At 41.3% G+C, this 288,358-nt stretch overlaps 2 protein-coding genes and 1 long non-coding RNA gene across 5 annotated transcripts; 1 reads left to right on the top strand and 2 right to left on the bottom strand.

The window, feature by feature from the left end:
• Positions 1 to 16,249: 16,249 nt before the first annotated feature.
• On the bottom strand, positions 16,250 to 17,240 carry Gpr33 (G protein-coupled receptor 33). Its single transcript, XM_040743312.1, is given in 4 exon segments — positions 16,250 to 16,290; positions 16,293 to 17,040; positions 17,042 to 17,188; positions 17,190 to 17,240. Coding segments are annotated over 4 exon segments (987 nt in total).
• A 58,017-nt stretch (positions 17,241 to 75,257) lies between these two features.
• On the bottom strand, positions 75,258 to 76,159 carry LOC121139494. Its single transcript, XR_005876448.1, has 3 exons — positions 76,059 to 76,159; positions 75,932 to 75,982; positions 75,258 to 75,390 (listed from the first exon to the last, which is right to left on the bottom strand). It is a non-coding gene; the product is annotated as an uncharacterized LOC121139494 (long non-coding RNA).
• A 15,160-nt stretch (positions 76,160 to 91,319) lies between these two features.
• On the top strand, positions 91,320 to 275,697 carry Nubpl (nucleotide binding protein like). Of its 3 annotated transcripts, none has more exons than XM_040743106.1 (11): positions 91,320 to 91,448; positions 91,890 to 92,037; positions 93,898 to 93,932; positions 131,744 to 131,834; positions 161,386 to 161,425; positions 161,511 to 161,601; positions 226,084 to 226,177; positions 242,454 to 242,539; positions 264,777 to 264,897; positions 268,793 to 268,875; positions 274,717 to 275,697. In XM_040743106.1, the coding sequence occupies exons 1-11, from the start codon at positions 91,341 to 91,343 to the stop codon at positions 274,777 to 274,779; spliced, it is 960 nt and encodes a 319-aa protein (XP_040599040.1). In that variant the 5' UTR covers positions 91,320 to 91,340; the 3' UTR covers positions 274,780 to 275,697. The 3 variants fall into 3 exon arrangements, with proteins under 3 accessions (XP_040599040.1, XP_040599039.1, XP_040599041.1); XM_040743105.1 differs by lacking the exon at positions 274,717 to 275,697 and adding an exon at positions 270,175 to 270,314; XM_040743107.1 differs by lacking the exon at positions 274,717 to 275,697 and adding an exon at positions 270,175 to 270,314 and having other exon boundaries at positions 91,325 to 91,448; positions 91,897 to 92,037.
• Positions 275,698 to 288,358: the final 12,661 nt, after the last annotated feature.

The following is a 288,358-nucleotide window of genomic DNA, read 5'->3' as shown; positions in this document are numbered from 1 at the left end:
GCCTCAGTATCAGGCACAGGGAATCTCCTTCTGAATGGAGGGGAGCAATTCTTTAGAAAATATCTTTGGTAAGAACATTCTTCTCTCAGAGGTGATTGTTCCCGAGTTGCTGAACTTGATAATAAACAATCCCTACCACATATTCTGACGCACAATTCTGTCTGTGCACAATGACATCAAATTCTGTGATCCGCTTTCTTTAAGCACTTATTAGAATGTAAATAAAAGTAAACAGGGCTTGGTTTTCTTTCCCACGAAATCTATTCCTTGAATGTGCATAGGATTAGCATTTGTATTTCTCAGATGTGGAGGGTTTAGCGGGGATATAATAGTGTTACCCTGATGGCATTACTCAGGTCATTGATTTGGGCTCAGTTGGCACAATATATTCATGTCTGTTGTTTTAGATGACATCACTGGCAGTGTCGCGGTCCATACAAAGTAGCGTGACTGGGGAAAATAATCCATGCATAATCAGTAGTCTTTTGTACACAAACTGAAGCTGCTTGTTGGCTAGTTATCTTGCAGTCTCCCTTACACTCTTAGTAAAAAGAAAACGAAAAAACCCCTCACATTATCTCTGATGACTGTGTTACAGGGGCTTGCGCGTTATTTGCCGTTTGTCTGCGTGGCATTCACAAGTTGAAGTGCTTGTGCCTGCACCTGTATGTCGCAGTAACTGTTGAGTCCGTATTCTGTCATTCAGATGCCATTTTTTAAAATCAAAAGGGGCATTGCTATAGCGACCCAAGCCGTGATTCGGGATAACTGACGACTTCGGTGTCCATTCCTGTGTGAGTGTAGGAGATACGGGGAGCTACTGCCAATGGAATGTATGGTTCCCAGGCGACTCTGTACAACGAGGAACAACAGCAATTGCTTTCTGTGATGAGATAGTGTTTGGTTATTAATGGCTGGTGTCTCAGAAAAAAAAATCACCAATTTTAGTTTTCCCATTGGGTGAGACTCTCTTGGGCTGAGAGTGTTAGAGATTCTATCGATGTAGTCTTCCCTCTTGCCTGCAGAGGGCAGTAAAGAGTAGACAGTGAAGAAAAGCATTTTCTTTCTGTGTTTTATTTCCTGAAAATTGTTCTCACAAAGAACTCATGAAAGTAGGACATGCATGCAATAGGATAGTAAAATGTGAATAAAGTAAAAAAGTGAGAGTAAATAAAATTAAATTGCACTAGCAGGTCAGAGTAGAGTACACTTGGTTGTTTTTTGACGGGAATGCTGATACCACATGTAGCAATTAAAAAAATTGTTTTGAGACAGGGTGCCCAGGGTGACCTCAGACTCACTAGGTACCCAAGGATAGTCTTGACCTCTTGATCCTATTCCTGACCCTCCTGTCTCCACCTCCTGAATGTTGAGATCACAGGCGTGCATGGCCACACCTAGCTAATGTGGTGCTGGGGACCGAATACTCCGTGTATATTGGGCAAGCGCTCTAAACCGAGCTACACTCCAGTCCTGTGTTTTAATTTTCAAAAGGAAAACAGTCATGTGTATCACATGTGATGTCAAGGGGAAGCAGGTTGTACAATTTGCTTCCCAGACAAAGGGGAAATAATAGCATTAGGCCCTCTTTAGAGGAAGACTGTGACAGACTGGATTGTAGGACAGCTTTGCCTGGTGAGTATATAAGGAATCACTTTTGGGTATATGACAGATATCTCAGTGACTAAGAGCACTTGCTGGTATGGGAGAGTGGCGTGGGAGGTTAATGTAATATGGAATATAATATATTTATTTACCAGAGTAAGAACTTACACACAAGCTGGGGAGTCAGAAGTGTGGCAGGCTTCCAAAAAGAGGAGAGGAGGAGAAGAGAGTTCCGTTTTCTCTTTCACTTCCTTTTATCCTAACCTGTGCTAAATTTCCCTATCTCCGCCCCTTTGGGGCGGATAGCTTTGTGGGGCTCACCCCTACAGGATCCCTGGTTTGTTTCTCAGCATCCACACAGTGATCCACAACTGTCTGTAACTTCAGTTCCATGGAACCTAATGCCATCTTTTGGCCTCCATAGGCACTGCACACATTTAGTTCACTGTTTGCAACATGTGGGCAAACACATACATAAAATTAAAAAAAATTAAAAATTGAGAAGAAATTACTTCTTGGACAAGAATGATTTTCAAACAGCTACAGCAATAGGAGTGGCCATTAATTAACTTAATAATAATAATAAATAAATTGTGTGTGAATTCTCTATCCCCTGTGATGGTGTAATAACTGATTGAAACTTGTTTTCAATTGCTTAATTCATTCAGTTTTGTTGTCCCACATTCTACCAGTCAAAAGTAGTTCACAACCATGAGAAGTTAGGGAAACACTTCTAAAAGATCTTGTGCAGGTGACTAAACTCCCTGATGAAGAGGGAAAGATGTGGGCAGGAAACAGAATCTGTTTTCATTGTTCTCTGGCTCATGGAGGTTTTCCGGTGATTTATTTCCATAGTGAGACTTTCCCGAGGCTTTACAGGGGCCTGTGTTAGGAAGAAGGGCAGCTGGGAGAAGTAGACCGTTGTCTTACAGAACACACACACACACACACACACACACACACACACACACACACACTTCAAAGTCTAGAGAGCTTTTCTTTCTTTTTCAGCCCTTAGGAAGGTGATTCCATTATGAGAAATTTCTTCATATGAACTAAAATACATAGAACCCTGGAGTAGAATCAGAATTCTAATTTAGTGATGAATTATATGAAATACCGTTATGACATGGAATGGGAAACCTCACATAGGGAGTTATCAGCACATTTCACCCTCCAAACAGGATACTGGAGCACATTCATAACTAATACTTGCTGTAAGAAGTACTCAAATGTCTGTGTGATGAGTTCTTTCCATGTGTGCCGAGTGACACAGAAGTCAGACTGTTGCTTGCTGAATGAAGAGTCAGAACAAAGGAGGGAGAAACTATTTTTGCAGTGGACACTTAAATATGACTCTAAGTGCTAGCAATGAGAAACAACACTGATCTGAGTCCTTACAGAAAAAGTGGTATCAGATTATTCAGGGAAATTTCTTTTTTTTTCTTTCTTTTTAAAAAAATAATAAGTATTATTTTTTATTTGGGTTAGAAACAATCTTGTTTCACATGTCAATCCCAGATCCCTCTCCCTCCCCTCCTCCCCCACTCTCCTCACCAGGTCCCCCAGTCCCCCCCACAATCTCCACTCCGATCCCCAGGGAGGGTGAGGCCCTCCATGATGGGTCTCCAGTGACTGTCATTTCATCCAGGGCAGGGCCTAGGCCCTCCCCCAAGAATCTCGGCTGAGAGAGCATCCCATATTGTGGCATGGGCACTCAAAGTCTATTTGTGCATATTCAGGGCAATTTCTTTACTTGTCCCTTGATAAAACAAGAATGTCTCACCACAAGCCCCAAATGAAAATGCATCCTCAGAGATAATATGGTTCCAATAAACTCACTGGACGTTTGCACCATGTTGAAGGTTAGTATGTGACCTTGGCTTGCTTCAACTGGCCCTAATAAATTCCTTTACCTGGGCTTTTGAGAAGTACCGATTATCAGGGTAACTCCAGGGTTAGTCTCTGTCAAGGGATGCAATATAGGGTATTCTATAGTATTGACCAGAAATGCTATTATTTAGAGCTCAAAAGAGAAAACAGCGATGCTACTCTCGTCCTTTTTCTTCTTTTAAAAAACGTGTACGAGTGTTTTGCCTGCCTGTGCTCCGTGTGCATGCCTGATGCCTATGGAGGTCAGAAGAAGGCGTCAGATCCTGTGGCACTAGAGTTACAGACGATTGTGAGTCACCCCGTGGGTGATGGGAATTGAACCAGGGTCCTCTGGAAGAAAGCCAGTGCTTTGAGTCATTGAGCCATCTCCGCAGCACCCAAGGTTATTTTCCCTTATTCAAAAGTGAAGGGCCGCCGGGTGGTGATGGTGCACGCCTTTAATCCCAGCACTAGGGAGGCAGAGGCAGGCGGACCTCTGTGAGTTTGAGGCCGGGCTGGACCGACAGCCTCCAAAACAATACAGAGAAACCCTGTCTCATTAAAAAAAAAAAAAAAGCGATGGGCCAAATCAGGACTCGGGTTGGTGGACTATGAAGGTTCTACACACAAGTCGGTGGCTCTAAGGGCTCTGGACGAAGCAGTTCTACGTTCACTACAAGATATAAATGTAAAGCCAGATTCCTAAAATGCTATTCAATGGCAGAAGAAATCTTGCCTTGGGAAAAACCCTCTCAAAGCAGCTGTGTTGAGGGAGGCAGATGGCACAGTTTAGAGTTGTGACCGAAGAGGAGTGAATGCTGGAACCGGAAAATAGTTAAGGGAAAGGCTGACTCCAACCAGTGGGGGGCAGCGGGGGGCACCGGGGGGCACCGGGGGGGCAGTGCTGGCAACAGTCACCGCTTCGAAGGACTCAGAGCAAGGAACCGTTTCCTTCAAGGCCCTGCAAGAGCTGTAGCTGGAGGAGAGACATTTGACAGGCCCTGTGACCGTCCACATAAAGGCGCGGCCCGTTTCCCTTCTCCTGCTTCCTTTTGCTTCTCTGCCCTTTCTCCCACTGACTGAACCCAGCTTGGAAGGCACAACGTCAGATTTAGTAGCTCTGGAATGCGGAAAACTTCACGGCGAGGGGCAAGGGGATCTGAAAGGGCACACGGAGAAGATCCAGAGAGACAGCTGCCCCCAGCATAGCTATTTCCACAGCAGGAGAGGACAAATATCTACCTGACATATTGCAAAATACACCCCTCACTACTAGAAACCCAGATCTCTAATCACAGAGTGACTGTTTTGTGAAACAGTTTGGCTGGTACTTATAAAGAGTAATTATTTTAGTTTAGGAATACAGAACAATTATCCACCGAGGCCAAGCAGATAATGCTAACAAAGCTGTATTTATAAAAGTGACAGTTGTTTCCAGATCTGACTGCTGCCGAGGGGCCATGTCTGGGTCCGTGGCCCCACCGCAACCAAAGTCCTAATCGATTGATGCCCATGACTCAGGTTACCTCCATAGATAGTGCAGATACCTGGGGTCTGGACCAACACCCGAGGATGTGTTGGTGCCCGAGGATCTTGCTGCTGTTGGGGCCATGCAGATAAGAGTAGCCTGTGCTGTCACTGGGGCTGGGGGCTATGCCTGGATCTACTGCAGCCAGGGTCTGTGTCGACATCTGTGGTTCCTGTTGCCTTTGGAGGTCACAGGACTCCTTGGGGGCTCTACTGCCACCTGGGGCCATGTTGTAGTCCAGGGACCATGCTGCTGCTGGGCCCATGCTGATGTGAGAGGCATATGCTGCCACCCAGGTCCATGGTGACATCCAGGCCAAAGCTGCCGCTGAGGGTCACGTCTGGGTCCGTTGGGGTCTATGATGGTGTCTGTTGCCCGTGTTACCACAGGGATCCAGGCAAACCATGTGCTGAACCAGGTGTTTAACCATGAGCTGAAGCTCAAGGGCCTCACTGAGCTGGCCCCGCCCCTCACTGGCCTGAGGAGAGCTACCTGAGGCCCCACTCCCCACTCCACTGGAGAGTTGACCTCGCTGGCTCTCGGATAACAGACCCCAATGACTCCAGCACCGTAGGGCTGGCCCCACTTTTAATAGGAGAGTTGACCCTACACACTTGGGAAGGATGGCCTCACCCTTCTTCTGAGGAGGGTGGTCTCGGAGCCCAGACTCACCAACTCAAGTACTCATCTATGCATTCAGGGCCTTGAGCTGGCACACCCCAGCGTCTACCTGCTGGAGTGAAAGAAGGGACTGGGCCTGCAGAGCCATGGTCACATGGTCTACATGACTTGGGGCAGCAATGGGATATCCCTCAGAGTTTCTGCAGGGGGTTGGGTGTTGATGGTGTACTGGAGGCCAGAGGCCTTGAACCTGACCAAAAGCCACATTACACATCCAACATTCGCAAGGAGAGCTGTTTGGATGAAAGAGTGTATGCACCGCACTGCACACAGCAGCGACCAGTGCCACGAAGACTAACGAGGGGACAGCTGAGAGGCAAAGACAGAGGAGCGAAGTGTTTCGTTTGCTCTCTCTTTTTTATTGAAATTCTTATTTTTTATTATTACTTTTTCTTCTTTTTAAAATCTTTATTTTTATTATTTCCTTGTTAGTTTTCCTGTGTGTGGGGGACACTACAGGGTGAGGGGTGGATTCAGAGGGACGGGGAGATGGGTGGGATTTGGGTGCATGATGTGAAATTCCCAAAGCATCAATATAAATAAATAAATAAAGTGACAATGGAAAGTTCTGCCAATTATACATCACACCAGGATGCTTTACATGGCCTGTTTGGTCCATGCAGATTTCATTTCCGGATATTATTATTGAGTCATTGGAAGATAGTTGTCCTCCTCCAAGGTACCCGAAAGCCAGCTGTGAAGGGCCCGTGTGAATTCTGACCTCTAGACACTTGCCATCCACATGAAGACTCCCAGGTAGAGGGAACAGTTTTTTATTTGTTTGTATTTCCATCCCTAGGTTGCTTGCTGTTTTTGTAGCGGACCTGGGTTCACTCCCCAGCACCCACTCGGTGGTTGGCAACCTTCCACAGCTTCAGTCCCGAGGATCCAATGCCCTCTTGTGGCCTCCACAAGCACCAGGCACACAGGTGCTACTCAGAACATGCAAGCAAGCATTCAATAAAGCTAAACCTGTCTTTTAAAAAATTGCCTGTGATTCGTTGCCTTTGGAGGTCACAGGACTCCTGGGGGGGCTCTTTTTAAAAAAGTGAGAGTGTTTGATGATGTTGTCTATATGCAGGAATGTGGCTTGCTATTTGCTCTTTTGCTTTTGCTTGCTCTCTTACTAAGGCTACCCTGAGTAGGGTGTCACAAGCACTCAATTTGATGGCTTTCTCTCTATCTGCTCTTTATTTCTTAACCTTTGCTTTTGACACACTTAACAAATGCACACAAGCTTGAAATGAAAGGTGTGGCTGTCACAGGTCCTTCTCCATGCGGAATACCTTCTCACACCCTCTTGCCTTCCTTCTCTAATTTGTATGAGTCACTGAACGTAACTAGGGCTGCTTTTACAACCGTGAGTGTAGGGGTGTTTACTGGAGAATAGGCAGTTTACCAGTGGCTACCTGTGGTGTAATTTACCACTTACACCAGTGAAGAAAAGGACTCCTGTTCCCCAGCAGCCATTTTCTATTAATAATTTTACAGACATTTATTGTCTTGTGATTTTAGCAGGAATCCAGGCCAAAAAATGTGTCAGAATGTCTGGCTCCACCACATGGCAAGTTATAGTATAGCCAGAGGGCAGCTGTAGCTCACACTTGCCTTGTTCTTGAACACGGTTGACATAGTCGGTCACAAGTCTACTTCCTACAAGAGTGGTTTACAGCCTGTTTATACATCAAGTTGATTACACTTTGCTTTGTACTGAGAGAAGTTTAAGGCCAAGCTTAAAAGTATGTATAATGACATCTTAAACCCAACTTAAGGGACAATGCAGGGCATCGTCAACAATCAATACACACACTCTGAGAAAGCTTAGTTACAAAATTTTTAAATAGGAAATTCTTTCCAAATTAATGAATACTGTGTGTGTATTTGCGCGCCTGCCAAAGCATGCACACGGGGGTCAGAGAACAACTTTACAGAGTGGGTTCTCTTTCCGAGTTTATATGGGTCCAGGTTGCCTGGCTTGCACTGCAAACACCTTTACCTACTGAGCTACGCTGCTATCCTCAAAGGATTTTTTTTAAAAAGGCGATTGTACAGGGGAGCTGCAGAGGGTGGTATTGTGTCCCAAGCACACTAGTAGCTAAGGTTGTTATACTTGCCTTAGCCTGATGGGACAAAGGGAGGGGATCTGAAACCCAGAGGCAGATACTTTCATAGACCTTCAAGCGAAGGGGCTGATGTGTGTCATGTCCTTGTACAGCTTCAGGGATAGTCCTGACTGGGGCAGTGAGGGAATAAAGAAAGGACAAACACAGACACACACACACACACACACACACACACACACACACACACACACACACACACACACACACACACAAAGCTTAGATGAAGTGGACTAGGCTTTCGGCTAGAGAAACCCCAGCACCCTGAAAGTTCAGCGTGTTAATGATATAGAGTTGAGCAGAGAGGTGGAGTTATTGCATACGGTTGGACAAGGAGGAGTTATGGGTTACAGATAACAAGGAAGCGGGGTTTATGGTGTGCCGTTGAACAGATAGGCAGGTGTAGATAATCTTGGTAGGAGCAATCTATATAGGGGAGCAGTCTTCAGGCTGTGCGTATCTGCAGTGGGGGAGGACACTATGGTGGACATAGTCTGCACACACTACCAACATGCACACTTGCATCAGAAGAAGCCTTTACCATCCCTCTGAGCCTCACTCCTGGGGGAGGAGTGTATGGCTTTGTCATTTTCCCACAGGTGCTGCTATGGTCCTTGACACGGCTGTACCCGTGTTAATAGCATACATTCACTCGTAACTTCACTCCTTTGGGGTTTCCTTTGTTCCCCACAAAGCAAAGCCAGCTCCAGATGACCCCATGAGGAAATGTATGGAATATGTATTTGACTTATTCTGCAGCTTCTCTTTGTTTCCTGCCAGAGTCCTCCTTAGAAAAGCGCACGGAATGCAGAAAATGTGGGGACTCTAATGAGATCAGGAAGAGGTCAGGCTGTCAGGACAGAGAGCCAGGGGACATGTCTGGTACACTGACTTAAGTGGCCTTTAAAGGTCACAATGGGCATTTCATTTGCTTATTTGTTTGTTTGCTTGTTTGTTTTGAGACAGTATTTCTCTTTGTAGCCCTAGCTGTTCTGGAACTAGCTCTGTAGACCAGGCTGGCCTCAAACTCACAGAGATCCATCTGTCTCTGCTTCCCAAGTGCTGGGATTAAAGGCATGCGCCGCTACTGTCCAGCCATGATGCACATTTTTGATTTGTTTGAGAAGGCAGAGATAACTACTATTAATACTTCCTTAGTTTCTCCAAAGAGTGCAGAGAATTGTGGTTTGACCTAGTCATCATAGTAAGATGAATCAAAGTCTTTGTATTTTCTTCCGACCTCCCTCATTCTCCAGCCACGGGGGTTATGGCAAGACATTCAAGAATGGCTGCTGGAATCTGACCCTGTGGTTCAAGTCCCCTGCACAGCCCAGCGAGCCATGACATGAATGGGTGGAGCCACTGCCTTCAACAGACCATGTAGGCATATTAATGGGGTCCATTAAGAACCCAGAGCTTCAGAGATCTCCTGAGTCCTCTGGACTGAGGGCACTTAGAATCACATTTGATTTGACATGTAGAAAAAAATAAAATGGGCAATTTGAAATCTATATTTGTCTTATGTGTGTATGTGTGTGCCTGAGTGTATGCACGCCACACACATGCAGGAGCCTGCAGAGATCAGAAGAGGCACTGGGTCCCCTAGAACTGGAGTTAGCAATGGTTGTGAGCTGCCGTGTGGGTGCTGGGACCTGAGCCCGGATCCTTGCAAGAGCAGCCAGTGCTCTTAACCACTGAGCCATCTCTGCAGCCTCTAAGGAACAATTTGTGTCTTTGAGTCTTACAATAAAGCAAACGTAACTTGCCGGATCATAGAGACAGCAGTAGTGACTTGTTCACCCACACCTAAATCACAGTGGCGTTTGCCTGAGATGGAAAGGGAGGGCAGTCTTATCAGATGCCTGCTTGTTTGGTCACATTTGTAAATGGAGCCAGAGACAGACTGAGGTAATTTAATGTGTCCTGCTCTGAGTGCCTCCATGTTGTGTAAACAGTGGTTTTCAGTTTGTGCCTTGCCCTGAAAGACTATTTTTGACTCATTTTGGGGCCAGATGATGATTGCATACCCGAGTAGGGACATGAACTTGTACCACTCACATAACACAGATGGGTAGATGGTTTATTCCTGGGAGTTGAGTGGGAGCCACTACAAATTTTTTGGTACAAATTGAGACTGCAGAGGTACATGGGCATATTTAAAATGGCATCAGCAAAACTGGGGTCAAGAACCTGAAGAAACAAAAGACCAAGGAAAGTTTGATACACTCTCACTTGGACTCCATGAAGGTGGAGATCTGACACAGGTATGGTACTGTCCCCCTACCCCCATCTGTCACCTGACCACATAGTGGATCAAGGGACTGACAGGCAGAAAACACGTGACTGACCCTGGGGTCTGACAGGGCCCACTCTAATTGCCATCTACCCACCTTCCTGTTTGCTCTTCTGGGCCCATTGTCCATCTATATTATCATTTGTTTGTCTGTCCCTGTGCTGTCTTTGGACTTCTCACCTCAAGCTCATTTCAGCAGCCTAGAACAGCATCAGCATCACTCCAGAGACCTCCAGGTGGAGACCTCTTGTTGCCGGATTCCTGCCCAGGTTCCATTGCCGTGTTAGCCCCCAAATAACACACAAGACGCTATATTAATTGCGAAGCTGTTGGCTGTTTGCTATGGTTTCTTTCTTTTTTTTTTCTGCTGGTGAACCTCTTTTTTTCTTTTTTATTATTTATTTATTTATTTATTTTTGGTTTTACGAGGCAGAGTTTCTCTGTATTGTTTTGGAGGCTATCGGTCCAGCCCAGCCTCGAACTCACAGAGATCCGCCTGCCTCTGCCTCCCGAGTGCTGGGATTAAAGGCATGTGCCACCACCGCTTGGCTATTTATTTTTTAAATTTAAATTTAAATTAGAAACAAGGTTGCTTCACAAGTCAGTTACAGGCCCCTCTCCGTTTCCCTCCCTTCCTCCCGTGCCCTCCCCCCAACATCCTCCAATATCCCCTCATTTCCCCAGGGAGAGTGAGGCCCTCCTTGGGGGTCTCCATAGTCTGTCATTTCATCCAGGGCAGGGCCTAGACCCTCCCCCAAGAGTCCAGGGTGAGAGTGCATCTCACATTGTTGGATGGGAGTCCAAAGTCCATTTGTATACCAGGGATAAATACTGATCTACTGCCCAAGGCTCAATAGATTACCTAGGCCTTCTCACTGACATGCACATTCAGGGGTTTTTGATCAGTCCCACGCTGGATTCCTAGGCATCAGCCTGGGATTCAAGAGTTAACCCTTGTCAGGTCAGCTGTTTCTGGGGGTTAAACCAGCCCAGTCTTAATCCCTTTGGTTATTAGTCCTCCCTCTCTGTCACTGAATTTCTTAAGTTCAGTTCAGTGCTTATCCTTGGGAGTCTGCCTCTTCTTCCATCAGCCACTGAATGAAGGTTCTGTTTCCCAGACTCTCTGGCCATGGGATTGTAGGCTGGCACTCCCCAGATCTATGTCTAAAATCCATATATGAGAGAGTACATGCCATGTTTCTCTTTTTGTGACTGCGTTACCTCACTCAGGATGGTTTCTTCTAGTGCCATCCATTTGCCTGCAAATCTCAGGATTCCATTGTTTTTTTTTCTGCTGAGTAATACTCCATTGTGTAAATGTACCACATTTTCTCTAATCACTCTTCGGCTGAGGGGCATCTAGGTTGCTTCCAAGTTCTGGCTATTACAAATAATGCTTCTATGAACATAATGGAACAGATATCTTTGTTGTATGCATGGGCATCTTTTGAATATATGCCTAAGAGTGGAGTTGCTGGGTCTTGTTGTAGATTTATTCCCATTTTTCTGAGGAATCTCCATACTGATTTCCAAAGTGGCTGAACCAGTTGGCACTCCCACCAGCAATGGAGGAGTGTTCCCCTTTTACCACATCCTCTCCAGCATAAATTCTCATTGGTGTTTTTGAATTTAGCCATTCTGACACCAGTGAGATAGTATCTCAGAGTTGTTTTGATTTGCATTTCCCAGATGGCTAAGGATGTTGAGCACTTTCTCAAGTGCCTCTCAGCCATTTTAGACTTCTCTATTGAAAATTCTCTATTTAGTTCTGCAGCCCACTTTTTAATTGGATCCTTTGGTGTTTTGGAGACTTGCTTCTTGAGTTCTTTGTAAATTTTGGAGATCAGCCCTCTGTCAGATGTGGGGTTAATGAATATTTTTTTCCCATTCTGTGGGCTGCCTTTTTGTCTTGCTGACTGTGTCCTTTGCCTTACAGAAGCTTCTCAGTTACAGTAGGTCCCATTTATTAATTGTTGATCTCACTGTCTGTGCTAATGGTGTTATGTTCAGGAAGCTGTCTCCTGTACCAACTTGTTCAAGGGTACCACCCACTTTCTCTTCTAAGAGTTTCAGTGTGGCTGGATTTATGTTGAGATCTTTGATCCATTTGGACTTAAGTTTTGTGCATGGCAATAAACATGGATCAATCCACATTCTTCTACATGCCAGCCTCCAGTTATTCCAGCACCATTTGTTGAAGATGCTTTCTTTCTATCTTTTTTCCATTGTATATTTTTAACTTCTTTGTCAAAGATCAGATGTTCATACATGTGTGGGTTAATATCAGGGTTTTCAATTCGATTCCATTGGTCTACCTGTCTATTTTTGTGCCAATACCAAGCTGTTTTCTTTCTTTAAAGATTCAAAGTTCTTGCGATACAGGTCTTTCACTTGTTTGGTTAGCGTTACCCCAAGGTATTTTATGTTGATTGTGGCAATTGTAAAGGGCGATGTTTTCTGATTTCTTTCTCTGCCCTGTTATCATCTGTATATATTAGGGCTACTGATTTTCTTTAGTTGATCTTGTAGCCTGCCACTTTGCTGAAGGTGTTAATCTTGGTATGGTTTCTAATCGGCTAGCTCTGACTCAATTATTTACCCATAATTACTAATATATATTTTTATAAGGTCTCATCTTACCGAGAACGCAGACTTGAGCCCTCTTCCCGGGAAGATCAACATGGCAGGACTCTCTTCACTACATTTCCCAGAATCCTCCTAGACTCCCAGTCCTACCCTATCTTGCTTCCCTATTGGCCAACAGTGCTTCATTTTTACCAATCAAATATTCATATTCACAGAAGGACTTCTCCGACCATCTCCTCTTTTCTGTCTAAATAAGAAGGGAGGTTTTAACTTTAACATAGTAAAATTATATATAACAGAACAGTAATCAAGTAAGAACTATCGTTACAATATTTTGTCCATTAGCATTTAGTAAGATCTATAGAAAGTATTTTATCATCTGTCGTATCTGTGTGAGTCTAGAACAGCAGCAGCAGCATCACTCCAGAGACCTCCAGGTGGTGACCTCTGACCCTCTCCAGCCCTCCTGACCCCAGCTTTGGCGTCTCATGCTTCCTTGCCTGGTCTAGCATTTACAGCTATTCTATCTCCCTGTCTCTGTCTCTCACTGTGGTATATGTATACAATATGATATATAATATAATATGATTTGAGAGTAAAAGCCAAAAGCTAAAATTTTAATAAGGAAGCCTCTATTGTCTTAGCTCTTATTTCTTGCTAGCTCTTATAACTTAAATTATCCTGTTTCTCTTCATCTTTGTTTTGCCTTGGGCCTTTTTGCCTTTCTTTCCTTCTGTATATTTTCCTTCCATTGTTCCTCTTATTTGTCTGTCTGGTGCCTCCCTGTCCTTCTCCCTCATTCCCTCCTTCTGTCTTGAGCCAAGATTTCTCCTCCTACTTATTCTCTCTGCTCAGCAGCCCTGCCTATTCCTCTCCTGCCTAGCTATCGGGGCACTCGGCTTTTTATTAGACCAATCAGGTGCCTTAGGCAGGCAAGGTGAAACAAATGCAACACATCCTTACATAATTAAACACATGCAGCACAAGCAAATGTAACGCACTTTCAAATGCAACACACCTTTGCCTAGTTAAAGTAATATTCTACAACAGGAATCCGTGTTTACCTAAAGGAAGATTGGTGAATTTAATGTTACTCGGTACATCCTGGCACTGTAGGAAGACAAAATTTGCTCATCTGTGTTTCTGACACAGCAAGCTCATTGCACTTAACATGCTTAAGTAAGGGCTCCCTCAAGACCCGCCCCCAGAACTGCATTCATGTGTTTATCCAAGTGGTAATAGACGTTCGTGTCAGGTGCCGAGCGAGATGTGGACACTTTTGAGGAGGGGTCTGCTCTTGGTCTAGGGAAGCTCAGAACTAATTTTGTGAAGAGAAAAGCTTGTTTCTAAACCATCTTGTCCTCCTGCTTCTCAAGGGGGGGGGAGGACAAGACAGTAAGGGCAAACCATTGCTTGGAAAGCTGGGGATAATCTAGACTGGGATACTGTCCCCTAATTTAGGGAGAAAAGGCAAGGTGTGCAGTACCCCATATTTGTCACAGGATGACTTCTCAGAGTCCTGTTTCCTTTGGGTAAAGTTGTTTCCTAATTGGCAGATGAGTTTTTCTTCCACACACCCGCTCCCGTCTCGCTTTCAGAGCCCTCTTTTAGATGGTATATTGCCTTTGGGGCCCATGAGCTTCGCTTTAGACTTGACCTCCAACTATAGTTGTATCTTCTTTTTATTTTAGGCCACAATAAAAGTGTCTAATACTTTAAATACTGTGTTGAGTCGCATTCTGCTGGGTGTGAAGCTGATGAGAGAAACTCCCATCGGCCTGAGAATGAAACTCACCCCTTTTAAAAGGTGTATTTGCATTTTAATAGCAACCCTTTAGCTCAAATTAATTTCTAATTGGCAGAATGTGTGAATTAGTTTTGGTGAGAAGAGGAGGAGAGGAGTTATTTCCTAATTTTCTGTGTTTAGGAGTTGCTGCTATGAGAGTGTTGTAATCTCACCTCTCAGTCAGCCCTCAGCACGATGCCATTTAGGTTCTCTCCCTGAAGTGATCACGCTGAAAGGCTTTTTAGGGCAAATTCTGTGAACATGTTCCAAGCATCTACTTCAGTCAATCTGTACACTCTGCGTGGTGGCCCGCAACTGTCTATAACTCCAGTTCCTGGGATCTGACACCCTCTCGTGGAGTTGGTGTTGCACATATATGTACGTAGGCAAACATGCTTACACATAAAATGCAAATAAGCAGATCTTTAAAAAGGTTAAGCTCTTGTGGACTACGCCAACCTAGGATGACAATAATCTTAGAAGGAAGTCACTAAGTAGTGATGAAGTTGTATAGAAACAGGAACTTTCTTACAGTTGAAGTGGGAATGGAATATGGTACAGATTGTAAATGGTTCCTAAAAATTTAAGCATGGAATTACCATTGGTGGCTGTAATTCCTCTCTTTGGGTGTGTACCTACAATAAATGAAAAGGCTCAGATGCTCGCACACAAATATTTGTAATTTGTGTTATTTACATAGACAAAAGATGAGAATATATTTTGAAATGTGCATCTAACACAATGGAAAATAATCCGGACATAGAAGAGAAGGAAGTACTGAATACTGCGTAACACAGAAGAGCCTTGGAAACATTATGCTAAGTGAACCGAGCCAGATACAGAAGGACAAAGATGGTTCACTTAGGAGGACTACCTATCTGTCTGGAGAACTCACAGAGACAGAAAGCTGTCAGGACATACTGAGCCTGGTGTCATGGAAGGGTGATAGAATACTTAACGAATAAAGAATTTCTCTTTGGAGAGGCATTTTTTTGACAATAGATAGTGGTGGTGGTTTCACAACGTTGTAAATATAATGCCAATGAAGTTCAAGGTAAATGGTGGAAATGCCAAATTATGTGCTCCATACCGTGTTTTTTAAACCACAAATTAAAAAGAATTCAAAACAAGACAAAACAAAATGAAAAACAAAAACCACACCTCCATCATGGCCAGTTGCTTATTTCCTTGGGACCAGTTTATTTTATTTAATTAAAATTTTAAGTGACATCTTAGTATATGCATGTGTATGTATGTGTGTCTGCGCGTGGGTGCCTGTGTGTGTGTGTGTGTGTGTGTGTGTGCGTGTGTGTAGGCCAGAAGACCACTTGCAGGAGTAGGTTCTCTTTTACCATGTGGGTCCCAGGACTCAAACTCAGACTTTCAGACTCAGCACCAAGTGGCTTTACCAACTGGGTCACTTTGCCAGCCTGTTTTTAATTTTTACAGATCTAATTAGAACAGACTAGAAGATATTTAACTATAGATATATAGAATAAAAAATCAATGGATATAACTCTAGTGGTATAACTGACAGAGTTCATGTTTATTTTAGGATCCAGAATTTATTTTTAAAATATAAATTTCATTATTTCTGTGTATGGGTGTGTGTCTGTGCATGTGGGTGCCCATAGAGGCCAGAAAAGGATGCTAGATCTTCAGGAGTTGGGGGTTATAGGCAGATGTGAGTGTTGGGAACTGGATTCCAGTTTAAGAGCAACAAGGATTCTTAACCACTGCCATCTTTCCAGCCCAAAGGATCCAGAACTTAAATTTCGTTATGCCCTTTCTATAGAAGAGTCATCACTGAATGTTGACTTAGAGCAAGAGTAGATTTCTTGAAAACCTTGAAATTCTCTCTGGTGAATAGATAGAGAATGGGAGAAAAGACGGTATTGAAGGTAACAGTTACCACTGTAAGTACCAGAGTCAACTGTAAAAGCAGTGACTGGTTCATGGTGAGGACCAAGCTGCTGTACTCATGGTAAGGCATCCAACACACAAAGAAAGAGAAGACAGGAGTCAGCACGACTTTGAAGGGCTTGCTAGATTTAAAGAGTCCCTTCTCTTTCATCTTGGTGGCCACTCTTTGGTAGCAAAAGACGATGACAAGGAAGGGCATGAGGAAGCCCAGCCGGAAGCGGCCAATGAAACAGGCTCCGTGAATCCATCGCCTTGATGTTTGCTTCTCTTTGTTCTCCCAGTTAGTAGACACAAGGTAGTTATCTTGGCACATCATTTTCCCTTTACGGTCATCATGTGTCTCCCTGAAAACCAAATAGGGGATGCTGAGGAGAATGGCAGAAACCCAGGTTCCCAGGACTATTTGGGAAGCCCAGCGTGGGCTTCGGTGCTGCTGGGACCACACCGGGTGAAGGGTGAGAAGATAACCATCAACACTGATGGCAGAGAGCCAGAAAGCAGAGGCAAACGTGCTCACAGACAAAGGGCTGCTGAAGACTTTGCTCAGGACAGTTCCAAAGGCCCAGTGACTGTCTTGAAGGTAGGAGGCAGCCATGAATGGCAGAATCAATGTTGAAATAAAATAGGAGAGAATGAGATGAAAAAAATAAGAGATTATCGACAATCCTTTGCATCTTGAATTTCAGCATCCTTAGATAGAGGCTATTGTTGATGGCACCAATTATAAATGACATGAACAAAGAAACAGCAATGACTATTTTGGGACCAGGAGTTGGAATATCAGTGCTGTTTTTTTACTAAAGTGGGGCCATTGATCACATAACAAGAGGCGCTGAGCCAATCCATAATTACCTATAGAGGGAGGAACAAAGCAAAAATGAATAACAGCAACAAGGATTAAATGAAGAAAGTAAAGTAGTAACTTTGGTATAACAGTAATCCAAAGGGTAATATTTGAATTAGTCCAAAGGGTAATATTTGAGTAGTGGCGAGCATAGTATTTCAATAATAACACTTATAAATTATTTTCTAATGCCTATTCTATTTTTAAATCAGGAATTAAGATCACTATTATTTTAAAAATAGAAATAATTCAGATGACATGCACTAAATAAACATAGAGAACATTCCTTCCAGAAACAATTGTATTTTTCTAAGCATAACATGCTATGATTAGATTCACCTCATAACCTAGTTATATTATCCAGTATTTTAATAGCTAGTATGTAACAGTAAGGGCTGACCTTCATAGAGGACTCTAGGGTCACCACTAGATTATCAAATGCCTTCTGGATTATAGATAAAAGAAGAATGTGTTCTAGGCTACAGGAAGTAATTTCTTTCTTAGGGAAGGGAGGAAAGGGAAAGAAGAAAAATAATTCACATTTATCCAGTATTGTGAAAGCCGGAATCTTCCTATAAAAATAATTGCTTTGATTTTCCACAAAGCCTATGAGGCAACTCTTTGTTATTGTTTCTGTTCTTTGCTGTAGCTTTGGGCGATGAAACATGGTCTACCAAACTCAACAAATCCACGTGGAGTTTATTGGGAAAGGGAGCAAAGGGAGGAGTAGGTGTTAACCAATTAGGAGTAGAAATGGAAAGAAAAGAAGAGAGAACAGGCAGGAGGCTCTTGCTTATACAGGGAACAGGAACGGTTGAGAACGAGTCTCAGCAGTTGGGGCTGTGGAAACTGGAGTCATGGAGCTGCCATTGGCCCAGCTCCGCGCACCCCCAGATTCACACGGTTTCTGCATGCATGGTCCTCATGCAGCCACCTAACGCATGCCCAATGCAGCCATGCAGCCTTTGACAGCCTTTGATAGCCTTCGTTGACAGCCTTTGATAGCCTTTGACAGCCTTTGACAGCCCTCAGTGAGAAGCGGTCCCCTGTCAAAGATGGATCCCGGTGTGAGGGGAGCCAGCCTGGAAAAGAGCGATCCTGGGGAGAGAGCCTGAGGATTAGAGAGGTCCCGAGACCAGGAAAGGCGGGTGCTGAGAAGAAACCATGGGGCCGGAGAAGGAGAGGAGTAGGGCGCAGGAACAGGGTCAGGTTGTCCAGGACCCGGGGAGAGGGAGACGCCAGGATATCAACGGCTGTTGTTACTTTCTTCTGTTTTGTTGAGATGGGGTCTTGTAGAGCCCAGTCTGGCCTAGAGCATGCCATGTAGCCAAGGCTGACCTTGAGCATCTGATCCTCCTGATACCACATCTATTATGTTGGGATTACAGACAGACACGGGCAAACCTCCAAGCAAGGAGAAACTAGGGCTTAAAATGGTTAAATGTCCACTGTCCGTCACATCTTCCACCACGCCTCCACGATGGCAAGCGGGAAACCCTACTGCTCTTTATACTCTTTCTCTGAAAACTGGTAATTCATAGGAACTATCTTCGGTAATGTTTCCTGAATCAGTGTATTTAAATATCAAAGTATTCAAGAACATTCAGTTTCTTGAATAATGGTTCCTGTAGTGTCAGAAATGTAAATCTGAGAATGATTTAGGAAATAGCTGTTAATACAAAGTCATATCAACAAATTGGTTTTTGACAAGTAGGATAGAGGGATGGAAATTATTAATGATGTATTCTTTACCACCAAATAAAAACATTCTAAGAAAGTAATGAGAAAGAAAATAATTGCTATTTAAAAATGCAATTGGCCTCTGATGGTGGCTCAGTCAGTAAAGTGCTTGCCTTGTAAGCCTGATGACCTGTGTTCAATCCCCAGAACCCACATACAAATATGAGGTGCTGGGCATTGATGGTGCATGACTTTAATTCCAGTACTTGGGCAGCAGAGGCAGGAGGATGTCTGTTAGTTCAAGGCCAGTCTGGTCAACTCAGATTCTATTAGCAGTTAACCGTGAAGTCAAGGCAAAAATAATGTGTGCTAGAAATTCCGATGTCCTGCGTGTAGGAATGACAGTGACTGCATGATACATCACAGAGGGGACTGCTCAACCCTACATAGAAATCCCCACTCTGCCTCTGCCTGTGCCTCTGTTATAGATCTATCTGCTTCTCTCTGTACATCACCGGGATCTTGGTTTCTTCATTTGCTAACGTAGAACAACAGTCATGCATACTTGAGTTCATCCTTGTGGGGATGTAATGAAATCCTCTCTAAAGGGCTCAGCACAATGGCTGGCATAAGGCAAGTATTAAACGATTGATGGCTGATATTGACACTATGAGAGTTGTAGTAGAAAGAACACCTGCAGGTCCAGTGGGCCGGAGCAAATGTATCTAATGCTGTAATTCAAGAACTATTTATGAGTACCGTAGCCTGTCAGACAGCATGCAAACGGAGGCAAACAAAATAAACAGTTCAAAGCAGCTGCCCTTAATGTTTGCCGTCATTAAAGATGGTATATGAACTGAATAGCTGAGGGATGTTGGATAGAGATGCTCTAGGCCTTAGAAAGAACGTGGTTACAGGCTCTTCAGCCCTACCATTAGCTCCTTCATTTCTCAATTTTTTCATGTCTGTGGGTGTTTTGCCTACTTGTATGTCTGTACACCACACACGTGCCTGGTGCCCTCAGAGGCCAGAAAAGGGTGTGAAAGTCCCTGGAACCTGTGTTACAGATGGTCATGAGCCCCCATGTAGGTGTCGAGCACTGAACCACCATCCTCTGCAGAGAAGTCAGGGCTCTTAACTATGGGGCCCCTGCCTTTTCATTTCTATATAGTTCATGCTGTGGTTGTAGCAAACAATACAAATCAGGCTGCTAGGAGTTCTTGACTTGAAAGTGGCTTAATTAAAAGTGAAAGTTAACTGGATGGAGTCACATCCCCAGTGAAGCCACAGAGGGGAAGCTATTTCTTCAAGTGGGCAGTGTGCCTCCTCACTATGTTTGGGTTGTCTGGACTCATATGGGAGGAAGATGCCACTGAGAGTATTCCCAAGAAGAGTCTGGAAGATGTCAGCTTTAGGTTTTCTAGTGATGGGAAGGAAAATTAAGCATCATCCAATTTTTATTATTGTTTGTGAATTTTGTTAATTATGCAATTGTCAAAGAAGCTTCTGTGAGGCAGAAGCAGGTGGATCTTCGAATTCAAGGACCGTCTGATCAGAAGAGAGAGTTCAGACAACCAAGGTTACACAGAGAATACCTCTTGATGGGAGGAGGTGGTAATCAGTAGGGAAAAGGAACATTTAATTTCTTTAGTAAAGCATTTTTGTATGGTGATTGAGAAGGCTGGATAGTTCCAGAATGAGAAAGCTTGTGCCAGTTATAAAGGTTTGAGTGAGTTAGTAAAGAGATATAAAGAATGAGATTTAGAGATGATGAATATGGTATTATAGGTTTTTAAAATTTACTTATTTTTATTTATTAATTTATTTTTTACATTCCAATTCCAGTTCCGCCTCCCCTCCCCCTTCTCCCCCCCACTTCTATCTGCTCCTCTGAGGGTAAGGCTTCCTCTAGGAAGACTACTAATTCTGTCCCATCGTCACATTCAGGCAGGATCATGGAACATGGGCCCCCAACGCCCCGTGTCTAGGCTGGGGCAAGGTGTCTTTCCATAAAGAATGGGCTCCACTAAGTCACATTGTGTATTAAAGTTAGATCTTGGACCCACTGCCAGTGGCCTTATATATTGTCCCAGTGACACACATAAGTCTAGTTCAATCTTATGCAGGATCACCTTTTGCCTCAACTGGTATGAACCGGTCTGAACCAGATTGAACCAGCCTTGCCCAGATTGAACTGGATTGAAGCGGTCAGAACCAGATTGAACCAGTCTGAACGGGGGTACCTGAATTCAGTACCAGGAACCCACATGAGAAGCTGACATGGTGACACACATTTGTGACCCAGGAAGTCTTGGACCAACTAGCCTGGAGCCACTGTCTCTTGGAATGTCAGGTGCCCTTCATTGTCTTAAAGAAGCCTTAAAAATTCACTTGACTCACTGGGCTTTTTTTTTTTTGTAGTGGCATATACATCTAAACATGTATGTCTATTTCAAGCAAGATGGAAGGAACCGCTACACTACACATTCTGTTTGGTGAACATTGCAATTAACAATGTTATAAGTTAGATGTGGTAGCACATCTGTGTAAGTCCCATATTGGGAGGCAGAGAGATGAGGGTCAGGAGTTCAAGGCTACCCTGAGCTAAATAGTCCGTGTCTCAAAAAAAAAAACCAAAAGAGAAAAGTCATAAATATTTTTCATTTTAATAAGTAATGGGTTAATAAATATACAGCTATAGCATCATTTTAATAGCTGTCTTTTTGCCTGTCACATGCTATTTTGAAGATTGATTGAGAAAAAACATGTGGCATACGGTAATTAAAATTGCTGAGTATAAAGCACTGCAGTTCAGGTTTCAGGCTTCACATAAGATGCTAGTTGGCCTTCCCACACCGCTCATTGTTAGCCAGCCACAATGGTGCGGCAGTTTCCAGCTTCTTCTAAGGAAGAACCCCTTAGAGCACGGAGTAATACAGCAGGACCAGAAATCCCGTGTCTCTGACATCACCACAGTCACCAAAAAGCCGGCAGAGATGATGGCGGAAACAGACGCTCAGTCATGGCAGGAAGCAGAATATTGAAACCCATTAGTGAAATACAAGGCATACTGTCTAGAGCCAAGACTGGAGACTGAAGACAATTCCAAAGGAAAGAAAAGCTGAAGAGACGGTGGAGGGGGCACAGAGGTTCTTGTGCTCCCAGATAAGCAACAGGGAAACCAGGAATGTTAAACACCCAGAGGGATTTCTCTTCAAAGGGAGAGGTGTATACCTGTTTCCCACCCAGGAGGCGGGGAGTGGAGGGGCTTATTAACCTGGTGGCTTCTGTGCTAACGGTATGGCCAGTTAGCAAGGCTGGCTCTCCAGGCTCCTATGCTTTCTCCTGAGACCCTTACCTTGAGCATTGTTTCTCAGCCAGTAGAACCCATCTTTCTGGGAGATGTCACATGGACTTTACAAATGGGAACACAGGTGGTTAATTGCCTGGTGACATTTGTGCTGTGTATGACCACGTCAGATCCTCCCCTAGACCCTTAAGATGTCACATCTGGTTAGCCTATAGAACTCATCTTTATGGAAGAGGTCTCATGTACTTTACAAATGTCATACACAGGGGACTGAGTTAATCGTTACCAGGAAACCTTTCCCCAAATGGTGCTGTGCTTAAATGTGCCCAAAATAAGCTGCCCAGTGTCATCTTCTCAATGTTTGAAGAAACACCAGCTCCTGAGTCATAGTCAACCAAACTACCTTCTTGCTTCACACGGAGTGGCACTCTGCTGGTCTGCGTGGTCACAGAGACCTCCCACAAGATGCCTTTTCCCAGCAGAAAGTTACCTTTTTATCTCTGCGAGTCTTTTATTTCTAGCACCTTGGAGGTGTTTGTGTCCTCCCTCCTGGAACAAAACTCAGCTAATGACTTCCCACTTTCTTGAGATTATGAGAACATGAGAAATACTCCAGCTGGATGTTTGAAAATGTGTGTTCCTCCCACTGACTCCCATTTTAAAATAGTGCCTCTAACCTTCCAAGTATAAATGATCTTGGCTGTGTTTCAGCATATTGCAGCGTTTGTTGGGCTGGCTCTTGGCCCCTCTCTAAACATTATTGCATGCAAGCGCTCTCAGAAGGGTTGGGAGGCAGATGAATCCCAAGTTGCCTGGGGGAGGAGGGTGTAGGAGATGAAAACTAGGCCTCCATGTGTCATCAAACACAGAGCCTGCTGGGAAAGAAGGGTGCATATTTGGCATCTTAGGCTCCAGCCCCAGTGCTTCTCCAATGAGTCAACTGATGCGCCAATTCCTCCACAGAGGCAGCTGCTGAAGCAAATCAGTCTTACAGTTAAATGGTGGACACTGAAGAGCCAAATAGCAATGGCTCCCCTATTTTGGAGCTCCTGAATTAGTGTCTGTCTCAGTTACTGTCCTATTGCTGTGCTGAAACACCATGACCAAGGCAACTTACAGAAGAAAGCATAAGAAAATACCTCCTCCAACAAGGCCATAGCTACTATCCCTCCCCCAAAGTTTCTGCCAACTGGGCACCAAATTCAAACATATGAGCCTATGGGGGGGCCATTCTTAATCAAACCACCCAAGTGGTGACCACATCACATATAATGTAGATGACAACTGTGCTGACTGATATCAAGGGAAAATGACCTGGAGCAGGGAGGTGGGGAGGTTTTCTCCAGAAAGGGACATCTGAGCTGAAACTCAATGAGCATGGGGCACTGCCGACAAACAAAACACCCGCAAGAAGGTCCCAGGTGTGTTTGAGACCGGGGAGAAGTTCACCACAGGTAGAGAAGGCGTGTTAGTGGGAGGGAAGAGGTGCACAGACGCATAGCTCACAGGGCCAAGCCAGCCAGGGTTTGGGGCCATGCTAATTCTGTGTCATTTTAGTTTCAGAAACTGCATTTCTAATCTCGTTCTCTCTCTCTCTCTCTCTCTCTCTCTCTCTCTCTCTCTCTCTCTCTCTCTCTCTCTCTTTCTCTCCCTGTGTGTGTGTGTGTGTGTGTGTGTGTGTGCACGCACGCGCGAGTGTGCTGCACCCATGTAAATGATGTTAGGAGCTACATTGTGTCCCCACAAAATTCATATAAGTGCCTAGGCTGAGAGAGTATCCCTCTATGGGGAATGGGCTCCCAATGTCCATTCGTACACTAGGTATACATGCTGATCCATTACCAGGGGCCCCATAGACTGCCGAGGCCTCCTAACTGACACCCACATTCAGGGGGTCTGGGTCAGTTCATGCTGGTTTCTGAGCTGTCAGCCTGGGGTCCATGTGCTCTCCCTTGTTCAGGTCAGCTGTTTCTGTGGGTTTCTTCAGCATCGTCTTGACCCTAGGGACTTCGTTTTAATTTAGCCACTTCTTGAATGGCCCTGTCTCTTAGTGGTACTATATTCTGAGATTCGGTGAGTAGAATTCCACTTATTTGAACATATGCAGAGAACATACTAAGAGAGGCAACAGTGAGACCTCAAGATCTGCAAGGAAGCTGGGGCAGTTCAAGGAAACAGCGGGAGACAGAGAAAGTCAATGGGCTTGAGAAGCCTTTTCCTGGAGGACTCTTGTGGGGCCGAGGGTAGGGGTGGGGTGTCAGGTGACTTCTAAGGTTTGGACTTCTGCATCTAGCTGTGGTGTAGTGTAATTAAAGAGCAATGAGAGGAAGAATCAAGGGTTTGTGGGGGAAGCTGAGGGTTTTGGTTCTGCTGCTGTTGAATTCGAGGTGCTTCTCAGACATCACAAAGATAAAATAGATAATAGAGTATTTTCTTTAATTTTGCAAAATACAAATAGACTAAATGTGTAATTGTAATTCTTGCTTGATATCTGCTTTGTTACACGTAGATTTTGCATTGTTAAAGTTAAAACCTTCCTTTTTAATTAGAAAGGAGAAATGATGTGGGATGTCCTTCTGTATGCTGTGAATATGTATTGCTTTTATTAGTTGAAGAATTAAGGGGTTTTGACCTATGGCAAGGCAGAATATAGTCAGGAGAAAATCCAAGCAAAGATACAAGGAGAATAAAGACAGAGTTGGGAGAAGATGCCAGCAGGCACCAAGGAAGCAGGGCACGTAGAAAATGAGGTAACAAGCCACAAACCACGTGACAAAGTATAGATAAGAAATATGGGTTAGAGTCAAGATGTAACGCCATGGGGTAGGAAGCCCGGAACTATTCTCCGAAAATGAAAAGTTGAGGATTCCTTCCAGGCTTCTGTGGTTTGATGAACAAAGACCCCCGGAAGCAGTGGACCAGGTGTTCCAACAACTGAAACAGCTAAGATGATGGAGCTTTACAGACCACGAAAATAAGGACTTATACAGGTTTCTGAGTTTTGTCATGATCTCCATGGTATGAACAGCACCCCCTTCCAGCACGAAGCAGTTTGGAATGAGCGACGTCCTAATTCCCATCTTGTTTATAAATCTTTGTTTTCATTTAAATGGGGTTGTTTATAATTGGCTAATGATCACAGCCAATCTCTTTTTAATGGTAACAAGGGGAATTATGGTCTGGGTATGGTTTTTCATTTATTGATACAAATTCAAGGTCAATTTTATGATGTGTATATTTCTCTTCTTGATTAAGTATTGTGCTTATACTGATCTTTTAAAACGTAATGCATAATTGAATACAGACTATAGATAGTTACTTATAATAGAATTTATAGTTAGGTAAGTTAGGTTTTCTAGATATACAGAAATATATTTGAGATAGATAAACAGTCTTCAAACCTCTCAAAGACCTTCAGAAAATGGCATTTAAAATGGTTTAGGGTTTTTCTTGACAATGAGAAATGTCTGCTCCTGGCAGCACCAATTACGTCTGAGAGGAAGATGGGCATCGAAGAAACTCGTTATGGAGTTTGCTTTCAACATGGCAAGATTAGTCATTTGGGCAAGAAACTGCTCTTGCCTAGACTGTTTGACTGTTGTTGTATAATCTGGATATGCAGGACCCACAGGAAAGTGACTGCTGAACTCAGTCTTACAGGGTTCCTGCTTCATGGAAGAGTCTATAAGACTTTCTGCAGGACACAGAAAAATGACTGACAGACTGCTGATGCAGATGGACAGTTTGAAATTTCCTGCTTTGCTGAGAAGTGTTCCAGACACACTGTGGCCTATGGGCTGAAGATGGATGCCCCAACGTTACAGAGGAACTTTGGGTGACTGTCCAGGCAGTAAGATGTCTCTGTCAATCCTAGTGTTTATATATTATCCTTCTGTGGTCTTTGATGGAGTTGAAGACAGATAGTTAAAATTATAGTTTTCCTTAGTTATGATAAGAGATAAGCTACATATAGGACTTTGAACTCACAAGAATGAGATAGATGATATTTTCTTTAAATCTTGCTTAATGTTGATAGACAAAATATTGTAACTATGTTCTTGATAACTGTTCTTTTATATATAATTTGACTATGTTAAAGTTGAGACCTTTCTTTTTGTTTAGACAGAAAAGAGGAGATGATGTGGGAAGTCCTGTGATTATGTCAATAAAGCACTGTTGGCCAATAGGAATCTAGATAGATGGGACTAGGAGTCCAGGAGGACTCTGGGAAGGAGAAACACAGAGAGTCAAGATGTAATGCCATGGGGTAGGAAGCCCGGAACTATTCTCCGGTAAGAGAAATACTTAGATTAACAATTATGAGGTAATTACTTAAGTCAGAGCTAGCTGGTAAGAAACAAGCAAGGCCAACAGCTTCATAATTAAAAAAAAAAGAAATATGGGTTAATTTAAATGTAAGAGCTAGTTAGGAATAAGCCTGAGCCATTGGCCAAACATTTATCATTAACATTAGGCCTTTGATTATTTTATAAGCTGCTACAGGGACTGGCAGGTAGGAGAGAAACTGGCCTAGTGGAAGCAGTTAGGACAGAGAAGAACCTCTGGCTACAACCCCCCCAAAATTAAAATTAAAATAAAAAAATAGAATTATAAAAAAGCAACAAAACAAGTCCAATTTGTGTTGTCTATATACTCACTGGAGCATGGTCAAACTCCGGGTTGCCTACCCCTTAAATAGAGCCCTGTCCTTCCCCTCCTGTACCCTTGAAAGAAGACATCCATTGTAGAGAGCAACACTTCAGCATCCCTAACACACTTTTTAGGAGTTCACTTCCTGGCTCCCTTTTTAGACTGTTGCATTTGGAGGGAGGGTGTAGAAGAAGGGTTGTGGCGGGAGCTGTCACAGAGGCCTTCCAAGTCCCTCTTTCTCAACTGTGTGTCTGCAGTCATCCGTATCACTGACAAACTAGCTTCCCTGTTCTTTTCAGTGGTAACGTCAGCCATGGACATCAACACAGATGCTGGGGGCTGTAGGACCTCGGCCCCAGACATGGGTCTCAGTGGCAGCATGACCTCAGACGTCAACATAGCTTCAGGTGGCAACTGAGACCTTGGACATCTCCATGGGCCAGAGATATCAACACAGACCTAGCCGCAGTAAGACCACAGATCCTGACATGGCCCTTGCCGGAAACACAGGCCTGGGAATCACCAGGACCTCAGGTGGCTACATAGTCCACTTACCAGGATATCACCAGGGCTTCAGTCAGCAGCACAGACTCTGTAAATCCACATGGACCAAGGGGTTCATCATGGACCACAGACACCGGCATGGCCTCTGTTAGCATCAAGGATCACGATGGTCCTTTGAGGAGGTCCAATCCAGGAAGTGAACTCTTCCTCATCTCTGGCCTCCATTATTGCCCAGAGCCAGGGTGGCACCCAGGCCAGTGGCATGTTCGGGTGCTGAGTCCTTTTGTCTGTGTAAGCTCCAGGCTGCTGCACACCATCCCACCGACCCTACTGAGTAATGGCAACATTGCAACCTCAGTCCTCTCTCATCCCTGTCACCTGTATCACATCTCCAGTTCTGCCTCTCTCCACAGTTCATGTACCGCTCCATAGTCTATCTTTCCCATTTCTCCATCACACATTTCTTCATCATAGAGGTGCCTGCTGCCCACGCCTTGAGGTGGGGTGGCCTCCATCTTTCTAATTCTTAAACAAAATTGCTGGTTGGTGATCTCGGCAAATCGTGCCAATTTTTTATTCCCTGAGTATCATGGTGTTCTTTTTTGAGATGAGTCTCTAGTTACCACATTTAACAAATAAAAATTAAAACCATCTTCTGTTCAGAGGTACTTGGTTACCATTCCGCTAAGCAACCAGGATTTGCAATATAGCCACAGAGCTACCTCTGCATCTCTTCATGCTTGGCCATCTCACTATTTGATGAACTATCATGGAATTTTAAATTGTGCTTCTAAAAATGTAAACAGGTTTTCATAAGTCTTAATAAGCAATAAAAGTTGAAAGGGGAAAATTATATAAGAGCCAAGAGTCAACATCAATTACATTAAGTGGAAGGTAGAGGGAAAATTAAAAATTATCCAACTAAGGAAAGATTTTCATTTTCTTTTTGACAGAGTCTCATGTAGACAAGAAAGCAACATTAAATTTTACAGTGTACACACCACATTTTAAGTGTATGGATGTTTTGCCTCCATGTATGTATGTGTACCACATGTATGCCTGCTACCCTCCGAGGTCAGAAGAGGGCATCAAATCGCCTGGGATAGTTACTAGGCACCATGTGTCTGCTGGAAAGTGAACCTAGGTTCTCTGCAAGAGTAAAGAGTGCTCTAAACTGCTGAGCCAACTCTACAGTCCCCAAAGCGACACTTATCAGAGCAAGATGTTACTGATGCAGCATTACGCCTGAGAATAGCTAATATAGCAACAAAGAGGATGAGCTGAGAGAGTATGTATGATATCTAAAGAAACTGTTCCAAATAAGTCATTTTCCAGATTATGAGACACAACTCCAGACACGGTTCACATTTATTTGCAATGAAATTGAGTGTTTGTCCTCACATGCCATCCACACTGATGTCACTTGTACATGCTTTTTTCATCTTAATGAAAGTTGCTGACCACTAGAGGGAGAAACAAGAAAAGCTTTACAGAATTTCATAAATACAACAGGAGATTTAAATGCTAGCCATGAAACGTGCCGACTGTGGAATATAGATCCAAGGGTGGCATTAGCACCCGATGCTGGTTGGAGAGGGCTTGTGTCTGTGAGATCCTGCGGAAATAGAGTAATAGAATGTGACTTCTCTAAAAAGGGAACAACAACACGTTGCATGGCTGATTGACTAAATTATAGCTTGCTTTAATCTGTGCCTTTGCCTGAAGAAGAAGTACAAAATTTGACCTGTGTAATTGGGTGACTGAAGAAAGAATTAAATGCTCCAGACTTCAAAGGTGGGGTCAGAGGCAGCATGTGAAAACTGACACAATCCAAGAAATTTCCCTACACTTGGTAGTAAGTGCATCTGATGATAAATGCTTAACATTATAAATATATATAAACTAAGCAGTGGTGGCACACGCCTTTAATCCTAGCGCTCGGAGGTAGAGGTGGGTGAATCTCTGTGTGTTCGAGGCCAGCTTGGTCTACAAAGCTACACAGAGAAACCCTGTCTCAAATAATAAATAAATTAAGTAAATAAATAGGTATGCTAAAAGTGATGGCAATTCTAACTCTTTGAAAGTTTGTTTAATCTTAAATTACTCAATATGTGAATTTATGAAGGAACAATTATTTGAACTCCTATCATTGTTTAGTTAGAAAAAGATCTTTGGACCTCTTGCAAAGATGGTTTATTCTGGCTTACAATTCAAGGGTTTGACCCATCACTAGAGGGAAGTCATGGTGGCAGGAGTGTGAGGAATTTGGTCACATTGCATCCACTTTCAGGAAGCAGAGGGTTTTACTGATGTTCAACTCTTTTTCTCCTTTTTATTCTGTCCAGGACCCCGCTTTATGGGATGGTGCCATCCATATCCAGGTTAAGTCTTCCATGAGCTCAATCTAGAAGCTTCCTCACAGTCATTCCAGGAAGTCTGTTTCCATGGTGACAATCAAAATTAGCCATCACAACATCTCAATTAACCACCCCTTGTCAATTTGATACTCAAACACTCGCTTTCAATTGTAACATTTCACCCCTGCTTCCTAAAATCTCATTTTCACCTCATGCTTCAAAATGCATGTAGGGCATATCTGGGACTCCTCACAGTCTTTAACAGTCCAACATAACTTAAAAGTTCCCTGAACTACTTTTTATTCAAGGGAACACTGACTCTTTCAGTTATAAAAAAACACAAAGTATACCATTTTAACAAATAGATGTTGAAAAGCTTAATACAAGGAACTCAGGAGGTGCCAGACTGAATTGGACATGAGTACTTTCTTAAGAAGAATTGGTTAGGTTAGTGAGATGGCTTAGGTGGTGTCTTAGTTAGGGCTTCTATTACTATGAAGAGACATCATGACCTTGGCAACTCTTTTTTTTTTTTTTTTTTTGGTTTTTTCGAGACAGGGTTTCTCTGTATTGTTTTTGGAGCCTGTCCTGGAACTCGCTCAGTAGATCAGGCTGGTCTGGAACTCACAGAGATCCACCTGACCTTGGCAACTCTTATAAAGAAAAATATTTAATTGGGGTGACTTACAATTTCAGAGGTTTAGTCCATTATCATCATGGTGGGACATGGTAGCAAGCAGGCAGGCATGGCGCTTGAGAAGGAGCTCAGAGATCTACATCTTGATCTTCAGGCAACAGGAAGTGAACTGTGTACCACACTGAGCATAGTTTGAGCAAAGGAGACATCAAAGCCCACCTCCACAGTGACACACTTCCTCCAACAAGTCCACTACTACTTCAACAAAGCCACACCTCCTAATACTGCCACTCCCTATGAGCTTATGGGGACCAATTACATTCAAGCGCCCACAGGTAGTAAAGTTTCTTGTTGAAGCCTGGCATCCCAAGTTTGAGCTCTGATACCCGTGTAAAGGTGGAAGGAGAGAACCAATTCCACAAATTTGTCCTCTCACTTCCACGTGTGCACTATGAAATACATCCCTCTCCATCCCACGTCCTGAGCATGTGCCTTTGAACCAATGTTGTCTTTTCATGATGCTACATCAGCCTGATGGTCTTAAGCTTTAATTATGGCATCAAGGCTGCAGGTTCTCAATTTACCTGCCCCCCTAGTCCTGGAAAGCAATTCCTTTCTATCTATGCACCTACTCATCCATTTATGTATCCTATCAAGTTCTGGAGAACCTTGATACTTGTAATACTAGTTTAATGTTAATTTTTGATGGTTTGGATGCAATTGGCCTCCACAAACTCGTAGGGAGTAGCATTATTAGGAGATGTGGCTTTGTTGGAGAAGGTGTGGTATGTTGGAGGAAGTGTGTCATTGTAGGGTGGGCTTTGAGGTCTCTTTTGCTCAAGCTTTGCTCAGAGTGACACAGTCTACTTTGTGTTGCCTTTGGATCAAGATGTAGCCAGCACCATGTCTGCCTGCATGCTGCCATGCTCCCTGCCATGATGATAATGGACTGAACCTCTGAACTGCAAGCTGCTACACCATTAAATGTTCTCTTTTATAAGAGTTGCCATGGTCATGGTGTCTCTTCACAGCAATAGAAACCCTACCTAACCCGGGTGGTGGTGAAGCATACCTTTAATCCCAGCACTCCAGGGGCAGAGGCAGGCAGATCTCTGTGAGTTCGAAACCAGCCTGGTCTATAGAGCAAGTTCTAAGACAGCCTCCAAAGCCACAGAGAAACACTGTTTTTGAAAAACTAAAAAAAGGAGAAAACCCTTAGACACTAATTAATATGGTCTACCAACAAACAAAGGTAATTTACAATTTCATTAGCCAAATAAACTGGTAGCAGTATATATATATATTGAGATAAGAGGTTCAGTAGTGCAGTCTGGTTTGGAACTTGTTATGTATATAGAATAACCCTGAACTCCTTTTTTATTCGTATTTTTTGATTTAAATTAGAAACAATCTTATTTTATATATCAATCCCAGTTCCCTCTCCCTCCCATCCTCCCATGACCCCCACCCACCCACATCCCATCCATCTTCTGCTCCATAAAAGGGTAAGGCCTTCCACGGGGGATCATCAAAGTCTATCACATCGTTTGGGGCAGGGCCTAGGCCCTCCTCCGTGTATCTAGGCTGAGAGAGTATTCCTGTATGAGGAATGGGCTTCCAATGTCCATTTGTACAATAAGGATAAATACTTTTCAATTACCAGAGGCCCCATAGACTGTCCAGGTCTCCTAACTGACACCTGGTTCTTCTGTTCTATGCTGGTTTCTGAGCTGTCAGTCTGGGGTCTATGACTTCCCCCTTGTTCAGGTCAGCTGTTTCTGTGGGTTTCCCCAGGCAGGTCTTGACCCCTTTGCTTATCACTCCTCCCTCTCTACAACTGGGTTCCAGGAATTCAGCTCAGTGCTTAGCTGTGGATCTCTGCTTCTATCAGCTACGAGTGAAGGCTCTAGGATGGCATATAAGGTAGTCATTAATCTCATTATAGGGGAAGGGAATTTAGGATAGATTCTTTACTATTGCTTAGACTCTTAGTTGGGGGTCATCCTTGTGTATCTCTGGATACTTCCCTAGTGCCACATTTCTCTGTAAACCCATATTGGCCCCCCTCTATTAAGGTATCTCTTTTTCTGCTCTCCTCTTCTTACCCAGACTCAATCTTCCTGGTCCCTCATGTCTTCCTCCACTCTCCTCTTCTCCCCTTCTCTATCTCCTAACTCCTTCTCTCTTCCCTGCATGCTCCCAATTTGCTCAGGAGATCTTGTTCCTTTTCTCTTTGCCTGGGGACCATGTATGTCTCTCTTAGGGTCCTCCTTGTTTCCTTGCCTGTAAATTTCAAGATTCCATTGTTTTTTCCACTGAGTAATATTCCATTGTGTTAATGTACCACATTTTCTTTATCTATTCTTCAGTTGAGGGGAATCTAGGTTGCTTCCAGGTTCTGGCTATCACAAATAATGCTGCTATGAACATAGTGGAACATATGTCCTTGTATGAATATGCATCTTTTGGGCATATGCCTAAGAGTGGAGTTGCTGAATCTTGTGGTAGACTGATTGCCCTTTCCTGAGGAACTGTTATACTGATTTCCAAAGTGGCCGTAAAGTTTTCACTCCCACCAGCAGTGGAAGAGTGTTCCCCTTTCTCCACATCTTCTCCAGCATAAACTATCATTGGTGTTTTTGATTTTAGCTATTCTGACAGGAGCAAAATGCTATCTGAGAGTTGTTTTGATTTGCAATTCCTTGGTAGCTAAGGATGTTGAGCACTTTCTTAAGTGTCTTTCAGCCATTTTAGATTGTTCTGTTGAGAATTCTCTATTTAATTCTGTACCCCACTTTTAAATTGAATTATTTGGTGTTCTGGTGACTAGCTTCTTGAGTTCTTTGCATATTTTGGAAATCAGCCCTCTGTCAGATGTGGGGTTGGTGAAGATGTTTTCCCATTCTGTGGGCTGCCATTTTGTCTTGATGACTGTGTCCTTTGTCTTACAGAAGCTTCTCAGTTTCAGGAGTTTCCATTTATTGCCAATCTCAGTGTCTGTGCTATTGGTCTTCTGTACCAATTCCTTCAAGGGTACCTCCCACTTTCTCTTCTAAGACGTTCAGTGAGACTGGATTTATGTTGAGGTATTTGATTCATTTGGACTTAAATTTTGTGCTTGGTGATAGACATGGGTCTATCTGTAGTCTTCTACATGCCAGCATCTAGTTATGCCAGCACAATTTGTTGAAGATGCTTTCTTTTTTCCATTGTATATTTTTAGCTTCTTTGTCAAAGATCAGATGTTCATACATGTATGGGTTAATATCAGGTTGTTCAATTCAGTTCCATTGGTCTACCTGTCTATGTGCCAGTATACCAAGCTGTTTTCAGGACTATAGCTCTATAATAGAGCTTGAAGTCAGGGATGGTGATGCCTCTGGAAGTTTCTTTATTGTACAGAGTTATTTTGGCTGTCATGGGTGTTTTGTTTTTCCATATAAAGTTGAGTATTGTTCTTTTAATGTCTGTGAAGAATTGTGTTGGGATTTTGATGGGGATTGCATTGAATCTGTAGATTGGTTTTAGCAAGATTGTCATTTTTGCTATATTGATCCTACCTATCTAAGAGCATGGGAGATCTTTCCATTTTCTGGTATCTTCTTTAATTTCTTTCTTTAAAGACTCGAAGTTCTTGATACATAGATCTTTCACTTGTTTGTTAGAGTTACCCCAAGATATTTTATGTTGTTTGTGGCTATTGTAAAGGGTGATGTTTCTCTGATTTTTTTCTCATCCCATTTATTGTCTGTATATAACAGGGCTACTGGTTCTTTTGAGTTGATCTTGTATGCTGCCACTTCACTGAAGGTGTTTATCAGCTGTAGGAGTTCCCTGGTAGAATTTTTCAGATCACTTATGTAAACTATCATATCACCTGCAAACAGTGAAAGTTTGACTTCTTCCTTTCCAATTTGTATCCCTTTGATCTCTTTTTGTTGTCTTATTGCTCTAGCTAGTATTTAAAGTACAATATTGAAGACATACGGAGAGAGTGGACAGCCTTGTCTTGTTCTTTACTTTAGAGGAATTGCACTGAATTTCTATCCATTCAGTTTGATGTTGGCTGTTGGTTTGCTGTATATTGCTTTTATTATGCTTATGTATATTCCTGTTATCCCTGATCTCGTCAAGACCTTTATCACAAAGGGGTATTGGATTTTGTCAAAGGTTTCTTCAGTATCTAGTGAGATGATTGTGTGGTTTTTCTTTTTCAGATTGTTTATATGGTGGATTACATTGATGGATTTTTGTATGTTGAACTATCCCTGCATCCCTGGAATGAAGCCTACTTGATCATGGTGGATGATTTTTCTGATGTGTTCTTGGATTCAATTTGCAAGTATTTTTACACCAATGTTCATGAGGGATATCAGTCTGTAGTTCTCTTTTTTAGTTGTGTCTTTGTATGGCTTGGGTATCAAGGTAATTGTAGCTTCATAGAAAGAGTTTGGCAATGACTCTCTGCTTCTACTGTGTGGAACAGTTTGAGTAGTATTGGTATTAGCTCTTCTTTGAATTTCTGGTAGAATTCTGCACTGAAACCATCTGACTCTGGGCTTTTTATTTTTTGATTGGGAGACTTTTGATGACTGCTACTATCTCATTAGGGATTATAGATCTGTTTAGATTGCTTATCTGTTCTTGCTTTAATTCTGGTAAATGATATCTGTCCAGCAAATTGTCCATTTCCTTTAAGTTTTCTAAGTTGGTGGAGTACAGGTTTTCAAAGTATGACCTGATGATTCTCTGGATTTCCTCAGTTTCTGTTGTTATGCCCCCCTTTTCATTTCTGATTTTGTTAATTTGCATGTTCTCTCTCAGCCTTTTGGTTAGTTTGGATAAAGGTTTGTCTATCTTATTGATTTTTCTGCAAGAACCAACTCTTCATTACATTGATTCTTTGTTTCTACTTTATTGATTTCATTCCTTAATTTGATTATTCCTGGCTTCTACTCCTCTCGAGGTGAGTTTGCTTTTTTTGTTCTAGAACTTTCAGTTGTGCTGTTAATTCTCTAGTGTTACTATTCTCCAGTTTTTTTTAAATGTGGGTACTTAGTACTATGAACTCTCCTCTTAATACCTGCTTAATACCTGCTTAATCTCCTGCTTTCAAAGTGTCTCATAAGTTTGGGTGTGTTGTGTCTTCATTCTCATTGAATTCTACTTTTGAACCATGGTGATCTGATAAGATACAGGGGGTATTCCAATGATCTGTTGAGGTTTGTTATGTTGCCTAGTAAGTGGTTGATTTTAGAGAAGGGTTCATGTGGCACTGAGAAGAAAGTATATTTTTTTGTGTTCGGATGGAATATTCTATAGATGTCCGTTAAACCCAGTTGGGTCATAACTTCTGTTAGTTCCTTCTGTCTAGTGGTGAGAGTGGGATATTGAAATCTCCCATTGTAAATATGTGAGGTTTTATGTGTGATTTGAGTTTTAGTAATGTTTCTTTTACAAATGTAGATGATTTGTATTTGGGGCATAGATGTTTAGAATTGAGAATTCATCTTGATGTATTTTTCCTGTAAAGAATATGAAATGACCTTCTTCATCTCTTTTGATTGATTCTAGTTCGAAGTCTAATTTGTTAGATATTTGGATTGCTACACCAGCTTGTTTATTAGGTCCATTTGATTGGAAAATTTTTTTCCATCCCTTTACTCTGAGGTAATGTCTGTCTTTGAAGTTGAGGTGTGTTTCTTGTATGCAGCAGAAGGATGGATTCTGTCTTCGTATCCATTTTGCTAGCCTGTGTCTTTGCATAGGCAAATTAATACCGTTAATATTAAAGGAGATTAGTGACCATTGATTGTTAATTCTTGTTTATTTTGGATTTGTTGCTGGTGGTGTTATTGTTTGTGGATTTTCCCCTTTCTTCTTTTGGCTTTTAGTAAAGTGGAATTATCTATTGCCTATGTTTTTGTGAGTCTAGTTAACTTTCTTGGGTTGGAGTTTTCCTTCCAGAACTTTCTGTAGGGCTGGATTAGTGGATGTATATTGTTTAAACTAAGTTTAAACAGTGTCTTGCTTTCTCTATCTCTAGTGATTGAACGCTTTGCTGGATATAGTAGTCTGGGTTGGCACCCGAGATCTCTTAATGTTGGTAGAATATTTATCCAGGACCTTACAGTTTTCAGAGTTCTCATGGAGAAGTCAGATGTAATTCTGATCAGTCTGCCTTTATATGTTACTTGGCCCTTTTCCTTTGATGCTCTTAATATTCTTTCTTTATTCTGCATGTTGATTTTTTGATTAGTGAGGTGATTTTTTTGTGGTTCATTCTATTTGGTGTTCTATAAGCTTCTTGTATTTTCATTGGCATGGCTTTCTTTAGTTTGGGAAAGTTTTCTTCTATGATTTTGTTGAATATGTTTTCTGCACCTTTGAGGTGGGTTTCTTCACCTTCTTTCTTTACCTATTATTCTTAGGTTTGGCCTTTTCACAGTGTCCCATATTTCCTGGAAATTTTGTGTTAGGGATATGTTGGACTTAAGATTTTTTTGGTTGATGAATCTATTTCTCCTAGTGTGTCTTCAATGCTTGAGATTCTCTCTTTCATCTCGTGTATTCTGTTGGTTATGCTTGCATTTGTATTTCCTGATCATTTAGCCAGCTTTTCTATTTCCAGAATTCCCTCAGACTGTGCTTTTTTATTGTTTCTATTTCACCTTTAAGTCTTGAACTGTTTGAATTATTTACCTTACTTGTTTTGTTGTTTTTTTCTTGGCTTTCCTTGTTTCCTTTAAGAGATTTGTTTATTTCTTGCATTTTTTGCTTTTTCTTTTCCTCCATTTCTTGAAATTTTTTTGTTTGATTTTTTTCTTCCATTTCTGTAAGGGATTTTTCTAATTTCCTCTTTGAGGGTCCCTATCATCTCGTAAAGTTGTTTTTAAGGTCATTTTCTTCTGCTTCATCTGTGTTGGGATGCTCAGGTCTTGGTGTAGAGTCCCTAGACTCTGGTGGCATCATATTGGTCTTTCTGTTGTCGAATGTGTTCTTATACTGTCATTTTCCCATCCCTTCTTCCAGTGGGTGCTGGTGGGGGTCTCACCCTCTCCTGGTGGGTACAGGTCTAAGGTTGTCTTCTGGTGGGTGTAAGCAAGTCCAATACTCTGATGGCTCTCCTCTTCCCATGGGTGGAGGTGGGACTAGTACCTCGAAGCAGGCAGACTCTGGATGACTTGGTCCACCAGGACGGGTTGACCCATGCACTGTCCCCAGGCTAGGAGAGTCTGAGAAGGGCCAACCTGGAAGTCTTGATCCTCCTGCATCCACTTCTCAAATGCTAGGATTATAGGCATGTACCATCATGCCTGCTGGTGTAATTATTTTTCTTTGTAATTTTGTAAGATAAATTATTTTTGGTGTTTTTAAAAATAAAGTTCTGACTACAGTGCATCTCTGGGTTCAGTTTCTGGTAATGCTTTAACCCCACCACTTGGAAGGCATAGGCAGGCAGATCTTGTGAGTTCAAGGCCATCCTGGTCCACAGAGTGAGTTCCAGGACATCTAGAGCTACACAGAGAAGATCTTTCTGGAAAATCTAAAAAACAAACCAAACCAAAACAACAACAACAACAATAAAAACCAGTGTCCCAGAGGTTCCCAAGACAACATAGGCCATTGCCACTACTGTTAATTGCTCCAGAAATAGTTGGTAAAATTCTGTTGCTAAAGATACTATATGTTTTTGTTACTTGTAGGTCATGGAGAAATCAAACCAGAATTGAGCTGGAATCCTGCCTTCTGGCTAGTTTTTACAACGCAGGAAGGTTATACAGCATAATGGAGGAGAATAATCATCAAGTCTTACTCAGCTGACTGGGTGTGCTTTACTATCAAGGTGTGCCCATTGGTGAACCTGGCATGACTGTTATAATGGTAACCACCTACTTTCTGATTGTGTTCAAGGCCTGTTGCACAGGAGACACTTCACATTTGGTACAATAAACCTTGTTGAAAGCCGGTAGCTGGGAGCCCTGGGGTTATAGGCCTTAGAGTGCAGCTACTGCTGTTGGATGGTAAATGGACATTATGTACCTGTTAAAGTGTCTCCTTAATATTTATCTCTGTGTTCATAGTATTGCTGTCAGCTTTGCTGAGAGATTATTTTTGTATCTGGTGGTGGTTACCATAGAGACTCATAATTGGTCAAAAGTACTGCGACTAAGTGACTGTTGGATGCTTAGTCCTAAAGGGGACATCTGTATTACCCCTCAAGGTTCAGGGAACATCATAGAAGATGAGTTGGGAAGAATGTAAGAGCCAGTGCAAGCGGTAGAGTGTTGTGGAGCTCTGTCTTCCTGGCACATCACAGCCCTTGCTCTCTTGAACTCTCAGAACAAAGATTATCTATACGGGGCTAGAGAGATGGCTCAGAGGTTAAGAGCACGGGATCTTCTTCCAGAGGTCCTGAGTTCAATTCCCAGCAGCTACATGTGGCTCACAACTATCTAAAATGAGATCTGATACCTCCTTCTGGCATGTAGGCAGAACACTGTATATACAATAAAAAATATTTAAAAAAAAGTTTAAAAAGTTTAAAAAGAGATTACCCCTTTAATCCCAGCACTTGGGAGGCAGAGGCAGGTGGATCTCTGTGAGTTCGAGGCCGGGCTGGACTGATAGCCTCCAAAACAATACAGAGAAACCCTGTCTCGAAAAAACCAAAAAACCAAAAAAAAAAAAAAAAAAGAAAGAAAGAAAGAAAGAAAGAAAAAAAAGAGATTACCTGTACATGACCTGCACAAGATTAGGCCCATCAACATTTCATCCTGGAGGTAGGAGGAGCTCACAAGGCTCCACCTCTTTCTCAGGCTCTATAGGCAGTTAATGGTCTCAGAAAGTGAGGGTCATTTTACTCCGTGTTGTAGTCAGGGGTCAGTGGTCCATGCTCTTAATGTACACTCATTGGTTTACCAACCAACAAACAAAAAACCAAAAAGGGACAGTGACATGGCTGGGTCAGTACAGTATTTGCTGTATAACCCTGAGGACCTAAGTTCTGATCCCCAGTGGCCATAAAGAATTTGGGCCTGGTAGCAAGTGTCTGTGAGTTCAGTGCTGATAGGGCGGAGACAAAAGGATCCCTGAAGCTTGATGCTCAGCCAGTCAGCGCATCAATGAGCTCCGGGTCCAGTAAAAGACCTTATCTCAAAAACAAGGCAGTGAGCAACTGAGGGAGTCTCCTGATGTCTTTTCTCTGGTCTCCACAAACACAATACCATCATCAACAGTTACATGAATACACACACATGAATAAGTAGACACACACACATGTGCACACACACATGCGTGTTCAACTAGCATACACCTGTTCTCTTTTCCCCTTCCTTCCCCAAGACTGTGAGTAGGAGCACTCTTCTTACAGCTTTAAGACAGTTGAATAGAAAACTAGAAGGAGCTGTGACCTTTTAAAGTGTCTGCATCAGGTCTAGACGTGCCCTCTCTTGGAATTCACAGGACTAAATTAACCCACGTTAATAAACCCACATAAAGCCAGAAGAAGCCTGGTGTAAGTGTGCCGATTACCTTCTCACAATAAGTATTGCCACTGAAGTGGACGGCAGAGTACCGTGCTTGTACTCTTGGCTAAAAGGAACTGTTGCTCAAACTAAACTAGCTTAAATGAAAAAGGACAGTTACGGGTCGTGTGCTGGAGGAAGCACAGGGGCTGGGGCTGGACTTTTCTAAACAGCTGATGGTGCTCTCAGAGCAGGTTGAGTCCTCCCTTCTTTCTGTCCCCTTTACCTTCCCCTGCATCCTCTTTACTTTCCACTCTGCTCGTCATGTACCTGGGCAAGTTGACCCTGAAGGAACTCTAGGCATATGTTGGTCCAGTGTCAGGAGAAACATATATATATTTCATATAATAAAATAATATGTAAAATATGTTACACATATAACATAATACTATATAAATATATAATACATAATTATACATGATCTATTTTATGTATATAAAATACATAATCTATATGTGTTTACATATAAATATATATACATATTTGATACGTACATATGTTTATATCAGTCCAGGGAAGGTTGAACAGATTGGAGTCATGTGCTCATCCAATGGAAGACAGGGGATGGACAGTGGTGGTTACTAACCCCACCAACATCACAGAGGTTGGGAAAGCAAGTCCTAGTCTATGTAGATACAGCCTAAAGGCCTTAGACACAGTGAGAACAGAGCTGTGTTGCTAGCCATAAATTTAATCAGTACATATACCTCAATCACAGATTTATTATGGATCAGAAATACAGATTACCCCTTCTGGAAGTTAATTGAATCGATTTAAATATATTAGTCCATGAGAAAGTTTCCTTAGCTATTACACTAGTAAACTGGCATTATGGGTTGTTCCAAAGCTTCTCAATTATTCAAAATAAGGTTTAAAAGTACATTCAGGATTTAGATTTTATATTAAGGCTTAGACTTGGAAGTAAAGTTAAAAAAATAGCCTAGAGGCTCTTTTGGAAAACAACATAAATATTTTATTACTTGTTTATTTACTAAATATTAATTCAGTTCATGTTTATAGCTATCATTTTGTAAGTTGTTATGATCCACCTGGGATCTTAGGAATTTGGAGAACACAGGCAGTAGCTTTTTGGAGAACACAGGCTTTGGGGTAAAGATGGCTCTGGGCTGCTGTCTGAGACACAGGGTGAGAACTATGTCATTAAAGCACAGTTTGGCCCATATCGTCCTGTCAACCCGAGCCATTTATTCATGTGTGAAGCAGAGTCTCGTTGCTTTGTCTAGGATAGATTGAACTCTTGATACTCATGCATCAGCCCCCAAACAGTTTGAATTACATATTTATTACATGGACATTGTGATATTGCACACCTCTCTGAAAACTCAATTTAAATATCCTTTGTCTGAAATTTATAAAGAACTCAAGAAACTAGACACCCCAAAACACCCCCCAAACAATCCAATTAAAAATGAGGTACAGATCTAAACAGAAAAATCTCAACAGAGGAATCTCAAATGGCCAAGAATTGCCTAAAGAAATGTTCAGCATCCTTAGCAATTAGGGAAATGCCAATCAAAACAACTCTGAGATCCCATCTTGTACCCAACAAAATGGCTAAGATCAAAAACACAAGTGAAGGCATAGGTGGATGAGGATGTGGAGCAAGGGGAACACTCCTCCACTGCTGGCGGGTGTGCAAACTTGTACAGCCACTTTGGAAATCAGTATCACAATTTCCCAGAAAACTGGGAATTAGTCCACCTCAAGACCCAGCAATACCTGTCTTGGGCATATACCCAGTAATTGAGTCTGGATTTTCACAATAGAAATTTATTCGTGTACGTCTTCAAACTTGTTCTTTGGCCACCACATGGAAATGGAGCCTAGAGAAGTTGCTATTTCCCTTCCAAGCCACAGTCCCTGAGGTCCAGGTAAGGACAATGTCCTGGTGACAACTGATGTTGGGCTTCTACACCTTGCTTATGTTTTCCTCACCTTTCCAGAATTCTGGATTTGGTCCCTTGGGATTTAACACAATTTTGCATCCTCTTAGAAGCGTTTCCTGGTCACCCTCATTCATCCTGGCCTAGACACTCCTTGTCTGTGTTGCTAGAACATCCTGTCCATGATCATACTGTGGAGTCCTGATGCTGTTTTCCTATCTGCTGGCCCCACTGTAGTTTCAGGGAGGGCTGCAACATGATTCATTCATCTTGGACACTCTACAGCTCAACGAGACACCAGGCCTCCTCAGCGAGTATTTGTTGACTAGATAAGGCACTTGAAGTCTATCTTAGGGGTCTCCTCATCTATTTACTTCCTCCTTTTCTCTGTGGTGTCCCACTCTGCCTTGCCTCATTTGTAATCCTTTATCCACTTCTCCTGATTGCCAGTGGTTCCCACCACCAGATTCCATCTGAGTTTGGAAGTAAGTTTATTTATGTCATGAGTTACAAACCCTTGGAGAACTGCTTAATGGTTTGAATTTTAAATGTTCCCCCCAGGCCCCCAGATCATAACTTATTGGTAGTTAGTGGCAATTTTAGGAGATGGAGCCTATGCAGTTTTTGTTTTGGTAAATTTGGGGTCTCTCTCTGTGGTGGTTTGAAAGAAAGGGAACCACACTTATTAGGAGGTGTGGCCTTGTTGGAAGAAGTATGTCACTGTGGGGGTGGGCTTTGAGATCTTCTTTGATCAACCTTCACTCAGTGAGACACTTAGATCACTTCCTGTTGCTCTTTCTCCACTCCCCATCCCTTCTCCAGCATCATGTCTGCCTGCACGCTGCCATGTCCAGCCATGATGATAACGGGATAAACCTCTGAAACTAAAGCCACCCAATGAAATGTTTTCCTTTGCTTCAGTATGTCAGTTTCTAAGAAAACTGGGATTCAATCTACCTCAAGACCCAGCTATACCACTCTTGGGCATTTACTCAAAGAATGTTCAATCATACTATAAGGACATTTGCCCAGCAATGTTCATAGCAGCATTATTCATAATAGCCAGAACCCGGAAACAACCTAGATGCCCCTCAACTGAAGAATGGATAAGGAAAATGTGGTACATTTATACAATGGAGTACTACTCAGTGGTAAAAAATGGTGACCTCATGAAATTTTCAAGTCAATGGATGAAACTAGAAAAACTCATCCTGAGTGAGGTAGCACACTCAGAAAAACAAACACTGTGTGTGTTCAGTCATAAATGGATATTAGATTACATAGGTTAACAAGACTACAATCCACAGCTCCAGAGAAGCTAGGTTACAAGGAGGACCCTAAGAGGGACACATGGATCACTCTGGGAAGAGAAATTAGATGATATCTATGGGGCAAACTGGGATCATGGGGCGTGTAAGGGGGAGGAGAGGAGGGATGAGAACAGGAGGGAACGAGATGGCTTAGGTGGGGAGGGATGCAGTGTAAGAGCGATGAAAAAGATATCTTAATAGAGAGAGCCACTATGGGCTTAGGGAGAAACCTGGTGCTAGGGTAACTCCCAAGAATCCACAAGGAGGACCCCAGCTAAGACTCAAAGAAATAGTAGGGAGGATGCCGAACTGGCTTACCCCTGTGATCATATTGATGGGGGGGAGAGGTGAAGGGGGTGGGAGGAGGAGTGAAAGAAGGTTGGAATATAAAATGAGATAAAAATAAAAAATGGAAAAAAAGATAAATCCCTAAACTTATTTGTTCCATCTGTGTGGATGTTTTAAGATACATTGACACATATTGCCCAAATTGCTTTCGGATACATTAAGTGTCCATCCATCCATTTAGCAGGTATTTCTCATTGCATCTTTATAATACGTTTTGCGCTGTGTAGGGAGTTAACGACACACCTAGGGCTCTTGCCATAGAGACAGATGGACAAGTAGACGAGACAGAGCAGAGAATGAGAGCTGGCTTTGCTGCTCTGAAGGAAGTGCTGGTTGAATGGTGTGGTAGTGACAGGATTTCTGGTGGGTCTCATGAACCTGAAACACTGAGAAGGCACCAGCTATGGTGACAGAGTGCTGGTCTGCCAGGAGCAGGAGAATGGCAAGAAATGAGGCTGAGAAGAGAGGGTAAGTGTGAAAGGACCAGGTGATAGGAAGCTATTAAAGCCAACCAGTAACACACTGTGTTGTTTCTAAGTGTCACCAGGTCAACACATTACCACTTTTTAGTGATGTGTGTGTCTTTTTGTTTCGTTTTGTTTTTTGATACCGGGTCTCTCTATTTAGCCCTGGCTGATCTAGAACTTACAGAGATTCTCCTGCCTCTGTCTCCCAAGTGTTGGGATTAAAGGTGTGTGCCACCAAGCCCAGCTGTGATAGATACATCTTTATGTGAAGGGAAACATCCTGCTGTGTAGTCCAGGCTGGCCTCAGAGTCATGGTCTTTTCGCCTCACCTCTTGAGCCATGGATTGTGTTTCACAGAACCCCAGAGTACATGCCTGCCTTTTGATAGACGTCTCCTAGACTGTACACATTCTCTTTAACTCCAAATAATGCCCCAGGTGGAATACGGAGCATGGTGGTTGGCAGGTATTTATTGTCTCTTAGACCAGTTTTATAAAACATGACCTACATTTTTCACTCAGCGTTTTTTACTAGGTTTGTCCTCTTCCATTAATGCCCAAAAGTCTGTGAATAAACACAGACAGCTGCTTTGTGTGAAAAGTGGCCATTTTTTTCTTTTGTTAAGATTTATAACAGCTGCTTGGACATTTTTTGGTTGTTGTTTTCATTGATTACTCCTCTAAAAGCAATAGAAATTTCTAGAGTAAATTTATAAATATTTAATTCAAATATGATGACTACATTTGCACTTTCTAATATGTGGGATTTTATACACATGCTAGCTTTTCTAATACATATTATAATAATTATACATTATATATGATTACAGATTATGGATAAATGAAGATAATTATACCATATGGTCAATGGTAATAGTTTTTATATAGAAAGGGAATTAATTTCCCCTAAGCTTCATAGTTATATCCAAATCACATTTTGCATTCAACAGCAGGAGCCGTTTCCAGATCTCCATCTTTGGCTTTGATGCATTTGTGTGTGTATTGAATCCGGACCTGTGCTTATCTGTTGAGTATTGCACATTGATGTTTGCAGAGCAGTTTCAGACTTATATGTATTTATAGAAAAGAATATTTATTCTTTTGGAGCCTGGATTATTTCTTCCCATCAAGAAGGGAATGATCTTTTATTAGAATTTAGTTTCTTTAAAGACTCCTCCAAAATCAAACAAGATTACTGTGAGGAAGCATTTTCCCAATTCATTGTCTAAAAATGTGCTTCTATACAATGGAATTCTGATTGTTCAGGGTGACAAGATGTATTATTGCAAACAATCAAAACAAACTGTCTTGCATAAAATCAACAAACTCTGAATGTTGTAGTATTCTAGGACCACAGTAGGCACTGTGAGAGCACAGGAGGAGTTCAATGTGTGATACTCTCCTCCTAGGCACTTACTGGAGTCAAAACAGAGGGTGGGAGCAGACCTGGGATGCTGACACCTGTGGGGGCACTTCTCACGATGCAAGAATTGTGTGACACACTCACACACAAGCCACCCATGCATAGCTGAGCTCACTAGTGTTCCGATGTTTCCCAATATTCTCTTTCTTACTCCCCATGCAGTTACCTGTCCTTTAAGTCTTTCTCAGTCTCTTCCACTCTTACCTCCCACATCCAGGCAGCACTCCATTCCCAACATCCTGAATGCTTCCAATGAGCTCCTGAGACTCATTGCTTCTGTTCTCTTCCTTTATTAGCTGGTCCTTCTGTATTTTGAGGAGAATGTATGCTCCACAATGCAAATGTGATCAGATGAATCAATTCTTTTGATGCAAGCCACAGAGCTCTCATTTAGGAAAGCAGAAGCGGAGGGGGGGGTTGTTTTTGCTGTGATTGTAGTGGTGACTGGTGGGTTTTGAGATGCAGGATGCAGCTGGGTCACATGCAGCAAATGGGCAGAGATGACAGTTTTGAGCTTCCTTTTTGTTTCATTTCTTTCTGAAGATCAGCTTCTTCTCCTTTCATATACATAAGAGAAAATGGCATCCTACCTAAGCTTAGACTTATTTTTTTGACTGGAGTTCTCATTTCTTCATTGGACCAAAGCAAGCCCAATGAATAAAACACCAGGACATGCTAAATTTAGTCAGAACAGATAAAGAAGGTCACCTTATATTGATCAAGAAGAAATCCATCAAGTAGTCTTTACAATCTTAGCATATATGCCCCAAACACAAGTGCTCTCAATTTCATAAAACAAACACTCGAAGACATCGTTGATTAATTCCAACATTGTAACAGAGGATAATTTCTGCATTTCACTCTTACTAAGGTTTTCAGGAGAAAAATAGATAATGTTTGGAGCTAAATTACAGCATAGATCAAATGGGTTTAACAGCTCTTTAATGGAAATTCTACCCAAACACTGAAGAATACACATTCTTTTCAGTAGTCCAGGAAACACTCTGAAAGAGTACACATATTAGGACACAAACTAAGCCTCAAAGGATATGGGAAAATAAATAAAACTTCTTTTATTCTATGTGACAACAATGGAATAAAGCCAGAAATCCAAAGTAAGGGAAACTACAGATAACACAAAACTCATGGAGATTAAAGGCTTCATTATTGAGTGTTGAATATGTCACTGAGGAAATTGAGAAGTCAATAAATATGTTCTTAGAATTGAATGAAAGCAATTATACAACACACCCCAAGTAACAGGCAGTCCTGAGAGGAAAAACTATTGCTCTAAGAGCCTACATTAGAAAATCAGAGGAACTTCAAATAAATTATTTTATGATGAACATTATGACTTTGAAAAACAAAAACAAACCATATCCTAAAGTAGTAGATGAAAAGCAATAAATAAAATCAGTGAGCTAGAAATGAAGAAGTCCTTTTTTTCATTTCATTTTTTTCCATTTTCATTTCATTGACAAAAAGAATCAATGAGATAAAGAGTTGGTTCTTTGGAAAGATATACAAAGTTGACAACTGTCAGTCAAATTAATTGAAAGAAAAGAGAGATAAGACCAAAACAATAATTAGAGATGAAAAAGAAGATATCATAGCACATACCAATATTCAGAAAATACTAAAGACACATCTTGAAACCCAATATTCCACAAAATTTGAAAATCTAAAGGAAATGGATGAGTGGATGAAATTTTAAGTGTACATGACCTACTAAAGGTAAACTAAAATCCATACCAACAACTCCATAGACAGTTTAAACAATGAGATTGAATGAGTAATTAAAGAAAAATTTCTCCATTAAATATGTCCAGGCCAGATAAATTCACTGCAGAATTCTACCAGAACTTAAAGGGAAAAAGTAAAATCAATGCTTCCTGAAATTTTCTGGGTGGTGGTTTGAATGAGAAAGGTCCCCATAGGATTGTATATTTGAATTCTTTGTCCCTAATTGGTGAGACTATTTGGAAGGGTTAAGAGGTATGGCCTTGTTGGAGGAGGTGTGTCCTTGGGTCCAGTATTTGAGGTTTTAAAAGCCCACATGATTTTCCAGTTAGCTCTCTCTCTCTCTTTCATTCTTATGTTTCAAGATGTAAGGTCTCAACTGTGGCTCTAGGGTCATGCCTGTTTGCTGCCATGCTCCTCATCATGGTGGTCATGGGCACCTTCTGAAACTGTAAGCCTCAAACTCTTGCTTCTGTAAGTTGCCCTGGTTATGGTGTCTTATCCCAGTCAGAGGAAAGTATGTAAACTAGAATAGGAAAGAACCCTTCTATTCCTGTTGCTACAGTTTTTCTTGTCCCGCCAGGTCCCACCGCCCTTCTCAGCACCAAATAAGCACACAGAGACTTATATTAATTATTAAGCTGTAAGTCAGTAGCTAGGGCTTCTTATTGGATAGCTCTGTCTTAATTATTAACCTGTTTCTATTAATCTAAGTATTTCTACGTGGTCTTATCTTACCGGAGAAGGGTCTGGACCTGTTTACTCCTTTCTCCACTTCATGGTGTCCTTTCGTGATGCTCTCTGCCTACCTTTCCCAGAATTTTCCTTGTCTCCAAGTGCGACCTATCTTTCTGCCTCTATTGGCCAAACAGTATTTTATTCACCAAGCAATAAGAGAAACACATGTACAGAAGGACATCCCCCACCATGTTCCTACTCCCACAAAACCAGAATTACACTGATAGAAAAACCAGATTGAGACACAGACAACAAAAACTATCTTCAATAAAATCTCCTTGATGACCATTGACATAGTAATTCCCAACAAAATACTTGCAAACCGTATTCACAAGCACATCAAGGAGACAGGGGATGGTTCATCTGGTAAAAGCACCTCCTGTGTGTCTTGTGCTTCAACAAGGGTTTATTTGGCTTACTCTTCCTGCTGTTAATCACTGATGGAAGTCAGGACAGGAAATCAAACAGGGCAGGAGCCTGGAGGCAGGCACTGATGCATTGGCTATGGAGGGGTGCCCCTTACTGTCTTGTTCCCCTGGTTTTGTTCAGACTGCTTTCATATAGAACCTAGGACCAGCCTAGAGTTGAAATCACCTGCAATGACTTGCCTATGTCCCCCATCAATCACTAGTTAAGAAAATCCCTTATAGCTGGATCTCATGGAGATATTTTCTCAATTGATGTATCTTTCTTTCAGATAACTATAGTTTATGTGTCAAGTTGACACAAGACTAGACAGCACACTTGCAAGCCTGACACCTTAATTTGGATCCACAGAGCTTGTATAGAAGCCAACATGGTGGTGCATGTCTATAATCACAACACTCCAATTAAGATGAGAGACAGAGAAAAAAGTCCTCAGAAACTAACTCTCTCTCTCTCTCTCTCTCTCTCTCTCTCTCTCTCTCTCTCTCTCTCTCTCTCTCTCTCTCACACACACACACACACAGAGGGGGGTAGAGAGTTTTCTTGTCTGAAACAAGGTGGAAAGAGAAATTGATGCCTGAGGTTGTCTTCTGACATTCACACGTGTACTATGGCACATGTAGGATCTCACATTTAATGTAAAAGCACACAAATCACTCATACACACATTTGAAAAAATACAACAAAGAGATAGTCCACTATGATCAAGTTGACTTCATTCCAGAGATTCAGGAATGGTTCAGCATTCACAAACTAACAAATGAAACCCTTTACATAAATGTCCTCAAGGACAAAAATCACATGATCATTTCAATAAATGCCAAAAAGCCTTTGTCAAAATCTAACATCCCTTTTATAAGAAAATCTCTAGAGATCCTAGAAATAGAGGGAATGCATCTCAACATAATAGAAGCTATTTATGACAAACATAGAGTTAACCTTATGCTAAGTGAAGATCATAAAGCATTCCCACTAAAATCAATAAGACAAGAACGCCTGTTCTCTCTGCACCAGTATAAAAGAGTGTTTGAAGAGTTAGCTAAAGCAGTGACAAGAAAAGGAAGCAAACTGGATACAAATAGGATGAGAAGTCAAAGTCTCTCTATTTACAGATTATATGATTCTATAGGAGAAGAGTCCCCGAAGTGTACATTAGAAAATTCTTAGAACTGATAGACACTTTCAGCAAAATGGCAGGATATAAACTTAACATAAAAATTCATTAGCCTTCCTATACAGTAATGAAAATATGCTGAAAAAGAAATTAGGGATCCAATACTACTCACAATAGCAAAAAACAAAAACCCAAACAACCAAAAAAATAAAAAAACCAAAAAACGTTGGAATAAGTCTCAGCAAGGGAGTAAATGTCTAGTTTGTTTTTTGTTCTGTGATAAAGACCATAACCAAGAGCAACTTGGAATGGAAAGGGTTTATTTCACCTTAGGAGGTTATGGTCTATAACTGAGGGAAGTCAGGGCAGGAACTCAAGGCAGGAGCTGATGCAGAGGCCATGGAGGATGCTGCTTATGGCTTTTTCCTTATGACTTGCTTAGTCTGCTTTCTAAATTTAAACCAGGACCACCTGGTGACATGGCCCACAGTGGGCTGGGCCCTTCCCCATTGTTCTTTAATCAAGACAATACAATCTGTTAGTGTTTTCTAAAGTTCCCTCTTGCTGGATGATCCTGCATTGTGTTAAGCTGACAAAAAATAATCTAACAAGGATAGTGAGAGACCTATGCAATTAAAACTTTAAAACACTGAAGAAAGAAATTAAGGAAGACACTAGAACATGGAAAGACCTCCAATGTTCATATAAATCAATATTGTGAAAACAGCAATTCTACCCAAAGCAACTTACAGATTCAATGGAATCCCAATCAAAATTCCAGGCCTATTCTTTACAAAATTAATAAAATAATCTTAAAATTTATATGGAAGCACAAAATACCATCCCCCCTCTAGATACTCAAATCAACCCTGAGCAAAAAGAAAAATGTTGAAGGTATGCTCATACCTAATTTAAAGTTATATAACAGAGACACAGTAATAAAAACAGTGCTGTGGGATATTAACTATGTAAAGGTGTCTTACATTTGTTTAACTAGGCAACGATGTGTTGCATTTGTTTATGCTGCATTTGTTTAATTATGGAAAGATGTGTTATTGTTTAACCTTGACTGCCCAAGGCACCTGATTGGTCTAATAAATGGCTGAGTGACCAATAGCTAGGCAGAAGAGGGAGAGGTGTGGCTGGTGGGCAAACAGAATAAACAGGAGGTGGACTCTAGGGTCAAGAGAGAGGGAGGGGAGGGAGGGAGAAAGAGAGAGAGAAAAAAAGAGAGAGAATCAGGAGATGACCAGGGCCAGTTAGCCAGGAGGCTGGAAGACAGACAGGCACAGAGTAGGACATACAGAAAGCCCTGAGACAAAAAATGTAGAAGAAAAGAAACAGGTTAAGTTATAAGAACTAATGGGACAAGCGTAAGATAAGACCAAGCATTCATAACGAATAAGATGTCTCTGTGTCATGATTTGGGAGCTGGTTGGTGGCCCCCCAAAAACCTGATACAGAATGTGGTATTGGTTCCCCAACAGACAAGTAGGTCAGTGAGACACATCAATCAGAGAAGCCATATAGAAGTCAACATAACTCTAGTCATCTGTATTAAAAAATTTATTCTAAGACAAATTCCTAGGTCTACAAATTGAACTCAAGACCTTGTGCATGTTACACAGCTGCTCCTTTGTTTGACATTTTCACAACTTGGTGCACTCTGGTCACACGCATCCCCTCCCTCTGGCCTCTCTTCCCTCCTCCCAGTCCCCATCTCACTTTAAGGCCTTTTGTTGTTGTTATTTTGTTTTTGCTCTGGACACACTGTGTTTAACTGGGGCCATTTGCCTGAGAATGAGCATGAGGATCCACCAGAGCATGCGTGACTCACTGTAGAAAAGACAGCATCTTCAGCAAATGGTGCTGGGAATACTAGATGTCTACAAGTAGAAGAATGTTACTAGACTCTCATCTCTTGCTATCTCTCCCAAACTGACTCTAAACTGACAAAAGACTTCATTGTAAAACCTGAAACTGCTAGAGAAAATTAGGGAGTTCACTACAGCACACAGGCACACGACTCTCTAAATAGGATTCCTTTTATCTAAGAAGTAAGGTCAACAATTGAAAAATGGAATCTTGAGAAAGTTTTTAATCTATAGCAAAGGAAACTATCAATAAAGAGAGGCAGTCCAGAGAATGAGAGAAAATCTTTTCAGCTATATGTTGGTATGGTTAGGGTTCTCTAAAGGAACAGAACTGATAGAAAGAATATGTACATATATATGCATATATACACATATGTACATATATATACACATATGTGTTGGAGTGGCTTATAGGATGTGGTCTGGGGTAGTTCCACAATGGATGGCTTATGACAGAAAGGCCAGGGATCCAGCAGGTGCTCAGTTCACCAGTTTGGATGTCTCTGCAGACCCACTCTGGTGCTGCAGGATTTCCAGAGCTGCCAGTCTTCAGTCTATGTTGGAACCCTGATAAAGTTGGATTTAAAACCAGCTGTAACAACAGAATAGATGAACTTGCCAGCAAGTGTGGGAATAAGTAGGCAAAAAGCAATCTCCTTCTTCCAGGTCCTTTTATAAGCCTGACACCAGAAGGTGTGGTCCATGCTTAGGGTGGGTCTTTCTCCTTCCAATAATCTGATTAAGAAAATCCCTTACAGCAGTGCCCATCAGTTTGGGTTTTAGTTGATCATAGATGTAGTCAAATTGATCAGTCATCACAATAGCCGATCGAGGAATGGGATCTAGGATATAGAAACAACTGAGAAAAACTAAACATCAAGAAAAGAATCCAATTTAAAGAAGAAAAAGGACTATGGAACTGAATAGAGATTTTTCAAAAGAAGAAATGAAATATTATATACTCAAAAAAGTGTTTAATATCATTAACCTTCAGGGAAATGCAAATTAAACTGCTTTGAGGTTTAATCTGACCCCAGTCAGAAAAAGCTAAGACCAAGAAAGCAAATGACAACAGATGCTGGTGAGTATTTGAGGAAAGAACCCGTATTCAGTGCTGGTGAAACTGATGCAGACACTACGGAATTATGTGAGGTTATTCAGAGAGTTAAAAATGGAATTATCATATGACCCAGCTGTATCACTCATGGGCATATATCCCAAGGATATCTTACTCCAGTGATACTTGCATGTTTATACTCATCACAGTTAGGATATGGATTTATTCTAGATGCCCATCAGCTGATGAATGGATTTTAGAAAATGTGTTACACATTCACCATGGAATTTTATTCTGTTGTATAAAAATAATATTGCAGGAAAATGGATGAAACTGGAAAATATGTGTAGTAAGGTGCTCAGGCCCAGTAGTATGGATACCATATGTTCTCTGTCAAAGCAGGTCCTGGCTTTGAAGTTCTAGAGTTCTGTGCTTCAGCGGGAAAGGGAGCCATCATGAGCAGAGAGTGCTAAGGGTGTGTGTGTGTGTGTGTGTGTGTATGTGTGTGTGTGTGACAGAGAGAGGGGGGTAAAATATACCTGATATTGAAGTGAGAGAATACTAGGCGTAGAAATGTTTAGATGGAGATGAATGAGAAGAGGGCAAAGGTGGAGGTGGAGGGGAGTCGGATCGAAACTCATGATGTGTGAAAAAGTCATCTGGAAGCCTATTACTTTATATGCTAACTAGATTAAAAAAGAGAGCTTGACTGGAGGTGTCCTGCATGGTTAGATAATGTCCTCCCAGAAGCCATATGATTTAAAATGAAAACTCTAGCACTATGTAAGTGTTGTTGGCCAGAGACTTGCCAATCAAGACAAGCTATTGCCATTGTCTTGGTTGCCCACTCAACTAGGTGGTAAAGCCCCACTGCTGAAGACTCAACACACATTGCATATGGGACACAGGGAACTCAAGCTGGGTTTGAGCTGGGGGTAGCACCCTACCCATCCACACCCGGCTGTGTTTGGCTAGTATTCAGAGGCTAGAAATTGCCATGCAGGTCGAGAAAAGACCGCTGCCGGCGGCCTTACTCATCGGTGGACTACATGTTACAGTACCAGCCAGGCAAGATATGTTCCCTGGTGCAACACTGGTGTCTTTGTTTCTGATTGGATTTGAGGCCCACCTCATGGGAGGGAACACATGCTCCGTACTCGTGAACAAGATCAAAGCCCCATGGTTAAAGAGGTCACAGGCCCTTTGCCTTCCAAATGTTTACGCTAATACCCACAGCCTCCCCGTGTGCTTCTCTGGCAGAGGAGCTCCTTTTTGCAATGGATTATTACTGCAAATACTAATAACTGGTCACAGTGCTGAGACTAAGTGACCGCTGTGTGCTCAGCTGTATATGTGACAAGTCTGCAAGAGCCAGAGGACTGAAGACGTCCTGTAAAATGCTATATTTGGATATGACAAGGTCCTTGCCATCATGAGCACACATCCACTGTGGTTCCTAGCACAAGGCATCAGGGTGGGAGCAGAACTCACTGGGTGGTAGCAGCAGGCCAGTAAGAGGAGAGGTAGGGGTAATGGAGGACGAGGATGAGTCCCATGTACTATAAATGTAAGAAATTACCAACTGAAAAAATACACACTTACTCCTAAATATTTTGTCTTGATGCTATTAGAAAGGAAGTTTAAAATTTTCATTTTGGATTGTTTATAGCTAACATACAGTGATTATTTATTTGTTCATTTATTATTGATTGATGATTGATTGGAGACAGGCTTTGCTAGAGGCGCAGAGTGGCCTTGATCTCATAATCATTTCAACTCACACTCCGCATACCTGGAATGTAGGCTACACTTTATTTATTTATTTTGTTTAGGGATTATGCATAGGGAGCGTGTGCATGCTAGGTAAGCACTATTGATTTTTGAACATTGATCTTATGTGCTGACACCTTGCTGAACTGCTTGACTAGCGATAGTATTTTTTAGTGGATTTATTACGAGCTCACACTGTCTGCAAATGGAAATAGTTTCACTTTTTCTTTTACAGTTGAAATTAGTACTAGTCTTGCTCTTGATCTCAGGGAAATAACCGTTTGTGTTATTTTGTATACACAGACACACACAGTCTTTGTTTTAAGATAGAGTTTTGTTATGTAGTCCAGGCTGTCCTTGATCTCATGATTCTCCCATGTCAACCTCCTAGGGCTGGAATTTCAGCTGTGAGCCATCATGCCTGGATAGTAGTGGCACTTTTTAAGACCGTGTCTCACTATGACGCCTATGGTGGTCTGAAAGTCACAAGTACCAGTGTCCCTCTTGCCTCAGCTTCTTGAGTGTTGGGACTACAAATGTGAGCCACCATACCTGGATTTAGATAATTTTTATTTCATTTTCTTGCTCATAATCCCAGGGAAGTAACAGTCTCTATTTCACTCCATAAATATTATGTTAGCTGTGGGTTTTTCGTAGATTCCCTTTTACAGAAGTGTCTGAGAGAGGCAAGGGAACTCTCACAGAAGGTTCTGTGGCCCATTCCTTGGACCAAGTACCAAGGAAATGTGTAACTGATGAGTCTCAAGTTATCCAAGAAGACAGTCAGATGGTGCTAAGTGCATAAGGGCAGAATTAGGTTTCAAAATAGAAACAGACTTGTAGGAAGGTAAAATTTTTTTCTTGATCACTCAAATGGTAGGTTTCTTAGTCCCAGTTGTTATTAATCAACAAATAGCTTTAAAGTAATTATTTCTTTTTTTCAATAAGGTAACTAGCAATGAACACTTATAACAATAGTTTCAACACAATCACTGTATTTGTTGTAGGTCATTCAAGAGCAGCAACTGAGGCTGAATCTACCAGGGCTGTACTCAGCAACCCTTCCTGACTCCAGGAGATCTGCTCAAGAAATGCCACACTAACATCAATGAACCCTTGGGGCACCATCTTCCCCCAGCCTTCCCCTTAAGTTTACACAGTTCACAAGCTTTTCTGCTTGTTTGTGCCTAGACTGTATCTTTTTTTTTCCTAATGTGTGTGAGTGAGTGAATTCAGGTACCCACAGAGGCCAGAAGAGGGTATCAGATCCTCAAGGTCTAGAGCTCTTAACTGTGGCTCCTTCTTTCCCCTCCCCCTAAACCAACAATGAATTCTTTTTGGGTGTCTGTTTAGCTCAAGATGAATCAATCTACCATTAAAGCGAGTGAACTTAAGATGCTAAAATTTTTTGAATTGACATTGATTTTTAGGAGCCTCCTATGGATATAATGGGGAATCTCTGATCGATTTGGAGTTAGGATAATTCATGCCAAAGATAATGCCATTGTAGATGGAAATCAATTATATTTTCCCAAGTAAAGACTTTTGGAAAGCTGGCTGAAAAATTGAGCCTTGAAACATTAGAAGAAATGTTTAGCCATATATATAAAATTAAAATTATACTTTTGTAGGATTATTATATCAGAAGTAAGATTTCATACAGAGACACACACTATGAGACTCCTAGGAAGAAAATTACTATGTTGTATTTTAATTTTTGTTATTTAAAATTTTTGTGTTTTTAGACAAGGTCTTATGTATCTCAGGCTGCCCTTGAACTCCTAACCCTACAGCCTTCCAAGTGTTATGGTTGCAGGCATGCACCACAATGCCTGGCATACACTTTAATTCTTTTTCTTCCTTTTTTTAAAGTTAGAAACAACAGTTTCCCAACCAATCTCTACTCTGATCCCCAAGGAGGGTGAGGCCCGCTATGGAGGATCTCCAGAGTCTGTCATTTCATCCAGGGTAGGGCCTAGGCCCTCCCCCAAGAGTCCAGGCTGAGAGAGCATTTTTCATTGTAGAATGGGCAGTCAGAGTCCATTTGTACGCCAGGGATAAATACTACCTAAGGCCCCATAGATTACCTAGGTCTTCTCACTGACACCCGCATTCAGAGGGTCTGGATCAGTTCCAATCTTTCCACACAGCCATCAGTTTGGGGTCTAAGAGCTCTCCCTTGTTCAGGTCAACTGTTTCTGTGAGTTAAACCATCCCAGTCTTAACTCCTTTGCTTATCAGTTCTCCCTTTCTGTCACTGGATTCTAGGAGTTCAGTTCAGTGTTTAGCTGTGGGTGCCTGTCTCTACTTCCATCAGTTGATGGATGAAAGTTCTGTTTCCCAGACTCTCCAGCGGTGGTATTGTTTGCTAGCACTCCCCTGATTCATGTCTAAAATCCATATATGAGTGAGTACATACCATGTTTCTCTTTTTGTGATTGGGTTACCTCACTCACGATGGGTTCTCCTAGTGCCTTCCATTTGCCTGCAAATTTCAAGATTCCATTGTTTCTTTCTGCTGAGTAGTACTCCATTGTGTAAATGTACCACATTTTGTCTATCCACTCTTCAGTTGAGGGACATCTATCTAGGTTGCTTCCAGGATCTAGCTATTACAAATAATGCTGCTATGAACATAGTGGAACAGACATCCTTGTTGTATGAATGGGCATCTTTTGGGTATATGCCTAAGAGTGGAATTGCTGGGTCTTATGGTAGACTGATTCTCATTTTCCTGAGGAATCTCCATATTGATTTTCAAAGTGGCTGTACAAGTTGGCACTCCTACCAGCAGTGAAAGAGTATTCCCCTTTCTCCACATCCTCTCCAGCATAAACTGTCAATGGTGTTTTTGATTTTAGCCATTTTGGTAGGAGTAAGATGGTATCTCAGAGTTGTTTTGATTTGCATTTCCCAAATGACTAGGGATGTTGTGCACTTTCTTAAATCTCTCTCGACCATTTTAGACTCCTCTACTGAGAATTCTCTAGTTCAGTCCCCCACTTTTTGATTGGATTCTTTGGTGTTTTGGAGACTTGCTTCTTGAGTTCTTTGTAGATTTTGGAGATCAGCCCTCTGTCAGATGTGGGGTTAGTGAATATCTTTTCCCAGTCTGTGGGTTACCTTTTTGTCTTGTTGACTGTGTCCTTTGCCTTACAGAAACTTCTCAGTTTCAAGAGATCCCATTTATTAATTGTCGATCTTAGTGTCTGTGCTACTGGAGTTATGTTCAGGAAGCGGTCTCTTTTACCAATTCATTCAAGGGTACCTCCCATTTTCTCTTCTAAGAGATTCTGTGAGGCTGGATTTATGTTGAAAGGAAAAATATTTGCTCAGGACCCCCAAGACCAAGTTCTCAGTACAAAGGAGATTTATTTTCCCGAGGGACAGAGAGCAGGGAGAAGAGACAAAGCTGGGAGACAGAGGACTAAAGGACGATGGGTAGAGGAAGGGCACAAGGGAAATGGAGCAGGGGCATTTGTCCCAGAGGACAAGGGACTGCCTCTGGATAGAGAGGAGACAGATGTGGCACATAAAAAAATGGAAGTCTATGAAGGTACAAAGGGAAACCCCGTGTGTGGATGAGGTGTTCAATTTTAGTTGGACATGTTCATCAAAGAGGACTTCTGATTGCTGGATTTCAATACTTTGAGAGCTGAACCTCCACAGTCAGCCTCAGGAGGAGGGATTGGCCAAATGAGGGAATGGACCTTGGGGACTAACTTCAGGAATGTAGCCTAACAGTTTTCAGCAAGGCAATGGGAACTGGGGAGACGGGCCAGGCCCGCACGCTGTTGTCCCTTTGGCATTTAGTTCTTTTATGCTGATGTACCACTGTGTTGACTGGTTTTGTGTCAACCTGACAGAAGTTGGAGTCATTTTGGCAGAGGGAACCTCAGTTGAGAAATTGCCAGCAGTAGACTGGCTCTTGGGCAAGCCTGTGGTACAATTTCTTGACTGATGATTGACGGAGGAGGCCACAGCTTATTATACATGGTGGCACCCCTGGGCTGATGATCCTGGGTGCTATAAAAAAACAGGCTAAGCAAGATGATGGGGGAAGTACTCTGTATATGTTGATAAATAAAGCATTGTTGGCCAATAGGGAAACAAGATAGGTGGGACTGGGAGTCGAGGAGGATTCTTGGAAATGTAGTCAAGAGTGGGGAGTCACCATGTGATCCTGGGAGGAAAAGGCGGAAGTCTGGCATCCTTGGAAAGATAAGTCCTTATAAAAATATATATTAGTAGTCATTGGTTAATACTTAAAACAGAACTAGCCAATGAGAAGCCCTGGACATTGGCTGACAGCATTGTAACTAATAGAGTCTCCATGTGTTATTTGGGGGCTCTGTTTGCTAGAGAGAAGCAGAGACTCACACAGCTCCCTTAAGGAAGTCTTCCTAACTCAACATGAGTGACAAAAAACCACAGGGCTCTTTTAAGAGGCCCTACGACCAAACAAGAATGGTGTATATGAGCAGCTGACAGTGACAGTGACTACATCTCCAAGCCGACAGCATTTACTTGATGTTGGCATAGACTAAGGTGGTGAGTACAGCTCTCAGTGCTGGCAGAAAACTTATGCCTGCCATGTTGAAAAGACCAATTATGTCTGAGAGGAGGATGGGTATTGAGGAAACTCGTTATGGAGTTTGCTTTCAACATGGCAAGACTAGCCATTAGGGCAAGAAATTGCTCTTGCCTGGACTGTTTGACTGTTACTGTATAAACTGGACATGCAGGGCCCACAGAGAAGTGACTGCTAAACTTGGACAGTCCTACAGGGTTCCTGCTTCATGGAAGAGTCTGCCAAACATTCTACAGGACACAGAAAAATGACTGACAAACTGCCAATGCAGGTAGACAGTTTAAAATTTCCTGCTTTGCTGAGAAGTCTGCAAGACATACTGTGGCCTATGGGCTAAAGATGGATGCCCCAACATTACAGAGGAACTTCAGATGACTGTCCAGGTAGCGAGATGTCTCTGTCAATTCTAGTGTTTATATATTATCCTTCTGTGGTCTTTGATAGAGTTAAAGACAGGTAATTATAGTTATAGTTTTCCTTAGTTAGGATTAAAATATGTTATATATATGATTTTAGACTCACAAAGATAGGATAGATGACATTTTCTTTAAATCTTGCTAAATGCTAATGGGCTAAATATTGTATTTATAGTTCTTGCTTAATAAATGCCTTGTTATATATTTTACTATGTTAAAGTTAAAATCTTTCTTTTCATTTAGACAAAAAAGAGGAGATGATGGGAGATGTCATTCTGTAAATATGTTTGTCTGATTGATTGATGAATAAAGCACTGTTGGCCAATAGGGATGCAAGATAGGTAGGACTAGGAGTCAGGAGGATTCTGGGAAATGTCAAGAGTAGAGAGTCGTCATGTGATCCTGGAGGAAAGGGCATCCTCGGAATGATAAGTCTTTATAAAAATATATATTAGTAATTATGGGTTAATAATTAAGTCAGAGCTAGTTATTAAGAAACCATAGCAAACAGTCAACAGCTTCATAATTATTATAGCGTCCTGAGTGTTAATTTGGGACTGACTTGGCTCTGGGACCAGGCTTGCAGGAAAATGCACTTTACATCAAGCCATGGAAAGAAAGCCACATGTTGCATCTCTCCAGGGCCTCCACATCTATTCCCGTCTCTAGGTTCCTGCCCAGACTTCCTTGGATGAAGAGATAAAATGTAGAAGTGTAGCCAAATAAGTCATTTTCTCTCCAAATTGCTTAAGGTCTTGGTGTTTTTCTACAGCAATAGAAACACTGACTAAGACAAAATCTGTTGCTAGGTCTGGGACATTGCAGTGACAGCCTGACCATGTGTCTGGAGAGGATTGTGGTAGCATTTAAGTTAGAGCTCAGTGGGCTATTCCGTGGAGCTTGGAAAACAAGCATGTTGAAACCAATGTACATTTGGAGGCCTGGCTTGTAGAGTTTCACAGGGCAGTATTGACTGTTGGGGTTGTTAATATTTTGAATTGTGAGCCACTAAAGGGAAACCTCTGCTTTTCTGGGACAACTGATACTCGTCAGCTGAGGCTGAATAATCAGCTGATTAAGAAGACATCAACATCACTGAAGCAAAGTCTTCCAGAAGTGTTTCCTCAGGGTTAACACACAGATGCTGTGGAGAGGATGCCAAGGCTGTATCTTTTTCTGGAAGCCAACCTTATCATGTGTCAGTCTTCAGGTGGTACTGGTTTTGAAGGCATAGAGGGGTCATGGAGAACAGCTGAAGTTTGATTCTGTGAGGGGCTAGGAGAGGCCATCAGTGAAAATATAGTTCCAGTTGCAATAGAAGGCCCAAGAGTAAACGGTCATGGGGAGAAGTCCATGATGCAGGGGCAGAGTCCCCTAAGAGAGGCAAGGAAAGGCTACTTGTGAAAGTGTATCCCAGCTCAGTAGGAGACCCCAGCGTTTTGGAGATGTCAGTACCGTGCAATGACTGCCAAGGATAGCAGCAGCCATGGAGTGGAGCCAGCTTTGGCCTAGGAGATGAGCTGTGCATGCTGAGAAGGGTAGGGGGAGAAGTGATCCAAGCTCTTTGGAGGAGTCCAGATCATGAGTAGAGTCCCAGCATTGGGCAATGAGTAGTTTACACTGTTGCATTATTGCTTACGATGTTTGCTGTGTTTAGACTGTGAGTTTGACCTGATTCTTCCTTCTTATAGTAACTTATTTTTTATTCTTTTTTTTGCAGGAGTCCAGAGTAAAGAGATTTGGAATTTTTGAGAGACTTGCATAGTTTAGGGAAACTGAACTTTGAAAGACACACTGAATACTTTAAAGAGACAACTCTAAAGTGTTTTAATTTGTAAAGACAGTGAGACATTTAGTTTATAATATATTGTGTACTGTGATCTAGATATCAATAAATTATCTTGAAGACAACAAAAAAGGAAAGGTCATGTTTTGATTGTAATGTGTGTGTCAGGTTGACAAGGAGTCAACTGTGCTGGATAGTTCTATGTCAAATTAACACAATTCAGTCATTTTGGAAGAGGGACCCTCTGTTGAGAAAATGCCTGCACTAGCCTGGCTTGTGGGCAAGCCTGTGGTGCATTTTCTTTATTGATGATTGATGGAGGAGGCTTATTATACGTGATGCCACCCCTGGGCGGATGGTCCTGGGTGCTATAAGAAAGCAGGCTAAGCAAGTAAGTGGTGTTCTTACATGCCTTCTACATCAGTTCCTGCCTTTGGATTTCTACCTTCAGTTCCTGCCCAGACTCCTCAGAGGATAGACTGTGATGTAGATGTGTTGGGGAAATACACCATTTCCTCCTTGTGGTGCTCATGGTCTTGGTGTTTTTATCACAGCAATAGAAACCCTAGCTAAACCTTTGTAGTGACACCTTTGGTTTGACCCTCTTAGTTTCTGTGCCTCTGGAGTCCCTCCTGCATGAGCAGTGTCAGCAGCCCCATGCCCCTGGCTTCTTGTGTTTGGTCACTGTGGAGCAGACAGAGGGCTAAGAAAGGGAAGTTAGGGCATTGGTGTGCCTCTAACCCCAGCTCCCTCCAGTGTCCTTCAAACAGTTAGCCTTTCTCACTGTGGTGGGCTCTGCTTCACAACCTTTCCTTAACTGCTTCTTCCCTTCTTTTGAGCTGGCAAGAGTCAACTTCCCATCACGTTGATTTTCTCACAAGCTTCCATATCTTTGTGAATAATCCTGTAAAGAAGCCCTTCTGCTCTGGGAGAGCTTCCCCTGCCCCTTGCTGGACACTGCAGCAGGAGAGCTGACTCCAACCCGCCATGGGAGAGCTGCCCCCCAACTTGGGAGAGATGGCCCACCCATCACCACAGGCCTACTAGAGATGGCTCTACTCCTGACCTGAGGGGGTGGTTCTAGTAACCTACATTGACCAGCTCAGTCATCACCCAGGCCCACACCCTGGACCTTGGGTTAGCCCACCCTAACATCTGCCCCATCCGTGACCTGCTGGAATACATGAAGGGACTGGTCCTGCTGACCAATAACTGCAGGATATCCATGACTCGGGCAATAGTGGTATAGCCAATAGGAGTTTTGGTGAGGCTCCAGTGATGATGGTGTACCAGAGGCTAGAGGCCATGAACCAGACCAATGACTCATTGCAATGAGCATTTTGTGGGTGGGGTCTATTGGACAAAAGGGTGTATACCGTGTGACACATTGCAACTACCTGTGCCACTAGAATGAATGAAGAGGCGTTGGAAAGATGGAGGAGTGAGGTGGCTTTTTTAAAATTAATTTTTGGGGTGTTATTTTGGGAGAGCATCCTGCAAAGGTGAGGACTGGATATGGAGAGACTGGGAGGTGAATGGGATTGGGGTACATGATGTGAATTTTTTGCCAAATAAATATCCTCTCCCATAATATAACAAAATATCTAGCATAGTATTCCTAAGTAAATTTCTTTTCTGACATAGCCTTTGATTTTTTTTATAAATGTGTTATATTTTCCTCATCTACCTAGTTTTCTTTGTAACTTTTTTTTCTTCCCAGGGAGATGGTGGAACACAATAGATGCGGTATAAAATGTGTTTCTTCATGGTAACTTCCCTTCTGGGCCAACCATATTTCTTTTCCAATGATCTTTAGGAATTGTCTAGACTTTCATTCGACATCTCTGGAGTTCTATGACTTAAGTTGGTTTATTCCTTCACTCTGCTGCAGCACACGCTTGAGGAATTTCCCAAATAATGGCACCCTGGTGGTAAACTTTGAGGCCTTGATCTTTTTAAAATTGTTTTTGAAGGTTGGAGTGGGCTGAACATAAATTTTCCTTCAGAGTTTTGAGAGTTTTGAGGGCATTGCTTCATTAATTTCTAATGTACTGTTTTAAGTTTAGAATTGCAGTTTCTCTATGTTGAACAGGCTAGTCTTATATTCATAAACCTCCTGCCTAAGTCTCCTGAGTAGCTAAGACTACAGGTCATTCTGCAGTCCTTGCTTGTAGGAAGTTAAGGCCTACCAGACCGAGAGATGAGCCAACCCGGAGTCTGCCTGAGGCGGTCTAGCCAATGATGTATGACCACATGATGTCAACGGATCAGAACACCTGGGTGCTGGGAGGGCTTATAAGGTTCTTCCCATTGCTAAGTAAAGGAGTCTCCTGCTTTTCTTTTCAACTGACTTCTGGTGTCTGTATTGCTGATGCCATGCCTTCTCAACCCCCTCACTGGAGGAAGCTCTTAGGACCCAGAAACACATGGCTTTCGTCCTATATTATTCCAAGTTCTTAATCTTTGAATGTATCATTAAGAATTTTATCTTTAAAAATCTGTGATTGTTTCCATTGTGTGTTATGGAATGTGCTCTTGGACTCTCAATATTGAGATTATAACTATGAGCCCACCTCCACCTCCTGAGGATATATAAGTAGTCAACAGTTCCTGGGGGAAACTGAGAGACACTTTCTTTGATAGTGTAGCCAATTGCAATTAGTATCTTTAATTCAATTCAATTTTTTCATCAATCTGTACTTGGGTGGAACCACTTCTCTCTGGGATGAAGAGATGGTTATTCATCTTCCCAAGAAAAGTTCACACACATTGTGGTTGGTCTTGGATCTTTCAATTCTGACACTTCCTTTACATTAGTATAGAGATACCTGTGTTAACTTTCTAATGATGTAACAGATATCCGAGACAAGCAGTTTATAAAGGGGGAAGGTTTTCTTGACTCAGGGTTCAGAGGTTTCAGCTCCTAGCTAATGGGCCTATGCGAGAACACTTTGTGGTGGAGCGTGTTTGGAGTGAGTACTGCTCACTTTGTGGACAGGTTACAAGAGGGAGAGAGGGGAAAAGGAGGGTCCTGGTGTGACACTGTCCCCTTCAAGGACCCCAGTCTTCCAATACTGTCGTCCTGGGCCTAAGTCTTTAATCTATGGTCTTTGAAGGCTGTTTAAGATGGCATCATTAGCAGCACTTATATGGTTAATGTGGATTGTCTACTTGACAGGATCTAGCCTCACCTAGGAGGCAAGTCTCTGAACGCATCTATGAAGGAGTTTCTGGATTGTGTTAAGTGATGGGGAAGACCCACCATAAACGTGGAAGGTACCATTCCATAGGCTGTAGGTACCAACCCACTGGCTAAGGACCTAGACATGGAAGGTAGCATTTTACAGGCTGGGCTCTGGATATGGATAGAAGGTACCATCCCACAGGCTGGGGGTGGGTGGACCTGGAAGGTACCATCCCATAGGTTTTCACTTCTTTCTTTTCAGTGGTGTGCTGGTAAACACAGCTGTCTATAGAACAACTGAAGCAAAAAAAAAAATGACCTGACACTTTGGATTGGCCAACATATGTGGTCAATTTTGAATTGCTAACACAAAGTCAATGTGGAATAGGAAAGACATACACTGTATATTATTATATAGCACATCCACCACACATGTATAAAACAGATAGCTTGAAGAGAATAAGTTGTAGTGAAATGTAGTAGACCATTCAGAAGTTGCATGTTCTGAGTACCTGTCCCATTTGTTTTTAATGTATTTGTTTAGTAGTATGCTTATACAGTCTACTTATAAAATGTGGCTACACTCAACAGCTGCCTTAAGGAATCTGTGGAAGACCAGCACTTGGTCCTTGTGAACTCAAAATGAACTCTAGATCATCACTCCTGTTTCTGGGTGACCTCAGCCTTACCGTGTCTGCTCTTCCTGACTACAGGGCTTCCACTGCTCATTTTCTCTTGAGACCCCAGGTCTGATTGCCTGAAGGAGGTAGGATGATGCAGGATAAAGAGGCCTAATGAGTCAACAAGATAGTCCAGCTGGTAAAGGGTCTCGTTTGATCTCAGGGTCCATCTAATGGAGGGAGAGAATCATCTCCTACAAGTTGTTCTCATGTGCACATGCGTGCGCACACACACACACAGATGATGATGATGATGATGATGATGATAATAAAGTAGTTCTTGTGGCAAAATTGCTGACAGAGAAACTTATGAGAGAGCAGTTTATTTTGGCTCATAGTGCTATAGGAACAGTCCATTGTGGGAAGAAAGACATGACAAATGGTTTGGGTTGTCTTGGTTACTGTACTATTGCTGTGATAGACACTGTAACTAAAGCAACTTATAAAATAAAGCATTTAATTGGGTTTACTGTTGCAGAGGACTAGAGTTTATGATGGTGGAGCATGGTGGCAGATGGCAAAAGTAGCAAATGGGAGCTCACATCTCCACTCAATCTGGAAGCAGAGCTAACTCAAATGGTGTGAGTCCTTTGAAATCTCAACACTTTCTCCCCAGTGACATATCTCCTCCAGCTAAGCCATGTTTTGCAATTCTCCCATATAACTCCACCAACTGGGGAGCAAATAATCAAACATAAGAGCCTAGACAGCCATTGTCATTTGAAACCACCACAAGCTCTGTGCTAGCTGTAGTAGCTTAAGGCTGTCTTTCTTCCCATGTCCCCACCAGGAAGCAGGGAGCAGAGCTGGAAGTGTGGCCGGGCTATAACCCACAAAGGCCCACTCCCAGGACTCCCCTTTCCATTAGGCAGGCCCAGCAACCCACCAAATCAGTGCCACCACCCAGGGGCAGGTGTTTAAATATGAGTCTGTGCAGGGCATTGCAGATTGAAGCCAGGACAGTGATGGCTTAAAAACACAAAGTAGATAAACCTAGAATCTGCAGGTGTCTTTCAGGGTTTGACTAAATCTGCACGTGGAATATTCTGTCCTGCCTGTCAGCACCCAAATAACCACACAGAGACTTATTGTTAATTATAAATGCTCGGCCAATAGTTTAGGCTTTTTTACTAGCTAGCTCTTATAACTTAAATTAACCCATATTACTTGTCTACTTTCTACCTTATGGCTCAGTACATTTTTTCAACACACATGTTCATCTTGGTTTTCCCAGAGTCTCCTGGTGACTCTATCTTTCTTCACCCCAGAAAGCTCTCTGTCTGTCCGCAAGTCCTGCCTAGCTATTGGCCATTTAGCTACTTTTTAAACCAATGAGAGCAACATACCTTCACAGGGAGGGTTCCACAATACAAACCCCTGTATTTTCAAAGCTCCAAGCCTTAAACTTTTGCATCCCTTTAACATCTCGTGCTACAGCCCTCCTCTCTTTGCTTCTGTTATAAAGGGGGTGTCCCTGCTGGCTGCTAAGCAGTTGCTCAGCCCTTGACCTGCTGCAGTTATCTCTGCTCCCTAACTTCTAAGAAGATGCTGATGCCACTTGTTGGCTATTATCGTCTTTCTTATTCTCTTCTCCGTTGTCAGTTTAGATCTTCCACATTTTCTTTACCCATTTTAGTGGTAGGAAATAAATGAGCTGTTCAATTAGGTTTGTTTAACTGAGACGTTGCTCAATAAATATTGTATTTAAAATTTGTTGATCTAGGATTCCTGGAGTCCCTGTGGCCCCAACTAAATTTAGTCAATTAACAGACACCTACTCCTGGCTTATCTGGTATATGACAATGTCCTGAACTATAAGATATTTCCTTTAAAGTTTGAAATTTTAGGTTTATAGAAAGCATACAAAGATCACACAGAATATTCTTATATGCCACCACCAATATTCCTTATTACTTCAGTAAATCACATTTTTGACGATTAACAAACCCTTATTTATCTACTATTATTAGTCAAAGTTCATATTTGATTTTAGTCTCCTTAGTGTTTTCCTTGTGTCCTTTCACGGCTCCAGAACCCAATCCCAGGTCTCTGGTTCCCTTTAATTATTGTGTCTCTCGGTGACTCTCAGCTGTGACAGTCTTCACACTGCCTCAGTTTCTGATGATGTTGACAGTTATGAGAAGCAATGATCAAGTATGGCATGACCCTCAACCAGGGTTCTTCTTGTTCTGTGCGTCATTAGGCTAGGATCGCATGTTTTCGGGGAGATTACAAAGAAAGTTCTTTTCACATTATTATCTGGTCACTGCAATACCACTGTACCATACTAATGCAAGCCACTTGGCGTCAGTGTAGACAGTGGGTTAAGGGCCTGGTCCCCAACAAGACTGTCTAGATTTTAGTTTCTCTAAGTTTGGAACTCTCCAGGCCACCCATGCTTCAGCTGGCTGAAAATTAAGGATTTCCTCAACCTATCGTGATAAGTCAGTGTAACAACCCATAGAATTCAGGAGACAAATGCAGTTTTGATTATAAATTGTTGTGCTTTGTTTCTTCATTGTCTTCGGAAGGCCAGGTGCTGAAGGCTTGGTTGCCAGCCTGTGGTGCTATTGAGTGGATCCTTCAGAGGATAATGCCTAACGGATGTGAGTTAGTTATTGGAGGCATGCCCTGAAAGGGTGTTTTGAGAGCCCAGTTACTTCCTTGTACTCTGTTTTGCTTCCCTGATGTCCTGAGGTGAGCATCTCTGCTCCACTGTGTGAACCTCAGCACACCACCAAGGACCATCCATCATTGATTGAAACTCCTGAAACAATGAGCCGAAATAAGTCTATCTTCCTTCCAGTGGGTCTCCTCACGTGTTTGTCACAGTTATGGGATGACACCATTATTAAAGTGAAGAAACACATAAGGCAGGTCAAGATTTTAAACATGGAGCTTTCATGTCCTTCTTTCTACAGATCAAGAGGTCACACTCTCAGATCATTAATATGTCCATCAACCGGGAAGTTCTCCTCAGCTTCTGTGTCCAGGATTGATCTTGAATCTCTGCCTTTGTTACTGACTCAATCTCCTGTGTCTCTCTCCTCTGTGGAAGAGTTTGGGTTGAGCTGATGTCCCTTGCCTCAGAGTTCTTAGCCTTCCAACCATAAAGCCCCACTTATCCCTAGTGCCTGATACGCTGCTATGGCCAGCCTCCATCCTGAGCATCTTGTCACAAATTCAGATGTGATCTGAGGGGGCTTATGAGTCACGAAAACACTCCTACTTCTTGGAAAATTTCAAGGATTTCATCTCCTTCCCAGGAACCAAGAATGAAGGCTAGTCAAGTTCTTTGCTAGAAATATGCTTGTGCTATCCACATGACTTGCCGTTGTTGCTGTTCAGCCCGATCGCCTGGCTGAGCTGATGTCGATCAGGTTTTCTCTGTAAAGTTGTTCTCTTTCTGCACCCTTTACATTCTCTGCTCTTCTGAAGGCAAGTGCTGTGGGCTTTTAAGATGTGGGAAGCTGTGTTCAATCTCTTCGAGGAAGGGGAATCCACATTAACTTTTTTTGAGGAAGGAGATTTATATCTTTATTTATCTATTGTTTATGTCACTATGGATCCGTACACCTTTCATTCATTGTGTTATAACTTAATAGGACTTGGTTTTGCTGTGCATGCGGGTGATAATCTTGGGCTCTCGGGGCTCTCTCAGATGGATCTCCTGTTTCTTTGATGTGTTCACACCTTCGTGTTAGGTTTTGTTTTTTATTTTACTTTATTTTATTTTCCCCGTTGTTTTATGTATGCATATGTTTATGTGTCACACGCATGCAGTACCTGCAGAAGCCAGAAGAGGACATTGAATTCCCCTGGGACTGAAGATACAGTTGTGATACAGTATGGATGCTGGGATTAGACCTGGTTGCTCTGAAAAAGCAGCTCTTAACTTCTGACCATCTTGCTAGCTCTTCTTTGTCTTTTTTGGTTTTTAACACTTTTTTTTCTGTAGACAATTCATGAATATCTGTGTCGCTCACTTTTTCCAAGGAGTATTTTTTTTTAAATTGGAGAATGGTATTATTCACATAGTTTGTAAACCCTTTTCTTTTCTACCTGACTCCTTTTCAGAGGTTTATTTTTGGAGGTAATATTATTAGCCAGTGCTCATTCCCATCTAGATTTGGATGGGGTCACCAAGATATAAACTCTGTAACTACAGTCAGCCTTTTTCCTGGAAGGGAGAGAAAAGAACTTGAAGTAGCAATTTTATTTTCAAGGATCCCGAGTGTTTCTTTTTTGATAACACTCATCATTCCTGAAGGAGTGCAGTTCTTATGCGAGATAGACACACAGCCCAGACATTTGTAAGATGAGTCTGCGACAAGGAACTAGAGAATCATGGTTTTGAGATCATGGTTTTTATTGTTCCCATTTTAAAAACCCATCTCACTCTATGGTCCAGGATGACCTTGAACTCATAAATCTTCTAAATTTTCAGGTGTGCCCCACCATTCTGGCTTTATCCAGAATTATCTAAGACCTAAAATTGAAGTTCTATTTTTAGGAGAATTATCTCTTACTCATCATGAAAATGAAACAAATAGCAAATCGGAAAGAATTTGAGGGAAATTTTACAAAGAAATCCATTCATGCTACCTGGACTTTATTAACTTAAAAAAAAGAATCCATTTAGAGTGTCCCCCCCCCATTTCCCCCACCATGCACACTCGTGTGTGTGTGTGTGTGTGTGTTTGTGTGTGTGTGTGTATGTGTGTGTGTTTCTGCATCCTGATAAGTCTCTCCATGGATGCAGCAATCCAAATCAGACCAAATCAAACCGAATTAGAAAAAACCCATGTTTAATGGATACAACACTCCTGGATGACCTTCCAGCCCCCCAGAGAGGAGACAGGAAAGAGAGACTAGAAAACCACACATGTATTTCTGGGGTCAGTGGGAGTGGTCTTGAGTGTCTCTGGGGGGTGGTGAGAGAGAGAGAGAGACAGAGACAGAGACAGAGAGAGAGACAGAGACAGAGACAGAGAAAGAGAGAATAAATATAAAATAAAATAAAAAAGAAAGTGTTATGGATGGGCATAGTGGTGTGGCAAATCCCAGCACTAAGGAGGCATAAATCAATGGATCTCTGAGTTCATGGCAAGCTTGGTCTACATAATGAGTTCTAGGCCATCCAAGGTTATATAGTGAGACTATGTCTCAAAAAAAAAAAAACCCCAAAGAACAAAAAAGCAAAATTGGAGGTCAAGGCCAGCAAGTGATAAATGAGGCCCTTATCTAAAAAACAAACAAAAAGAAATAACTTTAAAGTTGGGTTGTTGGTTTTTTGTTTTTTGAGACAGGGTTTCTCTGTGTAGCTTTGTAGACTAGGCTGGCCTTGAGCTCACAGAACTCCACCTGCCTCTGCCTCCCCAGTGCTGGCACTAAAGGCATGTGCCACCATCGCCCAGCCAACTTCTTTTTGTTTTATATATTCTATGTATTTCAAAATGTGAGTAATGTCTCCTTTTTACATTCTAGATCAGATATATCCAATAATTTTTTTCTGTATGGTTATCATTCAGAAAACATGGAATCTGCTTGCCTCTGCCTCCTGAGTGCTGGAATTAAATGTGTGCACTACCAGCCCAGACCTTCCTGTTTGTGTTCTTATTGGACTGTTTTCATGAACAGAAGTTTCAGGTTTTGATCAAGATTGATTTTTATGTCTTTCTTTGTTATGTTCTGTGACAACACATACATTTCCTATTGCTACCAAGTCAGGAGCAAAATCTTCTTGCTTTGCTGTTTTTCAGAACTGCTATTTTTGATGCTACAGGCCCTTTGAATTCCATTTGAGTTCTACATAAATTGTTAAAGTAGGACTGAAATTTTTTTGTCTGTATACATGATTATGAAAGTATCAGTTTTGATTATTGAAACTTGAGATATTTTGAGAGTGAATTGGTGTGTGTTTGCTGTGTGTTATTGCATGTATGTGTGCAGGTCACAGTCAGATGTCCACCTCATTTTTGAGAGGTTGTTTCACAGAACCTGGAGCTCACCTCACTGACTTGTCTAGACTGGCTATGGAATGACCTTTGGGGGTCCTTCTTCCCTGCCCCCAGCATTGTAGGTATACATGCTTCCACATGTGTGCTGGGAGTTCTCCTTTCCCCTAGAATTACAGTTACACATGCTTTCACATGGAGCTGGTATCAAAGTGCAGGTCCTCATACTTGTACAGTGAGCTCTTTCCTCTCTGACTCATGTCCCCAGCCTCCTGGAATGGATTTTTTTATTAGGTTTATACATTTTAATACTTTGTCAAGAAAGCCTTCCGTGTTTTGGGATAAAGAGAGTTTATAATAGTGTTTCTTTCATTTTATATTGCCTATTCAGGAAGGATTTTGGTTAATAATTTCTTCGAAATTAATTGAGTGGGCCAGACTTGGTGGCACACACCTTTAATCCCAGCACCCAGGAGACAGAAGCAATCAGATCTCTGTGAGTTTGAGGCCAGTCTGGCCTAGACGGTAAGTTCCAGGAAAGCTGGGGATACATAGTGAGACCCTGTCTTAAAGCAACTATTTGAATGGATCCACTGGACATGGGAATGACACATATTAATGGCGTCACAGTGCGCCATTTTAAATCAGGCTAAACACACCTGTCTCCTGAAGCACTCTTTCTTGGTTAAAACATGATTAATCTTGTTCTTGCTTTTGAAACACTCAGTGCAGAGCTGTTGTCTGTGGTCACCTCACTGTGTACCCAGAACACCTTACTGTGCACCCGAGGACTCCTTGCTCTTATCTAGCTGCAACTTAATATGTGTTGAAGCCTCCTATACCGTCCTCTCCCTCCCATCTTCCCAGCCTCTGGTAACACCATTCCTACTCTCACTTCCAGGGACCAGATCTTTAGACTCTTTGTATGTGTGAGAGGTTGGCAGTCGCTTTTCTCTGCCGCCTTCGTTCACTTAGCACAATGACCTCTAATTCCACCCGTGTGGTTGCAAATGGAAAGAATTTTCTAAATGATAAGTATTTTCTTCATCTGTCGATGGGCACCTGGGATACTGTGCCCGCTTCTTGGCTGCTATGGATGGAGCATGGTTGTCTCATGGACACTGATGTCATTTCTTCCTCATACACATTGCCACTGAGGTTGATGGGTCACATGCCATCTTAGTTAAGGTTACTATTGCTGTGATGAAGCATCATGATCAAAGCAGCTTGGGCAGGAAAGGGTTTGTTTGGCACACACTTCCACATCACGTCATCAAAGGCAGTCAGGACAGGAACTCAGACCGAAAACCTGCAGGCAGGAGCTGATGCAGAGGTTGTGGAGGAGAGCTGCTTACTGCCTTGTTCCTCATGGCTTGCTCAGCCTGCTTCTCTGGAGTGAAGCCTTTTCCTTGCCAGCCGCTTTGGTTTTTCCCCACCAGTCGCCTGGGCTCTGCCACATTGTAGCCCCCAAATAACACACAAGACGCTGTATTAATTATGAAGCTGTTGGCCTTTTGCTTGTTTCTTACTGGCTAGCTCTGACTTAAGTATTTACTCCATAATTGCTAATCTAAGTATTTCTCTTACCGGAGAAAGGGTCTGGACTTCTTATCCCTATGGCAGCTACATGATGACTCCCTGTGTTTCTCCTACCCAGAGTCCTCCTCGACTCCTAGTCCCACCTATCTTGCTTCCCTATTGGCCAACAGTGCTTTATTGACATACACACAGGACTTCCCTGTCATGCTTCTTTATGGAACCTGGGACCAACAACTCAGGGATGGTGACACCCACAATAGACTTGGCCCTCCATTAAGCACTAGTTAAGAAAATATCCTACATGCCTGCCCACAACCTCTTGCCCCCTTTTGTGGGTTTTCAAACAGGGTTTCTCTGTGTAACAGCTCTGGCTGTCCTGAAACTCACTTTGTAAACCAGGCTGGGCTCTGCCTCCCAGTGTTGGGATTAAAGGTGTGTGCCACCACCACCCAGGACTACAACACCTTCTTATAGAGGCATTTTCTTAACTGAGATTCCTTCCTCTGAGATGACTCTAGCTTGTGTCAAGTTGACATAAAACTAGCCGGGACACATGCTGTTTACACATCGACACATTTGAGAAGCCTTTGTACTGCTTCCTATAATGGTGTGCTAATATACACTCCCAACAATAGTGTTCAAAGAGTTTCCCTTTTCTCATTTTCTTGCCAGAACTTGTTATATTTTGCATTTTTTGAAAATAGCAATTCCTAATGGATTGAAGTACCTCATTGTGATTTTAATTTGCATTTCCCTGAAGTTTAGGGATGTTGGGTACCTTTTTATGTATTTTTGGCAATTTGTAGGTTTTCTTTTGAAAAATGTTTATTTAGATCTATTGCATGTTTTAATTTATTAATTTAATTATTGTGGCAAGGCCTTATGTAGGCCAGACTAGCTTTGAACTCACTATGTAGCTGTGATAATTAATCTTGGTTGTCTACTTAACTAGATCTAAAGCTAATTAAAAGCTGTGCCTTTTACTGGCTACTCCTGTCAAGAATTTCCTTGATCAGATTACTGAAAGTAGGAAGATCCACCCCAAATGTGTGCAGCACCTGCTGATGCAAGCCCAGATACAAGGAGATGGAAGAAGGATTTATTTTTATCTTAATTATTTCTTACATTCCAATCCCAGTTCTCCCTCCCTCCTCTCCTCCTGTTCCCCCTCCCCTTTCCCCACTCCACCTCCCATCTGCTCCTTAGAGAGGGTAAGGCCTCCCCTAGGAAATCTACTAAGTCTGTCCCATCATTTAGTTGAGGCAGGGCCAAGGCACCTCTCCACCCTCACACCTCTGTGTCTAGGCTGGGCAAGGTTCTCTGCATATAAAATGGGCTCCACTAAGTCAGTTTGTGCATTAGTGTTCGATCTTGGACCCACTGCCAGTGGCCTCATATACTGTCCCAGTCACACCACTGTCACCTATATTAAGGGAGTCTAGTTCGGTCTTATGTGGGTTCCCCATTTGTCAGACCAGAGTCAGTGATCTCTCAATAGCTCAGGTCAGCTGATTCTGTGGGTTTCCCCATCATGATTTTGACTCCTTTGTTCATATTATTGCTCCTCTCTCACTTTGATTGTACTCCAGGAGCTTGGCCCATTGGTTAGTTGTGGATTTCTGCATCTGCTTCCATCTGTTTCTGGAAGAGGTTTCCAGCCTCTCTGGGGTTGTGGATTGTAGGCTGGGTATGTTTTGCTTAATTTTTGGTATCAACTTATGAGTGTGTACATGCTATATTTGTCTTTCTGATTTTGCTTTACCTCACTTAGGATGTTTATTTTTCTAGTTCTGTCCATTTGCCTACAAATTTTAGGGTGTCATTGTTTCTTCCCACCGAGTATTACTAGACTGTGTAAATATACCAAATTCTCTTTATCCATTGGAAGAAGGAATTTTTGATTTTGCCTGCTTGCTTTCATGGCAAGTTCATTGACCTTGTTGCTGCTGTTCTCCTTTAAAGCTTCATCAGGCTTCCAACATGGGTTGTTGACCAGTGGCTCTCCAGGAATCCTCCAGGCCTTTCATGTCACATTAGTACTATTGAGGCCTCTGGCCTTGACTCAGCAATTACTAGGTTCTTGTCCTCTCCCATGTGAGGCAGTCACTGTTGGACTAGTCAGACCATACCATGTAAACCAATTTGAGAAATCCCCCTTGTATACATGTTCTGTTCTATAGAATATTGACTAACTTGAACTCCTGATCTTCCTTCTTCCCCAAGTTCTGGAATTACAGGCCTGTATTACCATGCCTTGCATTTTAATTAATTTTCTTATTGGTGTATATTCATTGTACAGTGTCCTTATTGATCTTTTGTCAACTAGAGTTATCTAGGGAGAGTACCCTCAACGGAGAGAATGCTTCCATCTGATTGCCTGTAGTAAGTTTATAGATAATTTCTTGGTTAGATTTATGTAGGAGGGATCTGTCCTCTGTGAGTGGTACTCCTCCTAAGCAGATGGACCTGAGCTGTACAAGAAAGCAGGCTGAGCAAGGTGCAAGTCAGTAAACAGCATTTCTCCATCTTTACCTATTCTTCAGTTGAGGAGCATCTAGATTATTTCCAGGATCTGACTATTATGAATAATGCTTCTATAAACACAGATGAGCAAGTGTCCTTATGGTAGGATGAAGCATCCTTCAGGTATATATTCAAGAGTGGTATAGCTGGGTCTTGAGGTGGATTGATTGCCAACTTTCTGAGAAGCCACCATATTGATTTCCAAAATGTCTGTACAAGTTTTCATTCTCACCAGCAGTGGAAGAGCATTTCCTTAGCTCTGCTTCCTTTCCAGTATGCACTGTCCCTGATGTTTTTGAGCTTAGCTAGTCTGAATCTCAGAGTCATTTTGATTTGCATTTCCCTGATGGCTAAGGCTGTTAAACATTTCTTTAAGTGTTTCTTAGCCATTTGAGACTCTACTGTTGAGAATTCTCTGTTTAGGTCTGTGCCCTATTTTTAATTGGATTATTTTTTGATGTCTAGTTTTTTGAGTTCTTTATGTATTCTGGAAATCAGCTCTCTGTCAGACGTGGGGATGATGAAGATCTTTTCCCATTCTGTAGACTGTCATTTTGTCCTATTGATGATGTCCTTTGCCTTACAGAAGCTTTTCAGTCTCATGAGGTCCCATTTAATAGTTGCTGATCTTATTATCTAGGCTATGGAAAGAAACACATGGTATGTACTCATAAGTGAATATTAGCTGTAAAGTAAAGGATAGCCAGGCTACAGTCCACATGCCCAGAGAAGCTAGGTAACAAGGAGGGCTCAAAGGGTACACTCGAATCATCTTGGGAAGGGGAAATAGAAGAGATTTCATGGGTGGACTAGGGGTGTGTGGGGATGGGAACATGATGGATCATGTGGGGTTGAGGTGGGGGGAGAGTACTGAAAGAGACTACTGGAAAGGGGGACATTTGGGAGCCAGGTAGAAAGTAGGTGCAAGGGAATCTTCCAGGAATCTACAAGGATGACCTAAACTAAGGCTCCTAGCACTAGTGGATAGCTGTATGGCCTGAACTGACCATCTCCTGTTACCAGGCAAGACTTCTAGTGGAGAGATTGGGACACCAACATAACCTTCACTCTATAGTCTGTCTTGGCCTATGGGATGTGCTGGAGTAAGGGTGACAGAGATTGTAGGAGTGGCCAACAAATGACTGGTCCAGCCTGAGACCTATTCCACAAGAGTGAGCCTACCTCTGACGCTGCCAGGAGCACCAGTTCTCACAGGTTGGATGGTCCAGAGACCTAGGATAGAAACAAACGTGGCTGAAGGAAAAAAATGGTAATGTAATGATGCCTAATGATTTTTGGCTATACTCACAGATTGCTGCCTAGCCCAACTGTCATCAGAAAGGTGTCATCCAGCAACTAATGGAAAGAGATGCAGACCCACAATCAAACATTAGTCTGAGCTTGGTGAATCATGCTAAACAGAAGGAGAAAAGATTGTAAGAGCCAGAGTGGTCAAGAACATCACAAGAAAACTCATAGAATCAACTAACCTGGGCTCATAGGAGCTCACAGAGACTGAACCAACAACCAGGGAGCCTGCGTGAGACTAACCTAGGCCCTCTACATATATATGACTGTTGTGTAGCTTGGTCTTCCTGAAGTACTTCTAACAGTGGGATCAGGGGCTGTCTCTGACTCTTCTACCAGCTTTTGGGACCCTATTCCTCATACTGGGTTGCCTAGTGCAGCTTAATACAAGGGGAGGCACTTAATGTTACTACAGCTTGATGTACATAGATATACATGGGGGGCCTGCCCTTTTCTGAATAGAAGTGGAGGAGTGGAGTGGGAGGAGGCAAAGGGGGAGTGAGTAGGAGAAGGGAGGAGAGGATGGAGGGGAAACTTCATCCGGATGTAAAGAAACACAAGAAACTCCATTTAAGACAGACAGAATAATGGGTTTCACTGCGACAGTCTCATGCTTGTATGTGTATCACATTCTTTGGTTTTATTCAATACTCATACCATTTTCTGTCTTCCTTTGCCCTCCTGTCCTCTACTTATCAAATAGTGTCCAAGTCAATATCAATAAGTATTCAAGTTAGTGTTGATAGTACTCAAATTTTATTGAGAAACTATTATTACTCACTGTTTCCCCTCAGTCTTTCCATATGGGTGATTGTTCCCTTTGCTGTGTATGAACTGTGATTTTGATGAAATTACTATTTTAATCTAATTTTGCTTTTATTTTCTGTGCTTTCAGAGTCTTCTACAAGCAATGTTATGTTATATATGTATTTTGGGGTAGTTTCACAGTTTCATATCTTATATCTAAGCCTTCAGTACATCTTGAGAGTGATTTTTCTTTTTTGTTGAGGCAGTGTCTCATGTAGTCCAGACTGACCTTGTACTTGGTATATAGACAAGGATAGCGTTGAACTTGCTATGTAGTTAAGGATGGCTTTGAACCTCCTCTTCTCCAGCCTCCAATGACCTGGGTTACAGGCGAATGCCATGACACCTTGTTTGAGAGTTGAGTTTTGTAACTGTTAAGAGAAAGGGTCTCATTTAATTCTATTGCAGATGGACACACAATTGCCCTATGCATTTATTGACAAGTGTGTCTTTTTTTCCAGTGTCCTTAAAGCATTTTGTCAAGAATAATTTGTATGTAAACGTTTTTGGTTGAACCTGGGGTCATTGGTGCAGATTCCTTGGCTCATGAAAAGACAAGAATCTAAATTCCAAAAGACAGAACAGAAAAAACATTTCTGAGATAAACTAATTATGATAAATGGGAAAAGCCATCCACAATATTTTATTTGTGTACCATTTAACCAAGGCATTTTGTTCCCTTTCTGGTTGGAAGCTTTTCTAGGGTACTTACCCTGATCTTTCTTGAAATTATTTTAAGAGCAGTCAGTCACACACATTTGTTCTCTCCCTTCTCATTTTTATTGAATATAAGAATTGTTTAGCTGAATACCTTCTTCTAGTATGGAATAGATACATTTGTAGAGTTACATGATTTGTGTAGAGTTTTAACAACATCACAGACTTCACAGCCTTTTGGTACCAGTGATAATTTCACTCTGCGATACTGGCCCAGTAGTTAACTGGTCAGGAACTCCTGAGCTCTTACAACATGTCCAGCACTGTGGTGTGAATAGATGGCACAAATTACCACTATAATAATCTCTGGTAATCCAGTACCACAGAGTCTTATGTAAGGCACAATTAGAAAACAGCAAGAGTAATGTGTAACAAAGTTCAAAATTAGATAGAATTAAGGGTGACTTTATTATAGAAATAATATCAAGCAGCATCTTAAAGAAGCCCGGGTATATGATGACAATATTGACTTGTGATTGAAAACACCTTGTATAAGATAGGGACAAACAAACTAACTTAAATGTGAAAAATAAAAGAAATCCAATGATACTTGAATTTATGCTTAAAGGCTGTTACAGAACGTGAAGAGCAGTAATTGATGAAGGAGCCAGAGAAATCTTCCTGGGAGTAGAACTATTCTAGACAGAATTTCGAAGAATGTTGTAGTTAGGGAAGGCAGAAAAATCACAAAATACCAGAGTCAGGACATGAGCAACATTTTAACGAAAAATTGAATACCTTATAAATTAAAATATTATTCCAATGCAGTTCAAGGGAAGGCCATTAAACATGTTTATGGGCCTCTGAAATAAATTGCTGTTATATAAAGCTAATAAAACCCAAATTTACACAAGTGCTCAGGTGTGGGAATGTGCACTACATTAAGCAGTAGAGCAAGTGTCCAGATTTTATTGTGTGTAGATGGTTCTGTTCCTTCTGAGTGCTTCTCTGGTTGTGGCCACTCCTAATGGAATACCATTTCTTGGTAGTATGTATGGGTATTAAGAAACCTGTTTGCTTTCAGCAAGATGTCCTAAAATAAGTCAGCTAGCTACTCCTATCCTTAAAAATTGAGTCACAAATTGCCCTGAGGGCTTAAAAGTGATAGCTCAATGAATAACGGCTCCTCTAACATAAAGATTCAAACTTGAATTCCCAGAACTCACATAAAATCTGGGCATGGGCACATGCACCTATTACCCTGAGTGTTTGGGGATGGAGAGAGGCAGATGTCAGGGGGGCACTGGCCAGTTAGCCTAGACAAAATGGTGAGCTTCAGGGTCATTGCGAGACACTGTCTCAAGGGACTATGGAGAGAGTGAGAACACTCAATATTGTTCTATGGTCTCCACGTGTACTTATGTACATGCATTTACACAAATGCATACCACACACACACACACACACACACACACACACACACACACTACCCTGCTGACCCCACAGCATGAATAAACCTGAATATGTAACTTTTCATGTGATTATTATTTCCATTAAACTTGAAGAAAACAGGCGATTTATGAAGATTGCGGGCAATGGAAATTCTAGCAGGTATTATAGGTTCTGCCAGGTTCTCTGCAGCATTGATTTGGGTTATCTCCAATGATCCTAACAGACTTTATTATGTCCTTCCACGGGTGACCAATTGAAGGTATGTGTCCTGAATCATCAGAATAACCTTTCATTATCTAGGCTGACACACATGCATGATGCTGTTACTTGGATGTCATTGGAAAATTTTTACTTGTATCGTTTTTATTGATACATTAATTATACAACTTTTGATTTATTTTCATAAATTTTGAACTTATTTTTAATTTTTTAATTTTTATGTTTTATGTGTATGAATGTTTTGCCCGCATGCGTGCATGCATGTGTACCATGTACATGTAGTGCTAGAAGAGGCTGGAAGAGAGAGCCTGACCCCCAGGAATTGTGCTCTGCCATGGGGGTGCTAGGAACTGAATCTGAGTGCTCTGTGAGCGTGGCCAACACTCTTAACTTCTGAGCCATCTCCTAAGCCTCAAACGTTGATTTCTTTACACTTGCATCTGAAAGTTGAGCTGTGGATGGAGTCCAGACAGAGTGTGGTGAAGTAGCTCCAGTTTACATCGCTGCTTATATAACCATTGTTGTGAAGCCTGTCTGATGGCGGAGAACAGAATAAGAGCTATATTCAAATGTAATTTCCTTTTTGACTAGCAATGCCTGAGATGGATGTGGTTTTTGCAGAGGGAAGTTAGTGCCGCAGAAAGATTCTTTAGTTCACTACTTCAGTGTTGCTATCCTATAGTGGATAATACTAAAATATAGTCCATGAGGCTTGACAATTGATATAAAATGAGAGAATTATTAATAGTCAGTAGCTCTGTTGCTGCTTCTGAGTGTGTGACCCTCTCAATGAGGGGTTGTGCTACTTAACAGATTTAAGTTCTGTGGTGATGAAAGAATGTGGTCCCCAAAGGGAGTGGTACAATTAGGAGTTGTGGCCTTGTTGGAGTAGGAGTGGTCTTGTTGGAGGAAGCATGTCAGTGTGGCTGTGGGCTTTGAGATCTCATATATGCTCAAGATGCCACCCAGTGTCTCAGTTCACTTCCTGTTGCCTGCGTAAGATGTAGGTAGAACTCTCAGCTATCTTTGCAGCACCATATCTGCCTGCATGCCTCCATGTCCCACCATGATGATAATGGACTGAACTGGAAGCAACCCAAATAATGTTTTCCTTTATAAGAGTTGCCATGGTTAGTGTCTCTCTTCATAGCAATAGAAACCCCAAGACCACTTCATAAAAAACATGTGGCTTAAGAAATATCATTTTATTTCTCACAAAATTTCAAAAAAATTATTAAGAGAAAACTATACCTTGGCTAAAATCTGGATTACTGTCTTAGTCACTATTGCTGTGAAGAGACACTATGACCAAGGCAATTCTTATAAAGGCTTGTTTACAGTTCAGAGGCTAGTCTATTATCATCATGGTAGGGAGCATGGTGGCATGCATTGTGTTGGAGCAGTAGCTTAGAACTTTACATCCTGACCTGTAGGCAGATTGAAACCTTAAAGCCCTCCCCATTGTCATACTTCCTTCAATAAGGTCACACCTCCTAATCCTTCTAATCTTTTCAAATAGTTCCACTCATGGTGACTAAGCATTCAAATATTTGAGCCAATGGATGCCACTCTTATTTAAACCACCACACTGAATATTAGGTATCTGCTGCTGCAGAACAAGCCACCACACATTTTATGTTTTAAAACATTTATTCTCACATATTGTTTATGATTTAGGAAACCCAGCTTATCTGAGACCTTTGCTTCATGATTTCTCTCACACACAAGGCGCCTATCAGGGTCAGTCAGCCAAGGCTGCAGCTTCACCCGAAATCTCATCTGTGAAGGTTCCAGATCCAATTTCATGGGATTGTTGGCAGAATTCAGTGTCTTAGATGTACTTAGATTGGGGCCTTAACCCTTTGCTGCCCAGGAGGATGTTCCGTGCTCCTGCATTTTTCCGCAGTATTATTTGCTTTATATAAGCTAGTTGGGCATCTCCTAGCAAGAAAGAAATTGAAGCCTTATCTACTGAAATTGCAGGAGACAACTTCAGCTGTGATGTGTTCTCTCAGTCTGAGGCAAGTCCTAGGTCCTGCTCACTCTTATTGGAGGCGGTTACACAAAGGTAAGGATGTCAAAGGTAGGCATTCCCGAGGCCATTTCAGAGTCTTCTGGAAAACTTCCAGTTAGTTTGACATGTGTGGTAGCTTATCTAAAACATAGCTACCTGGCAATAAGCCACACTCAGTGAAGTCTGTAATCCAGCAGGAATCAATGGCGATGCATCGATAGTGTGAAAATAATTCTGAAAGCACCATTGAATGAAAATTTCACAATGAAGGTCATTAAGAAAAGGATCCATGCAGTGTGATGATATCTGGAAGACTGGAGGGAGTAACAGTTCAACTATGCCCTGAGATTAAAGATGCATGTCAAGACATTAAGTATTTCTGTTCTGTTTAAACATTCTTTCCTTTCTCACATTGATCTTTGTCCTATAGCCCCGTTCCACCTCAGCTCTATTCTTCTCAACCTTCAGTAGTCCATGGAAGTTCCTACTCTCCCTACCTTCTTTGGAACACTTTCTCAGACCCATGAGAACCTGTGTCTCCTCTCCTGCAACTCTAAGACTCCAAATTCCCTTTCACTATTGCACTTTCCGAGTTAGCTATGCAGGTCACAAATAAGTACAAGCTGCCAGGTCCCATACCTTTGTATTTTTCCTTCAGTTCTATTAGCTGTGAGAAAGTGCTGTTTCAGAACTTGGCAAAACCTCAGAGCCATGCCTAGAAAGTCATTTAAGAAAAATACAGTCCTTTAAATGAATGTACCTGTGTGTGAGTTTCATTAGTGAATGTTGTGGCACTTGTTACATTGGTAGCTGAAGCCTATTAGAAATGGCTTATCTGTGAACACATTGCCAGCACATTCCTCTGCAAAAATTTCCTTGGTTAGAGAGCAAATTCTGTATGTGGTTAGACATTTGCAAAGAAGATTAAATATGTAACTGTATAATAAAGACCTTGACTTCCATTGTCAAAAACTCTGTAGGGTATTTAAGAAGCTGTGTGTGTGTGTGTGTGTGTGTGTGTGTGTGTGTGTGTGTGTGTGTGTTCTTAACAAGGGCAAAATATTAGCTATCAAAATACACAGAACAATGAAGGCCCATCTTAGCTTTTTACTGTTTTGAAGACTAGCCGAAACTGGAAAAGTGGTAAGTGGGAGGGATTGGTCCTGGCTTCAGCAATGTTTGGACTGTTGAATTATGGTTATTGGGTAGATTTAATATTATACTAGTGGATTAATACTATGACAGGAGTGGGAGTAAGTTCATTACTTGCATCATGGTGATCAAAAATCCTATTTTCAAAATTAATTTAATTAAGTTGTATATGTTACTATGGGAAATGCACCCAAATTATGCCTGCAAATTTAAGCATTTTGAGTAGCAGTTGAGCCTAAGTGGAAGACAGTAAACAAAGATAAACTTCATACATTTTTTGTGAGTATGGATGGAGGGGATTGAACTTAGAGTCTCATTCACAGGGCAGGTCATTCCCCTGGGCTATATTCCTAGCTGTAAGTTTTATCTTTCACCAATCTATCCAAGAATAATATGATCCCTATGACTGGTATTTCTTTTCTATTACTCTAAATTAGAATATATAATACATTTGAGAGGTTATTGTGATGTATAGGAATTAATCACTGATATAAATGTATTAAATAACATTTGGACCTACTGTATTTATACATCTGAGTTATAATATCTTTGGGAATGTTCAACAAATCTGAAGTAGAAGGGGTTAATAAATGCAGAAATTAGATTGAGGATCAGAACACCAAATAGATTAAGATATCATCCAAGCTTCATGATTGGAAATGGCAACGCATTCTGTCAGCAGTGTGAAATAGACAAGACTACAGAAAACAGAGCTTCACTTTTGCTGACATGAAGGTCTGGCATCTTGATGGGCTCTGCTTTGCCATTGTCCTTGGTCTGTCCTCTAGAATGAGACTGTGACAGTTCTCTTGTGAATGCACAATGAAGTGAGCTTTTAGACAGAGTCTGGAGAAACTCTAATCTGTAAGAATGGGAGAATAGGAAGGGTTTGACTGAAAAAAAAATACATGCTCAGTACTAAAGAAACCAAAGAGGAAAAGCATAGGTGGCCTGCGATTCTGTGCACAGCAGTGTTTGCCTTGAGTGACAAACAGCTCTTCCAAATTCTGATTGTACGGCTTCTGTTTTAAGAAAGTCTGTACTTTGAAGCTTTAAACGCTACAGATAGGGCGATACGCAGCTCTAGAGCAAGGCTTTGACCTTTGCCTAAGGATTTGGCTTAGTCTTAGAAAGCAGATTCAAATGCCAACTCGGCTGTGCTTTATCAGCTTCAGGTGTTTCATTAAAAACTCACCTTGTCATATTCTTGAGGTAGACTTAGTAATTTGAATGCATATTTTCAGAGATCTAGCCAGCCTAACTACAAATCTTTAAAAATTGTAACGAGCAGAATTAAGAACTTGTTTAAAGATAGCTCATGTGAAAGGCCAGTAAAGTTTTTCCTATGGGAAAATCTACAAACTTCCTGGGTAAGATTCTCCACAGGGGGCTGGGCTCATTGGAAAGCTGTTCCTTTAAATGGAATAGTTATAGATTTTAGTGTATAAATTTATATTAGATGTAGATTAGCTAGGTTTTATGCTTAGAGTCATGAACAAAAATGTTTGGAAACAAATCACACTTAAGAAAAGAGGAGTCAGTTAATAGAGATGCCAGTTAGACATAGCCCCTGGATGCATAAAACAGTTTTTGAGGATATGAGCAGGATTAGACGTCCTGTTATGGGAAGACACTGTAAACAGATGGAATTGGCAGTATTTTCTGAGATTTATTCAGTATATTCAACAGAGATAGGAAACTGTCTTAGGCATTATATTCTTTTGTTGTTGTCTGAGGCACAGTCCCAGATATCCCAGGCTAGCCTTAAACTCACTATGTAGCTAAGGATGACCTTGAGTTCCTTATCCTCCTGCTTGCCCCTCTCCAGTTTGTGACATTCTTTCCTAGGTAGCTAAGCAAGGGAATGAAGAGCAGGGTCTTAGCTGCCATCGAGGCATGCGTAAGCTGGCAGACAGGGGGCGAGGTGAATTCCTCATCTATGTGAGTATGTGAACTTTCAGTGAGTCCTTGGTCACTTAGCAAGGATTCCTTCAAAGGGACAGGGGAAGGAGTCAGCCAAGAAGGCACAGCCATTTTCTTCCTGGAAAACAATGTAAGGTATTACCATAGGTACAGGCTAGAGGTCATTCTCAAGACTATTCTTTTGTGGTCAGTATTTATTTATTTAACACATTTCTGTCAAAACAGTAGAATCTAAAACCTTGTGCGACAGAGGTTCTGCCTGACTCATTTTTGAGTTTAAAGGAGTCGCTGTCATATCCAGATGTTATAGTGTGGTAAATTCACCCCCAAGGTCTTATACTGTGGAAATGCCACCTACCTAATCATTCCAGCCATAGACAAGCAGGCTTTTAGGTGCCTTCAGGAACAGCTTGCCTTCAGCCCACTGGCGGAGAGGCCTAACAGTCCCACCAGGGATTTGTTTGCCTGACAGGGCTGTTGTGCGTTTGCAGTCACAGCTGCTGTCATTACCAGCCAAGCTTACACAACATTGTTTCCCTCAGCTTCCTGTCATGGCCAGGGACTCGGCTCAGCAGATCCCACTCCTCCCTGAGGGTTCATACACAGTTGACAATGGTCTAGGGGGAAGAGGGAGATTTTTCTCCAGTGGTATAACTTCTTTTCAAGTGCCCATGCCTCTGTAAATATTCCTAATGCAACTCGTTGGGTCATTTCTTTAAAAAGGACATTAAAGCAGATGGTGAACCAGTTGGGGGGTAAAAGAGGTAAGTGAGAGTGTGGGGACCAGAGAGAGATAAAAGAATGGTGGCAGATGGGATCAAAATATGTAATATTTATGCAAATTCACAGTGAAACCCATTGTACAGAATGAATATATGCCAAGATAACACAAAAGAAGAAGCTGTTTCCCTGCCCTACATTCACGCTATTATCCTAAAGTGTTAGCTTTTACTACTGTGTTTGTCACCATTCTGTTCTTGGAATTGACTGCTACACCCCCAGGTGAATATCCGTGGTCAAAGGACAATAATAGTCACATAGTGGCACCAACCATATTTCACCCTACCAGAAAAGTGAATGCTTTCCCGGAACCCTCCATAGAATGTTCCTTGACTCACATCGGCTGGATTTGTGTTGAGGATTTGCACAGGAGGCTGTGCAGTCAATGGCTTTTCAGACAGTATAGTGGAATGTAGCCAGGGAGAGCAGCTGTGTCCTCTGGTGTAGACAAGGCCATCCCTGCCTTGGAGGAGAGCAGTTGCTCTCCCCTGCACAAGGCCTGCACTCTATCTTGTTTGCAAACATCCCTTAGAGGGACGAGAAAGGAGGTGGGACTTTTGAGGCTCACGAGCCTTGGGAGAGTCTCACAGAGCCACCCACCCTCCTTCTGAGATTTCTATTGATAACTTCATAAGAGGCAAACAATTGACCGGAGAGATACTTCTGGGTGGTACAGCTGTCAGCAAGTCAGCCAGGGGGCTTCCCAGTGTGGCTTCCTGTGAGTCACCTGTGTTCCCGAAGGGACTCTCATAAGCTCTTTGGTTCACCAAGATGAACTTAGGTGTGATCCTGTGGTCTGTGGGTATCTTCTGTATACAGAGTGAACAGATGGATGTTCCTTCCCTTCTCCCAGGAAAGCCAGCATCAGGAGGATAAAGTCTATAGAAACACCTATTTTTCTTCTATTTCTTTTGTTCTCCATATTCTGAGAGACTTTCTAGAACAAATAGTCACTTAGTTCTCTCACTACCAATCTTGGTCACCTTCTCCTTTGCTCTGCTCTGTAAATTAGACATACCAAAACATGGTGATTTCTCAGTTTCTTTGGAATCTAAGAGTAGTCAAGTGATTTTTTTTTTCTAGACAGGGTTTCTCTGTGTAGTCCTGGCTGTCCTGGAACTCCCTCTGGAGGCCAGGCTGGCCTCAAACTCAGAGATCCACCTGCTCTGCTTCTTGAGTGCTGGGATTAAAGGTGTGTGTCACCACTGCCTGGCTTGTGATCTTGTTCTATCCAGTTGGGGGGTGGTGCTTGTGCATACACTCATAAGTGACTTCTCCTAAATAAAAGGTAGAGTTTCACACCACTTTGCCTCTGTCACACCCTTCTCTTCCTATTTGAAGCACGGTCTTGATTCCTGCAGGCATGTAGACACTTTAGGGCTGGGAGGGAATGCAAGTGAAGATACCAAAGTGACGACACTAGAAAAATTCGTTTGGTATATGATGCCACTGTGGACCCATTTCCTCCGATCCGTAGAGTCTACCTCTGAACTTTTCAGACAGAATTAGGATATCCCTATTTGCTTAACACAACTGTGAACTTTTCTGCTTCTTGCAACCAGTTGTAACCCAATGAAGGTGAGTTTTAGTTTTGTGTTATTGTTTAGATGTTCCAAATCTGTTGTTTTTCCAGGGCTGTTCCCATTCAAAGGCAAGGGAATTATCGTTATCTCTTCCATTTTGTTGAGTCAGAAAACAATGCCACATTGTTTCTTTAGATTGATGAAGGTCTGTATGAAGTGGAATAACTACATAGAGGAGAATCCTGATGTTAAAAAAGGCATCTCATCATAGTTACAAACAATCATCTACCCAAAATAGAGTAAGACCTAGCGACATTGAAGTTGGTGGATGAGAATACATCTCAAGGATGTGAGATCAGAAAGGGAAGCTGCACTTCCCAGACTAGAGCTGTAAGCTGCTAGGAGTCTGTGCTCTGGTTCTCCCTCCGTCTCTCATGATCTCTGCACATAACTGCACTATTGTATCAAATGCAAATTTAAACTCAGCGACACTTCTGAATTTGAGTTTTCCAGTTCTTTGGAATAAAACTCTGATGGGTCCACATTCTTTTCTCCATCAGTCTTCAAGCAAGGTATTATGGGAATTGGGCTAAATGACTTAGCTTTCTCAGGCTGTAAGGAAAAGTTTATTTTGAGAAGGGAGCATAGGTGTGCGTGTGAGGAACAGTGGTTGTTGTTGAGGAAATAATGGACATCTCTGTACATCTTCTAAAAGGTTGATAGACTGAACAGTAATACATTAGTGCCATTTTCATCAAGTATATCATGCACTTTGACCAGATTCACTTACCAGAACCCTCTCATATGTACCCTTCCCTCCCTTGCTAGTCCTACACATTTTCCTCAATATTCCCCTTCGATGTTCATGTCATGTGTGTATTTGGTTCCATATATGAGAAAAACAACTCTGGTTCCATCCTCATAATAGTATTTCTAAAAATCAAATCTGATCATGTTTCAGTCCCATTTCACACTTATTTGTTTCTGTCCATTTATACCCCTTCCAGTCACTCTGTCCTTGAAAAATTGCTTAATTATTTGTAATTCTTGCCTTTACTTTGTTTTATGTCTTTTATTTTAATTGACATAAACTGTAAATATTTATGGGGTGTATATTGACGGTTAACAGTCCATTTGTTATATTTGGTGCAATGTAGAATACTCTAAGACTAGTGTAAGTATTGGGCACATAATAGTTGATTATAATAAGTAAGCATTGATTATTTAGTGAATTATTTATAGTGACAGTTTATAACTTCTTTATTAATTTAATTAATTTTACATCACAACTGCAGTTCCCCCTCCTTCCTTTCTTCCCATTCCCTCCCCATACCTCTCCTCTGTATGCCCCCCAACCTACTCCTCTGTTTTTGTTAGAAAAAGGGTATCAACAAAGCATGGCATATCAAGTTGCAATATGACCAAGCACATCCTCATGTATTACGGCTGGGCAAGGCAAGCCAGTATGAGGAATAGGTTTCCAAGAGCCAGCCAAAACATTAAGGACAGCACCTGCTCCCATTGTCAGGAGTCCCACAAGTAGACTAAGCTACATAAATGTCACACATATAGAAGCCCAGGTCGGTCACTTGCAGGTTCCCTGGTTGTTGGTTCAGTCTCTGTGAGTTCCTATGAGGCAGGTTAGTTGTTTCTGTGGGTTTTCTTGTGAAGTCCTTGACCCCTCTGGCTCCTGTAATCCTTTCTTCCTGTCTTCAGCAGGATTCCTTGAACTCAGGCTAATGTTTGGCTGTGATTGTCTGCATCTGTTTCCATCAGTTACTGGATGAAGACTCTCTGATGACAATTGAAATAGTCACCAGTCTGGTCATACGAGATGTCAAGAGTTCAGCTATGTATCCACCATTTCTAGGAGTCTTATCTGGGGTGATCCTTGTAGATTTGTGGGGGCTTTCCTTGCGTCAGGCTTCTACCTAACCCCGAAATCCTCCCCCTTTCCAGTCATCTTTTTCAGTAGTCTCCACCTACACCCATACCCCAATCCAAACCCTCAAGTTCCCATCCCTATCCACCACAGACCACATAGGAGTTCTCTTCTGCTTCTCCTTCCCAGGATCCTCCTTATCACCTTCTCTGAGTCTCTCTCTGGATTGTACCATGGTTATCCTTTACTTTACAGCTAATACCCACTTATGAGTGAGTATATGCTATGTTTGTCTTTCTGGGCCTGGGTTGCCTCACTCAGGATGATTTTTTTCTAGTTTCTTCCATTTGTCTTCAAATTTTCTGATGCCAATACTTCATTGTGTAATACTCCATCGTGTAAATGTACTATATTTTCTTTATCCATTCTCAGCTGATGAATACCTAGATTATTTCCAAGTTTTGGCTATTACAAATACAGCTGCTATAAACATAGCTTAGCAAGTGTCCTTGTGGTATGACTGAGCATCCTTTGGGTATATGCCCAAAAGTTGTATAGCTGGGACTTGAGGTAGATCAATTAGCAATTTTCTGGGAAATGATAATATTGATTTCCAAACTGACTGTACAAGGGCTGGATGGGTGAGGATGATGAGGTGGGAGGGGCTGGGCTTCCATGTGGGTCTTGAGGGATTAGAATCCAGGGGGTGTTGGCAGTCCAGCTGGCAGGGGGTGTCATTCACCAGCTAGTTGACCGATGAAGGCTGCACCAGAGCACCAGAGCGGTGGGGTTCCCCCAGAGCTGGGGGCAGAGCACAGCAGTGCTGCTATGGCTGAGATCAGAGGGGGTGGGCCACAGGGCAGGACAGTCACTCACCTGTGGCTGCTGTGGTCTGTATCTCAGTGGCACAAGTCCCCTGGGGTTATGAGCAGGGCCCGGCAGCAGCAGGGACAGGGACCAGCTGAGATGGCGTTGGCATGGGGAAGGGTTCTATGGGACAGAATCCAGGGAGCGGTAAAGTTCTCCTGGAAAGAGTGTCACTCACCAGTTCTGGCTTGTGTGGCTTGGGCTCGCTTGGTGTCAGTCTTCTGGAATTGGGGTCAGGGCCCAACAGAGGGGCCGGGGATGTGCTGGGATGGCATGGGCTTGGGAAGGATCCTGGGGGACTGACTCCGGGGGCGGGCTACAGTTCTGCTGGCAGGTGGGTCACTTATTGGTTGTGGTTGGTGTGGTCTGGATCTCAGTAGCAGAAGTCCATTCGGGTTGGGAGTATGACCCGGAAGGAGCAGTGTCAGGGATGAGTTGGGATGTCATGATCTTGAGGAAAGGACAGAATCCAGGGAGGGGTACAATTCTGCAAGTAGGCGGGGGGGGGGTCACTCACCCATTCTGGCTTGTGTGGCCTGGGGCTGCTTGGCAGAAGTCTTCTTATGGCTTCCTTTTTTAACTGTGTTTTTTGCTTATCATTTATAGAAACTGAGCTGGAAATAAATCTAAAATAAAAACATGCCACAAAAGAATATGTGAGAGAAGATAAACTAAAGTTGCCAAGCCTAGTTTATGGTAGAGAAAAAGGAATGAAACAATAAGGCCAGGAGCTTGAGGGAGTAAAGAAGAAGCTGAAGGCTTTCCCAGAGCTTAAGAAATGGAGTGCGCTTTACTAGTAATATCTAATCCTTACGGTAATTCTTTGATGTTATGCCTATAATCAAGATATGAAAAGTAAGAATTAGATCAGAGAAAAATAATATGATTTTGAATTTGATATGAGAAATACAGATAAGCAAATAAAAGAAATAAAAGCCCTCCCTAGAAACCTTCCGAAGATTATTGACGGCAAACCGCTAGTAGCCATATCTCCGGCCATCTGTGGCGGGGTTTGGTTTCTGGATAAGCTTACGAGCTATTTTTATTAAAGTGATTGCTTTTGCTCTTTTATGTGCCTTGGAAATAGAGATGTGTACCTAAATCTATATGTACACATTATTAATTCCTGCTGTATAAATTCCTCCCTCCCTCCAGCTGTTTTCACTCACGGATGATTGACCCAGGGCCTCAAACACGCTACACAAAAACTTTACCAATAGCTTAGCCCTAAAATTTCCTCACAAATAGGCTTCTTTATTGGCCCTATTTTCTGATTTAGCTAAACCGTTTGAATCTAGTAAAGCATCCTCGCTTTTCTTGTGGACCACCAGCAACTCAAGCAAACGAGCGATGACTAGCTTAGTGCAGAGTATGATTGTAGGTCACACGGAGTGTGTGTGTGTGTGTGTGTGTGTGTGTGTGTGTGTGTGATGTAAACATCTTAACAGTGGCAACGTTGAGCGACCATATACAATACTATGAGATGTAAAAAATCTTTAACAGTGGCGGAATTTAAATGACATACGCAGTACAACACAGTAAAGAAAACGTATTCTTCAAGTTCCAGCATTTCCAATTTCTGTCAGGATGGCGTAAATCTTATTAAACTTTCTATAAATCTCAATTTTTAAATTAACAAAAAGGGGAGGACTGGCGATGCGTCTCCTTTGCAGTGTGCTTGGCTAGTGCGAACGAGGCCCTGGGATCACCCCGGGCATAAAGCCACTCTCTAAACTTCAAAACAAAAATTTCCAAAGTCTGCTTGTGTACTCTGCAAGAATAAAACCAAATGTTACATGTGAAAAGGCTTCGGGAGTACCTGCTCAAACGCCGCACAAGCGTGTGCAGTGGGCGAAGATCAGAATTAAAACAAACGGGGTTCTTGAGCTGAGGAAACACCAATCCGGCTCCTCTCCAGGCAGGGGAAGCCGCGGGTTGCCATGTGACGTCATCACCCCGCGCCCGGCGCCTAGGGCTTCCTCTCCGTCCCGGGAAGAACCGCGCGCCATGGGGACCTGGCGGCGTCTTTGGCTCTCTGGCCGGTTGTCACTCTGGGGTAGTGGCGGGGCCGCTGTCCCGCCCCTAGGGCGCCGAGCCTTGGGTTGTGGGCGCCAGGTGTGTGCCGAGTGCGGGAGGAGATGGTGCGAGCCTGGTCGCCTGCGAGCTCCCGCTAGTGGGTCCCCCAGAAGGTGTCTTGGGCGTGTGGTTCCCAACCCCCCCGGAGGATGGATGTGTGGCGTGCACATTGCTCTCTTGGCGTGGGGGTTATTTCGTGAATAGATTAAAGAGAAGGAAAACACGCGGAGGGCTTAACCCGGCCAAAAGGCCACTTGGCGTTTTTTTAACATCCTCACCCTGGCAGACGAATTTCAGTTCCAGCAGTTTATCTTTGCAGTTGAGATTAACAGTCGATAAATAGCACCTAAAAGCTAACTCAGTGGCGATGAACTGAATTAGAAAAGCAAAGCCCCGTTAAAGTAAAACTCTGGGTCGTTTTTACTTCTACAGAATAGTAATCCAGTAACGAGGGTGAATGATTAAAAATTTTTTTTAAAGTTATTAGGCGCTGAGGGTGAGTCCTTGAAACAAAGAAGAGCACAAATCATGTCCCGAGGACTTCCTAAGCAGAAACCCATAGAAGGTGTTAGAGAAGTTATTGTTGTGGCCTCTGGAAAGGGTGGAGTTGGAAAGTCTACCACAGCAGGTATTGTAAGGCCTTCGTTTCCCTCTTGACTAAGAAGTTGTGCCAATTGTCAAATGCACTGTAAATGATCACTTTCAAGTTTAGTATTTGATGTTTCTGACTTGTGGTTCCCTAGTATTCGGATTTGATAATGGGTGGCAGCCAAACTAAACACATTACCAGATTGTATACTCAACTGAGCAAAAAGCAGCAGTAGTAGACAAGATATTTTGTTCACTTAACTGGCAAGTGGAGATAATCTCTTTCATAGGATGATAAGCAAATTAAACTAACCACTTGGCCCATTGTCTTTTCATAGAAGTGCTCAGTAATTGGTTGCTGTTACTTTAAAGACATTTAGTAATTGTATACTAAATTATTTCTGCTCTTTTACAGTCTATAAGTGTATGTGTAACTGTATATTTGCAATTAGAATATTTGTGATTGTGACCATTTTTTCACTTAATTATATCATTTGCATCATTCATAAAGTCACCAAAAGCTAATAATCTTTGAAAAAGCTTGATAAGGTTTAACATTGTTTACGTTTGTTTTTTGTACCCATTATCTAGTGTTTTGGGGTGTGTGTGTGTGTGTGTGTGTGTGTGTGTGTGTGTGTGTGTGTGTGTGTGTGTTCCTGCCTTCAGGTACATGTGTGCGGATGCAGAGGCTAACATTGGGTGTCTTTATTGTTCTTTTCAGTGCCTGACTGGGCCTTGAGCTCTTTGGATCTGCCTGTCTCTCCCCTTGTTCTTCCAGTGCTGTGGTTCCACTCAGGCCCTCGTGCTCTTGCTGCAAGCTCTACACCTACTTAGAGCCACCACCTAGCCACTTAGTCTTCATACCCTCTTCATTAATATAGTAGGCTGGAGCGTCTTCTTCGTGCCCTTTTCCATGATTGTAGGTTTCTCACAAAGATGGTAATTTAGCACCAAAGGTCATGGGTTCTAAAACAGTATTAACACTCAAGACTTAAGGTTATTTCTAAACAGAATCTTTTATTTTTAAAGAGATTAGAAGGAACAATAATGCGAGAAACTTGTTGCAGGGCTACCCATTATAAGTCATTTATTTTCTTCAGCCTTATGGAGTTATATTGGCAAGTAAATATTATGTATTTTGAAGGTTCCAGCTCTGTGCTGTCAACCTCAGCAGCCTGAGGAGTTCCCCTAACAAAAGTTTCTGCTTAGAAGTTAGATGATGCTTAACTTATTATATATCTGGAATTCAAAATTATCTTGTAACATATAAAGTAGACATTTATAAGTCCCATGCTTTAGATGAAATACCTTGTATACAGTATTCTTTGAATTCTCACAACAGATACAAGAGGAGGAGGTACCTTTAGGTTGTAATGGAAGGAGCAGACTGACATAAAATAACAGTCAGGGTTATACAATGATAGGAGGCTGGGTTCAGAGTTAGGTCTGCTTTGCCATTTATGCTTCCAACTACTTCTGTATAGAGTTGACAGCATTGTTCTATAAGGAAATGGGATTCACACTATGGAAAATGGGCAGGATGAGAACCTATTCATTTATCAGTCTCACAAATACAGTATGTTAGTCTCTGTCTCAGCTGTAGCCGGCCTGCAGAGCTGGCTAGCTGTGGTTTTGGGGATACCACTTTCCTCCTCCTTGTCTCTAGGGCATAGGCATTTTGGCTACCATTCTTTACCCCTCACCATCTATCTTCCCCATGTCCTTCTGTGCACAGTGTCCCAGCTTTCTGTGTGCTTGTGAATGTGTGACTTAGGTACTCAGATGCCTATAAACAGCGTTTATTTTCAAAAGGAAATGGGACGCATCCTTGCTCTTTTACCAGTGAGTTAATTTGCAGAGAAGGGAAGTTACTAAACTGAATTCCCTCTGTTTCTTGCAGTGAACCTTGCTCTTGCATTGGCAGCGAACGACTCGGTAGGTATTCATCAATGAGAATACTGATGCGTTACAGTGTTTTTAAGGCAGTGAGAAGTGTTGTTGCCCGAAGCCGTATAGTCTGGTTTCAGTCAGTTGCACGTTTTTAAGGCACTAAAAATGATGCCATTAATACCTCTTCATTTGGTAACAGTGGTGTAATTAAGTGTTGGCCATGTATCCCATGATAAACCTTCAATTCCTTGCACAGAGGCCATTTTTTAAATGAAAATTTACTGTTACAGTCCATATGTGTGCTAGTAATATTCTGGGTTCGACTCTTTTTTTTTTTTTTTTGGAGGCTAGCTCTATAATATGAATCCCAGCAATGTCTAGACCTTAACTTTGTAGCCCAGGCTAGCTCAGAATCCTTTTGCTTTAGTTTCCAAGGCTCCCATGCCTGCCTGGTTCAGGCAGAAATTAGTTTCAACTTATTTTTTTAAAAAAGTTAAAAGATACTCTAAAAGTAGTGTTAATCCTTTGGGGCACATTTTGAATAGAGTATGTGTATAATGTAAGACTGAAAGATTGTCCATTCTCCCCTTTGTCCCATAGGATTAACTGTAGGATAGCTTTGTGTATATTTACTCAGCTTTTCATCTCTTCATATACAAATTAAACCCACACGTGCACGCATCTTTTTGTGATAGCCTCCATTCTTTTTTCAAGATTTATTTATTTATTTGTGTGTTTGCATGAATTTATGTCATGATGTGTGTGCAGAAGGCTGAGGAGGCCAGAGCCCTGGAATTGGAGTTGCATGCAGTTGTGAGCTGCCATGTTGGCTCTGGAAACAGCACGTAGGTCCCCCGCAAGAGCAGCAGTTTCTCCTAATGGCCGAGCCACAGCCCCGTACCTCATTCTGTGGCTGCTGCTTTCAAGGTTGAACACTTCTTGTGAGTGAATCTGTAGATTGCTTCCTGCTTTCCCCACTTACTTTAATTAAAGGGCAATAGGATTTGGTTTTTTTTATTGGCACTGTGGGGTTGACACTTTATCACTGACCTCCCTAGCCCACTACAATAGCTTTGGGATTTATTTTGAACTTTTTATGAAAAAACTTTAAAAAGCAATTTCGATCATATTCTTTTCCTTCCCCCAACTCCTCCCAGATCCTCTTCATCTCCCTATCTACTGAACTTCATGTTCTCTTTGAAAAAAAATAAAAACAAAAACAAAAACAGGAAAACAACAACAACCAAAGCCAAAACCGACAATGAACTAAAAAAATAAAACCAATTAAGACACACACACACACATACACACATACTCTCACACACACACAAAACCCAAGGAAACAACAACAGCAACAAAAAAAACCAAAGCAAAAAGCATACAAAAACCTAAACCAAAGCATGGAGTCTACTTTGTGACTCCTGACCACTCTTGGGCATGGAGTGTGTGATTGACATGCCAGTGACACTCCATTGAAGAAAACAGGTACCAGTTGCAGACAGCTTCTTGGTTCAGGGTGGGACTTTGTGTCCACTTCGTCTTTTCATGCTGGGGTTCTGTCTGGTTCTAACTTGTCCAGGATCTTTTAAGTTTATATATGTGTCAGTCCTGTTGCGTCTGGAATATACTATTTCCCTGGAGTCATCTACCACCTCTGGCTCCTCTTCTATATGGATCCCTGAGTCTTAAGGGAGGGGTTGGATGAAGACACCCATTTATGGCTGAGTGCTCCAAAGTCTCTAAGTTTCTGCACACTGTCCAATTGTGGGACTCTGTGCTAGTTCCCAGCTATTGCAGGGAGAAGCTCTGATGAGGGTCGAGTGATGCATTGATCTATAGTATAGAAAATGCATCAGTAGGAGTTATTTTATTGCTGCGTTTTTTTTTAACAGAATAATAGTATTAGACTTTCCTCTAGGCCTGTGACCTATGTAGTCTGAGGTTCTTGGTCACTTTAGCAGGGCCAGGCATGGGTTCCATCTCATGGAGTGTGTGTTAGATCCAATCAAAAAGTGTTTGGTAACTACAGGTATAGCTTCAGGCAGAAGTAGGTCTCAGCATTTATAGCTGGGTGAAATTGATGATTACTTTTCTTCACTGATAGCGTGCAAAGTATTTTCCATCATCATGAACACTAGTCAGGGGAGGTGAAGTTTCTAGTTGGCATCAGCTCAATTTTTCCTTGTTCAGTGACATAAGTAAATGTCTTTGGCAATAGGGCCTTGCCATCCCATAATGGAGAGTAACCAGTAGCCTTGGCAATAGCCTGTGATGTTTGCAGGTGTGTGTGTGTTGTTTGTGTCTGTAGGAAACGTTTGGCCAACTACTCAATGTGGGATATTACCGCCTCATTATATGGTAACTCTATTTAAATTCTCTCTCTCTCTCTCTCTCTCTCTCTCTCTCTCTGTATTTTAGGAAGCTTCTATAGTGGTAGGTTTCCATATGATTTTTCAAATATTTAGGTTGGTGCCCCTTTCCAGTTATTACAATGAGATTTTCTGGGACTGGGGAATTGAACCTAGGGCTTCATGCATTCTAGGCCTGGTGCTCTACCACTGAACTACCTCCCCAGTCCATTATAATGGTATCCATTCTTTCTTTTAATTTTTAAATTATGTTTACTATTACTGTATGTGTGTATGTGTATATGCGTGTGCAGGTACATGTATGCTGTGGGTTTGGAAGTCAAAGGACTTTTAGGAGTTGGGTCCCTTCCACCTAGTATTTGAGGCAGGGCCTCCTTTATTTTTGTTTTTTATGCTATGCTGCTACAACTTCAGGCTGACTCGCTTACAACTCTGGAATTTTCTTGCTTCTGCCTCCCATCTTGCAGTGGGGGTTCTGCGTTACAGATAACCCTCACCATTTTGGGAGCAAGCTCAGGCTGTGAGGCTCGTATGGCTTTTACTGGCTGAACCATTTTGCTGTTCTTCCAGTGTCTGTCTTATATTGCAGTCTTACATACTATGTAAGGTATATACATGCTCTCCAGAAGGTATGCCTCATCTTTGATTTTAGCTATAGTTGATAGGAACACACCTCTTAAATATTCTCATTTATGATAGGTATTATCTGTCTTTTAGGTATTAAAAGTAAAAATGAAAATGAACACCGAACATAGTATGTAATCCTGCAAGTCATTAGTTAGTAATATATATCTGTTTTAATTTCCTTTCCATATATATGAAATATATGTTTAATTTGGTTTATTTCCAACTTACTATTTTTTAAAATGTCCTAGCATATTTCATATTTATATATGAGATACATATATAAGTACTTGAATATATAAAGTATAAATATATATACATGAAGCACAGGTAAGATTTGTTATTGTGTTTAGCTGTGACTGTACTTCTCACTTATTTTCTGTCATGCTGTATTAGTGTCCTATGGACAGCGCATATGGAAAAATAGTATGCACTATGTATATACGTGTTCTGCTGAGAAAGGTATCCAGAATTTGCTAGAATGCAGAGCTAGGCATGTTCATGTGCAAGATTTTGGCCCTGGGTTCTGAAAATGTGAGGGTTATTGTAAACTTCATTCACTGTGGAACCAGGTATCCTAACTGGACTAGTAGGGAAAAAATCCTGCACTGTTTCTTTAAAGTTGTGCTCCTGCCTCAAGGAAATTCTACCATCAAGTCAATTAAAAACCCATTTCTTTACAGGCTGCTCCTTTGTGGGGGACATGCCTTCTTGCATCTCATCTCATCTTGTCCTTTTTCTTGAGTCCTTCCCCCTCCCCTCTGGATGCACCCTTGAGTTCTTCTGTGGTTTGGTGGGCAGATCAGTGACTAAAAGTATCTCCGTCTTCTTCATGAAGCCCACCTTTAATGGCAAAAGAGACTTGGCAGAATTAAGGTAAAGTTCTTGAGATAGAAGGATACTTTAGATTTCCTGGTAAGTTCACGTTAATCCTGAGGTTGGGGGGAGAGCCAGGTGTCATATGAGGAGGAGCGGAAAGGAACCAGGCAGTGTGTCATTCTGCCCACACCCAGCTGTCACTCAGTGATGCCCATGGGGCTTCCTTAGGAAAGAAGGGGCAGTGAGCACACGAGGAAGTCAGCTCTCCTAGTTCTTTCGTCTCTGAAGAGCTTTATCCGTTCTGTGTACTTGATATTTTAACAAAGATGTAGAATGTAAGGCTCAAAATCACTTTTTGAACTTGGAAAGCAATAGTCTGTTTTCTTCTGACACACTAATGAAAACGCCTGATGCTTTTCTGGTTCAGAGGACTCTGTAATAACATGTGTTGTCTCCCCCCCAAAGCTTTTAGGCTTTCTTTATGGTTTTCAAAGTTTAAAATTCTCACAAGTATTTGTCAGGTTGTTGGCTGTAGAAGGTGTTGCACGCTTGGAAATTGGCCTTGAGTGTTTTCTGTTAGGACGCTTCTCTCCACTGATGTGTTTTCTGTTGGGACGCTTCTCTCCACTGATGTGTTTTCTGTTGGGACGCTTCTCTCCACTGATGTGTTTTCTGTTGGGACGCTTCTCTCCACTGATGTGTTTTCTGTTGGGACGCTTCTCTCCACTGATGTGTTTTCTGTTGGGACACTTTCTCTCCACTGATGTGTTTGTCCGCACTGCAGAAGCCCTCAGAGAGTGCTGAGCCTGCGTGCACTCGTTTTCTCTCCTGATCTTTGGCTCTTGGTCATTTGTGTTTCCCAAGAATCCTCACTCTTTTGCACACTCCTCTATTCAGTTATAGTTATTTAGCCCTTCTACACATTGCTTTCTGCAATTTTCTAGACTCTTTCTTACTTTCAGCTTATTGTTTCTTAAAAAAAGGAGGGTTTTTTTTATAGCGTTGTCTTCACTCTGAATCTGATTAGAATTAATTAAGAGTAATGTGGTTTTTTTCCTTTTTCTCTTTTTTTTGTTCTCTGTTTATTTAGAATAGTAGGACAGTTGCTTTCATAGTGCCCTCTAACCAGCAGAATCAGTACACTTGGGGAATTTTTGTACACACAAAAGTTCATCCCTACTTTAGACCTTAAAGAATCAGAAATCTTAGATGTAGCAAGGGCTGGGCAGTCTCTCTTAACCCTCCCTCTAGGTGTAGCAGAGAACTGTGCAGACTGTCTTAACCCTCCCTCTAGAAGGTTCAGTGCTGAAGTCTGAAGCCATGGATCTAGAGATCTATGGTTTTCTTAAAAACAAAAACAAAAAACAAACAAAAACATCTAATCTGCTAATGGCCCCCTTTCTTCAGGGTAAGGATAGCTTGGTTTTGAATGGCTTTCCCCCTTGTCATTTCAGTGCAGTTTGGAGGAAAAGGAACATCAACATGCATGTCTAGGTAGCCATATTTATGTAAGAGACAGTGAGCTTGCTTGCTTATTTATTTATTTGTTTATTCATTCATTCATTCATTCATGGGAGAGAATCTCACTATGTAGTACAGGCTGACCTGGAACTTATTTTGTAACCCAGGCTAGGCTGGTCTTTAAACTCAGAATCCCCCTGCCTCAGCTTTCCAAGAGCTGATATTACAGGTGTGTATTACCAGTTACACTAGTGATATGTTTAAGTGTGTGTGTGTGCATATGTGTTCATGTGTCACAACACTGGAAATTAATCCCTGGCCGTCCCTTTCTAGCATTTGCCTATATACTACTGACCATGCATACCGACAATCATATTTCTTGATTTTTCTCAACTACTTTTGTTATGAGCTTTATCCTTTTACAGTATAATTTTAAAAAAGTTTGAAGCCATATATTTATTATCTTTATGTGTATGGGTGTTTTGCCAGCATTGCATTCATGCAGTTAGTGCCCATGGAGGTCATAAGAGGGTGTAGGATCCCCTGGGACTGGAGTTACGGACAGTTGTGAGATGCCATGTGGGTGCTGGGAATTGAACCTGGGTCCTCTGGAAGAGCAGCCAGTGCTCCTAACCGCTGAGCCATCTCTCCATCCCCTACAGTATAATTTTAATGCACAATGGGAAAGAGCATTGAGTCTGAGAGAAGGAAACATAAAGGCCATCAGAAGTGTTGGTAAGTTCCATGAGCTTTTATTAGACAATTCATTTTATTTTAGTAAATATATAGAGTACTCGTGGCATTCACTGCTGCCTCTCTGCAAACATAAAAATAAACCTGAACTGTAGAAGCTTATAGCCTGCCAAGACTACATTTATAAAAGTGTATTGTACGTACTACTACATATATATAATACCTATATATCTACATATAAAATCTATCTGTGTATCTGTATCTATGTATCTATATTGGCTCTCTCTCTCTCTCTCTATGGTGGTAGAAATGGAGCCCAGGGTTCGTGCGTGCTAGCCAATGCTCTATCACTTAGCTGTGTTCCCAGATCTAGCTATAGTTTTTGATGGTATGTAGTTGAAACTGTTTTTATAATAATAATTTCTTTTGTGAATGAGAAATTGTTAATCATCAGAACCGTTAATAAGATTTTATTCGTAAAAAAAAAGATAATTTTTTGTTTTGTAAAAGTAGAAACATTGTGTGATCTTAAAGTTTTATAAACTAGCAAAGATAAAAGGAAGACAGATATCTTAAAATGATGAAAAAAATCCAAGGGCCAATAAATAGTAAATCTACTCACGATGAGTAGCTTTTGTTTCAGACAGAAGCAATTTCCCCTGGCAGAGTGTTTTCATGAATGCGGTTGTGCAGTCGTGTTTGATTCTCATGGGAGGAGGTACGGAACCCACGCTGTGTGGATCAGTTTTATAGCCTTCATCCATTGTACCCTTTCCTGGGTGCACTTTTCAGCCAGCACATATCCTTGTCTCTATTTTTTCCAATACGGACCTGTTTCTACTATTTCCATTTAGTGATAGCTCATGTTGCTGCATTGGCCCCTTCATTCCTTTATACATCAGTGACTACTCTGTCTCAGGCACTGTGTTAGGAAACTGTAGAAATGGAGAAGACACAGTTGCCTCTGGGAAGCTCACAGACTAGCACACCATGGTGTGACAACCCCTTCCTGCCTGTGCTCCAGTTCTGCCAGTATGCTCTGCCACAACTCACAACTGTTGGAATCGCAGAGCTGCCCTGCTCAGATTCACACCCAGAAGCCTTTGCTGCTATTCAAGCAAAGCATTCTATCGTTTTGTAACCATCTGCATTTCTGCAGGAATGTTCTGCAGTTTTCTTCAGCTTTCTGTGTCGCCTTTTCCAGGCTACCTATTTGACTTCCTGGTTATTATATTATGCACAAGGGTGTGGCTGGGTGAGGGAATTGAGTGCTTACAAAAATCCTGTGACTGTCTTAATGTGTGTCTGTGGGTTGCTTATAGTGCTCACACAGGTGGTTGATCAGTTAACTTTTCTCTGAGGGCAGCTCAGTAAAGTGTTCTCTGAATATTCTCCAAGTAAGTGTCTTTCCCATGTTGTGAAATTCAATGGCACTGTTGGTTTCTTTGTTATTATTGCATCCATATGGCGATTTTAGTTTTTTTTTTTTTACAATAACAACATAACTAATACTTACTGAGAACTAGCTATATTAGCGTAATTAGTTAGCAGTTTACATAGAATGATTCCCATGACTTGTTTCTTAGCTCATTTCCTCTTCATAGCAATGGAATAGGACTATGTTCCATTTGAAAAGGAGCCTGCCACTTTAAGAGAGTGGTCATTCTTCAGATGCCACACCTCCCTGCTGCTTTAACTGTCCCTAACTGATGGTTCTAACTATCACCTTGTTCTTCTGTGCTCTTTGTTACATACTCTATGTTGAATTAAACCACATGATGTAAACCCTCTCCCCTTCCCAGAGTGTATAAAAGTCTGATATTTCCTTTGTTCTTGGATTGCTCTAGGATTTTCTCAGACTTCCAGCTGGGTCTCTGAATAGGCTCCTCTGGCTTCCCTTTCATGGTGTTTCTGTCTGTCTGTCTGTCTGTCTCTCCCTCTCTCTTATTCTCACTCTTAATGGAGCCCCTTTCCAGGGTTTCAAGGTGAGCCAGTCCTTCTGTTGAAGCCTGGAATTTGTTTGGTCTCTCTCATGCATTGTACCATTGTTGGTCTAATGCTCTTCTTCTCACTTTGGGGCCAGTCATGGTCTCAAGACTCCAGATCTCCTAGTAAACCACATTTTCTGAAGTGAATTATGTGCTAGCTCCTTTCCTGGGGTGACTGCTGCTGCTTTACTCTCTTTATTATTATTATATTTAAGAGCTACTACCCGATCCCCATTGTAGACAGGAAGTAAAAGCACACAGAAGTTAAGTGGCTTGTTCAAAGTCACCAAGGAAGACAATAGCAGAACTAAGATCGTCTGACAACCTGGATCTTGTGTTTTTAACTTAGTGCTCTCATTTTGCTTTGATTCTTAGCATTAAGAACTGGGTTGTAGGGCTTGGAAGAAGGCCCCCTGGTTAGGAATGAGTACTGCTTTTGCAGAAGGCCCGAATTTGTGTGGCTCACAATCATTTGTAACTCCAATTCCAGATGACTCTAATGCCTCTGGCCTCCAAGGGCGCCTCTGCTCATACTATATACACATTACATAATTAATTAAAAATAAATCTTAAAAATAAGAAAACAAAGGGTTATAGCCTATGCAATATAGTGAGACTCATCTTACATCAAGCCTATGGTGTGTCATGTGCTTTTAGACTCAGCTACTAGAGATGCAGAGGCAGGATGTTTATTTGAGCTAGGCATTTGAAGCCAGCCTGAGGTGCTGTCTCAACCAACTGACCGACCAACCAAACAAACAGAAGACAACCAAACAACCAAGTGAACAGCCTCACTCAAGTCCCAAGTTGGTTGTCTCTAGTCTTGACTACCTCCAGAAGCAGCTAGTAATGTGCTTATGGCTTGGGTTACACAAAATACACCTTCCTTGTGTGGTTGAATTGAGTATGTAGTTAGATTTCAGTGTGTAAGTACAAAGCTTCTTTTCTTTAGAAGTGATAGGATGGGAATAGTGGTGATAACTTAGTGGCTGTGATGGTTAGTGTTAATTTTCATGTTGGCAGGATCTAGAACCACCAGAAAGGCTCTGGGTACAACTGTGAGGAATTATTTAGCCCATGGACATGCCTGTGAGAATTATGTTGATTAGATCAGTTGAGGTGAGAAGGGGGCGGTACCATTATCTTAGGGTTACTATTGCTGTGAAGAGACACCATGACCAATATTTTCTTTTGTAGAAAATATTGAGGGTGGCTCGCTTATAGCTTGGGAGGTTCAGTCCATTATCATTATGAATGGGAGCATGGTATGTGCCAGCAGATGTGGTGCTGGAGCTGAGAATGATACATCTTGCAGGCAACAGGAAGTTGACTGACACAGAGGGAAGCTTGAGAAAGAGACCCCAAAGCCCGCCCCCACAGTGACATACTTCCTCCAAGAAGGTCACACCTCCTAATAGTGCCACTCCCTTTAGGGCCCATTTCCTTTGAAACCACCACATCATTCCCTGGCCTTGGACCTGGATTGTATAAAAAGGAGAAAGCTGGTACCAGCATTCATGACTCTCTGCTTCCTGTTTGTTTAGTGTGACCAGCTGCTTGAAGCTCCTGCTGTCTTGGTTTCCCTGCTAGGATGGACTACACTCTCAAACTTCGGACTGAAATAAACCCTTTGTCTCCTGAGGTTTTGTTCCTTTGCTATTCTACTTGGCCTTCTCATTTTATACTATTCTCAGTCATCTTAGCTCTGCTCATGACTCCTGTTCCTTGGATGCTAATGTGTTGCAGTCTAGGTACCATTCCTGGGCACTAGACCTGCATGTTAGCCATTTACCGCAGAGGACCACTTTGACACGCACCAAGCATTTCCATCCCAGAGCAAATTCCTTTCCCTATAGCTGTGTTTGTCCTCTGGGAAGAGCACAGCTCCCCCACCTCCTGTGTCCCTGGGTTCACTTGTCTCCTTTGCCTGTCTGTGAACATTTAGATTTTGGTCTTTTCCCTTTTTCCTTAATCCTTAGTGTCTAAGTCTAGGGATGGCACATGGTGAGATTTTTGTTTGTTTCTGGTTCTTAGAATGGGTTTCATGGCCCAGGCTGGATTCAAGCTCACTGTAAAGCAGTCTGGGTTTGAATTTTCTGTGTACCCAGGAATTACCTTGAACTTCTGTTTTTATTGCTTCTACCTTATAAGTGCTGGCTCTTGGTCGGTGAGTAATGACCATGGGAAGACTTAGTAAAGAGTGTATGCTTCTCCAAATAAAAAATATACACAGATTCAAGTGTTAAATAAGTTCTCTGTAGCATGTTCACTATAAACTTTCCCACTTCCCACAAGAAAATGAAATAATTAAAATCTAAATGAGACAATGTACATTATTCTGCAGTAAACTGCAAACAAATTTTTAGTATTAACAGTTAGATTAACATTTTGTGTAAACAGTATTTCAAAGTAAAAGTCAATGTATATTTTACTTGGCTATTTTGGCAAAACTTAATTTTAAGTTCTTACATTCCATTTTTAGAATGACTCATTAAGTAGATTTTTAATTGGATTAAGAATGGAAAATGAAGCAGTATTATCTTCAAAGAGTTTGCATTTTTTTTTCACTGATGTTTATCTCCAGAATTTGTCTTGTCCTGTGATTACATAATGCCTTCACACGCATTCTCTCCAGATGTACTGCTTTTTACACAAATGTCCTTTCGATGTGACTAATATTAGCCTAAGCCTTTGAAGTTCTGTGATCATATTAGGACGGACTAGGACATTTAGCTCAAGAGTTGGGTTTTGGCTGGGTGGCACGTGCCTGTAACACTGGCTAGCGCTTGGAAGTAGAAGCAGGAGGGTCAGGAATTTAAAGTCATCTTCACCACATAGCAAGGTCTACTTCAAGGTCTGCCTGGGTTGCATGAGATTCCTTTACAAATTGAAAAAAAAAAACCCTCAAATCCCAAAATGATGTAGGGGTTGGGTTTGGGAAAGTTGAACATATGTATCTCTACTCACAACAATATTTTCTGCATTAAGTAGTTCACATTCTAACTTTGCTGCTATGCAGATCTGGGTTTGTTTCTGGCTCTGACTCTTGTACACTGAATGGCTTTTGCCTCTGCCTTCCTCATAGAGTTGTATAACAAGATAGTGCATGGAGAATGCTCCTGTGGTGTCCAGAATACAGGAAATGCTAACAGTGCTGGTGCGGGGCTGCAGGTGCTAGCCCCCACATCATCATTTGCAGTGCAATTGTGGTGTGAATTTGGAGTTCAAGGATGTTTCTCTCAGGTTCACATGGGAAATCCTGATGTGACCACTTAATTGAAGTCATGAGGGTTATTTCATTGTTTCTTTAGCATCAGTATTATAAGAGGACCACATTCTGGTTTGTTAGCCTATTCTTAATGTTTTCATTATAACAGGTATCTCTTAATTAAAACATTTGTTTTCATATCATGGTAAACAATTTGGAGGAAAGGTACACTGTTTATGTTTAACATATTATTATTTTAAAGGTAGAGAGGAGCTGGGTCAAGAAACCAAATCCTGGAGGAGCAATTGCAAAATCATTATTTTTTTGCTTTCTGTTCTAAAATTCAGAGGTAATTCTTGGTAGAAATATTTTATATTTACAAGTACGTTGAAATTCACAATTTTTTGCATTCACTGAGATTCAGAAAATATTTTTACAATTAGAAGAGTCTACACAAACTGACATTTGTTTAGGTTGAAAATAGAAATATTAGTCATGATTATTCCTGCAAATATTTGATATTTGTCATAGCATCATGCATGCATCCATACACAGTGCCTTTCTGATGAGTAGCTTTTCCTTATTCTTTCATACACAGGCTTATTCCTGTCTCGGGCCTGCAGTCTCCCAGGCTCCATGCTCAGCATGGTGCTTACGTAATTGGAAAGATCTTGCCCTTGCCATTTCAGTCAGTTTAGAGCCTGCGTGACAACTTCTACCACTGTTTCCTTGGCTTTGACTTGTCTCAAGTCCACCCTCCCTCCCTGCTCCCCCACACTTTGTTTAAATGGGGCTTCACTTTGTATCCCAGGATGCTCTTGACTTTGTGATTCTGTGCCTTAGCCTCTAGGCACTTGCCTGTAGTGTGTGCTGCCTTGCCTGGGACCTGCTTCTCTTGCTGGCCACTGGGGCTCTCCCAGTCTTCCTGCTTACACATCTCCTGCCCCATTCTAGTTGCTTCTTGCCCAGCACGTGCTCTTGCTTCCGCTTTCACTGGAAAGTGACCTTTTTAATAACCTCTTTCTTGTTCTTGCTCACTATTAAATCTCTCTTTCTTCAGTCATCCTTGCAGACTTCCCTCTCTGCCTCAGAGAGATAGCAGGCCCCATCTTTCTGCTGTTGTTCTTAAAGCTTCATTTCATTACTCTTTTAGGAGTTTTCACTCATGCATACCCGCTGGTCATGTTTAGTCTCTTTACTAAGTTTTCCTCTTAGGTCTACTCATTCACACAGAATGCATGTGTTGGTTGAGTGAATGAATCACTAACCCTCAATAACCCCTGTTTGCACCTAAGCCTCTGGCTTCCCTATTATTTTCTTCTTCAAGCCGTACTTGAGAGTGTACTATACAAGCTCTGTCAGTTTCAGGTATTTTCAACCCTTTGACCTTTCTACATTGACAATACATCTTTGTCTACAAAATCCATGCTCAGAAACTACAATTGAGTTACAACCCCCCCAACCAAAAAACAAAACAAAGATAAAACAAACAAAACCCACCAAGAGTACAAAAACATAATTTATAAGGGCTGGGGAGATAACTCAGTTGGTCAGGTGCTTTCCTTTCAAGTGTGTGGTGAACCTGAATTCAGATCCCAGAACCCACATAAAAAAACAGGTACCATATTGATGGCAAGATGGGATTTGGAGACAGTCAGACCCTCTGAGCTCTCTAGCTAGATAGTCTAGCCTACTTGAAGTTTTAGGCCAGTGAGAGACCCTGCCTCAAACAAAGTTGGAAGTGAGCCTCTGGAGTGGCATCGAGGTTTGCCCCCTGATGTTGGTGTATGCATGTTCACACACACACACACACACACACACACACACACACACACACACACACACACTCACACACAATTTATGACATTTAAAGTAAATCTACGGTTTTGTGTGTGTTTGCCCTTGGACCACCAGTTGCATAGCCTGGACTTCATTTTCCTTTGCTTTCAGCTTCTCTGGATTGACTCAGTATTTAGTTTCTGCTCCCCACTTACCAGCAGTCTGTCAAATATATCTGTTTTCTTTCTCTCCTGATTCTTGTTTTCCTGTGTTTGACAATTAGATTCCTCTTTTTCATATTACTCTATTCTTATACATTAAAAATTTTTTTGTTTCTCACACGTGTTCCTCTTGTTTTAAAAATACCGCTTCTTCAGTTAACATCCTTTAGAATAGAAAAAAAAAACCCTGAATTCTTTATGTGACTTACTCATCATCATCTGATCTCTAACCAATAGGTCAAATTTCAGCCACATAAATGGACCCAGCATCATGATCTTCTCTAAAGTCTTCCATTCATGTGTTCTTTATAATTAGTTTACACCTTGTCACCACCTGTTTGAGTTAATGACGGGTACCCTAGACTTGCTCAGTGAAGCTACAGCCATTTTAGTACATCCACAGTTTCTATGGGATAGGGGTTTGGACGGAGAGGAGGATTGGCTGTTACAGCACTGTAGGAGTTACTGTAACAGTGAAGCAGCTTCAGTAGGGAGAAGACCCAAGTGGTTATCTAGAGTCCTTCCCCTTGTGCTTGGTACTGGCTGTGGTAACTGGAAAGCCGAAGGAACTTGGGTAGATAGGAGCACATTAACATGCTTACTATCTATTGCCTAGTCTTGCCCAGAGCTTGGCAGTCTCAGTGTAATGGAACTTTTTGGCTGGTGTTCTTCAAGTTGATGTCCTGGTCATTAAGGTGGAAGCTTTATAGCCTTTGTGATCTAACCTGATTAGTCAGCCTAGTTGAAACTGACATGAGCTTTCTTGGGTTTAAGGGGAGGGAAAACAGAAGCCACATCTGAAGGAAGGAGCACCAAAGCCCTTGCAACCTTCACATCGTCCTCATCTGTCATCTCTTCTCCCTATTCCTTTCTCACCTGCCAGTCACTAATGCTGGCCTTTGTAATTTGAGAAATAGCTCGTTTCTCTACTGTTAGGAATCTAGGTGAAACTCTTAGAATTTTGCCAGGTGCAGAGGCACACACCGGTAACTCACACACTTTGGAAGGTAGAGGCAGGCGGATCGGGCATTGAAGGTCATCCTCATCTACATGTAAGGGTCCAGGCTGGCTTTCGTCACATGAGTTCATGTCTCAAACAACAAAAACAAAACAACCCCTCTCTTTTATTTTGGTCCCTTTAATCTCCCTCACCTTGAATTAAATAATGATTTCTCATTGCGTGTAGAAATGTTTTTATTCCAACCAGGTCTCTGCCCAGGTTATGTGGCTCTGTTCCTAGAGTTGGTTGTCCTCAGTCCTTGGCTGTCCCAGGCTTCCAGTCTGCACTTGGCTGGTACTCTTCCTTTGACTGGCTGGATGGCTTCCTTGCTTTCTCTGTCCGTTCCTGTTATCTGTCAGGTCCCTTGTTGGGTGTCTCTTCCTCTATGAAGCCTTCTTAGTTGTTACAGACGGCCTCACTTCCTCTTTCCTTCATATGTTTGAATGACCCTGGTGTCAGGCTGCATCCTAGGTGAGCTCCCACTACTGCCTGGATCATTGCTGCACACCCAGTAAACTTTGCCAACTGATTGAAAATAGATTACATTTGGTGGAAAATTCCAAAGGTTTGAATGAGTTCCAGGGCTTTCTCAAATGCCTATAAATTACCAACGGTCATTTTTGTCTTAGGACAATTATGCTTTGAGAAGTGTTTGTGTTTCAGCATTTTAAATTTTCAGTTAAAATAAATGCAGCAAACTTTCAAAACTTGTGTATGAAATGTTGTATGCTAGAAAACAGTGGATTGGTTAAGTACCTATAAAAGAAGCTTTGATAAGATTAAAGGCTAGGAGAATAGATCTGAATTCAGAATGGTATTTTAGGTTGTGGCGTTTTAAAGTGTTAGTTTTGGCTGTGGATTTTGTTCCAGCCTGTTTCTTTCTGGTCAAGCCATGTGCTGGTTCCCTTTTGGCGATGCACTGTGTGAGAGGGCTGGGGTTAGCACTGCCATCCAGAAGTGGGTCAGAGCGCTTAGATGAAGGAGAGCAGTCTTACAGAGCCTTTATGTGTTGTTGGCACAGTCAGACAAAAGTAATTATGAGCTTGAACCTCTCACCGTGTCTTGCTTCCTCTGTCTCTCATAGGCTTTGCCAAATTAACCACATCAACCAATTAAAAAAAAAAAGAACTACTGTTTTAAATAGTTCTTTTAGGTTCTGAAGAAGCTTCTTGAGAAAGTCTGTGTCTTCTCCCCCTACCCCAAGTCTCCTTTGAGCTTCTGTAAAGTCTTAAATGGCCAGTTAGAGGTCAGGAGGCTTGACTGTGCTGTGAACGATAAAGTGCACCCATTCCCAGCTGACGGGGCTCCAGTCCACGCTGCTCTAAAAAGAGATTCTATTACCTGGGGACAGATAACAAGCTAGGGGTTGCCAAGAACAATGAATGACAAGTTGGATTACAGTCTGTGGCTCCCAAACCATGGAACATTCTTGATTTAAAGGAGGAATGTCCTCAGGTTGTCTCAGAAGGCTGGATCTACATGGGAACAGGGCTCTCTGTTTCAATTTTTCCTGTCAACAAAACAGAAAGCACAAGACTTCTCCAAGCCTGGGACCAGCTTTGGCCTCAAATTTGTGCTGGAATGTTGTCTGCAGTGTGATGGGGCTCTTTGCTAGTCGCCATGGAAACTGACCGAGGTGCTAGTCTTGTCCTCTGGACTCTGTGGGCAGCTTATATGAAAAGTGACTGTGTCTTGTGCTGTTCTTCAAATACACAATGTCTTTAAGAATGATTAAAAGGCAGCATACTTAATTGAAAATAAGATATCTGTATCATGTTTCTGATAGGCTGTTTCAAACATTCTATGAATTATCTAGGTCAAGAAATATGAATGAAAATTATTGTTGTATATGAGCACAATTACCTTGGTTTGTGATTTTTTATCTGTTGAGCTCTATGCTTATATATGCAGAGGACTAACATTTTAAATTTCACTTACCTGCCTAGTTTTAGAGGACTTGTCAGAGAAATTAAGGCATGGCAATAATTTTATCTTATTTTTGCCAAATAAAAAGGTGGTTTAAATGGTGACGTTAGAGACATTAAAGCTAAAAACATCTAAGCAATTAAATCAACTAAAATTCAGATCTTATAGACATCCAGTATTACACCTTTTGAAAAGACTTATCTGAAGCTAACGGGAAAGGCTATATGGTGGATATCTTTGGGAGTGTGAACCTTGACAGTCCCTCTCATTCCCTAAGTGAGGAACTGGTGAACAGAGGAAGAATCTGGGCAGAAGCAGTCTGGGGAGTTACCTGATGCTGGCGGGAGGAAGCATTTCGTTTAGGTAATTTTAGACGTGCACACTGTTGTGAGTCTACAATGATTTCGTTGTAAACGGTCTGCTTATTGCTATGGTCTGACTGTGTAAAGTAGGGAACTTGGATGATTGAGGTTTCCTTTTGCTTTCCTTCATGATCAAAAAGTCCATGTCTTGAAATGAGAAACAAAGAGTAGAATGCAGTGCATTGACAGATGTGTGTTTATCCGTTCAGTCCAGAAACTATTAGGTACTTAACCATGTGCTGAGCACTTTCCTGGAGTCTGCATCTACAGTGGTGAAAGTCAGAGTTCCTGTCTTTGAGGGTCCTAAGTCAATGGGAGAGGCATAATGAATGAGCACTTTTTAGGTAGTAGTGAGAGTTAGGAGAAATAGTGAAGCGGTGTCAGGCTGAGCGAGTGCTTGGGAGATGCTCTTTCCAGTGGGCTTTCTGAGAAGAGACCTCTAGAGACATTGGATTCGAGCAGAGATGTGAAGTGGGACACTGAGCTACAACTGTGAGGAACAGGAGAAGTGTCATGAGACTAGAGTGAACTGGAGGAAGGTAGACGGGTGCAACCCTTACAAACAATGTAATCCATAGTGGACATTTTAATTTTGGTTTTCCCCGGAGAATGACATGGCGGTGTTTTAACGAGGGTATTGACGTGATTATTGTCTTCCTTTAAAAGACCCAACAGTGATGTATAGAATAGCCCTAGGGGAAACAGGAAGACTAGCTAGTGGCTATTGCATGAATCCAGGCTGAAGATGATAGCTTGGACTGTGAGGATAAAGACATGGTAATTTGATAGGTTCCACAATACCTTGAAGGTAGTACTTGCTGACAGTAGGGTGAGGATGGTGAAGGAAAAGGTAGTATGGTTATCTGATAACATCTCTTTAGTATAGTAACATATAGGTAATGTACATTTACCTTTTAAATGTACCGTTCATTGGGACCAGCTACACTTACACTGTTGAGCAACCATCACCACTGTCTGCCTGATGCTTTATCATATCCCCAAACTGAAACTCAGTAGTCATTACCAGTCACTCCCCCAGCTCCTGGTCACCACGACCTACTTTCTTTCCCTGTGAATTTGATAACTCTACACCTCATACAAATGGAACCATAGGACCTTTGCCTTTTGTGTCTGGTCTGTTTCACTGAGCAGAATGGTTTCATGGTCATCTGCTTTGCATGTAATTTCTTTTTAGGATTGCTGTTTTACTTTTAGCAACTGTATGGATGCTAGTAGTCTGTCTTAGATGGAGAAGACTAAGGAAGGAAAGATTGAGGATTAAAGTCACTTCTCTTTTACATGCATGACATTTCAAGTGCCCAATACACACCAGAGTGTATTGAGCAAGTCCAGAGCTCAGAGGGCAGTGGGAGCTGTGGAATGAATCTGAGTGTCATCCAAGTATAGATAGCATTAAGACTACTCAGGAGGAAGAACAGATGTGAGAAAAAGGTCTTTCAACTGTGTCTGTGTTTTGAGGTTGTGGTGGAGGGACATGTCTATTCTAAGACTCATCCAAGTTGTTAATGAGTTAAAAATGACACTGGTTTTAAATGTTGTAATGGATTTTAAGTAGTTGTTTTCCTTATTATTTTCTCAATTCCCTACTTTCTTTTGCTGAAAATAGCGGCAAGCTTTGTTCTTTTAGAGTTTCTTTGAGGAATTTAAAGAAAGTGTCAGTGTGAGTGATGACTAGAGGGTTTATCCCCCAGTGGTACACAGACTAGAAATGTTACCCTGGCAGAGACGATTTGAAAATTAATAGATGCCAGTGCTCCTAGGATAGAAGGGCCTTGTTCCTGCACATGTGTCTAGCGAGAGAGCCAGCTGTGCATGTCTAGAGGTGGCTTCCATCCAGGAAGGGCCTTTTGGGGAGAAGTCGTGGGCTTGTCCTTTAACCGCAGAGGCTTTTTAGTTAGATCACTGTGGTTGGGTGTGGTGGTGGAGAGTGTGTGCCAATGCTGGCAAGGCCTCCCAGAAACGCTAGTTCTTAGACATGTGACCAAAGACTTGGTATTTTTTGTTTTTATCTCTTTTGTAAAGACCAGCTTGATTAGCTCCAATTATGTCTTTACAGTCTTCACTCCACAGGGCTTGAGAATCCAGTTCTTTAAAAAACTTGCCCCACTTTTACATGTTTTGAGTATCAAATCATTTCGAAAGTAGTCTGGTAGGAGAATTTGTTCTCTCTATTATAAAACAAACAGAAAAGGAATATGGTTTCATGCTGCTAAGAGGATATTACTATCAAAGAAAGGAAAATTTGAAAATCATAGTCTACTAAATGCCAGTATTCAAGGGGGAAATGTAGTCAGGAAAGAATAGCTCTGCTTGGAAGCAGATCCTATAAATGGATCGTGAGTAGCTGACATCTGCCCATGACAAGATCCCTGCAAGCCTGCTGCTGCTCGTCCCTGAGTTAGGACTCTGACATTTTCCCACATACGATGAAAATGACTGTGATCATATAGATGATTTATTTTTATACATGATTAGACAGGGCAAGGGAAGCCAGCTGTTAAGTGTGTGTCTTGTGAGGCGGCAGGATGTGACAGAGGCAGTAGTGAATCAGGGGCAGAGCAGGAAGGCAGGTGACCCTCATGTTCTCTTGGTTACTGCTGCTCTGGGCTCTGGCAGAGCTGCGAGGGTAGCAGATTACACCACACGGCCTGAGGTCCTATGACTTACTCTGGGAAGCTGAAGACAGCTGACATTCCTTTATGTTAGTAACTGGCTGATACATATCAGACCCCATGGGGGACTTCTTGGGTGACAGGGGATGGAGGGGGTGGTGAAAGACCATTCAAGATGTTCACTGAGATCCATGCTAAGTGTGACAGAAGAGAAGTTCTGATGGTAGGGAAACGTACTAGAGAAACCGATCCTAACCTGAGGGTTCTAAGAATGCTGCCCTGGGAGTAATACCATTACCTGTGCCTTCTACAGCCATCATTACTTCCTCATAACTCTGTAATGCCTTTTCAACATCTAATTACTATTACCCTCACTTCTAATTGATATGTTTCTCATCTCCTTTTATCCCCCTCCCCTTTGAATGAAAACTTTGGGGAGCTAGAACATTGGAATTGGAACTTAGAGTTTTTTTTAATCAAAAATTTGCCTTTTTTTTTTCCAGGGATGGGGAGTATGTTTTTGTTTTAACACACACTTATTAAGTAATTCGGGTTGAACTTGAACTTGCTGTGTAGCCTCAGGAAGGTTTTGAGCTTGCAATTCTCTTGCCTCAGCCTTCTCTATGCTTTGATTATAAATGTCTACATTTGTCTACTTTAATTTTGTGTGTGTGTGTGTATGGGTGTTTTGCCTGCATTTATGCCTGTGCACCATGTACATAGTATACTTGGGGAGAGCAGTACTCCTAGTACTGGAGTTAAAGACAATTGTGAGTCAACATGTTGGTGCTGGGAATCAAAACCAGGCCTTCTGCAAGAGCAGTAAGTTCTCTTAACAGCTGAACCCCTTACATTTGCCTGTTGTAGATACTGTATATAATGGGATTCTTTTAGGTTGGGCTGTTGTAACTTATCATAGTCTCAGTGGCTTTGACAGCACACATTTATTAATTACCATTTGGGAGTCTGGAAAGTCATAAGACTAAGATGCTAGCAGATCTGGGGGTTGGTTAAGGGCTTGTTTCCTGGTTTGAACATTACTTTGTCATTGTATTAGATAGATAGATAGATAGATAGATAGATAGATAGATAGGGAGGGACAGACAGACAAACAGACAGACAGACAGACAGAGCATGAGAGCGAGCACTAGGGGGTTTCTTCTATAGGAGTGCTGATCCAACAACCCATAAGACCTCCACCCTTATGGCCTAAATGTTTCTCAAAAGCCCCACCTCTTCCCTAATGGTCTTCACACTGGGGCTTAGGGTTTCAACATAGGAAGTTGGGAGCAAGCATTCAAGATCTGCTGTTTTCTTTCTTTCCTTCCTTCCTTCCTTCCTTCCTTCCTTCCTTCCTTCCTTCCTTCCTTCCTTCCTTCCTTCCTTCCTTCCTTCCCTCCCTCCCTCCCTCCCTCCCTCGCTCCCTCCTTCCTTCCTTCCCTCCCTTGCTCCCTCCTTCCTTCATTCCTTCCTTTGTTCCTTCATTCCTTCCTTTTTATCCTTTTCTGAGACAGAGTTTCTCTGGGTTATAGTTGTGGGTGTCCTGGAACTCATCTTGTAGATCAGAATGGCCTTGAACTCACAGAGATCCGCCTGCCTCTGCCTCCCATAGTGTTGGGATTAAAGGCGTGCGCCACTACTGCCAAGCTTTAGAATTGCTATTTTCAATTAGTATGTTTTCATAACTTAATGATTTTTAAAAAATATTTATTTTATGTGGATTGATGCTTTGACTTCATGTAAGTCTGTGTGAGGATGTTGGATCCCCTGGAGCTGGAGTTGTGAGCTGCCATGTGGGTACTGGGAATTGAACCCAGGTGCTCTGGAGAGCAGCCGGTGCCCTTAACTACTGAGCCATCTCTCCAGTTCACTTAATGACATTTTATATACTGTGACATAACCTGTGTAGTTCCAGTCACTGCTTGAATTGTTCTCCTGGTCCATATAGTTTGAAAGTTCCACACTATGGGATGTTCTTTCCCTTTCACATTTATACCTAAAGGAAGCACTAACTGTTTCTCTGGTGTGTCTGAGTTGTCAGCACTGCTGTTCCTGTGCTTGGGGACTTCTTTTTTTTCTTCAGACTTTTTTTAAAATTTAAATTAGAAACAAGCTGGTTTTACATGTCAATTCCAGTTCCTTCTACCTCCCCTCCTCCTCTGCCCCCCACCAGTCCCCATCCCATCCTCTTTTTGCTCCCCAGAGAGGGTGAGGTCTTCCATGGGGGATCTTCAAAGTCTGTCATATCATTTGGAGCAGGGCCTAGACCCTCCCCTTGTGTCTAGGCTGAGAGAGTATCCTTCTATGTGGAGTGGGTTCCCAAAGTCATTCGTATGCTAGGGATAAATACTGATCCACTGCCAGAGGCTCTACATAGATTGCCCAGGCCTCCTAACTGACACCCACAATCAGGAGGTCTGGATGGATTCTATGCTGGTTTCCCAGCTATCAATCTGGGGTCCATGAGCTCCCCTTTGTTTAGGTCAGCTGTTTCTGTGGCTTTCTCCAGCCTGGTCTTGATCCCTTTGCTCATCACTCCTCCCTCTCTACAAATGGATTCCAGGTGTTCAGTGCTTAGCTGTGGGTGTCTGCCTCTGCTTCCATCAGCTGCTACTGGATGAAGGCTCTAGGATGGCATTTAAGGTAGTCATCAATCTCATTATTGGGAAAGGACATTTAAGGTAGCCTCCCCACTATTGCTTAGATTGCCGGTTGGTGTCATCCTTGTAGATCTCTGGACATTTCTCTTTGGGATTTCTTTAGCACAAACCCCATGACACTGCCGCAGTTGACCTGATAACCAGCATTGTTGCCCAGTGACTAGTGGCTGGGGAGCATGGTTACAGAGGACAGGGCAATGGTTCTTGTTCCAGGTGTGAAGAAGCAAGATCTGTGAAATTTTATCATGATATTCAGATAATGTGCAGTTTTAAACTTAGGAATTGTCTGTTTATGAAGTTTCCTATTTACTGTTAGCTGACCACGAGTAACTGAAAATATGCAGAGTGAAACCAGGGATAATGGGGAATGACTGGATTTCAGTACTTCATTTCTTTTTGTTGTGAAAACTCCGTTGTATGGTTCTCCACATACAGTTGAACCAGTCTGCCTTTTGGCTTTTATGAACAGTGGACACTTGTGCAAGTTTTTTGTGGATGTGTGTTTTGGTTCTTTTGGATATATACTTCCCAGTGAAATTGCAGCATCCATTGAAAAATGTAGGTTTTAACTATGTGAGGAACCACCTCCCTGTTCTCCAAAGTGACTCTCTGCAGGTTTTTGTTTTGCTTTTGAGACAATGTCATATGTAGTTCAGCCTGGTCTGGAACTCTGGTCCTCTTACGTCTGCATCCCAGGTGCTGGGATTACAGGTGTTACCCCATGTCTGGCTTTTTTCTAGTTTATCTTGTTCTTGTGACATTGTTGAGTATTGGACTCAGCTCTTTTTGCATGCTAGGGAAGTGTTCTGCCACCAAGCTCTGCCCTTTCGCCCCCCTTTTTATTTTTAGAGACACTCTTATTTACATATCCATCCCCCCATTCCCTCGCCCTCCCATCCTCCCATGCTTCCTACTGACTTCCCCAGGGACAGTGAGACCCTCCAGGGGCATCATCAAAGTCCATCACATCATTTGGGGGAGGGCCCAGGCTCTTCTTTCCGTATCTGGGCTGCAATAGCATCCCTCCTTAGGGATTGGGCTCCCAAAGTCCATTAGTGACCTAGGAATAAACACTGGCTCCACTGTTAGAGGTTCCATAGATTTCCTTGGCCTCCTAGCTGGCATCCACATTCAGAGGGCCTGGTTAGGTCCAATGCTGGTTCCCCTGCTTTACGACTCGGGTCTGTGTTCTCTCATTAGGTCAGGTCAACTGTTTCTACGGGTATCTCCAGTTCTGTCTTGGTTCATTTGCTCTCTCTCCTCCCTCTCCACAACTGGATTCCAGGAGAATGGCTCAGTGCTCAGCTGTGAGTGCCTGTCTCTGCTTTGATCAGCTACTCTGTCAAGGCTCTAGGAATGGCAACCAAGGTAGTCATCCATCTCATAGAGAAAGGGCATCAAAGGCAGCCTCTCCACCATTGCCTAGATTCTTAGTTGGGGTTATCCCTGTGAATCCCTTCCATTTCCCCAGTGCAGACCTCTCTCCAAACCCGTACTGGCCCCCTCCATCAAGGCATCTCCTTTCTTGCCCTCCTCTATTCCTCCCCAGCTGTTCCCCTTTTTATTCCCACTATCAGTGTATGAGGGTGAGGCTCACAGATTCTCCATATCATTACCAGTATTTATTGGAAACAATTTATTTATATGTTCTGTTATTTTACGTGTATATGTATGTGTGCTTGAGTGTGTGTGTGTGTTGTGTGTGAGCGCACGCGCACAGAAGTTCGAGGAGGCCAGAAGGTATTGGATCCAGTGGAACTCGATTGAAAGGAGGCTGTGAGCAGCCATGTAGGTGCTAGAGACCGAATCCTGGTCCTCTGCAAGGGCAGCACTTAACTCCCCCCACCCTGCTTTTTTCTTGACCTACTCCATTTCCGACACGAGCCGGTTCACCTCTCCTTAGGCAACCTGGTGGTGTCCCGCTCCCGGGAGGTCACCATATTGATGTTGAACTTAGTGGGGATACTCGATTGGCATAGTGCACTACGGCCCAGAACTTCTGGACTCAAACAATCCTCCTGCCTCAGCCTACTGAGTGTCTAGGACTACAGAGGTGTGCCACTGTGCCTGGCCCCCTTTTTCTTTATAGCCATTTTAAAAATTAATTTTTATTTAAATTAAAAACTATTTTACATACCAATCCCATTTCCTTCTTCCTCCCATCCTCCCATTCATCCCACCAGCCCCCCATTGCACCCCTATCCATGCCTCAGGGAGGGTGAGGCCTCCCATGGGGGATCATCAAAGTCTGTCACATCATTTGGGGCAGGATGCAGGTGCCCCCTACTATCTAGTCTGAGAGAGCATCCCTCCATAGGGAATGGGGCCTGGTTTGGTCTTACGTTATAGCCATTTTTTGTGGGTACAAAGTGGTATTTCAGCATTTTGTTTTGCAGTCTCCAGCAGTGTTTTTGCTGTGCTACATGAGATGTGATTGAAACAGGGAGGTAGAGATTACTTGGGACCTAAGTATATTTCAGAATTTTTAAAGACTTTACATTATTTTTGTGAATGTCACACTTCATGTCTTTCTGTTTGGATTTTATTTTCTGCTTTATGTTCAATGAGTTTAAAGTGCCTCCAAAATAATTTCTCTAAGCCCTAAATATTTTTGTTATGGTTTATCTTTCTAGTTAATCATTTATTTATTTGCATATGTATGTGATATGTATGTATGTAGGTCTATATGTGTGTGTGGGTATGTAGGCCTGAAGTTGACATTATGTATCTTCTTTAATAGCTCTCGACTTTCTTTATTGAGCCAGGGTCTCTTGGTGAACCCAGAGTTCGACAATTCCTGCTTGTCTAGCTCGGCAACTGACCCTAGGATTCCCTGACTCTACCTCCCAAGTGCTAGGATCACAGGCATCACAATGTCTGCTGCTTTTATGTGGCTTCTGGGAATCTCAACTTTGTTCCTCATGCTTGTGTGCCAAATGCTTTATCTACTGAAGCATTTCCCCAGCTCCTGTCTTTCTCTTTAAAATATAATGGTTGCCCTTTGGCCCTTAGACAGTATAGTTGAGAATGCCCCAATGATTGTGGACAGATTCAGTTGGACAATGTGCATCATTTGTGCTAGAGATCGTTTGACCATGGGTTTCACTTCACTTTCTGTTTTTTTCTCCATTACATTGTGTGTGTGTGTGTGTGTCTGCGTGTGTGTTTCGTGCGTGCATTCGTGCACTCCATGATACACATGTGATAGTCAGAAGACAATTATAGGAGTTAATTCTCTCCTTCTACTGTGTGGGTTCCAGGGATTGAACTCTGGCCATCAGCTTGGGAGCAAATACCTTTACCCACTGAACCACTTTGTCAGCCTGGATGCAACTTTCATAATACTTATAGCTATGTGGAGAAGCAGCTGTTTACTTGTGTATAAGAAAGAGTGTGGCAAGCATAGCAGTTGGTGAATACAGATTATGCTAATAAGAGATCAAGGAGAAGTTATTTTCAGTCCTTTCAAGGCTAGGCAGTTTTGCTGGTAGAAAAAAGAGGTTGAAGAGCTATGAGAGCAGAGTCATAGCAGGAAGTCATTAGGTGTTTGGGGAGAACAGTGCTCCTGTGGCTCTGGGGTCGGGAGTGTCAGGACCAGAGGATGGGCGCAGAATCCGTCTGAAGGTAGACTTATGCAGTGTACATGTTGGATTTTGGATTTTGAACCATGACAGTAGGATACCTTGGAAGTTTTCCACTGTTACATAGATCATCCTAGAAACATATGCCTTTCAATGTTAAGATTTATAATGATCCTGAAAAAACATATGAGACAGAGGTACTGAGTTAGGCAGAGCAAGAATTGAATTAAACGATTTTAAAAAGTAGGGTATTTGGTTTTCATCATAGAAGTGTGGAAGTCACAGCATTGTTATTTTATCTTATTATGTTTTAGGTGCCTATTTGTATTCTAATGATAGAGGAGAGAGAAAGGGTGTGATTTTGTGTGGGTGGGGAAGTGGGGGAATATCTGGGAGGAGTTGGAGAAGGGGAAACATAATCAGAAGCATAATAACAATCTGTTTTCAATAATAAAAAAGCAGCTCAAATGTGTCAGGGCTCTGGGGTAGCTTCCTACAATTTTTTGGAAGGTGGCTATTGCAGTCAGTAGCAAAATAGAAGAGAAAGGGAGTATTCCCTTGTGGTTGGTTTTGTAGTTGTTTGTGGGGACACCAGACCTTGAGCAGAAACCCACTTCCCCTTAGGCCTGGGAGCAGGCAGCTGTGAGATAATGTTTACTGAAAACAATTCGGTGCTAAAGCTCTTGATAGGGCTCAGATAAGGGCTCGCTCACTGAAACAACATGACTTTGACACCCCCCTATGGCTAGATGCCTCTTCCTGTCCCCCCCTGTGGTGTCTCCCCGATGATTCTGGGGCTGGAGATTAAACCACCAGCCAGGAGGGTGAGAAGTGGAAAGAATGGTATGTAGATGAATGGCAGAAGTCCTTAAAAAAGGGAAGCTCCTTTTTCTTAGAGAGACTTCTCCTGAGACTTCTCTCTCCTAAGCAGACTTGGAATCTCCTCCTAAGCTGACTTGGGAAGCATAAAGTTTTCTTAAAGCAACCGACCGGTCTCTGTGTCATCTATCCCGACCACCTCGCTACATTCTCGGATGCAGGCCGCACAGCAGGTGCGACAGTTGTTAGGAAAATTTTCATTGGTCCTTTCCATCTTCACTGATTATGACTGATTTTTATGACCATATTTTAGCTGCAAGAGAGACTAGGCAAGTATAGAATCTAATGTTTTCAAAGAGTTAAATTCTGGATGAATAGGAGAGATAGGATTAGGGTCTGTGGTGGTTTGAATGAGAATAGCCCCCATAGGCTCATATATTTGAATTCTTGGTCACCAGTTGGTGGATCTGATTAGGAGGTGTGACTTTGTTGGAGGAACTGTGTCATAGGGATTGGACTTTGAAGTTTCAAAAGCCTATGCTATTTTCATTTAGCTTATTCCTGTTCTCTCACCGCCATCCCTGCATCAAGTTTGTGAATCAGTATGTAAGCTCTCAGCTACTGTTCAGTATCATGCCCTCCTGCCTGTTGCCATGCTCCCCAGCATGATGGTCATGGACTCTAACCCTCTGCAATCATGAGCCCCAAATTAATTGCTTCCTTGGCCATGGTGTTTCATCAAGTAACCAAGAAAGGGACTTTGGATCCAAAGGTGACCACACATGGTCATATCTTCTTGTTAGGACAGCTGTTCAAGAGACAGAGAGGAAAGGAAAGAGATATTGAAGGTGATTTCAGGTTTTAGAGATGAATGAAAATATCATGATCCACTTACCAAAATGAATTTCCAGTGTGAGGTTGAATTGGATCCTTCCTCTCCTACTTGAACCGCTTACTTGAATCTAAATCTTGTTATAGGACCTTATAACCTCCCTTTTAAGCCACTGTACCGAACAGAGGAGGAGGCAGGCAGAGTTAGTTTTGTGGGTTTTAAATAGTACTTCTATGACCAGTGCTAGCTTGTTGTGTAAGAATCACCTGGGAGCTTGTTAAATAAATCAGAATCTCTGGGAATTGGTATTTTTAGGTCTGGGACTTGGCTGTCAATTTTGTTAACAAGCTCCCCAGTGATTCTGACACAGCTAGCTTCTTCTGGGTACTGTTGGTAGGAAAATGATGGTCTTTGGGTTCTGATAAACCCAAATTCTGTACACCAGCTTTTCACTTATTAGCTGTATGAGCTTGTGCTGGGAACTTGACTTTGCAGAACTCAGGTTCCTCATCTTGGAAATGAGCAGAAATAATAATGACGACAACAGAACAATAGCTACTCTGCCCGTGAAATAGAGATATAATATATTTGATACTACTGATATGAAATGTAGAGTATGGTTCAATAAACGACCATTTTGGTATATTAGCGTCTAAATATTTTGCATTTGATTTAGTATAGAAACACTTTATTTTGTAGAATTAAAAGAGAATAAGTAGTGACATATTGTAACTGTTTCTCTTGTGACTTACTATCTGTTATAACCAATAGCTGATTTCCTGTTGGCTTAGCCAAACATTCTCTGACTTCAGATTATGTATTTCTATTTCCTTAACTATATTTGACTGTATCTGTTCCATGTAATCTATATACCTTAAAATTGGCTAGTATATTAATAAAAACCCAGATTTTATAAAATGTGTTATTTAATAGAAACATTTTCATAGCAGTCCCAAAGCTTTAAGGTAGGCATGACTCTTGCTCTTAAATGGACAATGTCAATTCAGATAAAAGTAGTATGTGGTCTTGAAGGATCATTTTGCTATTTTCCAGGTTTATGCTATTTCCCAAGTTAGTAATTGGGATGCTATTTTGGATGTCGTTTTTTGTGGTAAATAACTACATGCTGACAGTGAATGCCAATTTTCCAGTTCATAAAGAAGTCTTGGTTGAAGGGAGAAGTACTGTAACCCCAAGTTTGTACTTTTGTTTGAGGACTTTGACTTAATTTATCTCTAGAGAGAAGTAGCATGCTGTGGTGGTTAGCTGTAGACTCTCAAAGTGTGCTGCTTAGGTTCTTACCAATTCCCTCTGACAGCTGCCTGGCCTTGGCCGATTACTAGCCCATATGTGGCTTGATTTCTTCAGGTTTATTGTACACTCATGTCATAGAATTATTATTAAAATTAGAATTACATAAATTGACACGCAAACTACTGTCACTGCTTTTGGTTGCCCACTAGAACTTGATGGTAAAACTCTATTATTGAAGATTTTGGTCATAGCATGTAAAAAATCAACTTAGTTTAAATTAGGAATCTTCCTCCCTCATGTGACTTTTATAGTACTGGATGGAGTTATGTAGGCTGCTGGAGGAAAAAAAAATAATCAACAATTTTACCCAGATGTGAACTACGATACAATGAGTATCATAGGAAGATACGTCATAGGTGCAGTAGTGGTGTGAATATTATGAAACGAACCAACCGCTCTATGATTTAAGGCTCATTTCAGAGGAAGAAACATATCTTGTACTTTAATTTTGGCTAAGAACTCATGGTTGGGAATCTCATAGGTCCCAGGGGTAAGTGCCATTCTGATAAATTGGATGTAATATCAAACTGCCCTCTCATGTCTTTGTACCCATAGGTTAGGGCAGTCCTCAGAGGTTTATTTTTTGTAATGGATGGTTAGGGCATTAACAACTGATCAAACTGCAGAGTGTCTGTGAAGTGCTTAGTCACAAGTGGCGTGTCTGTATCTCTCCCGCCCCAAAGCTTAGGAGCCATCATGGAAGGGGTGTGTGGAAAAATTGTAAGAGCTAGAGGCTAGGAAGGACTAAAGGGAAGATGACTCAGACAAGACAGGGACACTGCCTTATGACCTCATAGCACAAGCCAGTGAACATTCTAGCACAAGCCAGTGAGCATTCTAACAGAGAGGTAGAGTCGCTCACAAGCCCGAACCCTAACTGAGGAGGTATTGACAGCTTCTAGGGGAGGAAGAGTCAGATTTTTTTTAAAGTAGATGGCCCCATATCCATGAGTGTGTATGGGTAGCTCAAACTGAGTTGGAGGGTCTATTAAATAAAGAGGGGACAGGCCCGCCCAGTGCCCTGCAGCCCAGGCATATGGAAGATAGCCACAGGCCTGCTTGGTGTCCCAAGGCCGGGCAGGCTAGTAGGCGAGCTGGGGCCACTACAGTGAACAGGTATGTGGTGGGGAGATGGGAGAGAAAGAGAAGAGGAGTGGTTTGTGAATTTGGGGAGAGGCGGAACTGAAGCTCTGTGCTGTCACCTAGGGCCATAGTAACGCTCAGGGCCCCTGTTACCACTGAAAGATACGAGGATGTCCCTGGTCTGGGCCACCACCTGAGGCCAAGTTGATGTCTGAGGGCCAGACTGCCGCTGGGGCCATACCAGTCTGAGTGGCCTGCCCTGCCACCCAGGGCTATGGTGATGGCTAGACCTGAGCTGCAGCTGAGGACCATGTCTGGGTCCATGCTCCTATTGCAGCTTTGGTCTGTGTTGATGTCCGTGGCCTGTGTTACCACCTGGGACCATGGGAGAGTGGATCCTGATGGCGTAGGCCCTGGAGAGCTGGGCCTACTCCTCTCTGGCTACCCGAGTGGGAGAACTGCCCCTTGTCCCCAGAACTGACCCCAGTGGTGTGGGTTTGGGAGAGGTGCCACCAGCCCTTGAAGGGCCTGGGAGAACTGCCCTCCCCCCTTGCTGTCTCAGACTCCTAAGTGGTGGGATTAAAGGTGAGCACTACCACTCCCCGCCTTAGCTACTTTTTTGAATTTCAGAAATTGACAGTTTTATGATCTTCATAAAAACCTGATGAAGCCCCACTCTTTGTTTATGTCTGAAAAATGCCTTACTGTTTAAGTTACAGTATGTTCTTTCTATGTGATGCTTCTTTTTCTTTTCTTCTTTGTTTTTTAAAAGTGATTTGTGTGTGTGTGCGCGCGCGCGCGCGCGCGCGCGCGTACACATGTACAGTTCAGAGGACAGCATGCAGGAGTTGGTTCTCCCTTTCATTGTGGGGACTGTGGGAATGAACTTGATACAAGCACCTTTACCAATGAGCCGTTTCCCTGGCCTTAGAATATATTGTTGTTTTTTATCTTGTAAATAAGAAAATTGAGACTTGGTAAGATTAGCAGCTCTTGCAATCACCTGTCTGTTAAATGATATAAGTGCTAGCTTGCTTCTTCATGCATTTCACGATGCTTTTGATATATTATCTAGAACATAACCGAAAAAGTATAATTGTTATTTTACATGCTGCTAAGTAATGCTGATTTTCATTTATATAAAATTTATTATCTGTCAAGATGATTGTTTCAACTTTAAGTAGGTGCTGTTTTTTATTTTCTGTTTTGATTTATGTATTTTACTTTTTATGTGTTAGTGTTTCTTCTGCATGTATGTTTGTGTGCCGTGTGTGTTTGGCGCCTGCAGAGGTCAGAAGAGGGCCCGGGCTCTCCGGATCTGGAGTTAAGGATGGCTGTGGACACCGTGTGGGAGCAAGAGCACGAGTGCCCTCGACTGTCGAGCCGTCTCCCTCCAGCCCCGTGCTGGCGCTTTTACAAGGCTCTAATTTTCTTCATTTAAAATACTGCTCTCATCTTTAAACGTACACTGTATATGGCAATAGCAACCTAATGGAAATTAACTACAGAATTGTAACTTACCAGGCGTAGGTAGCGAAAGTTTTACAATCATGCTTGTTGATTAAAAGCAGCTAACATGCTAATAGTATTGTCTTTAGACGAGTGTCTATCTCTGTGGTGCCTTTTTAAGAATAATTCAGTATGCTGAATAAGGAATTTAACACCAACCATTGAAATGAAAGATTTAAAAAAATATATAATAAAGAGACAAAGAAGCACTAAGCTCCATCTTAAAGCCAGTCTTGTGAGGAGATTTTCCTCACTTGTTCCTGTTCCATGAGGTTGTGGATCACATACCACATTGGCCTAGTACAGTAAGATGGAAGACTGTCTTTAGGAACCCTTCAGAGACAGAAGCATCACGTGGCCTTCCCCGGTGTTCTCCATGCTCAGTGGAAGCATCCAGCTGCTTGCAGCTGGAAGCAGCGGTGACTTTGTTTGAATGGCTCTAAGAAGCTATTGGATGCTGCTTCCTGCTTGGTACCTTTTGGCCCGTCTTGTACATTTCTGTTGATAAAGTACAGCTTGCTGCAATAATTGCTTCTCTTACTTTGCTCCAGGAAGCTGCTGAGTTGGCTTTTGAATTAGAGAAATTACCTGAAATTTACATTTAATATATTCTTTGTTTAACTACCTGCAGGTGGCAACATTATGAGCCGGTCTTTGGGTTTTCATTAGCTAACCCTAATGTAAGCTTATCCGGATTTTTCTCAAAAAACAATTTCTCCTTTTAATTCTTCTTTTAATTCTAACTTGGTTCTTACCAATTGATGTTTCCTCAGAAACAATTTCTTTCCTGGGTAAATTAGTTTCCTCCCTCTCCTGTCCTTGAGGAGTATGAAGGACTTGACCTCAGCTGGGCACTGTTGGAGAGCTAGAGTGGGCGGGGCAGAGCACATAGCTCCTTGGTTGCAGAACCAGCCGTGGCATGCACACGCTGTGGTTTTGTCTAGAGTGGTCAGATGCCCTGGGGTATGAGAGTCCTGTTTCTTTGCAGGCTCCTCGATCAGAATTGCCAGGACTGCTCTTGTCACGGCAGTTGAGGATATCTCAAGGACTTGGCAGTACTTTGCTGGAATGCTTTATCTGTTGGGAAAGGTTCTGTTGTTTCGTTAGGTGTCTAGGTTCCCAGGCTGAAAATCTGCTAACCAAAAGACTAGTTGATGTCACCAGTAAGTTGACAGTTACTTTTCAGGCTTAGTGTCTATAGATATTTTTTCCTGTATTTTCATAAGCATTACCATGGTGATAAAAACCTCTCTAAGTTTTTCACAATGTTAAAACTTTACTGAGTAAGCGCATTAATACTTTAAAAAGGTAGGTCAGGGATCTAAGATTTTTCTTAATCTTGTTAGTGTATTTCCCCATTACTTCTTAAATAAAAATGTGGGACTGAAGACAGTTTCTTCTTTTTTTTATGTAATCTTGTTCTATAAAGGATAAAAGAAGCAAAACTTATGTAGCTGTTTTATGTTTGAAGCCCTGTTGTACCTAATTTTGGCAGTGAGCAGATTTAAAATTACTCTTTTTAATGAGCTTCTCTTATTCCGTGTGTGGCTTTACTTTTCAAAGCTCTAGACGGTGAATACTGTTCTGTTGTTTCTGGGTCAGCCCACTGCTCCCACTGGATTCTTTCCCGTCAAGTTCCGTCTCTGGTATGGAGAGACCCATAGTTCAGTGAAGCTCCTAGAAGACCTAGTTTCTTGGGAAGCCTATGGTAGTTAGCAGTAGACTGCTGGGAAAATTATAGCCTATTTTACATTTTTCATCTTATTTTTATTTTTGACAGAACCTTGCTCTTATAGCCTAGGCTGGCCTTGAACTCAAGATCTTTCTACATTAGGCTTATAAGTACTAGGATTAAGATATGCATCAGCACACCCATATAATCCTTTCTTTAATACCAAAACACCTACCCATACCTACAGTGTATTTGGGTTTGAGATGGGGCCTCACTGTATAGTCAGGACTGGCCTAGAACTTATTTTTGTAGCTCTGGCTGACCTTGAACATATGAGCCTCTTGCCCCAATTTCTTGAGTTCGGGAATTGCTGGCCTGTACCATCATGCCTGGCTAATACCAGGCTATAGTAAAGCTTGCATTTATTACCTGATTTTTGAGGAGGGGGAATTGCATGCTATCACTGATTCTTAAAACCTAAGTAGGAGCCTTGAGAATTATATAGCAACTCACTCCTAAGATTTTAAGGAGGGACAATTGGAGGTTTGTTTATTCATTCATTGGTTCTTCATTCACTCAGACTTTGGAGGATAGCTTTGTCCTCGCAGTGCACAATTAACAGTTTGTCAGAAGGCAAAACAGGTAGCTTGGGATAAAGAAGAGCTAAAAGCATGAGACTGACTGAGTTTGTAATGAACAGAGTGTCATTGGAAAAAAAATCACATTTTTCAGCAGCAGAGATGTGAAGAAGGTGAAAGAACGTGCTGTGTAAGAGAGTGAACCAGAAGGACTAGCTAGTGCACCAGCTAGTTGGTACTCTTCAGGGACTGGTAGGAAGGCACCGTGGCTTCTCGATGAGGTGGGTAGTGAAAATCCATTGAGTGAGGAGGCATTGAGAGTAGGTTAAGTTATGTGATGAGGTCTTGTGAAAGGTAGCGCGGGCACTGAGCGCCACATGGATGAGATGGGGAGAGTGGTGTGATGAAGGGTGTTGAATAGAATAATATGACCGAACTTTTTAAATTGAATCATTCTTACTTTTCTGGTGAGAGGTGCTGGGTAGTATTGTCAGATTTGACAGAGATATAGGATACTGTCTTAACTTATCTTCTGGTTGCTGTGATAAAATACCCTGGCAAAAGCAAGTTAAGTGGAGAAAGTGTTTATTGTAGCTCACAGTTAAAGGTACAGACCATCATGGAAGGCAAGCAGGGCAAGGGGAGCGGGGAAAATGTTGGCCACATCCCATCCGCAATCATGAAGCAGAGGTGAGGAAGGCATGCTGTGCTCATCTTTCTCCTTGTTTGCAATGTAGGATCCCAGCCAAGGAATGATGCCACCTCAGATAATACAGGCAAGATAATCCACCCACAGGCGTGCTCAGAAGCCTAGCTTCCTGGTTATTCTAATTGTATCAAGTTTTTAATTAGCATCAGCCATTACAGATACCCATTGAAATTTGAAGTTTATGTAAACCGAATAATTTTGTATACAAGATGTTCACTATCTTAAAAATTCATTTAAAGCTTTTCATGTTGGCCCGTACATATGATTCCAGCACTCGGTGCTAGCACTCAGGAGGATGGGATAAGAGGAGTGAGAGTTCTAGGCCAGTCTGTCTCTTTCTTCCTGTTCATCTTATACCTTAGATTCATGCAAGCACTTTGACTATCCTCGTCTGATTACTGGTTCATCAGGGCTCATGGGATGGAACAGGAATCTCCATGACTGTCTCTTGTTCCATGTTCTGTGTGAACACAACATCCAAAGGCACAGACTCCTATGGCATTTTCCATTTTATTTGGAGAAATGCAATAAACAGGGTGCAGTGTTGACTACACACACACACACACACACACACACACACAAGAAAGAAAAACTTGGAAAGAGACTAGGAAATTCAAGTGTAGTGGAGAAGGTATATAATTTTAGGGTGGCCAGTGAAGATCATGTTTAATGCATGAAGGGAGATAGGGGGAGATGAGGTTGAGGGCTGGATGGTAGAGGACTGAGGTCCAGGGTTTCGGGCAGTAGTAGCAGCTGTGAAAATCCTTAGGTTGAAGTGTGCCTTAAATGTTTAAGAAACTGCAGAGGGAATATCCCTGAGGGAAGTCAATGAGAAAAGATACATGGCTGATGCCTATATATATATATATACACACACACATACATACATACATACATACATACATACATACATATATATATTTAACTTTTAGGCTTTGCGATAAGATGGAGAAAGAGTTGAATCCTGGGCCTAACTGTGACTTCGTTTCTGGGTCTCAGTTTTGTTGTCAGTTTCTTTTTAAAAAGTTTGTTGTGAACATTTGTTTGTGTGTGTGCTAGAGATGTGCATGCATGTGTGGACACGAGAACATTTTTGGGAGTTGATTTTCTCCCTCTGTCTGTTCTGCGGATAAGCTCAGGCGGTCAGGCTTGACTGCAGCCCTTTCCCCTGAGCCCTCCTGCCAGCGCAGCAGTAACTTCTCGGTTTGTTTCTGCTCTAAAATAACGTTTCAAACTAGAAATGGGTCCTTTTGCTGCTGTTGATTTTGCTTTTTCAGCTCTCTCACAAGCAATGAGTTTGTCATTTGACTCTTTTGTACTTTCCAGGAGGCTCTCTAGCTGTGCTCCCACCTGTCAGGCGAGCCTCTTCCTTCAGGGTGCCCTTGTTCCTTGTCTTTCTTGACTGAACTTGGAGATTTAGATGTCCCTTTGACAAGCAATAGGAAACTGTTCTCTGTCCTTTGCTCAACCGTTAGTTCTCCTGACAGTCAGATTCTTATTTAATCCCAGCTAACAGAGCCAGGAAACATGCTTCTTTCTAGTAAGAGACTGGGATTCTTTTGAGTGACAGCTTGACTTAAAGATAGGCAGAGAGACAAGAGGCTTGGCTGAACTCCAAATTGAATAATACCAATTACCAGGCTAAGATCACGTTGAATGTAATATGCTGGGAATCATGGGAATCTTAGTGGGCTGTATCTGTGGAAAGGACAAGCTTAAGGCAAGTCTGAAAGGAATATTTACTTAGAATAATTGTGTGGGAGTGCGCTAAGACGTTGTTTTGATGGCTTCTATTAGTAGACAAGAGGGATGGAAGGGGCATGTCAGAAGCCTTACAATCTGCATGGTAGATCCTGCTGCAAGAACAAAGCAGTAGCTAAATTGTTGTTACCGCCTTTGAAATCCAGCACAAAAAATAGGACATGTAGGCTCTCAAATTGCAGCTTTCATGTGGTAGTAATAAAACAGTATAATCACTCCGCGTAATTCTGTCACCTTTTACAGCTTTCACAGGTTGGTATGTATATATTATAATGGAGCAATCCAAAAATCTAAATGATATCTCAGGGTTTGCTTTATTTTATGTTATCTGCTAGGTTTTGAGATCTGCAGGAGACTCAGAAAAAGAATATATTGTTAGATGACAGTGTATTTAGCTAAGTTTATGATGATAAAGGGGACAATTATAATACTTAAGTTTGCAGTTGCTTTTGCTAATAGTAATTTTATTTGCTGTATATTTCTAAGGTGTTTGTGGTGATTGTTTCTTTTGATTCTGGCTAAAATTAAAGATAAAGGAAAAAAAACCCTAATTGAAGCTTTCTTGACTAAGTATAATTATTCTGATAATAAGGGCGTGGAAAAATATTTTGAGATGTAGATGAACACTGCTTCATACATTTATTCTGTAACCTACCTTGTTTATATATTTCCCTATAGAATAGAATTGTCTTGGAATTTAAATTTTAAATTTAAATTAAAGACTATTTAGATATTAAAAATAGAAGCCTACCTAACAACTGTCATAGTTAGCTTCAGTTGCCAAGTTGACATACCTGGGAAAGAAGGATGTCAGGTGAGGAATTGTCTTCATTGCTTGGCCTGTGGGCATGTCCATGGAGGCATTTTCTTGATGGCTGTTTGATACGGGGGGTGTGTGGGAAAAACAACCTTACATTTTGTGAGATTCATTATTTTGTAGTTTTTTAGTCCTTAATGTTGTCACAGAAACAGTCCTACAATGAGATAATATTAGAAGAAGTTTAAATATTTCTGTCAATGGCCCCACTTAACATTTGTTATTCAAAATAAATTTAATTCCATTGTAGTCCTACTAAGTTCTCCTGTTGGTTAAAGGTAGCAGAATTTCTCAGTAATGGTCTCTTTTTTACATTAGCTACCTCAGGGCATCCAAACTAAATTTTATACATAATCATCTTATTAAAAGTAAAATACTTTTTTTTTGCTTCCTTATTTTAAGTTAGGCTAGAATTTCAATATAGACACACATCAGTCTCCTCTCTTCACACTCCGGGGTCTAAGTCTCGAAGTATCTTCTTAAGACTGCAAATTGAATCAGTGTAAGATTAGGGATGTAAATGCCGAATTTATCTTGTTTTGTATATTAACAGAATCAGATGATGAAGGTTGAAAAGTAATTGTATGTCTGAAAACAGGTATTATCGAAGATTTAGGGTTGTTTCAGTTTCTTGAATTTCTTGTTATTGAGAGGTTATGAGTTGTCTTGCTAGAGTTTGGGGATAGTAGGAGGAGAACTGTAAGACTCAGTGAGCTACAGTTAGTATTAGCATACTTACATTGATGGTAAAAACCAACAAAGATAGATTTGGAGATGGAGAGAAAGAAAATGTATTTACAAGCAGCAATTAGTTTTCCATTTCTTGACAAAGTTGCTGATTAACTAGCACCAGACAGAGACTGATGAGAATCTTCTGCCCTTTTCAGCTGGACAAGCCATCAAAGGAAACAGCTGTTAGCTGTTTCTGGTTCCTCCAGAAGGCCTTGCATATTTAGCTGTGGTTTGCATGTAAGGGTTAGCCTGTATTATGTCTGCCAGTAGCCTTGTTGCAACATCCATCTCTCTCTTTTGCCAGATATGCAGTAGAATTCCATACTTCCTATGATAGGTTCTGTTTCCATGATTTGGTTTTTCATTTTGTAATTTAAGTTAGTATCCCATCATCTGGGGTTTTGTTAGGCTTTTACTAATCATTCTGGTTTTGTTTGTGTCTTACTTGTTCTCAAAAATCATGTTTAGACCAAAAAGGTCTTAATTTTTTGGGGACTGTACAGGAAACCCGAAAAAGTTGGTTATTGAAATATAATACTAATTTCAAAACTATCCTAGGTAATTTACTCTTTTACTTCCTATTGTTTATGATTTTGGAATACTTTGCATTTTCTTTTTAATAGGCTTATTGCTGTGTAGATTTTTTTTGTCTTGTGAACATTATGAATAATCTTATGGTAAATTTGTTTTTTTTTTTTTTTTGCAGTCCAAGGCAGTTGGCTTATTAGATGTAGATGTGTATGGTCCTTCCATTCCAAAGATGATGAACCTGAAAGGAAATCCAGAATTATCACCAAGTAAGTACAGAAGAGATAAATAGTATCCACTGAGTGCCAGGCACTTGTCAGTCAGTATGTGTGTTTTATGTGTCTTGTCATGTTCAGAAATAATGTTGGCATCAGTCTGTCTGGGTTTGAATATCAGTTCTGTCACTGACCAACTATGTGGCTCTGAGGAATCTATCCCATTTTGTTGTGCCTTGGCCCTTTACACATTCAGTAGGGTCACAGTTGTTGTGAGGAATAATAAATATGGCGCATTTAGCATAGTTCATAGCACTAGTACATGATAAAAATATTAAACACCCATTGCTTACACTATATATGTACATGTATGAGAATATTTGAGTAGAAATATATTTGTATTAAATGAAAGTTATTGTAGAGTGTAGTTTTCCCTGCCAGTTGCCTGGGCCCTGCTGCGCTGTCTGAACCCCCAAATAACACACTGAACACCATATTAATTATAAAGCTGTTGGCTGTTTTGTTGGTTTCTTACTGGCTATCTCTGCCTTAAGTATTTAACCCATAATTGTTAATCTTAAGTATTTCTCTTACCAGAGAAAAAGGTCCAGAACGCTTACTCTGACGGTCTACATCATGTCTGACTCTGCCTCTCTTTCCCAGAATCCTCCTTGACTCCTAGTCCCACCTATCTTGCTTCTCTATTAACCAACAGTGCTTTATTCAACAACCAATAAGAGAGACAGATTTACAGAATGACATCTCCCATCATCTCCTCTTTTCTGTCTAAATCAAAAGAAAGGTTTTAACTTTAACGTAGTCAAATTATATATAACAGAAAAGTTATAAAGTAAGAACTATAGACAATATTTTGTCCATTAACATTTAGTAAGATTTAAAGAAAGTATTTTTTATCATCTATCCTATCTGTGTGTCTCAAGTCTTATATGTAGCTTATCTTTTATCATAACTAAGGAAAACTATGATTCTAACTATCTGTCTTCAACTCTATCAAAGACCACAGAAGGATAATATATAAACACTAGAATTGACAGAGACATCTTGCTACTCCAACAGTCACCCGAAGTTCCGCTGTAATGTTTGGGCATCCAACTTCAGCTCATAGGACACAATGTGTCTGGAAGTCTTCTCAGCAAAGCAGGAAATTTCAAACTGTCCATCTGCATTGGCAGTCTGTCAGTCATTTTTCTGTGTCCTGCAGAAAGTCTGGCAGATTGTTTCATGAAGCAGGAACTCTGTAGGACTGTGCAAATTCATTAGTCACTTTTCTGTGGGTCCTGCATGTCTAGATTATACAACAACAGTCAAACAGTCTAGGCAAGAGCATTTCTTGCCCAAATGGCTAATCTTGCCATGTTGAAAGCAAACTCCATATCGAGTCTCTTCGATGCCCATCTTCCTCTCAGACGTAATTGGTGTGCTGGGAGCAGACATTTCTCATTGTCAAGAAAAACCCTAAACCATTTTAAATACCATTTTCTGAAGGTCTTTGAAAGGTTTGAAGACTATTTATGTATCTCAAATATATCTCTGTATATCTAGAAAACCTAACTTACCTAACTATAAGTTCTGACTATTATAAGTAACTATCTATAGTCTGTATTTAATTATGCATTATGTTTTAAAAGATCAGAATAAGCACAATACTTAATCAAGAGGAGAAATATACATATCACAAAATTGACCTTGAATTTGTATCAATAAATGAAAAACCATACGAATATAAAGTATTCATTTCCATACCATAATTCCCCTTTTACCTTTCAAAAGAGATTGTTTGTGATCATTAACCAATTATAAGCAACCCCATTCAAATGAAAACAAAGATTTATAAACAATATGAGGATTTGGACGTCGCTCATTCCAAACTGCTTCCTGCTGATAGGGGGCGCTGTCCATACCATGGGGATCATGACAAAACTCAGAAACCTGGCTAAGTCTTTGTTTTTGTAAGATTGCATTATCTTAGCTGTTCTAGATGTTGAAATCACTTGGGCCACTGCTTCTGGAGGTCTTGGTTCATCAAACCACAGAAGCCTGGAAGGAATCCACAGCTTTCCTTTTTCTGTGGAAACACAAATAAAATATCTTTTCCAAAGTAACATATCCTTATACTTAAATTTTGAAGTCAAGGCAGTTTTAAAAGACATAAATTGAATTAATTCGGCAGCATTTATAATCATGTGTACTTTAGCAGTTGTTCCTTCTTTAGCAATCAAAAAACTGAAAAACACAATAGCATACAGTATCCAGACTCTCTGTGTATTTTCCATCTTTACGTGGCTTATTTATTTATCTATTATTATTACTCTATTTCTTATACTTTTATTTATTTTTTCTCTGAGACAGGGTATCTCTCTGGAAATCTACCTGCCTCTGCCTCTGGAGTGCTGGGATTAAAGGCGTGTGCCACCACACCCTTTATTTTTTCCAATGTCTTGTTTCTTTTACTCTCCCAAGTCTACCTATATTTTTCTTTATCTGAATCTGACTTTACTGTAAAACTTTGTTTTTCTGGCCATGTGTCTTTTTTTTTTTTTTTTTTTTTTTTTTTTTGGTTTTACGAGACAGGGTTTCTCTGTATTGTTTTGGAGGCTGTCGGTCCAGCCCGGCTTCAAACTCACAGAGATCCGCCTGCCTCTGCCTCCCGAGTGCTGGGCTTAAAGGCGTGCGCCACCACTGCCCTGCCTGGCTGTGTGTCTTATATAGGCTAAAGAACATTGCTAAAGTGGAAACAGCCGCTGGCTTCCCAACATAGCGCAAGGGAAATGGGAAGCCTTTTAAAGAGGAAGGCTGGTGGTCTCGTGCTCTTGCCAGAAAAGTGTTCCCTCTGGGGCACACAGAAAATTTCCTCCACCTGCCTACTCAGGTTGACAGCCATGCCATGGCATGTAAAGACACAGCATCCAGATTTTACTACGGAAGTGTGGACATTTATTCCATTGATAGCATATTGTACAACTGCAGCATGGTGGGCACTAAGGAATTAATGATTAGATCTCACTTCTGACACCATATGTAGAGTGTAGTTTTCCCTACCAGTTGCCTTGGCCCTGCCGCGCTGTCTGAACCCCCAAATAACACACTGGACAGTATATTAATTATGAAGCTGTGGGCTGTTTCCTTGGTTTCTTACTGGCTATCTCTGACTTAAGTATTTAGCCCATAATTGTTAATCTAAGTATTTCTCTTACTGGAGAAAAGGGTCCAGACCTCTTACTCTGGTAGTCTACATCATGTCTGACTCTGCCTCTCTTTCCCAGAATCCTCCTTGACTCCTAGTCCCACTTATCTTGCGTCCCTATTAGCCAACAGTGCTTTATTCAAAAACCAATAAGAGAGACAGATTTACAGAATGACATCTCCCATCAAGTTATATTTTACTTTTGTCAGTCTTTTAGAGCATTAACTCCTCAAAACAATTATCTGTCACTCTGTGGTTTTAGTGCCTTCGATATAGGATGAAGTAGCTTTTTTAAATAAATCTTAAGTATTTTTACTGTTATTCTTATTACATATTTGTAAGGCTACCAAATATGAAGTCTTAAGTATAGGAATATAGTGATAAAAATGGTAAAAACTGGTTATTAAAAGTGGTTTTATGTGAAATTGTTCTAAATAAAATTGATTTCTTATTATGGTAAAATATAAAATTGAGTAATTTCATTTTGTTTTTTTAGGTCTTTTTTCCATAGCTCTAGAACACAATATATGTACTGATGTTTTTATTAGGTTATTGAGGTTATATTATTATTTTTATTGTAATTAAAGTTGATTAGGTATTATTATTTGAAGGCATCAATTATATAGAATTCTGGATTGTTCTTTATGAGACAGTCTACCTTAGGAATCTTATACTGCAAGCAGCCCCTTATGGAGTTGTTTCCTTGTCTCATGAGATCATGGGGAATGGCTTGTTTTGGTGCAGCACAGTTTGCAAACATGTGACATGAACCATGATGTCTGTGTCGCCAAGGAAGAGTGGTGATGACTTCAGGCACTCTAAATATCTTTAAGGACCAGTGTGAAAACTGACCCACATCACACAGATGTGATGCAAAGTGCAACCCTTTTTTTCTCAAACAATGCTTGAAGTGAACTTCAGTGCACTAGAAATCTTGGAAAGCAAGACAAAACAACAGCCCCAAAATCGTTCTGTGCCAATAGGGTGATCTCGGTTCCCTATTGACAGTGAATTCTTAAACGCTCAACAATAAGGTATGTTTTGAGTTTTACAAGACTTGTTGCCATCATACTAATAGGTCTCCTTTTGAAGTTTCTGAACTTTGTCATGTTACTGAAAATACTGAAGAAAGGTAAAGGCCACATGGCAGAACATAGATGGAGAGAAACAGGTTAAATTGAGGAACAAAAGCTAGTTGGGAACAAGCCTAAGCTAAAGGCCAAGCTTTCATAATTAATGACAAGTCTCCACATCATTATTTTGGGGCTGGGGATCCAAAGATAGTCTGACAAGAAAGCTTGCTACAAATGCTTTCAAGACTGTTCACCACTTTTCTCTCAATATGTCTGTTTTTATGTTGAGGACTTTGAGCCACTTGGACTTGAGTTTTGTGTGGGGTGATAGATACCAATCTATTTGCATTCTTTACATGCAGACATCCATTTTGACCAGCACTATTTTCTGAAGATGCTTTCTTTCTTCCAGTGAGGTTTTCTGGTTTCTTTATCAAAAAATCAGGTGTCCATAGGTGTGTGAGTTTATGTCTGGGTCTTCAATTCGATTCCATTGATCAACATGTCTGATTTTATGCTAACACCATAAGGTTTTTATTACTATAGTTCTGTAGTACAACTTGAAATCAGGGATTGTGATACCTCCAACAGTTCTTTCATTGTGTTTTCCTGCATTTCTTTAAGGAGTTTTCATTTCTTCCTTTAGGACTTCTATCATCTTCATATAGGTGGTTTTAAGGTCTCTTTCTTGTGCTTCAGCTCGGTCAGAATATTCAGGGCCTCCTGTGGTAGGATGGCTTGGGCTCCAGTGAAGGCGTATTTCCCTGGGTGTTATTGTGTTCTTATGCTGATGTCCATGTGGTGGTTATAGATCTAGGTGCTGATTTCTAGTTTTGTCTTGGTTGCGTGGGAGTTTTGTTCTTTGGCTTCTGCTGCTTCTCTGGATTTTCAGAGTCTGTAGTCTGTGCTTTGCCCATTTTCCTGACCTGCCAGCCTGGTGTGTTCACAGGGAATGCTTGCTGGTGTTGGAGGCTGGGGAAAGGGTGGTGAGGGGGAGACAGTGTGTTGCAGTGTTACGGGATGCCGCTGAGAATTGGGTCTAGGGGAACAGCGAGAGTGGAGAAGGTCCATGGGTAGCCTAGTGGTCAGGCGAGTTGGGTGTTGGGACACAATCACTAGGTGGGCAGGGAAGGCCAGAGGGATGTGGTCTGTAGGATCCACAGGAGGTGTGTACAGGGGGCAGGGGAAGCTTTAGCTGGTGTTCTTTTGCAGTACTAGGGGCAGCCCTGAGAATTAGGTCTTGGGTAACAGAGTGGTGCAGGTCCTCAGGCAGCCTACCTGTTCTTCTGGCACGTTTCTGATTTCTTAATCTGAGAATGTTAGTTTGTTAGTGGTGATTTTTCTGTTATGTCAAGCCTGTAGTATGATGCCCAGTCAGTTTGTAGAAAGCATGTTGCACAAGAACATCAGCATGTTGGCACTGCTCTGACAGCCAGGGGGTAGTTGATGAAACTTGTATTTGTACCTGAATATAACCTTGATTTTAAAAAAGAACAAATGCTAATTGTCTTTCATTGTAATTTTTGAAGTCACATAGTACTCAAATTTCACATTATATTTTAGCCAAAGTGTAATCTCAGGCGTAATTAACTGGAAGGTTTTTAGGTTGAAGTGGCAATACATGTTAAATGGTAGTTGCTGTGGTTACAGATAACGTGCCAGCATACCTGTATTTTGTGTGGCTGCCAGATATCTGACCTCAGGCCCTTTTCCAGGAAGAGCTCTACCCACTGACACATCTCCCCGGCTTTCCATGTGATAGTCTTCTTGTGATCAGGTTGAACTTTTCTCTAAGCTTCCTAAAATGCCATTTGTTGGTAGAGATGTCATGGTTTGTGACACTAGTTCATTGCCAGAATACCTGTGAATTTGTGAGTTTAGTTTTATTGAAGAGTGTCTTTTAATGTATTGAGATAATAAAGTAGGAAAATTTTAAGACCTGAGAAAGAGCTTATTAAAATGGAAATGTCAGATGATTTTAGTGAGGGAGGTACAATACACATTAATGACTAAATAGGAAAAAATATCCACAGTGGTCTTTTCTATTGTTGGGAGATAGTAATTTTGTACTAGATTATGGTTTTCTTCTGCTTTATCTAGGGATGGATGCATATGGGGCTTGTGGGAATTTGGAAAATCAGCATGAGAAAACAACCTTTAATAGCACTTAACATTATAAGGGAAGGACAAAATTCCCCCCTCAGGTAATTTATATGTGCAAAAGATGAAGGTCAATTTTAGTTATATCTACCCAGGAAGAGATTTTAGGGGTGTTGGTAAAGCTGTTACTATGTCTGTCTCAGTCTGATTCCAGGGTGGAGAAACTAGAGCTGCTGACTGACAGTTTGTTTTGGACACTGTCCTGTGGTCCCCTTTCCTTTATCTGATGCCAAAGGTCCTCTGGCTATCTTCAGCCAAGATTCAGGGGTACATTCCAAAACTCTTTTGTTTTACCTGCTTGTCAGTCTGCTCTTCTTTTCTTTTACACTTGGAATGTCATGGTAAGGTGATAGTCAGCACCATCAGGGGAAGAATCTTAGAAGATGTTTGTTCATGCTGTATACACACTGTCCCTGAGATAGCTCAGGGATGAGGTCAGTGGTCTTGAAAAATTTCCTTATGGTGGTTTATCAAGTCAAATCCATCCATATTTCTGTGTGTGTGTGTGTGTGTGTGTGTGTGTGTGTGTATGCGTGTGCGTGCGCGAGCGCGTGTGCGTGCTATAGTTTATTGAATATGCTTGACCCAATTATCTGTGTGACATGTAAGGTGTGTTTTCCTTTGCTGTCATGGAACAAGTGTCTTAGCTAGTTCTAGGCAGGTATCGTCAGTGGAAGAGTACTTAAACGGTCAGATTTTAGCAGCTACTAGACAGTGTTTCTTTCATAGGTTGGCAGCAAATAGTGCTGATTCTGTCTGTCTGTCTGTCTGTCTCTGTCTCTGTGTCATCTATCAATCATTTATCTATGTGTGAAATAGCCCACATATCTTTGTGTTTGATTAGCACCAGCTACCAGAGAAAACTGATGTCCTGTCACTTGATCACTTTGCTTAGTGCATCTGAGGGCTGGCTTCAAGATGCATAGGTTACTATAAGTACAGTATATTTGTTATGTGGCCTATCTGTTAAGACAATACTTTATAGTTATCTTTTACAATCTAGTCTCAGCTTAAGCCAAAACAAAATTTCTTCCCATAACCTTTGATCTTTGTTTCTTGAAATCTTAAAATTATAAGTTTTTACTATATTTTCTGGTGAGGAAAACAAGAACTTAATATTGTAAAGTAGAGAAAATTTAAACATGTGAATTTATTAATAATGCTATGTTTATGTGACTTATGATGCCTCTGCTTTTGAAAATATGCCCATTATGGGTAATCCATAGTTACCTTAATAATTCACTGAACAGCTTAAAAAATGTGTGCTTTCATTTATGGAAAGTATTCTGGTTAAGTAGGGTATAAATTGAGTTCTGAAGATGTAAGATACAAGGAATATTCACTCATGAATTAGGAGACCCATAGGAAAAGGCATGGGGGCATAAAACTTGGAATGTTCTGATGGTCTGGGCTTTGTAAGGATAATTCTTCCAAAAAAGAAAAAAAAGTAGAGAAATTATTTCTCTCTCTCTCTCTCTCTCTCTCTCTCTCTCTCTCTCTCTCTCTCTCTCACCCCCTCTCACCCACGCGCCCCCCCGTGTGTGTGTGTGTGTGTGTGTGTGTGTGAGAGAGAGAGAGAGAGAGAGAGAGAGAGAGAGAGAGAGAGAGAGAGAGAGAGAGAGAGGAGAGAATGAATTTCCTCTGGTATCAGGCATAGCAATGTTGTATTCTGCACAACAGTACAAAGTTTTTTCCCATAGTGTTCATGGTAGTGACTCAATAATTTCTTTAAAAGGTATTTGTTATGTGACTTGCTGGGGGTGAGCGGGTAGGGGGGGAGAATATACTGTTTCTCTGAGAGACGTAATGTAGCTGTTGTCCTCTAATTTTTATTGTGGAAGCTTCACTAGCCTACTAGTTGTTATAAATTGTAGCCTAAAATGATATTGGCCCCTTCATTCTCATGAAAAGTGGCAGAATTCAAGCCCTTAACATTGTTACCAATGTTAGTATTTGGGCTTACCGGAGACTACACTGTAACACTGCTTCCGCATACTTTTAGAGCCTCAGCCCTCAGCCTTGCCTTGCTGCTTGGGTGCCCTCTGCTTCCTATTGCGTGGCCTCCATCCTGTCAGGACTGTGGGTCTTTATTCTCTCTCCCTGGAAAGTCTGGTACCGCTACTCCCTTCCTCTCCCAATAGACCTTCCTCACCAGCTCTCAGTTCTAATTTTCTTCTTCCCTTGTTTCCAGATGTTGACTTTTTTTCTTGGCTAGGTTTGTTTCCTCTCACACTTCATATATAACATGTATGCAGTTGAATTCATGTCTCTCATAGTTATCCTTGCTATGTTTTAGGTATGGTAACTGGAGAATTAATTCTCTGCTTTGTGTATTTTAGATAAATTGTAGGTTTTTTTCTCCCTGAATAATAAAAATTACTTACACACATTATCTTAGAAGTTAACTTTGTGATATATTTGTCTGGCGGTCTTGGGCTACTTTTCTGCTTTTCATTTTTTTTTAAGAAAGGAAAAACCAAAACAAAATAAAACAAACCCAATTGTGTATAGTTAGTAATTTTCCTTTGAGCATTATGCTCTATGGAATGTTTTCTACTTTATAATAAAATATTTTCATTTGCTAGGTATTGTCTAGTATCTTGGATTTCAGCTGTTAGTATTGCTGCCTGTTCTTTATAAAGGCTAGAGTTCTGTGGGACTGAGTTTGAGCCATGATGGTAATAGTAGTGTTCAGAATTCCAGCTGTAGAACCTTGAACATTGTGGAGAGCGAAAAGGAAGCAGTAAACGAGCATAAGCTATAGCTATTCTCACGTTATCATCATTGCCATGTTACCATCCTGCATAGTCACTGCATGAATTGCTTTTCTCATCATTGCAAATAATATCTGACCAAAAGCAGCTTAACAGGCTCACAGTTCAGAGGAATGCAGTCCATCATGGTCAGGAAGACAAGACTGAAGAAGAGGCCTTTTCCTTTTCTCCCTTTTGCTCAGACCAGGACCCCAGGCCCTAGGATAGTGTCACCATATTCAGGATGTGACTTTCCTCAGTTAAACCCTCACAGACATACCCAAAGGAGCCACATTAATGTCATAAGTCTGTTTTTTATTTCTCCCCTTTACTTTATATATATTTGAGAAAGGGTGCTATCATGCCCAACAATGCCGTAGGTGTGTTTATTGTTGTTTTGAGATAGATTCCCACTGTGTAGTTTTTGACTGGGTTCACACAGAAATCAGTTTGCTTCTGCCTCCAGAGTGGTTGGATTAAAGGCGTGCGTGCACATGCCTCTTGTTTTAGGCACCTTGGTGGCAGCCAGCTCTTTGTAGGCTCAAACCAACTGCACAGAGTCAGCTTCATAATAGCTGCTGCTTCAAACCTGTAAGTTGTGTCCATCTCGTCATCTCCTATCACAGTGAGATCCCATCTCTAAACAAGGCAATGCCTGGGACCTGAGAAGATAAGAGAACCCTTCCCAAATGTTGATTGCCCTGAATCCAAAGAGACTATAAAGGACTTTGAATGAGGTCCCAAATCTATTAAATCAGTACATCTCAAAGTTTTATTTTAAGCAATTACATGGCTCTAGGGAATATTTTTTGATTTTTAGAAATAGCTTAAAAGCTGCCTTTAAGGAGTTATACAAAATAAAATGTATGGTATATGTTTTTACTGGTTTTATCCTTTCAATTTAGTAACTTGGTTTTTAAAATGTAAATTTGGTGATATTAAAGTCTAAAGTTGAAAATTTATGATGGATCCCTATTCTAAGGTGTGTGTGGTAGAAGCATTAGGGTGACATTGGATATCCAAGGATGCTGACTGTGATAAGCTTGGAGCTTTTAGAAGGTTCCTTGGAGGAGGGAGCACTTGACCTAGTCCTTGAAGAGTGTGCAAGTTAGGAGTTTGTCATGGAAGGTGTGAGGAGGTGCACTAATGAGGGCATGGGCAATGGGAAGGATAAATGTTAAATGTGGCAGAGTGTAAGTCATTCAGCATGGTTGAAGTGATGGTCTTTGTGGGTGACTTGAAAAGAGGGAGAGGAGGGCCAGAAAGGTTGCTGCAGGCCTGTCATAAATGTCTTTTTGTGTTGAAGAGTGAAAGTATGTTTCAAAAGCTGTGAGAAGTCATCATAGCTTTTCAGTGGTTAATGACAGTTTCACATTTTAGGAAGATCACTTTGGCAGCTGTGTGGGTGAAAGGAAGTAGGACCCGAGGTAAAGAAGGGGCTAGTTAGTAAGCTAGGTGAGATATGTTGGACCTCATTAAATTTGTGGCAGTAGAAGTGGAGAGGGTAGACTTCACTGGGTGGTATTAAAGAGACAAAATGAAAGTTGGGTGTGATAGAGAATGATTGCAATCTTAGCCATCAGAGTTGGGGTTGGAGGGTCATGAGTTCTAGGGTAGCCTGGGCTCTATAGAAAGAGAGATGGTGAGGTGGAGAATATGAAACAGTAGAGGGGGGATGGGATGAAAAATAAGTGTTTGGTACTTTACTGTAGATGAGTAAGGTAAAGGTACTTAGTACTTGCTGGGCGTTGGTGAACTCTGTGAGTTCAAGGCCAGCCTGGTCTACAGAGTGAGTTCCAGGAGAGCCTCCAAAACAATACAGAGAAACCCTGTCTTGAAAAAACCAAAAAAAAAGTACTTAGTACTTTAGATGGTTGTGTCATTCATCAAACTAGAGCTGATAAAAAAGGAATAAATTTAAGTAAAATGTGGTGAATTAAGGCTTAAATATGTTGATTTTGACATCTGGAGGGTTAGTAGGTGATTGACTCTTTGGAGAGTTCAAGAGAGCGGAATGGGTGAAAAGTAAGGATTTGGGAGTTAGTGGTGCGTGCGTGCGTGCGTGCGTGCGTGCGTGCGTGCGTGCGTGTGTGTGTGTGTGTGTGTGTGTGTGTGTGTGTGCGTGCGTGCATGTTTTGTTAAAATTCTTTCCTGGGAGACCTAAACAATATTTACCCTTCCTCCCAATGTGCTCACAACAAATTGAGGAATGATTTTTACCATAGTTCCCTCCAGGGAACTAATGAGTTTATTAAGCCTACTTATAGAGCTTAAGTGAGAGCTTACTTACCTGTAGTGTGGGTGTTCCTCACTGGAAAGACCACACCTGGAAAGGTTTTGCCCAGCAGGGATCTTCCCAGTAGCTATTTAGATGAACCACCTCCCACCTGTCCTCCTAGGATTATATACTTTATTTTCTCCTCAAGGAACAGGCAATTAAGGCAGAGTTGCAAACCACAGATGGTGGGGAGTGACTGGGTGAGCATCTTGTAGCACCTCTCCTTGAGGGGCTATAAACAGTCAACTAAGCCCAGCTAGCATAATTCTTTGGCAAAGGTGTGCAGCCTAACTCCTTAATATAGTAGTTGCTTTGCTCAGAGGATACTCATGCAATACATTATGTATATGTGCATATGTATGTTTGCATATATGTATTTGTGCATGTATGCATATGTATGTGTATCTGTGGGAAGTCATTAAAGTTACTTTAGATACAGTGGACTTCAATCAGTGATAATTTGCCAATCAGGAGAAATGTGGCAATGACTAGAGATTTTTTAAAAATGTTTTTCTAATGTTTAAATTAGAAACATGCATGCTTCAAATGTCAGCCCCAACTCCCCCTCCCACCCCTCCTCCTTTATCCCTCCGCCAGCCTACCCCCCAGCCCAGTCCCCACATCATTCCCCAGGGAGGGTAAGATTCCCCTGGGGGGATCTCCAGAGTCTGTCATTTCATCCAGGGCAGGACCTAGGCCCTTCCTCCTGTGTCCAGGCTGAGAGAGCATCCCTCCATGTATGCTGTGGTGAACACTAATCTACTACCCAAGGCCCCAGAGATTTCTGAGGCCTCCTCACTGACACTACATTAATGGAGTCTGGATCAGTCCTCTATTGGCCTCTTAGCCTCACTCTAGGGTTCAGGAGCTCCCCCTTGTCCAGTCATCTCTCTTTGTAGGTTTCACAAAGTACGGTCTTGACCCCTTTGCTCATTACTCCTCCATCTCTGTCACTGAGTTCCAGGGGGTCAGTTAAGTGTTTAGCTGTGAGTATCTATCTCTGCTTCCATCAGTCACTGGATGAAGGTTTTAGGATGGCATATAAGGTAGTCATCAACCTTATCATCAGGGAGGAGCTTATCATCATGTAGTCTCTCAGCTATTACTTAGTTTTCCAGTTGGTATTATCCTTGAAGATCTCTGGAAATCTCACTAGTTTCAACTCTCTCCTCAAAGCTATAATGACTCCAACTATTATGGTATCTCTCATCCTGGTTTCCTCTATTCTTGCCTCGACTCAACCTTCCTGCTCCCCCAAGTCTTCTTCTCCCCTCCTCTTAGTCCCCTCTCTTTTTTCTGGTTCCCTCTCCCCTCCCCCCATGTTCCCAATCTGCTCAGGAGATTTTGCATCATTCCACGTCTCTGGGGTATCATGCATAGCATGACTAGAGATATTTTTGATTGACTTAACTGGAGAATGCTGCTGGCATCCAATGGGCAGAGGCCAGGAATGCTGCTGAGGATTCAATATCCTCACCCAGAAACTCATCTGGCTTCAAATATCAGCTGCTAAAGTTGAGGAAAAGATTTAAGCAAAGTAGCACAAACATTTTAGACAGTCAAAAATTTGACTGAGAATAGAACTTTGGGAAAACTGAACCTATGGAGACCAGAGAAAGAGTGAAAAGAAGACAGAAATAGTGGCACTTGGAAGTCAGGGAAGGAGATAATTTTGGGAGGGAGTGCACAACAGCTTTAAGTGGCTAGATATGAAATGAGAACATTATTCTTTTTTGGTGCATATTGTTTTTGGTTTCTGTAGTCTTTTGTCCTTCTATAAGAATTTTAAGTTTTCTTTGGTCATTCCTGTAATTCCTCTTATTGGAACTTTCATGGGAATTGTATTGAGTCTTTAGAGTGCTTTGCTAGTATACTGTTTTCACAATAACTTTTCTAGTACATGGGAAATCTTTCCATCTTCTGGTGTCTTCCTCAGTTTCCTTTTCAGTGAGTGTACATGGGCCTTGAATTTAGACTTTTAGATTACATTTATTTATTAGAGTGTGTGTGTGTGTGTGTGTGTGTGTGTGCGCACACACACATGAGCTACACAGTACATAAGTGAGGTCATAGGACAACTTGTAGGAGTTCTGTCCTTTTATAGTGTAAGTCCTTGGGTTGTCAGGCTGGCAGCAAATGCACCTACCTGCTCTCTAAGGCACTCTGCTAGCAAGTTGTATCTTATACATGATTTTATTGCATCAAGCATTCATCAAGAATATTAGTTAATTGACTCATACTGGTCTTCTAAGGTTCGTGTGTTTTATTATGTGATTTTTAAAAAAAATCCATTTGTTGATTAACATTATTACTTATCTCATCAGATAATTCTTTAAGTCTTCAGAATTATTTGTCAAATTGGTGGTCAGGTACAGTGTTTCTAAAGAGTTTATTTACTTGAAACCTTTCTTCTTTTTTATTTTTGTTTTCTAAGACAGGATTTCTTTGTGTAGCCCTGGCTTTCCTAGAACTCACTCTTTAGACCAGGCTGGCCTTCAACTTACAGAGATCCACCTGCCTCTGCCTCTTGAGTGCTGAGATTAAATGTGTATACCACTGCTGTCCTCCATAATTTTTTAAAAATAGACAGAAAATAGTCTTAGTTGTACTTTTGATGTAATTGCTTCATTTTGTATGACTAATACTCAATTCTTAGTAGCTTTTATTGTCTGCCTGCCCCCTAGGTACAGGATGTCCCATGAAAAATAGCTCTAGATATACATGCCGCTCAAGCCACTGTGTTGGGGCTTTCTGTGGGACAAGCATTGTAATTCAAAGGTGCCCTATTGTATTTCCCGTGTCATACAAAAACATCAAGACCTGTTCTCCAGAATTGAGATTTAATAAATCATAGTAGTGTATACTACACAATTCAGCACATTTTCAGTAGGTCTATTTTTCACTGTCAGTACCTAGCAGTGAAAAACACATTGACTTCAGGCTGCTGCTGTTGTGACTGAAAGACTGCCATATTTACCCATCATGCTTTGCCTACCAGTGGAAAGGAAAGTTAGGTGAACACCAAGTACTGTCTTTCCTCCATGTGCTGCCTAGTATTCCTGTGGAAGCAGTCAATCTTGTATGTATCATATTGGAAGGTTCCTGGCGATCTCTGGAGACTCGGTGATCATTCTTGGATAACTGATGGTTCAACCAAAAGGCAGAGGTCTCTGGTGTAGTATTGGTTGTTACAGGTTTAGGGTACAGTGTGTGGAGCAAAGTTTTGTTCCTTTTCCTGAAGTCCATTACAGGTGAGTGCTTTATAGGTAAAGCAGTTGCCTCTGGAGTGTGGAGCGTAAGGTGGTGGTGGGGTTCTGTGGAGATCCCCCTGGGCCCTGTCTTTTCTACTTTTTAGTGGTGTTGTCAACTGTTGAAAAACCTCTAAATACATTGTCAAAGCTATTATACATGAATACAACAGTAATAAAGCCCTCAAGTCATGTTGGAATGAAGATAAGAGTTGTCCCCAAGCTGCTTGAAGTTGGCTAATACACACAGATTCAACAGTGTAGTGAATTGTGTGCTAGCACAGAAATTCTTTAAATAGTGTAAGAATCCAAAGAAGGGTGGGATGGAGGACTGGGGAGGCAGAGAATGGGTCTGTGAACATGACAGCCTCAAACCAGATTCGATAAGAGGAATGGGGAAATAGGCCTGTGATTTTTACTGCTGTGACAAGGTGTGGTGGTAGGAAGACCTTGGACTTCAGAGTTAGACCCAGTCCCCAGTTGCGATGATGCATTTAAAGAGCGGCTGTGAGTTAAAGGCCAATTTGTCTCCTTCTGTGACTTGTGAGAGCTTTCCTCTGGCTGATGGGAACATAGCTGTTCTCATCTGTGTGCACTATCTGGGAATTACACAGCTTTCCCTCTCTAGTGATCTTTTCCACATCTTGCTTGTTAAGACTTGTCGGGTTCCTTCTGCAGCTCTGAGGTTTTCTCTCGAAGTAGTTCTCACCTTTTTGTATCCTATGCCATGAATTCTAACTGCATTGGCTTCCCCTAAATTTGCTTCTCTTTCTCAATGTATTGGGAATTTATTGCCCTCTGCTTTGGTGTGGAACGGCCAGAGCAGTGAGCTCAGAATGTTGTAGGTCCTGTCTTACTTGCTTCTCTCTTTTCAGGGCTTATAGCTCTTTTGATCAGTTTCCTAGAATTTTAAAGTTCCTTTGTATTTGTGCATGTATTTATGGACAAAGTTTCAGGAATAAATCCCATTCTGTTAACTATTTTTAAAGTTTTTCTACATTATCTATTTGTCTGTCTACCCATCTTCCCGTCCGTCTGTCTGTCATCTGTCTTTGTACACATGCTGCAACATGCTTCTGGAGGTCTGAGGACTTGTATGAGTTGGTTCTTCTACTATGTGGATTCTGGAGACCAAACTTAGGTCATAGGACTTGGTACCAAGTCCTTTTAGGCCCTGAACCATCTCACTGGCCTTCCTGTTAACTCTTTCATGGTTAAAAGTTCTGTTCATAGTTTTCACTGCTGCATATTTCTTTTCTATAAATTCTTTCTATAGTATAAAGTAAGTCGGAATAGCAGGATAATCTATTATTTTTCCCTCCCTCCCTCCCTCCCTCCCTCCCTCCCTCCCTCCCTCCCTCCCTCCCTCCCTCCCTCCCTCCCTCCCTCCCTTCCTCCCCCTTCCCTCTCTACCTCCCCCTCTCTGCATCCTTCCCCCTTTCTCATTCTCTCTTTCTCTCCCCCCTCCCTCCCTCTCTCCCTCCCTCCCTTCCTTCCTTCCTTTCCTCCATCCCTCCCTCCTTCCCTCCCTCCTCTCTCTTTTCTTTCTTTAGAATCATACTCTGTGGCCCAGGCTGGCTTTGAATGAACCCATTTGACTCTCTAGGCTCATGTCTCAGCCTCTTAAATGCAGTGATTATAGGTGTGATCTACCTAACAGTTCTGTGTATTTCTGATTAGCTGATTTTCTTAAGTCACACACACAGCTCACATTTTATTGTGTTCTACATTTAGTGAGTTCTTTTGAAGATTTGTGATAACCTTTAATTGCTTGCCTTATGTGACACTAGCAACAGCATGTGAGCACGTGTGTCTGTGTCCCATTATGGTAGTTCTAGTAAATATTTCAGATCTTGTCATTATTTCTTTTATTACGGTAGAGTGGTACAAATGACCTTTGTTGTTAGTGTTGCAATTATTTTAGGGTGCTATGAACTGAACCCATCTTAGATGGCAAGTTTAATTGATAAATGTGTGTTCTTTCTGTTCCACCGACCAGTAGTTTTCCCATCTCTCTCCCCTTTAACCTTCAATGCTTTGAGACACAGCATATTGAAATTTGACCAATGAAATTTGATCCTTGGTGCTTTAAGTGTTGAACGAAAGTCACAGCTCTTTCACTTCACATCCAAAGCTTAGTGAGGGCCATGCCAAAAGATAAAAGGAGTGAAAAGTTGGGCTTCTCATCGCTGAACAGCCAAGTTCTGAAAGCCAAGGGCGAGTTTGAGAAGGAGGCTAAAGTGCTGCTACAGTGAGCACGTGAAGCAATGCGAACCCGACAGCCTTGTCATTGATGTGGATCAAGTTTAGTGGGCTAGATAGAAGATTGGACAGCCACAACATTTGCTTAAGCCAAAGCCGATTCCAGACAAGGCCTTAATTATCTTCTGTTCCAGGAAGGCTGAGGCACGTGAGACAGCTGCATGGTAGGAAGTTGGAGCCTACCCGAGGCTGCCTCATGAGACTTAAGGGAAGAAACTTTCACAGTTGGAAAGTGCGTGGGGAGCAGACAGGACTGATGATGGAGCTACACCAAGTTATCCAGAAGCTTCATCTGAGCCAATGGATGAAGGTAGCTGTGCTGCACCACAGATTGGCAGTATAGATTAACTGGCCTCCTACTGTATATATACCACAGATTCTCAGTGTAGATTAAATAGTCTTCTACTGTGTATATACCACAGATCTCAGTGTAGGTTAAATAGTCTTCTACTGTGTATATACCACAGATTCTCAGTGTAGATTAAATAGTCTTCTACTGTATATATACCACAGATCTCAGTGTAGATTAAATAGCCTTCTACTGTGTATATACCACAAGGTCTTACTGTGTAGCCAAGGCTGGTCTCAAACTCATGACAGTACTCCTGCCTCATCTTTTTAGGATCTGGGATTGTTATAGGTATGTCAACCATAACTGTCTACTTTATTTATTCTTAAGCTTATCTAATTTCCATAATTATAGAAGAAGATGCAAACTGTGTTAATCACATTCCTTTTATTTATTTTTTTCTCTTTTTGGTTATTTTTATTCCCCATCCTTCTCCCAAAAATCCAGGCTCCTCATCCCAAAGGAGTTGTTCAACAGTTAACTACTATGGGATACTTAAATCTGTACATTACAATTTTATTCATGAAAAACAATCCTGCAGTATTGGAGGTTTGATTATGATATTTATCTTCCAATTTTGCTGTTTAGTTAGTTTTGTCCACACTGAAAAATGTGGACTGTTTTCCAGCATTACTTAGATATTTAGTTTCCCTCAGAAAGAGATTATCTTCTATCTTTTATGATTAGTTAGGTGGCCAGGAATCATCCTTGAAAGTCAAGTAATCAATATGGTAGACATGTCAGGGTCAGCTCTTGGGACCATGGTTTATATCATCTAATTGCCGATTATCATTTTTTAAAATTTACAGCAATGAACTAGAATCTGATTTCTCTGTTTCTTCCTCACTGTCAGCAAAATGAATATGATATGGCATTGATTCAGCTGAGAAAGACAAGAAAAGAAAGAAGCCGGTAAAGAGGTTAGATGAGTTTGAATTTAGTGGAGAAGACTTCATGCATTGTTACCTAGAATAACTCACACTGGCTGCAAAGGACAGGCTCCTTGTAACTCTCCCTGTTTTTCTGGGTCTGTCCCCATGAGAACAGTCTATTTTAATTTTGCTTTCTTTGATAACCTTTGAGATATTTTTACACTGTGATCTTGGCTTTAAGTTTTTCCTCCACTGAGCACCTTCAGAGAATACAATCAACTTAAAGCAGGCAACTAAGATTTATATTGCCAGGGTGTTTCAAAATTGAAGAGCTGTGTGCTCTATTGAGTTGCAAGAAAATATATGGATTTAAATGTTCCTCACACCTGTAGTGGGATCTTTCAGGCAGGATGATCTTGTAATACACTCCTTGGTCCTGCAGCTCTGTCTTATTTTTCTGACTAATAATTCAGATTCCTGCAGCATACCTTGATCATCTTTGGAGACAAAGTCAGTATGTACATTAGTTTTAACATTTGTCTATTAATGGTGAAGCTAACTACATATATCTTGTATTAAAGATGCTTGAAACCTTTAAGAAAACTTAACTGGAGAAGCTGAAATGTTAGCTTTTGTTTGCTTTTGAGACTAGATCTCACACTAGGCCTCGGACTTGCTATGTCAATGAGGATGACCCTGATCCCATGAATAGGATCATAAGCAAATGCCATCATGTCATGTGCAGTGCTGGGAATTGAACTCAAGGCCTCTTGCATGATAGGTAGACTCTTTACCACTGAGCTACTGCGGCGCCCGCTGCGCAGCCTGTATCTGAGAATGTGGCGAGGGTGTCGGGATTGATGACACAGAAACCAGTTGGTTGTGTTAAGAAAACTTTATGCTCCCCAAGAAGGCTCAAGAGAACTTCCCAAAAAAAGCTTCCCTCCAGAAAAGCTTCTGCCACACACACATACACACAGGCACATCTCCTCCTCCTGGCTGGTGGTTATAGCCCTGACACCAGAATCGGTAGCAGCAGCAGGGGGCAGGAAGAGGTGGCTAGCCATTGGAAAGATCAAAGTCAGGGTGTTTCAGTGATCCAGCTCTGGTAAACATTTCTTAGTGCACTGGATTGTTTTCAGTAAGCATGTTTTCAGTAAACATTGTCTCACAGCTGCCTGCTCCCAGGCTGATGGGGAAGTGGGTCTCTGGCCAAGGTCTGTTGTTCCCACAAGCTACATTCCTCAGTACTACCTTGGTAATTTCAATTTGAAACATTTAATTAAATTAAAAATATATTGTATGTTAACTGAAATGACATTTGGTTGCAAATGAAAGAAAATCCAATACCGTAGCAGTAAAGACAAGAAACTAATTTCTCTTTCACATGAGTGGTTGGTGGTCACCCAGTATTGATACAACATTTCTATTCCACAAAGTCATCAGGAGCCCAAATATCTTCTAGCTCACCATTTTATTATACCTAGGAGGGTTTTAATATGAAAGATGTAAAATAATTTGGTTAAGTTCTTCAGCCATTTAGAATATTTAAGATAAGCTGACATTAAGACATTTGGGCTTATTCCATTTACTAGCTGTATAAAATTTGCATGAGTTGTTTATGTATTTAGATAAATTTTGGTTGTTAGGATTTACAAGGTAACCATGGGCACAGCTGAGGAGCTTTAGAGAATTAGATTACTTGATTTGTAAATAAAGTTCTAAACAACTTCCTTTAACTAGTTTTATAATTGAAGATAATTATTTTGGGGCAATTAATCTGTAATGAGTTGATTGAATATGAAGAAAATGTCCAAGTAATTTTTATTTCAATATTTATAACTGTACAAACATCAAAATTTGCATGGTGAACTAAAGGTGAATTATAGCATAATGGCTAGTTTTAGATCTTAAGTGTAAGGAACTATGGTATAATGGTCAGCTTCAATCTAGAGTCGCCGGGGTGAAAGCCTCACTAAATGCCTGTCTGAATGAGGCTGTCCTGTGGCGTGTCTGTGGCTCACAGTCTTGATCGCTTTAATTGAGGAGGAAGACCCGCCATTGTAGGCAGCACCATGTCTGTGCTTGGGTCCTGGACTGTGTAAAGTGTAGAGAGAGGTCCAGCACAAGTAAGCACATACACATTTGTTCCTCTGCATTCTTGGCTGTGATGTGACTGCTGCAGGTTCCTGCTTGACTTCCGCGCTGTTTTAAACGCTGACCTGGAACTGTGGGCTAAAATCAACACTTTCCCCCTAAGTCGCTTCCTGTCAGGATATTTTATCACAACAGCAAAAATGAAAGTAGGACATATAGATACTAATTTTGCATAAAAAGCTTTCCTAAGTTAACACTTAAAGAAGTAAGCATGTGGAAGCAACATGTACACATGCAAATTAGGCCTCTGTAGATAAAAAAACAAAAACAAAAACGAAAAACCCTTTCAAGTATATATACACATTTCTGCTATGGAGGAGCAGATAATGTGTTTAATCTGCATAAAAGTTATTGTTATACTTTGGTAAGTTAGGTGTTTGCTTTTAGGAGATTGAAATTAAAAACTCACTCCTTCATGGGTGATTGTGTGGTCAGAAATACCAGCCACATACAGAGGGAGTAACCAGACGTGAGCGATGGCCATCCTCATACATCTGTATTTATATGTGAAGATGTAGACTAACCCAGCATCTTTTGGAAATGGGTCTCGTTGAAAAATGTTTTCAGATATAATGTGCATTGGCTACTTCTTAGAGACCCAAGTGTTACTAAAACACTTGTGTTTTAAAACTTTTGAAATATTGACAGTGTTCAAGGTATTTGGATATTTGTTTAAAGTCAAGCTATCTCTTACACTTCCCTAAGGTTTTTAAATCTGAGTAATATTTTTGAGAAAGAGACTATATTACATTTTTCTCCTCTTATCTGATAAATGGGAGAATGTATTTTTGACCCATGTATGTGACAAAGGGTTAAACTCAAAATCATGTTAGGAATTCAATAACAAGGAAGTAAGCAATTTAATTGGAAAGGGGGCAAAAAATTTGAATAGACACTTCTCAAACAAGATTAAAAACAAATGGCCCTGCAAGTATATGAAAAAAAATCCCACTCAACACCACTAATACACAGGGAGAAATGCAAATTAAAACTACAATGTGCATCACTTTATACCTGGTAGAATGGTGATCGTCATAATGATAGGCATTAGTGCACTCAGGTAATACAGTAGCTAAATACCAAAGAGGATGAAGCAGGGGGAGCCAACGTTCTGAGTCAGCCTGGGCTACATGAGATTCTGTTTGAAGAAACAGAAACAAAACAGTTGAATCATAATGTGGATATGGAGAAAGTGAACCCCTGTGTACTGTTGGTAGAAATGTAAATTATACAGTAGCACAGAGGCTACTAAAAACATTATAAAATAGTTATCATATATCCTAGAAACATGTTTGGATATATACCTACAGGAAATTATATCAGTATGTTGATGAGTTCTGCCCTTCTAGGTTTGTTCTAACATTATTCAAGAAAATAAAGATGTAGAAAAAAATGTCAGCAGATGAATTGATACAGAAAACACAGTTTATATTTACAGTGGAGTACTACAGCCACAGTAGAACAGTCGTCCAATTTTAGCCACGTGAATGAGTCTGGAAAGTACTATGCTAAGTGAAATAAGCCAGGCACAGAAAGATTAAATACTGTGATATTATATTTTTTCACTCATATGAAGTCTCCAAGAATAAAGCTCAGATTGAGAAAGCACATTGGTGGTCACCAGGGATTTTAGAAGAAAGGCCAGTTTAGGGCCCTCAGGATGCATGCCAAGTTGAGTTTGGTCCCTGAAAGCCACATACAGGTGGAAGGAGAGAACTGACCCCACAGATTGTCCCCTGATACCTTCACTTGTGCCATGGCACATGCTTGCCCACCCCCTATGTTGCCCCCTCAATAAAATAAATAAAAAATAATGGGGGACACTTTTTGAGACAGGGTCTCTATGTATCCTGGCTGTCCTGGAACTCACCTGGTAGACCAGGCTGATAGTTGGAGGGGAAGGTGAGTGTTTTTATTGGGAAAGAGGTTCGCCGACTTCAGTTTAGGTGGTCAGGCAGTGTGGGATGATGGGTAGCAAGGTGGTGCGAAGGGAAAAGAGAGGGTGCATGTTTAGGGTGCAGTTAGGAGTTATGGGGGTTCAGGGAGGTGACAGTAGGCTCCCCTTTAAGTCCATGACCTCACTTCACTAGCCCACGGTAGCATGCTGGTTCCTTTGGGTGTATGCTGAAGAGAGGAATAGCTGGGTCATATGGCAGATTTACTTTTAGCCTTTTGAGAGCTCTACATACTGATCTCCAGAGTGGTTGCAGTTTGCGGTCCTACTAACAGTGACTGAGGGTTCCCTTCCTCTACATCTTTGCCAGTATTCGTTGTCTGTTTTGTTGCTCTTAGCAATTCTGACTGGGGTTATGAGCAAACCTCAAAGCTGTTTTGATTTGTATTTCCTTAATTGCTTTAGGATAATGAACTTGTTTTGAAGCATTTCTTAGCCATTTTTAGATTTCTTTTGAGAACTCTGTTTAGATCCATTGCTCTTTTTTTTCGAATGGGCCATTTGTATTTATGCCTCAGATTTTTTAGTTCTTTATGTATTCTAGATATTAATTCTTTGTCAGATGTATAACTGGCCAAGATTCTTTTCCAATCCACAGGCTTCTTCGCTTGATTATTTCCTTAGTTGTGTATAGCTTTTTGATTTTACTAGGTCCAACACTCCCCAGTTGTTGGCTGTAATTTCTGGTTAAATGGAGTCCTATTCAGGAAGTCCTTTCCGACTCCTGTGTCATGGAGGGAACTATCTGTGTTTTCTTTTAGCTGTTCCAGGCTTTAAGTTTAGGCATTTGATCCATTTGGAGTTAGTTTGTGCAAGGTGGTAGAAATATATCTAATTTTAATCTTCTACGTGTGGATATGCAGTTTCCTCAGTACCACGTGTTGAAAGTGCTGTCTTTTCTCCAGTGTATGTTTTTGGTGGGTTGGTCAAATATTAGTTGGCTATAGCTACATGTACTAATGTTTGGATCTTTGAATTTTTCCACTGGTTACATGCCTGTTTTTGTGCCACCACCATACTGTTTGTCCCTATATAGTTCTGCAACATATTCTGAAATATGCAATGATAATTCTGCCTGTATTATTCTTTTTGTTAATGATAACTTTGGTTATCCAGGGTCTTTTGTGGTTCCAAATGAATTTTAGGATAGTTTTCCCCATTTTTGTGACAATTGAGATGGGGATTTTGATCGAGATTACATTCAATATGTAAACAGCTTTTGGTAGAGTGGTCATTTTCACAATATTAATTCTACCAGTCAATGAGCTTGGCAAGTCTTTCTATCTTAGAAATTTTAAGTTTTTATTGTATAAGTCTTTCACCTACTTGCTTGGTTTTATTCCTATGTATTTTGTTTTCTTTTGAGTCTATGTGAATGGGAGTGTGTCCATGAAGTCTTTCTCAGTGTGTGTGTTGTGTGCAGAAGAGCTACAGATTTTTGTAAGATGACTTTGTGTCCTGCCCTGTTTCTGAAATTGTTGATCATTTCTGTTAGTTTTCTGGTAGAATTTCTTGGATCTTTTGACTTTTTTGTTTTTGTATCCCTTTAATTTCCTTCTGTTACCTTATTGCTCCAGCTAGTACTTCAATTCTATGTTGAAAAGGCTTAAGGGTAGCGGACAGCCCTTATCTCATTCCTGTTTTTAAGGAAATGCTTTAACTTCTTCTCCACTTAGGGTGGTGTTGGCTGGTGGTTTGTCATATATAACCTTTATTATGTTGTTGTATGTTCCCTGCAGTCCTACTGTTTCTAGGACTTTTATTATGAAGGCATGTTGGATTTTTGTCAAAGGTTTTTCATTATTAAAATGATCATGTGATTTTTAAGAAATCTGTAAGTTCACTTATGTAACTTACACATATTTATTGACCTGTATTTGTTGTACCATCCCTACATCTTTAGGGATACATATGCATTTTTGTCAGTTTACAAATATTTTATTGATAATTTTTGTATGTTCATCAAGGATATTCTGTAATTTTATTTTTTATTGTATATTTACCTTGTTTTGGCATTAAAATAATACTGGTTCTGTATAAGGACTTTGGGAGAACCCCTACTTTCCCCCACAAATAATTAGAAGTATTGGTTGTACATGTTATTTTAGAATCCGATAAAAATTAAAATATATCTGGACCTGGGAATATTTTTTTGTTGTCACAAGGATGTTCAATACTGTTTCAGTTTCCTTATTATTATAAATTTGTTCAGGTTGTTATTTCAGTTTTCCTGGATTTGTTAAGACTTGTTTTGATGTTATAGGTAGCGGTTTGGTTCATTTAATGCAAAATGTCCTTTGTTTATTTGTGTATTCTTGTTATGATGTTTATTGATTTGTTTGCTTATTGTAAATAGATACTTCTCTTACACAATTCATCCCAACCACAGTTTCTTCTCCCTCCAGTCCTCCCCCCTCCTTCCTCCTTTTCTCTCCCCCAGATCCACTCCCCATCCATTTCCTTTTCAGAAAAGAACAGGTCTCCAAGAAACAACAGCCAAACAGGACAAAACAAGATGCAATATTAAGACAAGACAAAAGCCCTCGCACAAGGCTGGATAAGCCAGCCAACAGGAGGAAAAGAGTCTCAAGAGCAGGCAGAAGAGTCAGAGACACACTCCTTTCCATTGTTGGAAGTTTCACAGAAGCACCAGACTAACAGATATAACATACATGCAGGATTTGGTGCAGACCCATGCAGGCTCATGCTTGCCATTTGTTTCAGTCTCTGTGAACACATGTGAGTCCTGTTTAGCTGATTTGATGGACCATGTTCTCCTGGTGTCCTTCACCCCCTCTGACTCCTAAAATCCCTCCACCCCTGAGCTCTAAGGAGAGGAACTCGATGGAGACCTCCAATTTAGACACTCTCTGAATAATGTCTGACTGTGGGTCTATGCACCTGCTCCATCTGATTTTGGAGGAAACCTCTCTGATGACTTCTGGACAAGGCACAGATCTGTGAGTATAGCAGAGTGTCATTGGGAATCATTTCATTAATTTTTTTCTTAGTTGTGTTTGCTCCTAGTCTTTGGGCTATCCAGTCTGTGGTTCCTGGCCATCCTGGCAGTGTAGGCCATGTGCTCCCTCTTGTGGCATGGTCTTCAAGTTAAACCAAACATCTGTTGGCCACTCTCTTTTCATAGCCTCCAGATTACCATCAGGTACCAAAGAGACTAGAACATAGGGGACAAAGGCTCCATGCAGGCACCAGCTTGATCTCTCTACCTTCAAAGAACTGTGTGGAAGTTGTCAAGTTGTCTTTGGCAATGGGGCTCCACTATCAGAGAGAAGCCTTCCATCCTAGCATCAGCCTGAGTTGTTTAGGAATTTCCACAGAATCTCCTTAGCCAGGATCAACGTAACTCAGTCACTCCACTGGAAGTCTTGCCTGCAAACAGAAGGATAGCCAGTTCAGACTCCATATCCTCCATTCCTAGGAGACCTTTCTAGGGTCACACTCACTGATTCCATGAAGTTTCTACTGCACTAGTTTTCCACACTGCCAGACCCCCCATTCTAGCTATCTCTTCCTATGTTTTCTCCCTTCGTCCCCTCCCTCCCAACCCTGATCCCTCCCTCTTCTATTCCCATCTGCCCCCAGTCCACCTGCATAATCTATTCTATTTCCCTTCCCAGGAAGATCCAGGCTTCCCCTTATATCCCTCATCTTTATCTAACTTTGCTGGATATGTGAATTGTAGCTTGATTATCATTTGCTTAATAGTTAATATCCACTAGTAAGTGAATACATACCATATTTGTCTTTCTGGGTTTGGTTTACCTCACTCAGGATGACTTTTTCTTAGTTGGATCCATTTATCTGAAAAGTTCATGTTTAAAAAAACTCCTGAGTAATATGCTATTGTGTAAATGTATCACATTTGCTTTATCCATTCTTCAGTTGAGAGGCAGTTAGATTGTTTCCAGTTCCTAGTGATTATGAATAAAGCCACAATGAATATGGTTGAGCACATGTCCTTGTGGTATGATTAAGCATTCTTTTGGTATATGCCCAAGAGTGGTATACCTGTGTCTTGAAGTAGATCAATTCTCAGTTTTCTGAGGAACCATCATATTGATTTCCAAAGTGAGTGTACAAGTTTGCACTCCTACCAGCGATGGAGGAGTGTTCCCCTTGCTCTACATCCTTGCCAGCATGAGGTGTCACTTGTGTTATTGATCTTAGCCATTCTGAGAGGTGTAAAATGGAATCTCAAAGCTTGTTGATTTGCATTTCCCTAATGGCTAAGGATGTTGAGTATTTCTTAAATGTTTCCAGCCATTTGAGATTCTTCTATTGAGAATTCTGTTTAGATCTGTAATCCATTTTTAAATTGGATTATTTCTTTTTTAATATCTACTTTCTTGAGTTCTTTATTTATTTTGGATATTAGGCCTCCTTCTATAGGATGTGGAGTTGGTAAAAATCTTTTCTCATTCTGTTGGCTGCATCTTTGACTAGTTGGCAGTGTCCTTTGCCTTACAGCAACTCTTCAGTTTCTTGAGGTCCCATTTACTAATTGTTGATTTTAGTGCCTGTGCTATTGGTATTCTGTTCAGAAAGTTGCCTCCTGTGCCAATGCATTCAAGGTTGTTTCTCACTTTCTTTTCTGTCAGATTCAGTGTGCTTGGTTTTATGTTGAGGACTTTAATCCACTTGGATTTGAGTTTTGTGTGGGGTGATAAATATGGATCTATTTTCTTTCTTCTACATGCAGACATCCATTTTGACCAGCACCATTCATTGAAAATCTTTCTTTTTTTTCCATTGTGTATTTCTGGCAACTTTATCAGAAATCAGGTGTCCATAGGTATGTGGATTTATGTCTGGGTCTTCAATTCAATTCCATTGATCAATGTGTTTGTTTCATGCCAATACCATGTGATTTTTATTAGTATATCTCTGTAGTAGAGCTTGAACCCAGGGATCTTGATACTTCCAGCAGTTCTTTCATCAAAATTCCACACAGTTCTTGAAAGGACAATTCTCAACTTCATATGGAAAAATAAAAAAACCTAGGATAGCTAGAACAGTGCCAAACAATAAAATGTCTTTTATTTAATTTTGATGTTTCTCTATTTTTTGTCCAGTTTACCTATAAATTAGAGAAAGTGGATATTTAGAGCACAGTTTGGTGATAATATTTTTATGCTGTTTGTATTTTGGAAATTCAGTTTTTCTTTCTCCTTGAACTGTAGCAGGTAGTTTCTCATAGTACAATAATCTAGATTGGCACTTCTGGTCTTTCAGTGTTTTTATTGAGACATCAGCTTTTATTCTGATGTGTTTTCCTTTATATGTGACTTGTATTTTTCTCTGACAGCATTCAGTATTTGTTCTTTGTTATATATACTTAGTGTTTTAACTGTGATACCCCATGTGGAGTTTCTTGTCTTCTCCATCTGGTGTTCTGTGAGCTTCTTATATCTGTATGGCTGTGTCTTTCTTTAGTTTGAGGAAGTTTTCTTCTGGTCTGAGTTTCTTCTCTCTCATCTATGTTTATAATTTGAAGATTTAGTCTTCTCTCTGTGGTCTGCAGTTCCTGCATGTTCCTTTCCTTTGCTTAAAATTTTTTCATATTCTTTGTTGGTGTTTTCTAATTCCTCTATTTTAGTTTTGAGTCCTGATTATTTTAACTTTTACTTGATCCATTCTACTTGTTAAGCTTTCTCTTGAGTTTCCTAGCTGGGCTATTGAGTTTTAAATCCCTTCTTCATTTCTGCTTGAGCTCTCTTCAATATTTTTGTCTTTTATTGAATTTAATTTTCATATCCTGGGTTTTATTTGTCATTTCATCCAGCCATTTGTCTTTTCTTAGCCACCACACACTTATTTTCTTTAATTTCATTTTGGTAAATTCATTTAACTATTTCTTTGTCTTTCTTAAATGTCTCAAATTCTTTGACATTCATGATTTTTCTTTTAAACTGTGTTTTGGGGATTCTCTTTGGGGAACATTTCTATAGGAATGGTTGATTTTTTTGGGGGGACACACTATGTTGATCTTTCATATTGTTTGTGCTTTTGCAATGAGACCTGGGCATGTGGATTTCTTTTGTTAGTTCTGGGTCTGATGTGAACACAGAGTTTGTAGGACAGGTGGGCCTCATGTTTGGATGTGGCATGGGTATGATAAAGTTAGGTGGACACAAAAGACTGCTGTGCTGTACAGGATGTATGTGGGTTGTTGTCCAGTTGTGGCACTTTGGGGTGACTTCCTGGCTTGACCAGGCTAGGCCTGAACACAGGATGTGGCACCCATCCTAGATCTGGGGATTGGAGGGTACATGGTAGGGATAGTCTGGTGCAGTTAAATGACTGGGTCCTGTTGCAAGATGTGCAGGGTTGTACTGGGCCTGGAAGCTGGATGTGGCAGAGGGGATGAAATTAAGTGGTAGGAGGCCGTCTTTGCTGGTGGCGGGAAATATTTCCTGACTAAAGTCTAGAGGTTGGGGGTAGCAAGTGTCCTGGACAAATCTCAGATATTGAGAGTGGTACTGCTAAAACTAGGCAGGGGCAGCAAGATGCTGAACCTCAGCTAGAAGCAGGCCTTGGGGAGGGTGTGTGAATGGTAGGATTAGGTAGACTTTCTAGGCTGGGACCATACCAGCCAGAGAGGCTGAATGTGGGAGAGAGGGGAGTTCTAACACTGTTAGCTAAGGATTGTATTGGTCATTGTTCTCACTCCTGTGACAGCATACATGACAAAAAGCAACTACGGGAGGAGGGGGATTCTGCCCGCTGTGGTGAGAAGGTGTGGCGGCAGGAGTGTGCTGTGGCTGGTCACAGTGTGCTGTGCATCCACAGTCAATCCAGTTCATCCAGTCTGGGACCTTTGCACAGGGATAACTGATACCCACATTTAGCACGGTCTTGTACGTTCCCTAAGCTTCCATGGAAACACCCTCCTAGATACAGCCAGAGGAGTGTTTCCTAGGTGACCCTAACCAGTCAAGTGACATTGAAGATTAATCATCACCAGGGTAAATGAGGAGAGGAACGATTTTAATCCAAGGGTGTGTGATTTCTTTATCAAAGGATGCATGGTACCTTTAGGCAGGGGATTAGTTTTAGTGATCTATTATATAATATTATTATGTACTTCAAAGTTGCCAAAAGTAGTTCAAGTGTTCTTACCACAAAGAAATGATAAATGTGATAGGTAATGAATGTGTTAATTAGCCCAGGTTTACCATGCTACAAGCCACATGTGTGTAAAGTGAAGAAAGGGTGCTATGTGCAATGCTATACTCTTTTGCTAAAAGACATTTTTTTTTCTCTCTTATTTCAGACAACCTAATGAGGCCTCTTTTGAATTATGGTATTGCTTGGTGAGTATATTTTTAAAATTTTGTGTTTTCTGAAGACTACTATTAACTTGTACAAATGAGTTGCGTTTTTGGATTACTGTTGCAGTATGTCTATGGGATTTTTGGTTGAAGAGACTGCGCCAGTTGTTTGGAGAGGCCTCATGGTAATGTCGGCCATTGAGAAACTATTGAGACAGGTAAGGAAGTTGAATTAACTATTATTTACTTTGGTATGGTTGTGGTTAATGCATTTGCCCTTGGAAGAATTGTTAGAATTTGCAGCCAGCATTGAGATACCTGACTGACAAAGAAATCTACTTGATAGGTGGAATGTGTAATGATTAATGGGTACTGAGACCAAATTTCACCAACTTAATCTTCCCACTTCGTATGAACGTAACAATCTGTTGTTTTAATTTCTATTGTTTTCTGAGTCTGTTGTAGGAAAAGCAAATCTATATAGCAAGTCTGTATCTCAGTGGGCAGTAATGAACTATAGGAACTGTTTAGAAATTCTTCAGATCTAAATAAGTATATATAGAGCCATGATGGTTCTTGTGATTTAATTTCCTTCACGACAGCTGTTGTTATTATTGTTTTTACTGTATATAGTTCTGTTGTTGACTTGTTTTTTTAGTGCAGGTTCTGTCAACTTAGTCCCTAACAAAAGATATCACATATGATTGCATAACCTTAGTGTACCAGGTGGCAGGAGAATAAGCTGTACTCTTTCTCTGTAGATGAGAAGTTGTAATTGTGTTTTAGGGAACTATTAGATCTGTCATAGCAGTTTACAGAGTCTACATTGTGTTTGGCATCACGCTATGGGTTGTCCACTATGGGATGACCAAACGATGAATATTTCTGCTTTGATTGTCAGGTGGTTGTGTAACTGATGAAAGAGGTCATGCTCTCTGAGACTCTCTGTCTTTCTAACACTTGTGCTCTTTTTGATCTTTGGGCCAGAGTCCTCCTACGGCTCCAGTTGTTAAGCCTTTGGCTGCATTTCCTCCTCTTTCCACCCAGGTCCTGTCGGTTATTGCAGTTGTGCGACCCAAATGTCCCCTCCTCACCAGCAACTCTGTGCCTGTGACCTCTGTTTGTCTGAGCCCAGCCTTTCTAATCTTTATTGCTGAATACTGTCAGAAAACATAGAATAATTGTGTTAATTGCCTGCATTGCACAAATTGGATCTCCAAAGTTAGTCACCATCTGAACACTTGAGTCAGCTGATTTTACTCATTCTTAACATTTGGCAAAAGCTCAGTTTAGAAATATTTTACGAATTTGGGGAAAAGAAAAAAGTTGTATGATGTGTGAAATTTTATCATTGTGATCCTTTATTCCCTTTTAAGGTAGGCTGCAGCCTGTGGCAATGTCTTCTTCATTCCTAATATTAGTTATTAGTGCGTTTTTTTCTTTTGTTTTCTACTACTTATAATCTGTGCTATAAAGAACCAACTTCTGGCTTTTAAAATATTCTGTATCTGTGTCTATTCATTACTTTATTGCTTCCTGTTTTTTCATCATGATGATGTTTTTGATCATCATGGGCTTAATTTACTGTTGTTTTTGTAGCAACGGAGGTAGAAACTTAGATCTCTGGGCTTTAATGACTTATTTTTTTCAAAGTTTGTGTTTGTTTACTTATTGACTGTTTTGGGTGTAGATGTGAACCCGTATGAATTTATGTGCACTCTGAATGTACAGGAGTCTGCAGGGGGCTGAGGAGCTTGTCAGACACCCTGGAGCTGGAGTCACAGGTGCTTGTGAGCCACCATGTGAGTGCTGGGACTCAAGCCCAGGGCCTCTGCAGGAGCCTCAGCACTCAGTCCATGAGCCCTCTCTGCAGCTCTGGGCAATTTCTGTAAAATAGAAGTAGTTAAGGATGTACACTGGTCTTTGCTTTGAATCTCACAAATTCTGGTTTTCTCTAAGTTTTCATTGTTACTCAGTTCACATTAAATTTTAATTTCCTTTTATATATATATATATATATATATATATATAATGATCAATTTTAAACATTGTTGAATTTTCCTAAGAGGTTAGTCATATTGGTTTCTAGTGAAATTTGTTTTAGGTAGATGTGCTTTATAGTATTTTAACGGGTTTAGGAGACGTTTTGTGGGTCAGTTTATGTCCGTCTTTGTCAATACTCTGCTTTGGCTAGTTAGGATGTATTTATAGTTATTGTGGCTAATGTTCTGTATTCTTCACTTAGATTGTATATTGACAGTGTTGTTCAAATCTCTTATGTTTTTATTGATTATTTTCGCCTTGTCATTCTATTAGCTTTGTAATTAAAAGGGGGCTTAGATTTTGCTTCATATATTTGAAAGCTCTATTATTGCATATACATGTTTAGAATTGTTACACCTTCCGTGTGAACTGACCCTTTTATTGTTGTGAATTGTTCCTCCCATCTCTGGCAAACTTCTCACTTTGAGGTCTGCCTGATGCTGACACAGCCACACTAGAATCTTCGCGTATGTTTTGATGGTTGATGTTGACTGCCAAGACAGGATCTACACTCACAGAAGAGACGGGCTTCTTACATGTCCATGAGGCACTGTGTAGATTAGATTAGCTAATTGAGGCGCGAAGACCCACTCTAAACGTGGGCAGTGGCACAGTGTGGGCTGGGGCCCAGAGTGCATGAGGAGAGAGGGAGTCGAGTGCTGACGTTCCTCCTCTCTGCTCCTGACTGTGGTGTCAATGCTCCTAGTTGCCTGAAGCTCCTGCAGCTATGACTTCCCACCAGAGTGCACTGGACCCTGGGAGTGTGCGCCAAGATAAACCTGCCCTTAAGCTGCTTTGTTTTTTTTCTACTCACCTCTCAAACCTGCATCAAGTCCCGGGTCTTGTACATGTTGAGCAAGCTCATTGAGCCAAACCCTCAGACGCTCAGGCCTTTAAACATCAGTTTCGTTATGTTTACAGTGGGCCAATAGACGTTTAGCTGTGTCTTATTGTTTTATCCAGTTTAATCATTTTTGCATTGTAATTGGATGCTGAGTTTATACATGGCATAATTTTGTTGTGATTGAGTTTGTCTTTTATTTTTCCCAAATTTGTTACACATTTTTTCAAATTAATTTTATATTGTATTCTTTTGGATAAATGAAATACTTTTCTATATTCAGTTCAATTCTCTTCAGTTTTACCTCCTGGTATTGTTATGTTGCTGCCTTAGGGTTTACAATATGTTTCTTAGCTTTTTAAGGCCTTCAAGTTAACATTTTTAAAATTCCATTTAAATTATTCTCAGTTTTAATGGTTAGTATTCTTCTCTAGCTGCTTTACATATTATAATATATTTTATTAACTTATCACAGTTTTCTTCAAGTAATGTCAGTACAACTGAGCATGGAGGCAGGGAGAGCAGCTGTTTACAGCCATCTTTGCTACAGAACATGTTTGAGGTCAGCACCTGAGACAGGAGAAATGGGCAAGCAAACAGAACTAGTGATGTATAATATAAAGTTAAGATCTTTGCATCAATATAGCTCCATTTGCCATTTAATGCACTTCATATATTGTGATATATTTTTAGTGTAATACAAGAATAATCTCATGAAGCACTGCTATACAATATACTTAGTTGTGTTTTAAGTTAATTAAGAAAACACTCTTTTATGTTCATTCATGGATTTGTTTTTTTTTTTTACTCACCTGGTTTAGTTCTTTTTGTAATACTTAATGTATTTTACTATCAGTGGGTTATTAGATTGTGTGGATCAGTGGTTCTCCACATGAAAGAATCATTGAGTAATCCTTTAAGAACTTGGACTTCAGGTTGCACCCCATGCTAGTTAAATCACACACTGGGTGTATGACCCAGGTGTTGGCACTTTTGCAGCTCTCTGCTTGATTCTAGTACGTGAATGGGTTTGGGAACGTCTGGTTTGCAGAGCTTTAAAAGTGACATAGTCCATTGAGAATGAGCAGTGAGGCAGGGAAGGAGGCAGCTGACATTTAATGCTGCCATTTTGAACTGTTGGCAGAAAAAGGCAGATTACAGTGTTTAAAAATAACTTTAAAGCAAGACAATGGGGGTAGGGATATATTGTTTACTAGGTAAGTTAGACCACAGAGAGGGAATTGGGAAATAGATTGTAGTTTAAGGAGGAATGGTGTCAAATGAAGTTATGACACCTTCCAAGCAGATAGTCTTACCTTTTTTAAGGGACTGAAAGTTACCAAAAATGAGAGGATTAACGAAAAGAAATATTATGAAAAAGGCAAAGGGAATGGGATTAGAAGTAAGACAAATGAAATATTTTAGGGAAAGGAGCCTGTAATTTTAAGTTCAAACATGGAATGGCAAAAGGGCAGATGAGGTAAAAATTACATTAAATTACCCTTGCCTTTATCTTTCCAGTGGAAGGAAAAGGATAATGAGTTTACTTAGTGATGCTGGTTCACAGGAGTCAGTGTTTTGAAAACTACATGGAGAGTTGCCCCCCACTTGTTTTCTCCATTTGAGCACCAGTATTTCGTGGGTTGCAGGTAGGGTCATAGAGTTAGCATTTCCAATCATATTATTCCATGTGACTCTAACTGTGTGATGAAATTAGTAGTGCTTGGAAATGCTTTTTAATGTCTTCCAGAAGAACACATGAAGCCTGAGTTGAGTGACAGGATCCTAGTGTAGCAGCCAAGGTCTATTGGATGCTAACCTTCAAAGTATTTGTTGTTATCTGTAGTCACTTTGTAAAGCCTGTAGACTACATGTAAAAACCTGTTGTTGGATCTAGGATTAGAAGTGGCATACATGAAGTCCAAATGGGGGGAACTCCAGTCAACTAGTGAGAGAATCAAGGAAGTTAAGTTATGTTTTCTGCAAGAGCTGAGGTAAAGCTGATGGGATCAAATGATTGAGAATCTCCTGTGATGTGGAACGGTATGAGAAGTGGCTGGTAAATTAGTTGTGTTCAGAGAAGTAAGGGCAGTGGAAAGCTGAGGCATTTTAAAATGCATGTAGAGTTAAATAGAGTTTGAAAGTTGGGTTATGTGAGTGAGGTCAGGTCTGATACATTGGAGAAAGTCAAGGATCAAGGCATCTCACAGTGTAGTAGGAGCAAGTTGCCAGATAAACTGTGGGGTATCCAGCTAAGTTTGAGCACTACCAGTGCATGGAATATTTTAGGGCATGTCCATACTTTAAAAAAAAAGTCTGATATTTAAACTTGATGGAGTTTTCTGTTGGAAATCTGACAGCTTTAGTATGAAGTGATCCTGTTAATAAGGGGACAACGAAAGAGGCTGGGAGAAGCTGGGCATGCTGTTACAGCATGGCAGACTTGCTGAGAACAAATTCTCAGTTACACGAAGGACTGGTGATTGAGCTCAGAATGAAGCCGGAGTCACTGCGATCAGTGCCCCGAGCATGGATGGGAGGTGGGAAGAATTCCAATAGCATGGAGCCCTGCCAGCCCAACCCTAACTTAGTGAAGGAGAGTTGCCAGCCTCCTGTACCAATTTACTCTCTCTTCTGAAGGATAGCCTGATTTTCAGGATGTAGAAATGGTAGGATTGGAAGTCTCCTGGTTTCTTCTTGCCAGATTCTAGTACCATATCTGTATAGTTTCACTGTATCTTCTTGGAACTTCATCTGTTAAAGAGAAGAGAGAAGATTGGTAAATAAATAAGGTATATGTTTGGGAGTGTATCCCTGACACATTGCAGAAAACTATGTCCAGATATAAAACAGACGTAGAAAACCAGGCAGATAAATTCTGGGATGTCATTTCAGTACTGCATTTATTACTGTGTGTTTCTTTTTGTTCTCCCCATATTCGAAATAATGTGTTTTTGTTTTCTGTTTTGATCTTAATCATTAAAGGCAGAAACATCTAATGCTTTTCACTCAGTGATTAACTATTGGGTTTTAACTTATCTGTTAAGATTTCCGAGGAAGTTTTCTTTTTCATTGAATCTTTGAGTTTGGAAATGTAGGATATTGGAAAAATAATTCTAGTCATTAGAGAAGGAAGTTGAGATGGGAAAACTTCAAAGGCTGGTGGATGGGGACACCCGCTGTGGCACAGCATAAACTCAGAGCCCAGGGATTTTGGCAGCAGTTCTAGTGGTTTTAGTTCAATCTCTAACATCCCAAATGTGGAGCAGATGCCAGTTTTCTTCTCTAGGGTCCTGATAATGGCATGTAATGAGTGGCTGTTTCCTAGCAACAAGAGAAGCGGTTCACTTTAGCTGATCCTTCAATAGGAATGAGACATTTCCCCTTGATAGTTGGTATTAGTGATTTCCCTGACAATGAAATTTCACTTTTGAATAAGGAATGTTCTCAGCCCTTGGTTTCCTAAAGAATCTTGCCTTTGAGTTGGGCTAAACTCCGCTTAATACTATATAAAATGAAAGAAGAAAATGTTTAAACTCCCCTAAGTACCTCTCCTGGGAAGTGTCGAAAGAGTTTGCTACATAGTTTTCCAAATGGCAAGTGATTATATAAGATGCTTTCAGTATTTACTAGAAAAATTAACAGCCTGAGTTCTTTTCTGTATTTAATGTTTGCAACAATAGAAGTTTATTAGGTAATGACTAATGTGCTATGGAAATAAATATGGATAAAATTTTATTACCAGTACTATTTTAGTATACAATCTATGGAGCAAAAGCATAGATCATCTGGTTGATGCAAACCACTTTCTCTATCAGATCCATTATTATACCCACAGATTACAGGCAGGTACCTATTAGAGTTCAGTTTAAGGTTAGTAGTTATAAATATTTGTGTTTAACTGAGTCAGATTCTGTGATTCTTCCAATTGGACAGTAGCAGTAACTGGGAACTAGGGACTGTTATATGGAGACAGGAAAAGATTGTAGCATACGACTTTCTTTGTTGCCATTCATAGTCAGCACTTTGTGAAGAAATCCGTTTTTCTCCTTTTAACATATAAATAACATAAAACATTTTGTTATGCTGTAAGTTTCAAAGGTTCTTAGACAACTAGGTAGAGAGATACAGTATTGCATGTTATTTTTGAGGTAATTAAGTTGGCTATATCCAAGTACAGGAAAATGTATTGTCTTGCGGGATGGGTTCTCTGAGGATGCATTCATTCGCCCGTGAAATATCTGGGTGTCATCATGATCACTCTGGAGCGTCTGACCGGATTCGCTCCTGCTTGTGCTTTTCCTCATCACATACTCCTCGTCTGTAAAAGTAATCTTAAAGATGGGCACTGTGAAGCATGAAGGGTTGAGAATACTACAGTCCTTCATTCTTCCAGCTGAGCCATGGAAGTAACAGACATGGGATGGCACCCAGAGACACCTGGAGTGTGCCCAGTAATCTCACAGCTGTCCTCAGCAGCACTTGTTAGAGCTTGTTAGAGTGCAGGTCTACCTGCCCTGCCTCCTGAGTGCTGGGATTACAGGTGTGCACCACCACAATCGGCTTCTTTGAGATATTTTAAAAGGAACCATTGCCAGTAAGAAGGTGATTTGATTAATCTTTCTGAAATTATGTATTCATTCATTAACCAAGTACTTATTTTGCTAATACCAGATAATTCCTGCTGTGTTTTTAATATGTCCAAAACTTTAGTCATCTTCAGTAGCTGGCGGTTGCTGTCTGCTTCCTGCGTTTGGGGTGTTGGTCAGACGCTGAAGATGGAAGGATGTGCAAGACGAAGTATGGGTGCCGCAGCTGTAAATGAAACTTTTAGTTACAAAGTTGACTTAGAAGTGTGGCATTTATGTAGACATGGAGTTTGATGACTTCACAGTGTTGGACAGGACAGTGTTTTATTTAAGGCAATCAAAGTTGGAACTTAGAGAACAAGCTGTCATGTAGTGTTAACCCCTGGCTGGTGGGATTGCTGTAGTCTAACAGATGCAGTCTTATTTAGGTTCCATGCCAGAGAAGACACTGTATGATCAGCTTCTGAAAAACAAGTTATCAAAGGAGTTAGACGCAGCCTGTGAATATCAATTGCTATTATTTCCTCTTCCTCAAATGTCCTTTCCCTTGTTAATTGTCGGGGTTGACTTACATGAGAGCCTTCAAATCACAGTGATGACAAGGCTTGTGTATGTAGTTTTGCAAGCTGTACTGTACACTTGTTTGCATGTTGCTGTAATAGATCCTAGGACCACAAGCTACTGCAGTTTTATTTTTTCAGGCTGGCACCAACTGTTTCCAAGTCATTTATGCCAAATTGTTTTACCATTAGAGTAGATCTGTCATTCCTTCACCAATCTGCACCAATCTGTCCCCATGACGGCAGGGTAGAGACCCCTTTAGCTAGTAAGGCTACCAAGTGATCTGAAGCTTTAGATGGGTTGTTTTTACCAAGAAAATAATAGAAACAAGGCAAAGCAATCAGATGTAGAAAAAAGGAGTGTCCCTGGCTCTGGGTGCTCAGGGAAGGCCATGCTGTCATTGTGGTCATGTGTGACTGAGCCAGGCTCTGCTGCTCTGGGTCACCATTGGCCTCTCATTAGCCCTATCTTGAGCTCCCCTAGAGATGAAGGCTTTTTCATTTCATTTCCTGACTTTTCCCTAGGTTTTAGGTCTCTCTTGTGCCATCCGGCACACTAGACCATTACAGTATCTTTTTCTGGTGATTATTTGGATGCTGATAGACATAGTTTGATCTTTATCACTTGTAGTTCGGTTTCTGTTGCTTGGAGAGCTTGGGGAGGGAATGTTGTACATGTTGTAGTCTTTCACAGCACAGTCCATTATCAAGGGAATCCAGGGCGGGAGGTCAAGGCGGGAACCTGGAGGCAGGAACTATGGAGAGACTGTGGGGAAAGGCTGCTAGCTGGCTTGCTCCCTTTGGCTTGCCAAGCATACTTTGACTTATCTCCTCCAGTTGTCTTATTGCTCTTGCTATAGAACTCCAGATAGTATGTTGAGTAGGTATGCTATCTTCATTTAATTATTTCACAGTGTCAAAATATGTAAGAATATATACTATGCTCCATAAGTATATAGTTATCATAAATTAAAAATAAAAGACTGAATTAATTTTTTACCTTGTTCACTGTTTGAATTTGATTACTTAGCACATAGACAAGTGCACTCCTTAGTTCTGTAATAAGCATCGTTCAGAAGGAAAGTCCAGTGATAGTAGATACCTGTGGATATTGGTTTCCTCAAGATTAAAACTGTAGTTTTTTTCTTAATTACTGAGATTTCTGAATTAGGTACTTTTTATCTTGCTGTGACAAAAATCAATTTAAGGGAGAAATGGTTTGTTTTGGCTCCCAGTGCGATGGTAGAGCCAGTCATGGTGGGAAAGCCATAGCTTCTAGTGTCATAGTGGGGAAGTCATGGTAGCAGGAATTTGAAGTGGTTGGTCATGTTGCAGCTGCAGTCAGACCAGAGAGTGATAGTCCTCAGCTTGCTTTCTTTTCATTCAATCCAAGACCCTAGGACCATGGAATAGTGCCACCAGTCAATAACCCTAACCTAGGTAACTTTTCACAGACATGCCTAAAGGCTACCCTTCTCTAGATGGTACTTGACAGACATGCCTGGAAACTTGTTGTTTCCTCACTGATTCTAGATCCAACAAGTGGACAGACAAAATTAAATCACTATTTCGATAGTGGTTCTAGGGATTTATGGAAACAGGTAGTTCGAAGCAATTAGTTTCTATTGAGTGACATTTTTGGCTAACCTCAGTTCTTTGCAAAACACCATGTCCTGTTAATAAATAGATTCAGGGTGAGCAGATAATTGTGAAAAGTTTAGATCTAAGAGTGAATTAGAGGGCACAGTACCCACAAGACTGCCTGTTCACTGACATGGAAAGCTCAGGGCTTCTCTTAGGCTCAAGAATTTGCTAGAAGGCTTCACTGAACCCACTGAAAGCTATTTATATGCCTGCTTATGGTTTATTGACAGGGAATATATATTATTTAATATATACATTAAGATATATGTACATATATACATATATATTAAAAGCAACGAAGGGAAGAACTGCATAGAGTCTGGTAAATTACCAGGTTCATAATTTCATTGTCTTCTCTCAGCAGTGACGTATGACAATTACCTACACAGTATTGCTAAGTAGAGAGGATTGCCCAGGCCTCCTCTTAAGGGCTTTATTGGAACTCCAGGGCTTGAGCATCGTTCTTTGTTCGGGGGGCCGATCTCTGCGTCTAGTCTCCTGTCTTCCATGCATGGCTCAGAACCTCACTTTGGCATTCTGTGTGGCTAGCTTAGTTCTGCAAACAAGTAGAGATTGCTGCTAGAAGCTGATCTCAAAAGCTGGTGATGTGGAGCCTTCTTAGGTAAGGTTAAATTCTTCACTGCAGAAAGAATTCAGGGTTCCAAAACCCCAACAGTTTTGGTACAAAAATTCAAAACATGATTTGCCCAAGTGGAAAATTCTTACTGACCTCATATGACAGTTTATAGTAAACATGTAGATATGTTAAAACTACAAAAATTATCTTCAGACAATGTATGTAAGATGGGTGAGAAATATAAATGTACTTTATGCTTAGACTGGAGTCCCAACTGAAGGTCTCATTAATTATATGCACATATTTTATATTGTGAAAAGTGTATGTGCGAAAGTGTGTGTGTGTGTGTGTGTGTGTGTGTGTGTGTGTGTGTGTGTGCTTTCTTTAGTCTTACTCCAAGGTTGCTGGAAACTATAGAGATCTTTATAGGGTCCTTTGAGTAGGTTTGAATAAGTATGAATTAACAGTTTTTAATATGAAGACTTCAATTTACTATATTGACATATTAGCGAATGTACAAGATTATGTTTCCTTAATTGAAAAATAAGACATAGTTTAATATTTTTCTTTGATTCTGCTAAGAACTGAAATCACCAATCTTTTGGATGGTTCACTTTCTCTCAGCATCTAAGATGCTGCCAGGAGAATACCAACAGTGTATAATACCAATAGTAACGACATTTTGCTAAGTGCTGTCATGGTCCTGGTTCAGGGTGATTTTTATTCCTCTGACCTGGTTTTCAGTGCTTGGTTGTGTGTTTCCTCATTATTACGCCCAGGCTCTGGTCTAGAGATGGTTCTGTGTGTTCACATGGAGAGGGGTGTGAATGTACTTGAACTCCACTTTGCAGTAATATTCATTTGGAAGTGAAGAATCTGTGGATTTGTGGCAAACAAGCTAAAGATGCCTTTAGGTGAGAAATACACCTGTAATGTTTCAAGCTAGTTTCTGTGATTTCACCCATTTTACTACTGCTATGTGGTAAGTCAAGACCCTCTCAGGTGTACAGTAAAAGATGCAGGAGGAAAAGCCTGCTGTCAGGGACACTTGGCTCAGTCTGTGATTTCTTGGCTTTACCTGCTTGGGTGGAGCATCATGGCAGTAGGGACGTGTGCAACAGGAAGCTGTGTCTCTTCACAGATAGGAAGCAGAGATGATTTTTAGCATTGCCCAACAATCTGTGGGACATGTTTCTTTTGTTCTACTTTTCTCTTTCTTATCCTTAGAAGCTTTAAAAAATGTTATTGTTTTTAGTTCTGTGTGTGGTTATGTGTCTGCATGAGTATGTGCATGTGAGTGCAGGTTTCCATGGAGGCCAGAGGTAGCAGAAACCTTGTAGCCAGAATTACAGACAGTTGTGAGCTGTCCTGTGGGTGCTGGGAATTGAACCCTGGTCATTCCCTTGCAAGATTGACCAATGCTCTTAACCACTAAGCCATCTCTCCAGCCCTTCTTAGAACCCTGGTATCCTAGGTAGTCTTCACTTGCATTGTAGTAGGAATTATTTTTAAATCATCTTTGTTATTCTGAACGTCCATGTTTCTGCTTGTCCCTCTACCCTAGACTTTTAAAATGAATAATTCCATTTTCTGCTTTAGAAAAAAAAAGATTCAAACTTTCTATTCCTAGCAAGCGCCTTTCCAAAATTTCTGTATAGAGTTAATATTTTTAGTCTTTGACTTGGTTCCATTTTGCCAAATCTTTCCCATCAACATTTGTGCATGCATGCGGCAGACAGCATTGGCTGGCTGTGCAGGAGTCATTTCCAACCCCAGTCTTCCTTCAAAATTTAGTGGAAAGATGTGCTAATCTCTTTCTGTCTCTCTTGTGTCTTTCTCTGTGTGTCTCTCCATGTCTGCCTCTGTCTGTCTCTGTCTCTCTGTCTCTCTGTCTCTCTGTCTCTGTCTCTGTCTCTGTCTCTCTCTCTCTCTCACACACACACACACACACACACACACACACACACACACACACACACACACACACACACCCTGCTCTTAGAACCAAGATAGCCATATGGCACCTTTGTAGCCAATGGTATGAGGGAAGGGGTTCAAGGTGAATTATTTGGCTTCCTAATAGAGGGCCGCACTTCGGTTTTTTTTCCCCTTTATTTTTTCGGGTCTCTGTTGAAGGACCTGACACCTGCAGTAAAGTAATCTTATGGCAGAAAATGTACAGAAATCGTCGTGGTCTGTGGGTTTATAGCGCCAAGATTGTGAAAAGAAAACAAAGGTTCAAAACTACTCTAGGTTTATTTACTTTAGACTTTGGGTGAGGAAACAGGAAGTGTCCAATGGCTAAGCATCATCCGTTAGGTTTTCTTGTCCTTGCATCTGAAGATATCTTAAGATGCAGAAGTTTATCCATCAGGGTCTCCAAAGATTCCTTTAAAAATTAAAATTCTGTACTGGGTAGTCAGTGGGTAATGTGTTTGCTGCATAGGCATGAGGACCTGAGTTCAGATCCCTGGTTCTTACAGAAAAGCCAGGTGCTCATTTGTCACACTAGGACTAGGGAGGCAGAAATAGGTGTCTCTCCAGAGTTCATTGTTCTGCCAATTGGTGAGTTCAAGTTCAGTAAGGGAGCAAAGAATTAGGTGGCGAGTGATAAGTCCTTTAGCCTTCATGCACTTGTACATATACACATGCACATATGTAAGTGAGCACACACACACACACACACAAACACACACACACACGTACTTTTCAATCATCACCACCACCTTCATTGTCATTTTCTCTATCACCACCATCATTGTCACCATCATCACTTTTGGAGGCAGGATGTCACTATATATCCCTGGCTGGCCTAGTACTCAATATATAGACCAGGCTGGCCTGGAACTCACAGAGATCCACTGGCCTCTGCCTCCTGAGTGTTGGATTAAGTGTGTCTACCACCACTCCCAGCTCTGATCCCTTTTTTAAAAACTGTCCATTTACATTATTTGATATATTAGCCTTAGTCGTGAACTACATTTTTAAAATCTTTCTTTGACATTGCTTCGTTCTGGCTCTCTACTTTTGTCTTTGTCTTTCTACTTTCTCCTTTCTCTGCTCATTTCTTAGACATCAGTCCTCAGCGTAGGAATACTTACTCCAATTTTACAGGGTTAGCAATCACATCGCTCTCGGTCACTAAGTTAGCAAATGATCTAGTTAGCATTTAAGCATAGTGTGAATCCTGGGCTGAGGAGATGACTCAGTCAATAAAGCATTTGTTGTACAATCATGAGGACCTGAGTCTGGGTCCCCAGAACACATGTAAAGCTGGCTGTTGTGGCACACGTCTGTGATCCTATCTATGATGGGATGGGATGTAGCATAGCTTGCACAGGGGCAAACAAGAGACCCTGTTCAAACAACATAGAGGTGAGGAATGACACCTGAACTTGTCCTCTGACCTCCACACACCCTTTGGTATGCACATGCCCCTCTCCTCCACATACATACACACACGCACGCGCGCACGTGCACACACACACCCCAAACATATAACCTATAAGTTCATCTCTACATCTTGTGATTTTTGTCCCTCTCTCCAATCCCATGTAATTTTTCCAGTTCCAAAGTCCATATACGTATGTTGAGGCCCAGTGTGCGGAGTCACAGGTCCATCCACTCATCACAACTGCCTACCAAATAGCTCTCCTTGTCTGTCCCAGGGATGCCTAAAAATAATAAGATCTGGATGAAAACTCATCACTGCCTCACACACCTGAGATTCCTTCCTTTTGGGCAGACACTGGGTCATTGGAACTGGTTCTCTTTCTTCCTCTATTGCTAATGTTCACTGTATCCTGCCACCCCGCCCCCACTGCTGCCCATCCCATCCCTTTCCTTCACTGAGGTAGCCATCCCTTTCCCTTTCTGTACCATGTCTCAAATAAGCTGAGCTAGCCTCACCTTTCCAAGGTGCAGATCCCGTCAAGTTGCTGTCCTGAGATGGATGCTTTGGTGGCTTCTTGTTTTCTGGACAAAAGGTTGAAGTCTAACTCTGGAAATCAGGCCCTGATTGATCTGGCCATGGTGCAGTTCCTCACTCCCACTCTGTTCCAGAAGCTTGTCTCGATTCATCGTGCTTCCTCTTGCCTCTGAGTCTTTGCTCTTTGTGAAGTAGTCTCTGCTGTGGCTTCATCTCACCCTGATGCCTCCGCCTCGCTGTTGCCTCCCCTGGGAAAGCCTTCTGTGAAGTTCTTCCCCATGAGTGCTCTTGATGCTTGCAGTGCCTCTAGAGGGGGGTGCTCTTGCTCAGGGGCTCTCCTTCTGACTGCTGGGTCTCCGCCATTTCCCTTCATTCTGTCAGTGCACTGTGATGGGCCTGGTCTTCCTTCATCATGACAAGAAGTCTTGTCTTCGTGAAACTGGAAACAATACCGCTATATTATATTTTAGAAATTCAGAGTTTTCAACAGTTATCTTTCAATTTTAAGCCTTTAAAAAATATAACCCAGACCCCTTTTCCAGCTGTATGCTTCTCTAAGCAGACTGACATTGCCCAACTTGAGAATTGATTTAGTGCCAGAAGTCAGCTGATTCTGTTTGTAAAAAAGAAAGAAAGAGAAAAAAAAAGGTATTTTCAGATCTTAGCCCCAGTTACTGAACATGACAAGCTCTGACATCTCTTCTCTTGGCTGCCTCTCACTGCCTTTCCTGTTTCCATGGAAATGGACATCAGGACCACAGAAACAGTGAGATTCTGGTGGCTAATTGCTATAGCAGACTTCTGAGTTCTATTTGTCTTTGGTGTGGTTATTTTAGTGACTTTGTCTGCTCCATTGTATGTGATAGTTAGCTACACATCTGAGACAGCTTCTAGGGTTGAGAGCTACATTGTATGTCCCAGGTGTCACAAACTGGCATGCCTAACTGTTATTCCTTGCATCATTCTCTGGGAAATTACAAACTTGTCATGGAGGGCACCAGACTTCAGGGGAGAAGATCTGTCCATCCTTCCAGATCTGCTGCTGTCTCACTGTCTGACCTTGGTCAGTTTTGCGATATTTATTCAATGACCCACTTGCTTCTGCTTATCCCCAGGTTTATTTACAAGAGACCTAGACAAAAACTGCCCTCTGTCAGTGTGTTTTAGTAGAAAACATACAAATAAAGTAATCACTAATTTGAGTGAAATAAATCAAACTATGTTTCTAGTCATCTAATATGGAAACCCACTTCTAATTGAAGCCATTTTTTTCTATACAGTGGTCAAATAGGTTTTATTGTTTGTTTTTGTTTTTATAGTGGTTAAGAATGTTATTCTGATGGCATCATTTTGCTCTTCCCTTGCTACTTGAATAAGTACTACCCCAATCTTATATCAAAGTACTATGATGGAAATTATAGTTAAAATGCATTTGCATTTTGTTTAATGAACAGAGCTACTCTGTTGCTTGTTTAATTTGACTTTTTTTTACATTCAATTTACATTCAGACGTGTCTACCTTTGTGATAGGCTTATCTCTGCTAGCTCAAGGTTTCTTTGTAACTCTAAATTTAGAACTTGGAAGTCTAGATGCAGGAAGGCTGACATGTACATATAAAAAGATTAATATGTGCTGAGCTGCTTCTTCAGCATATCGTGACTGCTGTATATCATATAAACCTGAGTAGCTGAAATTGAATATGGACAGAGTAAATTTCTCTCTCTCTCTTTTGCATGACTACGCAAAATAAAACAAAGGGCTTTTACTGCATTCCCCTTAAAGTTGTAAGTATGTGGTGATAGCCATACATGTGTTTTGAGAGTTCCTATCTAAATCAGGTTTCCAGTACCAGAGTCACTACGAGCCCTGCCTAATGGGAAATGAAGGAAAACTAATCTGGGGGTTTATGGTTTATCCTTCATGGGATTCTGCCAGACCAACTGTCTAATACTTAGTTGTCCAAAATCAGGGATTCCTAACAGGGCAGGAAACACATTGTTACTGGTGCATACTCTTGTGACATTTGTTTGACACTTTCCTGGTTTATGCTAGCTTGAGGGTCAATCACTCGAGCACAGGGGGCATGACTTTGAATTCCCCTGGAATTCCAGGTTAAAAGATTTGTTACATACAGATCCTGGACATAGAAGTCTTAGCCATGGAAGCAGTCCTTTGCCACTGAATCAGAGATGGGAGATGGGGAAGGAGGAGGAGAAGAGGAGGAGGAGGAGGAGGACAAGGAGGAGGAGGAGGAGGGGGAGGAGGAAAAAGACCTCATAGTTCTCTCTGGCTGTTGAATTAAGCTGTTTGGGAAATGGGGTCTACTTCTAAGACCTAGACAACCACTATTACTGGGCAGTGACTATCGAAAAACTGCTAAGACATTAAGAATAAATGGTAAATAATCTATTTTGTAAATCTAAATTGTGGTAACTTTTTTTAAATTAAAAAATCCTAATATTCAGTTTTCTGTGAGTTTAATCTCTCATATAGAGCCTATAACGGACTTAGTTTTGGCCTTGTTATTCTGTGGAGCGGCTGTGGGCTTCAGTAGATCTACTTTAGGAACTGTTTTTAGATTCTCAGCCTCAAAGTGACTATTTGTTTTACTGTGCAAATAAAAAATATTCTATACCTTTATTATTAATCAGAAAAAGGTTCAGGAGTAAAAAAAATCAATGGTTCCACTATGAAAGTAAGTCACTGTTGACTTTTTGATACACATTTGCTAATTAAAAATCTATGATTAGATCCCCTTAAGACTAGTCCCTGTCTTAAGGCAGGGACTCTAGAATCATTGTGCTAACTCTGTCTATCTCCATGACCCACCCTCTAGCTGCCCCTCTCCAGATAGGTACCTGAGATTTCCACTGCCTACTCAGCCCATCCCCCCTCCCACCCTCATCTCCAGTTTAGACTCACAGTGAAGTTCCATTTCCCACTGCCTGAGAAGTACAGAGGACCTCTCTCAAGTTTGGGAGGATTGGCTGTATGAATCTTCTAACTGCATAGGAGGTCTCTTTTGGGCTTATAAACCACATCCAACCCAAAGATGCTCTACCAAGGGCTTAACGCCAGAGTTTTGTCTCATAGTAAACATATACACTATGCATAACCAAGACAAATTACCAGAAAATCAGTAACCCCATAGTAATGTTCCCTGAGAAAAGAGACTTAGTTGATGCATGAGGCCATGATTTCTAAGTAGCAGTAGAAGTTATCAAGGAACAAAAAGAAGAGCATATGAATAAATGTCAGAATGGAGACTGTGAAAACATACACAATTGAATGAAATGAAAATATTCAAGATACGAAAGTACACACTTGAAGAACAACGACATCTTCAACAAATGGTGCTGGTCAAACTGGACGGCTGCATGTAGAACAATTCAAATAGATCCATATTTTCACTGTGCATAAAACAACTCCAAATATATCAAGCACTAGGAGGTCAGATTCCTTGAATCTGATAGAAATGAAGGATAGGCTTGAAGTCATTGACACAGGGAAACGCTTTCTGAACTGATAACATACATAGGAACCAATAATTAGTAAGTGGGACCTCATGAAACTGAAAAGGTTTTGTATGGAAAAGGACACCTGTCGACAGGCTATTGAATGGAAAAAAATCTTTACCAATTATACACAGAATTGAGGGTTAATATCTTAAATATATAATGAACTAAAAATATTGGACATCAAGAAAACAACTTAATTTAAAAATTAGGTACATAACTAAATATGAAATGCAAATGACTGAGAAACACTTAATTAAATCTTCAGTATCCTTAGTCATCAGGGAAATGCAAATCAAAACTACTTTCTAGATTCCATCTTACAGTAGTCAGGAATGACCAGGATCAGTAAAACGACAACTCATTTTGGTGAGGATGTGGATTAAGGGGAACACTCATCCATTGCTGGTGGGAGTGGAAACTTGTACAGCCACTATGGAATTAAGTGTAGCAGTACCTCAGGAATCTGGGAATAGATGTACCTCACGATCCAGCTCTACCACTCTTGGTTATATACCCAAAGGACTCTACATTCTTCTACAGAGACACTTGCTCAACCGTGTTCATTGCAGCTCTAGTTATCATAGCCAGGAATTGGAAGGAGCTTAGACATCTATCAACAGGTGAATGGATAATGAAAATGTGACATTTACACAATGGAATATTCTTCAGCTGTTAAAACAATCATTAAATTTAAGGTAAATGGTTGGATGGAGCCAGAAACCTAAACCCCCAAAGACAAATATGATATGTATTCTCTTATAAATGTATCTTAGCTATTAAGCATTCGATAAGCAGGGTGCAATTCATGTGACCACAGAGGTTAGCTATAGCATATGGGACTAGATGGGATGGAGGATCTCCCAAGGATATGTAGCAGAGGGGAGACTGGAGTGGAAGGATTAAAGAAGGAGGGGAAGGGAATATAGGGAGGGAAAACTATGGGTCATTTGAGGGATCAAAAGGAAGTCTACTACTGTAGAAGCGTCTTAAAAGATATTCATATATGAAAGAAATCTAAAAGGAGTCACAAAATAATGGGGGAGACAATGCCCCAATTTGACATTTCTCACCACTATGTAAAACCTTCAAGTGTCAGAAGGTCCCATGTAAACCCCCAAACAACTCACACTATTACCAAGGCTATTGGTTGCACTCTACAAACTGATGTAAGGCCCTACTGCAGAAGATGTCAGTTACACATCTCATTAAACATGGAGAAGTAAAGCTGGTGTCTACCTAGAAGCTTCATCCCTACTGACAAGTGTTTATGGTATTAGAAGGTACTCTGCATGCTACCAAGGAAGAAATGTAAACACCAACCCAGTGATCTACAGTGGTGGCCTGCCTGCATGTTATGCTGGTGCATTAACAGTACAAACATTGTGGGAGTAACCAACCACTATATGACCAGATTTAAGGCTTACTCTATGAAATAGAATCCATGCCTGGCACTGAATCTGAGACTAGATGAGCCATGGGCCAAGGGGAAAACCAAATACTATTATTCTGCTAAAGAATGCAGCAACAAAATGACTTCTAAGAACATTTTGCTATACACATAGATAAGCGTCTCACTTAGCAGTCATCAGGGAAACTTCCTGCAGTAGAAGGGAATAAATTCAGAGACCCACAAGTGGACAATGTGCAGAGACTTTGGGACACTCAGTCCTAAATGGGATGTTGCTGTCTAACTCAGGGCTCATGCGGCTATGCAGAAGAGGAGGCAGAAGGATTGGAAGAGCAATGGGGGATAGGTGACACCAAGGAAGCAGTGCCTTCCAGACACAACAAGACTGATACACATATGAACTCACAGAGACTGTGACAGCATGCACAGGGCCTATAGACGTCCAAGCCAGATGGAGCCCCAGCACTGAGAGGGAGAAATAGGCATGATCTCCCACCCCCAACCCAAAAGCTATCTCCAGTTGACTACTGTTTGCAAAGGAAAACTTAGTTTTCTCCAGTGGAGTCTCACTGGGTATATAAACCACAGTTAGGGGTAGGACGCATGCCCAGCAGTAGATGGTCAACAGAAAATGAACTCAATGGTATTTTTGTAGACTTTTGTCTTTTATTGCTTTGTTGGGGCTTTTTTTTTTAAATCTTAATTGATTTTTAATTGTTTACTATGGTTTCCAATGTTGTGTTTTTATGGGATTGGTCTTTGTGTGTCTGTATGTGTCTTTCCTTTTTGCCTTTTCTTTGTTTCCTTTCTTTTTCATTTTGTTTTTCTTTTTTTGATAACATTTTACCTTTTATCCATATATCTTTACATGCAAGTGTTCATTGAAGAGTTATTGGTCTGGTTTGGGGCTTCTGGTTTCTGCTGCACTAGCAATGCTGGGCCCCTTACAGGAACTCCTCTTGGATATCCTGTTGTTGCCCTGTGTCATGGAGGTCCTCCAGCTTTGGGTCTGGATGATGTGTACCTTCCTGTACTCCAGCAGATCATAGATGAGGTGGATGTTGGGGAGGGCTAACTCTTAACCCTGTTTCAGGGCTTGGGGAGTAGTTAGGCTCCTCAGCTCTCCTGCTTTTTCCTCTCCTCACCACAGGGTGAGCTCTCCAGCATTACCCCAGCTAGTTCACCCTTTGTAGAGATGAGCAAGGGCAGACCCATTCTCCTTCATTAATGCCCTCGGGGTCAGCTTACTCACACCTATACCATCAAGGCCAGCTCTACTATGCTGCCCAAGCAAGGTTCAGGGGCCAGAGGAGTGCTGCAGTTGGTGAGGGCAGGGACAGCTCTACCTCTCTTATGACCTCAGGACCAGTTCTCCCACCAACCACAAGCTATGAGGGGTGGGGATCTCTTCCCTGACCATGGCACCATGTGGCAGATTGAGGGACAGGACCAGATCTCCCACATTCCAGTTCACTGGCACCCCAGTCAATAGGGTCAGTCCTACTGTGTGAGCTATAGGACCCTCTCTTGTGAGTGCTTCAGCTGGTGACGGGTAGGGCAAGTTCTCCCAAGTGTTGCAACCAGTGAGTGGCAGGACCAACTCTGTACAGACCTATCCTCTTGGCCTTCGGTGGTATCAGGACCATGGACATCAACATAGACCACAGCTGCAGCAGGACCATGAGCCCAGACATGACCCTAGATGCAGCCCAGGCCCAGCCATTACCATGGCCCTGGGTGGCAATCAACCTACCCACTTGAGCCCACTCTTTACTGCTTCCACCTTCTCAGATAAGCCTCTGTTCACTGGAGATGAACCATCCCGTCTTTCTCCTTCTCATACCACCATACATCTGCTTACCACAATAGTGCCCGACTGACCACCTCAGGCATGCATGTCTCCTTGACCTGCTCAGTCCATCATGGTGATAGACAGAACCATGTTTTGTCCTTTTTTGATAAATTTAATAAAGAGGTAGACTCTCTGAAGAAAAGCTGAAATGAATATTCAAAATGGAGTATTCAGAAATTCAAACAGAAAATTCATAGGATGGCTTTACCTGTAGATTAGATCAAGTGGAAGAGAGAAACAAAATATGGAAGACATGGTAGAGGAATTGAATCATTTAGTCAAAGAAAATGGCCAATTGAAAATAAAATTCATGAACCAGTGGAGTAAAACTTGACATTAATAGCAACAGAAGTCAAGAATAGACAAACTCATCAAAACAAAACAATGAAATACTGAATAACAAGTGGGCCAAAGAAATGTAAAACTTTCCAGAATTGAATGGAAAGAGAAGGAACATAATGAAAGCCATCCCTCCTTGTTTCCAACTAGCTCTTATAACTTAAATTAACTCTTATTTTTTACTGATCTACATTTACCATGTGGCTTTTACATCTATCTCATTTTCATCTGGTTAGCTTTTCCTTACAACTCTGTCCTTCTTCCCAGCATGCTCTATGCCTGGAAGTCCTGCCTAGCTGTTGGCCAGATTTTTTTCTCTTCCATTTTTTTTTTACATTTTAATTTAAGTTAGAAACAAGCTTGTTTCACATGTCAGTCCTAGTTCCCTCTCACTCCCCTCTTCCCCTGCCCTCCCCACCAGGCCCCCCAGTCCCCCACCCATTCTCCACTCTGATCCCCAGGGAGGGTGAAGCCCTCCATAGAGAATCTCGAGAGTCTGTCATTTCATCCAGGGCAAGGCCTAGGCCCTCCAACAAGAGCCCAGGCTGAGAGAGCATCCCTCATTGTGGGATGGGCACTCAAAGTCTACTTGTACACCAGGGATAAATACTATCCAAAGCCCCATAGGTTACCTAGGCCTCCTCACTGACACCCGCATTCAGGAGGTCTGGATCAGTCCCATGCTTTCCACACAGCCATCAATCTAGGGTTCAAGAGCTCCCCCCTTGTTCAGGTCAACTGTTTCTGTGGATTAAACCAGCCCAGTCTTAACTCGTTTGCTCATCAGTTCCCCCTTTCTGTCATTGGATTCCACGAGTTAAGTTCAGTGTTTAGCTGTGGGTGTCTGCTTCTGTTTCCATCAGTTGCTGGATGAAGGTTCTGTTTCCCAGACTCTCTGGCAGTGGGATTGTGTGCAGGCACTCCCCTGATTCCTGTCTAAAATCCATATATGAGTGAGTACATACCATGTTTCTGTTTTTGTGACTGGGTTACCTCACTCAGGATGGTTTCTTCTTGTGCCATCCATTTGCCAGCAAATTTCAAGATTTCATTGTTTTTGTTTTCCGCTGAATAGTACTCCATTGTGTAAATGTACCACATTTTCTCTATCCACTCTTTAGTTGAGGGGCATCTAGGTTGCTTCCAGGTTCTGGCTATTACAAATAATGCTGCTGTGAACATAGTGGAACAGATGTCCTTGTTTTTTGAATTTTCATCTTTTGGATATATGCCTAAGAGTGGAATTGCTGGGTCGTGTGGTAGACTGATTCCCATTTTCCTGAGGAATCTCCATACTGATTTCCAAAGTGGCTGTATGAGTTGGCACTCCTACCAGCAGTGAAGGAGCGTTCCCCTTTCTCCACATCCTCTCCAGCATAAACTGTCGTTGGAGTTTTTGATTTTAGCCATTCTGACAGGAGTAAGATGGTATCTCAGAGTTGTTTTGATTTGCATTTCCTGGATGGCTAGGGATGTCGAGCATTTTCTTAAGTGTCTCTCAGCCATGTTAAACTCCTCTACTGAGAATTCTCTATTTAGTTCTGTACCCCACTTTTTGATTGGATCTTTTGGTGTTTTGGAGACTTGCTTCTTGAGTTCTTTGTAAATTATGGAGATCAGCCCTCTGTCAGATGTGGGGTTAGTGAATATCTTTTCTGTGGGTTACCTTTTTGTCTTGTTGACTGTGTCCTTTGTCTTACAGAAACTTCTCAGTTTCAAGAGATCCCATTTATTAATTGTCGATCTTAGTGTCTGTGCTACTGGAGTTATGTTCAAGAAGTCTCCTGTACCAATTCATTCAAGGGTACCTCCCACTTTCTCTTGTAACAGGTTCATTGTGGCTGGATTTATGTTGAGGTCTTTGATCTATTTGGATTTAAGTTTTGTGCATGGTGATAGACATGGATCTATCTGCAGTCTTCTACATGTTAGCCTCCAGTTATGCTAACACCATTTGTTGAAGATGCTTCCTTTTTTCCATTGTTTAATTTTAGCTTCTTTGACAAAGATCATATGTGTATGGGTTAATGTCGGTGCGTTCAGTTCGATTCCATTGAAGTCAGGGATGGTGATGCCTCCGGATGTTGCCTTGTTAAACAGGGTTGTTTTGGCTATCCTGGGTCTTTTGTTTTTCTCAATAAAGTTGCTTATTGTTCTTTCAAGGTCTGTGAAGAATTGTGCTGGGATTTTAATGGGGATTGCATTAAATCTGTATATTGCTTTTGGCAAGATTTGCCATTTTTACTATGTTTATCCTACCTATCCAAGACATGGGAGATCTTTCCATTTTCTGGTGTCTTTAATTTCTTTCTTTAAAGACTCAAAGTTCTTGCAATACAGGTCTTTCTCTTGTTTGGTTAGCGTTACCCCAAGGTATTTTATGTTGTTTGTGGCAATTGTAAAGGGCAATGTTTCTCTGATTTTTTTCTCAGCGCTTTTGTCAGCTGTATATAGTAGGGCTACTGATTTTCTTGAGTTAATCATGTATCCTGCCACTTTGCTGAAGGTATTTATCAGCTGTAGGAGTTCCCTGGTAGAGTCTTTTGGGTCACTTTGTAAACTATCATATCATCTGCAAATAGTGAAAATTTGACTTCTTCCTTTCCAATTTGTATACCCTTGATCTCCTTTTGTTGTCGTATGGCTCTAACTAGAACTTCAAGGACAATATTGAAAAGGTATGGAGAGAGTGGATAGCCTTGTCTTGTTCCTAATTTTAGAGAAATTGCATTGAGTTCTGTCTATTTAGTTTGATGTTTGCTATTGGTTTGCTGACAAAGAAGCTTTTATTAAGTTAAGGTAAGTTCCTGTTATCCCAGATCTCTCCAAGACCTTTATCATGAAGGGGTGTTGGATTTTGTCAAAGGCTTTTTCAGCATCTAGTGATATGTCCATGTGATTTTTGTTCCTCAGCTTGTTTATATGGTGGATTACATTGATGGATTTTCATATGTTGAACCATCCCGGCATCCCTGGTCATGGTAGATGAGTTTTCTGATGTGTTCCTGGGCTGTTCAGATTTTTATTAAACAAGTTACCGTGACATATCTTTATACAGTGTAAGGGAATTTTCTACTGCATATCACGAGAAGAGAGTTTATAATATTATATGCCTACATTTAAAAAAAGATAGATTTCAATAACTCACTGTTACATCTGAAGGACTTGTAAAAACAAGAACAAATGATATTCATCGAGAAAAGTAGTAAATGGGAAGAGGTAATGTGAAACAGGGATGAGATTAATGAAGTAGAAACAAACAAAAACTATGCAATGAACCAATGCATTGGAAACTTGGTTCTTTGGGAAGATTAATCTTTTGGGAAGATTGATGAGATTAATAAACTTCTAGTCAGATTAACAGAGAGAATAGAGAGGGAGGGAGGTAGCAAAGTGGCAGGATACAAGATCAATTCAAGAAAATCAGTAGCATTACTATAGACAGATGATAATTAATAAAGGTAGTGATGAAAAAGGAGATATCACAGTATATACTGAAGAAAATTAGAGATTCTTCAGATATACTTTCAAAGTTTTCATTTCACCAAACTTGGAAAATTGAAAGAAATACATGTATTTCTAGATGTATATTACCTAGAAAAAAGTCAAGTAGAAGCAAAAATTTTCATAGACACTTAACATCCAATGAGACAGAAGCAATAATTAAAAATCTCCCCTCCTCCCAAAAGCCCAGATTAGATGGATTCAGTGCAGAATTTTGCTAGACCTCAAAAAAAAAAAAAAAGAAAGAAAGAAAGAAAGAAAAGAAGCACCAATTCTCCTTAAACTGTTCTACAAAATAGAGAAGAAAGGAACCTTTTCAAATTTCTTGTATGAAGTCATTATTACCATGATACTAAAAGCAGAACAAGGCCCAACAACAATAGCAACAATGACAACTATTATGTCCATATTATTGGACAAGTATCGTTGATGAACAGAAATATATACTTTCTTGATAAAATACTCAAAAATCAAATTAAATACACATCAAGAAGGTTGTCTGCCATGATTAAGTCAGCCTCATTCTAGAGATGTAGAAGTAGTTGAATATAAATAAACATACTCTCAGTAGATAAAGAAAAGGCCATTGACAAAACTCAATATTCCTTAATGACAAAAGTCTAGGGATACAGGGACATATCTCTCCTCACATAATACAGACAATATACAAGAAGTTATACCAAGCTAAATGATGAAAAACCTAAAATTTTCCTGTTAAAGTCAGGAACAAGATAAGGATATCTAGGCTCTTCCTTTTTGTTCAAATAAGTACAGGAAGTCTTAGAGCAATAAGACAAGTAAAAGAGATAAAGGACATACAAATAAGAAAAGAAATTCATAGAAGGTACACCAAAAATTTCCTATAACTGGTAAATACATTCAGCAAAGTAACATCTAGTGGTCTCTTGATTATCGATTTTCTGTCTCTCTTATGAATTTTTGTAATGAAGTCTAGTTTGTCTAATATTATTATAGCTATTCCTGTTTTATTTTGGTTTCTGTTTGTATAGAATATGTTTTTTCAACTTTCATTGTTAATCTCTGTGTCTTTACTGGTAAAGTGAGTTTCTTGTAGTCAGCATCTTGTTGAGTCTTATTATTTCTTTTATCTGTTTAGGTAACGAGTATCTTTTAAGTGGAAAATCTAGTATTTAGCATGATTACTGTTAAGTACCAGTTTTTAAATTTTTATCTGTTTGCTTTAGATATCTTTGTTCTTTTCTTGGTGGTTTGGTAGTTTTCTGTATTGATGAGGTTTCTGTTTCTCATATGTGAGAATGTTTTGCTCCTGTGTTTTATGCTTTATTTTTTATGACAGTAATTATTTTTCTTCTGCTTCTGGATGTATAATCCACATTAGGCATCTTTTGCATGTCTATTCATGATTTGATAAAGAATTCTCTGATTTTTCTTGTTTTGAAGTTTGTTTCTCCTTTCTTGAAGGACAGGAAGTATATTCCTATTTGGCAGGGTTTTTTGTTTTTCTTTCAGAACTTGGAATATTTCATTTTTTCTCTCCTATCAAAATACGCTGTCAGATCACTGACAGTGTTATTACATATGATATGCTGCTCTTTTCTTGGCATTTCTCCGTATTGTAGTTTTCACAGTATGACTGTGATCTCTGCGGTGAGATCTTTCTTGTCATGTCTGTTTGGATTCTTATCTGTTGGGGTTCAGATGGTCTGCAGTTTCTTTCTCAGACACAAACCCTGACCTAGGTATAAACATGTGACAGTAGAAAAAAATTGCAGGCATGGAGATAAGGTCTAAGAGGAATGTGTTCCAGGGCAAAGTAAGGCCACAAGGGCAGAGAAGTGGGGAAGGAAGAGAGACTGTTTTTTTTTTTTCTTCTTTCTTTTCCTTTTTTAAAAAAATTTAAATTAGAAACAAGTTTGCTTTACATGTCAATCCTAGCTACCTCTCCCTCCCCTCCTCCCCTGCTCTTCCCAGACCCCCCCCAGTTCCCCACCCCATCTCCCCTCCCCCCCCTCGGGAGGGTGAGGCCCACCATGGGGGATCTCCAGAGTCTCTCATATCATCCCAGGCCTGGCCTAGGTCTTCCCCCATGTGCCCAGGCTGAGAGAGCATCCCTCCATGTGGAATGGCTCCCAGAATCCATTTGTATGCTAGGGATAAATACTGTCCTACTCTCTGAGGCCCCATAGATTGCTGAGGCCTCCTCACTGACACCCATGTTCAGGGGGTCTGGATCAGTCCCTTGCTAGCCTCCCAGCCAGCCATCAGTCTAGGTTCCATGTGCTCCCCCTTGTTCAATAGACTAATTTTCACTAGATAAAATTAGAGAGTGTTATGAAAACCCACTTTAAATTATTTAAGATGAATGCGGCACTGTCTTCATTTGTGTGCTGAGGCAGGTATGTAACTTTTAGAACAAAAATATTATCTATATATTGATTATACATTTCTAGTTTGCTTTGTAATATAAATTCATATAGACTATTTGGGTTTAGCTTCTCAGTAAGTGAAGGTTTTCCTTTTATAATGATTGAGGTTTTCACTCTCAAATTGCTTTAAAATTTGTTATATGCTTCAGTACAGATGTGGAGAGTTCAAAATGGGCTGGTAGAAATAATAGCTCTCAATTCCTAATGGCAGAGTCACATGAGGCTTGACAGCAGAAGAAGCAGCAGCAATGAGAAGCTGACCAAAAATTCTAGAAGCAGTTAAAACTCTGTGAATATATGTAAAAAATTTCTATTTTTGTCTTAGCAGTTAAAACTGTGAATATATGTTATAAATTTCTATTCTTGTCTTAGCAGTTAAAACTCTGTGAATACATGTAATACATTTCTGTTTTTGTCTTAGTCTAAGGGTTTAATCATCACGTGACTATGGGATGCATTAATCTTATTGGAAGTTGGTCACTTCAGACCACAATGCATTTGTCCTTGCTAACTCTCCACCCTAGGGGTTTTGTTGATATTTCCTGCTGTTTAAATCTAATCTCAAGCTTTTATAAATCTCTGCTTGTATTATATTTTAACTCAGTGTATTTTGTTTTCAAATCATACTTTCTTTATAATATTATACTGAACTATTCATGATTCTGATTTAATTATAGGCCAGGCATTCTTACATTTTAATGTACAACCTTTGCATGCATACTGGGGTGAAGTTGTTTCTATAATATAGTGGTTTTACCAGACATTATTATAAAAGAGCATCTGTCAGCATTTTCATTATAAACCCTAATTTATTTTTAAGTAGTTTTTGACTTGTCTATTTCTAAATTGCTTTGGGCCAAAACCATGTATAGAAATTGTCAGCTGAAATCCAAGTTTTATTATAGAAGGAAAAAACTGAAGCTCATATTTCTAACTACTTTCTATCACAGCATTTAAACATCATGTTTTTAGTGGATTTGGGTGCTTTAAACTTGATATTTATTTATTTCCCAAAGGCCCAAGCGAGAAAATGGAAACCAACAGGCACTTAGGTAGCATTGTCTCCTCTCCTGTTCTGTGCTTTAAATTTTTTGATACTCATTTGAAACATATTTGTTGAGTAGACACAATAGATACTCTGTTAGAACCATCTTAGAGCATGTGACGACATAAAGCCTTAGATAACTAGATCCAGCTTTACTGTGAGCATAGAAACCTGAGCAAGGATCATCTGGTCACTGCTTGTCGGGTGACTACTACTGCTGCTTTCTGTCACTTTTGCCCTTCTTCAGTAGTATATGTAGGGTTTACCCTGGTTGCTTGTTGCTGCTCCCATTTTTGAAATGATGCTATTAATAGATGCTTCTTTTGTAGTGTCTTCACTGCCCTCAATTTACTTGAAAACCAAAGTTGTTATTTGTTTGAACCTGAGATTTGTGATCTTCTAATGAAAGTGAACTTCTAGTGAAAGTAAACTTTTTAACTGTAGGGTTTCATATGAAGTTAAAAGTATTGTGAAGCTCCTCATAAAGTTAATGACTATTCACTTATAATTATTCAAATATCCTGCCTTCTATATGCAAAATATTTAAGTAACTAAAATATAGTCATTGCTTTTATTGTCTTTGGTCTAGCAAGGGAGCTGGGTGATATACAAACTATCATAAAATACAGAGAGCCAATTTCTTTTAGCCAAGTATAGTGACATTTCAAAGGCTTTTACCCCTTAAAATTGAACTATGATACAGATAGAAACCTACACTTAAGTTTCCAAGGGTGTTAAAAGTTGGGAATTCATATTAAAAAATGTGACATTACTTAAACTCTGATTTGTTAAGCATCTTTCATGTGTTGTGTTTTTATTAATAATTGGTATTATCTAGGGACTTGTTTTTTGTGTAGTTTCCCCATACTTGAGCACAGTGTTGTCGATTCTAACAGTGATTCGGTAGACATGCAGGTAGGCAGTCCCTTCTTCTGCAGAGATCCTTCCTGTCTTTTCCTCCTCTTGTCACATCATCCAGCAACAGCAGTTGACTTTTCAGTGGGAGCAGTCATCATACACAACCTTGTTGTTTTTGTCGCTGATGGTGTTGTTTCTGCTCTTCCACCATTAAGTAATGATGCTTATTAGAGATTTATAGTAGATCTGTGGTAGCTGTTCCCTTTGTTGCCAGTTTACAGAGATGCCATATATTTTGAATAAGGAAGAGTCTATGTGTACAATGGTAGTGTGGTGATAAGAGCATGTAAAGACTGGGATAAAATGCAAAAAACGTTTTGTAAGCATCCACGGGAGCCTGAGAATCTGTAGAAGGACTAAGTCTGGGGACCCAAGTTTGGATCCTTGGTACCCATATAAACTCAGGTGCAGCGGTGTCCTGTGCAATCAAAGTTTTGAGTAGTAAGTAGAGACGGAGATCCTAAGAACTGGCTGGACATCCTTCCATAGGCTCTGCACCAGCTCCTGCCTCCAGGTTCCTGTCCTGACTTCCTTTGATGAGGAAGAGTGATGTGGAAGTTTACGCTGAAAAAACCTTTCCATGTTACTTTTGGTCATAGTGTTTTACCACAGCAGTAAATCCCTAACTAAGACATTGAGTCCTGGGCTCCCCAGATGGTTCCTTGGAGAGTCAGGGCCTTTTCTAGCTGTCTTCCTTCCATGGGTTTGATTATTTATTGTTGATTTGGCATTTGACCTGTAATAGCTAGATAAGATAAGAGATAACATACCAACCCTAGACTCAAGATTTCTTTTTCTTTCTGTCTGCCTGCCTGCCTACCTTTTAAATTTTTTTCTTTCTTTCCTATTGACATTTTGAACTGGTAAGCCTTTGGAGGAAAAGAGGACTATCTTGTGTGTTTGATGTTTAACAGCCTCTCTGGTTTGTTTCACTGGATGTTCATGATTCAATTAACAATGTCTGTGGATAGTGTCGCATGTCCTGGAGCAAAAGTAAGTCCTAAATTGTACTTGCTAGACAGCCATTTATTTCTCTGAGTCATTTTCTGTCATTTGTGGTAGTAGGCAACAACATTTTTATTTATTTTTTATTTTCATGTGTATGTATGTTTCATTTTTGATATGTGGGAGTGTGCTTTCTCATATGGGTGTGAAAGGAAGTCTAACGTTGACACTCTGATGTCTTTCTCCTTGCTTTCTAGCATATATATGTTTTATAAACAGTCTCTTCCTGAACCTGGAGCTTTCTGTTGGCTGGATGGCTAGCCAGCAAGCCTGAGATCGACCTCTGTCTTGCTCCCCAATATTGGGTTACAGAGGAATGTCCAGTATTTTATGTGTGTCCTGGGGCTCTGTCCTGGTTATCTTGAACTGTCAGCTTGACACAGCCTAGGGTCATCTGAGAAGGGAGTCTCAGTTGAAGGAGTGCCCAGGTCAGGTTGGTCTGTGGGCATGTCCAGGGAAGATTGTCTTGATTGTTAATTGATGTAGGTAGGCCCAGTGGTGGACACCATCATTCCATGGGCAGATAGGCCTGGGCTATAAAGGAAAGTTAGCCATACGTAAGCATTATTCCCCATGATTTCTGATTCAATGTCCTGTTTGGGTTCCTCACTGATGGACTATATTATCTTAAGTTGAAATAATCCCTTCCCTTCCCTAAATTGCTTTGGCCTGTGTGTTTTATCACAGTGACAGAAAGTAGAACAACATCCATGCACAGTTTCTCATTTACCCACTGAGCCATCTCTCTAGCCTCTGTAATGCTTCTAAATGGCAAGCCAGGAAGAATAGAGCAAAGTCAGCAAGTATCACTCCTGCCTTTTTGGGTATGACAAGTGATATCTGAACTGTGGACTTAAAGGAGTGGGTCAGATAGCTAAAGAAGCTGAGTATTGTGACACAAACCTGTAATTTCCATTTGAGGGTTTGAGGCCAGAGGACCAGGAGTTTGAAGCCAGCCTTCAAACTCAGTCTCAAAAACAAAATTCAATCCCCCAGAAACGAACCTCGAAGACTGTAGGGGTCTGACATATCTCTATTCTGAGTCTATTGCTTAGATGTTTCCCAGTAATACTTCCACCTGAAGAGAACTTCTCTAGTTTTAAAATTCAGGATGAATGTACATTTGTAATCTTGGCTAGGCAGGAAGGCACATTGTGTGTTTATAGCTTTTGTGATAAGTGTCTGGCACAAGCTTTACGAACTACCCTGGTGAAAAATAAACTGTTCTCAATAAACAGCTTGCAGTCACTCTGTATTTTAGGGCAAGCGTATGTTTCTCTGTCTTACTAACTTTACTTAATTGGTAGAAATACAATGGAATTTTTGGACAATTTTGCTTTTTTCCATAATAAACAATATTTGTCGGAAATTTATTTTATGCACATAATGTTGAACAGTATGTTTTCTTTCAGGGCTGAGCACTGATGAAGTGCTCTACCACCGAGCTGCATCCATAGCCCAGTCTGAAATGTTACCCTTCTCCCTGACTTTTTGGACACACTTTGCACCTTTCATCTCATTACCCTAATTTGAAAAAACAACAAAAACCCAAATGCTATGTAGTGACCAATAATATAAGACACATTACTCTTACTATGCTGTACATAATCACATAACCCGACCAATATCTGGAATATTTATGTGTATGTGTCTGTGGGAGGAAGTGGAGATCAACCTTAACTGTCATTTTGGAGATACCCACTTGGTTTTGAGCCAGGGTCTCTCAGTGGACTGGGACACATAGATTACGCTAGGCTGGCTGACCAATGAGCCCCATGGGCCCACCTGTTTCTCCCTTCCCAGTGCTGTATGTATCTCCCTGTGGTTGGGAGTTCACCCACCTGCAGGTTCTGGGGATAGAACTCAAGTCCTCCTTCTCTCAGGGAAAGCACCAGCTGTGCCTCCTCTCCAGCCCTGGAATGTGTGCAGTGGTCCCTTCATGTATGTCCACTCTCATGACTCCCACAGGTAACCATGCTACATGTGCAGTCTTCCACCTTGAGGCTTCTACAGATAAAGCTGCTCTAGATATTCGTGTGTGTGTGTGTGTGTGTGTGTGTGTGTGTGTGTGTGTATGTGTGTGTGTGTTTCCAGTAATTAGATACACTCATTCCTTCAAGTACTAGAAGGACAGTTGCTGGATTGGAATTTGTGTATGGTACACATGTCTAAGCAGCTTGCCAACATGGATGCATCTACAAACTCTAACCCTTAGAAAGAGTTGATTATTAACACTCTGTATGGTATTTTCAATTTTAAAATTTTATGATTTTGTGCATATGAGCATTTTATCTGAATGTACGTCAGTGTACACATATATGTGTCTGTGTAGGTTAGAAAAGTGTACCAGATCCCCTGGACCCACAGTGACAGACAGTTATGAGGCTTCATGTGGGTACTGAGAATCACACCAGGTCCTCTGCAAGAATAACAAGTGTCCTTAAAAAGGCACTCTCCAGCCTGCATTGTGTTTTAAAAATACATTTTTCTGTTGAGTGATGCTTCTTGTTTTTTGGGTTTTTTTTTTTTTGGTATCCTTTTCTGTGAAATATCTATTTGTTTTGTTTGGGACCATTTTTAGCTGCTGGCCTTTTTTCTTCCTGATTTGCATGAACTCAGTATATACCTTTTCACATGCATTTCAGACATCTTCTCAATCTCTGGATTGTGCTTCACTCTTCTAATCACGAAGTTTCTTCTAATTAACCTGAGCTTATTGAAACTTTTGATATATTTATGTCTTTTATTTAAGAAATTGTTCCTTAACTCACTGTTTTGTTTCTTTATAGAAGCTTAATTATTCCAGCCTTTATGTTTAGGTCTCTGGTCCCTCTCCAGTTATTTTCTTTAAAGAGGGGGTGAAAGCAGGGTCAAGGTTAACCATCTATTCCAGAGTCTTTGTGTTAGTGATTTGTAAATAGATATTCATTATAATTATTATTTTTTGTTGAATAGGTCTCTCCCTTCCTTGTCTCATAAAGTAAGGCTTTAGGGGGAAAATGGGGTAAGGAGATGAATTGTATGTGATTACAGTCGGCTTAAATGCCTAGAGACAGTTAGCAAATGTTTCTGTTGTGCGTGGTACGAGTCAAGTCCTGAGTGAGTGTGTATTTTAATATGAGCAAGGCCTGTTGAGGGCATCAAGACAAATTGGTCTATGGTAAATTGACAAAGCCATTACCCATGTGGCCAGGCTCAATAGGGATGGCAGAGCTTCCCTGCGGCGTTCTAGAATTGGGTATTTATGAATAATTGACCTATGCAAAGGGTTACTATTGCTGTGATGAAACATTCGTAACCAAAAGGGGAAGGAAAGGGTTTATTTTGTTCACAGTTCCACATCACTGTTCATCAACAAAAGCAGTGAGGACAGGAACTCAAGCAGGGCAGGAACCTGGAGCCAGGAGCTGATTGATGCAGAGGGATGCAGAAGGGAGTGCTCACTGGTTTTGCTTACTCCCTATGGCCACTCAGCCTGCTTTCTTATCAGGTGTGACTCCACCCACAATGCACTGGGCCCTCCCCCTCAGTCGCTAAATAAGAAAATGGCTTTCAGGTTTACCTACAGCTGGATCCTTTGGAGTCATTTTGTTGTTGTTTTCTTCCAGTTGAGGGTCTCTCCACTCTGATGATTCTAGCTTATGTCAAGTCGACATAAAACTTGCCAGCACAAATAGCGCCTGCAGCTTCCTTCTCTGGATGTTTGCAGCCTGAGGCCCTTAGCCTACTGAGACTAGCCAACCCCTCCCCCTGTGCTGTAGCTAATAAAAGATTCCAAGTTGTGGTGGGCATCGGTTAGAGAGCCCCATCTGATCTCAACTTCATAAAAGGAATTAGGAACTGTCCCTTCAGTTTCCATTTTGTGGAATAATGCTAGTTCTTTGAAGAACTGGTAGAAATCTACACCAAAGCCATCTTGGCTTTTTGCAGGGGAGGTTAGAGATTTTTAATTACTGTTTTTATTTCAGTAGAGAGAGATTCTGGGGTCTGTTTATTTATGTCCTTATTTAACTTTGGTAGGTCATATCTATCAAGAAATTACTCCATTCTCTTTTAGGTTTTCCTGTTTGACAAATAGATTTCCACAAGGTTCTCCAGTGTCTTTGTAATGTTTCCCTCCCGTGTCTAGTAGTAATTTAGGTCTTCTCTCCCATCTTTTGCTTGGTGTCTGCTGTAATGTTCCCTTTCCGTCTCCAGTTGTAGTGATTTAGGTCTTCTCTCCCATCTTTAGTTAATCTGGCTAAGGGTTTGTCAGTAGTAATGATTCTTGTACAGTGCAGAATTTTTGGTTGGTGGTTTAAGTATCTTCACTTCCTGTTCGTCTGTTTCAGTGACTTCACTTATCTCTATGCTAGGGATCAAACCAGTGCTTCCTGAATGCTTGGCAAATGTTTTACCACTGAGTCTTCAACCCTTCACCCATGCACCCTTTGCTTCTCATGTGTCAGGTGTAACGATGCGCTCCTGCTTGTTCGGAAGCTGCTGGTTTTTCTCTCTGGCACATTTGACTTGCAGGCTTTTTTTTTTTTTTTTTTTTTTTTTTTTTTGAGACAAGATTTCTCTGTTAACAGCTCTGGCTGTTCTGGAACTCACTTTGTAGACCAGGCTGGCCTCGAACTCACAGAGAGCCTCCTATATCTGCCTCCCGAGTGCTGGGATTATAGATGTGCACCACCACTTCCTGCTGAAGGCTTTTGTCCTGGTTTCCTTTTATACTGTTCACAGTCACTGAGTTTCTTTGATTTGATGTCAAGTGTTAATTTGGTAAGATTGTTGTGTGTCCCTATCATTCCTTCTGTTATTTTCTCATTTTTCTTTCTGACATTCCCAGTTCTTTGTTTTTTGCCTTTGTAGTCACCTCTCACACTGTCTTTTGTGCTAAAGTCTGCACACTTGGTGAGTTTGCATCTCTAAGAGCTCAACTAGATTCTTAAAGTGAATATCTGAGTGAGAAAAGGAAAAAAATTACCCTGACTCTGCTGGTGGGTGGAGGGAAACCGTTCTGCAGCACAGCAGAGGACTCTGTTCTGTCATTCTCATACTGTCCCACCAGAGCCTCTTGCTGGGTTTGTATACGAGCGAACACACCAGAGAGGAAAAATACAACCACAGCCATGTCTCAACTCTCCATGGGGGTGGAGGTGGTGACAGTAGTCTGAGAAAGGCTTGTCATGTCATATTCCATAAGCATAGACTCATTACTTCACAGAGACCTGCTCACAGGTCACAGAATGTTCAACTGCCATTCACCAGCCCATTGGAGACTTACCTCCCTACAATTCTTTCTGTGCAGCACATATCAGGCTATCCAGAAAAAAAGTCCACACTGAAGCAAGAGAATCTAAAAATGCACAGCAAGGACCAGAACCATTCAGACAGTATGTTGCAGGGGTGAGATCAGTAATTTGAAAAAGCTCGGACTAACATGCTCAGGGCTATAACAGCAGCATGTGGAAAAAAGAGGTGTAAAGCAGAGAGGGTGTGTTGCCATTAGTATCTTCCTACTTTCTTTCTGCATATATAAAGTAGTGCAGGTGTTGAGGGAGCAGGGAACTTTCTGAGTGGGTTCTCTTCATCATCTGTTGAAGAAGGGTTTTGTTTTGTTTCTTTTGCATGAAACCTATGTAAAAACAGAGATGCAGCATTCCTGAAAATGCAAAATGTTCCTTAAGTTGTCATGGTAGTTATCAAATGGGGGAACCCGGATGTAGTGCCTTCCCTGCTCAGGACCTGTGTCAGCCTGGCACAGCTCGTGGTCCCCCACATCCGCCTCAACACATGTCTGCCCTTCAGTTCACACTATTTCTCCAGTTCAAAACCGTTTTGCTTTCACGATTCTGTTTCTTCATGACTTCTCCAGCTTCTTGCCATGGTGGATAATCTCCTCTTGTTACTTTGATGTCAGAAAAGAGAAACTGTGAGATACAAAAGTAAGACAAGCCAGCGTCTCATTGAGTTGGCTGCACTCTACAGTGAAGGCACACTGTGCAGGATGCCCTCCCATGCTCAGGTCGAAATGGCGTCTGCTGTACTGACTTCCACATTATTCATGCATGCTGTCAAGACACTGTTGCCTTAAGAAAGAGGTAAAAGAACTTGAGGTGTCTATTTGAAAACTTTTAGCTATTGTGAAGGTATGTAAAATTGTGGAATTAATACCTTAGCAAAGTAAAATTGGAAAGTGACATTTTCAGTGATTCTTAAGAGGTGGCCATGGCTTATGCAACTTGTGCATGTCTATGTAACCCTTTCAACTTAGTAGGTTTTCTGTACTGGTTTCTCCACCAACACAGTAAGCCAGATCAAGCCAAATTTAAAAAGTAAAATAACAGGTTTATTTGAGCAAAGCAACTCCTGGGTGAGTTCTCCAGCCCCAAAGATTGAGGCAGGAGAAGTCACACACCTGAACTAAAGCAGGGACCTTCATAGCCTGTAGGGAGGGGTGACGATTGTCCACCACACGCTGAATTTGTTCTCAAGTATGGTCAAAAGCTGGAATGTTTGGGCGTGGATTTGGCCAGCTGTCAACTTCAGGGGAGGAGATACCATAGCTTCTAAGAATACAGAACTGGGCATTTTGGTGCCTTTTCTTTCTTGGAGATTCTCTGAGGGGGTGTGGCTTGGAGAAAGAGGAATGGGGCTTTCTGAACCAAGCAGGAGTGAGCTAGAGTTCCAGAACACAGCTCATTCAAAGCGGTTGGGGTTAGGCTGCCCAACTTCCTAGAAACTACATTGTGTTGATTCTTATAACACAGAAAAAACTTTAGTGGAACATTTTTACGAAAGGATAAAAGAAACTGAGGTTGGAAAGATGAAAACATGAAGCTGTGTGTCTCAGTACTAGCGTCGTCTCTTACCCGGGTTACGGCGGTGAAGGTGAGGTGGACAGTTAAAGAGGATTAGCCATTAACTAGAGAGATGGTTAGGAAAGATATGTAGTGACAGGGTGGGGCAGGGAGGGAGGGGAAGGAAAAGGGAGGAAAGAAAGGAGAGAAAGGGAGAGAGGGAGCCAGGGAGATTGATTTCCTAGTTGGGAGAAGGGAGGCTACAGGAAGTTTGAGTCTGAGAGGCTTCATCCAGGCTTATGTCACATAAATATTAAGAACCTGTTTTGTATTACAAAGAGCTTGAATAGCTGTCTTCTGTGTTTGCACATTCAGGTTTTAAACAAGCAGTTTGGAATCTTCTGACTATGCATTTTTGAATAATTAATATTCACAATACAATTTGTCATCTGTGAGGATGTTTGATGGAACCAATTTGCATTTAAACACTCATGATGGTTTTGAGCAAGAGAAAAACAGACGCATAAAGCACTTAATTATGTTTCTTTAAAAATAAATGTCAAGAAAGCATTTAAAAATAAAATGTGCACAGAATACACAATATTGTGTGCTCCATGAGGGATAATAGAATTGTTTTATATATGTTAATGTGTGCATTATAGTGAAAGAGTTTATACAGTTTCCCTTTGTAAACGACCCAGCCTCTTTCCCTTCAACAGTTTCCCTCTGTCTACCATGTCTCTCTGTATAAATATTGAGATATCTGATCAGCGACTTTAGAATTATACATGTGCTTCTTGTTTCTTACTGCTGCATATTGTCAGGTGGTGTGCTATTTCTTCTCCGTAAGAGCGAGTCAGCAGAGTCCAGTCTTCAGCAGCAACTGATATTGAGAAGTATAATCAGGACTGTTATTTGCATGAAAAAATCAGTCCTGTGGCCCGGTTATTATTCAGTAAGCTGTATTCACACATAAATGTAATTAAAGACCTCATGGAAATCAATAGGATGTATGTAACTATTATGCATAAAGTATATATGAATGATTGATTACTTAATAAGTCTATTTATCATTTTAATCTTAACAATTATTCAAATACTCTATAAATGTATATTACCAAAATAGGATAATATAAAAATTGTATATGTATGAATCATTTGTTACATACTCTTTTGAAATATATATTTTTAGTTTTTTTGAGTTTCATGCATGTATACAGTATACCTTGATTGTATCTATTTACCAGTCCTCCTTGCCTCTCCTTAGGTCCTTCAGATGCCCCTCTCCTATTTTCATGTGCTCTTTTTTTTATCATTATTTTCTATTACATTTTTTTAAGAAAAGAACTTGCTTCACATGTCAATCCCAGCTCCCTCTCCCTCCCCTCCTCCCGTACTCCCCCACCATCCCCCCCCCAGCCTCCCACCCTATCTCCACTCCCTTCCACATAGGGGATATCTAGAGTCTGTCATTTCACTCACGGCAGGGTCCAGGCACTCCCCCAAGAGTCCAGGCTGAGAGAGCATTCATCTTTGTGTTATGGACACACGAAGTCCGTTTGTATGCCAGGGATAAACACTGATCTACTGCCCAGGGCCCCACAGGTTGCCCAGGCCTCCTCACTGACTCTCACACTCAGGGGGTCTGGATCAGTCCCATGCTGGCCTCCCAGCTGTTGGTCTGGGGTCCAAGAGCTCCCCCTTTTCAGATCAGCTGTCTCTGATGGTTTCGCCAGCCCATTCTTTGCCAATTTGCTCATCACTCCTGTCTCTGTCTGTCACTGGGCTCCAGGGGGGTCAGTTCAGTGTTCAGCTGTGGGTGTTTCACTCTGCTTCCATCAGTGACTGGATGAAGGTTCTGGGATGGCATATAAGGTAGTCATCAAGTTCATTATCAGGAATGGGCATTCAAGATAGTCTCTCCACTATTGCTTAGTTTGCCAGTTGGTGTCATCCTTGTAGATCGCTAGAGGTCTCACTGGTGCCAGATCTCTCCTCAAACCTATAATGACTCCCTCTATTATGGTGCCTCTCATCCTTTTCTCCGCCTATTCTTCCCCCAACAATTTTATATGGAAAAAAGGCCCAGGATAGCCAAAACAACCCTACCCTGTACAATAAAGGAACTTCAGGAGGCATCACCATCCCTGTCTTTAAGCTCTATTATAGAGCTATAGTCCTGAAAATAGCTTGGTATTGGCACAAAAATAGACAGGTAGACCAATGGAATTGAATTGAAAACCCTGATTTTAACCCACACACCTATGAATACTTGATTTTTGACAAAGAAGCTAAAATTATACAATGGAAAAAAGAAAGCATCTTTAACAAATGGTGCTGGCATAACTGGATATTGACATGCAGAAGACTGCAGATAGATCCATGTCTATTGCCTTGTACAAAACTTAAGCACAAATGGATCAAAGATCTCAACATAAATTCAGCCACACTGAAACTCTTAGAAGAGAAAGTGGGAGATACTCTTCAACGAATTGGTACAGGAGACAGCTTCCTGAACATAACACCAGTATCACAGACATTGAGGTCGACAATTAACAAATGGGACCTCCTGAAACTAAGAAGCTTCTGTAAGGCAAAGGACACAGTCAACAAGACAAAAAGGCAGCCCACAGAATGGGAAAAGATATTCACTAACCCCACATCTGACAGAGGGCTAATCTCCAAAATTTACAAAGAACTCAAGAAGCAAGTCTCCGAAACACCAAAGGATTCAATTAAAAAATGGGTATAGAACTAACTAAATAGTGAATTCTCAGTAGAGGAGTCTAAAATGGCTGAGAGACACTTAAGAAAGTGCTCAACATCCTTAGCCATCAGGAAAATGCAAATCAAAACAACTGTGAGATACCATCTTATGCCTGTCAGAATGACTAAAATAAAAAACACCAATGACAGTTTATGCTGGAGAGGATGTGGAGAGAGGGGAACACTCCTTCACTGCTGGTGGAAGTGCCAACTGGTAAACCCATTTTGGAAATCAGTATGTATATTCCTCAGAAAAATGTGAGTCTACCACAAGACCCAGCAATTCCACTCTTAGGCATATATCCAAAAGATGAAAATTCAGAAAACAAGGACATCTGTTCCACTATGTTCATAGCAGCATTATTTGTAATAGCCAGGACCTGGAAGCAGCCTAGGTGTCCCTCAACTGAAGAGTGGATAGAGAAAATGTGGTACATTTACACACTGGAGTATTACTCAGTGGGAAAAAAAACCAATGGAATCTTGAAATTTGCTGGCAAATGGATGGCACAAGAAGAAACCATCCTGAGTGAGGTAACCCAGCCACAAAAAAAGAAACATGGTATGTACTCATTCATATATGGATTTTAGACATGGATCAGGGGAGTGATAGTCTGCAATTCCACTGACAGAGAATCTGGGAAACAGGAGGAGTGGGACAGGATTTCCTGAACAGATTGGGAGCATGGTGAGGGGTTGTGGGGGGAGAAGAGAGGGGCAGAAGAGGAGGAGAGGGTAGATCATGGAGGAACAGGAAGGTTCATATGTTCTTTTTTTTAAAAAAAATATATATATGATTAGTGCTGCTAGCATGCACAGAGGTGAGGAGACAACCTCTGGAAATTGAGTAGAGGCTACACCCCTAAGGAAGGCTGACTCTCCCTCACCCAGTAGCCTCCAACAGCCTATAGTTCCTTGGCTAGGGGTAGGGTTTCCTGAGCACCTGCTCCATCCATGCTAGAGTGTTGACTAGCTTGATCTCCTGTGGGTCTTGCACAGGCAATCATGCTATTGTGCTGCTGTCTCTAACATGTTTCTTTCTGTTTTGTTTTTCAAGACAGGGTTTCTCTGTGTAGCTCTGGAGTCTGTCCTGGAACTCGCTCTGTAGACCAGGCTGGCCTCGAACTCACAGAGATCCTCCTGCCTCCTGCCTCCTGAGTGCTGGGGTTAAAGGTGTGTGCCACCACCACCCAGCCACATATGTTTCTTTTTTGTGTGATAATTTGTGTGTCTTTAGAACTTTGGTCATTTAGAAAGTGATGTCAGTCATCCTTTACCTTATATGGAGGCTGAACTTTCTTTACATTCCCCTTAAACATTCCATATTCTTCTCTTTCTTGTAGGGAAAAGCAGGATGACTAGCAACAGGATAATTGGAATTTTGTTAGTTTTCCATTAGGAATGGAAAATTAGCTTCTAAAAGTGAATTGATGTTTCCATCTTTTCCAAGATCCGTATGTTAGTATTGACTAATTGGTTATTGTTTTTAATTGGTTATTGAGTTCTACTCCTCCTTTGCTCTGGTTAGGATTGCTTGTATAGCCCATCAGTTTGTAGTGATCTCTAGCTGATATGAGGGATTGAGAGTTAGGATCAAAGTGTTTCTTTCTCTCCTTTCAGATGTTTTTACCTGGTACATCTTTTATTTATATACCACAGTAGGAGGAAAAGTGAGAAATCCTGTCAAATAAAAGAGACATTAATCCTGTCTTATACTTTTATTTCAGTAAGAATCATATATGCATATATATGTATGCATATATGTGTGTGTTTTATGTATATGCTGAGATTAAAGACATGCAGCACCATATGCCGCTCATAAAAATATATATTATTTACCTTCTTTTTTTTGGTGGATACTGTCTTAGGGTTTCTATTGCTATGATGAAATATCATGACCAAAAGCAAGTTGGGTAAGAAAGGTTTTATTCATCTTTTGCTTTCACAATCACTGTTTGTCTCTGAAGGAAGTCAGGGCAGGAACTCCAAAGGGCAGGAACGTGGAGGCAGGAGCTGATGCAGAGGCCATGGAGGGCGCTGCTTACTGACTTGCCTGATTTCTTAAGAGGACCCATGAACACTAGTCCAGGGATGGCACCGGAACTCCAAAGGGCAGGAACGTGGAGGCAGGAGCTGATGCAGAGGCCATGGAGGGCGCTGCTTACTGACTTGCTCGTCATGGCTTCATCAGCCTGATTTCTTTTCTTCTTTTTTTTTTAAGTTTAAATTTAGATTAGACACAAGGTTGCATCACAAGTCAGTTCCAGGTCCCTCTCCCTTTCCCTCCCCTCCTCTCGTGCCTCCCCAACCCCCCATTATCCCCTCATTTCCCCAGGGAGGGTGAGGCCCTCCATGGGGGTGTCCATAGTCTGTAATTTTATCCACAGCCTGATTTCTTACAGGACCCATGAACCACAATGGTACTGAGCCCTCCCCTCTAAATCCCTAATTAAGAAAATGCCCTACAGGCTTGCTGCAGCCCAATTTTATGGAGGCTTTTTCTCAACTGAGGCTCACTCCTCTCTGATGACTGTAGCTTGTGCCAACTTGAGATAAAACTAACCAAGACAGATACAGACAGTAAAGATAACTTGGTAAGTATTTATTTAATTTTATCCAGGTCAGAATAAGGTGATTTTGTTTCCTAAGCCTGTTCTTCCCAGTATTTCCTATAAAAAGGTTGTTTAAATCAAATTCCTACATCTCTCTCTCCCATTCCAGTGCTGGAGATTTCCTACCCGGGGTCCCATGCATCTTGGAAGACATTCTCAGTCCTAAGACTCATTTGTAGTTTCTCTTTCCCTGCTTCCACCTGTAGAATCTACTGGCAAGTCTTCTACGTTTTACTTTTGAGCTGTGTCTGAAATCTGTGTCCTTTGTCTTCTCTACTATTTTAATGTCTTATGTAGAATGCAGTGGCAGTGCCTCCCTAATGGTCAGTCTCACTTTTTAAATATTTCATTCTGCTCTTCAAACAGTAGCTAGAATGTCACTAAACACTTCCTGGTTACATACACCATTGTGTTAAGTACCAACACATTCATTAAAAAAAAACAAACTAAAATCAAGTATTCTACATTCATGTAACTAAATACCTATAATTCTTAACAAAATACTTGGTTAAAGGAAAGTTTTCCTCTATAAAAGTATTTCAACTAAGTAAAGAAGGAATAATATAATTTTAATATCAACATTTTATAATGTTATAATTTAATTAGGTGCTAAATGCCGCTTGTAATGGCAGGGAGATGTTGTAATTTATTTGCTTGCTGGTTGAAGCCCATGACAAACTAGGGAGTAGTCTTCCAGAAATAAGGCCTGAGTATGATTACACATCCATTCTTAGCTGTGGCTTTATAGGGTATACATGGGAAAAGAAACCAAAAGAGTTGATGGAGAATGCTTTAAGTGTGTGAAAAACACTATGGGACAAGTCTGTCTCCACCCAATTGTAAGAGAAAAAGAGATGCAAAACAGGATGACCTGTAGATTAACACTGTGGTCAGAGTAACAAGATGAACGCTCTCAGAGATACATGGTAAAATGTGTATTGATATGCAGTTTGAAGGGTGACTAGGGAATGGGAAAGGATGTAAGCAAGAATGGCTGAGTAAATATGGAAACTCAGTGGTGAGTTGTACACAGTCGTTCCCCCCTTTTCTTTCATATATGTTTAAATCCTGTCACTGTGTATCAACACAAAACTCCATTATGCTTAGGCCATAACCCTAACCCTGAAGCCTGACTTATTTTCCTCGGAATCACCAAGTTTGCCCATGTTGTCCTCTGGCACCCCAAGTTTCTTTTCACCTTTTCATAGTTGCTGAATGTATGATGTTCTCTATCCAGAAACTTCTTTGCCTAGATCTTTGGTGTCTGTCCCCTTTGACATTCAAGTGTGACTTACCCGTCAGATGCTCTGGCTCTCACAGTCGGTGTTGCTGTGCTTTGTCTTCCTCCAAACACCTACTAGGATTTGGTATTTTCTTTATATTTGTTATTGCTGTTTCCACCAACTGGAATGTCAGTTCTGTGGGACAGTGCTGACTTCCTGTCTTGTCCACTCTAAAGTTCCAGGGACTTCATAGGAAGGTTGGAGGATAGGGCTGATGCCCAGGAATCGAGTGAGCCAAAGCTTCCAAGGCTGTTGAATCCTTAAAGCATTATTCATATGTAGAATCAATAATATATACCACTGTTGCCTAGCAGAGGTATTTAAAATTCAGTTGGCATTCTCATTATTAATGTGTTTCAAAGGCTCATGTATGAGAAAATTAGCTCTGTTAGCAAAGCTTCAGAAAAATGTAGAAAATGTCAAATTCTCTCATAGCATTTATATAAAAATATTTGTAGTTTAGATAATTAATGTCATATCTTGTCTAAGCTATTTCTTATATCTAGATTTGCAGAGGTTAACATTTATGAGGTGTGTTTATATATGATATGAAAATTTGGCAAACAGTTCTTGGCTCGTGTGAATGTCAGTGAAATACATATAATTATATCTTCTATCAAGAGGGAACTAATACTTTATAAATAAATGCATGGAAGATATGAGGTTGTAAAATTATGAGACCTCTTATTAAAAGAAAGAACCATAAAAATGTTACCCAGTTATATATCACTCAACCATGGAGCTTTGTTTTTAAATGCCTTGGTTAGTAATTTCCTCATTGTGTGAACATCAGTCTGCTCACGTAGATGCCCAGATGGGACAGGTCCATCCTTGAGTCAGTGAAAGGTCTGAAAGCATGAGACATGGGGCTGCTAGAGAACCCATACTGTTTCCAGGCACCTTTGAAGTGAGGATCTACACTGCAAAAGATACAAAGTGAAGCAGTCACTGTTGCTGCACCTTAGCTGTGCTGTGTTGAATGTGGCAGGAGGCATGGCAGGTTCTTTATATCAGCATCCCCACAGGAGGCATAGTAGGTACTTTATATCAGCATCCCCACAGGAGGCATAGTAGGTTCTTTATATCAGCATCCCCACAGGAGGCATAGTAGGTTCTTTACACCAGCATCCCCACAGGAGGCATAGTAGGTTCTTTATATCAGCATCCACACAGGAGGCATGGCAGGTTCTTTATATCAGCATTCCCACAGGAGGCATAGTGGGTTCTTTATATCAGCATCCCCACAGGAGGCATAGTAGGTTCTTTATATCAGCATCCCCACAGGAGGCATAGTAGGTTCTTTATATCAGCATCCCCACAGGAGGCATAGTAGGTTCTTTACACCAGCATCCCCACAGGAGGCATAGTAGGTTCTTTATATCAGCATCCCCACAGGAGGCATAGTAGGTTCTTTATATCAGCATCCCCACAGTGTGCAAGCAGTGTCTTAAGCTATCTCATTGTAACAACTGAGATGTCACTAGGCAGCAAGAGCATTTCTTTATAGGCTGGCCATTATCCTATATGGGGTCCGTATTTGTGTGTGTGTGTGTGTGTGTGCGCGTGCGTTCATGTGTGCATGTGTGCGTGCATGCGTGTGCGTGTGTGCGTTTGTATGCGTGAGTGTGTGCGTGTGTGTGTGTGTGTGTGTGTGTTTCCCAGCATTCCTCCCTGTGCCCTTCTCCACAGCACAGTGGTTACTGCAGAGTTCCCTTCATTCTGCTATGGCCACAGTGGCCTCCTTATCATCTGCCATGCCTGTCAAAGCAGCTTCATAGATTGTGGCTTTTCCACTGGAAAGGTGGGACAGGTTCCTTCTCATTGCCTCCTAATGCTGCATATCTATAAACTTATTCAGCTTTGGCCCTTTGCCAGGATGCATTAATTGTAGGTAGCTTCGCTTGTTTGTTCATTTCAAATTAGTTACTTTTTCTTGTTGCTGCGATAAAACACCCTGGTAAAAGCAATGTAAAGGACCCTATTTTTATTTTGCTCACAATTCAAGGGTACCATTCATGGTGGAAGGGAAGCCATGGTAGCAGAAGCTTCAGGTGTCTGCTCACAGTGAATCCAGGCAGGAGGCGGGGAGTGGTGAACGCTGCCTCTCATCTCCTTTTCATCTTTCAGGATAGTGGTTAGCATGGGTTTTCCCAGCTCAGCTAATCTAATCTAAATAATCCCTGCAGTTATGCCAAGAGGCTAGTATCATCGATGATCTAGACCCTGTCAAATTGACAACCAGTATCTACCACCACAAATCTACCTTTGTCAACCTGACTCCTAAAGTCACTTTTACGCCATTTGTCCCTATAAATTCACAGTGCACAATGCATCCAATCTAGCTTCAAAGTCCACATAGTCTTTAGCTGTTCCCATATTATTTAGAAGTATAAGTACAGGGGCTAGAGAGATGGCTTAGAAATTAGAACCACATGTTACTATAATAGTAGATCTGAGTTTGGTTCCCTGCACCCAAGTCAGATGGCTCACAACCTCCTGTAACTCCAAGGGAATTTGATATCTTATTCTCATCTCTGCAGGTGTTGCACTGATGTACGCACTGCCACACGTGCATGCAGACACACACACACTCATACACACACACCTTACAATAAAATACGCCTTTAGAAAATAGAGTTTCTCCAGAGGCTCAGGCAGTGCCTTAACTGGGAGCCCCTGAACAATTAAACAACACAAAGAGCTATACAGTTCCACTCCGTGTGACACAGACAAGCATTCCCATTGCAAAAGGAAAGAACGGGCCATAGAAAAGCATCACTAGAGCAGTGGTTCTCAACCTTCCTAATGCTGCAGCCTTCAGTACAATTCCTCATGTAGTGGTGATGCCCAACCATAAAGTTATTTTCATTGCTATTTCATAACTGTCATTTTGCTACTGTTATAAATCATAATGTAAATGTCTATGTTTTTCAGTGGTCTTAGGCCACCCCTGTGAAACGGTCATTTGACCTCCCGGGTTGAGAACCACTGCGTTAGACATAATCAAAATCAGCAGGGGAAATGCCTGCAGTTGCGTGTAGGACCGAATCTGCAAGGTCCTTGAACTTAGGTCAGGTTTTCTCCTTTCAAATACATTTATTTGTATTTCAAAGTGAGAGTCTCTGGTGGGTGTCAGTTTGTCAGTAAGGCCATTATGACCCAAGGGGGCTTCTCTTTAATGGACCAGGCTCTGAGAATTGCAGCTTCTGTTCCTGAGTCCTGCTTGCTTGCAACCTCACTTTCTAAAACTGTCTTTTGTCTTCTCCCACCCCAGCTGTAGAAGTTGGCAAGAGCAATGAGTGGCAATTGCATCACAGCCTAAATGAGATCCTACCCTCCAATACCCTCTCACAAACAAATTAGTCCCTCATTCACCCTTGGCCAAATTCTCGGGACACAAGTAGAACACAGCCATGTTGGTTTTTTTGTTTTGTTTTTCTTTATGTATTTTGCCAGAATTCTACACAAATGTCCTCTACACCAGTTTCTGATAGTCTCTGTTCCCCTCTGAAATCTCATGAAACAAAAGTCCTGTTTATGTTTTTCTCAGTTTTCTTTTCTTCCAGGTTCCCATCAACATGGTCTGTTAAATTCTGCAGGCAGCATCCTTATTCACTCCATTGTTTGTACAAGCCCCTTGAGTTTTACATGAACTTTAGAATATAAATTCTTAGGTGGCAAATCATTATTTTCAAGAATCCATAGTGCACTCTATAGACTTTTAAACTCATTGTCTGAGTTCGGTCATATTTTTTACAGTGTTCATTTCTATTTCATAGAACAATTGAGAGGTGTTAGTATTAGATCTTTAAAAGTTTGGTAACATTTGGCAGTAAACCTATCATCTGGCCCAGGACTTTTCTTTGTAGAGAGACATTTAATTACTGCCTCAATCTTACTGCTTTTATGGGTCTGTATAGCTTTAGCTCTGGTCATGGGTATTTAGAATTTTAGCCATTTCTTCTAGATTTTCTGGTTTGTTGAAGTATAATTTTCAGAGTAGCCCCCAAATGTCACATGATTTGGTTGGAATATGTTGTAACAACTCCCCTTTCATCTATTGTTTGTTCGGTTGTTCTTGTCTTTCTAAAGAATTGTTTGTCCGCTGAGTTCTTTGTTTTGTTCTCTTAGCCTTTATTTCTCAGCTTCTGTTCTGTGCTTTCCTCCTGTCGCTGCATTTATGTTTGGCTCCATGCTTTTCCCAGGCTATTAGGAGCACTATAAAATTTTTCAGTTGAGGTCTTTCTGAGGTTTTTGTTTTCAAATTCAATTTAATTTCATGTTTTGTGTATGAGTATTTTGCCTGTATGTATGTTTGTTTACTACTTAAATGCTTGGTGCCTGCAGAGACTGGAAAATGGTGTTGAATCCCTTGGAACTGGAGTTATAGATAGTTGTGAGCCTCCATGAGAGTTCTGCAAGTTGAACTTCGGTCCTCTGGAAGAGCAGTCAGTGCTCTCAACTCTTAATCATCTGTCCACCCCCCCCCCAACCCAGTTTTTAGTGTGAACACTAGAGCATAGACTTCACTCAAAGTATTTTAGTGTGAACAGTAGTCCTATAGACTTCACTTGAAGCACTGTCTTGATTGTGTCCCATTCATGCTGATGGGCTGTGTGTTTGTTTTCATTTGGACTGTAGAGATTAAAGTTTTACCTTCTTGACTTCACCAATCCTCCATTATTTGTTCAAGTGTTATTGTCCATTCTCTAAATATTTATGGATTTTCTGAGACTAGTCTTGTTGCCTTGTTATTGATTTCTAGTTTTATGTTTATTCTGGGAGAATACAGGAAATTATTTCTATTTAATTTTATTTATTATGGCTTGCTTGGTGTTTTGAAATATGGTCAATGTTGGAATAGGTTCCCACTGCTAAGAAGAATGTGTCTTCCTTATCTGTCTGGTGGAATGCTGCCTGCTGAAATACTCTGTAGATTTCTGTTTAGTCTTGTTGGTCCATGATACAATCTAGCTCTGAGGTTACTTTCCTGATTCTTTGTTTGTAGTATCTATCTAGAAGTGGGATATTGAGGTATCCTATTAGTATTATGTCAGAACCTATGTGGTCTCTTTTTTAACTGAAAATAGGTTATAGTCTCCCCTCTCTCTACTCATCCCAGTAGAGACTCCTCCCTCCATCCCCTTCTCTTCAGATCCACTCCCTTTCTGTCTCTCATTGGAAAGCAACAGTCTTCTAACGGGTAACAAACACACATGACAAATGTAAGCTGAAGCAAAAACTTTCATATCAAAGTTTGGACATGGCAACCCAACAGAAAGAGAAGAGTCCCAAGAGCAGGCACAGAGACCCACTGTTCTCATAGTCTGGAGTCCCATAAGAATACTAAGCTAACATCTATAATATATATCCAGAGGACTTGGTGCAGACCCATGCATACCCCATGCTTGCTGCCTCAGTCTCTGAACTCATATGTGCCTTGCTTAGTGGATTCAGAGAGCCTTGAACTCCTGATGTCCTCCACCCCCTCTGACACTTAGAATCTTTCTGCCTCCTCTTTTGCAGAATTTCCTAAGCTCTGAGCCTAGGAAGTCTTTTATGCCTTTTGATGTTTATGGGTTTTTTTCTTCTTAATAAAATTGGCAGTCGCAAGATTTGGTGCATTGATTACAATAGTTATGTCCCCCTGATGAATAGTTCCTTTTATCAATGTTTAGACCTTTGTGTCGTTTCTGATTAGTTTTGTTTTGAAATCTATTTTGTCAGGTAGGAGGAAAACAGTCTGCCAGTTGTTAGCAGCTTCTTCCATTAGCTCAGTAAATTACTTTCTAACCTTTGCCTCACAGTGCCTGGTTGTGTTTCTTAGCTCTGTGTATTTCACGCAGGCAGCAGATGGTTGAGTATTGGAGTATTGTTTTGTCTTTTTCTTTAAATTCACTCCAATCATCTGTGTCTTAAAAAATTCCCAAAACATGTATGTATGGGCATATGTACGCATGAGCACATGTGGAAGCCAGAAATTGATTTTGGATGTTCACCTTGTGTATTGAGAAATGGTCTTGCTGAACTTGAAATTTAAATGTTGAACTACTTTAGGTAGCCAGCTTGCTCCTGGTCTCTCTATCACTGCCTCTTGAGGCCTGGGCTGCCATGCCTGCCTGGTATTTACATAGATCCTTGGAGTCTGACCTCCACTTATATGCTCAATGCTCATGCTTGTGTGGCATATTACCTGATGAGACTTCTCTTTCAATTCTGAGTTAAGAGCATTTACATGGAAGTTACAATTTCAAAGGGTTTGCTGCTTCTGATTTTGTTGTTTGTTGTTGTGGTTGGTTGCTGATTGTTAGTTCATTTCTTCCTTAGTTGTATGTCCGATGTCTGCTGGTTTGCTTTGTTAGACATCGCTGGTTCCTTCTCCATTCTCCTCTGTTCATCTTTTGCTCTTCGTTGGTTTCTGTTCTGTGTCGCCATGTGTGACACTTTATTTTCTTGCTATGTGCATTTTAAGACTCCTTTTAAGTTTCTTTACAGTGCTGGCATAAGTTGTCATGAACTGCCTTGAAATATCCACATACTGAACTTGCCAGTTTTGCTGGTTATAGCAATCTTGGTTGACAACTATATACTTTTAAAGACTTGGAATACATCATATCTCTCTCTCGTTGGTTTTGGGATTGCTAATGATAGATCTAATGTAAATTAGTTGACTTTTTTCCCTCATAACTTTTAGTATTGTTTCTTTACTTTGTATTTTAGATATGTTGTAGAGAAATAATTGTTTGGTAATGTCTATTTGGAGTTTTAAATGCTTTTTGTATTTGGGTGTCCATTTTTGTTTCCTCTAGCTTTGGGTTATTTCAGCCATAATTTCAATGAGAAGCTTAATTAATAAGCCATCAGATTTTTATTATCAATTCCTTCTACAGGGTGTGTTGGTGTCACCAAACCAGTCTTAATAATCAAAATATAAATTCCCTTTCCCTCAAGGATTTTTATTATGTTGTTATGCAGACAAAGGTGAAAATTCTCAACCTATGTCCTCTGCCTGTGCAGTCTAGCAATGAAGTAATTTGTTGGCAGAGTTATAACAACTACCGTCTGCCCTGTTCATCAGTACAGCTGGGGTGGAATGCACGATTTCCACAAGCAGCATTTTGTTCTATTTTTATCTACACAGTTCTAGAGCACAGCTTTCACTGTAGCACATTTAGGTTTCTGGTGATTTCTAAGATGCCTGCCAGAGGGATCATGAGGAAATACCACAGAGTTGCATCTACTCTACGCATTTCCCTCAATATTACAAAACATAAGCTCCCATTTAACAATGCTCAGCAGTCTATCCCTCTTCCTGTAGCAGGCAAGTTGATGGTTCCAAATGAAGAGTGATCTCCCTTTGCCTGTATGTCATGGAGCTCTCAGCAATTTTGTTTTAGAAACAGCCCCCTCCCCCACCATCACCCTAGCCAAAGTGGTTCTCGAGACTAACATTCTTTGGATCAAGACATTTTCTGGGGTTCCCAGAGATTGTAAAAATGTAAGGATCCTTTATTTACAGAGCTAGAAGTTCAGACAAGAACTGCGCTGGACAGTTTTATGTCAGCTTGTCACAAGCTAAAATCAGAGATAAGGAAACCTCAACTGAGAAAATCTATAAGACCAAACTATATGGAAGACTGTAGGGCATTTTCTTAATTAATGATGTATATGGGAGGGGCCACCCTATTGTGGAACTAGTGGTCCTGGGTTCTTTAAGAGAGCAGGTTGAGTAAGCCATGAGGAGCATGTCAGTAAGCATTACATTTCTATGGTCTCTGCATCAACTCCTACCTCCAGGTTCCTGCCCTGTTTAAGTTCCTGTTCTGACTTCCTTCCATAATGGACCACAATGCAGAAATGTAAACCAAATAAACTCTTTCATACCCTAGGCTTTTGGTCATGGAGTTTCAATACAGCAAATAAGCACCCTCACAAGACAAGACCTTTCTCAACACAGCTCCCTGACACTGTACCTCAGTTATATGTTAGAAGAGAGATCTTCCCCAAGGCAGTGTGCTGCTCAGATCCAAGTCCCTGTCCATTTAGGCTGTGCTTCCGGATGGTGCTGAGACTGTCCTAGTGCTGCCACTTCCTGAATCCCGTCCTTTTGCTTTGACTCTCCTACATGCCCCCTACCCTGTGCTCAGTGCTTGGACACTGTTTTTCTTGTCCTTTATTCTCCCAGTCAAAGTTTCTGACTTTCTTCAAGTCTTTCATGGCAACTACGCTTCAGCACCTTCTCACAGTTGCCTATCCTGAAGAGAAAGTACCAAGTGATCAGTGGTGCGTCTCATCTGCCATCTTGGAATCTTCTCTCTAGTTAATTTCTTCCTAGCACAGAAGCGTAGTAGTGTCCTGTCATCCATGACTTCTTGTCAGACTCTGGCTGGCAGTCTGTTGTTTGCATCCCTGGAGCTGCTGATCAATAAGGAAAAATTGGGGTGCACATCTTAGTGATCTTTGATAATTTTTGTTTGAAAAAGACCTAGTGTATCAGTATCGATCTTACCACATTTATTGCTAGCAATTAGGGATGGCTTTCACCAGGATTCCCCATAGTCTACTCACAGATTTGTTTGTGTTCCTGTCCTCTCTTCATGGGACAGGGACTTCAGAGGTCTTATACATTGCTGTATCCCCAGTATCGAGAACAGTGCTCAGCACATGTGAATGTTGGCCTATGTTTTGATTCAGTGATAAACTCCATGTTAATTGTCTCTCACACTCAGTCATTTAAATGCAATGGCTTTAGCATACATACTAATGTGATCTATAATATTAGATAACTATAAACTCACCAGATACCTGTTGAGGCAGGAGCAGTGTCTAGATACGTTACCACATTTACCTGCTCATCAGGTGCAAATTTATTTTTTAGCAGCTCAGTGTAATGACAGTTTCCTTAATTGCGAGTGGAGGAACAGCTGCTCATTTAATGGGTTTTTAATGGGATGTGTGAAACTCATCCATTACCTTATTTCATCGTAATTTCACGATCTAAGTTTCTTGGCCATCTTTGGGTAATGCTGCAGTAATTATGTGGTTTGGAAGTTCTGAAATGTTTAAGTCTGTGACTTGGGAATCAGGCTGTTTTGTGTGTTCATCATCCCCTCGTCCTCGGGCTTGTTTCCTTCTTTGTTCTTGACATCTTTAACCTGTTTCTAATACCTGTGATCTTTAATCTTTCTCAGTGTCTTTTGTGTTAAAAGAAGTTACAATGAAAGGGTGTGATGCTGTGTTTTACTCCGTGGTGCTTATGATAGTAGATGCATCATTTTCTGTCCATTTACCAGAGTCAACATATGGGTCCCCAAATGTAGGAATGTGTTACTAAACAGCAGGTGGGACTGCTCTCCTGCCACTTCTTAGCCCTGTTTTTTTGTTACTTGCATTTTTTGTTAAATCTGACCACATGTTTACTTTTACTCTAGAGAATTTTGCCTTTAATTTCCATAAAAGCATGTGTCAGTTTGAATACTTGGGCATTTTGGAGAGAGATTTTAGAGATTATTTGTTTGGGTAATTTTGGAATATGGCAACACCACAAATGCCTGAATATTTTCATAGTATTCATCTGTAAGAATTGTGTTCATTATAAGAAAAGTAATTCCATTTGCATGATACACTAAGACCAACTTTTCTTTGTGTTACTGCTACCTAATAAACAGGGTCTTTGTAATTTATATACTTATTTCCCCCTTTAAAAACAAAACTACAGAAAGGTAGAAAAAGAATGTTTTTATTGTCCTGCTTTGCAGGACACCTCTTGAATAAATACTTGACTTTCGAGTTTCAGCATCTTTATATATAAAAGGCAAAGTGCTGGGATGGTCATCTGGGCTACTTCTCACTCTAACGCTCTCTGTCCTACTGTAAAATGAGGAAGCAGAAATGTGTCTGCATTGATGTGGTATGTTGCTAATAAATGCAGATGTCTAAGTTCTAATTAGAATGCTGGTAGATATCCACACACAACTCTCTTGCCTGCCATTGCAAATTTGCTGAGTTCTTTCCTTGTTGAAATATATCAGTTTTTAAAATTTATGCTACAGCTGAAACTTACTGTTTGAAATTTTCAGCTATATTTCTGCACACCAAAAAGCTCTCATTGTATTTCAGTAGATTCTTACATTTTATCAAAGGGAAGGAGGTCACGTAGCAGCAGTTTCCCCAGGAACTAAAGACAGATCAAGAGACAAAAATGTGTCTGAGGCAGGGGAATGGCTCATTCAGTGAAGTGCTTGCTTTGCAGACATAAGTTTGAGCCCCAGAAGCCGCCTTCTAGAAAAGGTCTGAAGTAAATCAAAAGCAAACAAATTTCAGTTTTCTTTACAGCTTGCTAGTGTTCCATAGTGTACCTGTGCCACTTTTTCATTGTCTGTCATCTTTTGATCATACTTAGGTTGTTCCCACGTCCTAGCTATTGTCAACAGGGTGGCAATGAGCATGGCTGAACTGTCTGTGGTATACGATGTCGAGGCTTTTGGGCATATACCTCGGAGTGGAATAGCTGGACCGTGGTAGATTTATTCTTCACTTTTGGGTGTTCTCCACCTGATTTCCAGAGTGGCCACACCAGCAGCGTGCATCCCCAGCAGCAGGAATGCGGCTGCTCACATCAGCAGCACTTGTTGTTTTGGTCTTGGCCATTCTGACTGAGGTGAGATGGAATCTCAATTTTTTTAATTTGCATTTTCCTAATTGCTAAGGATGATGAACACTTTTTGAGGTGTTTCTTAGCCATTCTTATTTCACCTTTTGAGAACATACCATGTTTGTCTTTTTGTGACTGGGTTACCTCACTCAGGATGGTTTCTTCTAGTGCCATCCATTTGCTTGCAAATTTCAAGATTCCATTGATTTTTTTCTGCTGAATAGTACTCCATTGTGTAAATACACCATTTTCTCTATCCACTCTTCAGTTGAGGGGCATTTAGGTTGCTTCCAGGATCTAGCTATTACATGTGTAATGCTGCTGTGAACATAGTGGAACAGACATCCTTGTTGTATGAATGTGCATCTTTTGGGTACATGCCTAAAAGTGGAATTGCTGGGTCTTGTGGTAGACTGAGTCCCATTTTCTTGAGGAATTTCCATAATGATTTCCACAGTGGCTGTACGAGTTTGCACTCCCACCAGCAGTGGAGGAGTGTTCCCCTTTCTCCACATTCTCTCCAGCACAAGTAGTGTTCTACCTACATGTTTGCCTGGATGCCAGAAGAGGGCACCAGATCTCATTATAGATGATTGTGAGCCACCCATGTGGTTGCTGGGAATTGAACTAATGCCTAATGAGGCAGCCAGTGCTCTTAACCTCTGAGCCATCTCTCCAGCCCCCATGATTTTTATTATTTCTTGTTGTTAAAAAAAGTTTCAATTTGGTTTGTTTTCGTTTTTCCATATTTTTTAGTTTCTACATTTAGTCACTTATTTGTTTTTTCTGATTTTTTTAATGTAGGCACTTAGAATTATAAATTTCCTTTTCATAACTGCTTTTTAATATGTCCCAGAGGTTTTATTGTATTTTTTTCATTTAGTTCTATGGATATGCTGATTTCTTCTTAAACCCATCCATCATTCCCTTCAATAATGAGTTGTTTAATCTTCATGAATTTATACACTTACATACACTTAATAGAGATTTATTGCTGTAGATTTTAAGTTTTATTGCATAATGGTCAAATAGAACACATGGGATGGTTTCAGTTTTTCTGTGTTTGTTAAGGTTTGCTTTGTATTTCCTTTAGAGAAGCGTCCATGTACATACACACACACACACACACACACAGCAAAGTGAACTCAGCAAGTTGTATTTATTTCTATTATTGTACATACATGCATACATATGCATATAGCAATAATAATAAAAAGAAACTACCAACTTGAAGCTGGAAGGGGGCATGGGAAGGGTTTGAGGTAGGGCAGGTGGTAGGGGCTGGAGGGAAGAAAGGGAGGAGAGAAAGTGATATAATTCTACTCAATTAAAATATATTTGGATAGTAAACAGATGCCATATATATCAACAGATCAGCACGGCACAGTGAAGACTAGGTTCCTATGTGACATTCTCTTCCATTCTTCTCCTTGATTCAATATTGGTGTTTGGGTGTATAAAAGTCACAGAATGATGATAAGAGCTTGCCTTCCTTTGGCTGAGTATGTGCCTATCATGTGTGGGTACAAAGGAGCTCCATATGCACTGGAGCTCTGTTAGGTTTGCTCTACAGCCTTCAGGGTTGGAATTGAAACCCCTCCCTGCTCAGTCCTTGGGGAGCTGTATGTGCAATCTCCTCAGCAGCTGATGATTACTGCTGTTGTGCCAGTTACAATGTTTTATGTTGATGTAACTCATCAGTCCCTAGGTGTCATACAGTAAGATATAAGGAAGACATTCAAAGTAGATTGTGGTTCAGTGTGAATGTAAATTTCATTTTGTAAAGTTCAGCTAAATTGTCTGATAAGGTGTCATAGTTCCAGAAGTAAGTTTCTTAAATATGCTGAGTAGATGGAGGCAATTTTGTCCAATGGAATGTACCTGCTTTCTTCTTTGTTGTAAAGTGTATATTTTGTTACTTTACTGTTTTGAGAGAAAACTCCTTAAGCAGTTCTCCACAGATACTTTTACTTTACACAGCAGATCACTGTCACCTCTCTTTCTTTTGCGGTAGTTGAAAGTATCAGAATGCTCACCCAGTCTGGAGCAGTATGTGAGAGCCAAAGTCAAGAGGACTCAAGTGTCTAACCTCTGCTCACACAGCTCATTTGTACATATACTTCTTCCCAAACTAAAACTCTTTCTGGTGAATTGATGCCTACGTTCAGTTCTCATGTGCTAGTTTCAGATGCTTTGTGTTTTCTAGCTTTCTTTTCAGTGCTCTGGTTTTTAATATAAATATTACAATGACTATTGAATCAGAATTTAAAATCCACAAACCTCAATATAATCGGTCAAACTTAATATATAGCTTCATATACAGCTAGACTTCTCACAGTTGGTTTCTTATTTGATGATTTTGATCTTTTGCATTTAAACATGAAATCTACTGACCTAGTTTCAAAAATATGTTCAAAAGCTACAGATATTTTTAAGGAAACTATTTAAGTATTTCCATCTGTCCCTGTAAATTGTTTACTGTGATTTAAGTGATTACCCCACATGATGTTCTTATCTGGAATTTGGTAGAATAACACTGATTTCAAACAAGATCTGTTTGATGGTGGGTTAAAAGCTGAAATGCTCTTCATTAGCACAATGCTGGGATACTTGTGCCTAAGATTTCCATGGTTACTAGGACCCTTACTTTCTAATATAAAAGACTCTCAAGGATCATGTGAGGAATGGAAACAGGCAGGAAGAAGAGGCGGGGGGGGGGAAGAGGAGGGGGAGAAAGAGAAAGGGAGGGAGGGAGAGGGAGGAATGAAGAGAATGGCTATCATTATAATGAGCCTGGAAAGGGAAAATGTAGAAATACTTATCTGTTTTATATAAATAATTAACTGTGAATCTAAATGGGTTCTGTCTTATATGCCTATATAACAAATCGCATACTGAAAAAAAAACTATGTTCTGGGGGTCATGAGTTTTGCTACAGAACTCTGCAGAGACTTTTCAGGATAGGAATGTGGTACCTTGGGTTTCTCACTTAACAACAGCATAACCTTTAGTATTCTTCTGTGAATACTAAAGTGCGCATGTTCAAAGCATCCGTGGGCTTTGACCACATCTAGGCTCTCAGTAAGTATTCATTTATCCTGGAGCACCCCACCTGCCACCTGGTGTTCCGCTTTCTCCTTCCTTCTCTTCACCATCTCAGTTCCACTTGAGGGTCCCTGAGCCACAAAGTAAGATGTAAGCAGTTGGCAGGAGCTGGAACCAAGAGTCGTCTTGGACAGGCAGCTCTTTGGATTGCCCTTGCCCGTAGTCTGTGAGTGCACTGGTCTCTTGGGGAGTTAGAGTTCTTTAGGTGCTCCTTGGAGGCCTTGAACATGAAGAATAGCTGTATATACTTTTAGTGGGGATCCAGAAAGTGGCTTCTATAGCAACTATAATCTTGACCTTTGTCCTAACTAACTCCCAAAATATTTTTTAAAAATTCCATCAAAGTATATAGTAATTTTGTAACTTTCTTAGAGTGCTACATATCTAAATATATTTTAGAAACTACCACAAATTAGACTGATAAAGTGAGTTGTAACTCCTGAGAAAATATTCTCAAACTTTAGCTATTCAAATTTATATAAAGGATTAAAATTATTTTGGTAATTTTTTTTGTTTTAAGCAGTAAGATTTATTTGAATGTCATATATTTGCTTTGTTTTTCCTAAGTCAATTCTGAAGAGTTGCTCATACACGTATACTGTGGTAATTTTTAAAAAAATAACTTTTACAATTTTTCATGCAATGTATTTTGATATATTCTTTTTCTTCCCCAACTCCTCCCCTCCTACTTATCCAACTTTGTTCATTTTCTTTCTTAAAAATGAAAATAACAAAACAAAAACACATACACAAACAAAAATCCAAGACAAAAAACAAAACAAAACAAAAATTAAAACAACAACAATAAAACATAGAGTTTATTTTGTACTAGTCAACTACACCTGAGATGAAGCCTAGGGTGTGACTGACATATACCCACTATCATTCCATTAAAGAAAACTAAAATTAGAAGATTTGCTGGTAAATGGATGGAGCTAATAGCAGCTATCATGAAAGAGGTAGCCCAGACCCAGAAAGATAAACATTATATATTTTCTTATATTTGGATGTTAGTTTTTAAGCTTTAAATATATGTATTTCATTTAGAATACCCACCCACAGAGGTTAGATAGCTAGTGAGGGACTAGGTGGGGAGTGGGGGCACCTTCCAAGGAAGGAGAAATAGAATATAGTGTTGTGTAGGGGTAAGGAGGAGATTGAAGCAGGAAAATTAAATGGGTACAGGAGAGAATGTAGGAAGAGATACCTAATGCTCAAGGTAATTGATTAAAGATAAACATATCTTGATTTTTAATGCAGGTTTATGATATTTTAGCATCTTTGGTCATAGTCCTATACTTCATTAACATCTGCTTCTTCGTTATGAGTATCTGTTCATATAATCAGCTTAAATTGTGCCTTTAGAGAATTTAGACCTATAAATTACTGAAAAGCATTACTTTTATGAAAATGCTAATTTTTTACTTGTTCTTGTTTTACCCATAGTATGACTTTACATAAGTCTCTGTGGGTTGTCATGCTTTAAATATTATTTCAGTAAATGGGCTTGGAGTTAGCAAAGAGAACCCATGAATCAGGTTTGGACAACAAGTGCCCTGTGAACTGATGCTGTCTCCAAGTTGTCAGAGTCAGCTAGCTTGCTTTTGACCTCTGCTGGAGGGCAACTTCTAAAAAGGAAGATGACAGGAAGTATCCTCCTTCTCAGGGCATTATCTGTTCTGTTGGCTTAATACTGCTTTCAAGTGAACCCCTCCCCCATCTCCTGATGAAGGGAAGCTGTTAGAAACTGGATTAAAGGACTTAGTTATTTTGGGGGGATAGAAAACATTTGCTAAAAGCACACTCTGTTGTAACTTGAGCAATGTGTTCTCAACAACTGGGTGCAAGTTACACGGATTGGTTTAATACATCCATTGTGTCATTTAATTGTTCCACTCTGGAGGCCACCACTTAAGTAAAAACTTTTTTTTAATCATTCCGCCTTTTGCTAAGGAGTTTATATTTAAAGTAATTTCTCTTTTGTAACAATTTTCTTCTCCCAACCAAAATAAAATGTTGCATCATCTTATGAATAGGCCACTAGGAAGAGCAAAAGCTATGCATAGTTCAGACATTAAAAAAAAAAGCTCTGCTTTAGAGTTATTTTGAATGTTAAAGGTTTCTTAAGTGGAGAAGACTTTCATTTTAGTTGTATAATATAATTGCAAGTGTCAACTTGACTCACAATTCTTTAGGACCTGTTTATTAAACACTGGTCAACTATGAGGAAAAGAGTCTGGTTATGGAGAGGGAGCAACAGACATGCCTGCCAGTGATCTCCTCTGTTAAGAGACAATCTCTGGAACTGAGGAAAATTTCATCTGTAGACATAGGACTCTGAACATGCCTGATCTTAGCTGCAATTGGGGAATTTTATAAAAGTAACAATTCTTAAAGCTGAAAGAGCTGTATTGTATCTTAGAAATCAGTTAAATAGAAAATAATCTATTACCCCACTAATTTGTCTGTGAAGTTTGACTGTGGGAGCTGATGTCAGGTTAAATGCATTTTCTATACCAGTTTTTAGTCCATTTTCTGCTGCTAAAACAAAGTCCTTCAGGATGAATAATTTATAGAGAGATGCTATTTTGCCCATAGTTAGGGAGCCTGAGATTTCAAGATCAGCTGGTTCTGGTGGAGTCCCCTTGTACAGTATTGTGGATAGCATCATGGTAGGAGCCCATGAAAGAGTATAACTCATGACATCACAGTATGGTGGATAGCATCATGGTAGGAGCCCATGCAAGAGTATTAACTCATGATATCACAGTATGGTGGATAGCATCATGGTAGGAGCCCATGAAAGAGTATAACTCATGACATCACAGTATGGTGGATAGCATCATGGTAGGAGCCCATGCAAGAGTATCAACTCATGGTGAGACAGGAAACTAGATAAATAGACCCAGGGCCTACACTTGCTTGTTTACAGTATCTGTCTCTAAGAACTAACCCATCCTATTAGATTAGCATTAAATCCTTTATTGGTAGTTGCATCTATGACCTAATTGTCTTGCACTCAGTTGTATGACTATTGTGGTGGTGACGAGGGATAGAGGCATGAACAATTGTTTATTTGCCACAGAGGGCACCTATGACATACCAAAGAAACTTTTTTTTCCACCTAAATTGAGTTTGGTGAGCCAGTAAATTTATTGAGTGTACGTATAGGAGTATGAGTGAGCGGTTACAGCAGGATGGGTACCTCACAGAAAAGCCCACCCTAGCAGGGGTGCTGATTCTTATAGGTTGAATCCCTGGAACTTCCTACATGATTTGCAGACTCCTTACATTGTCACAGTCTCTTTCTGGCAGTGGTTACCTTGAATAAGGGCTTTGCAAATCTTGTAAGCTTCAGAAACTTCCAAGACTTGTGATTTTTTACTTCCTTCTTTTTTTTCATTGATTTTCTGAGTTTTAATGAGTTTACCCTCTCTTGAATGTACTTGGGGATGGGGAGTAACTACACAACAGTGTCTCTTAAAAGTTCTATTACTTCTCAACATCGTCACACTGAGGACAGAGCTTTTAGCATGTGAACTTTTGGGGGATACCAGTAAGGATGGAGAAAGTGCTATGAATGAGAAAAAAAATGGGTCAGTTTCTTCCTGGGACATTATCTTTGAAGAGTTAGAACACACACCTTGCTGGGCAACTATTGGTAGTTGATGGCTTCTGGAGAATAGTCAGTTTCTTTAGGAATGTGGCCCCTGATAGAGTGTGGATGGCCCCACACTCAGAATTTGAGCAGCACTGTTTGGAATCAGTGAATTATTACAAAAGAGAGGACATAGTTGGGAGGTAGAGTTTAGGGGTGAATCTTGGAGAAGTTGTGTGGAGGAGGCCAAATATGATCAAAGTACTTTGTATGAATGTATGAAATTGTCAAAAAATAGTGAAAATTATATTTTAAAAATGAACAACAAAATCGATCAAAGTAGCAAGCATTTAGACATCTTTCACAAGATGCTGTCAATGCAAACACACTGAAGTGTAGGGGTAGACTACTAGGAAAGGTCCATGAACAAACAACCAGCAGTTCTACTTTTGGTTTCCTAGCTGGTTCAAGAAGTTTGTCACTATCAGTCCAGCAGAGCAGCTTCTGTCATCAGCACTCAGCAGGTCATATGTAAAGGTCATGGCGCCAACACCCCCATCTGCTAATCAGAAGCTGTGGTTATTAGCCTCTTGACGGGAATTCAGTCCCATTCAGGTCAACACGCTTTTGTTTAGAATGTCAGTGTACATCATGTAGGTCCTGGGTCAGCTCTTTTCTCAGGTAGTTGGGTTTAATTTAAGAGTCATTTGAAATGAACTACTGTAATGTGACATATTTTTAGTTCCTTGGAACCTTGGTTCTCTGAAATAAGAAATTGGAAGCAGTATCATCAATATGCTGAAATGGCAGGGAACAACCATGGTCAATTGTTGGCATGAGGCATTCTCTGAAATGAAGACTTGCCTGTCTGCCAGTCTCAGATGAGGACAGAAAAGGAGAAAAATCTCCTTTATCTTCCCGGGGAGAGTTTCATAGATGGCAGCTGTCTTAGTTAGGCTTTCTATTGTTGTGAAGAGACACCATGACCACAGCAACTCTTATAAAGGAAAATCTTTAATTGGGGCTGGCCTTCAGAGGATCAGTCCATTATTACCATGGTGGGACATGGTGGCATGCAGGTGGACATGGTACTGGAGAAGGAGCTGAGAGTTCTGCATCCTTGTCTCAGACAGTAGGAAGTGAACTGAGTGTCACACTGAGCTTGAGCAAGAAGACCTCAAAGCCATTCCCACAAGGCCACACCTACTCCAACAGAGCCACACCTCCTAATAGTGCCACTCCCTATGAGCTCATGGGGGCCAACTACATTCAAACTACCACAGCGGGTAAGGGTAACTATAGGGTAACTATTTTCTAAGCTATCGAAAATCAGTCTGTACTCACTGTTTTCTTAAAATGCATTATTATACCACTATCTGTTTATGAAATCACAGGGACCCTAAAAGCAAATCACTGCATAGTGTCACTACTAATAGGTGTTTTGAAGAAAAAATGGTGTCAGGGAAGGCAAGAGGTGATGGCTATGGGGTGGGCGCTACTTTAGGAAGCACCCTGCACTGCCCTCCAGGCTGGCCTTCAGTGTGCCACGCCCCTCTCATTTCTAGGACTTCCGCCTGGAGAGCTTCTTCCTCAGCTGTATGCCTTGGCTGGTTCTGACCGGGGTCCTGTCTTGAGTAGAGCCTTCCTCCAGCCTCCATTCTCGCTCCTCTGCCAGTATTCTTTACCACAGGACGGGATAAAAGAGTCAGTAAAATCCATTGATAAATCTTCTGCCATCTGACATCTTTGTAACACTTGCTATGTGCAGTTCAGACTGAAGAGATTTTTAACCTCTTCCTGTCTGATGTAAAGTTCCAAATCAGGGACCAAATAATTTTGTATAATGAGGGTGTGTCTAGTTCTCTTCCTGATTAGTTCCCTAAAATGTTGGTTCCATGGTGACTTTGCTAGGAGATTCTAGTAGCCATGTGTTGAAGAGATGCATTGCCATGTGCTGTATGAATAAACGTTTAACCTAAGCCGTTTATGATTTTAGAATGGCGTAGGAAGTCAAGCTGCACTTTCTGTGAGACAGAACGTGGAAAGTCTCACAGTCTTGCATGTCTTCATTCTTGGAAGGGCAGCAAGCAGCTCCTGTGCGGTCCATCTCTTTTTTTTTTTTTTTTTTTTTTTTTTTTGGGTTTTACGAGACAGGGTTTCTCTGTATTGTTTTGGAGGCTGTCAGTCCAGCCTGGCCTCGAACTCACAGAGATCCACCTGCCTCTGCCTCCCGAGTGCTGGGATTAAAGGTGTGCACCACCACCGCCTGGTGCGGTCCATCTCTTGCTAAGGTGTTTAACTCAGTTTACAGTTTAACAAAATGCATCATGAGACAGAAGTAGGATGACTGTCCTTGTTCACTTCAGTTTCTGAAAGTCAGTAGGCTCTTTATGTAGAACTGGAAATATATCTATTTGATGACTACCTATTAATATCTAGTGTGGAAATTTCATAGTCATTTAAGTATCAATTATTACTTAGTCTCATTGGATAAGGACAAAAGTGATTTGGTGACATGCACAGTGGTCACACTGTCTGGTCTAGTGGACTTGGGAAGTTTTTTCCAAGGAAGTGAATTTTGAGCTGAGGTGGAGTCAATGAAAAAGACCAGGCATGATGGATGATGGGAGCAGAAACTTGTGCTTTATTCTAAGAGCAGTAGAAGCAATTAAGTACTATCCCAGTAGCGTTCTCTGTGTGTGTGTGTGTGTGTGTGTGTGTGTGTGTCTGTCTGTCTGTCTGTCTGTCTATGTGTTCATGTGTACATATCTGTGTGTGTTAGTGTGTGCATTTTTGTGTGTGTGTGTGTTGCTAGGGACATACTGGATTGGCAATGATGAGACAGATAGTGGCCCAGAGGCTTAATAAGAGCAGGTGATTGTGGCCTTATTTCCTGACAGTAGACGGAAGAAGTGTATGTGTTTCAGAGTTTTAACAGACATAGTAAGTAACTGGCTGGGGGCAATGAGGGAAGAGAAACATTAATTATAAGGTCTGCTTTCTAGGCTAGCTAACTGAGAGGACCCCAGGCCTTTCACAGAGACTAGAGAAGCTGAGAGAAGAACTAGCTGAGGAGAAACTTACATAGAATGCTTCTCTACTAAAGCGAAGCTGAGTGTTATAGACTCAGGTATCTGGTGACTCCTTTAAAACCCAGTGCCTATAAAGAAAGGATCAACTGGTATTGGGAAATTCATCATATTAAAATTAAATCATTTTTCTGTTGTTAAGTTTTTGTTTTAATTATTAGTGTCTTTATATTAATGAAGGAAAAATAACAAAAATTATTTGCACAAGAAATGTTATACTAAACAAATATATGAAGCAAAACCTCTATGGGACAAAAAGCTAAGATTTACAGGCAAAATGTAAGCTATATCCAGTGAAAATAAATGATTTATCCTGAGTAGAAGACCACAGTGAAAGAGGCCATTAGTGTGTGTGTGTGTGTGTGTGTGTGTGTGTGTGTGTGTGTGTGTGTGTGTGTGTAGGGCCCTGTCACCTGGAAACTTACGCTTATCATTCAAAGCAGGCCCAGCAGGTAGTGTCTACCATCTACACACCCATGTGTCCTTAGCCCACAGCACAGCATTGGTCCCTAATGGGGGCTCGGGATAACTATTGTTTTAGGTATGCTATCTATGCATTAAATTTGTTTGCATTAACATTCACAGAAGTTGTGCACAGTGGCAATATTTATATCATCTTGCTTTTTAGGTCGATTGGGGTCAACTGGACTATTTAGTTGTTGATATGCCACCAGGAACAGGAGACGTGCAGTTATCAGTTTCACAGAATATCCCTATTTCAGGTAAATCTGATGTATTACTGTTACTATACACAAAAATAAACTATATCATAGGCCTTCTGTCTTAAAATTATTTATAAATTGGTCATTAGTGATCAGAATTATGTATTGAACTTTTGATGATAAATGTGTATTTATAATAACACAAGGTACTTTTAAAGGTAATAATAGATCTATAGTGTAGAAAAATTTTAGCTGTAAGTATATTTAGGTAGCTCATGGCTATTTGCACATGTTGACTGTCATCCAAATCTTAACAGCAAAGTGCTAACAAACACCCAGAAAATACTGGCTAATGAAACTGAGTAACAGGAAGTAGTAGGAAAATTGGCTTTTTGGCAAATATAGTTTGGGGAATTTAGTATGTTCTGCTATTTCTTTTGTTTTAAAGTCAAGAGAATAAATATAATAGTTTATTTGATCAAGTGTACAAGATATAGCAGTGCGTATCTTTCTCTGATGTAAAGTTGGAATGTAAAAATTGGTAGTTAATCTTTATTTTGAGTCTATTTCTGAAAGTTCCTCAGGAACAGTTGCAAATGTGTGCACATATTGGGCTTCTAGTAAGATAACGGAAATTTAAAGTATCTTTACAAATAAATTTTTATGGGTTATTTCAGCTTTGCCATTGACATTTAATTATCAAAAGGCTTAAATCTAGGTTTTTTGGCAAGCTGTTCATGTTTTTGTTACTAGTAGGAGAGCCTCATTAATATGGATATTAAACATTTTAATGTGTTTGTTGTCTTAATTGAGTACTCTGGTAAGGCAGGCTATAAAGGATGAAACTGGCAAAAGGGACAAATAAAAATAGTTTATCCTTTAGATGATCGCTCTACCATATAGTGTTCCTTTCCTTTTTTAAAGTAGAGGAGTTAACTGGCTGCTTCAAGGTCCCTCATTTACAATGTGTTGTAGCTGAAGTTCTCATCAGTTCTGATTGAGTTTAAAGCTTGTGGTTGGAACCTCTGCATCAGGGTCCCTGGTAATGTCTGAGTCATGGTTTGCTGAGTTTAGCCTCAGCGCCTCCAACTCATTTAAACTGAGGTTAAGCTAATGTTGGTGATTCTGTGATAAATTACATTTGCCATGAAGGTGCCATCCCTGTGTGCCCATGTGTTATGCATGCCAGTATTGACACGAACAGTGAAAAGACTCTGTTTTCTAGGGAGCATATGTTGATCTTATAATTCAAGAGCACAACGCAGCTGGTAGAACTTGTACTTTGCATATGCGAGATCTTGGGTTTGGCCCTCAAAACAGGGACTAGGGATATCAAACAATAAAATACCCTGACACTCAAGGGGACTTGGGGGTCTATGTGATCATTTATCTATGTGTTTGTTAAGATGTTTATTCAGGCTCAGTTCTTGATGTGTAGTTTTATTTGGACCAATGTTAGTTCATAGCAAGCATATCTAAGAAGACCCCAGAAGTGGGCTAGCCCCAGGAATTGTTTTCTGGCTTGGCTGTACCATGACTATCATCAGTTTGTATTGTCTGGAACAACTGTCAGAGTCATACTTGCCTTCAGTTTTATCAGTTGCCCTTCAGAATTACCTCTTCTGTGATTATAAGCCTAGTTTCCTTTCCCTTTTTATCATTGACATTAAAACTCTTTTAGGATAGTCTGTTCTACTTTTTCTTCTGTTCTATGTTCCTCTAAGTCACAAAAACTCTTTAGACCCGTGTCATGTCTGTGATTAGACTTTCTGTAAATCCCTTCACATAAGGTGAGATCCCACCCCAAAACCGTATGTGTCAACTGCCCACATCCCCACAGCCCTCACTTTCTTCCCTTTGCTTTCCTGAGTCTGTGTCTCTATACACATTCATTCAGAATGCCTTCCCATTGCAGACGGGCACATGCCCAGTCCTGCATAACCTTTAAAAGCCACATGTTGTAATGCTCAGTCCCTGTCTTGTCCCCAACTCCTCCCCGATAGGAATCATCCTGTTTGGACCACTCCTCAGCACTCAGATTCTCTTCGTTTGGAGCCTGCACGTCTGTGCTACATAGGTCTCCTCCCTAGATTCTGTCTTATTCACCTTTGCCTTTCCCAAACTCACCTTCCTGCAAATGGGGCATCAATGAATGGATGTTTTGTCACTGTGTGTATTACTTTTCCAGTTACACTGTAAGCTACTTGAATGCCATTTTTTTTCCTGTTCATCCTTGTGTCTCTTCTATTATTTGGGCAATAGCATGTACAGGTAGTGTTGACAGTGCTAGGCTAACCAGTTATCCTGTTCCTGTGAAAAGCCCGCTGTCCCTTTATCTTTCCTACCATTTTACTCATTCTTATGATTCCCTCTTCTTCCCTCCCCTCCCCCACCTCACTGACTTCACTTAAGTGCTTCTTCTATGTATAAGTTAAACAAAACATCTTTGTAAACTCAGAAAGAAAAGTCATTCCAGCCAAGGTTTTCGTTTTGATGTAGATGACATCTGTGGACAGTTGATACTGTTCACTGTCCCCTTTCTTGTTGTGCTGGGATGGAGAGGGACTTGTCCTTTGGTTACTTGTAGGCTCTGGTATTAAGTGGCTGTAGGAATCACTAGCATTGTTCCATTCTAAGGAAAGAAGTTCCCTTCTGCCGTGATGCTAACCATTTCTGCTTGCACCCTTCCCTAAGGACTCTTGCCTGTCCCACAATTTATAAGGATCAAGTGAGATAATATGAAAGCTCTTTCTTTTTACTCCTTTTGGGGGTTGTTTTTGTTTTTGTTTTAACCTGTTTTTGTTTGTTTAAATTAGAAACAAGCTTGTTTCAAATGTTAATCCCAGCTCTCTCTCACTCCCCTCTGACCCCACCCCCACAACTCCCCCACCCAGTCCCAACTCCACTCTCCAGGGAGGGTGAGGCCCTTCATGGGGGATCTCCAAAGTCTGTCATATCATCCTGGGACTGCGGCTAGGCCCTCCCCCATGTGTCCTGGATGAGAGATCATGGCTGGGAGACCATGTGGTATGGGCTCCCAAAGTCCATTTGTATGCCAGGGATAAATACTAATCTATTACCCAAGGCCCCAAAGAATACTGAGACCTCATCACTGACACCCACGTTCAGGAGGTCTAGATCAGTCCCATGCTGGCCTCTCAGCTATAAGTCTGGGGTCCATGAGATCCCCCCTTGTTCAAGTCAGCTGTTTCTGTGGGTTTCACCAGCCCAGTCTTGACGGCTTTGCTCATCACTCCTCCCTCTCTGAAACTGGTTTCCAGGAGTTCAGTTCAGTGTTTAACTGTGGGTGCCTGCCTCTGCTTCCATCAGCCACTGGATGGAAGCTCTAGGATGCTTATAAGGTAGTCACCAGTCACATTATCGGGTAAAGGCATTTAAGGTAGCCTCTCCACTATTGGTTAGATTGCCAGTTGGTGTCATCCTTATAGATCTCTGGAAATCTCACTAGTGCCAGATCTCTCCTCAAGCCTGTAATGACTCCCTCTATTATGGTATCTCTCCCCCTCCTCTCCTCTATTCTCCCAACTCAACCTTCTTGCTCCCCCATGTCATCCTCTCCCCTCCTCTTTACCCCTCTCTTTCTCCCAGCTCCCTCTCACCCATGCTCCCATTCCCCTCAGGAGATCCTGTCCCATTCCCCTTCTCTGGGGTACCATGCATGTCTCTCTTAGGGTCCTCCCTGTTTCCCAGACTCTCTGGTGATGGGATTGTAGGCTGACACACCCCTGTTTCGTATCTAAAATCCATATATGAGTGAGTACATACCGTCTTTTTGTGACTGGGTTACCTCACTTAGGACGGTTTCTTCTAGCATCCATCTTATCTAAATCCATAGTACCTTTTTAGAAACTTCTTAAATGCTTTAAAGGGGGTACTTGCTGAGGGGGATGTTGTTTGATCAAATGTTCCCCACAAAGACACATGTGACAAAGGCTTGGTCCCAGCCAGTGCCTTTGTTGAGAACTGGCTAGGTCATGAGGGTGCTAGTGTCATCAGTGACTTAGATAGTCCACCTTACCCTTCATCCCTCTGCTTCCTGGCCACTCTGTGACAAGCAGTTTTGTTCCCTCTCCCTGCCATATTGCTGTGTCTGACAGTGGTGCAGAACTAGCCAGATCAAGTGACCACGGGCATAAATAGATTTTAGTTGTTTTTCTCAATAACTTTGCCATGGTGGCAAAAAGCTGACTGATGTAGGGCATTACTGATGTCATGAATGGGAGTCTACGTCAAGTTCACATGGCTCCAGTCTATTTGGCAACAAAATAGATGTTTTGTACTTGGAAAGAGGCATTATTTTGGAAATTCATAGCAGACCTGTACAAGCAAAAAGATCCTTTTTCTAACTGCTAATTAGCAACTCTTTGTATGTGTTCCGTTTTGTTCTGTGGGTAGATTACGAACTCAGTGTAAAGAGAAATTTCAAAGAAAAAATTACTCTCTTATTTGTGTTAAAGTGTTGTGCAGCAGCAGCAGCAGCAATGCATGTGTTGACAGCACGTCAGTGAGGAATCATGTAAATACGAGTTTACATGGAGTGCTAACCCATTACCTACTGTACGTGCAGACCGGAAGCTCTAGGTGTAGAGACGGAAAGAGAAGAGGTGAGAATAAGGACGGGGACTGAGGTCGTGGCTTTAGAGATGCTCTTGTCTAACTGAACTTGCCAAAGATGACATGAATGCCATCTCCATCATGTTTCTTACCTTACTGGGCTTTGTTTGGTCGTTCATTTTGTAAAGCTTTGTTACTATGTCTTGAGTTGGGTTGGTTCCAGTGTTGAATTCTATTTTATTCCCCAGATGTGTGCTGATGGTCTCTAGGAGTTAGTGATCATATGATTATTTTCCATCATGGAAGAGAACTAATACTTCTGTGAGAGACATTATATTTTCCTTAAAGATTTTGAAAACATATACACTATTCTAGTTTTCAAATTCTCATAGATTTTTCTTTTACTCATGGCATCAACTGAAGTCCTCTAAGTGACCATCTGAAGACTGTCTTAGCTTTAGTTTAACTCTTAGAATTAAGCAAAGGTTTATGCTTCATATTAAGTATGTGAAACATGTTTTTTTTTTCCCCCAAGGACTGGAGTCTTAGTAACTTAAAGTGCTGTATTAGCAGATGATGCATTTTTTTTTGATTTTTACGAGACAGGGTTTCTCTGTATTGTTTTGGAGGCCATCGGTCCAGCCTGGCCTCGAACTCACAGAGATCCACCTGCCTCTGCCTCCCCAGTGCTGGGATTAAAGGCGTGCACCACCACCGCCCGGCAGATGATGCATCTTAATGTAGTGAAGAATCTAGGTACAGAGATGTGAGCAGCAGCATTAGTGACGCTAAAAGATGATGGAGCTCCCAGGGACGAATGGAGGGAGTTCTCCCTGCTCTTCCAACCGAGAAGGCAAAGGGGTGAAGAGTGTTAGCATCCTGTAGTCTTAGAACCTTGAAGGAGGTTCTAAGGTGCAACTCCCAGAGCCACTGCAGACTAGGAAGGAAGTCTGAGATAATTCCCAACACCTCTGCTCCCAAGTCTCTCATCTGCTGCTGACCCTGCCTCTGGCACACACCCTTTGAGAGCCCGGAAGCTCAGGGGAGATGGTCCACAAAGGCCAGCTCCCCAGTTCACTGATCACAGTAGTGGGCAGAGAAGGGCTCTGGGCAGACGGATGGGGGAAGGAGTTGGCAAGGCAAGTGAAATAACTGACCCAGCTTGTGTTCTTTGTGCTCATCATTGCACTGCATATTGGTGGCCAGACGCAGATGAAATGCTAAGCAACGCATGGGATTTATGGCCTTGAAAAGCTTACAAGCTAACAGAGATGCCGGTAGTACAGTAAAATTACTAAAAAGCCTGTACTCACAAAACAAAATTGTACTGTCATCTATCTTATGTCTAGACTATTTATATTGTAGATAAAACTGAATCAGGCTTATTTTCTATGGTGCAAAATGACAGATGTAAAGGTTTATTTTGATTGGCTAGAGTGAGAGGAAATCACTTAGTGTGATAGTGAGTGTATCTTCAGGTTGACATTCGTCTTCACCTTATTAAGTAAAGATTAGTAGAGAAATAGAATATTGGGGAACTATTCAGATAGGAGAAGGGACAAAGACCAGGTGGCAGAGGGAGAGCCATTGCTCATTCTTTGTTCACAGAAGAGAGCCATGCAGACCCTAGTGTGAGTCCTGATTTGATTTCTTATCTCCTGGGCCAGGAGAAGCTGCTGTGTGTGGAAGGGTGGTCAGCTAGTTAGGACTCTGGACATCTGTGGGCTTCTGAGAGGGTACGCAACAGTTTGGTGCTATGTTACGATAATGAGGTGCTGTCCTTTCTTCCGGTCTAAGACCCTTCCTCTCTGGGCCCTAGACAGAAGCCAGTAGCCTTTTTGTGTCCCACTCATTTAAGGAGATGGGGTAGGAGATTTAAATGAAGTCCCTTTGATGTTTCAGTCACTGTTTTCAGTGAAAGGCATGTGCCCATCCTGCTGCAGGACAACTGAACTAGTGACTGATAAGAACCCTGAGAACAAGCTGTGCGTACTCACCTGCTTTCTTCCCTCTCCATCAGCAGTTTCCTGAGCTTGATCGCTTTTCTCTTCTGTGCTGGCGCCTTGCTAATTAGAACAGTCATTTATGAAGCGAAAATCTGAGTGCGATTGGTGGATCTGGAAATTATTGCTGCTCTGTTAAATAAATAAATAAATAAATAAATAAATAAATAAATGGATGTGTGTGGATCATTATTTGAAATAGCTTCTTGGTTTTCTAGTGTTTACTCTGTAAAGAAAACAAACCCAGTGATTTCACATATGTAAATTACATTAAAACAATTAAAAATTATAATTCTTTAAAAGTAGTTTTTAAGTTGGCAAAATTAAGTCTTTAATGATAATCCAATGCTGATCTTTTGGAAAATCACTATAATGTCAAAGAAAAGTTCTTCCCCAGCTTTAATTTTAGTGTTGTGTTTTCTCCATAATTATATAATTTGTAATGACCTCCAACTGTAAAGCCAGCAATATGTAGAAGACTTACTCATAGCTTTTTTTTAGTTGTCAGAGACATTAATCTTCATTTGTTTTTAAAGATTGATTTATATTTTTATTCAAATGTATGCATCTGTGTCAGCGTGGTACCCACAAGGGCCTGGATCCTCTGAGCTGTTGCAGGTACCAGTGAGCTGCCTGCCATGGGGTCTTGGATGTGCCGATCCCTGTGAGCTGTCACTCCAGCCCCAAATCATTATTCATATTTTTAATTTCAGACTTCTCTGGGTGTGCTGACCTTCTATGCAAACTTTGGTTGGAATTTCATTAGTGGGCACCATGTTCGTAATTTTTCCCATTGCCTGACAGAAATAACTTGTAGAAGAGGGAGGGATGTGTTGAGCCTAACACCGAGAAGGATGCCATGGTGGTGGCAGCACCAGCTGCTTCTGTCACATCAGCCACAGGGAGAAGTGAATGCTGGTCCTTGCTTCAGTTTCTCCTTTTCCTCATTTTTATTCAGTCTGGGTCCCATGGATCGTACCACCCACATGCAGGATTGGTTTTCCTTCTCAGTTAAACTTCTGGGAGCCAGGCGGAGGTGGCGCACGCCTTTAATCCCAGCACTTCAGGAGGCAGAGGCAGGCGGATCTCTGTGAGTTCGAGGCCAGCCTGGTCTATACAGAGAAACCCTGTCACAAAGAAGAAAAGACAAAAACAAAAAACTTCTCTGGGAACTTCCTCAAAGACACACCCAGAAATGTGTCTCCTAGGTGGTTCTGAATCTAGTCAACCAAACTTTAAAGACTGGTTCTACAGAAACTTGGCAAGAACCGCATGGTATAGATGGCTATTGGTTTAGTCACTGAATTATTCATCTTTTTCCAGAATAAGTCTCTTTTGTAGTTGGATGAAAATGTAAGTAACTGTTGAAGTCTCGAACCTATTCCAGGATTTTATCCTCTAGGGCATTTCTGATATGTCATTGTTTACTTATTTAATCCTAGGGATTGCTAGATCTTTGTATACAAAGCAGACACTCTAGCATTGAGCTTTCTCCCCAATCTGAACTTCAGTCCTTGTTTAGTTTAGACTCAAATTTCCAAAATTAAATGTAATGCCCATGCTAACAGCAATGTTTCCTATCTAAATTTATGAAGAAACAAAGTTAATTGGAGCCGTTTTATCTAGCTGAGTATCCATTTTACAAGTAGAAGTTATAGTGCATCGGTTACAAAGTTGATGGAATAGCCAATAGTGAATACATTTCTATACTGTTACATGAAGGAGCCCATATTTGAAAGCATCTGCAGATGGTTCTAACATAGTCAACTTTCAGAGTCACTGCAAACCAGCTGTCAGGTGTCTAAATCCTTTGAGTCCCTCCTTGCTGCTCATCTCACCTAGTCTTGTTTTAGAAGCTTTTACAATAGTCTGTTCTATTTTATTGTTAAAGAATTTTTGAGAAGTTCTTCATGCCTTAGTTGATGGTTAAATCCCTTTGGCTCTGTGTTCAGTAAGTAGCTTAATGTCCAATGAATGGTCAGCTCCACATTAAAATCCACATGTAAGCCCCTTAAACATTGACAAATACAGCCCACAATCTAAAGGATTTTATGTCTCTTGTAGATGTTCCAGGCTTGATGGGAATCTGAAAGGTGTTCTGAACACTTAAGCATCATGTTGTTAGAACCAAAGCTTTCCCTGAAAAGCCGCAGTCCTCCTTCCTCTGCCTTCTGAAACATACATGGTCATTAACAGTTAGTTAGACAGGAGCAGTCATTTTCTCATCTGAAGTTCCTTTTTTTAAGAAAGAATACAAACGGATGTGACAGCTGGGAAATAGTTCTGTGCAGAGAGCTTGCTTAGCACACCCAAGATCCTGGGCCAGAGTCACACATCAGAACTGAGCAGACACAGAGCTATGAGCCAGGAGTGTCAGCACATTCTGTAGTCCATTTGTCAGGAGGCTAAAGCAAGGGAATCATGAATTCAAGGCCAGCCTGGGCTAAAAAGTAAGACACTGTTTAAAAAAATAAATAAAAAAAGAAGCCAGGCATGGTGGTGCATGCCTTTAGTCTTGGCAAGTGCCTCTGAGAGTTCAAGGTCAGCCTGGTCTACAGAGTGAATTCCAGAACAGCCAGGGCTACTGACAGGACAGCAGGGTAATTCTTGGTGATGTTAGCAACTGAAGTGATTGGAAATCCCATTATCTGTTGAGTGCATAAGATTTGACTCCAGATTCTGTTATGAAAACCTGAAATGGTAAAGTTGGCCGTCCTCTTTCACCGGTAACTTTTCAGTAGTAGGGTTTTCACCCATTACTGCTTTGACACTTCTTTTTCATTCCAGTTAGCAGAATTTGTTCCCTTTCCCTCGCTCTCCTCCCCCCTCCCCCTTCCCTCTTCTGCTTTGTTTTGGTTTTGAGCCTCACTATGTGTCTCTGGCTGACCTAGCACTCAGTAGGTAGACCAGAATGATGGAACACCCATGGGGTTTTCCTGTCTCTGCCTCTCCATGAGGTTTACAGGCATGTGCCACCACTCCTGGCCTGAAATTTTTATTTTCAAGGCCAGCAAAATATAGTAATATTTAAATTGATAAAACATGTGTGCTTTGTGTCTCTCATCAATTATTAACTGATTGAAGAAAGCATAAAGCCCCCAACAGTGAATCATCCAAAAATTAGTTATATTTTTTCAGTCTATTAACACGATTTAGGTAGATTTAGGTGTATATCACATTTTGTTTAATCTGATAACTAATATTAGTGGGCATTCCTTGATGTTGTAGTAAATGCTGTTTATAATTCAGAAGGTTCAGATGTGACAGAAGATGTAAGTGAGCTAACAATAATGACCCCAGTTCCAGTTAGTAACAGTCACATCCGTGACATCGTGATAAACCAGCTCTTCTCTCTTCCTTTCACATGCAGTGCTGGGGCTCCAACCTAGGCCCCAGTGTGTGCTTACCCTCTGTTTAAGTGTGTATCTAAGTAAAGAAGTAGAATCAGCAGTGAGTGTTAACACTGTGAGCATGGAGAGTAGTGCTTATGACCTTTTAAGCCCCCTTTGATTTCATGTTAAACTGCTCAGAAGTTGTAAGGTGCCTCGCTGTTCTGCAGGCATGATTCCAAGCAGGTTTTGTACATGTTTATTATGCTCCCTTGCTGAGATTCTCAGCCCAGATATGATCTGTGCCCCATAGGCTGCTTGGTACAGTTGAGGAGTTCTACCTCACTGTGATTATGATCAGCTAACCTCTGGAATAATTAACTATAAATGTATAACTGCTCTGAACTCTGACCCAAATCCAGAGAAGCAGTCATACATTCTCCTCTAGTCAGAATCTACCAGACTCTTAACCTCTGGTGGGAAATCTCAGATGATCTAGGAATAAAAGGTTTGGGTTGAAAAGTATATTTAAACAACATTATGTAACTGGGCTTATACATTTACCCCAGGAAGCAAATAGAGAGTCTTGATGAGATCCCTGTGAGACCCCCCCCCCAAATAGTCATATCTTTTGCAAACTAAACCATCTTTTTGCTTCTGCTGGCATTTCCTTGTGGTCAGTAGAGGGAGCACAAGTTTCCTACCAAATCCTCCATCAGACAACTGAAGAGACATCACTAGTAATGGCAGGCTGGAGGGAGTTCTAGGCTCCTTCTTATTGCTTCAAGTGTTACGAACTATAAAGAAAAAAATAAATATAGCTAAGTAGAAACTCAAGAACTGCAAAGATGGAATTTATCATTAAGTTTAGTGATCATTTTTTAAGCTGTGAGATACATCACAAAATTTACATAATTCCTTTTGGATGATAAAATAGAGATTGATTAATGACAAAAAGCTCATTTTATTGGAAGCTTTGTCTGTTTATGTTGCGTTTCTCATAAGTTCTGAGTATCATTAGAGGACTATTTGAAATGGTTGCTTATATGAAATGTTAAAAATTTTGGAATAAAAGAGGATGTGTCTATATAAGGAACAAGAGTGTGGACCCTAAACTGTGTTGGAATTAAGGACTTAGTTATTAAAGAAACAAAAACAAAAACACAGCAGCATATATTTTTGTTTTAAAAATCTCATACCAAAGTATCTTGTCTAACCCTGGCTTTCTGTGGTATATTATATGTTATATGAACATTTTGGTCACATGAAAAATGATTTCTATCCTTGTAAAAAAGTTATCAATTACTGTTTAAATGGCACCATTATAGGTACAAACAAACTCAAATAGAATGGATGCTAATGATGTTAGAATTAAATCTTTTTAACATTTCTCTAGACTCTCACAGCTATCAGATGTCACTGGACATCTTTATATCACTTGAACATTTTTAAATGAAACTGCTTTTATTAGTTAAATAGGGCCAGTGTAAATTTGTTCATTTTATATGCTGAGGTCTAGTGAGATTCAGTGAGTTAACTATTCAGTGTTACTGGAACATTAACAAAATTAGATAGAATTCAGAGCTCTTGATGTCTAGTTTAAAGAGTTACTAAAATTTTGCAAGAGAGGTGATTTTGAAAGTTACAATTTTTTAGATCACCAGTCTTTACTAAGTGTCCTTTTTGTACAAGACATTTGTCATTAGTTTTGGTTGGTAAAAAAAATTAAATACAATTTGTTTTTGTGTTAGTCTGCTTCCATTGCTGTAACAAAATGCACAAGGCTGTGTACTTTAAAAAGGGGGGGGGGAGTTTATTTAGCTCCTGTTTTTAGAATCTAAAAGCCCAAGTGTAGGTTTCCCTATCTGCGTGGCCTCTGATGAGGGTACCCTTGTCAGCATTACACTGTGGTAGCAGATGTCATGCCTACAGCTTATGCAAAAGGGGGGATTTAATTATCAGAGAAGAAACTAGAAACTCAGGGCCTTCCTCTCTGGCTGATAACAACTACTCAAGGCCCTAGAGAGGCTCCACAAGAAAGAACAACCTTTAACCCTCTGAGGACAGTTCCCTCGATGCCTTTCACAGAACCTTTAACCCTCTGAGGACAGTTCCCTCGATGCCTTTCACAGAACCTTTAACCCTCTGAGGACAGTTCCCTCGATGCCTTTCACAGAACCTTTAACCCTCTGAGGACAGTCCCCTCGATGCCTTTCACAGAACCTTTAACCCTCTGAGGACAGTTCCCTCGATGCCTTTCACAGAACTCTACCCGTCCCTTAAATAATTTTATTTTACTGAGAACTTCACCTATGAGCAATACATTTATATCACTCTCACCCTTTCTCCCTCTACTTCCACCTGTGTCCTCCCCATTCATGATCTCTTCTTTAATTATTACACACATGCGCGCGCACACACACACACACAACACACACGCACGCACGCACGCACGCACGCACACCTGCTTGCATCATAAACCTGTGTCCAGGGCTGACCACATGGGATTGGACAGCCTATGCAGAAGCTCATCCCTGGAGGCAGATGTTTCTTTCTCAGTGAGAGCTGACCATCGGTCCTTCTTCATCTACGAGTAGGAGAATGTGGAATGGCCATGTTGGGATGTCAATTGGTATCGTCTTTATGCTCTGTCAAGCCATGTCATTGAGAGTTCATAGGTAGTGCTTTCCTGTCATATATAGAAGACACTGTCTCACAGCAGACATTCTTAGTCTTCTGGCTCTTAGAATCTTTCTGCTCCTCTGTATGATTTTTCCCTGAACCTCGGGTGTGGGGTTTGTTGTACTGCACGGTAACTTATCTCTGCACATTGACCAGTTGTGGATCTCTGTAATAGTCTCATTCATTGTAAAAAAGAATCTTCTTTGGTGAAGAGTAAGAGCTACACATATTTATGGGGATAAGGATAAGTATTTAGAATATAACTATATTAAATAAATTCTATTATTTTAGGAAGTAGATTATTATATAAATAAACTATATTATCTTAGGGAGATGGCAGCAGTAGATTCTCTTCTTGGGTCTATGACCTCTCTAGCCATGGGTAATTGGCTAGGTTTATAGTATCACGTATGGTTTCCCTCCTATTGAGTGAGCTTTAATTAGACAGGCATTGGGTATCCAGGAGATGAAGGTGCTACTGTTGTACTGTTATGTCTCCTGCCAACCCACTTCATTGCTGTGGTTCATAGGCGACACAGCTGAGTAGAACTGTTGATTGCTTCTCTCCCCTGGCAGTTCGCACAGCACCTTTGAGTACTGTGAGAGCTAGTCCTCAGGGAGAAGGCTTCCAGGTCAGTTCTAGATTGATTCCTCCAAGTTCTGTGTCTGAGTGTGTGGAGTCTTCAGTAAGAGGTCTGGTTCTGGGAGGCAGTCAAGGACAATACCAATATCCTATTGGTTGGGGTGTCAAACAAAAGTTCACAAGTCTGGCACCAGGATTTTTTGTAAGATAGACTGTGCCTCTTAGGGGAAACATATCCCTAGTGACAAAACTTCATCTAAATTACTTATATATGTATACATATTGTCCTAGTTAGGGTGACTGTTGCTGTGATAAGACACCATGGCCAAAATCAAATTGGGAGGAAAGGGTATATTTGGCCTACACTTCCACAGCACTGTTTATCATTGGAGGAAGTCAGGATAGGAACCTGGGGCTAAAACCAGGAGACGGGAGCTGATTCAAAGGCCACGGAGGAATGCTGCTTATTGGCTTGTTCTTGGTGACCATCCCATGGTACTGGCATCTCCAAAATGCACATGTACTTATATATTGTATGTATTTTTAATTAAACATAAAATCGTGTTTCCCTAATGGCTTTTTCAATCATCCTTAGTGTTCTTTATTCCCATTCCCTCCCTCTTGCTTAACAATTACCTCCATCCACTGCCTCCCGATAAAGCCCCCTCCCATTTTTCCCAGTTCTCTTTCATATCTTCAGATATGAGTATGTAACCGCAGAAAGCAGGACAGTAGGACATGGGACCCTACCTTTTAAAGGTCCTGTTAGTCCTTGGAGGACAGACATACAGACCATACAACACACAAACCTGTGTTAGTCCTTGGAGGACAGACATACAGACCACACAACACATGAACCTGTGTTAGTCCTTGGAGGACAGACATACAGACCGTAAAACACACGAACCTGGGTTAGTCCTTGGAGGACAGACACACAGACCACACAACACATGAACCTATGTGTGCAATGAGATGCAGATGACAGGCAAGAGTAGTTACGTAAGAACGCATGTGTGTCCTGTGACTGCAGTTGGGACCATTCTTTAGAGCTAATGCAATAAAGAGCTCCTACCTAGTTGTTTGTTGTGAGGGAGAAGGTTAGGAGGAAATAACCCACGAAGTTCCTTGTTCCTGTATGAAAAGAATAGTCTGAGAGCAACCTAGATGAAGGAGAGGCAGTGAACCACTTAATAAGATGGTCGGGACAGGGAGGTTGAAGGGGGGCTGGGCTTAGAAGTACAGTTAGGAGCCAATACTAGATCATACAGTTATAGGAGACCTTGGAAACTATCTAATACTTACACCAGTTTTACAGTCAAGGAAATGGAAACCCAGGATCTTTCTGAGTTTCTTGTCCAAGATTAGTCACAGCCTAATGGGTCCAGAGCTAGGATTAATTCCTTCCACATGACCAAATATGAAAATATATTAATAAAGAATCGAGACAGTGGCAGATACTTTGTATGTGTAGAGAATAATTTTGCAGAAATGTGATTCATCATCTGTTAAGAAGAACTATTGACTAGCTTTTGATTTGTTAAGCAGAGAAATTAAGAAAAAAAGCTGGAGCCATCCATGAAACTATTTTAAGAGAAGGCTGATCTGTCTAATGACACAAGGAAATGACCTTCTTGGCAACTTCTGAAGCATTTTATTACTAATAGTAAGCATAGTAGTGATGATGTTATTAACAGCAAGTATCACTTACTGGATGCGAGGCATCACATCAGACATTTATGTCTAGTTGTGTGTAGAGCTGCAGCTGTGGGAAGCAGGGATCACTGTGCCATTTTGTGCCTGAAGAAACTGAAGGCCACCTAGATTAAGTGACTCTGTGTTCACACAGCCCATCAGCTGGAGGATCAGACTTTGAATACTTAGTATTTGAATCTCAAACTTCAGCAATGGCTAAGACCTCTCTTTCTAAAGTTCCCTCTAGATAAAACAAACAAAACGTTTAACAAAGAAGTACAACCAAAACTTTAAAAAATGAAATCCTAAGTATTGACATTAATGTGAAAGATACAGATTTTGATGAGAAGAAATGTTGATTGCATGAAGTATGTAAGGCTTCCTGTTGGAGAAGTGCGATGAGATCCTGCTTGTTCTAGCTTGGTATGCCTGTCTTCCCGTGTGTGCTGTGGTCACTTGGTCCTCCTGCCACATTTCCCTTACCTAGCATCTCCCGGGAGACCTGCAGGCAGTACTCTGTGGCACCATTTGAGCTTCAGATGTTTATTTCTGATCCCACCTCCACTTTCATTTTCTCTGACAGACTGTCCTTCTAGGCTCAAAAATTTCATGTTTCTATGTAGTTATAAGCTGATGGTCTTGTGTGATCTGTAATATCTTCAGTATTGGGCTATCTAGAAGAAACCACAGAATTCAAAAAGGTTGCAGAATCTGCTAATCATACCTGGCCTTTGTTGTTTCTACCTAATGAAAACCAGTTCTGCATTTACCCCTGAACACTATCCCAGGACCATCTGCCTGTGCAGGGTAACAGTGGGGATCCCAGGCACCTCTATTGCCATCACTCAATACTGAACCCATTTAAACCTGGCCAGTCTGCATCCCCGTTTCTACCATAGTCCTTGGCGTTACACACCGCCACCCCTCAACATTTGCCACAGCGTGAGTGTTTCAGAATATCGACTTTGAAAACTCATCTTAGGAATTACGTCTTTCTGGACATCTTTGTATTGCTTCTTCGTGTCTTCCATTTCTCCACCCTACACATCGTGCTTGTCACCCTCTCTTCCTGGTAGTGCCCCTTCTAGTCCCTCTGTTAGAACTTCATAGCCTCTTGGGCATCTTGTGTTACCGTGCTCAGTACTTTGTGTGGCAGCCCTCATTCTCTCTGGTGTACCAGTGAGACTCTTGCTTCTGGGCAACAAGGCTGGCCCGGTACACATCTCGCTAACACGTGTTTGAGTGGGAAGGGGTTGCAGTGCTCTGGCTGCTGCTCAGTCTGCTGACTTCAGAAGTGATGAGTCAAGGACAAGAAGGGAAACGCAGGCGCCTTTTCATTCACTTGTGTCAAACTTGTGTGAATTGGCTACGTAATGCTGCAAACTCTGTGAGCATGTGGATAAAATCGCATTGGAAGCAATCTTTCCCTCAAGCATTAAAAGATAGCCTTGCTTTGTTTCCCTTTCGATCAGGTGCTGTGATCGTCTCCACGCCTCAAGACATTGCGCTGATGGACGCCCACAAAGGTGCTGAGATGTTTCGGAAGGTCCACGTGCCCGTAAGCATTTGCACCCTCACTGATAAAACCATCTGAGTTTTAGTTTAACCTTCTGCAGAACACTTCATGAGATTCCTGGTTGATCTCTCCTGTTACTGTAAGGTTGCACAAGTGTCCAAACACCATGCTGATCAAGGAGAATTCTGAAGCAGGGTTCCGGGATTGCAAGCTTTCTAAAAAGCTATGCTTCCAAATGCTGCCAGAGTCATGTGAGCGTCTTAGGAAATGCTTTCCTAATAGACTAGAGTAGACACCTGTGGGAAAGGAGGTGAAAAGGTAACTCCTTTTCCTTTGGCTGCCTACATTTTAACTCTTGATAGCCCGTGTTCTTCTAGAGAGTATTTCCGGCTAATCTGTACATGACAAGATGATGCAAGAATGTAATAAAAATAGACAAAGAATAATTAAGATCAGATGGAACCCAAAGTAAAGTCAGCAAACAAATTGCATGCCGTTAAGGAACTTAAATATGCTATGAATTTTCTAGCACCAAAGGAAAGAAAATCATGCTACCAATTAAGACACTGTCCATTTGCACATGGTTAAAGCAAGCTGCTTGCCCGAGAGAGGCACTGCTGAGACCAGACACAGACTTTCACTAGATTCTCGTGAGGAAGAAACTGCGTATTAAACACTCTCCCTCTTCCTCACTACAAGGAAAAGTTTTTTCCTCTTAGGGTGTCTCGACAAAAGCCCTGGAAGAGAACCAGAGGACAGTTACAACATGAGCTTCATGATGCTTCTGTCCACGTGGCTCTCCAAGCAGATCTTTAGGGCTAATGGAACGGGGCCTTTACATCTCTGGTCTGACAAAGTGCTTGCTGTGCAAGGCTGCTGACCCGACTTCAGTCCCCAGAACCCACGTCAAGGTGAAAGAGAGAACAAACTCACAGATTTGTCCTCTGACCTCCACATGTGCATCATGAAGTGCAGGCCTGTGCTCACGTGTACATGCACCATAATACTAAATGTATAAAACCTTAGGCCATGTGCTGTCTTCAGGGTTCTCATAATTCTCTATCCTGCCTTCTCTCCACCACAAACTGCGTGGTAATTTTGTTTGCTTGGTATGGGAAGAACTCAGAACTTTCTTCAATGAGCCCATGACCCAGGAAAAAGTTCAGCGTTCTTAAGTGTTTATGTCTGAGGGGAGCCTTGAGAGATGTAGGACAGACACACAGAGGAGTCAGGGTGACCCTCCCCTCGGTATGTGTGCTCCCGTGCCAGCTGGGGTGGAGCTGGCACACTGAGTAGACAAACAGGCGCTGGTGGGAGTGCAGGGGCCTAGTGAGGACCATGCCTGGCGTGCCTGTCTGCTTTCCTTCCAGGTGACCCAGGCCTAGTGAGGACCATGCCTGGCGTGCCTGTCTGCTTTCTTTCCAGGTGACCCAGGCCGTGCTCACTGGCAAACCTAAACGTGTGATTAGAGCCAGTATCCCAGGCTCTGAAACTCAGCTTGAAGAAAATTTAAAGCAATGATAACCACATGGCTGCTGCAGACAGAAAACTTTCTCTATTGCATGTTTTGAGCAGGGTGACTTTGTACTATCCTCCAGGATAAAGTAATAGGTGCGGAGCCACTGAGTAATATGAGATTCAAATGTAAGGTGGCAAAGAGACAAGCTCCCTTCTACCAAAATTGATGGCACTGAGTTAATAAGTGACCTATAATCCCTCCTGGCAATAATTAGATATCAGAGCCGTTGGTCTGGAACTACCACTTCAAGGGCCAGGTCAAGCCCTCTGCCTGCCTGCATGGGAATTGTGAACTTTGAGTGTGCTGGGGTGAAGGGAGAGACATAGGCCTACCACACTCAACACCAGCAAATCCTTGAAAGGATTGATTTTCAAAGAGCAGGAATGAGGTTTTCTCTCTTATTTCCCCTCAGAAATGACCAAATTTATATTAATAGATCATTTAAACTATTGATGTCATTTGAGATCGTAGTGGCTATGGGTCAGGCCCTTTGTGGACTCTGTTTATTCAGAGTCTAATGCCCATAGTTGCCACATTCACCATGTATAATTTTAGTTCAGGTGTTATTTTCCTGACACCTTTGACATTTCTTGACCTGTAATAATGAAGAAAACATCTTATATGTTGTGATAGATTCATACCTCCCACCCCCCACCCAGTCTCTAAGACAAAGAATGGACCAGATAATTCCTGCAGAATGTAATGGAGGAAGAGAGGCTGCTCACTGTGCTCAGGCTGGGATATTGCTGGCCAGATGCCGTGTAAGTGTAAAAGTTGAGGAGGGTAACAAGGGAATATCACCAGGAAGTGAGGGTTACTGGACTACATGGGCTTTGTAGGACTGCATCCAGGGTTAATGAAAAGAGGAAGCACCTGTTTGGGGTCACACCCATGATGTTAAGTTTTAGAGTTAGGGCAATTCTGGGTCATGGCAGGGCCAGGATGTGGTCATGGGTGTGTTGGAACTAATCGGGATAGAAATGGAAGTCTCAGGAGCTGTGTATTCTGCTTCCGAGATGGAGTTAATCATTCCTCCCTCTGGCATTTTGGACATCTGCCTGCTGTATCTGCCATAGCCCTTTTTTTATGTCCTGATTTTAATCATTTGTCCTCTATGCTGCAAAAACAATTTTTAAAAAGGTAGAATCTCTTAATCATCTCTTACACCAGAGAACAGCCTGCGTGTGAGGTGAGGCTCACAGTGAGTGAGAACTCTCCAGGGCTGAGCCCTGTGTGCAGCCTGACAAGTGTCGTGCTGCTCCCTGGAAAAGTGGGTCTTGGTTATCAGTGAGAAGCCACTGTGATGACTTCTGAGAGCCTTTTGGCTCTTAAAAGCCCCAGAGTCTAAGAAATGGCAAAGCGTTTGGAATTAAAACGTGTTCCATAAATGCAAGGGTGATGCTATGCTGTTTATTCCACTTTGTTCCCTTTTCCCTGGATCTCAGTCTTGTTCTGTTTCTCCCCTTTTGAAGTACATTAGTTGCCATGGGAACAGTGATGTCATTGGAATTCATTGGTATGGACAGAGTTTAGTGATGTCTGCAAGAACGTTTTGAAGTTAATTTAAATGATTTCTTAACTCAATGCGTAGCTTGGGAAAGGGGAAAAGAGATGAAGGATTAAATTCTGCCCTCTGCCTGAAATGATAAAAAACTGACAAATCCTTGATTATAGCAGGATTTGTAGGTAGACTGTTTTTCAAAAACATAAGAATGTTTAGCCTTATCCGTTTTTAATAATGAGTAATGTATGTATGATACCACTGTTACCCACTTTTGTTATCACCTTTTCCAAGAGCACCTCACATTCCTTGCTACTTACTGTTTTACCACCTAGTGTTTTGGTCTCAGGGATTTTCTTTGGGAACTGACTCAGTTCCTGAAAAGTACCCCAACGTACGTTTACTCTCTAATTTCTTAGTTTCATAAGGGTTCTCTAAACAGTTGTTAGCTGATGTATTCCATGAGTACATATTTGCTGGTATTTAGTGTCCTTTATAACGAAGCATTGTGTTCCAGTTTGCTTTCTATTGTTACCATAGACACCATGACCAAGAGCAATTTGGGAGGAGATGGTTTATTTCATCTTAAGGAGCACTGTCCATCCCTGAGGGAAGCCAAGGCAGGAACTGGAGGCAGAGACCATGGAGGGATGATGCATGCTCGCTGGCTTGCTTTTCCTGGCTTGCTCAACCACCTTTCTTACACAGCCCAGGCCCCCCTGCCCAAGTCCACAGGGGGCCGGATGCTCCTGTGTCAACTGGTAATTACACCACTGAGCTTTCCTCTTCCCAGGTGACCCTAGCTTATGTCAAGTTGACAGTGCTAACCATCATGGACTGTGAGCTTCGATGGTGACTCGGAATTTAAAGCAGTGCTGTTCTCTGAGGTCTTTTGGCCTGTTGATTAACTCTGTGGCATTGAAGGGGCCCTAAGTTCTGAGAATAAGAAAACTTCTCCTCGGGACCCTTGGGGCTAGTGTTGGAAAAGCCTTATTTTATTTGCTTCTTTTCATAGTTCTGTAATTTTGGACATTGTTATCTGTTACCCGATGAAGTCATTTCCAGCCTAGGTAGCCCATGTTCACTTCAGATTTCAGTTCAGGAGTTACTTGTCCTAGGAAGATTGTTTTTCTCCCCAATATGCCACATGAAGTTTACGATCCTTCCTGCCAGCTCCTTACACGCATGTCCAGGCCACCTCTCACCTCGTTGCAGGGCTATCCGTCTGTCTTCCCAGAAGAGTCCAAGTTCCTGGGCAGCAAGGGAACCTGCCTTAACCATCCTACCCAGTTCAGTCACCTGTCGTTGTGACCCGGTAGATGCCATCCACTGCCCACTGTCCATCCTGTCTGTGCAGTGGTTGTTCTGCCCTTTCCATGTCACGGCCACCTTGGCCTTCCACTCCTGCAGCATTCCTGCATCCCGGGTGTCAGAATCTTCAGCATGAGTACATTTTACCCTCACGTTAGGTACCCAGACTGAACAATGGACTTTTGTCTTGGTACTTGAGTAGCGCTGTTACTAACAAGAGTTCATTCTATCTATGGCTTCATGTGCTCTTTCCCCTTTCACATTTCAACTCCACACCAAAAGTTCTGTCAATGGAGAGACCACCTACCATGCTCTGTGTCAAAAGCATGCAGCTATCCACTAAATATATACTAGACGAGTGATCTGGGTAGGATCTTTCTTACTGAGTCCAGGGATGTATATAAGCCTGAAAACTCAGGCAAGTACAGTAGTGTTAAGGATTGTTCAGTTTGTCTGTAACTGAGATCTGGACTTTTCTTATGAGGGGAGCCTATTAAAATCTATCCAAGAAGTAGATGCAATTAGGATGGAGTTTTAAAATGTTTTAATCTGCTGGGATTAATAGAAAGGACAGGCTCCAAGAAAGCATGGAGCAGTAAGGAAACAGCGGGATGGCCAGAAGCATCACGGTATAATGTGATATACCAGAGGCATCACGGTATAATGTGATATACCATTGATCATGAATCAATACAGTAAAATATATAACCAAACAGTGTACAGAGCTTTGGCCTCATCTTTTAAGAGAAGCCCTTATTTCCTGACATTGTCAGTTACAAGCACATACCCATGTGCCTTTCTAGGGGATCGAGGTGTCAAATGAGGCTTCTCTGGCCGACAGTCTAAAACCACTGGCAGAGGTGATGCACAGTCAGAACCTGATCCAGAACAGTGGCAGTGAATGGACAACCTTACACACTGAAAAGGATTGGCAGGCTTGGAGTTGACTGCTTAGGGATGTTCAAACCAAACCTATAGACATCAAAGGAACGTGGGGAGTCAGCTTTCCATTAATACATCTGCCAGGAGCTGGTTTTCTGCTCAGTGTGACAGAGAAGTAGTTTTATGCTGTGTGTGTTAAGTGGTCTCTGTCTCACCTGTTTTCTCTTCTGTGCTGCTGTAGTTTGGATGTGGTTTGTCCCTCTGAGGGCCCTGTATTGGTGACTTGGTTTTCGGGGCGGTGGTAGTACTGTTAAGAGGCGGCGCCATGGGGCAGGCAGGGACAAGGCATGCTCTTAGAAGAGACTGTGGGGTCAGTTAGTTATAAGATTCCCAGATCACCCTCTGGCTTCCTGCTTACTGATAATGACGTCCCCCTTTCCTGTAGGCTCTTCCCAATGCCATGAGGTACTCATGACAATCAAACCGTTACAGGTACCATGTCCTGTAATTTCTAAAACTGTGAGCTCAAAGTCTCTTTTCTTATTTATCCTCAGGTATTTTGTTATAGCAATAAAAAAGCCAAACTGATAAAGATGTACTTAAAGAAGTGTTGCCCCAAAGTGACTATAAGTTTGCACTCCCAGCAGCATGAGCTGTTGCTCGTGTCTTAGCCATTCTGACAGGTGGAATCTCAGAGTCATTTTCATTTATATTTGCTTGACAGCTAAGGATGCTGAACATCTCAAGTGTTTTTCAGCCATTTGACTTTCTTCTGTTGAGAATTCTCTGTTTAGAACTGTGCCCCATTTTTAATTGGGTTATTTGGTTTGTTGATATTTAGTTTCTTGAGTTCTTTATACAGTTTGTAAATGCCCTCTGTTGGATGTGGAGTTGGTAAAAATCTTTTCCCATTCTGTAGGTTGGGTGGTGGTTTTTCAGAAAACTGGGAATCAATCTATCACAAGACCCAGCTATACCACTCTTGGGTGCATACCCAAAAGATGCTCAATCATACCATAAGGGTACTTGTTTGTCTAAGTTCATAGCAGCTTTATTTGTAATAACCAGAACCTGGAAACAACCCAGATGTCACTCAACTGAGGAATGGATAGAGAAAATGTGGTACATTTACACAATGGAGTACTACTCAGCTGTTAAAAACAAGGTCATGAGGCAATTTGAAGGCAAATGGGTGGAACTATCAAAAACCATCATGAGGCAACCCAGACTGAGAAAGACATACGGTATGTACTCACTCATAAATGGATATTCGCTCTAAAATAAAGGATAACTATGCTACAATCCACAGACCCAGAGAAACTAGATAACAAAGAGGGTTCATGGGGGGAAGCCCAGATCTCCCTCGGAAGGAGAATAGAGGAGATTTTTGTCAGTTAGTGAGGACAGCTGGAGATGGGAACACGAGTGATCAGGTTGTTAGGGATGGAGAGAGAGAGAGAACTGAAAGAGACTGTGGAGAGGGAGTGCATCTTGGGGTCAGGAAAAACCTGGTTCTAGGGAATCTCCCAGAAATCTACAAGGATGACCCCAGTTAATGCCCCCAGCAATAGTGGATGCATAAACTGAACTGACCATCTCCTATGACCAGATTGGTGCTTAGCCCAATCATCATCAGAGAAACTTCATCCAGAAATTGAAGGAAACAGATGCAAACCCACAGCCAAACATTAGGCAGAGTTCAGGGAATCCTGCAGGAGACAGGGAGAAGGGTTGTAGAAGCCAGAGGGGTCAAGGACACCACAATAAAACTCACAGAATCAACTAACAGAGACTGAGCCGACAACCAGGGAGCCTGCGTGGGACTGACCTAGACACTCTGCATATATGTTACAGTTGTGTAGCTTGGTCCTCTTGTGTGGTTCCTAACAGTGGGCACACAGGCTGTCTCTATTTAGAGGCCTTTGCGACCCTATTCCTCATGCTAGGTCACCTTGCCCATCCTTAATACGTGTGGAGGTGCTTAGTGTTATTGTACCTTGGTATGCCATGTTGTGTTGATCCTCATGGGAAAACTACTCTTTCCTAAACAGAAATAGAGGAGGAATGGATTGGGGGTGGGAACAGAGGAAGGTTTGGAGGAGGAACGTGGAAGACAGGAGGGAGGAGAAACTGCAGCTGGGATGTAAGAATAAGGATGTAAAGCCCCTAAGAGGACCTGCACCACACTGTCGAAATTCTTTTGAGCAATACATATTGACTAGTTTGCCCACAATGTATCGCCGTGACTTCCTTTTGACAGTAAGGGATTTTATCACTTCTTAGAAAAATGGCTTCTACCTTTTATAAAAATATACCAGTACTAATAAAATAAAATGTACTGCCTCTCAGCCATAACTACATCTTAGAGAGTGTAAACAGGTTCATCTTTGTCTTCCCACGGGGTCTCTTAGAAGTTTTCATGTTCTCTAAACTAGAGGTCCTTTCTAAGTTAGTTAATAAGGTTAGACTCATCTTCCCTCACAACACCCCTGAGAGGACAAGACCATCATCTCTCCCGTTTTATGGGGAAACATATAGGAATTTATTCGTTTGTTTAGCTCCACTAGTCACCCAATCTTCCCAGGGCTCACAGTCTCACCTGTGATTTCTGCAGCCAGTTGAGAATTGAGGTTGGTACTGTGGGCATCCTGGAATATCAGTCAGACACTCTAGGCTCTGGTGTTGGCTTCTCATTGAGCTTCACTTGTTCAACTAGGGAAGTGAAACTGGAGGAAATGGGACCCCAAAGAGTGAGCTGCAGCCGTGGATCCACAGGTTCTGATGACAGCTGGGGACTAAGAGGAAGACAGCCATGACCATGGTCTTTGAGAAGCCTGAGGCTTGCCGGCAGTCCTAAGAGCAAGAGGGGATGAGGACTGGCCTATCTCTAACAGTGCCTTTAATTACTATGTTAAATTGCTCTACTAAATTGTATTGACTTATCATTATTCAAGGCCACTTGCTTCCATGAGTGAAGTCCCTTAGTCCATTTACTTGTCACCCTGTTCCCTCATACAAATCACTGACCTAGAATTTTAGCTTTGTAATTTAGCACATGATAATTCAGCATCGGGTTTCTCATCCATGAAATAGGGGCAGTAATCCCCACCCCACTGGTCATAATGGCAATTGAATAAGATTGTGTATCCAGTACTTGGCATAACTTAACTTGTAGTACCATGATTAGTGGCTCTGACTGTTACTTCAGAAACCAGTATAAAGCCTCCTTTTAGAGACTTAAGAATGTGAGGTCTTGGAAAGTTTAGCCTCGTGGAACTTGGCTATTTCTCCAGTCCCTGAGAGGTGTGTAGACACAGGCCTTCCCACTCATTCTTTCCATACCAGACTTCTTGTAGAGGAAAAAACAAGAGCACCCATCTCATTTTTAAAATCATAGTATCTGTATGCATGCTTCATATATGTATCTCGTGTAGATGCAGGGCCAGTGGAGTACAGAAAAGCACTTACAAGTCTAATCTATTTCCATTACCACTATTCATTTCTCTACTTAACAGTGTGCTGCCCCCCCCACACACACTGTTTCTTAAAACGTAGCTTTTAATGCTTGTGACAGGTTCCATCCTGCATTTAACCTGGCTATAACCTTGAGAAACTGGATTATATAGTGGCCTGATAGTCTTACCTGTTGCTTACCTGAATCAGCATTTAAAATAGAGAGAAGAAATTAGAATTTTGAGCCTACTTAATTCAGTACATTTAGACACAAAAATCCAATATTCCAAGCAATGTTGAAATTTCAAGAGAGTCAATTTTAAAATGTTAATAAAAGATGTATCGTTCAGAACCAGCAATGGCTAGGAATTTTGCAGGAATAGCGTAAAATGGGGGTGGTGGCTGATGGTAGTCAGGCATGTCATATTTGCTTTCTTCCAGTAAAAGTAGCTGAGGTGAAAAGGAAAAGAAGAGCTTATACTTTGATGAGGCATTAAACATGATTGAGCGTGCTTACGGCTGCAGCTCTGTGGCATTATGTAAATGAAGCTAGCGCAAAGCTGCTGTTTTAATGTGTCTGCTATCAAAGGACACACACAGCAGCTCTACAATAAACATAAACAGATTAGCAATGTCTAGAGCATTCACAAGGTGGGAGGGAGGCTCTTTTGTTTTAGTGGGGATCATACGGACATCAGTTATTTCCTATGTAGGAGAAGAGTTTCTATGAACAGGATTGGAATATGGGTGTTCTAGATTCTTCCTAATTACCATTGGCTGCCCTACTCCAGATCTTGGTGGCTGGAGGAAGCTCTCACATCAGTACAGTGGCTTCTAAGCTCCTTACACTTTCCCTGCAGACTTTCCCATAACTAACCCTGTTCTAAATAGTCATTTGTCATGCAGTCTGAGTTTATTAATCGTGGATTTCTCCTTTTTAATTATTTAAAGAGAAAATATATGATATATATATTTGACAAACTATGCATCTAATATTCACATCTATACACATAAATAACGTTATGCACATATATGCTCTTAAATGACTGCAGAGAATTGATACCACAGACTTGTCCTGTGACCTCCATATGTGACCATAGCACACATGCACACACACACACACACACACACACACACACACACACAATGACAACAATATTAATAGTAAATCTAATCAATCAATTAAAATACTTATAATAAATCTCAACCTGATAAAGTATTTTTATACATCTTTGTACATTTGACACTAGCTAGGATGACTTCCAAAGCACACTCATAGTCAGGACTTGTCTAGGGTAGCAATGTCCAATGGAAATGCAAAGTAAGCTTTAAATGTAGCTTCAAATTTTGGGGTAGTTATATTTTTTAATGTAAAAATAAAACAAAGCAGGTAAAGTTATATTTAACCATACATTAAAAAATAGAATTTTGATATGAAATCCATGTAAAAATTATTAAAAAATCATCTAAGGAATTTTGTGTGTGTGTGCACATATGCACAATGTGGTTGGGGGATTCATATTCCATGATGCCTGTGTGAACATGAGAGAACCACTTTGTGGAGTTGGTCCTCTCCTGCCATCTTTCTGTGGGTTCTGAGGATCTAACTCGGGTTGTCAGGCTTGCTTTACTCACTGGGCCACCTTGCCACCTTTCCCCTGGGAATTGTTAGTGTTCAGTTAGAAAAAATAATAGTTTGCAAAACAGGCATAATGTCTGAATGGCACATTGTGGAAGCTGGTGTAAAATTGACCAAAAACCATTTAAAATGTGCTCAGCTTTGTTCACTATTGTGGCAATGCAAATTCAAACTACTGTAGGAATCATATCTGGGTATAATCTAATACTCAGACTTTAAAAAGGAAATGTAAAAGCATTCATAGAAGCGGATTTATAATATCCAAAGCTTAGAAATAGCCCATATGTGCAGTAATAGAAGAGAGGATTAGAGAATGTTGGGGCTCCGTGAAAATGGATTACAAATAAATGGCTTAACTAGATGAATCACATGGAAAGAAAAGAACTTCATTGTATAATTCCTATAAAATTCAAGATCAGATAAAATTAATTTACTGCATTAAAATCAGATTTGTATGTTTCTTTGAGAAATATTTTCAAAGGTATACAAGAAAACCTCTAAAGCCCTGCCAGTGTTTTTCTTTTCTTTTTTTTTTTTTTCTTAACAGAACCTTGGTAACATGAGTGTGCTTATTTCACAAAACTATACACTTCTGATTTGTGTACTTATGTGTGTATACATGTTCGTGGTGTACATTGATTAAAATCCTTAAAAATAAATAAATTGTGAACCTAGGTTTTAGAAATATTTTCCATGTTCCTAATACTCGCACTAAGTCATTGATGGCCTGGATTCACTTACACACATCTCAATCTAGACTAGCCCTTTTCCAGTGTTTACTAGCCACATGTGGTTAATGGCTATTGTATTGATGTGCTGTGTGACCCCATTGTTTCGTGGCTTCTCTGCAGTGAGATGTCTCAGGTACGCACTGCAGTGTTAGATAAGAGCAGGAGACCGTCCCTTCTGGGGCTCATCTTAATCTTACCCTACTTCTTTGCTTTTATGGAAATTTTCCATTTGGAGCAGATGGTTGTTGGTGTTAGTTCATGAATGCCTAATATATCATCTTCTTGTTATGTTGTTCTTAATGCTTTGTTGCCATTCTTTTCATGATCATCTCTTTCATTTTATTTTGAAGAATTTAATTACATGCATACCAGGGAGGAATAGGGATTACATGCACCTGAGTGTATGTGCCCACACAGGCCGTAGGAGAGCACCTCATCATCAGGATCTGGAATTAGAGATGGTTGAGAGTCACCTGATGTGGGTTCCAGGAGCCAAACTCAAGTCCTGTACAAGAGCAATGTCCGTATTAACCACTGAGTGTCTCTTCAGCCTTGTGAACACCTCCTTTTTGAAAACAACTTTTATTGAGCTAAACATGCTGTTGTAAGTGCACAGCTCAAGTAATTTTTATAAGATGAACACACTTAGTTGTTTGTATTCAAGAAATAGAGCAACTAAATGTCTTGAAATAAATATACACATTTGATCACTTATTTTAAACCAAAATGTCAAGAATATGCACTGGAGAAAGGACTGTCTCATTGATAGATAGTGTGGAGACAACTGGGTATCACAAGAAAAGAATTAAATTAAATCCTGTCTCACACTGTATACAAAAGTCAACTTCAGATGGTCTAGAAGCATTAATATAAGATGTGAGACTATAAACCTATTAGAGAAAAACCTGACAAAAGTTCTCCTGTGACCTTGCTCTGGGCAGGGACTTTCTGGAGGTGACAGATACAGAAATGGAAAAATAACATTGTGTCAGCACAAGTAAGAAACAATTGTCAGAACAGAGAGAAAATCTGTGAAATGGAAACAGTATTTCACACTGTGTATGTGATAAGGGGTGTCTTAGGGTTTCTGTGCTGTGGTAAGACATGACCAAAAGCAGTTTGGGGTTAAAAGGTTCATTTCATCTTACACTTCCACATCATAGTCCATCACTGAAAGGCAGTAACAGAAGCAGAAACCGTGGGGGGATGCTGCTTCCTGGCTTGCTCAGTCTGTTTTTTTAATCAACTCAGGACCACCTGCCAATGCTTGAGCTAGCCCCTCCCACATCAGTCCTTAATCCAGAAAATGCCATGGAATTGCCTACAGGCTAATTTTACAAGGCATTTTCTCTACCATAATTCCCTTTCCCCAGATACCTAGTTTTGTGTCAAGTTGATAAAAAACCAACCAGCATAAAGGGCTACTATCCAAAATATGGAAATAATTCAAAACCCAACTGCAAGGAAAAGAGTACAAAAATACAGACGACCATCAGGTATACAAAAACTGCTCAACACAACTAATTGTCAGAAATGAAAGGAAATCCACTGGGTGTCCTGTTACTAGAGGGTGCTGTATAAGAGACACAGGACAAGTTTGAGAGAGGGTCCCTCTGCATTATGGGTGAATAGAGAATACAGATTTTGTTTTTAATTATGTGTATATGTGTTCAGGTGGTATGCTCCTCTAAGAGTACGGATGCCCATGGAGGCCAGAAGAGGCCTTAGGGTTTGCTGAAGCTGGGGTTATAGGCCATTGTAAGCTGTAAGTTACAGGCAATTGACAAGGGTGTTGGGAACCAAACTCCTGTCCTGCAGGAGCAGAACTCGATCCTAACTGCTGAGCCATCTCTTCAGCCCTAAAATTAAATTTTTCTATTCAGAGTAAAGCCCAGCAACCCCACTACTGTGCCAAAGACATGTCTGCACTCCTAAGTCCTTTGCAGTATTATTCACAGAAATCAGTATATGGGACCAATGTAAATGACAGCAACAATGAGCAAATAAAGAGCATTATTTATATACACAATGTAATACCGTTCAGCCTTTAAAATCATGTTGCAACACTGTAGATAAATCTGGAGGGCATCATTTGAAGTAAAATTAGCCAGGCACAGAAAGACAAATGCTTCATGATTACAGTTATATATAAAATCTAAAGTGCTGAACTCGTAGGGAAAGAGAATAAAACGATGGTTATCAGGGTTGGGAGCAGGGCAGGGGTGATAGCCTGGACAGGAAAGTGTTGATCAAGGTATGTAACATTCAAAGTAAATAGAGCATTACAGCAACCCAGGGCCTCCTGCCTTCCACTTACTCCCCATGTGGAAGTAAAGCTTGTGTGACTGGGGTGGTGCAGTGCTCGTCTCTCTGAATCTAGCACAGTTTGTTGGGTCATGATGACAAAATTCATATAGGTGATTGATGGTGTCTGGGCTTCCTGAGTCACTGCACTGTGGAAGCATACAAGAATGTGCCTGTTTTTCAGCAGCTACAAAAAACATTGGAATAACTCCATACATCTTATCAGACCACCATGCTTTAAAATTAGAATTCAACAACACAAATTACAGAAAACCTACAAACTCATGGAAATTGAATAATGCTCAACTGCACCATCCCTGGGTCAAAGAGGAAATAAAAAAAGAAATTAAAGACTTCCTCGAATTCAATGAGAATGAAGACACAACATACCCAAACCTATGGGACACTTTGAAAGCAGTGCTACGGGGGTAGTTCATAGCACTAAGTGCCCACATGAAGAAACTGGAGAACAGTTATACTAGAGAATTAACATCACAGCTGAAAGCTCTAGAACAAAAAGAAGCAAACTGCCCCCGGAGGAGTAGACGCCAGGAAATAATCAAATTGAGGGCTGAAATCAATAAAGTAGAAACTAGGAAAACAATGCAAAGAATCAATGCATTGGTTCTTTGAGAAAATCAACAAGATAGACAAACCTTTGTCCGAACTTACCAAACAGCAGAGAGTGAACATGCAAATTAACAAAATCAGAAATGAAAAGGGGGACATAACAACAGACTCTGAGGAAATCCAGAGAATCATTAGGTCATACTTTGAAAACCTGTACTCCACAAAATTCAAAAATTTAAAGGAAATGGACGACTTCCTGGATAGCTATCACTTGCCAAAACTAAATCAAGAACAGATAAGCAATTTAAATAGACCTATAACCCCTATGGAAATAGAAGCAGTCATCAAAAGTCTCCCAACCAAAAAAAGTCCAGGTCCAGATGGCCTCAGTGCAGAATTCTACCAGAAATTCAAAGAACAGCTTATGCCAATTCTTCTCAAAGTATTCCACACAATAGAAGCAGAAGGGTCTTTGCCAAACTCTTTCTATGAGGCTTCAATAACCTTGATCCCCAATCCACACAAAGGTACAAGTAAGAAAGAGAACTTCAGACCAATATCCCTCATGAACACTGATGCAAAAATACTCAATAAAATACTGGCAAATTGGATCCAAGAACACATCAAAACAATCATTCACCACGATCAAGTAGGTTTCATCCCAGGGATGCAGGGATGGTTCAACATACGAAAATCCATCAACGTAATCCACCATATAAACAAGCTGAAAAACAAAAATCACATGATCATCTCACTACATGCTGAAAAAGCTTTTGACAAAATCCAACACCCCTTCATGATAAAGGTCTTGGAGAGATCTGGGATAACAGGGACATACTTAAACATAATAAAAGCTATATACAGTAAACCAACAGCCAACATCAAACTAAATGGACAGAAACTCAATGCAATTCCTCTAAAATCAGGAACAAAACAAGGCTGTCCACTCTCTCCATACCTTTTCAACATGGTACTTGAAGTTCTAGCTATTGCCATACGACAACAGAGGGGGATCAAGGGGATACAAATTGGGAAGGAAGAGGTCAAACTTTCACTGTTTGCAGATGATATGATAGTTTACATCAATGACCCAAAGAACTCTACCAGGGAACTCTTACAGCTGATTAACACCTTCAGCAAAGTGGCAGGCTACAAGATCAACTCAAGAAAATCAGTAGCCCTACTATATACAGATGATAAAAGAGCTGAAAAAGAAATCAGAGAAACATCACCCTTTACAATTGCCACAAACAACATAAAATACCTTGGGGTAACGCTAACCAAACAAGTGAAAGACCTGTATCGCAAGAACTTTGAATCTTTAAAGAAAGAAATTAAAGAAGCCCTCAGAAAATGGAAAGATCTCCCATGCTCTTGGATAGGTAGGATCAATGTAGTAAAAATGGCAATCCTGCCAAAAGCAGTCTACAGATTCAATGCAATCCCCATTAAAATCCCAGCACAATTCTTCACAAACCTTGAAAGAACAATAATCAATTTTGTATGGAAAAACAAAAGACCCAGGATAGCCAAAGCAACCCTGTTCAACAAGGCAACATCCGGAGGCATCACCATCCCTGACCTCAAGCTCTATTATAGAGCTATAGTCCTGAAAACAGCTTGGTATTGGCACAAAAGTAGACAGGTAGACCAATGGAATCGAATTGAAAACCCGGATATTAACCCACACACGTACGAACATCTGATCTTTCACAAAGAAGCTAAAAATATACAATGGAATAAAGAAAGCATCTTCAACAAATGGTGCTGTCATAACTGTAGGCTGGCATGTAGAAGAATGCGGATCGATCCATGTTTATCGCCATGCACAAAACTTAAGTCCAAATGGATCAAAGACCTCAACATAAATCCAGCCACACTGAACCTCTTAGAAGAGAAAGTGGGTGGTACCCTTGAACGAATTGGTATAGGAGACAGCTTCCTGAACATAACACCAGTAGCACAGACAGTGAGATCCACAATTAATAAATGGGACCTCCTGAAACTGAGAAGCTTCTGTAAGGCAAAGGACACAGTCAGTAAGACAAAAAGGCAGCCTACAGAATGGGAAAAAATATTCACTAATCCCACATCTGACAGAGGGTTGATCTCCAAAATTTACAAAGAACTCAAGAAGCAAGTCTCCAAAACATCAAAGGACCCTATTAAAAAGTGGGCTGCAGAACTAAATAGAGAGTTTTCAATAGAGGAGTCTAAAATGGCTGAGAGGCACTTGAGAAAGTGCTCAACATCCTTAGCCATCCGAGAAATGCAAATCAAAACAACTCTGAGATACCATCTCACTCCTGTCAGAATGGCTAAAATCAAAAACACCAACGACAATTTATGCTGGAGAGGATGTGGTGAAAGGGGGACACTCCTCCATTGCTGGTGGGAATGCCAACTGGTTCAGCCACTTTGGAAATCAGTATGGAGATTCCTCAGAAAAATGAGAATAAACCTACCACAAGACCCAGCAACTCCACTCTTAGGCATATATCCAAAAGACGCCCATTCATACAACAAAGATGTCTGTTCCACTATGTTCATAGCAGCATTATTTGTAATAGCCAGAACTTGGAAGCAACCTAGATGTCCCTCAACTGAAAAGTGGATAGAGAAAATGTGGTACATTTACACAATGGAGTACTATTCAGCAGAAAAAAAACAATGGAATCCTGAGATTCGCAGGCAAATGGATGACACTAGAAGAAACCATCCTGAGTGAGGTAAGCCAGTCACAAAAAGAGAAACATGGCATGTACTCTCTCATATATGGATTTTAGACATAGATCTGGGGAGTGCCAGCCTACAATCCCATGGCCAGAGAGTCTGGGAAACAGAAACTTCATTTAGTGGCTGATCAAAGAAGAGGCAGACTCCCTCGGTTAAGTACTGAGCTGAACTCAAGAAAGCCAGTAACAGAGAGGGAGGAATGATGACCAAAGTGATTAAGACTGGGCTGGTTTAACCCCCAGAAACAGCTGACCTGACAAAGGTTGACTCTTGAATCCCAGGCATCAGCCTGGGAATCCAGCATGGGACTGATCAAGACCCCCTGAATGTGAGTGTCAGTGAGGAGGCCTAGGTAATCTATTGAGCCTTGGGCAGCAGATCAGTACCCATCTCGAGTATACATACAGACTTTGGACTCCCATGGAACAATGTGAGGTGCACTCTCACCCTGAACTCTTGGGGAAGGGTCTAGGCCCTGCCCTATATGAAACGACAGACTATGGACACCCCCATGGAGGGCCTCACCCTCCCTGGGGAAATGAGGAGATAATGGGGGGGTGGGGGGAGGGCACGGGAGGAGGGTAGGGAAAGGGAGAGGGACCTGGATCTGACTTGTGAAGCAACCTTGTTTCTTATCTAAATTTAAACTAAAAAACTAAAAAAATAAAAAATAAAAAAAGAAGCTTTAAGGGAAAATGTATAACAGATATAGTATAGGTGGTAAATAGTGTACCTTGGTACAAAGCATGTCACAGAGATTCATGGCTCAATATCTTATGTAGCCCAAATCAAGTTTATTTCATTTGAAAAAAAAAAAAAAGAAGAATGTGCCTGTTTTACTCTTAATGAACACTTGGGTAGTTCTCCAACTGTTCTACTGTGATTGGGATCACTTCTGTGTTGGTTCGCTACCAGGAGTGTGTCATAGTCTAACTCAGTAGGTAGATATGGCCTTTACAGAATGGCCAGCAGCCAAAGTCGAAGCTGTTCCTCCTCCCCACAGCTCAGGTGTTTTCTCTTCAGTTTCGTTTTGATCATACTGGTGCCCATATTTTTCTAATTCACATGTGTTCTAGATGCCCTTTGATGAGATACTTGAAAGCTCTTACCTGTTTCTCATTGTGTTGTCTGACTTTTCTTTATTGATTTGTTTCCTATATATTCCAATAAAAAGCCTATTGCAAAGCTTGTGTTGTAGAAGTCATGCACTGCTATATAGTGTCCCTTTCCTCTAACTGACATGTTTGTTTCCTAATATTATTAAAGTCCTATTTAATTAAATGCATAAGCTTATCTCTAGTGTTTCTTTGTGTCTGCCTCTAAAATTGCAAGTGTACTTACTTGTTTTCTCCTGGAAGTGTTTTGCCTTTTACACTTAACCTCTTGTCTGCATGAAATTTGTATCTGTGTGGTACAAATGGTAGGCTAAAATACACTAGTTTCCATGTGGCCACCAGCTAACATGCAGACACTGTGTCGTTCCCATTATAAAGAATAACATTCATACAGAATTCTATTCTAGGCTCTGTGCTGTTCCATTACAGCCAACTTTATTGTTGTTGTTAATATTGAAGCAAAGTGGTAAGTGGGTGAAGTTCTTGAGACAGACTTCCTAGTTGAGTGCAGTTTGTTTATTCAGACAAACAAGGAAGCAGTGTTAGGGCATTTACACTTAAGTTGGAAATGTCACATTAGTGTGAGAATGCAGTGTCTCAACCCGCACATGATGGCTTGTTTTTTGTTTTCTTTTAATTTCACTTTTGTCACTAAATGATGTTTCACATATTGCAATGCATATTTATGCTTTATATCTGGTGTTTATGTGTTACAGCACATGCATTTTACAGTATTATGATATTTTCATAATAAAATATATAATTGACATTACACAGAAATCATTACATAGAAAATCCAGAAAGAAAATTATTTCTTCTTACCTTTGTGTCATCTAAGGCAGGGTAGGGCTGTGACATCAATAATTATCTAGTTGCTTCGGTCAGTGGTAGCTGACTTCTCTTGTTCTGCATGCCCGTCTTCTCCTGTCCCTCATGTCCATTCTCTCTGTATTGTACTCAACAATGTCATCAATACTGACACAACAGCCACTGTCTGGACATCAGGACAATGAGGACATAAAGGGGAGTTAGCCACAAAATCTTGACAGCAAGTAACACAGGTAGTTCTGCCCACATTACTTTGGCCTAAACACACTGCATGTCCTCACCTAACTGGAAAGGAGAAAAATCCCTACTTTGTGCCCAGGAGGAGAACTGGGTATATTTTAGACAATGGTCACTTCGTGCATGATTGATTTTGGAGCACATGACCTTTAATTTGTGTTTATCTAAGAAAAATAAATACACAAAGACAAACCCATTTTTTTTCTCATCATATCATGTTGTTTCTAAACCTCTGAATGAAATTCTTGTGAGTATAGGCAAGGAGGCCTTTCCTAACCAAACCCTTCCATGGCTTCTCCTCCCCACTGCGGGCTCTCCTTTGGACATGTCCACACCCACTGCAGGCTCTCCCTTTCTACCCCAGCCCACCTAGGATTCGCAGGGACTTGCCATTTCCAAGGTACTCGTGATTGAATGTTTTTATTTCCTTGTTTTTACCTGACTTTTCTGTAACTTTTAGGTTAGAAATTTCCTCAAAGAAACCCTCTAAGATGCTGGAATAGGTGGAATCTTCTCCATTCCATTCTCTCATAACAGTCTGTACTTTACTTCTAGGACAAATCTTTTTTGTTCAACCCATTTCTCAATTGCAGTATGAGCTTTAATGCTCTGCTCACCACACTGTATGCTCTCCCTTGGGTCTAGCTCAGTTACTGGCATGCAAGTGCACATTAAATACTATCTGGTCATATCTGTATATTTTATGTCTGTGGCATTCATGCAATCTGTAGAGAACATGTCTGTGTGTTTCTGTGGTCCACAGAGGACAGTTTGATCATGAGAAATGAATCAGGGAAACTGCAGATACATTCATGCTACACCTCTATGCCATGGGGGCTAAGAGCTTCCAGATTAATAATGCTTTTCCTGTTCTCTCTAAATTAAAATGCAGCACACCTAGATTTTCACTTTATTTAAGAGGTTTTCATGTTCTCTTTTATTGAGCAATGTTTTTTATGTTTAAGTTGAAAGCCCTAAAGTCAGGGTATATATAACATTCAACATAAATAGCAGTTAAACTGCCCAAGCAATGGGGACATTATACTGTTACAGTCAGTAAGCAAATAAACCCTATGATACTAAGCTGTGTTTTCTCCTAGCTTTCTGGAGGTGGTACTGAATTACCAAAACATGGTGTGATTCAATTTTTGTAATAGTTTGCATCAGCAAAAGGGTGTGTATGAGATTATTTGAAAAGCTGTGCTGCACAGGACTCCTTCACTGCATCTGTGCTGCACAGGACTCCTTCACTGTATCTGTGCTGCACAGGACTCCTTCACTGCATCTGTGCTGCACAGGACTCCTTCACTGCATCTGTGCTGCACAGGACTCCTTCACTGCATCTCTGCTGCACAGGACTCCTTCACTGCATCTCTGCTGCACAGGACTCCTTCACTGCTTGACTTCATTCCCATGTGTGTAGACAGCCTTCATCTTCTCTGTTCTTCCTTTCAGAAACAATAATAAAACTTACCACCTTTCTGTCTATCAGTGTCATCGTGGCCTGTCTCCTACAGTGATGATCTTACGGTGGAGCAGATGGGATGGCGCAGACACCCTTATCTCCATGCTCTTCATTCCTATTCCAGAAGAGATACACTCTCTATTTTTTCTTCCTTTTTTTATTTAAGTTAGAAACAAGTTTGTTTCACATGTCAATCCCAGCTCCCTCTCCCTTCCTTCCTCCCCAGCCCTCCCCACCAGGTCCCCCAGTTACCCACCAATCTCCACTCTGATCCCCAGGGAGGGTGAGGGCCTCCATGGTGGATATCCAGTCTGACATTTCATCCAGGGCAGGGCCTAGGCCTTCCCCCAAGAGTCCCGGCTGAGAGAGCATCCCTCATTGTGGGATGGAGAGCTACTCTTTAAGTCCATGTGAATGTGAGATTATAAGGAACATGGATGCAGATGATATTTGCAGAGCCTGTGTACTTATTCAATGGTACTTTTGAGTAATAATTTTTAAAGTCTATTGTATGCCTAAAGCCAGGGAAACTCAGAAAGAAATGAGAACTGTAGGTGCAATTTTAACATTTTATGCAAGTAGTGGTAGTAAGAGCTAAAGTGAATCTTCTGCCAGCTTTAGTTTCCTCAGTTAAAGAGTGGGGATGATAAAATACTCACTAACAGTGCTCATATGTGGAAAAAATTACACCATCCAAGCACTCATCCTATGACTTGAAAGAGCCCAGAGTGTGCTGGCTGCCATCTGTCGTCCTCCATTACCTATATTCCTCTCTCCCCTCCCCCGTCTTCAGCACACTGTCGTCACGGCTACATTGTGACACCACCTTTGCTTGCCACCGTCTCTTCTTTTACACCTTTTCAACCTCAGAAATCTGTGTCGTTTCCTGTCTCTGGGGAGCATTAATGTCCTGTCTTCCGATTTGTTACTGTTCTCATTGCTGTGACCAGAATGCCCAAAACGAAGGAGAGATTTGATTGGTTCAGTCTCAGAGGGGTTAGTCCACACTTGCTTGGCTCCTTGTGGTTGGGGAGCATGTGAAAGTTGTTCACTTTGTGTTGGATAAGAAGCAGAGAAAGGGGGGGAGAAGACAGACAGACAGACAGATAGACAGAGACGGAAGAGGTTAGAGCAGGATAACAAGTTATTCCAGTGATTTCATTCCTCAAGCTTAATCTCACTTCTAAGCACCAGCTGGAAGCAAGCTTTCCATACAAGATCCTCTGGAAGACTGAATTCAAAGCATAACACCTCCTGCCCCTGACCTTCTCACCTCCTCTCCCCCTGACCTTCTCACCTCTGCCCCTGACCTTCTCACCTCTGCCCCTGACCTTCTCACCTCTGCCCCTGACCTTCTCACCTCTGCCCCTGACCTTCTCACCTCTGCCCCTGACCTTCCTCACCTCTGCCCCTGACCTTCTCACCTCTGCCCCTGACCTTCCTCACCTCTCCCCCTGACCTTCCTCACCTCCTCTCCCCCTGACCTTCCTCACCTCTGCCCCTGACCTTCTCACCTCTGCCCCTGACCTTCCTCACCTCTGCCCCTGACCTTCCTCACCTCCTTTACCTCCGACCTTCCTCATCTCCTCTGCCCCTGACCTTCTCACCCCCTCTGCCCCTGACCTTCTCACCTCTGCCCCTGACCTTCTCACCTCTGCCCCTGACAGCTGCTCACTATGGACCGGATATGTCAGACTGCTGCACTTTACAGCCTTGGCTGTGCTCCTGCTCCTGGCTGTTTCTTGGTGCAGACACCTTGCCTCTTCAGGTTGCCTACCCACAAGCATTTTAGTTCAAATGTGTCCCTTTTAGTATGTCCCACTCTTAGTTACCTCTTCTCATCTCTCACTAGCTTCTGAGTTCCATGACAGCAGAGAGCCTGCCTGCCTCACCACATATCACTCACTGTAGGTACTCAGTAAAAATGCACTACATTATGTACTATGATATGCTGCAATTTTAATGTTAATGTGTTTATATTATTCTAGGTTCTTGGACTTGTCCAAAACATGAGTGTCTTCCAGTGCCCAAAATGTAAACACAAAACCCATATTTTTGGTGCTGATGGTGCAAGAAAACTAGCACAGACCCTTGATCTTGATGTTCTAGGTAAGACCTTAGAATGCTCTTTCGCAGGGGAAGTTTCAGGAGGGGAAATGGCATGGAGTTAACATAAGCAGTCGTTTGGGACTCCGTGGTTTTGGAGTGTTAGTATAGCGCCACTGTATGTGTCAGGCTCTCTCTGGCATCTGTGAACAGGCTCGTTCATGATACAGTTTCTATGACAGATTGAAAACTGCCTGTATATTCAGTTTGAGGAGAGAGATGTGGTCTGGGTACCATGGTTTGAAGCCATTTTAAAGGGTGGTAGTTAGCTTGGCTGTGACATTGGACATAGATGCTACCGTACAAGTAGGTGGGCATGGCCATGTCCCCTCAGTGTGCCACAGCACACCTTCTCAGAGTACGTTCCTGGACTGTGTGTAAGGGCCTTCGTGAGAAATTCTTCTTCAGTCTTTCAGCTGCTCAATGACAAGATCTCCTTCCAATGACTGTGATATACAACTGCAATTTCTACAAAATATGGCACTTGAATTTTCATTGTAGATATTGTTTATTACCTTGAATCCAAGAATTAAGTAGGAAAAGGGGGAACTCATGTGATGAGTGAAAAAACAACAGCAACCCAATTTTTGAGTAAAACATGATTTTACAAAAAGTCCACAAGCAAGCTATGGATGTTTAAGACAACATGCTTTTCTATTGCAGTCCTGAATGAACTCCTGTTCAGAGCACACACAGATGTTACTAGCTTCAGGTACTTGGAAATTAAGATCCTTTAGAGATGAAGCAATTTCAAAACATTATTATAAGTTTCTGAAAGTTAATGCTAAATGCATTGTTGTTATTATTCATTGCTCTGTAGTTGCAACTACAATACCAGGTGAATGCTAATGATATATTTTGATACATTACTTAGTTATAGCTACTAATTATTTTCTGAAACTGTTCTTCAGTTAACTAACCTAAAAAGTTCAATTTTCCAAATCTGCATAATAACATAACAGATTGACTTTCACTTATGTAATAAAGTAAATGTATAATTACAATGGCATTATTGAATTATGCTGGCAGTGTACTTCCCTAACTTAGAACAAGTGGGACAGTTTGGCAACTCATTTATGTAGATGTTGCAGACTCCCAGACACTGGAAGTTCTCTCTCAAGTAGCTGCTCACAAATGTGTGATGACCTAAAACGGTGTCAGAGGTAGTGGCTGCTGGGCCTGCTGTGGAACTGCGTCTCCACGCTGTTGCAGGGACAGTGATCCGGAGTTCCCACTCATCTACTTAATGCAGTCAGGGAAGCCCGGAGAGATCTCCTGTGCGCGAACTGCAGGCAGCGGTCTGCTTAGACCGAGGTTGGGACTGCGGGTGAGGAACTGAAACTGGGGAGACCTTGCTCAGCTAAGGTTTTCTGCAGCTTAACATCCCCACCTCAATTCGTTTCTGACCTGTGGTTGATAGTTCCTGAAACAGCTCTTTGAGTTTTTAAATTTATATTTGTAAATGTATGTGTGTCGTGTGGTGGCACGTGTGTCATTGTGTTCACGTGGGGACCAGAGAACAACTTTCAGAAGTCACTTTTCTCCTTCCATGACATGAGTCCTTGAAATTGAACTCAGGGCCAAGCGTTTTTACTGACTGAGCCACCCCTCTGTCCTGAGGTGGCTCTTTAGACCTGTATCCATGTGAACCAAAAGGAATAGATGACATACAGTAGTTAAGTCTCAGACCATCCCAGAGCAGTCTGCCCAGCATCTGGAATGTGCCCTGATTTCTTTCCAAGATGTCCTTCCTGCCCAGGCTGCTCCTTGGGCTTCATTCCCATTCTCACTGTGGTCTTCCACGGTCTTGTGTCTATGTGTAGTAGTAGGACTCTCCGGAGGGCAAGTATGATGTCAGCATTTGACTGAAATACAGGGTTGGCCTGTCTTACTCCATTTCTGCAGCAGAAAGAAGCCATTCAGGTTTCCTTGCCTTTCATAAATCAAGAGAAAAACCTTCTGGGTTTCTAAGCTCTTTATGTAACATTTACCTGCCTGCTGCTGTGAGAATCTTTTACAGTCTTAAATTGACCTGCAGAAGGGGCATCAAATTTGCTGCAAAGCTAATCTTTAAATGAAATAATCATATATTTTGTCATTTATTTTATCTGTCAGGGTTCTCTAAATTCTCTAAAGGAACAGAATTCTGTGTGAGAAAGAGAGAGAGAGAGAGAGAGAGAGAGAGAGAGAGAGAGAGAGAGAGAGAGAGAGAGAGAGAGAGAGAGAGAGAGAGAGAATGTGGTGTATACTTTATTAGAGTGGGTTACAGTCTACAGTCTGACTGGTCCAATAATGGGTTTGAACCTGATGCAAATGGCTAAGAATCTAGTAGTTGTTCAATTCACAAAGCTTGATCTCTCATTTGGTATTCAATCCATGTTGGAATCCTGAAGAAGTAGGTTCTAATACCAGCAAAGGAATGTTTCGGCAACAGGATGGATGAACTTGCCAGCAAGAGTGAAGGAAAGCGGGCAAAAAGCAAAAGCTTCCGTCTTCCATGCCCTTTTACGTGGGCTGCCACGAGGAGGTGTGGTCAGATTTAGGGTGGTCTTCCCACCTCAGACCATCTAGGCTAGCAAATCTCTCACAGGTGTGTCCAGCTGCATGGGTTTTAGTCGGTTACAGATGTAGTCAAGTTGACAACCAAGATTAGCATCGTGGATATTTAGGAAAGCGTGAAGATTGTATGAGCAGAGTACAGCAGTATATATGTGTGAAAATGGTATAATGAAAGCCATTTTGCACACTAACCAAGAAACATGAAAATAGCTGGGACAAAAAGAAAATGCAATTGCAGAGTTGGCTGATAATAGCAGCCTGAAGTACCTGTCCCTCTGCCATACTATGTGGGATAAATTACAATATTTTGTGACATAGATAGCTGCATTGTTTATATTTCTTGGCAGGGTACTGTGTGATATATTAACATAAAATACAAACTTACACACATGTTTCGGTACCCTTTGCAGGGGTTGGGGTACTTCTGAGACACACAAGTGGGCAGTTCTACTTATGACTGCATCTACTGAATTTTAGTCCTCAGCCTTCAGGAGCCTGGGGAAAAGCACTCTGCTCTCCCTCTCGGTACAGCTGTGTCAGCTGTGCACAGCTGTTCCACATCAGTCTGTGTACGGGCAGTACTTCCCAAGGACACACCACAAACACCACACTCCCAAGTTATGTGTCATGCTACATGGTTAGTAGATAGTTAAAAAAAAGTGGCCCAAAAATAGATTAATATTGGGGTATACATCTGACTTACTTTTAAACGTTTTTATTTCACTTTTCCTATGTTTGTGTGTATGTGTATGGGTGCGCATAAGTGGAGGTCAGAGGACAACTTAAAAGTTGATTCTCCCATTGCACTGTAGGTTCTGGGGTCTACCTTGAGTCATCAGGTTTGGGAGCAAGCACCTTTACCTGCTGAGCCATCTTGCCAGTCCCTGATTTAGTTTATAACAGTTGTCTTCACTGACACATCAGGAAGACTCTTCGGTGCCTTTGGGGGACTACTTTGCCTCTGCGTCTTTTGCTCATCCATCTCCTCCTTGGCATGCAACACATTGTGTCTGTATCAGCTATTACAGGGGAGTACCCTCTGAGCTGTTCTGATCTTCAGCAAAGACCAAGTCAGATGCCTCATTTCCTGGTTGGTTGCCCCAGAGCTTGTACCTATATGCATTCTTAGTCACTCAACCGCCTTAAGTGGAGTTTTTCACCCTTACTTTGCATTTGAAATTCCTCTTTTAGACATTTAACAAATTGAGGGTAGACATAATTCTACTTAGTCTGGGAGACTTTAGTTCAGATTTTATTTCTTTCCAAAGTTGGAGCAGTGAGATTGTGAGAGCCTGTGTGAGCTTCTCTGGCACTAATGTTTTCCTGTGGGCTTTTGCAGGAGACGTCCCGTTACACCTTAGTATAAGGGAAGCTTCAGATAAAGGTCAGCCAGTTGTGTTTTCCCAGCCTGAAAGTGAGGAGGTAAGTTACATTTTTATGTCTTTCTTTTTGTGAGCTGTATCCTTTATGATATACAGAATTAGGGAGCTTTAGTTAAGCTTGCTTGTACACAGGACATATGCATAGACAAAGGCTGCTTACCCTGACTTTAGGTCACTCATCGTGCCACGTGCTAGGCTGAAGGTGTGGATACCAAACTCTCAGTTCAGGCAGCAGACAGCTGGCCTCACTCCAGGCAGTTTTCTCGTGAAGAACCCATGTTGAGAACTTGCTGGCCGGCAGCTGCTAACTGCTCCAGAGTGTGACACTTCAGCATTGCACCTTCAGCTGGTTGTGGAGAGGGAACCTGACGTGAGAGAGCGATGCATGGAGCATCCAATCAGGGATGAGATTTTCGCTGTGGTTTTTTTCAAGGAATATGATTGGCAGCAAGGCAGAAAACCTAGTAGTGTTTCCTTAGCCAGCATCCTGAGGGATAACTGATAGAGTTTCTAAGTTGTCGAAATATGAAGTTTTTAAGGATAAGCATTTTATTATAATGTTTTCTGAAAAATAGACATGAAATCAGTCACGGATGTATCTTCTTTCCTGCTTAGTCCTTGCCGTTTAAGTTGGAAGCTCAGTTATCTGTGTGTTAGTTTGCATGTAGTTTTTATGCCCCTTCGTCAACACCGCAGTCTTCCTGTCCACCCTGTCCCCCAACTCCAGCCCTGCCTTAGTGGGTGGACTCTTCCTGTCCACCCTGTCCCCCCAACTCCAGCCCTGCCTTAGTGGATGGACTCTTCCTGTCCACTCTGTCCCCCAACTCCAGCCCTGCCTTAGTGGATGGACTCTTCCTGTCCACCCTGTCCCCCAACTCCAGCCCTGCCTTAGTGGATGGACTCTTCCTGTCCACTCTGTCCCCCAACTCCAGCCCTGCCTTAGTGGATGGACTCTTCCTGTCCACTCTGTCCCCCAACTCCAGCCCTCCCTTAGTGGGTGGACTCTTCCTGTCCACTCTGTCCCCCAACTCCAGCCCTCCCTTAGTGGATGGACTCTTCCTGTCCACTCATGACCACTACCGTGTTCATTCTTGTTCACTCCTCTCTCATCTATGAACAAGAAAGTGTAAGAACGAAGCCCGGTTAATGCCATGAATAAAGTGAGAGTACATTTGATCTAGTCATGAATGAACAGCACTGATTCATTTAGTTACCCTTTGGTGGGCACAGAGCACCGTTCCCTGTCTTGAATGTCAGCCAGTGTGGTACAGCTGCTGGAGAGTGACCTTTGAGTAAATACAATATAGCCCTTATTGTTTTCCTTTTCTCTGCCTTTCAGGTATTAAATTTCCTTTCCACGTTTTCCTCAAAGAACTTTCAGATAAGCAAAACCATAACTCTTTATTGCTTTCATGAAAAGTTTGAAATGAGGGATTTTTTAAAATTATGCACATTAAAATGATTTCCAGGAGCAGAATATTTAAAGGTATTCTGTGGTGATTCCTTACAAATAACAGTATTTTTTAAGGTATTCCTATCTGTTCATTATTGCTTACCCACCCACCCCCCTTTACAATACTCCAAAAATAAGAAGCAATTCATTGAGTTAGAGGAATGTCATTTAACAGAGAACAAATCGTCCAAAGATAATACAGTTTTAAATGCTAAGCAGTTGTATTTGCAGTGTCTTCGGAATTAATGTTTCTGTGGCCTGATTTACATGTGTGGTGACTGGGTCTCACTGTTCCTAGGAGACAGTGCTGAAGGTCCTAAAACAGCCTCGTTCTTTGGAGCTAGGCTAGTTTTGGTTAAGTTTCTTCAAAAATGATAAAAGTCTCATGCACTCATCATCAGTGTTAACTATGAAGGCTTTTGGTCAGTTTTAAGCAGAAATGCCATGAATAGGAAAGTGTGTAGTGAGTGCCCAGTTCCTTGTTCCCCATCCATGGAAGCAATTACTTCCGTTCTGGAGTTGCGGATGTCGTCGTTGTCATTGTTGGTCATATTCTAATAATAGCAGTCAGAGGACCAGAGACCAGTCAGGCTTTTATACACTGATTTAACAACTCAGTGTGCTGTGTAGGGAATCCCCCTATTGCAGATGAGGAAACTGAACTCAAGGAAGATGAATCATTTCCCCCAGGGCTGTCACAGAGCTAGTGAATTATAAAATAGTAAGAAGCCAGTCTGTTCTTCTCAGTGAGACCGTTTACGTTGTGTCAGCCTCTGGCTCTCATATTAACAGTTCCGACTTCTTTCCTTTCTTCTAAGAGACTGGCACGATGCTAAGTACGTTCCTAACCTTCCTCACTTGGTTCCCGTAGCCTCCTTGTGAACACATTCAATCTCCTTACCCCTAGGCAGGAGTTTGTTTACACTGGAAGTTTGTCCAGGCTAGTGCTAGAAGGCACTTGCACACTCAGCTGATACACAACCCATGCTCTGGGGGACAGCTGAGGAGAATCTGCCCCTCAGGTTCTGCTAGCAAGGAGAGCCATGGAGCAGGGCATGGGGTCCTAACCTGCTCAGAGAGTCCCTGGAAATCTTGTCCAAAATGTGTCAAGGTGCGTTTTTCTGGGAAACTGCCCAAGAGCCGTGTTAAGAGTCATAAAGGGGATCTCTGAAGAGATGGAAAAACAGAATTGGAGTCCATGCAGAGTGATTGCCAAGCTTACCACTATCTAGGTGGGACCCCAAAAGATCTCCTTCCGCTCTTGAAGCTTTCTCCCTATCTATATATTAATGCCATGTGGGGGGAGGGGTTAAACCAGGCATATGAACTGCACTGGAAGATGGAGAATAGATCAGAGCTGCCCTTTCTGCCTTTAGAAGCTTGCTGTCCAAGGTGTCCTAGCCTCAGTTAAAGGGCTAGGTCCATGTGTGCCCTGACCCTTACAGCATCAAGGAATGTCACTCCAATGGCCTACAGTTGAGAGTAGCAGGATTTGATCATGGGAGTTGAGTTCCCAGCTTGAGCATTAATGAAAACATTTCTCGATATTAAAAGACTGTAACTGAGTCCTGAAACCTGCCTCTACCTAAGATGCATCTTGCCTCCTGATAACTTTCTGTATCCCCGCAACACAAGTAAGCTTGCTTCGGAAAGTTTAACTCTCCAGTGGTGTTTCACTTTCAGGAGAGATGAATACTACTGCATGGCGGTGACGCAGGTAGAGGTGTGGGTTCTGGTGAATTTGAGGCGTCATTTGAGAAGTTGGGAGGGCTATGACACCAGTTAAGAGCTAATGGTCGCTACCTACCCGTGAATGGGCCCAACTTTGTGTCGGGGCACCAGTTAGAGGAGAAGAGTAACTGAAACAGGATGATGTAACCCCGGGTGCAGACGAGGAAGGGCAGATGGTGGCTGCTCTGAATCCAGCCCTTAGTGTCATAGCATCGCCCCATGCTCGCAGAACTGTATCTGACCTTTGCCTCTGCTGAGACCACTACGCATGGAATGGACGGTGACAGGTGATTTGTATGGCCTTATCATTTGTAGCAGATAAAAATATCAGCACACAGAATGATATCCTCTTAGAAGATACTCTTGGTGAAGATTTTCAAATATAAATGGAAGATTTATTGTCATATAATTTCTAGATCATCTCCCCACTGCCTTAATATGAACAAAATATGATAAACCAACTACAGATATTTCAAAGCGAAAATGAAACTGACTTCCATACAATTTCTTTCACTCTGGTCCCATTTGTTCCGTATTTCCTGGTAGTGACGGCACAGACAGAATTCCTTTAGATGGCCTAGTAGACAGGCCTAATAGCAGGGAAGTTGAGTTAATAAACGGATAGTAGTAACAACTTGAGAAATCTCAATTATATATTTTACACAGATGTATCTGTGGCGTTTATGCTGGATGACAGAAACAAGGATTTCATTATTCCTCAGGAAGAAATGTTCTCTAAAAGTATCCATGTGAGCTACTCAGTGAGACTGCAGCGCTATCTTTCTCTCTCTCTCTCTCTCTCTCTCTCTCTCTCTCTCTCTCTCTCTCTCTCTCTCTCTCTCTCTGTGTGTGTGTGTGTGTGTGTGTGTGTGTGTGTGTGTGTGTTTGGCATTTTGAGAGTTTTCTATAACCCAGTGTGGCTTTGAACTCCTGTTCATGTTTCTACCTCCCAACCACTGGGATCACAGGCGTATGCCTCCATGCCATGCCTGGTCAGCCTGCCCATTTCTTAGTGGCTACTTAAGCTGTGCACACTCTGAGCCGGCACTTGACATGCCTTCTCATAACCGTGGGGAGTGTGTGCTGGCCCCACAGACAGCTTACAGCTGTGGAAACACCCCAGGAGGGATTTGTCACTAGCCAAGGTCCTTCAGCTAACCAGTCATGACACCAGGCCTTCCAGCCCAGCCTGTGTGACTCCAGGGCCCCTCTCTCACAAGCTATTCTGCCTCCTGGTAAATCATTACATCCTACGGACTTGCCAGCACAGGGCTTCACATGCAGCAAGGACCAAAATGGATTTGTTGAAATGATACAGCACTGCCTGAAAAAAAAATCAGCCTCAACAGTTCTGTAGAGATCAAATCTGTCCAACTCAGCACTTTCGGGGGCTCCATAGCGAATGCCAATCTAACCATTACCTTGAATGTGATACCCTGGGGGTCTAAACTCCATTAAAGAACAAAGATTGAGTGTGACAAATTTAATTATTCTGGAATCATCCAGAAGTTTTTGTGTTATGGTAGGTGCTAAATGATTATGGAATGAAATCCTTGATCCAGCTGTTAGAACTCAGGCATAAATAAAGATATGTGAGATATGTTTCATTCAGCAGATGCAGGACTTCTCCATAGTGTGCCACACTGGAGGCCGGGGCCGGGAGGCTGACCACTTTGGCTCAAAGTCCAACTTGCTACCAAGTAGTCATACTGTTTTAGACAGTCTTCACTTTTCTAGGTCATGGTTTCCTCATCTGTAACGTGAAGATGACTATAGAATTTATCCCTGAGGTAACTATTAGGTTATAAAATAACTGGCAAATAGGAAGTTGGATAGTTTTTAATAATAGTGGTAGTGTGGTCATAACTATATCAGTAGAAATTTGTGCTTTTACAAAAATCTTTGTATGGGTAGGGTGACCCACACTTGGGAGGCTGAGGCAGGAGGATTACAAATTCAAGGCTAGTCTGGACTACATGGTGAAACCCTGTCTCAACAGATAAAGAAAAGCCTCACTGTTTCACAGTTACTGTTTATGGATAAGACCGGCAGTTACTTTTTATAAATATCTGCATTGCACTTGTCTAAGAGAATTTTTTAAATTCAGATCTCATGGTCATTGTAACCAGACAATGGGCACTGTGTCTTTGGGTCCTCTCTTAGTAATGCATTGTGCTGGGGATCCCAGAGACCAGGTATGTGACACTTGAACCAGGAATCTTTGCACAATGCCCAAATTCACCTGGAAAAGAGCTGTCATGTGCTCTGGTCTGGGGAGAGTGGGGAAAATGTCCTCTAAAGGGAGAGCATAGGTGGTAAGAAGTAGCTCTCTTTCAATTGGCTAATTTGCTTTATGCCAAACGAGAGTTGGCAGTCTCTGACTCAGTATTTCTCCAAGGAGGAAGGTTTAATTTTTCTGCAACTTAACTAGGTTGTTAATTTGCTGACATTAGAATTAGAATTTGAAAGACAGCCATTGCTGGCATTGATTTCTTTCAGAGAGTCACCTTCCAAGTCTTTACTTTCTAATTCTGTGAGCCCCTTTCTCCTGTGGCCCCCGGCAGTGTACCCTCACTGGAGTTCTGCAGCCCAGACTGCTGCTTTACCCCCAGCTACAACAGCGGCCATCTGTGACACAGTTCAGGAGTCACTCTGTGTCTGCTGGGAACATCGAACAATGAGTCTGTTCTTTTCCAGGCCAAAGCTTACCTGCACATTGCTTCAGAAGTGGTAAGAAGATTGCAGCCACCTCCAGAATGATGTCCAAGTGCCCTGGAAATTGTCCTGGTGTTTGATAATCACAGACTGTCAAAAAGTGAGCATTGTGGATGACTGTCATGATTGTTTTCTTTCATTTTTAAAGAAATGTCTCATTTTCAGATTTGATTTGACAGCCCATGACTCACAAATAAAGTTTGTATGTGTCTGTGCTGACCGCTGTGTTTGGGGTTAGAAAACCAGTTTGTCAGCCTCACTGTTCATTCTGCCACCTCTTGAAGAACTGTGCCCTCCATGATGCTGCACTCCCAGGTTTAAAGAGAAATGCACTCCCCTGCTGAATATCGATGAGTCCTCCAACTGTTTCTAAGTGCGTGTGGATGTAAATGAAGCACCTTGCCAGCAGGCAGTTGGGCTGAGGTTTGGACCTTGCCTGTAGCCCTGTCTTAAACATGTTCTTGATAGAAAGGACTTCTGCTTCATGTGGCCCAGACTCGATGACTCTGACTCTCCCGGATGGGGCCAGGGCATGGATAATAATTTTGGTTATGATGGTGTTTTAGCCACTGCTCTATTACTGTGAAGAGACACCATGACCATGGCAGCGCTTATGAATGAAAGCCTTTCATTGGGCCTTGCTAACATTTCAGAGGTTTAGTCCATTATCAGCATGGTGCAAGCATGGTGGCCTGCAGGCAGACGTGGTGCTGGAGAGGAGCTGAGATTCTACATCTGGATCAGCAGACAACAGTAAGAGAGACACCTGGTTTGAGCATTTGGAGCCTCAAAGCCCACCCCCAGTGACACACTTCCTCCAACAACGTCATACTTCCTACTCCCTGTCATGGAGCACCACTCCCTAATAACTAAGCATTTAAAGATATGAACCTATTGGGGCCATTCCTATACAAACAACCACAGAAAATAATTGTGATAATAAAAATAACTTGTGTCCAGTGATTCCTATAGCCTTAGACTTTCTCATTCATACCAGTGGGCACTGTTCATTTTATGAATGATGAACGGAGGTATGGGAAAGGTAAGTGCCTTTTTGTTGGTAGGTTCCTATTTCTAGCAGATGACAAAGCTGCCATTCAGCCACCTTTGCAGTTTACTGAGTGAGTCCTCCCTTGTACAACATTAAGTATATTCTGATTGCGAAAGAGAGGCTTAGTGTTTGCTGTAATCATGACATCCCAACCCCCTCCTTAGGAGTATTTCATGGTATTCATGTTTCCAAGAATATACTTTGGAAAACAAGTGTCGTGTCTAATTGAAACACAGATAGACAGCCAAAGACATCCCAAGGTCAGGGAGCTGTAAAGCTGCAAGTACTGATAAGAGCCCAGGAGTGCATCCCTGGTTTATGGTCAGCTACACAGAAGTGGTCTTTGCCCTTTGGCAAATCTATGGTGTCCTGGGATGCTGCTCTTTAATTGGCAGCTAGAAAGTTAATCAAAGGGCAGATATACCGTCAAACAACTACATGGACATTTCTAGCACCTTATATGGGAGAGTCAAAAAGCCAGGTTTTTGCACTGAACAAATGATTAGATTACATGGTTATAAAACATCTATACTGTGATAGTACTCCACAGCTGAAAATGAGAAAACTGAGGGTTCATGCAACAGTCTCATTAAGGTGGTGAAACATATGGTCCACTTATAAATGCTTTTGAAGTGAAAAGGATGATAGATTACCTTGTTGCCATGTAAGGAAAGGGTGGAGATAGGAAACTGAGTAACTATAAAAGAACAACATGAGGAATCCTAGTAAGGATGGCAGTATTTCCCCCAATGCAGTACTAGGGTGGAATTTAGAGTTTCACACATGCTAGGCAAGGGCTCTGCCACTGCTATATTTCTATCCTTCTGCTTGCTTTTTATTTTTGAGACAAGATCTCACACAGTCTACAGGCTGATCTAGGACATGCTGTGTAAGTCAGGCTAGCCTTGAATTCATGATATCCTACCTCAGCCTACTGCATATCTGAGATTACAGGCCTGAGCCACCAGGCCTGGATGGTGGAAGGCTTCTCTCTTATGCTTTTTATTGCTTCATTGTGATTTCAAGATTGCACTACAGTTGAGTTACAGGCACATGGAATCTCTGTTTTGCTTCTTAAAATTGCATGTAAATCTGTATTTATCTCCAAAAAAAAAGGTAAAATTGAATTAAAAGAAATCTGTATATGATGAAATGTTTGGATCAAGTCACCCATACTAACTCTTGAAGGGAAATCTTCATGAACACACAGTAATCATTATTCATCACTAAAAGGATAATAAAGGCTTAAATTTCAGATATATATTTGTATCTTATTGTCTGTCTAGTAAGGGGGCACTATAGATGGCCATAGAGCACGTGTAAATGCTGAGAAGAAACTACAGAAACCAGACTTCAATTGGAAAAGAAGGCACGAGTAAGCATCAGGGGTGCTTTACTCTGTGCCCTTGTGATTGAACACACCTACAGGGGAGGTGGGAGAGGCTTCCTGCATACATCCATGATGTTGAGAGGGCCAGCACATACTATCTCCTGCTTCCTTTTCCTTCACTCTGTGATTCTGCAGATACCTCAAGAAAATGCTGCTGGAGAGAAGCACGGCTTTGAGCTTAGATAGCTGTGAAAGGGGGAAGACCGGAAGCAGAAGCGGAAATCCAGGAAGTGAGCCAATCTGGCTAATTAAGATTCAAAGAGCTGTCACCGGAGTATGCTAGTCTGCCTGTTGGCAAAGGTGGATGTTTAGTCCTCATCTGTCACGTTTCCTTGGGTGCAGAGAATTAACATTTCACTGTCCAGGAGGAAAAATAAACTCCTTCACTTTCCATTCCAGGAAACAAAAGGTGACCCAATTTATGAGAAAACCTCTTCCACAAACCTCTGCAATTCTTTTTTTCAGCCGAACCTTAAGATTTCTAAGGCAGGCCTCAGGGAAATGGAAAGTTCTCTGTCTATGCCTTGGTGGGTTTTTTGGTTTGGTTTGGTTTGGTTTGGTTTTTTAAGATAAGGTCTTACTATGCAGCCTGGCATAGTCTTGAACTCTTGGCCCTACTTCAGGCATCCAGGTGTTGGGATTTCAGATGTGCACCCACTCTGGGCTCTGCCTTGCCCTGGAGTGGGTGCATCCTGCTAACTTAAACTTGTGGAGTTGGTGGCTTACTGTGGTCACATGTCCTTTAAGGTAAGTTTGTGCTGACACTAGAAGTGTTTGCCTCCATCTGATTTTTGTTTTTCTCAGTTCCAAGCAAGGAAATAATCCCCAAGCTCCTACTCTATTTCAAGAAAACAAAACCCTGTGACTCCTAGAACATTAAAACTGCATGTAGAGTCCAGATAGCCCTGTCACTCTACTCAAGCATTTTCCCTGAAAAGTTAGTTTACCAATGGTTAGAGCATTTTAAAGGAATGCTTGTTCACCTATGTAGTGCACTCATGGGCTGTGTGTGTTTGTGAGTGTATGTATGCTGGTGTGCGCATGCACATTCTGAGGTCAAAGAACACCCCATGGAAATGAGTTTTCTCCTTCCACTGTTAGGGTTCCAGGGGTCACCCTCAGGTTGTCAGGGTTGGTGGGCAATGTCTGTACACACTGAGCTGACTCACTGCCTCGGAAGTTTTTTGAAGGGACTGGAGGGTGCTGCCATAAAATTAATACATACATAAAAAGCACTGCAGATGGACATCTGAATTGGTTCAATGATAACTCCAAACCCTGCCACTCTGAACTTTCCAAGATAATTTCTTGGTATCTGTGCATGTTGAATTGTTTATTTAATAAGAATGGAACTATTGACAGTGGTTAACTGGTATTTCATTGGCTTTTAGTTAGAAATTCCCAAAGCACAAAGGCTTTGGAACACAAAGGAACAACTTTGTGTATACTTGCTGGCTAATTGAGTAGTTTCTTTCATGTAGAGCCTTGCCAGCCTTTTTGCCTCTTCTGTTGTAGTTGTATTGTTGGCACTTTATGTATTCTTGGTGTCGCTCTTTTGTCAGTTTTATGTGTTGAAATTCCTTTTCCCATTCTGCGACTTGCCTTTTCTTCTCATAATGTTTGTTGAACAAAAGATCTTACAGTTTCAAATTTCCCATACTTTTCCCTGTTGACTTTTGTGACCCATCTGAGGACGGTATTTTTTCCATGTGGATATCTGATTTTCCAGTCCCACTGACAATGTCCTTTCTCCTTTGCTACCACCTTCTATGTAAAGTCAGTGGCTGTTTGTCCGGCCTCTGTCCTAGTTCACTGGTTTATTTACTTCATATTGATAACCCATTGTTCATCATCACGATGTTTTCCAATAATATTTTAGCAATTCATGATTCTTTGCCTTCCCATATAAATAGTTTGTGCAATTCAAGGGCAACAACAGAACTGGAGAGAATTTCAATTTGACTAAGGATGAGAGGATGAGAACCAATGTCACACCACTTAACAGAGGGCAGGGGAAACTATGAACTACAGAATTTTAATTTTCTAAAGAACAGTCAACAACTGAAGTTATAGAGCAGCCAAGACAGGCCTCTGGGTTCTAAGTAGCCGTGTCCTGCCCATCCAAAGGGCTCTCTGGGAATTGCCTCATCCTGTGAAGGACATGCCTAGCTGCACCCATGCCAGTTTTCCCGATTGCTTTCTCGGAATGGCTTTCTGATGCAATACACAAGGCATTCACCTCCAGGAGGTGACTTTCTCGTACTTACTCTAATCTTCAGCTGATTTTTGTTTTAGAAACAGGATTTGTTATGTAGATAAGGCTGGCCTTGAACTGGAAATCCTCCTGCCTCTGTGTCCTTAGTGCTAGGATACAGGAGTGATCATCATTATCTGGTGACTGATTTTTCAATCACTCCAAAAGACAATGATAGCAATGTATTGTGGTTCTGTAGGAAGTGAAAACAAAATATATGTGTGGCAAAAAGGATGAGGACTGAAGGTGTGCTTACATGAGAAAGTTTGCTTGAAGGTAGATAATGGATAATTAAAGCCAAGCAGTGTGAAGTTTAGATCAGCTATTCTTAAAAATAATATGTTAGTAGTAGAGATAAAAATGAATTATTTTAAAAAACTAAATTTGATCCAAAACCAAGCAGAAATAAAAAAAGAGAGAAAACAAAATCAGTGGCATGGTGATGTATTTTAATCCAAATAAATGCATAAACTTAGTAACCAGAAATATCCACTAATGAAAAGAAATTGTCAGACTAAATAAAAAGAAAGACCTAACTCTATACTGTCTAGAGAAAGCTACCTGTTCCCCATTTCTCTTCCCCATGCCACCCACCTCCCCCAAACATTACTTTCTCACTTTGTTGCTGTGCTGGTCTCTTAACTCCTGGGCTCAAGTGATCCAAACTCAACCTCATGAGCCACCAAGACTACAAGCCCACAATACCATATCCAGTGTTTTCAGTAATATTTTTACTAAGTTCTTTGAGTTCCAGCCCCTTCTCCCTACATTCCCAACTTATGACCTTATTTTCCCCCATAACCCATTGATTCCAATTTCTGCTCTTCATATGTGAGTGTAGGGTCATCCACTGGAGTGATGACACCTACCAAGTGTCAAACCCTTAAAGATAATTGACTCTTCCTCCTCTAGAAGCTATCAGCTGTCCATAGCACCTCAGTTAGGGATGGAGGCTCTTGAACTATTCCACACTGGAATGTCAACTGGCTTGAGCTAAACACTTATGTTAAAAGAAAAGATTAATGAAGTTATACCATGTAAACATCAAAAGATGAATAAATTGACTATAGTATTAGATACCATAGATTAGAGAACAAGAACTAGTAATGGGTGAAGAGGTACCATGTAATAGTAAAGGTATTGTAGCCAAAAAAGATACCATGACTCTAAATCTGTGGCCACATTGCAAAACAATCTTCAAGTACAGAAAATAGGATTCAGTAAACTAAACATAAATTCACACGTGTAGTTGGGGACTTTAATGCTACTCTTGCAGTAATCAATGGAACAAGCACAAATAACCAGTGAGTATTGAAGAGTTGACCATCATTAACTGTCAGCAATTATAATTCACTCTAGTCCTAAACGACAAAATATGTAACTTCCTAATGCAAACAAAATATTTGCCATGGTGGACTATATAGTATATTTAGAATAACCTCATATAAAACATTTCTTTTCTCATAACAGAATTAAATAGAATTCAATAAAACATTTCTGAAAACTCAAAAATATGTGAAAATAGAACAAAACAATTCTGAATTATCCATGAGTCAGAAGGAAAAATGAAATAAAGTCATAAAATATGTTGAACAGAATAGAGATGATCCACATTTGTGAGATGTAGAGGGAAATTTGTGATATTGTTTATATCCAGAAGGAAGACAGATGTACCAGTGAAGTAACCTAGAGGCAGAGTGCAAATTAAGCCTGAACCAGTGGAGGGAAGGGAAGCAGAATGAAATTGGGAAGAAAAGCTATAAAGAAAACACGGAAGTCAAATGTTGGCATTTTGAAAAGATGAACAGAATCATGAAGAATCAATGAAGAACAGAATCAATAAGCTGTAGTCAGATTCATTAAGAGAAAGGACAAAGATATAAATCACCCAATCAGGAATGAACAAGGTGGTGCCTACAGTTAATTAAAGGAACAATAGGAACTGTTACCAACTTTTTGCCATAAAACCGGCAACTTGGTGAAATAGATAAATACCAAGAAAAAGGTTATCGGGACTCCTTCTAACAGTAAGTAACCTGAACAGTGTAAGTCACAGAAACAACATCCAACCTCAGGCCTAGATGAAGTTATACCATGTAAACGTCAAAAGATGAATAAATTGACTATTTCTCTCGCCAGTCTACTCAAGGAAGGAAGAAAAAGGGCCAGTTCTAGCTGAGGACTTCAGGAAGCAGAGAAGGAAGCAGCTCTCAGCTTATCTATGAAGCTGTCATTGACCTGAGATGCAAGCCTGTTACAGGAAGTACAAGAACACAGCCAAATATTTCTCATAAATACAAACACAAAATTCCATAGCCAGGACGGCCAGAGAGATGGCTCAGCTGGTAATGGCCCTTGGCATACCAGCCTGACAGAGTCCAATCCCAGAGGCCCAAATAAAGGTGGGTGGAAGGACTGGACTGACTTCACAGGGATGTCCTCTCACCGCCACACGTGCAGTGTGGCTGTGTGTCCTTCCCCAAGTGCATCATAAAATATATACTAATAAATGTAACTTCAATAAACCTTAGCAAAATCTTAGTTTCCAGAATATTCTAAAAGGGAAAGGAGTATGACTGTGATGGTTCATGTTAACTTTCAACTAGACAGAATCTAGAGTCTCCTGGAAACAGGCCTCTGGGCGTGCCTGTGGAGGAGCGTTCTGATGCACTTCACTGAAGCAGAGAATCTGTGGGTAACACCGTTCTCTGACTGGGATCCTGGACTGTGGCACACTGTGACCGGCTGCCTCAGGCTCCTGCCCCTTGCCTTTCTCATCATGTGGACTGTATCCCCCATCTGTGAGCCAAATAAACCCTCTGTTCTTGAGTTGCTCTAGTCGGGATATTGTATCACAGCAGTGAGAAAAGAAAACAAGACAATAACCAAGAGTTTTGTCTATTTTTTAAAATTAGAATAGTAGGTTGGTCCAATATTTGAAAGTCAATCCATATAAACAGCAGATTAAAGAAATAGAAAAAGGCTGCTTGATGGCGGCACACACCTTTAATCCCAGCACTAGGGAAGCAGAGGGAAGGGGATCTCTGTGATCTCTAGGCCAGCCTGGTCTACAGAGAGTTCCAGGATAGCAAGGGCTAAGCAGAAGAAGAAATAGAATAAAACTAAAACAAAATGGTCTAAGAAAGAAATGTCATGTTTATTTCAATGGATATCAACAAAGCATATGATGAAAATTCATTTGTGATATGAAATGTAGTAAGAGATGACTTCTAGCATTTTATTTTAAGTGTATAATTTGGAGCAACAACTTATTTTCACATTTATTACTTTTTAACTGATTTGGCTTAAACTTTCCAGATGGTACCTGATGGGGTTGTCCTTTGTGTATATGTTTCTCTTATTAGTTGATAAATAATATGTTTCTCTTATTAGTTGATAAATAAAACACTGTGTGGCTAGTGGCCAGGCAGGGAGGATTGGTGGGGCTATCAGAGGAGGAGAATTCTGGGAAGTGTAGGCAGAGGGGAGTCTCTGTGTGCGTCCAAGAAGAGAGGGCATGTCAGGCATTCTCCGGTAAGCCAAGACCATGTGGAAATACATAGATTAATAGTAATGGGTTATTAATCAGAGCTAGCCAATAAGAATCCCTTGCCACCCGCCAGCAGTTTCATAATTTATATAAGTCTCTGAGTGTTCATTTGGGGCAAGGCAGCTGTGGAACAGGGCAGGAAATCCCATAACAAGTACCTTGGTTTTATGGACTCTCAAATTTGGGAAAGTAAGGTAGGAGATCAACACAAGTTTGAGTTCAGCCTGGGCTACATAGTGCATTCCAGGTCAGCCTAGGCTTCATAGCGAGACCCTGCCTAAGAATTTTTTTCCCCTTAGAGGACAGTGACCAAAGAACTTCAGACATTTTCCTACTAAACAACTCATATTTAAGCAACATTTCACCAGCCATCAGTTTCAGTTTCCTGGAAGAGCCTGAAAACTTCGTTGAACTCAAATGCCCAGCATCTGAAGCTGTGGGTCCTGACCCCACATGGGGCCTATGAAGAATTAAATATGATGAAGAAATTGGGAATCAGTTTCTGAATGTATAGCAACCACAAATTAATTGAAAATCAGGTCTGGACAGAATCCTGAGCACCCAGCAGTGGTTACCTGTGCTGCATTGTGCTTCCCTGCAGTCTTGGTTCTGAGTAGCATGCACCATCAACCACACAGCACTGAAGTACGCAGTACAAACCACTACTTCCAGATTCTCTACTAATTTATGTAGCAATACAGTGGTTTTACTGTGCTACAAAGGTTTCTGGTCTTACAGAAACATTAATGGTTTAATTACAGAATACAAAGGCATTTAATATTTTCCTATCGTCATTCCTCCGTAAGTATTAAATTCGTATTTCTTTGTATTGTCTTGTGTTAGAATGTTTGATTTTTAACATTTCTATTTGAGTCACTGACACACATCATTTAAAAAAGTTGAATGAGAGAAATCGACCATGAGTCATTTGGTGCTCTTAGGCCCAGATGGGCACACAGAAGACAGCCACAGCTCTACCCCAGGCCTCTTGGCATGGGTGGCCAGAAACCAACCACAGGCCTGCCTATTGCCTTGAGATGGTCGGGAGCATGTTGGTAAGAGAACAGAGGGTGGGGAAACGAGAGGGAGAGACAGAGCAATTCACATGCAGAAGAGAGAGGCAGCTCTGAAGAGGTGAGGACCTGGCTGACATAGATGGCCTGCTTGTCACCCGGGGCCATGGTAATGTCTGGGCCTGGGCTGCTGCTGCCAAGTGCCATGTCTTGGTCCATGCCCCTGATGTGACAGTGGGGGTCTTGTTGATGTCTGTGGCTCCTGTTACTACCATGTGGACACTCGTAGTCTCGGCCACCGTCAGTGGCCATGTTGGTGTCAGGGATATGCCAATCTAAGAGGTCTGCTGTGCCACCTGGGACCATGGTGACATCTGGGGAGGACTGCTGTCAGGTGCCATGTCAGGGTCCATGGCCCTGCTATTGCCTGGCTCAGAGTTGATGTCCATGGCTCCTGTTGCCATTGAGGGTCATGCAGAAGCCCACAATCTGGGTCAACACCTGAGGCCATGTTGGTCCTTGATTGTCAAGCTGAGTCTGGGGCCATGGTGACATCCAGACCCAAACTGCAGCTGAGCGTCATGTCTGGGTCTGTGGCCCTACTGTACCAGGTTCTGTGTTGATATCCCTGACTCCTGTCACCACCGAAAGCACTGAGGATAGAGCTGCACCGAGTTGGTCCCACCCCTCACTATCTGCAGCACTTGGGAGAGTGGGCCCTGCATCTCATCTGGGGGTGGGGGGTTGTGCTAGGGAGCTGGCCCTGAAAGTGTGAGAGTAGGAGAGTTAGCCCCGTGTCTGTCATATGATGAGGTGAGGGAGAGATACACCCTTTGCCCTTTGCCACCTACTGCAGGCAGGGAAAGTTGGTCCCTGGATCATAAGAGCGGGAAAGCTGACCCTGCCACTCACCAGCTGCAGCACTGGGAGACCCTGTCCTGCAACTTGCCTAGAATGAACAGTAGAGTTGTCCCTGTTGGTGGGGGTGCAGATGAGCCAGGTCTGTGGGCATGAGAGCAGGAGAGCTGCACCCACCCCCCTCCCTCATATGCCATGTGGTGGGATGGGTAAGGGAAATATGCCCTCCCCCCCCCCCAACCTCTTGCCATGCCCCTCACCAACTGCAGCAATCAGGATAGCAGGCCCTGCACCTTTTCTGGGCAAAGCAGTAAATCTGACCCTGATGTGATATATTATTTATGATTTATTAAAGCTTGCCTGAAGATTCAGAAAGCAAAGTCAGCCACAGGCCATAGAAGCCAGGCACACACCTTTAATCCCAGCAGCCAGAAGCTAGGAGGTGGTGCCACACACTTAATCCTAGGACTCAAGATTAAGAGGTAGACCGATCTCTCTGAGTTTAAGGCCACCCAGGGATACGAGATTGAATCAGGCTAAAACGTAACAGATCACATGCCTTTAATTCCAGCACTGGAGAGGTATAAAAGATAGAAGCAGGGTCTTCAGTATTCAGGAGAGGAGAGGCTACAGTCTTAAGCTTAAGGAGAGTTCTTGGAGACAGGAACAGCCCATTCTCCCTACATTCCCAACATACACATGCTGTTTGTACTAAATACTTAGGTTCTGTGTCCTCAGCACCGACAGTTATAAGTCAGACATGAATCAACTCTGAAAAGTGTTGAAGATGTGTGCAGTAGGTTGAATGAGAATGCTCGTTTCTCAGTTGGTGAAACTATTTGGGAAGGATTAGGAGGTGTGGCCTTGTTGAAGGGGGTGTGTCTCTTGGGGTGGACTTGAGGCTTTACAAGTCCAATGCTGTTTCCAGTTATCTCTAGCTCTCTGCCTTGATTGTTGTCTCAACATGGAAGGTCTCAGCTACTGCTCCTGGACCATGCCTCCCTGCCTGCTGCAGTGCCCCCGCCATGATGGTCATGGACTAGCCCTCCGCAATTATAAGCTAGTCCCCCCTCCCCAGCCAGTGCTTCTTTTATAAGTTGCCTTGGTCATGGTGTCTCTTCACACCAGTAGAAAAGAAATAGGACAATGCTGTATGTCCTAAGTATCAGATATTCAGCCAATAGTTCTTGTAAAAATAGACAAGCACACCTACACCATTCATATGTGAATATGCTTTCAAAATCTTTGCTAAATGGTCAAAAGATATGTATCCAAAGAATTGTTTTAAAATAAACTTGTATATTGTGTACTATTAGTAAATGTCTGATTTGTATACCTTTTGTTTTTGTTTCTTATCTGCATAGCCAGAGTCAAATAAATTTTTATTGGGTGAAAAGGGTCCATATATAGAAACAGCTGAGGAAGTCTAGTCTATTAGTGATGTGCCAAGTTTCTAGCTCTGTGATGTTAGTCTTGATTATAACTTGATAAGATTTAGAATTGTCATGGAAACATCTTTTGGCATGCCTACTAGGGGTCATTCTAGATTAAGCTAATTGAGGCGAGAAAATCCACCCAAAATGTTGATGGCCCCATTCCACAGGCTGGAGTCCCCAGATGAATAAAAGGGAGAACGTGGGCAGAACCCACGCGTTTGTCCCTACTTCCTGAGAGCAGATGCTGTTTGACAAGCTGCCTCGTGCACTTGCTGCCATTACTTCCTCATTGTCACCGACCGTAGCCTTGAAGTGTGTGCTAAAGTAAATGCTTCCTTTCGCCAAGTTTTTTTGGCCTCGGCAACAAGAAAAAATAAGTCATACAAGTCATTTATTGGAAAGTACCGTTCCCCCTCTGAAGAACAAGCTGGTCACAACGGGTAAGTTGGCTAGCAGAAAATGGATTTCGTTGTGTTTGGTGTGTTCATTTGCTTGCTTCAGGGTCTTAGTGGTGTTGCCCTCACTGTACTCAAACTGCTGATCATCTGGTGTCAGCCTTCCTAGCGCTGGAATTGCAACCATTGGGCACCACACCCAAATGAAAAGAGGGGTTTAATACAAAACAGTATTTAAAAGATGAAAAGGAGTCTGTGTCTAGAAGTGTTTGCTGATGCTTAGGGTTTCTAACCATTCATAGGTATTTGTGAGTTCCGCATTTAAACTTGATATGTCGTGTTTTGTTGATATCCATGGGAAACCTGCTCTTTCCTGAACAGATACTTAGGAGGAGTGGACTGGGGCAGGGGACAGAGGGAGGAGGGGGAGGGGCTGGAAGGAGAGGAGGGAGGGGAAACTGTGGTGGGAATGTAAAACAAATAAATACATAAATAAGTAAATAAAAAAGTTCCCCCATTATCATGGGTCATTTTAATGCCTTTGGTCATTTGATCTTACATATCAGCTAGATGTTAAAATGACATCAGCTGTCTTTTATCAAGTAAATACATCTAGCCAAAATGGTTTTCATTTTAATTGGTAAGAGGAAAATAATAAATTACCTCAACTCTATTGTAAGCATAAAACCCACTTTGTAATATGGTATTGCAGCTGCTAAATTGTTGTTTAAACATTAACCCCCACACTGTGCCTAATGCCTTTAATTATGCTTCACGCCGTTGTTTCTTCATCAACCCTTCAGATGGAGAACTCTACATACTCAGTGTAAGCCACCATGGGAACATATTATTAGGCTGTCTCTGTGACAAAGGTATCCTTGGATTGTGCTGTAAAACTCACTTGCAAATAAATTCCATTAAACACTGGCTTTCTCTTGTAGCTTCTTAATCATAGCTGCTCGTCTAGATTAAGTACACATACCCAAACTTAAGCTTTTGTAATTGCAGCCAGAGAGTGGCTATAGTGACTGATCTAAAAGCAAAAATGCATTTAATATTGAACCATCAGAAATATTTCTTCAACTCTTTTCCAGACTATACTTGCTCTTAGAACCACACCCTTTAAATGAGGACACCAAACTATCAACAATGAGGTAAAACTTAAAACTAATAGTATCTTCATTGTTTAAAGGAAGTAGACTGAAGAGAAGAATTGAGCTCAAAGAATGGGTGGTTGAGTATGAGGAAATATGATCAAAGAAATGCAGGACTTTAGAATGTTCTGGAAATTGCAGGCATAGGGCGCTTTAGCGAAACCAGTATACTGAGACATGGTGTCTTTCCTGCAGCTTTTGGAGAATCACGTGGTGGAGCAGGGCCAGCAGGACTTGATGTACAGGGCCTCAAGTGATACGTGATAAGCTTGACCTTGCATGAGAATAGTCGTGTGTGTGTGTGTGTGTGTGTGTGTGTGTGTGTGTGTGTGTGTGTGTGTGTGTGTGTGCATTGTCATGTGTGGTCGAGCAAGCCTATAGTCCTAGGCAGGAGATTGTAAATTCAAGGCTGGTCTGGGTTACATAGTGAGATCTTATTTCAACATTAAAAAAGAGATTATTTTTATTCATCCATTCATTCCTGTGTATGTGTGTATCAGTGTGTGGGTATAGGAACACTTGT

This window comes from Mesocricetus auratus, unplaced genomic scaffold (genome assembly GCF_017639785.1).
Source record: "Mesocricetus auratus isolate SY011 unplaced genomic scaffold, BCM_Maur_2.0 Super-Scaffold_15014, whole genome shotgun sequence".
NCBI classification, from domain to species: domain Eukaryota; kingdom Metazoa; phylum Chordata; class Mammalia; order Rodentia; family Cricetidae; genus Mesocricetus; species Mesocricetus auratus.
The sequence above is the reverse complement of the archived record's forward strand: the minus strand, read 5'-3'. Positions and strand labels throughout refer to the sequence as shown.

What these genes read in the sequence shown, in the direction of transcription:
- Nubpl (XM_040743105.1), top strand. Translation starts at nt 91,341, where the DNA reads ATGGGGACCTGGCGGCGTCTTTGGCTCTCTGGCCGGTTGTCACTCTGG. An exon ending in AAATCCAGAATTATCACCAA is followed by an intron (nt 131,835 to 161,385) that starts GTAAGTACAGAA and finishes CTCTTATTTCAG; the next exon opens with ACAACCTAATGAGGCCTCTT. An exon ending in TTCGGAAGGTCCACGTGCCC is followed by an intron (nt 242,540 to 264,776) that starts GTAAGCATTTGC and finishes ATATTATTCTAG; the next exon opens with GTTCTTGGACTTGTCCAAAA.